General features: G+C 40.3%; 7 protein-coding genes across 8 annotated transcripts; 3 read left to right on the plus strand and 4 right to left on the minus strand.

The window, feature by feature from the left end:
* The first annotated feature begins 11,797 nt into the window (after positions 1-11,797).
* pHCl-1 (pH-sensitive chloride channel 1) lies at positions 11,798-148,833 on the plus strand. Its single transcript, XM_090164325.1, has 10 exons — positions 11,798-12,322; positions 114,689-114,736; positions 135,244-135,358; positions 136,101-136,180; positions 139,430-139,494; positions 139,559-139,779; positions 141,499-141,581; positions 143,273-143,413; positions 144,544-144,980; positions 148,233-148,833. Exons 3-10 carry the CDS (start codon positions 135,261-135,263, stop codon positions 148,578-148,580), a joined length of 1,473 nt encoding a protein of 490 aa, XP_090020451.1. The 5' UTR covers positions 11,798-12,322; positions 114,689-114,736; positions 135,244-135,260; the 3' UTR covers positions 148,581-148,833.
* A 24,239-nt stretch (positions 148,834-173,072) lies between these two features.
* LOC149922156 (uncharacterized) lies at positions 173,073-186,384 on the minus strand. 2 transcript variants are annotated; one of them, XM_090163327.1, is made up of 2 exons: positions 185,964-186,384; positions 173,073-173,263 (listed from the first exon to the last, which is right to left on the minus strand). In XM_090163327.1, the coding sequence occupies exons 1-2, from the start codon at positions 186,350-186,352 to the stop codon at positions 173,143-173,145; spliced, it is 510 nt and encodes a 169-aa protein (XP_090019453.1). In that variant the 5' UTR covers positions 186,353-186,384; the 3' UTR covers positions 173,073-173,142. The 2 variants fall into 2 exon arrangements, with proteins under 2 accessions (XP_090019453.1, XP_090019452.1); XM_090163326.1 differs by lacking the exon at positions 185,964-186,384 and adding an exon at positions 173,352-173,797.
* A 1,922-nt stretch (positions 186,385-188,306) lies between these two features.
* Positions 188,307-193,763, minus strand: LOC149922157 (uncharacterized). The gene has a single exon (XM_090162253.1). It carries the CDS (start codon positions 193,761-193,763, stop codon positions 188,307-188,309), a length of 5,457 nt encoding a protein of 1,818 aa, XP_090018379.1.
* An 8,502-nt stretch (positions 193,764-202,265) lies between these two features.
* Positions 202,266-202,938, minus strand: LOC149922158 (uncharacterized). Its single transcript, XM_090163666.1, has 2 exons — positions 202,518-202,938; positions 202,266-202,429 (listed from the first exon to the last, which is right to left on the minus strand). The coding sequence occupies exons 1-2, from the start codon at positions 202,904-202,906 to the stop codon at positions 202,309-202,311; spliced, it is 510 nt and encodes a 169-aa protein (XP_090019792.1). The 5' UTR covers positions 202,907-202,938; the 3' UTR covers positions 202,266-202,308.
* Positions 202,939-214,516: 11,578 nt separating this feature from the next.
* On the minus strand, positions 214,517-215,140 carry LOC149922159 (uncharacterized). The gene is made up of 2 exons (XM_090162254.1): positions 214,723-215,140; positions 214,517-214,637 (listed from the first exon to the last, which is right to left on the minus strand). Exons 1-2 carry the CDS (start codon positions 215,106-215,108, stop codon positions 214,517-214,519), a joined length of 507 nt encoding a protein of 168 aa, XP_090018380.1. The 5' UTR covers positions 215,109-215,140.
* A 9,034-nt stretch (positions 215,141-224,174) lies between these two features.
* On the plus strand, positions 224,175-225,617 carry LOC149922160 (uncharacterized). The gene is made up of 2 exons (XM_090163172.1): positions 224,175-224,797; positions 224,864-225,617. The coding sequence occupies exons 1-2, from the start codon at positions 224,356-224,358 to the stop codon at positions 225,433-225,435; spliced, it is 1,014 nt and encodes a 337-aa protein (XP_090019298.1). The 5' UTR covers positions 224,175-224,355; the 3' UTR covers positions 225,436-225,617.
* A 6,049-nt stretch (positions 225,618-231,666) lies between these two features.
* LOC149922161 (uncharacterized) lies at positions 231,667-233,025 on the plus strand. Its single transcript, XM_090163880.1, has 3 exons — positions 231,667-231,987; positions 232,067-232,423; positions 232,492-233,025. Exons 1-2 carry the CDS (start codon positions 231,736-231,738, stop codon positions 232,379-232,381), a joined length of 567 nt encoding a protein of 188 aa, XP_090020006.1. The 5' UTR covers positions 231,667-231,735; the 3' UTR covers positions 232,382-232,423; positions 232,492-233,025.
* Positions 233,026-288,358: the final 55,333 nt, after the last annotated feature.

The following is a 288,358-nucleotide window of genomic DNA, read 5'->3' on the forward strand; positions in this document are numbered from 1 at the left end:
AGTTACGTTTAAAGTAATTTGACTCCTCGCCACATCGCGTATCATACGGTACCAACAATTTCTAAAACCTAACAGCGAGTCACTGTCAGTAAAAATCTTATTTTCAGTAGGCCTATGTTATACTTTTGAATTTAAAAGTTTTGGTTTGATTATTGTGTAGTTGAATTTAGACAACGGACATACAAAAGCTGACCGTTGGGGATTGCAAAGGTCTTAAGAAATAATTTAGCCCATGGCCCGAAAAGGTCTTAAGACGGCCCTGTCATTGGCATACGTCATAGCTAAGCTCCACCTTAAAACGGCCACCATGACAATTTATTACGTCACAAATCACGAGTCGTATTAACTGTGATAAAATAATCACGTGACCACCATAGACGTTCTAATTTTACCATGGCGACACCCACATGCAAGCTACGAATTATATTTAGATAACTTATACTCTATTTAGTGGGCTTTAACCTAAACTTCGGTTTCCCCTTCCATAAAAACTTGTCTAGGTTAACGGTAATAGTTAGTGTAGGGAGCTGTTGGCTCGATCTCGTGGCATGCAGGGCTTGCCACCACCCTCCTACGCATTGTAACCCGGCCACCTGAATTAAGGGCTTCAAAAGTAGCTTGATGACTTAGGCCTAAGGAGGTGGGTATTAGCCTAGCTGATTATTATTAAACTATATATCCCATGTAAAAAATATTGTTTAAAATTAGTGTAATTTATTTATTTAATGGAGCTTGTGGATAAAATGGGGTTTTGTAAATCTACTTGTTTTTTTTAATTTAATGGGATTTGTGGATCTAATGGGGCCTGTGGGTTTAAATGTTTAATTAGGATTGTGGGTTTAGTTAGGATTGTGGGTTTAATTAGGATTGTGGTCCTTTGTGGATCTTATGGGGCCTGTGGGTTTAATTACGATTGTGGGGTTAATGGGGTACTTTGAGTTTTGGGGGTCCCTTGGGTTAAATGGGACCTCTGGGTTTAATTTAGGATTGTGGGTTTAATGGGGCCTGTGGGTTTAATTTAGGATTGTGGGTTTAATGGGGCCTGTGGGTTTAATTTAGGATTGTGGGTTTAATGGGGCCTGTGGGTTTAATTTAGGATTGTGGGTTTAATGGGGCATGTGGGTTTAATTTAGGATTGTGGGTTTAATGGGGCCTGTGGGTTTAATTTAGGATTGTGGGTTTAATGGGGAGTGTGGGTTTAATTTAGGATTGTGGGTTAAATGGGGCCTGTGGGTTTAATTTAGGATTGTGGGTTTAATGGGGCCTGTGGGTTTAATTAGGATTGTGGGTTTAATGGGGCCTGTGGGTTTAATTAGGATTGTGGGTTTAGTTAGGATTGTGGGTTTAATTAGGATTGTGGTCCTTTGTGGATCTTATGGGGCCTGTGGGTTTAATTACGATTGTGGGGTTAATGGGGTTCTTTGGGTTTTGGGGGTCCCTTGGGTTAAATGGGACCTCTGGGTTTAATTTAGGATTGTGGGTTTAATGGGGCCTGTGGGTTTAATTTAGGATTGTGGGTTTAATGGGGCCTGTGGGTTTAATTTAGGATTGTGGGTTTAATGGGGCCTGTGGGTTTAATTTAGGATTGTGGGTTTAATGGGGCCTGTGGGTTTAATTTAGGATTGTGGGTTTAATGGGGCCTGTGGGTTTAATTAGGATTGTGGGTTTAATGGGGCCTGTGGGTTTAATTAGGATTGTGGGTTTAGTTAGGATTATGGGTTTAATGGGACCTGTGGGTTTTATGGGCTCCATTGGATTTAATAGGGTATGTGGGTTTAATAGGGTTTGTAAATTTAATGGGTTTTAAAGTTGAATGCGGTTTACGAGTTTCATTTCATCAGTGGGTTTTACCGAATTAATGAAATAAAATGACAGAAAAAAACCAGAGTATGCACATACTGCAACCTAGGAGCAACAAACACAGCATCCCACACAAGGAAAACGCACTGCCGTGAAAGCACAAAAGCATTAACGACCAAATTTTCGATTTACAGATTTTGGTTTTATTTCACCTTATTTTATACGTTAAATTCAATTTTGAACTAATTTTCGAATTTAAAATTTCTGTTCTAAGAGAAATGACTTGTTGCAAAACGCATTATTTTAGGTTTTTGCATTATTTTCAAACCAAAAACGAATTAATGTGTTTATTTTCTTTAAAAGTCAAATCAAGACGCATTTTTTCGCGTTTTAAGACATAAATAGTCGCAGGAGACGACTCGAGGGGGAATGGTAGACCTTCATGTAACTTGAAAAATCCCAAAGGGAATTTATTCAATGGGCAACCGTTTTGCCATGGCAACGAAAAATGTTTTGACAACATAAAATGGAAATTTTCCCATTGAAAATAACATGGGAATTGGATCGATTCCAAGGGTCCCCCCCCCCCCTGTGAAAGATTTTAAAAAATTGAAATTTTTTTTTAAAATTGACGAAAAAAATCAAAATTGATCACATTTTGATCAATTTGAACCGAATGGGTGAAAATGAACCGATATGGCTTAAATAGGAAAAATTGAAATTTTATGTCGTCAAAAACATTTTTCGTTGCCATGGCAAAATGGTTGCCCATTGAATAAATTCCCTTTAGGATTTTTCAAGTTACACGAAGGTCTACCAATCCAATCCCTCGAGTTTGAACGAAATCGGTGTGTAACACCTCGGCTCGTCTCCTTGTTAGTTAAGCGTACTTCCAGAATGTGAAGTTACAGTCCTGTTTACAGTCACATAACTAATTTACTTGATTTAATCCATGAAATGGAGCCACTTCCAACTTTTTCAAATCCTTCGTAAGTTTTTCCACAAACATTTAAATAGGAAATATTGGAAACTCTCCAACATATACGTGGCAAAAAGCATTTTTTTAATGATATTTCTGAAATATCGTTCGGCCTGTAAATAGTTTAGTACCAGAATATAATTTGAGTTGAAAAATCCAAGTCTACTATATAAACTTGAAAGAAGTAAGTTGGGGTATCTTAAGGCAAAGAAAGTTTGAATTTCGCGGGTTTTCTCCATATTTTGCTTTTGGTCGTTAATGCTTTTGTGCTTTGCACGGCAGCGCAACCCGTCAAAAGTCGTGTATTTTCTTATGTACATTTTTCATTGGTTAGACGCTTTAGCGCCTGTTGCCGTCGGAAGGGGAAAATTTGGAAATTGTCTTCTCCCCCGCCCGTAAAACGTTCAACGTAAAGGCTCGTCGAATGAAATTTGTACACAACAATGCGTTAGCGTGTTTAAAGGCTAGCTGCGTTATCCTTGTGTTTGTTGCTCCTAGCAACACAGACTATCTCTACTACCCCGAATGAGTAGCCCTTTCTTTAAATCCTCGCGCCACATCGTTTAATAATCGCGTGGAAGCGGTGCAAAAGTGCAAACGCGGACGGATAAAATATCCGCCCTGAGCCCTGAGCCCTGGGATTTGCCAGTAAGGGTCACCTTTCCCCCTCCTCTTAATTTCTAAATGGCGCCTCCCAAAGTAGCCGCCCGTTGTAGGAATCGAAGGCCTCCTTTCTTACAGCCTGAAGAATTACCATCGGGGGAAAACTTATGCCAAAAAGTAAATAACTTTCCGTGCCAAGACTTCGGACCAACTCCTTTGGCGTTTTTCTCTTCTTCCGCGTCCTGGACGGAACGTTTTCGGGGGCTTACATCCCCATCTTTTATCCAATTCCGTTCCCCCCGCCCGCCCGCCTGCCCGGAGATTTTTATTTCTGGCCCCGTCGAGTAGGTGCGCGGAGGGGTCGAGATTCCAGGGCATTACCATTCTAGGTTCGTCCTCCACTCTTCCGAGACCATCTCCCGCTCTTCCGACGCACCTACCTTTGGACCGTTCCTCTTCCGGCGCCACCCTTACTTCCAACACATTCGAGTTTCTTTTTTTATCTTTACTAAGATGTCTTCTGGGTCGACTTATTTTTCACCCTGTGTGTCCGTCCTTCATGTTTTATATTAGGTGGGGTGGTGGAGTGGTTAGCACTTTCACCTCGCAGCAAGAGGAGCCGGGTTCGATCCCAGCTTGTAGCACTGGGTGAAAACTCGGAACAATTCCTTCCGCGTTGAGTTTGCAAGTTCTCTCCCCACTGATTTAAGGGGTTTTCCCTCGAGCTCTTCGGTTTCCTCTTCCATAAAAACTTGTTGAGGTTAACGGTAATAGTTAGTGTAGGGAGCTGTTGGCTCACGTGGCATGAATGACTTGCATCCACCATGTTACGCATTGTAACCCGGCCACCCGAATTAATGGCTTGGGTATTAGCCTAGCTTGTTATTATTATTATTATTATTATTATTATATTAACAATGTATTTATTTATTTATACTGTCGGGAAAAGAACTATGTTGGAATGATACGAGGCCATAATGCAGGACCGGACTATAGCTCCTTTGGGGGCCCTCGTCTAGAGACTGAAGAGGGGCCCCCTACCGGGCCGTGTGGAGCTATGGAATAAAAATCTAAATGGTACCATTTATAGGACAAAATATAACGTTTAAAGTGTACTAGAATCTACGTGCACACTAATTTGAAACTTCAAACGCGTCTTAAGGACCTTTAGGAAAACTTTATTATAAGGAATTTGGGGCCCCTTTGTGCCGGGGCCCTCGGCGATCGCTTACCAGCCGACCTGGCCAATCCGGGCCTGCCATCATGGCCTGGTTTTCGAATTTCGCATTAGCACCATAGTAAAATAAATGATACTAGAACCATGATTGGATTGGGTGGAGATGTACCATTAGTGAAATCGCGGAGTGGTTAGCACTTTCGCCTCGCAGCAAAAGGATCCGGGTTCGATCCCAGCTTGTGCTGGGAGAAAACTCGCCACCACTCCTTCCGCGTTGAGTTTGCAAGTTCTCTCCACACTGGTTTGAGGGGTTTTCCCCCGAGCTGTTCAATTTATCCTTACCTAAAAATTGTTGAGGGTAACGGTAATAGTTAGTGTAGGGCAGCGGTTCCCAATTTCTTTTTGCTATGGAACCCTAAATTATGAAACTAATACTGGCGGAACCCCAACTCATTTTTTTTACTTATCTTAGAAGACTGTGGCCACAACCAAAGATGACCGCGCTGCGAATTCTCGGAACCCCTGTGACCCTTCCACGGAACCCCAGGGTTCCGCGGAACACCTTTTGGGAACCGCTAGTGTAGGGTGCTATTGGCTCGCGTGGCATGAAGGGTTGGCCACCACCCTCCTACGCATTGTAACCCGGCCACCTGAACTAATCATTTCAAAAGTCGCTTGATGCCTAAGGCTCTGCCCTGTTTATTAGCTTATGATTATTATTATTATATCCGAGCAATCTAATAAAAAAAATGAAACTAAATATGATCACGTGGTATAACGTCGTAATCAGCGTCGTCTGATTAATGTATTTTCATCGATCGGTTTTCGAGATTGTAAGTTAATTAAACAATTATGAAATACATTACGTTCACAAGAATTTACATTACCGTAATTAAGAATCGTTTTAAATTTACTGGCCTTGAAATAAAATAGGCTTAGAAAACTTATTTATAATTGCTTTCCCTTTCATTCCCAGGTTTTTGTCTCTGGAAATTTTGTTCGGGCGAACTTTGGCAAATAACATAATAAGTTTTCTAATTAAACTATTGCGATGATGTCAATGAAAAACACTTAGATTAGTATAAAATAATTCCTATAATATTACATACATATGAAATGAGCATTTTATTTATTTTCGAAATCGGTTAGAACAGTGCCAAAAAAACGCGAAAAACGCAAACACAAAAGAACCGTCACTGCGCATGATGCGATGCGCAGTGGCTAGCCGTTTTCAATTTCCGCCGTAGCCATGGTGACAATATTTAACGCGCTTGTCAGATGGCGCGGATAACCCGATTTTTAGCGTAGTTTTGGAGCTTGGGGATTAGGAGCACCGTTAAAAATAAATAAACCAACGCTAATAAATAAATACAATCTTATTTGTATTTCATTTTCGTCGTTAGGTGATAGATCAGCAAAATTCTTGTTATAGGTGTCTCCAACATTGCGTACGTTATTATGAAGGCCTGTGCATGCTCTCCCGACGAGAGGACGACTGATTTCTTTGCTTCTAATTGACGACAGATGGCTCTCGGATCTGGACCAAATAGAGGTTTTAAAAAATGTTAGGCTTAGCCTTTTCCATTGATACAAAACAACAGTTTATATTAAAACCATTTATAGTAATATAATAACAATAATAATAATAATAATAATCAGCTAGGCTAATACCCAAGGCACCACCTTAAGCCTAAGTCATCGAGCGACTTTTAAAGCCTTTGATTCAGGTGGCCGGGTTACAATGCGTAGGAGGGTGGTGGCAAGCCCTGCAAGCCACGCGAGCCTACAGCAATAATGTATTTATTTATACTCGGGGAGAATGAATATGTCGAGATTATTTTTAGCGTTTCTCCAATTCCACCCGTTGGGGCCCCCGGTATGCTCCTCCACTTTAATAAAATCAAATAATACTGTAATCTCATTGGTTCTTAAAAATTACGTTTTTCGACGCGATTTACGATGCTGCGAGGACGCAAAAAATAAGACCGCCTCCTCCCCCCCCCCCCCCTTAGCGTGACGGGGCTATGGCCTCAACGTGTCCGTCGATAGTCTCGACATATTCATTCTCCCTGAGTATAAATAAATACATTCTTGATAATAATATGTGTATATTTTTTTGTAAATTAAAATCTTATTGTTGCCTAGTAGGGCTGTGCGAGTACTCGAACATGATCGAGTATTCGGCCTTTTTTGAGGTCGAATACTCAAACTCTAACTCGAATAAGTAATTGGAGAATACTCGTCGATTACAGAGTACCGAAAAATTGCATATTCGGGTACCCGATTACTCGAATAAGCTGCTCTCTAAACTCGTCGAGTATTAGTTTTTTCTATCCTCGTTGTTTCAAAGTACTAAAAAGAGGGTTTTTACAACTTATTGGAGGGCAATAAGTGGTACCTACAAAGTTGGGGAAACTGTTGTTCATTTAAATTAAAGGAATATTTTTCAGCATTGAAAGTTACTTTATACTCCTTTTAAATTTAATTTCATTATTACTTGAATAATACCATCTCCTAATCAAGTACTCGATAATTCGACTCGTTAAAATTATTACTCGAGGTTTTTTTTAAGTTACTTGACTAGAATAAGATCAAGTATTCCCTTAATCAAGTACTCGATTACTAAACTCGACTTCAATATTACTCGACTCGAATACTCGATGAAAAAAAAATTGATACTCGATAACCGACTCGATTGCCTAAAACCACTAATCGAACAGCCCTATTGCTCAGGCAACGGGATTCAGATGCGAGAGCACCTACTGGCTAGAATTGTCGAAATAGAATGCGATAAATTAATTCGAAATATTTCCCTTTATAATAATGTAGGTAACGTTTGTATAAAATTAAATGAATAAAGTTGAAATAGAAGTTTTTCTCGATACAGGGCTTTATGGCAGTGACGTAAAAGGTACATTAAAACAAGAGAGCCACGATACTTAATAAAAACACCCAATGAATAACTGTTAAAGCAGGCTACTAAAAAAATTTAAAACATCACAATATTTAGCTGGAGTGTTAATTTATTTCAATTTTCGAAAGTAAAACTTCATTTTGACCATTGCCAGTAATCGCTAGGATTTTCACTTTCCACGTCCATTTGTTTCAAGCATATTTCTAGCTTCCGCTTGGTAAATTCGTGAAATGTGTACGCCGGGGTTAAGGGGGAAGAATACAGTAAAAGCCTCTTTTTCGTTCAAGCTGAACGTTTCTGTTTAAACAATTACATAATTGAATTATATTTTTCTTATTAAGCTTAACCTTCCTCTAGTGCTTAAAATAATTTTGATAATTCTAATATTAATAGTTAACGAGATAAAAGGTCCTAACTAAAGGGTAGTTTGGGCACTTGCCCAACTTGTTTAGCTCCGGGGGTCCGAATTAAAACGTAATAACTTAATTACTTATAAATTTAAAATTGCCAAAATTATTTTAAGCACTAAACAAGAGGCTGTTCTAAACTTAAATATTAATTTTATAAGTTAAAATACCAAATTAAAAGCGTTCAGCTTGAAATAGCGTGAAAGTAGACAATGGCCACTGTAGTCTTCCCCCTTAAAAGTCCCATTTACCCGCACGTTACTAGGGAAATGGGACTTTCAGTAGTGCTCATAATAATGTAGGTTACGAAGTTGTGAAACTTGCCGTTTCGCGTGCTAGTCATGGCGTTTTTGTGAAAACCAACCTTAAAAATTATATAATATTAAATTTTTGCTATTTTTCGCTCCTGATTTTTGGCATACACACATTCTTGTGAAACCATAAGTTTATGATACCTCGAAGTAGACAAATGGCTATGCTGCCTATGGCGGATATGCTTGTCCAAATCGACCTATGTCTCTCCGTACAGCGTATCAAAGTAGCCTTAACATACACTTGGAACTTCCGAAGCTGACGTTTCTTTAATCCCGTTTGGTGCAAGGCTAGCTTGAACTTCCCCAAAAGAGATAAATTTCGGTATTCCCTTAGAAAATTCGTTCCCCCCGCAGAGGCCAAAGAACGTTTTTTTTTGCTATTGGTTTATTTCTCTCAGCAAAATATAGCTTCATTCTCGACCGCACAGCGGTGCTGGGTCCGAGATATTTTTCAAATCATTCATTTTCGCGGGAATCGGAGAGACAAGATTTAACATCACATTTTCTTGAAAGGGCTTATTTGTCTACTTAGAGGTATCATTAACTTATGGTGAAACGTATATTACGACTTTGCTAACTTGTCTAGTCTTACCCCCTTGAAATATAGAGGGGGAAGAAGCTACTATTTCCGACGCTGTCGTTGGAGATCGTGGTGAATACACTGCGACGACAGCTCCAAATTGGTCCACGCGAAACGACAATTTATCTTCAACGGCACGCGACTAAAATTTTATAGAGACGTATTTCGATTGGTACTCACACAGTCGCTTGTAACCGGTTTTCATAATGTTCTTCTCTCAGAACTGTCGACTAAATTGACTTAAACTTAAGAATGTCGTTGGGGCTAGCTCCGAATGGAAAGCCAAGGAGGGGGGGGGGGGGGGGTCATAGGCAGGGCCAGCGGGGAAGGTAGGTGCAAGGTGTTCACGGCACCAGGCCCCGTGGTGCTGGGAAAAATCGGGGCCCCGCTATAAATTGGGAACTGATAATTTATTGAATGGAGAGGACGGTTTTAGAGTAGAGTACTTCTATAAACTAGTAGATAAAGCAATATCGTCAATGCAAACTAGGTTTCAGTTATATGATGATTTAAGAGATAGATTTGGTTTTATTTACTTATCGTCGAATTATGTATTAGATAGAGATATCGATGGCGAAGATTTATTTGAAGAACTAAAAATATTTTGGAACGTTATTCCTAGCTCTGTTTTAACTAGTTATGAAATGTTAAGGTATTTGATTGAAAATAGTTTGAACGACGTATACCCTAATATTTTAAGTACTTTAACAATACTCTTAACAAATCCTGTATCAGTTGCATCCGCCGAGCGATCATTTTCTAAATTAAAATTGATAAAAACCTATCTAAGATCAACCATGAATCAAGAACGTCTTACATCTTTAGCAATATTATCTATAGTAAATGATGTAGCTAAAACTGTTAACTATGATGAATTAATCAAAGATTTTGCAACCAAAAGGTCACGCAAAATATTTTAATAAAAAAAATATTTTTAAAATAAAAAAATGCTTTAATTTTTTTTTCTAGAACTACTATTATTTAAAGGTGCCCGCAACCAAGTTTTGCACTAGGCCCCAAAATTTATCGCGCCGGCCCTGGTCATATGGACCCATTCATCCCGGAAAAGTATGGTCGTACGTACAAATTTTTTCTTTACATTATTTTTCAATGGTGTGCCCCCTCGATCCAAGATCCTGGCTACGCCACTGTCTTCAACGCTGCATGATAGAAATTTAATAGGCACTTAAATAAAACCTGTTCGGGGATTTGCCTAGAAGTATAAGTCATACAGAGAGCTAGGGCATTACTTGTAAAAGCGTTATGTTTAAAGCGCGCTGCTGAATGTTTCAATATAGAAGGGCTCGTTCAATTTCGCACGCGCCTCTTCGAAGAAAAAAACTAACATAAACACGTGACTATTATATTCAGTGACTCGCGCATGCGCGTAGGGGAGGAAATAAAAAGAGAGCGGCATTTATTGAAGCTTCTATTGATACGTCGTTGACTCGTTTGATTTGCATTAGTTATCTTCGATGAATCGATGCTCACCGTTTTTAAATTCGATTTCGAAAGTAAGTGGATGAAAATGTTCTTCCATCTATTTTACGAAAACTCACTTCCTCTACGTCATAATATTATCTGTTCCAAATTTTACGTAAGACGACGAAGCAGACGATGTTAGTAGTTATGACGCATGGGGATGTAGGTAACGAAAATTTCATTAACACATAGATTGATAGAAAACAGATTTCATGATGATTTAGAGGCCTACCAAGACCTAGTGAATTTTGAAGTACCCACTTACCCGCTTTGTGCCTACTACCCTCGGCCTCTACCTATTTATCCTTTAAAAATATTAAATACACGGTATTTAGGCCTTGGTTCTCAACTAAAGCAGGTGTTTTCTTCCACTTTTTTCTGCCTCGTAAAAATGTCCTTTTCATTTTTTAAAATAAAAATATCCCCAACGACGAAATAAGCCGCGAATTTGTCAAGATTTTAAAGTTTACAAGCTGTTTGAGGACCCCCTCTAAACGGCCCGCTATTTAAGAAATAGGAAAAAAAAAATAATTGTCTAAAAAGGAAGGAGGTAATCTTTCGGAAACAGACTTCCCAAAAATGGTAGCAATCCATCTTTATTTTTATAAACCCTTTTCGCAAAGTTTTAAGTTGTGGGAGCCCAAAAACAGGGGCGTTAAATGCTATAAAAATGTTACGTTTACACCGATAAACGATTTTTTTATTATTATTCAACAAAAAAGATTTTTTTTCTTTGTCCCTTGTAGTTATCATTGATCTTGCCTGCAGCACGCCAGTGTAATGCGCGCAGAACACTTCTACAGTACAAATAGGCCAATATGTCTATTGATTTTAGAAAAAAATATATTTTTATCTTTATTTAATAAAAAAGAAAACAACTATTTTCCTTTACGCCCTCGTAGTTATCATTGATCTAGCCCGCAGCACGCCGGTGTAATGCGCGTGGAACACTTCTACAGGGGCAAATCGTCCAATATGTTTACTGGTTTTCACAAAAATATTTTTTTCTATTATTTCATTAAAGAACCAAAACTTTCCTTCGCCGCCCTTGTAGTTATCTAACCCGCATTGCACTGGTGACGTGCGTGACGAACACCTCTACAGGCGCAAATAGGCCATTATGTCTATTAAAAAAAATTAAAGTACCATAATGGTTTAATTTTTTCTTTATCCGTAACGTACATATGATAAAGGTCGAGCTGGGAGTAATAACGTCAATAATATAAATTTAATTGACTTCCGTACGAGTCAAAATTAAAAACTAAAGCGTTATTAAAAGAAGGAGATAAAACATTCGATTTTTGACAGTTGGATGAGAGGGAGGGGGTGGAAATATGGCTCTTGTCTTTACTAAGGCGGCTCCTGTTCCCGACGCCCAGCCTACGAGCGGGATAGACAGGTTAGACGACGCTATCCGTTTATTTGGCGGAGATATCGCGCTAGTTCCCGTTTTCTCCGTCAGATGTCGGTACGGACGTTGCGGGCCGACGCTCTCGGCCGTTTCTCGGCGTCTTCGCTGGCGCACTGAGAAACGCGTTGATTTTTGGAGCGGATCGCGCGCGCTCTCACTCTTCACTCTTTTCATTCCTTTAACGTAGATTTCAGCTTCCCGTAGACGAAAAATAAACGTTGTTCTTCAGATAATAATACTATCGCTATACTATTAAATATATTTATCGCGAATTGCATCGTCAGAAGTAAAAATAAAAATAAACAGCGAATCCCCGCCGCCGCCGCCGCCGCCCGTATTTAAAAAATAAACTAATCTTCAACTTGTAAATAGTCGCTTTCTAAATCCTGATATAAACTAAACGGAATTAATAAATTCAGCCCCCGTAGTTGGAACTATTACAATGGATAAATATATTTAGAGTTTCCGCGCATTTATAGTTTTGAGAGAAGAAAGTTATGAGACCATTTTTCTCCGCTACTCTCTGTGCGCGCTCGTTGCAATCGAAAATTTAACTGCAAAAAAATATCGCTGAGTAAAAAAAACTACGTAATGTGCGCAGTTTTGTGCCTACAAGCTTAACGAAAAAAAAAGGTGTATTTTCGACGGAATTAACGTAAGTTTTAAGCCTTTGCTTATTTTTTTCTTACCTTTATTTTTTGTTGTAAAAAACTTGCGGAATAAAATTTATTTCATAATTTAGATCTTTCGTTTTAGTCCGTTCAATCGATTAAAATCGTGCAGCGAAATTAACCGGCCTTTATTTTGAACGGTTGGAACCGGGCCCGGGCCCTGACGTCCAACGCCCCTTATTATTAGCACCCCCCCTCCAGTTTTTACCGCCGTAACGCGTCCCGAATGCAAACTTTTTACGTCAATGGATGGTGGCCCCTGAATGGTTGGTTAGGTTACAGTTGTAAGCGCGCCCGCCATTCTGATTGGTTAACCCGGGGCGGGTGAGAATTCTCGCTGCCCCGTCATTTTCAACCATTATACCTTTCTCTCTTCGATAAATTTTTATTTTCATTTTATTCCGGTCCCTATCTATACCCTACTCACTCGCTATCGATTTAAATAATGTTGTTCAAAGATTTAACTACGGTTGAATTCGTGGAGCACTTTGAGACTATTTATTGCCCAAATATTTATTCTGCTCAAATATTTAATTCTGCTCAAATATTTAATTCCGCACAAATATTTAACTCTGCTCTAATATTTAATCCAGCTCAAATATTTAATCCAGCTCAAATATTTAATTCTGCTAAAATATTTAATTCTGCTCAAATATTTAATTCTGCTCAAATATTTAATCCTGCTCAAATATTTAATCCTGCCCAAATATTTAATTCTGCTCAAATATTTAATCCTGCTTCCGCTCAAATATTTAATTCTGCTCAAATATTTAATCCTGCTTCCGCTCAAATATTTAATCCTGCACAAATATATAATTCTGCTTAAATATTTAATTCCGCTCAAATATTTAATTCTGCTTAAATATTTAATACTGCACAAATATTTAATTCTGCTTAAATATTTAATTCCGCTCAAAAATTTAATTCCGCTCAAATATTTAATTCTGCCCAAATATTTAATTCTGCTCAAATATTTAATCCTGCTTCCGCTCAAATATTTAATTCTGCTCAAATATTTAATCCTGCTTCCGCTCAAATATTTAATCCTGCACAAATATATAATTCTGCTTAAATATTTAATTCCGCTCAAATATTTAATTCTGCTGAAATATTTAATCCTGCACAAATATTTAATTCTGCTCAAATATTTAATTATGTTCAAATATTTAATTTTGCACAAAACCAGTTGTTTTTTGCAGCCTAGGCCCAAGGATACGATTTAACAAACTGACATGCACCCAATGTAAAAATAGAAACTGTACCTTGCGTTAGTAATTTCCGGAATATCTGGTTTAATTTAGCCCTAAGTATCTAACGTAGCCGAAAGCATTAAGATACATCTTGAAATTCTTTGAGCCAAAGCATTTTGTTCTAGGCTAATCGTCGTCGTATGATTTCGAAGGTTTTCTATAGTTTCGCTTTTAATCTCCACGATTGAAGTTTTCTCTCTTAGAACTCGGACGATGACTATAGCGCGATATGATCTCCACCGAAAGACGATTGAAATTCCCAAGACGTTCTCGGTTTGCGCCTTCCAAATTCGGAGGAATATTTCGGGTTCACCTCTAGACAATTCTGCGCGCGCTCCGATCAGTCTCTTGATGAAGGCTTGAAGCTGCCCTCCATTGTTCAACCGCTTCTTGAAGGTTCGCTAAAGCGTATTCCGGTGGTTGTTTACGTCTGAAAAGCGCCCTGGAAGCTAGATATAATGACGGAAATCACGCGAAGGAGGACGCTAGAAAGAGTGCTGCTGGCTATAGCGGCCTTCATTAACGCTCTCACCCCGCTAACTAATTTAGACGTATTGCTCTGCGTTAATCAATGCGCTCCCCGCCCAACTTCGTATTATTATACTCAACACCGTCTCTACCCCGCAAGTCGTAAAATTCCAATTCCCTAATACGAATCATTTCCATTATATTCGAGAGCCTAAGAACTATAGATATTTCGTTCAAAATACACCTTTGAATTTTAGGGTGTTTGAAAACGTAGTTTTTCGTTTTCCACCACCTTTTAAAATTCCACAAAGTCATTTGAAAAATTCCACAAAGTCATTTGAAAAATTCCACAAAGTCATTTGAAAAATTCCACAAAGTCATTTGAAAAATTCCACAAAGTCATTTGAAAAATTCCACAAAGTCATTGGAAAAATTCCACAAAGTCATTTGAAAAATTCCACAAAGTCATTTGAAAAATTCCACAAAGTCATTTGAAAAATTCCACAAAGTCATTTGAAAAATTCCACAAAGTCATTTGAAAAATTCGACCCGAATTTCAGTTAGTTACTCCCGTCGTGATTATTGCTTGAAACGGTCAACTGAACAGGTTAATCAGGTCGTTTTTCTCAGATATCTGAAAATAATCAGGTCCGGTTGATCTTTTATGTTCCCCTCAGCCTGAAACGTGATCTCACATTATAGCTGATTCTTTAGCACAAGAAACAGATCTGATCCGTTATAATTAATCTCATCAGATTCGGTTAACTGACTTATAAGCAGGTCGTGAACTCGAGGGCGTGTTGTTTGGGTCTAAATGAGTCACAAATGTCTAATTAATTAATGTCTAAATTAACTACTTGGTTTTTGAATGGTATCGAGTCATTTAAATTAGGTTGGCATTACTAGTGCTCGGATTTCGATTAATTTTTATCCATGAATAAAATAAGCTCGGCGATATTTAAATAATATTTATTTAAATAACCAATAGTTGAATAAAAATTGTAAAATGTTTAAATAATCGAAAGTGAATAAGCCTATTATTTAAATAAAACAAACAATTATTTAAATAAATACCACTTTTATTCAAATAAATGCTCGGTTGCGCAAAAAACATAATTAAATAAGTTAAAATGATATTCTTTTTACCAACGTTTTTTAAATAAATCGGAAAATTTGTGGATAATGAATAAACAATTCCGAGCACTAGGCATTACTCAAGTCATTATTAAACAAAACCTACTTCTAACAGTTCACTGATCAACTTTTGGCACTTGTAAATAATTTGATCTTTTTATCAATTAAATACAAATACTTATTTAATGCAAACACGCATTCGAGTTCACGACATGCTTATCCGAAACACTCTGGATATAATCTTGATAAAAACTGTGAGGCATCTGATAGTTTACGATTTATTTAAATTAGTTTCGGCTTCAAACTTACCTGTTTTGCATTTTGACGCATATCCACTGATCTGATAATATCTAAACATCAATGCGGATAATCTGATACCCGATATATTGGAATTTTTTCCTCGGTTCAGATAACGCAACTGTTATCTGAGAATCGCTTGAAAGCACCATTCGACTAATCAATTTTGGTCAATTTTCAATCATTATTTCCGAATTTCAAAAAATACTGTGGCTCTTTAAACCTAGGCTATTAAATTATAACCTCTATCCATTACGCTTAAAAAAATTAAAAATTTGAATTTGAATTTGAATTTTGAATTTGAATTTGAAATGCCCCTGTATTCACATTTTTGGGACATTTAATTTACAATAAATATTTATTTTCCTGCTATGCAAGAAAATTCATTCATTTGGACGTAATGCAATTAGAATCAAAATTGGAAACAAAATTATAACATTTATAAAACTTACTAGAAAGATTGATAACACGTGAATACTGACACCATTGTATGGTCCGAAAATAACGCTTTGCGAACGCTCTGTAACCGCCAAACGCACTTTTTAAAAAAAAAGCGGAAGTTGAAAACTAATAATCCAAGTGTCAAACGTTTTCGGACGTTTCGGAGATCGTAAAATAATTTCGACGTTTTAATTCGCCCTAAAAATTCGCTCTCTTTCTGTCTACGCGTATAAAAAAAACCTGGTTTCAAATCTGCTCCAATATTATTTTTTTGTAACTTCCCTTCCAATCTAGCTAAATGATCCCTACACTTAAAAGTTTTCGCTTTCCCCGGGTTTTCCTTTCGCTAGTTTTTCTTCTTTTAGCGTGTCATTTCGTCGATTTTGCCGAATTAAGGAAGATAAATCTAGCCGTCCGGTAACACTGCGAGCTCGCCTTTACGAAACATAAACTATATTGGGTTTCTGGTAGCCCCGTGTTTACGAGAAACCCTCCGAAGGGAGTCGTTTCCGTCTTTAGGAAGAGGGGGTGCAAATTCGACAATGTGCGGAAAAAAACTAATTTCCCAAACTTCCGATGGACTTTTTTTTAAAAAAAAAAGGCAAACGACGTTGTCGTTCCTCTCGCTCCGACCCCCGACCGCCCCCGACCGCCCCCGACTTCCCCCGTTTTTGGGGTATTTCTTTTACGACCGCTGGAGCTAATTGGGTTTCCGTCGATAAACCCTAATCAAGAGCGAAATTATTCAGAGTGCCTCTCGGGAACTAAATGTCCCGGCGCCCACATCCAACGTAGATTGGGGTTTAAGCCCCTCTCTCCCCGTTCAAATCCCTTCTGTTTCTATCTGAAATGCTCTTTTTATACATAATTATTTGGAATAATTTCATTATTAATTTTATTTGTAATCTGTACCTCTTAATGATGATTAGTTTCATTAAATTAATTGGGATACTTTTAATTAACACGTTATAATCGGGTACAATTGTATGGGTTTTATTTTAAATCTTTTAATAGATAACTAATCCTTACACTAATTTTTATTAAATTAAACTTAATTCAGGTCAAAATTAAAAAAACAGTTATAAATGTCATATTAAAGTTTTTTACGTTGAAATTAAAAACATCGTTGCATTTTTTGTTTTACGTAAAAATCATATTTTCAATCCCATTGTTTTGAAAATTGGTGGAAAAACATATTTTTGGTTAGTGTCAACCAAAATATTTTTTCCAGAAAAAATATTTCGACAAATATATTGTTTTTCAACAAAAAAATATTTTCGCCTGAAAAATATGGTTTTCAACTAAAATAATTTGAACAATTACATGTATATGTTTCTTTTTTAATAAAAATATTTTCCCGCAAAAGTGTATTTTCAAAAATATATTGTTGTATTAAAAATATTTTTTTGTCGTATGGATTTTCAAAAAGATGTTTTTACCCCCACAAATATTTATTTCAATGGAATATTATTTTACTCTTAATTAAATTATGAACTGGAAGGTCTGCCATAAATAGCCTAAAGATATTTCTTAGTTATTTCTATAGAAAGTCTCAATAAAATAACTATAGAATACCTCTAATATAGGTCAGTTTCCATATATAATTCTCTAAAGGTATTTAGGTATTTGCCTTAAAAAATTTAGTGGGATACTCTTACCAATATATAATTCTCTAAAGGTATTTAGGTATTTGCTTTACAATACTTTAGTGGAATGCACTTAGCAATACTTAATTCTCTAGAGGTATTTGCTTTAGAATACTTTAGTGGAATACTCTTAGCAATACTTAATTCTCTAGAGGTATTTAGGTATTTGCTTTAGAATACTTTAGTGGAATACTCTTAGCCATATTTAATTCTCTAATGGTATTTTGGTATTGGCTTTAGAATACTTTAGTGGAATGCTCTTAGCAATATTTAATTCTCTAAAGGTATTTTGGTATTGGCTTTAGAATACTTTAGTGGAATGCTCTTAGCAATACTTAATTCTCTAAAGGTATTTTGGTATTGGCTTTAGAATACTTTAGTGGAATGCTCTTAGCAATACTTAATTCTCTAAAGGTATTTAGGTATTTGCTTTAGAATACTCAAGTGGAATACTCTTAGCAATACTTAATTCTCTAAAGGTATTTTGGTATTTGCTTTAGACTACTTTAGTGGAATGATCTAATAAATAAATAATTCTCTAAAGGTATTTGCTTTAGAATACTTTAGTGGAATACTCTTAGCAATACTTAATTCTCTAAAGGCATTTAGGTATTTGCTTTAGAATACTCAATTGGAATACTCTTAGCAATACTTAATTCTCTAAAGGTATTTTGGTATTTGCTTTAGACTACTTTAGTGGAATGATCTAAGAAATATATAATTCTCTAAAGGTATTTGCTTTAGAATACTTTAGTGGAATACTCTTAGCAATACTTAATTCTCTAAAGGTATTTTGGTATTTGCTTTAGAATACTCAAGTGGAATACTCTTAGCAATACTTAATTCTCTAAAGGTATTTTGGTATTTGCTTTAGACTACTTTAGTGGAATACTCTTACCAATACTTAATTCTCTAAAGGTATTTTGGTATTTGCTTTAGAATACTCAAGTGGAATACTCTTAGCAATACTTAATTATCTAAAGGTATTTTGGTATTTGCTTTAGACTACTTTAGTGGAATGATCTAAGAAATATATAATTCTCTAAAGGTATTTGCTTTAGAATACTTTAGTGGAATACTCTTAGCAATACTTAATTCTCTAAAGGTATTTTGGTATTTGCTTTAGACTACTTTAGTGGAATGATCTAAGAAATATATAATTCTCTAAAGGTATTTGCTTTAGAATACTTTAGTGGAATACTCTTAGCAATACTTAATTATCTAAAGGTATTTTGGTATTTGCTTTAGACTACTTTAGTGGAATGATCTAAGAAATATATAATTCTCTAAAGGTATTTGCTTTAGAATACTTTAGTGGAATACTCTTAGCAATACTTAATTATCTAAAGGTATTTTGGTATTTGCTTTAGACTACTTTAGTGGAATGATCTAAGAAATATATAATTCTCTAAAGGTATTTGCTTTAGAATACTTTAGTGGAATACTCTTAGCAATACTTAATTCTCTAAAGGTATTTTGGTATTTGCTTTAGACTACTTTAGTGGAATGATCTAAGAAATATATAATTCTCTAAAGGTATTTGCTTTAGAATACTTTAGTGAAATGATCTAAGAAATATATATTTCTCTAAAGGTATTTGCTTTAGAATACTTTAGTGGAATATTCTCAGCAAGATATAATTCTCTAAAGGCTCTAGATATAATTGCATTGTAGCCCTCGATTTGTGAGGCGGTCGTAAGGTTTCATAAAAACGGGCGAACATACGTAATCGTATTACGACGTATACATTGATCATCCTTTTGGAAACTACGCTGATAAGAGGTCTCTGTCATCTCTCTCGTTTTGGAAATCCAGCCCACTTCCGCGATGTAAACAAATAAGGTTAAAAATAGGATATTCCCATCGTAAAAACGTTACAGTTAAATAGTTGGATATATTTTGGTTATACTTATTGAGCTGGAGGTTAAGAGAATCACGTTTTAAAGATTAAAAAGGCGCTGAGATAATCCGTCACAAATTTGGGACAAGGTTGGAAGGCTATTCCAAGTTAGCTGATTCAATGTTAAGCCTAAGTCTGTAAATAGAATTGTAACCAATGACGTTGATTCAAATTTTCACTCAACTTTCTAAATACAAAATAACTAGTGCTCTAATGTTTATCACGATATTTTTGTAAGTTTTATCACGGATTTCGTGAAACGTGATACTCCATTACCATGTAACGAATATTTTTTACATTTTTTTTGTAGGTAGAACGGTGTGTACGAAAATTTTATAATACTGTTATGTTAAACCCAATGTGTTCATCTTCAAAACTACTAGGTCTTGTCTTCAAAATATCTCCAATAGAGCATTCAAACAGTACAGTAAAAGTTAGTGTAGGTATCTCTTACGCGTTGTAGCCCGGCCACCCTGATTTAAATGCATTAAAAGTCGTTATGACTTTGGTCTAAAGTGGTGCCAAGGGTATTAGCCTAGCGGATTATTTTAAATATTATTACAAATCAATGCTATTTTGCAAACTTCACAAAGTGTTTATTTAGCTATTGATGCACTAATTATTCGAATGAAATTTGTCGAATTTAATAACAATAATAATAAAAATTATTTCCACAGCGATACGCCATTTAAACCGTCAATGTCATCTACAGATCACTAGCATAGAAACTTCCCAAGTTCATCTAAGTGTTAGTGTAAACCTTCCTACGAGTCATGACTAGCCACTCAAAATTTAACGTGAAACTTTCTTATAACGAGGAGCTATGGCGCGTTTGACCATGGTTGGACATAAGGATATTTTTTTAGTAGTCAGCCTGACTAGTGAGCCTCCTATCTTAATTTATTTTAGTAGTCACTTACAAGTGGGGGTAAAAATGGGGGTATAAAAACCAGAAGGACAGCCAACATTTTGCTTTGCCCGTCAGAATTAAAATAGGAGTTTATCATCACTTGAATTACGTGACTTTGGCCGATCACAATTTATTTCACGACTTAGAGTCTTTGATTAGTTTAAAATATTTTCATTGATAATATCATCAAATGACCCATTAAGTTGAGATCGAGATTCTGAATCAGAACTTGTCTGAGATGCAGTGGACTATCTGGAATCTTGATTTTCTACAAGCTCTCAAAACGTGTTGTGAATTTTTTAAAATAAAATGGGATTGATGAATGATGAATTTATGATACGCCATATTCGCCATTTTCTATGAATAAATATTAGGTAAATTTTTCACTAGTCAAATTGACTAGTGAGCCCCCAGATTTCGATTAATTTTAGTAGTCAAATGTCGTGACTAGTGCCTTATGTCTAACCCCGCGTGTGACCATGCCATAGGAGACCCTAACGCAGCGCGAGGCCAGGAGAGGGTTTAACTGTCGAAATGGGAGCCACTAGACGGGAAAGACAATGGGGACGCGATTTTACAATGGTTTTATTTCTATTTTTCAACCCTTGACTACGTCTACGCCTGGACTCGTCGCGGTGGTTGAGTGTGCCAGTCTTTCGCGATACCCCAGCAAGGGGAGCAGCTATTTACTTGAATCTCGTCCAAATATCTTGCAGGGAAATTACTAGGGAGGGGGGGGGCGATGATGCCGCTGCCAGTAACGCCACAGCCTTGTTTCGTGTTCCCTCTTGTTCTCTCTATTTTTAAAAAGTGCCTTTTCTCCTGCTCGCTTGGTGCCTGGTATTTCAGTGTCTCTCGGGATTTCGAACAGGTTATCTGCCCCGCCAATTCGCTTCCAATTCTTAGTCAGCTGTGTTACGTCGGAATCAAACTCGCCAGTTTCGAGCCAAGCAGTGCCGCGGATGACGGGAAGGGATTTCGGCTTAGCAATAAGATTTTGTTTCGCGTCAAATCATGGGCGCACCCATTGCCGATATTTCCCGTAACAATGTCCGCCATTCTCGCCCAACTAGCTCTCACTTGTGTACAAAGACTATATATACGCTTCGCTTACTAGACAGGCGTCTGCATACCAAAAACCTTTCGAAACACGGCAGAAGGCTTTGACCAGCTGTTAGAGACACCACTAGTAGCACTGCTGATGCGCGAGGAAAATTTTGACCAGCGTCTGCTATCGTATACAGGTTGATCCCATAGATATAAGAAATGTATATGAATTTCGGGGCGTCTAAGCCTAACATAAAATACGAATTGACACCTAGCAGACACCGAGGAAGGCACGTGACCAAGAGCGCGAGCTCTCTTAGCATTTTAGTATTAAGTGCTTGACCTTTCCGTAGGCCGTAGTCTTTAGACACCATCTGTTGGTGACTTTTAGTATAATTTTTAAGCAGGAGACAATAGCTCTCGCGACGATGGCACGAGCTTTCTTACCGATAGATAGCGCCTTATATAAGGATAGCCTGCAGAAATTACGCGTTTCTGCTAGCTGTCACCTCCGTATTCACTCCCTTTGAAATATTTTATCTAGACCTTTATATGCGTTTCCTATATCTATGGTTGAGCCATTGAACACGCCAGTCTATTTAGCGAAGCGTATCTATAGTCTTTGCTTGTGTACTAGGAGCAACAAACACAAGGAGAACGCAGCTAGCCTTTAAACACGCTAAGGCAGTGTTGTGTACGAATTTCATTGGACGAGCCTTTACGCTGAAAGTTTTACGGAAAGGGGGAAGACAATTTCCGAATTTTCCCCTTCCGACGGCAGCAGGCGATAAAGCGTCTAACCAATGAAAAATGTACGCAAGAAAACGCACGACTTTTGACGGGTTGCGTTCTCCTTGCGTGGGGTGCTGTGTTTGTTGCTCGTAACTTTTGTAGAGCCGCTCTGGTTCAAAAGGGTGTTTTTTGACGGCAAAAAATAAAACCTTAAAAACTTAGTTCTGATTGTATGTGGTGATTTGGGAAATTTCCTCCCATGGTCCTACTAACCCCCAAGTATACTACTTTTTTTAGAAAATTTCTCGTAACACTGTTAAATAATGTAAAATAATCTAAATTATTATAAATATTGTATATTATAAGTGAAATCAAGAAAATCATTCAAAACGGAATATATCAACTTTAAAAGATCTGAAACTTTATCCAAATCTTAAAGGTTTTATCTCCATAAATGTCTGTTTAAGTTTTAAATACTGTAAATATTTCAGGGAAATATATTATTTACCACTATCTACCATTTTTTTCCATTTTATACCATAACGTTATTTACCATTATTTACCACCTGTTAAATGCCACTTCGGAACCTTGTTTGAACATTTATCGGTTACGTGAAATAACGATATTTCAATGATAGCATTCATAATATTCTTTTGTTTTGGAAAATATCCTATAATCGTAGATGACCTTAGCTTTGTACCAAAAACTAGGGCTTTTTGATTGGCGATTAAGAAAATGCAAAATGAAATTGTACTTCTGTTACTGTACTATTTATACTGCCTATATACTTAGAAACAATCATAATAACAACGTTGCCCACATTTTTCCAAACATTGTGTATATACTAATCTCCACCACTCTCCCCCTATTCGGCTTTCCGTTGCTATGCAACTCGTTTTGAAATTTTTAATATTTAGGCTTAGTTTCTCTATTAGGTGTTATAGCCGCAAGCCAGATTTCCCGCACGGTACTGACGAGTCCCAAATAGGACGAAACCGGTCTACCGTTGGAATTTCTGGCTATTTTATTTAATTTAATTTAGTTTTTCACTCTAAGACCTATTTGGTCCGAGTTTCGCGTCTTTTTGTTTGTTCAAAGACCTATCGGTACGAGCTTATTAGTAAGTTTTTAAATTTCTTCAAATTTGTTTAGGGTTTAGCTTTATTATCCCTTTTCATAATGTACTAATCTACTTATTCGCTAATTTTATCATCCTTCAAAAATAGCTAAGTTCTACAGTTTTATCTCTTTCTTAAATCCCTTTTGATATTTTAAATTTGACCCCCCACTTGACCAATTTGTGGCTACGCCTTTGAACACTTCTATATAGACACTTGAAAATAATCATAAACACAGTCTAAGCCAATGATTTCAGCAACTACTTCATTTAATTAAATTCGTTAAATTTGATAAAAGGCAAGCTAACTTATAGTAAATCATGAAATACCTGCATATATATTTTAAAGCATCCTATGTTGTCTCAACCTGAAAATACTAATAAACTTGATTTGATTTGATTTGATTTAATATTAATTTGTGTTTATTTTGCTCACGTTCATGAGCTACTAATTTTATTAATTTTAAATTGTAGTGGTCCAGATTTAAAGGGTGTTGCCATCTTGAATTTTATAATTTGTTTTTTTAACATTCTGATTTATTGTAAACTAAATCAGTTTAATTAAATCTAATTTGATTTTAAAAAATTCGGAAAAGATATTGAACAATATTTTGTAGACCTATTTTAATTTAAGAAAATCGGAAAACATGTACAATATTTTGTAGATCTATTTTAATTTAAGAAAATCGGAAAACATGTACTATATTTTGTAGATCTATTTTAATTTAAGAAAATCGGAAAACATGTACTATATTTTGTAGATCTATTTTAAATTTAAGAAAATCGGAAAACATGTACTATATTTTGTAGATCTATTTTAATTTAAGAAAATCGGAAAACATGTACTATATTTTGTAGATCGGTTTTAATTTAAGAAAATCGGAAAACATGTACTATATTTTGTAGATCTATTTTAATTTAAGAAAATCGGAAAACATGTACTATATTTTGTAGATCTGTTTTAATTTAAGAAAATCGGAAAACATGTATAATATTTTGTAGATCTATTTTAATTTAAGAAAATCGAAAAACATGTACAATATTTTGTAGATCTATTTTAATTTAAGAAAATCGGAAAACATGTACAATATTTTGTAGATCTATTTTTATTTTGAAAAATAAACCTTTCTATAAAATAAGCTAAGTTTGCTGAACTTGTTTTTATGTAGGTCATTCGTCACGAATACGTAGAAGTTCAGTTCAATTTATGCTTAAAAACAGGGTGCCTCGTCGAATTTACTCTTATGTCCGGGGTTTTTCGTGGTAAAACGTCATCAATACGTCACCCGTGACGCAACATCAAAACAAGAAAGCCAACGTTAATAACATGTTGGATAATATTTTGTGGAGCATGCATTTCAGTTTTACGATCTGCGGTAGTATAAGAGAAGTTGAGCGTATCCCTGAGTTTTAACGGGTACATCCGTTGCCTTTGGCAGAACTGACGGGTGAACTTGTCGAAACGTCAACGAAACATTGCGCGAATCTTGACGTTCCCGTTCGTAACGCGCAACAAGATGCTCCAGCTGACTGTATAAGTACAATGGTCGACTTGTTTGTTTGGAACTTCTGGGAACGCGGGGGAGGCTAGAATTCTTTCTTTTGGCTAAATATAAACCCGCCACGAGTGTCTCAGATTTTCTAATTTTAAAAGTGGACGCGGGGGGGCGCTACCGATTCTCCCTCCGTGACGACGCGTTACCATAGAGCGGAAAACTTAAGATACGGAGATAGGAAAGAAAAATAAGAAAACAAGTCATCGACAAATGGCGAGAGTGTTGATGTTGGGTGACTTGAAAGTCGGGTGATGTAACATTTTGAAGGATGGGTTACGAGATATCTCCGTCTGTAAGCCGTTTTCTAGATCTTTTTCTCAACACGAGTTCGCGGGTGGCCCGGCAAATACCGAGAATGTCCTTGAGAAACATGTTGACATATTTAAATTATTGTTGTTACTGAAATTGGACGATTTCTCTAAAAGCGCTCGTGTGCGGATGAATAAATAGAAAATGTGTGAAAGGTGTATTTCCCAGTTTTCCACGTGTATTTCTACCTAGGAGTAACAAACACAGCACCTTACACATGGAGAACGCAACCCGTCAAAAGTCGTGCATTTTCTTGCGTACAATTTTCATTGGCTAGACGTATGCTTTAGCGCCTGCTGCCGTCGGAAGGGGAAAATTCCGAAATTGTCTTCCCCCCGCCCGTAAAACGTTCAGCGTCTAATGAAATTTGTACACAACACTGCGTTCTCCTAGTGTTTATTGCTCCTAGGTTTAACAGACGCTTAAATAAAACCTGTTCAGTGATTGCCTAGAAGTAGTAATACAGAGAGTCAAAATAGAAGGGCTCGTTCAATTTCGCACGCGCCTCCTCAAAGCAAAAAAAAAAAACCGCGCGCGCGCTATCAACTTTAGCCTTACAAATAAAACTAACATAGACACGTGACTATTTTATTCAGTGGCTCGCGCATGCGCGTAGGGAAGGAAAGAAACAAAGAGCGGCATTTATTGAAGCGTCTATTGGTATTTATTGCCATCAATTTAACTATCTGATTATTATTAACATTATTAGATAAGCCAGTAGCATATCCCCAATAACTGAAGAAGTTATAATAATAATAATAATATGCAGCTAGGCTAATACCGAAGGCACCACCAAAGTCATCAAGTGACTTTTAATACCATAAATTCAGTTGTTACAATGCGTAGGAGGGTGGTGGAAAGCCATTCATGACAGGGCCGTCTTAAGGCATGGGCTAAATGGGCTACAGCCCAGGGCCCCAGCCAGTTTTGGGGCCCCGGAAAGGCCAGCAATACAGCCTCTCCTCTATGGATAAGGTTTTATTTATGGTCATTTAATATTATGTATCTTTTATTTACGTCGCGTGTCATACGGTACCTACAATTTCTAAAACCTAACAGTGAGTCACTGTCAGTAAAAATCTTAGTTTCAGTAGGCCTATGTTATACTTTTGAAATTAAAAGTTTTGGTTTGATTATTGTATAGCTGAATTTAAACAACGGACACACAAAGGTCAAAGGCTGACCGTTGGGGATCGCAAAGGTCTTAAGAAATAATTTAGCCCAGGGCCCCAAAAGGTCTTAAGACGGGCCTGATTCATGGCACGCGAGCCAACAGCTCCCTACACTCACTATTACCAAAAGTAAATATTAGGGACAAAGTCTTTGACTTGGGTCGTTTAGCACGACAACTTATTTGAGGGGAAAAATATTTTCAAGAATTTGCTTCCATGCCCCAGTCGTCTTTATAGAGATTTTATTGAAACTTTGTACTCCGCCTCAGAAAAAATAGTTCCGTTCTTTCCGGACTTTTTTTCAGGCAATACTAAATTTGTAAGTAATTAAAAAATTGCATTATACAGTTTATCAACCAGTTATTCATTTCTACTGCTAATATATATATTTCAGGTGTTAATAAAAGTAATCGTTGATTGGCTATTAACTGTGCCTCTTATTTGGGAAAACGTGATTTTCATCTTGGAAATTATTATTGGATAACTATAATGATGTTTTTTTTTAATTGGATGAAGATTTTAAATCAATTTGTGGTACCTTTTCGCGGCATATTAATACTTATAATAAGCTAAAAAAACGTACTATAAACAATGAAATGAATCTAGACTACACAGCCGACACGCGATTACCGGACCAAAGAAGCGGACGCCGCGAAGAAAATCGCTCGCTTCAAAAGTTGAAATCCCTACCCAGAAGCCTCTAGAGGAGCACTATTTTTTGAGAAAAAGTCTCGAATTTCTAGCAATCCTATTGGCTCTCTGATTCAAATGTTCTCCAGCACGTGTAAAAGCATAGCAACCACAGTTGAAGCTACAAGAAGGGTGCAGTGCGAGACTTTCTCCCCAATATTTACTTTTGCTATTACCGATAACTAGTGCTAGGATTTCGATTAATTTTTATCCATGAATAAAATAAGCTCGGCGATATTTAAATAATATTTATTTAAATAACCAATAGTTGAATAAAAATTGTAAAATGTTTAAATAACCAATAGTTGAATAAAAATTGTAAAATGTTTAAATAACCAATAGTTGAATAAAAATTGTAAAATGTTTAAATAACCAATAGTTGAATAAAAATTGTAAAATGTTTAAATAACCAATAGTTGAATAAAAATTGTAAAATGTTTAAATAACCAATAGTTGAATAAAAATTGTAAAATGTTTAAATAACCAATAGTTGAATAAAAATTGTAAAATGTTTAAATAACCAATAGTTGAATAAAAATTGTAAAATGTTTAAATAACCAATAGTTGAATAAAAATTGTAAAATGTTTAAATAACCAATAGTTGAATAAAAATTGTAAAATGTTTAAATAACCAATAGTTGAATAAAAATTGTAAAATGTTTAAATAACCAATAGTTGAATAAAAATTGTAAAATGTTTAAATAACCAATAGTTGAATAAAAATTGTAAAATGTTTAAATAATCGAAAGTGAATAAGCCTATTATTTAAATAAAACAAACAATTATTTAAATAAATACCACTTTTATTCAAATAAATGCTCGGTTGCGTAAAAAACATAATTAAATAAGTTAAAATGATATTCTTTTTACCAACGTTTTTTAAATAAATCGAAAATTTGTGGATAATGAATAAACAATTCCGAGCACTACCGATAACCTGAGCAAGTTTTTATGGAAAGGGAAAACACCTTTTTCTTGAAGAATAATCTTCGATACTTTTTTTAAAGAAATACAACGAACCTAATGTTTTTAAATATTGTACAGCCAAATCGCCTGCGAAATCGGTCGAGGGTGCCTGTGGGTTCCCGAGTTGGCCCTGCGCCTTTTGAAACGTCAACATTTGTCCAAACCAATCCTCGAGCAATGTATTCCTGTCTACAAGCGTGTACGAGTGGATGCAACCGGAGCATTGAATTCTACCCTGAAAGAATCCCTTTGATCCGTCACCCTCGAGTTAAATTTAGTCGCAATTCGCTCCGCCAGGTTTATCCGGACGAAATACCTCGTGACAGTCAAAATATATATGACTTATACCCGAGGGTCGATACACTTACTTCCGGAGTGAGCCAATAAGCTACTTATTCTACCTTATCATAATCTAGCATACGCGGAGATATCAACCATTATAAAGAACGAATTTAGGTCACTGAGAACCTACGAGTCTCCCCCTTCAGAGATGGGCATTTTTAAAAATTCATACTTAGCTCAATCGGAGGAAATTTCGTGCTCTCCCAACATCGAATCGATTAGGACTAAAGCTCACTCACGCTCAGCTCAATAAAAAATAAAAGTTATCATTTGTCTCTTCAAACAGTTCAACGAACATGGAAGACTTATTTTAATATGAACTATTTTAGAAACAAAATAAACTGAATAACTACCAAAATGATATCAAATTTTGAAAAATTAACGTAAAGTGTGGATTTTATAGTACAGAAAATTCAACCTTTTAGACTAATAATTTTTTTTAGAAAGTTCAAGAGTAAAAATGACAGCTACGTTTTTCCCTTCATGTTAGTGTTCTTGAGTTGCTCTCCCTTCATGTTAGTGTTCTTGAGAGGCTCTCCCCTCATGTTGGGGTTCTTGAGTGGCTCTCCCTTCATGTTAGTGTTCTTGAGGGGCTCTCCCCTCATGTTGGGGTTCTTGAGTTGCTCTCCCTTCATGTTAGTGTTCTTGAGGGGCTCTCCCCTCATGTTGGGGTTCTTGAGTGGCTCTCTCTTCATGTTAGTGTTCTTGAGTTGCTCTCCCTTCATGTTAGTGTTCTTGAGGGGCTCTCCCCTCATGTTGGGGTTCTTGAGTTGCTCTCCCTTCATGTTAGTGTTCTTGAGTGGCTCTCCCTTCATGTTAGTGTTCTTGAGGGGCTCTCCCCTCATGTTGGGGTTCTTGAGTTTCTCTCCCTTCATGTTAGTGTTCTTGAGGGGCTCTCCCCTCATGTTGGGGTTCTTGAGTTGCTCTCCCTTCATGTTAGTGTTCTTGAGGGGCTCTCCCCTCATGTTAGGGTTCTTGAGTTGCTCTCCCTTCATGTTAGTGTTCTTGAGTGGCTCTCCCTTCATGTTAGTGTTCTTGAGGGGCTCTCCCTTCATGTTAGTGTTCTTGAGTGGCTCTCCCTTCATGTTAGTGTTCTTGAGTGGCTCTCCCTTCATGTTAGTGTTCTTGAGAGGCTCTCCCCTCATGTTGGGGTTCTTGAGTTGCTCTCCCTTCATGTTAGTGTTCTTGAGTGGCTCTCCCTTCATGTTAGTGTTCTTGAGGGGCTCTCCCTTCATGTTAGTGTTCTTGAGTGGCTCTCCCTTCGTGATGGTGTTCTTGAGTGGCTCTCCCTTCGTGATGGTGTTCTTCGGTGGCTTACCTTCGTATTACTGTTCGAGAGTGGCTCTGCTTTCGTGTTGCTGTTGTTGCATTTATGACTCCCTCGTGTTCGTAATATGCTTTCCCTTGCTACTAATTATTATAGCAAGCTACGGATAATGGATATAATTCAAGTATCACTAGTCCACGTAATCCTCTTGCAAAGACGTATCGGATAACAACGATTTATGAGATTGCAACAATAGTTTCAGTTTTGTCTGATTCCTCCCGCAGCCACGACTGTTTATCTTTTCTTGATAATAGAGAGAGATTCCATTGTACGTTTCGTCCGCGCTTAGCCGTCTTTGTCCCGAAACTGACTCGTCGATCGATTCCTCGCTAGTTGTACGCGTCTGCCTCACGCGAAAAGGCTTAATTGTAAATTCAAATTGACGCCTAAATTGCTTATTATTTCCGCTCAAATTTCCGTATAAATTTGGAAATTTGATACCTCTGGGCATTTTCGAGCGCGCGTTCTCATCCGTATCAATCCTCGTCCTTTACGGCTTAAGGGTAAGGATCTTTGTAAGTCTAGATGCTTGATGTTGCGGAGTTTCTCGCGGAAAATACATCATTCTTTTTCTCGGCAATACCTCGAAAGATTGCGCGTCAGTTCTCTCTCGCTTTCTAACATTGTTTCGGGCGCTCTAACAATGCGACCCTGCACTCCTTTCACTGCTTTCCCCGACGCGCCGCTGTAATTCTTTGTACAAGGAAATACAATCAAGGCTGGCCATTGATTGTTTCTGGGATTCGCGTCACCCTGTAGCCCGCTTCCATAGATTGAGAAGGGAGACCCCCGCGCCAACAGTTGAACGGCCAAAACTAACTCGCTTTCTTTGGTCTTTTTTTCGTTAGTAGAACTCGTAAGACGGATAAAAGCAGGAGAGAGAGAGAGGGCTCCTTTGGATCCGCTGGCCATGGCTCTATACGTGTCAGGGCGGTCATTTCGTTTCGGGAAAGTCCTAAGAAAGGACTTATCGAGAGAAGGGGTTCGGTGAAGGGATGCCCATTGTACACTCTGATACAAAAAGGTTTGCTATCTCTGTGGCCTCTAGCAGTAGCGGTGCCAGATTTTCACCTTAATAAAGTTTCGGAGGGGGTAAAGTTTAGCGTACACTCTTAAAAACGTTGGGTTAAATGATTTTGGTTATTTCATTTTTAACTACTTTTGAGTCAAAAATAACCCAAATGTAGTTGAAAATCTTGAAACGCAAAATTTGGGTTAAACAAAATTAGGTTGTTTTTAAGATAATATAATAGCAACCCAAAATGGGGTCCTACTATTAAATTTAAAGTTCGAACGCGCCAAAGACGATATGAGCATCGGAAATGTGTCCATCGAACTTGTAGTCTTTGGAAGACTGGAAATTTAAAATTTTGCGCCATTCTTGCATCGTTTCCATGAGTGCTTAATATTTTATTCTAAATGTAATATTTTTAATTTAATTTACTATTTATAATTTAAATTTTTCCAATATTTTAAATTTATTTTTTATGTTGTGTTGATATTTCAGCGGAAGAACGATATGAGCTCCCTTGTTTCAATTTATTGCAAATTGCCAAGGCCCTACGATATTCTTTCCAGTGTGATCAAATTTATAAACCAAATTAATTGTTAATTTACAACCCAAAATTGAGTCATATATTAACCATATTTTGGGTAACTTATAAATTTAACCCAAAATATCGATATTAAAATAACCCATTTTGGGTGAAAACTAAAACAACCCAATATTTTGTTTGGTTAAATACTGACGTAGCAATGGGTAAAAAAACAACCCAATTTGGGTCAAAAACAACCCAATATTTTTAAGAGTGTATTCGTAGCTTGCTCGTGAATGTGGCTTGTGTTAATTGCCACGGTAACGCGTATAGGTCGGCCATGACATAAGCAACAAACACAGCACTCCACAAAAGCAGAACGCAACCCGTCAAAAGTCGTACATTTTCTTGTTTACAATTTTCATTGGTTAGACGCTTTATCTTCCCCCTATCCGTGAAACGTTCAGCGTAAAGGCTCGTCCAATGAAATTTGTACGCAACACTGTCTTAGGGGGGGGGGGACAGAATAACAAAAGCGGGGATTGGTGTACATAGCAACAAGCCCTTCACACCAGGCGCACAGGGATAAAAATTACTGAGCTAAAAAAATAAAAAAACACAAAAAAAAACAAACGCGCTTCAAGACAAACACATGAGATATATACAAAAAGAGCAATATTAAGCACGGAAAAGCGTGTTTAAAGGCTAGCTGCGTTCTCCTTGTGTTTGTTGCTCCTAGATGGCAGTCACGTGATTATTTCGCGGGATCGTGTGGAGTTTTGCCTCGTGATCTGTGACGTTAAATTAATTTAATGGCGGCCATTTCAACACGGGGCTTAGCTACGACGTACATCTACGACGCTGCGAGCAAACACCCAATAACCAAAGCTATGTCCAAGGGGGTCTTTACACGGAAATACCCCCATTAGAGACACATCTTGTTACTAGATGGCTCTACATGTTTCAAATTTCGAATTTTAAATTAGCTAGAAATCGCGGCAATTGTCTTTATTTTTTAAAGATAAAATGTTTAGTTATATTCTTTTACATGAAATATTATTTAAAATAGCGTTTGAAGCTATTTAATTAATGAGAAGGTAATTATTAATTTCAGGACAAAAATTATCTAAAACTGGCGCCATTTCGTATAAATAAACCGCATTTAAATGCCCATTCTTAATGTATTTTGTGAATCGGTGATGGGGTTCTAAACAAATTTTAAATGGAAAAATATTTAATATTACCATAAGTGTATAATATTTTTACATAAGTGTGACACTTCCTATTCTTCACATGTAAAAGTTTTAGTGAGAGCTATTCACAAGACAGACTGCATTACGGGCTTCGTCGCCGTTTGGCGTCAGCTTACTAACGCGTCACACGTAGCCTTTGACAGCGCCTCGCTAGGGGGAGATTTTCTTCTTGTGATGACGCCATTCCGTTACTAGCTCTCAGTAAAATATTCCCCTAAGTGCCAAACTTATAGAATAATATTATAGACCTATGATATTACTAACTTCTGGAAAATTCTGAAATTTAGCATTTCCACATTTACGCTCTAACAAGGAGAGTACCCGAGGTGTTTATTGCCGATTTTGTTCAAAGTCGGGCGTAATGTAGACCTATATGAGATATGAAATTTCCCAAAAGGAGACGTTGCACTACCCATTCGTTTTGCTATAGCAATCAAAAATGTTTTTGATCACTTAAAACAATAAAATCTCCATTTAAAAAAGCATGGGATTTTCTCGGTTTCACAGGGTCCTACGAAAATTTTGAAAAATTTTGAAATTCACGAAATGTGTAATTTGGACCACATTTAGGTAAATTTCATCCAGTTTGGGTAAATTGAAACATTTTTAGGGTAAATTTGTAACAAATTTTGGGTAAAATACGGGAAAAATCTTATTTTGGTTGTAAGTGGTCAAAAACATTTTCGGTTGCCATGACAAATCGAATTAGTAGTGCAACATCTCCTTTTGGGAAATTTCATATCTCATATAGGTCCACATTACGGCCGACTTTGAACTAAATCGGCAATAAACACCTCGGGTACTCTCCTTGTAAGTCAGGGGTGGAAAATAATCATCCCCCTATTAGACGAAGACTCATTTCCTCTACGTCATAACGTCGTCTGTCCCGCTTTCTTCCCTTAAAGGGAGTATAACCCTAGCAGAAGAGGTCATGAAGCTTCCGTGAAAACTCACCTATAGTCGAACTTATCAGTTCTTTGTGTATATTTAGGAGTTTTTGCTTATATCCATTAGGAAGATTGCCAAGAATGAAAACCAAAAGGTATCAAATGGAATTTTTATTGACAACTCCGCATTGTTCGGTAACTTTCGAACCTTAGTGTACGCGGAGTTGCGGAGTCCGTCTGGGAGTCGAGCTGCAATTTGGCAATGGCTGGCGCTCCGAAGAAGCCGAATGTACTTAGCCGCGACACGTCCTAATCCAATCAGTAGCGCCGCGAACGTTTTTCTCTTCCCTCTTGCACTGGAGCTCCAGGACCGGGTTTCTCCCTCTCTCTCTCTCTCTCTCTCTCTCTCTCTCTCTCTCTCTCTCTCCTCTCCCTCTCTCTCTCTCTCTCTCTCTCTCTCTCTCTCTCTCTCTCTCTCTCTCTCTCTCTCTCTCTCTCTCTCTCTCTCTCTCTCTCTCTCTCTCTCTCTGAGAAGAATTTATTTCGTTTCTCTAAAGTGTGTTCAGCTCACTCTGTCTGCGTTTCTTCATATAGCAGACTTTCCCGCCACTCGCCCGACTTTTCTCTCGCTTGCCAAAACCTAGGAGCAACAAACACAACACCCCACCCAAGGAGAACGCAACCCGTCAAAAGTCGTGGATTTTCTCGCGTACAGTTTCCATTGGTTAGACGCTTTAGCGCCTGCTGCCGTCGGAAGGGGAAAATTTAGAAATGGTCTTCCCCCTTTCCGTAAAACGTTCAGCGTAAACGCTCGTCCAATGAAATTTGTACACAACACTGCGTTAGCGTGTTTAAAGGCTAGCCGCGTTCTCCTTGTGTTTGTTGCTCCTAGCTGCCAAAACACACTTTTTTTCTACCCGTCGCGTCGCGGCGCAAGTCCCAAGTTTTAAATCTCTCCGCTGGGTTTTTAATTTAAAATGTAGAGTCGTTATAACGAATGTTGAAGGTCGCTTTTATAAGATTTTTTTACCACATCTCCTTGTTGTATTTGGATTCTATATTACATGACGTGTCTACGGGAATTTTACAACGACAAAGGAGTTTGAATTATTGCAGGGATTTAAGTATAAGAAAATCTCTTGGGTAAAAGGGAGGTAATACGGTGTAAAGGTAGGAAGAGGTTGGTAAATGGGAGGTAATACTAGCTTTTCATTTTCACGATGTTTCAGACTTGGCCAAGGATTTTCCTTTGCGAACTGGCCGCGTTTAGTTCTTTATTTCGTGTTTTCACCCTTTCCACTAGCTATTCAATTTCCTCACTGCTATCGAAAAGACCCGTTCCCACGACCAAAAACCGATTATAGAAAAATTTGTAACGATAAATTTCTAAAACAGTAAATGTAATTGATTAAAATAGAGTTAAATTAAGCTATTAAAACTTATCGAAATGGTTAGTATCAAGGGAAATAAAAACACGAATATCCTTACAAGTATAAAATCTTAGAAATCATAATTAAATTGATTTAAAATATTAGGTTAAACTATTAATTCTTATCGAAATGGTTAGTATCAAGGTAAATAAAAACACGAATATCCTTACAAGTATAAAATCATAGAAATCATAAATAAATTGATTTAAGTGATTAGGTTAAGCTATTAAAACTTATCGAAATGGTTAGTATCAAGGTAAATAAAAACACGAATATCCTTACAAGTACAAAATCATAGAAACCATTATTAAATTGATTTAAGTGATTAGGTTAAGCTATTAAAACTTATCGAAATGGTTAGTATCAAGGTAAATAAAAACACGAATATCCTTACAAGTAGAAAATCATAGCAACCGTTATCAAATTGATTTAAGTGATTAGGTTAAGCTATTAAAACTTATCGAAATGGTTAGTAAATAAAAACACGAATATCCTTACAAAATCAATCACGTTATAAAAAGTTTTTTTAGCTATTTCGCGTATTCGAGTTTATTTCCCCCACGTGGTATTTTATTTAAATTTTCTCCCTCTTCATCCTGATCCCCTCTCGGCTCTGGTCAAAATTATTTGCAAGTTTTGGAGGCGCAGTATCTGGGTGCTTGGAACCAAATTTGCATTTCTCCAAATAAATGTTGAAAGTAAACTTTTGCCGGTCTCTATCTACATTTCTGTGTTTTTCTTATACGCGGATAGATGGTGAAATATTTCCGTAGATAGGTAGTTGGTATAAGAGGAATAGTTTAAGTTATATCCACGCGACGAGCGTAGGCCTATCTGCATTTTTACGTTCGCTAAATGCCGTTGGAAGCTCCTTTTTTACGAGTTGGGTATAAACTACTTTTACGGACGCTCTTAGCCTCTCCGTTTTATATTTATTTTTTTCCTAACCGAATATAGGTCTAATAAATAGAGAGTCCTTCTACCGCGTTCTCTCCGGGGGAGGCCGATCCTCTTCGTGCTGTTTAGTTTATTTCGCCTCGGTATCTTTTTATTCCTTCCGACTCGCGTTTTTAGAGTATAAATCATCCCTGGGAATATTACCGCTGTAGAAACAGCCGTTGTTTTCATCCCCGATTGCGAAAGCTTCGCCGGACGTCCGCACCGAGTACTCTCTTTCTTAGGGCGGCCGTTTGTTTCTTCAGATTTCAAGATTTTAAATAACGAATTCGTATAGCTTTAGATTAGCGATTTTTATTATCATTTTGCCAATAATATTTCCAATTTGATTACAATATTTCCAATTTGATTACAATATTTCCAATTTGATTACAATATTTCCAATTTGATTACAATATTTCCAATTTGATTACAATATTTCCAATTTGATTACAATATTTCCAATTTGATTACAATATTTCCAATTTGATTACAATATTTCCAATTTGATTACAATATTTCCAATTTGATTACAATATTTCCAATTTGATTACAATATTTCCAATTTGATTACAATATTTCCAATTTGATTTCCAAATTTAGAATTTGGTTCCCAAACTCGGAATTGGGATCCGATTGGGTTTCAAATTTCCGATTGGGTTTCAAATTTCCGATTGGGTTTCAAATTTCCGATTGGGTTTCAAATTTCCTATTTGGCTTTAAATTTCCGATTGGGTTTCAAATTTTCGATTGGGTTTCAAATTTCCGATTGGGTTTCAAATTTCCGATTGGGTTTCAAATTTCCTATTGGGTTTTAAATTTCCGATTGGGCTTCAAATTTTCGATTGGGTTTCAAATTTCCGATTGGGTTTCAAATTTCCGATTGGGTTTCAAATTTCCGATTGGGTTTCAAATTTCCGATTGGGTTTCAAATTTCCGATTGGGTTTCAAATTTCCGATTGGGTTTCAAATTTCCGATTGGGTTTCAAATTTCCGATTGGGTTTCAAATTTTCGATTGGGTTTCAAATTTTCGATCGGGTTTCAAATTTTCGATTGGGTTTCAAATTTTCGATTGGGTTTCAAATTTCCGATTGGTATCCAAATTTCCTATTTGGTTTTAAATTTCCGATTGGGTTTCAAGTTAATAATAATAATAAAAATAATAATAATTTGGCTTCCAAATTTCGGATTGGTTTCCCAAATTTCCAATTGGGTTTCAAATTTCGGATTGGTTTTCCAAATTTCTAATTGGGTTTCAAATTTCAGATTGCTTTTCCAAATTTCTAATTGGGTTTAATATTTCAGATTGGGTTTAAAATTTCCGATTTGGTTTAAAATTTCCAATTTAAAAAAAATTAAATATTAATTATTACAAGATTGAAAATTGTACGCGAATTTGGTGAATTTTAAACCCCTCACTTCATAATCTCTACAGTGATGCCCTGCCTTTCAGCAATGGTCGGTTAGCACCGCGCGACTACCTTTGAGACTATTTACGATTATCATAAAACTCCTAGATATTCGAGAAATCGAAATAAGTGTTTGGACAATAGCACGAATCTACTATTTATAACGCTTACTATTCCATTTTTGAAACTTGGCAACCCTATTCTCATCAAGAAGACACTTTAGTTCCTACATAATTGTTTGTGATATATATCAATGATCTCCCGCTGGCTATTAGGGAGTCTTTTCTTAGGCTGTTTGCCGATGACTCAAAACTTGGGCGCGAGATAAAATTATCCAACGATTGTTTATTATTGCAAAAGACTTAAATGCTTTGGACTGCTGGGCCTCAACAAATCGATGGTCCTCCATTATGGTCCTAGGAATCCCCTTTCCCAGTATCGCTTGGGTGGTCGGGTCATAAAGGCCAGCGAAATTGTTCGTGACCTTGGTGTCATCTTGGATGGGAAAATGTTGGGCACCACCATTGAGTTGATAATAATATAGAGCCCCAGCCCGGGTTTTCTCCATAGGCTTTAAGCTTAGCATTAGTGGCACCAGGATTGAAAATCAAAGAACTTTATCAAAGTACGCGTGGCGCCTTCTGTTGACAATATTAAACAGCCTTTGACAGAGCATTAATGTCTCGGGGACACGCACGCGCGCGCAGTTTGACGTGAGTCGATAATGCATTGTAGAAGGTGAATGATAAAGTTCCTTGATTTTCAGTCCCGTTGCCACTAATGGTTAGCTTAAAGCCTATGGGCAAAATCCGCTCTGGGGCTCTATATTATGCACCACTCACAGTCGAGTGGCGTCTGCCCGCGGACTGCGTGCCCTGTATGTTTTAAAACGTTCGTAAAGGCCCATTTTCATGCTCGCTGGTAGCGGATAAAAATCGTCAAAATTCGCATCCGCCACTCGCAAGCGTGAAAATAAAGCTAAAATATCTGTTTGAAACAGATCGACGCGGAAAGTGAAAAAGTGTTTAGCGAAAGCGGATTTGGTCGATTTTTACCCGCTACCAGCGAGCATGAAAATGGGGCTTAAGGCCACCAAAATGGTATCTGGCCTTCGTTCTCTTTCTTACCCAGGCCGTCTTGAACCCCTTGGCTTTATGTCCCTGTCGAATAGGCGTCTGCGAACTGGTTTGGTTGAGGCCTACAAAATCATTGATGAGTTTGATGAAGTCCCGGGCGATTCTTTCTGTAGCATTCGCTGGACGGGTAGGAAAGCTCCTGCGATATGTAAGGAGCATAATACATGTACCTTACGCCGTGTTTTCTTCACACAGAGAGTTGGAATGCCCTCCTGGCCCTAATTAGGATTAAATCATTTATTTCTGCCCTTAAGAGTCGGCTTGACAAATTTTACGGATGGTAATAATCATTCTTGTATACAGGATGTTTCAAACGGTTATGCAAAAATTTGAATGAGTTGTAGGGGTTAGTTGAGAAGTATGCCTGTTTTCTTCCCATTTTCCTACGATGGGTTAAAAGAGCGCCAGAGAGCTTCAAAATGTGGCCTACTAGCCCCTGGAAGTAGGCTGCAACAAGCGCAAAACCAAGCAGCAGGGAAACTCGAACATTAAGGTTTGGGTTCGTGTGATAGGTAAAAAAGGACTTTGTAAACAAATCGAGGTAACCAGCGTAAAAAAGTAAATCAAAACAGTATTTAAAGTCCTTGCTGTTTGGATTTGTGCTTGTTGCAGCCTACTTCCAGGGGCTCTTTTAACTCATCGTAGGAAAATGAAAACAAAACAGGCATACTCCCCAACTCACCCCCTACAACTCCTTAAAATTTTTGCATAACCTGTTGAAACACCCTGTATAGCTGTAAAAAGTTACAAATTTGATTTTCTGAACTGTACCTTTTATCTTATCCATCGCCATAACATTGCCATTGCTACTATTTATTCCTTGTTTTTGTATAACTTTAATGGTACTTGCTATTATCTCCTTTCGCTTTCTTTTCCTGTTCAATTATTATACTGATATTAAAAAACTAATAGACTAAAATCTTGTCGAAATATTTAATAAAAAGAGTGTCGTCTACTTCTTCAATTTTGAACGTTTGAATTCCGAAGACCAGCCGCTGGCGCAATTTGCGAATTTGACGTGGAATTTCGCGTTGATACGTTGCTAAGGGACTGTCCAATTTCCAAGAACTGCAACGAGAACACTTAACCGTGTTTCCGGTAACGTTTATTTGCAATGTTGTTTCGCGACTGACAATTGTTTTAGATGATTTCGTTCAATTCGTAAATCAAGTCACTTTAGTTAAATTTAAGACAATATAGACTCAGCTTAGTTGGGTGCGTTGAAATAGATTGATTCACAAATTGCTTACAGGGAAACACACTTTAAGCGCGAAGCCATTAGAGGTTCGATTTTAACGCTTTTATTTATTCTAGATGGCGACAATTTAAACTTTTAGGCGGGAAGGGAATAAATTCAAACTGATTTATTACTAACTACTTTTAACACTATTTTAAGCTACTTTTTTGTTAAAATTACAATACAAAAATTAATTCTACATTATAAGAATCACATTTTTTTGGAAAATTTAAAGTGTCTTCGTTTCAGACTGCTGGCGCCATCTATTAAATACTCGGGTGTTTAAAAATTGACCTGTTATGTAGTTACCCCTGTGAAAGGATCGTCAGAGATGAGACTTAAGTTTGAATTAATTTTTGAAGATAATTTTTAAATATTTATTTCACCTGTAGGAAAACGTCGAAGCGTTCCCAGTCCACGTTATCCACTATAGTTAAATCAATTTTCTATTTTCAACCGACGAAGAATAATATTTAAACTTGAACCATGTTACAGAAAATGATTTTAATATAAATCCGGTGCAACGTATGATTACATTCGGACTGAACGCTATTTCCGATTGTTTATATGGCCCATCTATTGATCATACCTGTTGGCAGATAGTATTCTTTGATATTATGTTTATCCATTTTTATTTATTTTTCAATCGAAATGGGGCATATTTTTATTTCGCAATACCGAAGCGATCAATCTTTTGTGCCTAAAAATGAAATCTGGATTTCAAAACTATTGTCAGAAGGACGGAAAACATCTTGAATTGTCGTTCTTTAAAAATAAGAATAAGCAAAATATGAATTTTACTGGACGTGGATACCAGTGCCTTATAAGAAGGATATATATATATATATATCCCTCTTATATATATACATATCCCTCTTATATATATATATATATACCTCTTATATACATATATATATATCCCTCTTATACATATATATATCCCTCTTATATATATACATATCCCTCTTATATATATATATATCCTTATATATATATATATATATATATATATCCTTATATATATATATATATAACCCTCTTATATATATATATCCTTATATATATATATCCCTATTATATATATATCTCTCTCTCTATTATATATATATATCTCGCTAACCAGCTATATCAATATTTATGGTCAATATTTGGCCTACTGGCGCCTGTAAAAGTGTTCTAACCCTCTCACATCGGTGTTCAGGGATAAGTAGCCCACCAGGTTCGCTTGACCAGTAGGCTCTACGCTGTAAAGATTTTAATAAAAATATCCGAGGCGTTTTAGAAATCTATTTTGCAATGATTCCTAAAAACGTTCTACTCCGTTCTTCAGTAATTATTTATTCTTCGGCATCTGTTCAAGAAATCAAAAGTAACAATATGGCTTGCCTAGTTCCTAATACCAGCCGTGTTGTTCTTCCAATCACAGAACGTATAGACGTATCGACCGCCATTACCGTACAGTCTACGGGGAGGGTGATGAAAAAACCGGTTTTGGGGGGATGATATTTCTGCGGTAGAGGGCTTGCTCGTTGGTTGTTTGTACGATGGCGGCGCCCAGTATACGTTTCTTAAAAGAGTGTATTTTCGAACCATAATTTTGGTATTTTAAAACTTGGAATCGGTCCAAATCCCATGTTATTTTCAATGGGAAAATTTCCATTTTATGTTGTCAAAACATTTTTCGTTGCCATAGTAAAACCATTGCCCATTGAATAAAATCCCTTTAGGATTTTTCAAGTTACATGAAGGTCTACCAATCCCCCGAGTTTGAACAAAATCGGTGGGTTACACTTCGGGATGTCTCCTTGTCAGTTATAGAGCGACTTTTGTTACTGCGCCATCTATCCGGCAATGTAACTGCTGTCGACAATTACAATGCCCTTGAAAACCGCGTGAATGTCGCTTTCAACAGAGGGCCGTTCAAGAGGAATTCGGAGAAAGCAAGCTGCTTTGGTGGTGAAATTAGACCACATACTATTTATAAAACTTTCAACGAACTCCAAAAAGTTCAAACGTACTAAATACATGCCAAAAAATATCAAACATATTTTTGTATCCTAAATTTTCCAAACGTACTAAATACGATTAAAGAAATTCAAATCGTATTTTCGTACTAAAAATTTGAAAACGTATGAAAAAAGTACAAATTTACCGCTAGGGCCAACACTGGTAGGGATAAAACTAGACTTTATTACGCTAAGCAATGTCGGCTTAGATGAAGCCCAATTAGGCCAAGGTGAGTGCCCAGAGGGGTCGGAATTCTTTCATTCGAACAAGTGGATGAATAAATGGCGTCGGCCCATTTCGCGATAGTGTCGCCATGAAATTCGAGGAATTCGCTGGAATGGATTCCGCGGTATAAAAGGCGAGAGATAAAGAGAGAAGCGTATGGTTCACTCTCTTTATCGGACACGGTTACGCGACCGTGGCGATGGCCGCCTACGCTGTCACGGTCGCTGGCACCCGTCCCACCTGCCACCAGCGCCATTGGGAAACTTAGCGTTCCTCAGGGCACCACCACGATGAACAGACACGTAGAGAAGCGGAAACCGATTGACGGCTGACCCTGTCCCATCTGACGCCCTGTCCTCCCTGCAACGCGCAACGTCAAACTCTTTATTGCATGTCGCTTCCTCCACTGTGTTCCTCCGCCGTATACGCTTGAAACTGTATAGTCCCTGAGGTGGTTTTTCAATTATTTCTTTAGTAGCGCGGAATTAGATTCCCCATTGTCCGCGTGTCCAAATTAACGGGGATTACGTTTGACAGAGTTAAGTCTATCGTATTGGTTCGAGTAGGCGGACGCCACGTTTACTGTAATTGAGAGAAGGTAGCTCGCGTTACAACAGATTGAAAAGGCGATACACTCGTAGTTTAGCTTTGATTCAATTATCTAGTAATTACTTATTCCGGGACAACCAAAAATTTCGGATAGGGAATTTTCCGTTCACTTCTTTTACATCCATATCCAAATATCATCCGAATTAAAACTTATTTGTTGCATATTAAATCGTATAATAGTCGCGAATAATATCCATAAATAAACAGTTAATCGAATTTTTTATGATTAATCGGAATTTTCGCGGTTAATTTATTAGTTTCCCCGAGCTCTTATATATCCAAACCGGTTTAAAGTGTAAGCCGTTCCAGTAAACAGCGTATTTTCCATTTTCCGAATAAATTGTTCTCTCTCATCCGGGGTGAGACTGGAGTATAGTATACGATTCAAAACGTGCCTCGAAATGGCCTCGCACAGCCGTTACACGCGCGCAACAACGCGCGCTGAAATTGTTCCGGGGAGCAATATTTTGGGTTAGATTTCCATCTTCTTTTTCATCAGAGGAGAGGGGAGTCGCGAAATCATTTGATACGCCGTTCCTTAACCACTTTTTAAAGCGCCGTTTTTCTAGTGAGAAAGAAAGAGTGCCTCAACTTGTTGCCAAAAAGAAAGTGGTTCCGCGAGCTGTTGATCTTCGACGCGTTCTCGCCAAATCGATGCCGCTGCTGCACGGCCGAGTGTCGCGCTCCACTGTGCTGTAATAACCCGGCGACAATTTACGGCGAGGCGCGCTTTTTCTAATGGCGGTAAGAAGCGTGGCGGAAGGGCGTCATATTGTCCCCGACAATCTGTCATAACCAGCTCCCCCTCCTCCCGCCGAAGAGCGAGCTAGGCTCTCTAATCGTACACAACGCTTTATTCTCTTCATTTCTTACCACGCTGAGCCGTTAAAGAGTTAAGCCTGGTTTTCACTTGGCGGAAAATCACCGACAGAAAGTTCGACGTCGGCGATATGGTTTTCGACGTTTCGCTCACTGTCGGCGTTTTAGCATTTTCACTTGGCGTTTTTTTAGGGCGGAAATAAAGCGATTTTGTTCCAGCGAGTTCGTCGGTTTTCGTCTGATTGTGGAGATTTAAGCCTAGGCCTAAAAATGGATGATTTATCTGATCATAATAGTGAACTATTGATTAAAGCTCATGTAAGCATTTTAAATTTAATGTTATTTTACATGATCTATCGTGTTCAAAGAAATATGAGTTATGAAAGATCGGTTTGTGTGAAAGAAACATGCTGGAAAAGAAGGCAACAAGGGTATCATGAAAAAAAAACACGTTAAAAAAATTCACAGAAAAGCATTAACCATCCCCCCTGACGTCACAGTCACCTTTCGAAAATGGTTTTTGATTGGTTGAAAAAGAGCGAAATCGCCCAACTGAGCGAAAAAAATAGAAATGAAAATCGCCACACAAAACCGAAAACCGACGGAATTTCCGCCCGGCGTCGACGGAAATTTTCGCCCATTTTCCGTCGACGCCGGGCTTTTTCACCCAAAAACCGCCAAGTGAAAACCAGGCTTTAGAAGTGAAGGCTTTACGTGGTCAGCAAAGCCGAATGAAAAGACGCCACACGGACCATCGCGCCCACCTTCGCAGTCAGACTTCTTTCTCTACCCCCCGAAGATCTAGTTCGCACCATAGACTAATAAAGCTACATAGACAGGAACGTCAATGTTAAAAAAGTGTTGATCGTTTTGGGCGGTGGCGCCATCTAGTGGTCAGACCTGGACAACTTTTACGGAGCTTGTCACTGCTTTCAGATCAGAGTATTTTTTATTTCAGAAATTTTATTAATATGCCTAAGCAATTAGTTTTTTTTAAATTCAACATTTATAACCGAAATTAATCATTTTATTGTACTTTAGGCAGGTAAATCACGCGTGCACAAACTCTCCGAAAGAGAAAAAAAACTAATTATGTCCAGGTCTACACACTAGGAGCGCTGCCGTCGCGGCGAACGATTTGCCGTATTCGACGTTCCTATCTATATAGCGTAGCTTTATTAGTCTATGGTGCGCACTCTAGGTACGGCTGATAAGTTGGACGGTAGTTAGCCAAAGAAACCTAAGAGCAACAAACACGAGGAGAAAGCCGCTAACCTTTAAACACGCTAACGCAATGTTGTGGACGAGCCTGGACGCTGAGCGTTTTACGGAAAGGGGGAAGGCAATTTCCAATTTTTCCCCTTCCCACGGCAGGAATTATTTGTCTGCCTATTTAGGAACGTTTTATGATAACTCGTCAGTTTAAAGTTTTGTACCGAACAAAATGTTGGATGGGACAATTACGCAATTTGCAGCTCACAATAATAACTGTTGTGAAGCCTGGAAATTGTCGGCTTATGTATAAACCATGTACGAGAGTTAAACTATAAAATACTCTTTATTAATAATAATAATATATATATATTTATCAAATACTACAAAGCATGGCAATTCTAGAAGAGAGAATAGTAAAGATTCGACTGGTTAGGTCGGAGTCCGTAATAAAATATTTGCGGACTCACTGTGGTGCAATAGTTGCGCTTGTTGCAGCCTACTTCCAGGGGCTAGTAGGACACCCTTTGAAGCTCTCTGGCGCTCTTTTAACTCATCGTAGGGAAATGGGGAAAAACAGGCATTCTTCTCAACTCCTTAAAATTTTTGGATAACCTTTTGAAACAACACCCTGTATATTGTCTTTTATTTTAAGGAATAACACACGTTTGTTTAAATAAAACCATTTAAAATAAATTTTATTTTCTTCAACAAAACTAACCTACTCATCGTGCGTTTTTACATTAAAATAAAATACATACAAGATCATAAAACGGAGGTTCATAACTTCGTTAATTTCTTAATCTATTTCTTTCATCAATTAGCTACATTTGAAACTAAAGTGATAAAACCTATTAGCTGGATTCCAGCATTCTCTCTCTAGCTAAAATACATCATATGGCCGAATAGGTTTATTCTCTAGGATAGATGAAGATTTAGGTTTGGAGGGAGGAGGCACATGGGATGGAATTAGTCTTTTCTGATTGAGTAAATCTGGTGGGGAGGCGAGTCAGTACGCGTTGGATTACGCGGTGCCATTCTCTTCGCGGTTTGCTCTCCCAATTAGATTAGGATCGTTCCATTACTTCACGGATCAGAGTAGTCGACGCACCCGGCGCGTTCCTCGTTGAGCCGGTATTTTTATTATATTGGTTAAGCCCACCCCGAATGAGACGTTGACATCAACGCCCGCCGTTTCGGTTGACAATAAACGCGAGACGACCGTGACGAAGCTTGTCAGCGTCGCCTTTATGAACGAGGCTATGAATGATTAGTCTAGATCGAATGTTAGACTATATGAAGATTAGGTTCGCTTAACCTCGTTATTTTGTCCATTCTTTTGACGATTATATCAAACTAAAGCCCCATTTTCATGCTCGCTGGTAGCTGGTAAAAATCGTCAAAATCCGCTTCAGCTATACACTTTTTCACTTTCCGCGTCGATCTGTTTCAAACAGATATTTTAGCTTTATTTTCACGCTTGCGAGTGGCGAAAGCGAATTTTGACGATTTTTATCCGCTACCAGCGAGCATGAAAATGGGGCTTAAGGAACGTTAATTTGTAATTCACTTGTTAATTTTAAGATTGTGAAATTTATCGGTAAAGTACGCGCGGATTTGCACAATTTTTTATTTTTATAATAATCCACCTTAGGCCCAAGTCATCTATAGCGACTTTTAATGCCTTTAAACAGGTGGCCGGGTTACACTATTACCGTTAACATCAACAAGTTTATACAGTAGCGTAGCCAGGATTTTGTTTCGGGGGGGCACACCATTGAAAAAAAGTAAAAAAATAAAAATATTTGTACGTACGACCATACGTTTCGGGGGGGGCATGTGCCCCCTGCGGCCCCCCTGGCTACGCCACTGAGTTTATATGGAAAGAGGAAACCGAAAAACTCGGGAGAAAACCCCTTTAACCCGTAGAGAGAGAACTTGCAAACTCAAAGCGGAAGGAGTTGTTCCCAGTGCCACAAGTTGGGATCGAACTAGAGGTCGGCGGAACGAATAAATTAACCGGAAAAATTTCGATTAACCATAAAAAGTTGGGTTAATTGTTTTTTATGAACATTTTATACGAATAAACAACGATTTAACATGCAAAAATATTCGGTTTTTTTCGTATATTTTTCGGATAATTTGCGGTTATGAATAAAAATAAATATATATATTTTTTTTAAATAGAGCTAATACCCAAGGCACCACCTTCTTATTCAAACGCCGACCTCTAGATCGAACCCGGCTCCTCTAGCTGCGAGGCGAAAGCGCTAACCACTCCGCCACCCCAAGGAGATATTAGCTATTACTGTAATTTAACCGTTGTCAACTTTCGAATTAAGATCTTTGGAAAAATAACGCCCAATCAGTCATGAAGTAATGAACGCATTAAGAAGCACGTCGAATCTGGCGAGTTTAGTTTATCGTCGATTTTAGAAGGACCCCAAGTTTTGATGGGAAAATTTTCAGATCCGAGGGGGTAGTCACTTGTCAAAAAAGTGTACACCTGATTATAGATTATGATTATTTTCGATTGGTTATCTGTAAATTTTCGGGATTACAAATTAAACAAAGATTATAATATATTTCGTAAGATTTGTTTCTCGATCATATCAGTCGCGTATCTAATTGGTTCCCTAAAAGTGACGCCTTCTGACGCGATTGAAGCAAACTCGGGTAACGTTCGTTTTCCCTCCCCTTCTCTTCTGCTGGAACCAAACTAGACCATGATGTCCGTGGATCAAATAAATAACTCAATAAGTGTCGATCAACAGCGTTTTATACTCGCTATCGTAGGTGCGAATAAGTCTCTAGGCTGGGAGAGAGAAAAGTTCTTTGTTGACGCGAAAAAGTCCGCCATTTCTCTTCTATCCGACTGTCTCCCTCGTCGGTCCAGCGCGGACTCTTGTCTCTGGAGTACCAGAAAGAGAGAGTTTACTTGTTCCGAGGGTTTATGACGGGGTAAGGACGACAGATAACGGAACAATGCCAGCGAAGATACTCTTACCAAGAAAATGAGAGCCAAGTGTCGCTCGTTGCTCTCTCTACTTTCGCGCGAGAACGAGAGGGACTGACGCGTTATCCGCTTCGGGACATTTCGGGACACGGATGCCGGTTCGCTGGCATAAAAGGAACGAATAAAAAGGCTGGAGGTTGGATGGCGGTAAATATGGAGAGGACTTGGAGGAGCGGTTGGCCTGATTGATGTCATCGATCTCCCCTTTGGCGTCTAGGCCGCGAAATTCCTTGACACCCTCAGTTTATCGCGCTCGTTGGACGCGTCGATGTAGTTATCCCTCGGACGACGCTTTTCTGGCGAGCGAGAGCTTCCCCGCCTGACACCGATGAATTCCACCCAATCGATTCCTCCCATCTCCGCTCAGGTTTCAAAAACATATTATCCGATTAAAAGTAGTGGCGTATTAACCAATGGGCTGAATAGGCTTTAGTTTAGGGGCCCCCGAAACGATGCTAGATATAGTAATTGGGCTCTAATAAATCTGAAGACTAGTTATTCCACCAGTGACTAAACGGGTTTGCACTAGGCCATTGCTAAATACTTTTATTGAGAAGTGGCCTACAAATTCAGAAAGTCGTCGAAACATTTCGAAGTTTTTGTAAAATATTGATTTCAATTTAAATAATTCTGCATTAGTTCTTATAAAAAATTAAAGATTTGGAAAATTATAAGATTAAAAAATATGAGTTTTTAAAACTATAAGATTTTGTCAATTACAAGAGTTTAAAAATGAGATTTTGAAAACTATCAGAATTTGAAAATTACAAGATTTAGAAAATGATCAGATATTGACAATTATGAAATTTGAATATTCTTGGCCACAGAGCTATGATGTATTCCGCCGAGTTACCGGTAAAGAAGAGACAAATATAATAATTTTCGAATAATTACATCTTCCCGCCTCCAAGCCATTGTAAATATCAGAAAATACGCCATGAACCTTGTAGACTGAGACATTTGTCCATGGAAGATTCTACTTTATTCCACGTTATTCAGGTTTATATATTTTCTACGTTATTCCAATTCTACATTGGTCCGATTCCAAGTTAATCCTATTCTACCTTATTCCAACTTTTATATTTTCTAAGTTATTCCGATTCCACGTTATTCCAATTTAACTTTTTTAAGTTATTCCGATTCCACGTTATTCCAATTTAACATTTTTTAAGTTATTCCGATTCCACGTTATTCCAACTTTACATTTTCCAAGTTATTCCGATTCGACGTTATTCCAATTTTTATATTTTCTAAGTTATTCCTATTCCACGTTATTCCAATTTTTAAATTTTCCAAGTTATTCTGATTCCACGTTATTCCAATTTAACATTTTTTAAGTTATTCCGATTCCACATTATTTCAATTTTACGTTTTCCAGGTTATTCCGATTCCACATTAGTTCAATTTTACATTTTCCAAGTTATTCCGATTCCACGTTATTCCAATTTTTAAATTTTCCAAGTTATTCTGATTCCACGTTATTCCAATTTCACTTTTTTTAAGTTATTCCGATTCCACGTTATTCCAATTTTTAAATTTTCCAAGTTATTCTGATTCCACGTTATTCCAATTTAACATTTTTTAAGTTATTCCGATTCCACATTATTTCAATTTTACGTTTTCCAGGTTATTCCGATTCCACGTTATTCCAATTTTTAAATTTTCCAAGTTATTCCAATTTTTAAATTTTCCAAGTTATTCTGATTCCACGTTATTCCAATTTAACATTTTTAAGTTATTCCGATTCCACGTTATTTAAATTTTTATATTTTCCGAGTTATTCCGATTCCACGTTATTCCAATTTTTAAATTTTCCAAGTTATTCCGATTCCACATTATTCCAATTTTTATATTTTCCGAGTTATTCCGATTCCACGTTATTCCAATTTTTAAATTTTCCAAGTTATTCCGATTCCACGTTATTCCAATTTTTAAATTTTCCAAGTTATTCCGATTCCACATTATTCGAATTTTTAAATTTTCCAAGTTATTCCGATTCCACGTTATTCCAATTTTTAAATTTTCCAAGTTATTCCGATTCCACATTATTCGAATTTTTAAATTTTCCAAGTTATTCCGATTCCACGTTATTCCAATTTTTAAATTTTCCAAGTTATTCCGATTCCACGTTATTCCAATTTTTAAATTTTCCAAGTTATTCCGATTCAACGTTATTCCAATTTTTAAATTTTCCAAGTTATTCCGATTCCACGTTATTCCAATTTTAAAATTTTCCAAGTTATTCCGATTCCACATTATTCCAATTTTTATATTTTCCGAGTTATTCCGATTCCACGTTATTCCAACTTTACATTTCCCAAGTTATTCCGATTCCACGTTATTCCAACTTTACATTTCCCAAGTTATTCCGATTCCACGTTATTCCAACTTTACATTTCCCAAGTTATTCCGATTCCACGTTATTCCAACTTTACATTTTCCACTTTTTTACAATTTTTTACATTTTCTACGTTATTCCAGTTTTAACATTTTCCAAGTTATTCCGATTCCACGTTATTGCAATTTTTACATCTTCAACTTTTTTACAATTTTTACATTTTCTACGTTATTCCAGTTTTAACATTTTCCAAGTTATTCCAGTTCCACGGTATTCCAGTTGGTCGTTCTTTTGCACGTTATTCAGGCGGTCCGAATTTATTACGTTTAGTTTCTTTTTGGGTTCGCAATTGAATTGCACTCGCATTTAATAACGAAGTGATCAAACTGCGGCCCTCCCAGTTTCTAAACACTGTCGCTCCCAGTTGGGTACTTAAGCCATCTCGGGCTTCTTAATTACGATTCCTTATCGGAATTTCTGGGATAAAACATGGCCGTAATATTTCATAAAATCCAACCCTCCTCCCTCTTATCAGGCCTATCCTTTTAGCGGCGTTGCTCGTATTCGTTTTTCATAGAAGTCGTCCGTGAGTGCGCCTGGATTTCAATTTGGAATTTTCATTCGGTTCATCGTCGCTCCGGAGATTGGAAAAGGCGCGCTCCGAGAGCGGAGAAACGGCAAAAAAATCGCCATAAATCATCGCGCTCTTAAAATAAGATGAAATTTCCTTAACCCCTTCATCCGCAGGGATGGAGAGAGTGGGATACCTCCCGGAGCGGAGATGCAAATGTCCCCGCGGCTCTCCTCTCGCTGGCTCCGGCGGCGACACGTGATTGAGCGCTGCCGCTTCTTGATAATTCCCGGGCCAGGCCTAGGACCCTTTTCCCCTTCTCCTTCCTCCCTCTTCATCTTCCGCTCTCTTCTATTTGTATACGGTTGTCAAGGGGGATCTTACCCGCCCCAATCGGGGACTTCTCCTTACGGCCCTCCTCACTTTGCAAAGATGTACTTCCTCATTTACATTTTTGATATTTTCGCCTGGAAGGCAATAGCGTGATCCGGGTGGGGGGGGAGCGTGTGAGTGGCGGTCCGTGGTCGTGTAAAATGTCAAAAGTGTCACTACAACGTTTAAATTAGTGTCTTGTTTCGTTGGGTTATTTTAAGGTGATTTATTTTTCTTCTACTCGTTGTCTGTATGTCTGGGAAATGTGGTTGAATCTTTCGAATTTTTTTCAATCTTTTCGCATTCAACGGAAAGTCCGCGGTCGCGTGGATAATTATTTTTCGTTCGATTTACCACGGATTTAAGCGGATAATTTTTCGTTCAATGCGAAATCAGCCTTAAGCAATTTTGTACGGTTTCTATTCGCGAGTGAAAGCTATTGTTACGCCCTTTTTTGGTTGCCGTAGATATGTAACCTATTAGCAGATGCTATTAGCGTTTGGCAGCCAGTAGAACTTTTTATGGTACTCAATTATAATGGATCAAATAGAAGCTGTAAAAGTTTAATATTTCCATTTTATTTAAGGCTGGGCGAATAACCGAATAAGAAGAATAATTCGGTCGAATACTGAGATATTCGTTTCACGCTACTTTTGGTATTTGATCGAATATTGAATAACATTTCTATTATTCGGTATTTATTATTCGTAAAATATTCGGCGAATATTCGGAAAATATAGAGTCTTATTCCCGCCTCCCAAATTCTCACTTGGCGGTTGACGGTAAAATTCAAATAAAATAATCTATAGGGCAATTCTATATAAAAGAAGGCGCGTCATTGGTCAGTTAGCTCTAAGCAGATACTTTTCTGTGTGTACAGATAGTTTTATTTTCTTACGTCATAGGTCACCTATGACGTCATTAAATAATTCCGTTCTACAATTTATACTTCAATTTAAAATTTTTCGACTATTAGAAAACTGTTATTCGACTAATATTTGGGCCTATATTCGGCATATTATTCGACGAATATTTGGGCCTATACTTGGCATATTATTCGACGAATATTTGGGCCTGTATTCGGCGTATTATTCGACGAATATTCTTAAAAGTAGTATTTGCATTATTGGGTATTCGATATTCGTCTCGATAGGCTAAAAGTGCTATTCGCTCAGCCTATTTTTATTATAATTTTACACTGTTTTGTGTTGCCTCCATGGTAGCAATGAGGTTCTTGAAGTGTTTCAGATAAAAAGTGGCGCTGTACAACATCATCTGTCGATTATTTTTTATTATTACACGCGCTGTCTCGTGCGCGCCAGTGACATATAAGATCACCGGCTTATGTTTCGCAGTGCCCCCTTTTATCTGAAAACACTTCAAGAACTTCAGATGACTTTGTTTCTGTAATTTGACGATAGCAGACACTAGATCAGAGGCAATATTACGGACGATTGTGGCACCGCCGCGCCACCTAGACTCGTTTCGGTTGAGAATAAACGTGTAATGGAAACACCTAGAAATACCAGGGAACTAAATTGTCGATAAAACGTCAGGAAAAATTTGGAAATCTCCAAATAGTCAGTGAAAATGCGCAGTTGTAGTCTAGACGTAGTTTTTTGATAACAGACTTAATTAGTCTAATGAGTACTGTAGGAGGAAAGTAAATTACGAATGGGCCTATAAACCTTAAGACTTTAGGTGCTGGGGCACTTGGAAATACAATATATTGGATCAATATGGTGGATTTCAAAATTACACCAAAAATTCAATTTTTATCCAAAATTACAATACAAAATATGTTATATTTGATTCAATTACAATACATGGAATTCAACTTTATTCTCATTTGATCCTAAACGGAATTGCGTTCAAACTGGATCCAAATTTATACATTGGATCAAATAATTTTCGTAAATTATTTTTTTTGGACCAATTCCTGTATTGAAAATGCCCATGACGTGTATCATAATTACAAGCTTTGGGGATAATTTCAGATTTGAACATTGCATATGAGCTCCCCGAAGTACACGCGCATAAAGCGTTGTTATTGAGAATTTTCCATCGGTTTTCATGTTTGACCCAAATAATTGAAGTAACGCGCAATGTATAGGCGTAAGGCGGTCGAAGTAGAAGCCGTCGCCGGCTAGACTGCATGTGCACGATGTAAAAGCGCCTTATAATTACGGCGCAATGGAGACCGTGTGTTTGCAGAACTGGAACATGTCAACCTGAAAAGCTTACCATGATTAAATATTCGTTTATTTAAACGATTGTGCCAAATTTTTTGATTGAGTCGGGTTTGCACTCAAACAAATGCTTCCAACTCCCGAGTGTTATTTTTCCCAGCGAGGCGTAGTCACACCAGATTACCGATTGTCCGAGCACATTCTGTGATTTCCTGTAATGTCCGACCCGCAATGTCCCTCTAAACGCCACTGAATACAAGAGCACCCGAGATCAGCGGTGGGCAAAAGAACCAAGATTTCTGTGATTACCCGTGATTAACACTAGGGGTCTGACATCTGACTGTTTTGATTACGATAATTATAATTTTAAACAAATTCTGGGCTTTCTTTCAAGGATTTTCTATATACACTCTATGAAGGGGGGGGGGATCATTCTAGAATTTTTTTATATGTAGTTTGTTATTACAATTTTCTACGGGATTTTGTCAAATTTCTGATACATTTTTCTAACACTTGTAAGTTCATTTCAATAATTTTCTTTCGATTTGTACACCTGATAACTATATTTACCACTATCTAGTACATCTCCTCATTAGGGAGGGGTTACCCCTATTCTGCAAACAGAACCGTCCCTTGGGTAGGGCGAGAGGGGCAGGGGCTCAGGGCGCCAAAAGGTTAGGGGCGCAAAATCAATGATTTTCATTTAAATTAGATATTGAATATTTAAAAATTTCTAGTTCAGTTTCTGGGGGCGCCATTTGGACTAGGTACGGCGCTGCCTGCAAATTACCCACTTGGAACGCGTAAATTGTTGACATTTAATATTAGCAGATATCGTAGACAGTGTAATCCGAACTGAATCTTTCCCAGAGAAACAACTCTGGTTGTTGTCGGCAAAACGCGAATGTACTCGTTTGATATTTCGCGATACATACGTGATCAGACTAGGAAATCTCTTATTATTATTATTACACTGACCCACTGCGCCGCGAGCGCGTATAACTGCTATTACCAATAATACGTACGACTCTCTCAATAAAGTTGTTTTCCCAGCAACGCCGTCGCGTGCTGGACGACGACGTCATTCCTCCCTCCACCCCGCCCCGCCCCCCGCGTGTCCTTCTTGACCGCGTACTCCCATTCGACACCCGAAAATACTCCCTGCTTTTAACTTTAATCTGATTAACCCGAAAGAAACTAGATCCCTATTGATTTAACTTGTAAACACTCTTTACAAGTTGCTTTATTTAAATTATATTTTTAAATCAATAGACTATTTTATAAAATACTATTTATGTGGTGATTTACTTTTGTGTATAGAGAGGCAGAAGGTCTGGCCCGATTATTCATGAACCAGTGATGCTCATAAAAAGGATTATCTGGATTAATAGTGCATTTTTGATAAAAATCCTACTCATTAAACGGTTATAGTTATATACAAACCATTATAAATAGTGAATTAACTATATCTCATTGATTTTGTAAATAGTTCAGTTATGGACTAACTATATTTCGAAATATACAATCTTAACGTGGGCCACCTTAGCTAAATTTTGAAAATTGATTTCCACTCATATAGGAATGAGTATGAAAATCGATGTTATGGGTCATGCACGCTTCAGAAATTACTAATTAAATAGGAATGAGCCTAAGCAGAATTTTTAAAACCAAATAAAAAGTAAGTTTACAAACCCTACTGAAGTAGTGCTACGTTGTCTTTGTGAAAGTCTTAGGTATGTTCAGCTAGGAATTTATAGAAAGGTCTATTACAAGTGGTTCAAATTGCATTTGAAAATTGGTAAAATTAGTTTCAGCTGTTGTATTTTCCATCTTATGGAACGCTGCTTTCGGTCTACAGCCGTCATATTGATCACATTTTTCGTTGCAACTTTATGCGGATAATATTTTCGTAATATCAAAAGTGTATAATATAACATTTAGTGAAGTATCCTTCTCCTGATACAGATTATGTTACTTGCTTGATACACGTACCCTCGCAAGCTCCAGCTAATTTTTCCAAATATGGTTCCAAAGAAAAACTATTTCGCAACCCGTTAGACGCTTTAGCGCCTGCCTGCTGCCGTCGGAAGGGGAAAATTTGGAAATTGTCTTCACCCCCACGGTAAAACATTCAGCGTAAAGGCTCGTCCTATGAAATTTGTACACAACACTGCCTTAGCGTGTTGAAAGGCTAGCTGCATTATCCTTGTGTTTGCTGCTCCTAGCTATAAGCGAGTTTCAAAAATGTTCGATACACGGGAAGTTATTCGAAAAAGAGCAGAATATGTTATTTTGACGTTATACGTCAATAACCGTTTTGTTGTGAAACGTACCATTTTAATAGTTACATTCAAAGACTATAGATGGCAAGGCGATTTAATTGGATAGTTCAGGGCAGTGGCATACCTCTAGGGGTGGTGCAGGGGCATCCCCCAAAATGTATGGTTATATGTATAATATGCCTTTCTATAATATGAGCTACGATTGCTGAACTTGTTTTTATGTAGCTGATTTGTCACGAAATACGTAGAAGTTCAGTTCAGTTTATGCTTAAAAACAGGTTTCCTCATTGAATTTACTATAAATATTAAAAGATTTTAATCTATCGATGGCAATTGTTTAACAAACTTTTTTACTATTAACAGAGAGACACGCATGGATTTTTCAAAAATATTATTTAATCAATAATTGGGGTGTAAAGAGCCCACAATTTTACCGAAAACAACTGAGCTTAAATTTCACTCTGACGAAGACCCGCGGGTCGAAAACTCAGTTGTTTTCGGTAAAATTGTGGGCTCTTTACACCCCAATTATTGATTAAATAATATTTTTGAAAAATCCATGCGTGTCTCTCTGTTAATAGTAAAAACTTTTAGTTGAATTTACTCTTACATCCAGAGCTTTTCATCGTAAACGTCATCGATACGTCACCCGTGACGCAGCAACAACACCAAAACAATAAGGTCAATGTTACTTTATAGAAAGGTCAGTTGCTTTCTTGTGTTTTTTATTTTATTCAATTACATTCCATCCCAAACCAAAATCCTGGTTATGCTACTGGTTCAGCGCCATCTGGTTTTCAAATGGACCCAACAAGTTGTTTAAATTATATATCCTTACGCTCTTTTGACCAACTGTATTTGGGCTAAAACGTTGGGTATAAAAGTACACGTTTAAGAATTATTTGTAAACCTCGGAAAATATTATTATCTCCACGATTGATTTGGACACGCGCGCTTCTAACCATTCGAAGTTTTCGAACGCGTAGTAACCAATATTGATAGAAAAAAAGCAGATATCGAACGACAGATCCATAATAATTATAATTTCATCGATCAGTGAAGTTTACAATACAGAGTGGAGCTTTAACGAAGAATTCCTTACCAATCTTTTGTTTGGTTGTCGATATTTTGCCGGTTTTGACAAATTACTTCTCGACCGCGTCGTTAACGATTTTAGAGAAGACAATGAGCGCAGTTGGCCAACAGATACAAACTCTACAATATTGGATAAAGGATTCTCGGGGCTGGCTCGCCGCTTTGCCGTTGATCAATATCTTACCTTAACAGTAGGCCACCGTGCTCTACTTGGCTGGTGTCGCCGTTTTGCTTTAAAGACATAATAGACAAGCCCATTCCACAGTAGTAGCGTAAGCAAAATAACACAGATAAGTATTACACTTATAGCGGGAATAGTCAAGTGGTTGTTTTTTTTAAAGTTCCAATTTTTATTTATGTTCTTGTACCTTAAAGTTCCAATTTTTATTTATGTTCTTTTACCTTAAAGTTCCAATTTTTATTTATGTTATTGTACCTTAAAGTTCCAATTTTTATTTATGTTATTGTACCTTAAAGTTCCAATTTTTATTTATGTTCTTGTACCTTAAAGTTCCAATTTTTATTTATGTTATTGTACCTTAAAGTTCCAATTTTTATTTTGTTCTTTTACCTTAATGTTCCAATTTTTATTTATATTCTTGTACCTTAAAGTTCCAATTTTTATTTATGTTCTTTACCTTAAAGTTCCAATTTTTATTTATGTTCTTGTACCTTAAAGTTCCAATTTTTATTTATGTTCTTTTACCTTAATGTTCCAATTTTTATTTGTGTTATTTTGCCTTAAAGTTACAATTTTTATTTATGTTAATTTACCTTAAAGTTCCAATTTTTATTTATGTTAATTTACCTTAATGTTCCAATTTTTATTTATGTTCTTGTACCTTAATGTTCCAATTTTTATTTATGTTCTTTTACCTTAAAGTTCCAATTTTTATTCATGTTCTTTTACGAAAAGTGTTATTTCAAATTGCGTTTGAAGTGTCTTAATAAGCCTTTCTATAAAATCATTACGCTTGCCGAACTTGTTTTAATGTATCGCTTTCGTCACGAGATACGTAGGAGTTCAGTTCAGATTTGAACCCGGCCACCTGTTTAAGGCATTAAAATTCGCTAGATGACTTGGGAATAAGGTGATGCTGCCTTATTATTATTATTATTATAATTATTATGGTTATCCCCCAGTAAATCTTTATTTAAAACAGCAAAGAACAAAAAATATTTAGTATCTTTTGTATTTCGAGAATTAATAAATAGATTTAAGTTGATCTCTAACACAAAATTAGGAACGATTTCAGTAAGCTTAAAGAATATTATGATACAAAACCAATGTTTCTTAAAAAGGATCATAGGTTAATAATATCTCTATTTAGCCTCTAATATTTGAATTAGTCAATTTATAAATTGTTGTAAGGCGGAAAATGACCGAGGCCTTTTTTCCGGAAAATTTTCCGTATTTTTCCGAAAAAAATAAAAAAAGTTTTCATTACATAAATAAAGCGGCATTTTCGCCTCATTTTTTCGAATATATAAGTAAAACCAAACCTCTAGACTAGCTTTAAACTGATTAACAATGTAACACTATTAATGTTTTGTAGTATGTTTACTGTTATTAGACATTTTATATCGGTAAAAAGTTAAAAACATTAAAAACCTTTAGAAAGTAATTTATGTTTCAATTTTTTATTTTTCCGGAAAATTAACAACACTAGTTTTAACCGACCAAAAAATTGGAGGGTATAGGTTCGGTAAGAAAATTACCATTAAAACCATAGTAAGTGTCATACTTATGTTATTATATAACTTATGGCAGTTCGCCTCTCGAGTCCAATTTTTGTATACTTTCGCCTTCACCCCTCTATCACTCTCGTTTTTTATACCATAATTTCGTTTCCAATCTTTCGGTAGCTTCGGCCTTATACGAAACTGGTTGAATTCGCCGCATACCAGCTATGAAAAGCGTATTACGCGAAGGACCGGGGGGTGGGGGGGGGGGGGGGTGCCGCTGTCAGGACGAAGCGGAAGAGGCTGCGAGAGATGGATTCGACTCCTTATGAGTTTTATTTTCTCTCTGCTGCTCCGCTGTCTTGTTTAGACGTTAGAGTTGATTATATATCCGTTAGATCGGAGTGATTATTACTCAAGAATGCGGACTCGCGGAAGTCTCAGTAATAATAATAATAAAAGAGGTATTTTTTAGATAAACTCGTATTTTATATAGATATATATTTTTGGCTGGCGCCCCGAAATATTTTAGACAGTCTGTATATGTCGGGGTAACTTGATTATAATTGGGAGGATTTTAATTTCGTAGGTGGTTTTGTATTGAGTGGAATTTTTTATAGAAATTTCTTGGTTAAAATCATTGGATTTAGGAGGCGGGTGAAAATTCTACCCTTTTTTGTGGATAAAATTATGGTGTCGAACTTAATCCTGGACAGTTGGATTAAATAATCAGATTTGGAAATAAATAAATATTTGAAATATTTGAAAAATATCATTATTTGAAAATAATAGGGTTTATAAATTGATAATTTTAAGGCTGCTAAATGTTATCATAGAGTTGTTAATTTCCAGAAAAATTAAATGCGGAAAACCTTTGGGAAACTTTCCCAGAAAAAATTTCCAAATTTCGGTAATTAATTTAAATAAAATAACGTTAATAAATTTATAATTTTATGGCTGCTAAATTATATCATAGAGTTGTTAATTTTCCGGAAAAATTAAATGCGGAAAACCTTTGGGAAACTTTTCCAGAAACGATTTCCAAATTTCGGTAATTAATTTTAAAATAATAAGGTTAATAAATTGATAATTTTAAGGCTGCTATATTATATCATAGATTTGTTAATTTTCCGGAAAAATTAAATGCGGAAAACTTTCCAAATTGCGGTAAATTTTCCGCAAATCGGAAAAATAAAAAATTGAAACGTACATTACTTTTTAAGGATTTTATTTTAGAGGTTTATTTTTATTTTGGATTCGAAAAAATGAGCCGAAAATGCTGCGAATTTTAAATTTGCGAACAATATTAGACTAATCATGGAAACCTATTTTCCCTCTTTTTCCGAAAAATACGGAAAACATTCCGAAAAAAAGAGGTCTTGGTAATTTTCCAAGCCGAATTTTTTCGACGGGAAATATTACGACTTACAACTCTATTATATGATAACCGCGCCGAAAATTGAAAGTAATCCAAGTGGAAATTTGTAGATAAACTGGGTAAAAAATTTTGAAGTTACTAAGGTTGAAAAATCTAAATTAATAAAAACCAATTGGAAAAATTCAGGCTATCAATAGTGATACCGGGAGGTTTATTATTCGAAATGAACTGAACCATTATTTTGATCATTATTCCAAGTCTCCTTTAAAAGGTTCTTCTTTTTGAATGGAAATAGAAGCTTTTGAAAAGTTTTTTCCAGTAGAATTCTTCGATGGGCTTTCGTATTTCGCTGGCACATCTCTCGACAAACTTTTATTTTTCAACCAAAAGCTGAACCATGACCCAGCCCAGGGACGGTTCCCAGCACCCGCCCGTCTTTGGCGCTATCTCGGGCGCCGGATTGTCTCGCTCACTAGACTGAAGCAAAAATGACCCTTTTTCGCCATCCACGAACAATCTTTATACTTATTTGATTTCGGCCGCGGGAAATGTTGCTCCGTATCTTAGCCACCCCGCCTCCTTCCCGAATTTAGCCGCATTTTTGTCACAGATTGACGGGAATTTGTTTCCCTATCGACAAGCCTCTACTTCCTTCACTGCGTTTGTGCAAAGCCCACTTTTTAGTTTCACATAGAAATACATTTCGAGTGAAGGAACTGTTATGACGTTAAATGTTGTTGTGGTTGGCGCCATCGTTTCCAACACGGCATAGCTTCGCCAAGTACACCTACTCTCGTATTTTAACCTAACGTACCTAAACCGGTTAATTACGTAACCTAACGTAACTTATCTAAGCTAACCTAACCTTTAACTTATCTAAGCTAACCTAACCTTTAACTTATTGAATCTAACCTAACCTTTAACTTATCTAAGCTAAGCTAACCTTGAACTTATATCAGCTAAGCTAACCTTGAACTTATATCAGCTAAGCTAACCTTGAACTTATCTAAGCTAATCTAAAATAAACTAAACTAAGCATTTCGAAAAACTAGGCGCAGCCTATCGATTTTCGAGTTTCACAGATCAGGCAGCCACGTAAATTAGGAACCATCGCTAAGTTATATAGTCCACAAGCTATAAAATATTTTTGTTTTCATCATAAATCGGGCGTCGATCGATAGTTCACAGACTAGTGAAACTATTACGTGTGGGTTGACTTTTTACAACTGCCATGTACGCGTGCGCTAGGTTAAGTAGATTTTCTGGTGGCTGTAGGTGCAGTTACTGTCTAATGAATTTTATGGAAACAGTTATCTCATCCCAAAGCGCTCCCAGCACTTATTAGAATTGGCCATTAGTAATTTAAAATTAATTCAAAGTTTTAATCTCTTCTATTTAATATAAAAGTTAGGCTTCCAAATAAATTATTCTTCGTACTAGGAATGTACTTAGCCAGCTTAAAAGTAAAAATAAATGTCAGCGAGTGAGTAGGGTGTTGGCCGACCAGAAGAAAATATGTGGAGGCAGTTCGTTTTACGTGTTATGGTTGGGAATGGGTGTATGTACCCGGCTTAAGCATCGGGAGGAAATGTGGCAGAATTTCCCGACCCACTTATGAATACTAATTTAATTACCAGCGGAGACGCGACAACGGCGACACGTTTAAAGGCTAATTAATTTATCCGCTGGCCACGGTGGTTATCGTCAGGACGGACCGTTCTTCACTTATTGATGAATTTCGCGGTGAAAGCGGCTAAAAGGTTTGCCCGTCCCGCCACCAAAGAAGGAGTGGTGAACGCAAAACTAACCCCGTCCTATTAATCACGGGCAAAAAGCCCCGTTGAAGGCGTCAATTTTACATTTGACGCCCTTTTGTGTTTTCGTTTCATTGGTGGTTTGTCTTTCTACGCAATGCGCCGCTATTTTGGTACCCGTTTTCGAGTTGCACTAGCCTGGAACAGGGAGGGGTGTCATCTCTTTAATTATTTAAATGTTTTATTTAGCTTATCATACGTAAAGGCGGGTTTATAAAGGAGCGAGAAAATCCAAAGAAGCTTGTGCATGAAGCCGAAAGCTGATCGACGCTATCGGAAAAAGCTTTCGGAATCTGCCTCTGCGCAGTAAGCTATTGTTTACAAAAGCGCTTGTCGTGCTGAGCACGTTGCTCAACTTGACGTGATCACGTGGTTGGTTTAGTGTTAATGGCGGCTACGAAAGAAAGTTAAAATATTGTCGTGCTGAATGCAATTTTTGTATTATGGCTTCAAAAACGAAAATTGCTAATTTTAAAAAAGAGCCGAGACCTCTGAAAAACACGCGAGAATATCAAACGGAGTTTGATGCCGCCAGCGTCGGAATTCGGCGTAAGCTGTCTGCTGCAGCAAGTAGGAAATCGGCTCTCGCTTCTTTGTAAACGCTTACGCGAGAGCCGGCGCCGACGATAAAGTTTCAGATTCTACAAAAAGCTTCGGCTTTTCGCTCGCTTATAAACCCGCCTTAACATATTTATTAGTGTGTATGGCTATTTATTTACGTTTAGGATAATGACTATAATGAGGCAATTTTTAAGCTTGCTCCTTAACACTAGTCGGCCATCTTAATGGTTCCTGTAAAACTAAAGTGTTCCGTCTCGATTGAAGCGTACGCCGGTGACTAAGCACGATTAGATTGTGGTGAGATGTACGAGTTAGAAGGCTGCCATGAGAGTGGAATCGCCAGTATTCTTTGTGGGAGCACGCCATCTATTTTTAAAATATTTAAAGTTTAATTTTTTTTAATAGATGGCGCCTTCCTGCGTGGATAAGTAGCGATTCCACTCACATGGCAGCCTTCTAGCTTGCCCGTTTTCCTTGAGATTACCGGATGCGCAGTGGTTCTAATCTCATTTCTATTTCTACGGTTGTGATCAGACCTTCGTGCCAACAGCTCCCTACACTATCTATTAACGTTAACCGCAACAAGTTTGGAAAGGGGCAGCCGAAGAACTCGGGGAAAACCCCTTCAACCAGTGAGGATCATAATACACGTGTATTTTCTAACCAAATACATTCTTCAAATCGACTGTTTATGTTTTGTCATACTGACATTTTGGAGCTGGTAATTATATACATTTTGGATTTTCATCCAAAAACAACATATCTAACTTTGGCTCACTTGCCAGTTACATACCACTAAAAATCGTTCAAGGCAAAGAATTTTTAAAAGTTCAAAGTTCATGGCCGTGTTTATGTGATGCATCTATTTTTGTGGGCAGGTTAAAATACGAGCAATTTTTCCCGGACTTTTTTGATGGCTTTGCGCGGCCCCGGTTGAAAAAGAATATTTTTAAAAGCGAAATAATCGAGGGCATAATCGTTGAAATTCTTTCCTCTTAGCGCTGTTCGTTTTATTTTGCTAAATTGAATTGCGAAGGATCTCAGACTACAGTCTTATTTCACTGATTCTAAAATCTTACATTATTCTTAGTAAGTAACTGTTTTATTTTTAATTGGAAGGGCTTTCTATACGCTTTATGTTCGTGCAGGGCCTTTTTTTAAATAGAGCTAATACCCAAGGCACCACCTTCGACCACATATGCAATGTTGCTTGAGTGTGATCAAGTAACAGGTGGCACCGTTACAATGCGTAGGAGGGTGGTGGCAAGCCCTGCATGCCACGCGAGCCAACAGCTCCCTACACTAACTATTACCGTTTACTTAAACAAGTTTTTATGGAAGGGGAAACCGAAGATCTCGGGGGAAAACCCCTTAAACCAGTGGGGAGAGAACTTACAAACTCTGCGCAGAAGGAGTGTTTCCGGATTTTCACCCACTGCCACTAGCTGGGATCGAACCCGGCTCGTCTTGCCGCGAGGTGAAAGTGCTAACCACTCCGCCACCCCCACCTTTGAAGGGCCTTTTTATGTTCGTGGAGGGTCTTTTCATGTATGTTCATGCAGGGTCTTTTCAGGTATATTCATGCAGGGCCTTTGCAGGGCCTCTTTTATGTTCGTGAAGGGTCTTTTCATTTATGTTCATGTAAGACCTCCTGTATTATTTTCATGCAGGGCTTCTTTTATGTTCGTTCAGGTCTTCTTTTATGTTTATTTAAGGCAGTCTCTTTTATTTTTGTGCGTAGTCTATTAATTTATGTTCGTAGAGGGTCTCTTTTATCTTCGTGAAAGGCCTTTTAATTTACGTCCGTACAATGCCGCCTCCTTTATTTTGGTGATGCGAATTTGCTTGTCTTTTGAGGTAAATGTGCCTTTTTCTGGTTCGCAAATAGAAAGAACGCTAAATAGCTTCTATCTCTCTGTTTTGTAATTGCGTCGCTATGTACTCTCTCACGAGGAGACTACCCGAGGTGATAATCACCGATTTGGTTGAAACTAGGTGGGTATGTAGACCTTATGGTAACATGAAATTTCACCAAGGGAAAAGTTGCAATGGGCTTTAGTTTTGCCATGGCCACCGAAAATGATTTTGACAACACAGTCTGTATATTGTCCCATTGAAAATAACAATTGATCAATTTTTACATATTTTGATCAAATTGACCAAAATTCATCAAAATATCATAAAATTCATTTCATTTGTCAATTTTGATCTATTTTTTGTTGGTTTTGAAATTTCAAATTTTGTTTAAATTTTTCACAGGGGGTACCCTTAGAAGTGCTCAGATTCCCATGTTATTTTCAATGATAAAATATACATACTGTGTTGTCAAAAACATTTTCGGTTGCCATGGCAAAACTAAAGCCCATTGCAATTTTTCCCTTGGTGAAATTTCATGTTACCATAAGGTCTACATACCCACCTAGTTTCAACCAAATCGGTGATTATCACCTCGGGTAGTCTCCTCGTCAGTGATCGTTCGGAAGGAGCTTGGGTTAACCTGGCTCGCGATATCTGTTCTCATTTTCGTGATATCCCTCGATATGAATATGGCGGCGAACAGACCGAGGTGCGAGAGACCACGCCTTTTCCCGTTGACCCAATTCCGTCGGAAATCAAATATTCATAGGTAGATATCTGTCGGAAGACGCTCCCATTTCTGGTACGCGCTTGATCGTTAGTTCGCGACCTGGACCTCTCTCTCCTCGTACGTCGTAAATGATATTCCGTCTGTACGACTGAATGGTGCTTTTTTCCCTCTGACATTTACGACGGCAGAGATTGCTATTAACCTTTTCATTCGCAATAGGGACATCCTGCGGACCAGCCGTCGACCTTAATATGATGAATATCCGTCTAGTCATCAGGGATGGTTTCCACAGGGTCCGCGAAAAGTTGTTCAATTTTAAAATAGGCGGAGAAAGTCGGATAATTTTAATACCAAAAGTGACATAATTACCAAAAGTGTGTCAATCGGACTTATTTCTTAATGCATGTTACTAGCGAAATACAAGTTGGGAGGGGAGAAGGGAAAGTATGCCTTGGGAGGGATGTAAGTTAAAACCAACAATTAACGCCTCCTAGTAAAGAACGGAGGAACTAAGTGGTCAAAGTTAGTGTATTTTTTAATTTTTCGTCGTTCTGTGGAGATGCTATCGCCATCTACCTACGATATAATACCATAGACTAAAAAAATATTCAGAAAGGCGACAATAAATAGTCTTTTATGTGGTCGATCTCGAGTCGAGCATTCATTAAACCTTTAGCAAACGAAAGTACAGGGATTGTCACACTTTTGGTAATTATGTCACTTTTGTTAATACCTATATTTAAAAATATTAATAATCTATATAAATAAAATCTGATGTTTGTATATATTTTGGTTTGTTACCTTTTATGCACGCCCAAGATAATTGTCCAATTCGCACGAAATTTGGCCTGTGGCATTGTGGCCCCTGCCGTCAGGTTTTAGGGGCGTCTTGAGATTGCTAACCTTCGTAGTTTTTGACCTCGTGACCAATAACTGGTGACCGGGCTTCTCAGCTAGTATAAAATAATTTAATTCTAGTTTGAACAAGAATGTATTTATTTATACCTAGGGATGTTAATAATAATAATAATAATCAGCTAGGCTAATACCCAAGGCACCACCTTAGGCCTAAGTCATCATGCGACTTTTGAAGCCCTTAATTCAGGTGGCCGGGTTACAATGCGTAGGAGGGTGGTGGCAAGCCCTGCATGCCACGAGATCGAGCCAACAGCTCCCTACACTAACTATTACCGTTAACCTCAACAAGTTTTTATGGAAGGGGAAACCGAAGACCTCGGGGGGAAACCTCTTAAACCAGTGGGGAGAGAACTTGCAAACTCAACGCGGAAGGAGTTGTTCCGAGTTTGCACCCAGTGCCACAAGCTGGGATCGAACCCGGCTCCTCTTGCTGCGAGGCGAAAGTGCTAACCACTCCGCCACCCCTCAGGTATATGTCGAGACGGTTTTTAGCCTTTCTCTCAATCCACCCGTTGGTCCCTCCAGTACGCTCCTCCACTTAAAATAAAACGAATACTCCCGGTATTTCATTGGCTGCTTAAAATTTACGTCACCTAAGGCGATGGAAATCAAACGCCGGTTACGTTTTGTCTTTCCCCCCGCGCGAGACGGGGGAAAGGCGTTCAACGTGCCCGGCGATTGTCGCAACATAATCATTCTTCCTAAATATAAGTAAATACATTCTTGGTTTGAATATTTAGTTTACTAAACTATAAGCAAGGTTGCGTTTATTTAAACTTAAGGATAATGACTATGTCGAAATTCATCATTGACTAGTTTTTTTTGCAGTCACGAGGGGGGAGGGTGTTTCAATCGCGTAAGGTTTAGGGAACCAATCTGTTACTTGGCTTTTTGATTGACTAAAAGGGGAGACTAACATTGGCATTAGTAGAAACGCTAAAAATCGTTTAAACATTCTTCGTAAGCATAAAAAATACATTATTGATAGTAACATATTAAGCTTAAAAATTGTAACATTTTGTCCATAAAGATCGAAGGATGTTTGTGGAAATTGAAACCGTGGGCAAGACACGAAATTTTAAACCTTTTACGAAAATTGAAAAACCACCCTCTAGTTTTAAAAAGTGGAACAAGTCGCCCATCCGATTTTGAGGATGCATTCTTTACAGTATTATATTTTTCAGTCGTACTCGGTCCATTTATTTTCTAAACCTAATTGATAGCTGTCGTGATCGTAATATTGTTGGCGTGGAAAACACCGTGAAATATATAGACTCTAATCGCGTTGGAACTATCATTTTACTCCATTTTGGAATAGAATGGGCTGAAGGGTTCGTGGGTATAACACGATGTATATTTTATTTGATTTATATCTTTTTGGCCCTATCGAAAATACAACTCTCCTTTCTATATCTGCCTCCGATATTTTAAAAATAAACAGTCTAGCACGCGCCGTTTCTTTCAAATCAAAACTCTAGCTCTTTCTCTAGAAAGATTTTTCGATTATTTCGGCGGTACATTCTCGTTTTTCTTAGTCGTTTCTTTCGGTAAGACTTTCATTTTGCTGGCATAGTTTCTTTTCTTCGCTAAGAGAAAAAGGAAACGAAATGACGCTAGGATTCCTTTTACCGCTTTTGCTTTTCTTCGGTTCGGGTTTCGTTTTCTGAAGGAATTTCTGAACACGTACGCCAGTTATTTTGATGGAACAAGATCCTCTTTAATGGAGTTATGCATTTTAAAGGCTCTTCCTCTACCCAAATTACTGTATTTCGTTATATATAGACGAGGAACATTGAGGGCGTGTTCCTTAAATGTATGCATTAGTCTACTACCAGACACCTAGTGGCATACAGGGCTTGCCACCACCCTCCTACGCATTGTAACCCGGCCACCTGAATTAAGGGCTTCAAAAGTCGCATGATGACTTAGGCCTAAGGTGGTGCCTTGGGTATTAGCCTAGCTGATTATTATTATTATTATTATTATTATTATTATTATTATTATTATTATTACACCTCGATTTCGCTAAGTCTTATGTCACTTTAAAATAATTTTTAAACACGTTTTTTAGATTTGTTTTTAGAATTGATTTTTTTTGCAAATACCACTACGTTTGCAAAATGTAGAAACTAACTCGCTATTTTGACAATTATTAGTCCGGCGGCTAACGGTATCTGGGTGTAATGCTGGACTAATAATAGGCTTCGTGCGTAGTTTAAACTAGGGTTGAATGAGCGGAAAATTTTCCGTATTTTTCCGCAAAAAATAAAAATGTTTTCCTTCCATGATTTGTCTAATATATTGTTTGCAAATTGAAATGAAGCGGAATTTTCCCCTCAGTTTTTCGAATCTAAAAGTAAAACTAAGCCTCTAGACTAGCTTTAAACTGATTAACAATGTAACACTATTAATGTTTTTTAGTATGTTTACTGATATTAGACATTTTATATCGATAAAAAGTTAAAAACATCAAAAACCGTTAAAAAGTAATTTATGTTTCAATTTTTTATTTTTCCGGAAAATTAACAGCACTAGTTTAAACTTTGGTCGGAAGTATCGCCGCCTACCGACTGAGTTTTAAATCTAATGTGTGAAAGCTGTCTGTTCATTAAAAAATTATCTCGATATAAAAGCTGAACGTTTCAGGAAAGAACATTCATGTTCAAAAGTCGTCTGCTATTTCTTCACACATTTAGTTGACAGGTATTAAAGTAGATGGCGCTATAATTGACTAGCTGAGGAAGGACCACGGTCCGAAAGCTTCTAATATTTGTAAATAAATAAAATATTTTAAAACTCCATGAAGTATCAGTCTTTTTTAAAAATTTTAACTATTCAAAATAACCATGGAACAAAATTTTAAAATTTATAAATAGATTGCGCTATCTTTTCTAAGCTCGAAGCCTATACGGAGTTGAAAATTTACGATTTCTAGGTGCAGATCACTATCCTAAGTCATAATAATCATGATGAAAAGTGTTATCTTTATAACAACAAAGCTACAGATTTGAATTTAATCGGATTTAATAATAATTTAATCATAAGAGGGTGCTCTGATTATTTCTCAAATTTCGCGATTGGTTATAAAAGAAAAGCGACCGATAGAGGGAGTTGAAAGTGAAGAAAAGCAATGTAAGTTCAAACACACTCCCCCCAGAATCGGATCGAGGGGTACAAAAAGGATCATTTCATTTAAATTTCAAGAAAAATTGTGCAAAATATAAGTTGCCTTTGTCTTTTACGGGTGCAAAACTTGAACCCCACCCGAAATAAAATTTTGAATTCATATTCGGAAAATACTCGATTCATAAAAATACTTATCCATGTAATTACCGTAAGTTAAATTTTAAGCGCTGAACTATGTTTTGCCCTTGGACAACTTGTTTAGTATTCTCGAAAACGGCTATCTTCTATTGGATCAGGGAAGTCCAATTGACAGCGCGGTACCTTGTACAGTATAAGCTACGTTTAATAATACCCATTAACTGGCGAAAAAAGCTGGCGATAAAATAGGGATTACTAAAAAGGGATTTTTAAAGATGTCAAATTTAGTTTTCACGAGCTTAACGTTTATCGTAGGCGCGGTCACGGAGTACAACGGATAGAGAGAGACTGAGAGAGAGAATATCACGAATTCTGTGGAAGCGTAAAAGAAACTAAGAATCAGCGTTCCCGCTAAATCCTACATTCCCGCTGAAATTGCAATTTTCTTCGTAGAAACTCCGAACTCTGAACGCGACGGAGCCACGCTAGAAGAAACTCCAAAGAAAAATAAAAGAGAAAAAAGTATACGACGAAAACCCTGGTCAGTTATAAAACATCGACAGGGCCGATGGGACCTTGTTAGGCAACCCGTTTTTTGAGCCGTACAACTTATGCTCACCTTTTCATCAACACTACGTAGTTGTACACGTACAGGGGTGAATCGAAAGGGGGTCGGATTTGGGGGGAGGCTATCACGTTTGGCAAACTCCAGCTAAAATTTAAGAGTCCGGTGTGGTGACTGACGATCCTAGTAGTTGGAACTCGAGGTATAATTTTCAAATTCTAGAAAAATATTATCTTAACTTATCTTTTACCTATTGTACCTCGATTTGTCTTCCTCCCCTTTCAGGGGGTCTTCTTGATTAACATTTAACCTTTTTTTAAAGAATAGTAATATACTATAATAGCCCTGGAAACGAGCTGCACAAGCTATAGTCACTCCTAAGATCATGTACCCTGGTTGTTGATTGGCTCTCACGTACGTTACTGTAAGCTAGGAGCAACAAACACAAGGAGAACGCAGCTAGCCTTTAAACACGCTAACACAGTGTTGTGTACAAATTTCAAAGTACGAATCTTTACGCTGAACGGGGGGGGGGGGGGGGAGACAATTTCCGAATTTTCCCCTTGCGACGGTAGCAGGCGCTAAAGCGTCTAACCAATGAAAACTGTACACAAGAAAATTCACGACTTTTGACGGGTTGCGTTCTCCTTGTGTGGGGTGTTGTGTTTGTTGCTCCTGGCTGTAACATTGATCTCATTTTAAATGGGCAATATAATATGGGTTAAAGTTCACTTTTGTTTGTCTAATTATTATGCTTTACAACTGTTTTCTATCACCTTTGTTATTTTTCTATATTCTGTATTTTAATTCGCATCGTCACCAATAGATGGAAGACGTAGTCGCTTTTCCCTTAGAGTTGCTGGTAGGTGCTAGCGTTTTAGAGTCTAGACGTTAACTAGTGGTCGCTTAAGCTCTCTTTTAATTTCTCCAACCTTCGAAACTCTTTACTCATTATTTAAGCAAATGAAAAGTTCGCGGAATTTCGTTTTTAACTCCGTTAATAAAAAAGTTTAATGGCCCTCTTTGAAGAAGATATATTTTATTCTGTACTTTATTTTGTTTTTCCACTCGGCAACTCACTCTCTGTCAACTCTCGTTTGGTTCAAGGGTGACATCATTATCGTAATGGCGACACCCCCGTCCCTTCCGACGCTGCGAAAACTTTCCTCCTTATTTTAGACATTTTTAAAACGGCAGATTTGAAGTTTTTCTAAATTTCAACCTTGGCCCGTCGGAACATTGTTTTTCTTTATCCACTCTATTTCTTGGCAGCGACTCTTCGAATGGTTCCTGCTCTTCACTCTATTGTAGCCTTTTCTCTCTGCGCTTTCAGAAACGAAGAATTAGATAGAGACTAAGCAAGTATAATGAAACGCGTGTGGAGAACGCTTAATTTCTCGACCTTAAAACATTCACGTAATCAGAGGTGGAGTTTTTTGGTCAGGTAGGCTAAATAAGTGGAATCCTCAAATTTTTTTGGGACCCTTTTTATCTTTCAAAGATAAAAAATATCCCGATTCATAGAATTTTTAATGAATATAAAAGTTAACCCTCAAACATTTTCCGGTAAATTTATGTGCTTTGGGAACTCTTAGTAGGATTTCAAGACTCCTAGCACCGCCATGGCAAAATATATCATAAATAACATAATCAATATAAGTACGACACGTTCTACTGCACCAGTTGACGCTAATGTTTTTAAGGACAGTTTGTTTCGCTTATGACCAATTTTAAATAATTACGTCGCTAAGGACTAAGAAATCTTCGCTATTTTTTACTAGACTTTGAAAGTGGCAAGTAACGTTGCCTGGGAAATATCCCCAGACAGCCAATTTGAAGGATCAGACAAGGATTATCAAATGGGCTTTCAATAGTAAATATAAAATTTGCTTTGAAAATAATGATAAATTAGACAGGTAAAGCTTAACCTCGAAACGCGTAGGGAGATTAGACTGTGCAAAATAAAGGTATTTGTACACTCGGCTACAAGTTTCCCCGACACGCTTCTGCTCGTATTTTGGGATCCAAAAATTAAACATTGTCAGTTTGAGGATGATTTAGTTCATATCAACATCCATTTTAATCTACAATGGTAACTATTTTGTTCCTTTTTCAAAAGTTTCACATCCAGCACGCGCCGGTATTCAGGGACTAGTTAATATAATTGAACTCCCCTATACTAACTCCGAGCTCCTCCTAGAAGCGTCCCTTATAGTTTTTAAACGGACAAATACGCGACAAATCGGCTCCAAAACGCGAAAACGAAACACGTCTTACAAGATGGATTTTTCTAAAATGTATCCATCCCACTTGTTACAAAAAAGGGAGGGCTTATTTTCCTTTTCAAGCCTTTTTGAAATTTTTAAGCTGTTCTAAAGCGCTCATCTAACGAATATATCGGCTTCAGAAACAGATGACTGGTCTCCATCTAATGGCCCAGGGATGGCTAATGGGATCGGGGGGGGGGGGTACTAGGGGAGGCAGTAGGGGGGCGGAACACGAGAGTAAAAGCGTGGAATGCGTCGGATCGATTGGTTGGAGGCCTTGTTTACATAATCACCTAAGCATCTCGCCTGTTTCCCGTCATTCCTGGGAGAGGGCGCCAAATACCTACCTCTTTGGATTAACGCTCTGTACGCCCGAGACCCAGAGCCGTCTTGATCCTTAAGTATTCGTCCCTCCCTTTCGCGGTCCTCGCTTCGTCTCGCCTTATTAGCAATGCCATCTTCGCTTCGCCATCACTCATTTCACGGACTCGCTAATAATTGTTCGCCGTCGCGCCGCTCGTCGCAATTATTGAACCGGAAATATCGTCCAAATTATTCGAATGATTATTTGTATCGTAATTATTCGCTCTTTACGTATCGAAGTTGACGCTCACGCGGTCACGTCGGCTCGAAGGCTTATTATACGCGGTTATTATAGAGCGGATCGACAAAGCTTCGCGTATCGAAGTTTAAACGGTCACTTCCAAACTGCTTCGATGCCGCTTCCAAGTACGCTTGATGAAACGTGGGGAAAGCACCGTGGAAGCTACATACTTAACTTCCGTGTTGGTTGTTAGCGCCTAGAGAAGCCGTAGAATAGCGCGACGTCTTTGTATAGCAAAAGTCAATTATTCGTCGTACCTCCTAATCCCGAGGTTTCGAGATATTAGGATTCTGTGACAATAACATTGTATCCTTCAATTGCGTTTGAAATTTGGCGTGGATTATATTATTAGCTTAATTTGACCTGCGTTTAGTAACTCGCAACATTCTTGCTGCTGAGTAACAGTTGAGTGACTTGATCTTACTCCGGTTGACAGAGATAATGGGAGGGATTAATTATCGAGTTTGAAAATGAACACTCGAAACACCCAAAAACTTGCTCTGAGCGCCCCGAGCGCGTTGGAAAAAGCAAAAACGTGCTCTTAGCACACCAATCGCATTGGAACATGCAAACAAATTGCTCCGAGCACACCAGGCGCGTTGGAACACACCAAAAACTTGCTCCTAGCACATCAAGTGCGTTGGAACACGCAAAAAAATTGCTCCGAGCATTTCTTTGCGCGTTGGAACACGTAAATAAATTACTATTAGCACACCAAGAGCGTTGGAACACGAAAAGAAATTGTTCCTAGCAAACCGAGCGGGTTGGAAAACCCAAAAAACAGGCTCCGAGCACAAAACCAAAAAAATATGTTCCGAGCACACCCAGCGGGTTCGAACACACCAAAAACTTGCTCCTAGCATACCGAGCGCGTTGGAACACACAAAGAAATTTATCGTATCACACCAAGCATGTTGGGACACGCAAAGAAATTACTCCTAGCACACCGAGCGCGTTGGAACACGAAAATAAATTTCTCCTAGCACACCGAGCGCTTTGGAACACTCAAAACTTGCTCTTAGCAAACCAAGCACGTTCGAACACACCAAAAACTTGCTCCTAGCATACCGAGCGCGTTGGAACACACAAAGAAATTTATCGTATCACACCAAGCATGTTGGGACACGCAAAGAAATTACTCCTAGCACACCGAGCGCGTTGGAACACGAAAATAAATTTCTCCTAGCACACCGAGCGCTTTGGAACACTCAAAACTTGCTCTTAGCAAACCAAGCACGTTCGAACACACCAAAAACTTGCTCCTAGCATAACGAACGCGTTGGAACACACAAAGAAATTTCTCGTATCACACCAAGCACGTTGGAAAACGGAAAGAAATTGCGCCGAGCACACCAACACGTTGGTACACCCAAAGAAATTACTCCTAGCACACCGAGCTTGTTGGAACACGAAAATAAATTTCTCCTAGCACACCGAGCGCGTTGGAACACGCAAAAACTTGCTCTTAGCAAACCAAGCGCGTTGGAACACGCAAAAACTTGCTCTTAGCAAACCAAGCGCGTTCGAACACACCAAAAACTTGCTCCTAGCACACCAAGCACTTTGGAACACGCAAAAACTTGCTCTTAGCAAACCAAGCGCTTTGGAACACGCAAAAAACTTGCTACGAGACGGATCTCGATACGTTGATCTGTCAAAAAAAGGCAGATCGATTTCAAGTGATCTCAGAGCGCTAGCGAGTATCAAATGGATCGCGTCGTGTTTATTGTATTTTGCTCCTTTTACAAGCAATTAAAGTCATGATAATTTGTCGTAAATAATTTATTTTTATTATATTATATATACCATGACCAAGAATAATCCCATTGTTGAAACTGTAATTCAGTTCAGTTAATCTTAATTTGAAATGCAAGGATTTAGTACGGTTACTGATCCATGATTTCGTTTCGTAGGGGGAGGGGGGGGGGGGCACAATTAAATCAACAAAAAAGTAAAAAAATAATTGTACACAAAGCCTTTGCTGATTAAATCATTATTACGCGACTGGCATGCTAATTTCATTATGGTGACCTATTAGACCTAATAACATAAATCATAGCAAAAAGAGAGATGTTCTTAAGTTATATCAGGTGTTGAATATCTGCTAAACCGTCGACGATGTCACATTACACCGAAACTCACTTACATTAATTTTGTTTCCTCGAGAATATTTCCAAAGATTAGGAATAGTTTATAAAATTTTAATTATAATAACGTAAAACAAACATTTATTTAAAACTCCCCGTCTTTGATAGTGCAAAATATTTAAATATCCGTAATATGTTTTTTGCTTAAAATAAGCAGAAATATTTAATTTTGAGCAACCAGGGGTAGAAATGAACCGATCTCACCCTGTCAAGGCGTCTTTAGAGTCATCTCTGAATTACTAATTATTTAAACTTCCGAGAACTCTAAAAACTTTCGCTTGCAAAATTGCGGTTCAGCAATGAATCTAGAGATGGTGCTAGTGTAATGGAATTTACTAGTACCTTGAATATCATCTTCTAGTTCATATATATATATATATATATATATATATATATATAGGATATATAAGGATCCATTGGTACCACGCCGACAATGCGTCTATAGAAACACGCGTGGCTAAGCTACGTCGAACGTAAGACGTTGGGCGTATTTTCAAGGTCCTTGGTTGTCCGCCATTGCCAGCGATAATATCGCTTGTAAACAACGCCCGTTTCTACGAGAATCATCAGAGTCTGCCTTAGATATTCCAAGTGTATTTATGTTAATCTAGATCGGAAGTTTATAATTTACTTCCTTGTTTATGGCGAAATTACACTTGCCGATGTCAATGTTCTCCGATGTACGTTTACTAGAAGAGGCTGGTAGTAAGGCCACCAGCGGTATTCAGTCGGCAGACGCGTTTATATTCACTCGTGTCCGGTTTAATGTTGGAGTAAACGGGCGGAAGACCAATGATTTCCTGAACTACTTGTTAAATTTCCTTAGCGCATATATTCCCTCATTCTTATTACGCTTCGATCGCTTATCCGGAGTTCGCTGGCGCAGTAAATTGAAGCGAGGCACTCGGGCAACCAACCCGACGCCCTCCTATCTGGAACATCGATTGACCTCTTAGACACGCGCATCTCTCTAAATAGGACCCTTTTATTCCGAACAACTTTCTACCTAAGTTAACGAAACTTTCCCCTCGCTAAAATATCAACTGACAGTGCCGCTAAAGTTACCACTAGGGGTGCAGTCTTTTTAAGGAATAACCTTACGCTTAATCCAAATGTGTAGATAAAGTTAATTGAAAGGGAGGTTGAACCGTATCGTGCAGAAATGTTGTAACTCACATTTTGGCGTCATAGGCGTTTCATTAAAATAGTCGTTAGCTTTCTGGCTCCCCTAGCGCGCATGCTGCTAGAGTTGTAGTTTTGGCCGTATTAAATGAAACCACAGACAAAGCAGTTGTATGTCCAGTCTCTAGCTGTACCACAGACTCGATATTTGGCAATTGATAGTTTATAGGATGTATGAACTTCCATATTTATGGTGTACGAAACCAGGGATGGGAAACACGTAGCCCGCTAATGTAATCGATAATTAATTGTATTGCGGCCCGCGTTTAACTTTTAGACATTTGGAAATTCGATTTTAAAATGTAATTCGTAATGATCTCATTCCCTTCGAGAAAACAGCAGCTTCGTAGCTTTGAATTTTCCCTCTTGACAATCAGACAAAAATCCTTATTTCTCAACCTGTTTGGGAAACGTTTTTCTAGCGTCGTCTGCTTCTCTGTATGCTACTATTACCTAATATAAGAGAAGTATTAGAGAAGGTCAGGGCTAGTGGCGTAGTCCTGTAATCCCATGCGTCTAGGTAGGCAGAGGATGTGGCGGACATTGTGAGGACGACCACTAATTCCCCAACGGGTCGTGTTTGTACTTCCGCCACGGGTGTCCTAGTCCCTATCCCGTTGACGTTGCCTTGACACAGTTCGCATCCCTTGTTAATCAGTTGGACGAGCGGAGTGAATTGTCTCACACGCCCTAATCTCTGAAAGATAAGTATTTGAGAAGGCAGTATTCGCGGTATAGTAAAATAAGCCAAAGGATTATTGTAAGTTGAAGGAACGCGGGATTTTTAGAAAAAGGAAGATTAATGAAAATCGTGCATTTCAAGAAAAATGGACTGCAAGGTTTTATTTTGTTTCGGTAAGACACAAAATTTAAATTTTAAACTTGCTGCCAGAGAGTGTAAAGTCGCTTCGCTACAGAGAGGCGCCTCTCTTTAAAAAATCCGTGGTACGATTTTATTCGCCGAGAATGTCCACAATTCCCGGGCGTTTGATGGCGCTAGTAGTATCTCCGGCGCGCGCTAGATTAGAGTTTGAGAAGACGCAAAAAAGGAAGAGTGTTTTAGGTATTTTTGCGAGTTTAATTTATTTTGAAATGTCTTGTTCGGCTTAAAATTGTAAATCGAATAAAAAGGTAACCACGCGTCTGTCTTTTTTTCCAAGGGATAAAGACCGGTGAATACGCGTTTTAATTTAATAAGCCTATTCTAATACATTAACATTTCTTAAAAAAGTTAAAACTTAATAGTTCTGCAGTGGCTGCAAAATGTAAACAGTGAACAGCTCCAAAATAAAACTACAGATTACTTACACTTTAACCTCGTATTTTGCGGTCTTCATTTCACCGACGATTGTTTTATGAATATCAAAACCAAAAACAGGCTTACACCATTAGCTACACCTACTATTTTTTTTAGAAAATTGCAATGAAACCACGGTTTTCCCTAGGTAAACTGAAGGCAAAAACATATCCCGCCATGGTCTCTTACTGCCTTATGTTCATTTATAATTAATTCAAATAGTAGCAAATGAAAATGCACCTGAAGATCATGTTACAACTACAATCTGGTGTAAGGTAAACGCAGCACTACAAATGCCAAATTATGCCCTCCAAAATCAATTCAACGAAGAAAATGATAATTTATATAAAATATTCACAATGATGAACACTAGCTTTAAATGAAATTTTTTTTACAGTGGATAAAGTCAATTCCTATGAATTTAAACCCAGAACTATCTATTGAATTCTATTCCATTTAAATATATTTGTACTGAACATAATTATAGCCATTCAACTAAACATTTTGACAATAATGAAAACCATAACATTGAAGGTTTCGTAGACTTCGGTCCATATGGAAGGTCAAAATAGTACGCAAATCAGGCCCTAGTGTTCATGGTGAATGACATAAAACTGAAATTCAAACCACCAATTGGTTACTTCCCCACAAAAGATGCTTGTCACGAACAGACTTTGAAGATATTGCTTCATGATTGTGTAACTCACCTGAAACGTATTGGCCTTATTGTGAAAGCTGTAGTCTGTGACCAAGGAACAGGCAATCAAAATTTGTTCAAAAGTATGGGGATATCAGTGGAAAAGCCATTCATTGAAATTGATCCTCCACATCTCTTGAAAAGTGTGAGGAACAATTTCAAACGGTATCCCATAATAGTGGAAGGCAATCTAGTTTCTTGGGCAGTCCTAGAACATTTTATCAAAATAGACCAAGAAATTGGTAAGTTTCAAAGCACACATAAGCTGAAACGTAAACATATCAAGTTACCAGCATTTTCTAACATGAAAGTCAGTTTACCTCCCCAAATTTGCAGTCAAAGTGTTTCTAATTCAAATGGCCTGTTCACTGGGATTAGGAGAGTTAACAATTGAAAGCACATACACAGCCCAGTTCCTCTTACACATGAACAGCCTTTTTGATTGCTGCAATAGCAGGACATTAAACAATGAAACACACTGTAAGAGAGCAATGACTGATCAATCCATCCACATACCAATGCTGAAAGAAAAATTGGAAAGGTTTAATATATGGTAGCTTCAGAACTGTAGGTATAAAACCTTACCTTGTATTGAAGGGTGGAAACTATCAATTCAGTCTTTGCTACTCCTATGGAATGATGTAAAGGATAATTTTGGTTTAAAGTTCTTAGTAACTGCAAGAATTAGTCAAGATTTTTAGAAAACTACTTAGGTTCCTTTCGCCAATAAGGAGACAATTGAGATCATCCAAATCCTCAACAATACCAGGCCGCGTACAGAGCTGCATCAGTCAATAGCCTCTTAAAACCATCAGATTCATATTGAATTGACAATTTGGATGACTTTATTTTAAACAGACTCGTTTAAAGTACCAGCTCCTGGACCATGATGAAGAATTGTCCAAATATGATAACCATTGGGTTTTGCAAGGTAAAGGACAATTCACTGACGAAGATTTAGAAATTTGCAAAGCCATTGAAAGTCCGAACCTTCTAAAAGAAAATGTTCTTAATTATATTTCAGAATATTTAATTCACCGCTGCTATTCAAAACACCAATGTTCTACCATGGTTTTGGTATATTTAATTAAGACTTGGCCAGCCCATAAAATATTCCACTTTAGATTCCACGAATTTCTTTTGATATATTAAAAAAGTACAGTTGATAATAAACTTACTTTTATATTTCTTACGAAATCAACTGTTTTACTTAAATAGTTAAAATAATTCAACATCACAGCTGACTGAGCTGAATTCAACTTTAACCTACTGAGAGCAAAATTTATTTTTCTTTGATAAGCAATTTTACAGTGCCATCGTGTGTCCGGGAACTGCAAACACCGTCGTCTGCTTCTTCAACGCTCTCATGGGGAAAAAACGTACCACGAAATTTTAACATTACGGGGATAGGAAGAGGCGCCTCTCTGTAGCGAAGCGACTTTACACTCTCTGTTGCTGCCCGAGACATATTACGAGTTTTCGAATTTGGCCTGGGAGCTGAAAAGGTTGTCCACCCCTGGACTAAACGAATTTCACACCTCTGTCATAAGGCTTAACTGAAACTTGGGGGGGTTTCTACTCCCTTTTAAGAATCTAACCATTGTTCGAGAACTTTGCCACGTGATTTCCTGATCTGAACAATATAATTTGGGCAATTTTCCAGCTCTGAAGGTAGATACGCTAGAGAGACACCTCAATTGCCGTGAATAGACTAAAATGCAAATTTTGTTTATTACTTTAAAGGGATAATGAAATCGGAAAATAAAGTACCTTCGAACTATTCAGCTTTCAAAACTACATATTTTTCCAATTTACAGTCATTAGAAAAAATTTAAACTCAAATTTTAAGAAAATAAAAACTACGCCGAAAACAGCGACGTTTTCAAAAGTCGCCTCTCATTGGGCGTCCGTACAGATTCCGGGATTTTCAAAACACACGGCGATTTCGCGTTGGCGGCGTCTGCTTTTTTCGGCGTAGTTTTTATTTTCTGAAAATTTGAGTTTACATTTTTTCTAATGACTGTAAATTGGAAAAATATGTAGTTTTGAAAGCTGAATAGTTTGAAGGTACTTTATTTACCGATTTCATTATCCCTTTAAAGATAAGAAATATAAATTAGTGTTACCGTAAAGTTTATAACAATTAAAATTATAAATGAAAAAAGCGTTACTTTATTTGCCCAATGAAAATAGCATACATAATAATAATCATAATCAGCTAGGCACCTCCTTAAAAAAAATTAGCTACCCTTATTACACGTGAAAATGTCATCAACACTTTGGTAGGTGTAATGTACTGACGACCAGAGGAATTCTTTCCGAGTTTCGTAACTTTCTACAATTTTCCGAGATGTGTATATTAGTATCGTATTTATTTAAATTGTACGTTTAGTAAGTAAATAATATAAAATTTTCGTAGTTGCTTAAACTGGTTGTTGAACTTACAATTGTTAGTTTTTCCCATTAAATCAAGAGGTCAAGTGACCTTGTAACATCGTCTATTTAAAGCCATTTTAAGCGTGGTTAGCATTTGAGTTGTAATTTTCCAGTTACCTGATTGTGGCACCGAGGTAGCTGTTTAGTTTTCGCCCACACGGGGCTCTGGTGGGCTTTCTTTTCTTAGGGTCGGGTTACTCAATATAAAAGAGTGTATGGCTCTTATCTAATACGTTTTTGCATAGCTCCAGGACGGCGCCAACTCAGTGGTTGCTGCCGCGTTTTAAGGTTGTCCGGAACTAGGCCCGCCGAAAGATATTTACGACCTTCGACCGCGTTTGTGACGCGTACTCTAACCTTCCTCGATCCGCGTGTCTATTTTTCCCCGAAAGTGTGTTGTAAAACTAGACGGATTTCCCTTTTTTAAGAGCGCCCGATTTACCGCTCTAGAACCCCGATTTCTCGCGACGTGATGTTTCTGCCTAATTGACCATCGCCCGCCACTCGCCACCCCTTCTGCTTCTTCTTCTTCGCCGGTAAAAGGTTTGGTGCCTTATTTCCTGGTACGAGTCATCGGAATAAAAGAAATCACCCTGATCTTCGGCTTTTTTAGAGGAACTGGCTTAAGTACCTTTCACGTGAAGTCATCAGCTCTACTCCTTTTACAAATCGTGCTTTGCTTTTGTGTCATTCAACATTGACGGTTCAAGTGTTAATAACTTTGCGTTCGTGATTTGGGGACTTTGGGTATCTGATACGTCAAGTTGACAATCTTTTTCGCAATCTTAAATTTCTTGCAATCTCGCTAAATTTCAAGGTGCTTAAAACTAGAAGAATAAATGACTGACGTCAATGTTCTTGCATGATTTGTAAGATTGATTTAGAGTTAATTTATACCCAAAACCCGGAATTTGTACAAACAACCATATGTTTCAGGGGGCACGTTCCCCTTTGCAACCCCACTCTGGCTACGTCTCTAACCATAAAACTATCAAGGCCCCCTAAAGTTTGAAACAAATGGGATTTCAACGTTAGACAAATGACTGGCTAAACTGGCAACATGAATCCAACTGGTAGTGAAAAACTGAAACTTATGCACAAATCCCCCAATACACGCTACCGGATGGCAAGAGGTTGTATAAGTGGTAGGGTTAAGGGGTGGAGAGGATTTGCTCTTTTTCTCCACCAGGTAGCGTAGATTCTCCCGCGCCTGTCTAGTGCTGAATACACGCGTCTTTATACCCAATTCAAACTTAGGGGGACTTGATAGTCTTATGCTCTAACCCGTATGATATTGCTTTAACATCGCGATAAAGTTATTCGACTATAAGATAATTTACTGATTCAATATCAAAGTAGTATGGTACTAACTGATAATAGTTTAATCCACGTAAACATGGTAACCTTTCTTTCACTTTACGAAGTGGACCATGAGTGCCTAGCATAATCCATTCAGGTCCTACCATTACAACGATTTGAATGAAGAATATAGACCCGTTGGTTTCTCGTCAATCGAAAGTCGCTCTCGTACTTATATGATTTTGGCTTTTGAATGTATAAAACAGAGGCCCTCGAGGGGGCTTATCGGTGGCGCTTCGATGGTTCCGTATCCGCTACATCACTCGAGTTAGGGCAAAATTAGACGCTTGATTAGCGATAGATATAGATTAGGCCGGCCTAACCTCACGCCGCGCTGCTCGATCAAAGTGGCAGGCTCTGTTTCTGAGCCGTGTCGAAGGACGGGTCCACCTGGGAGCGCCAGCGATGGGATCTCGTATCTGCAAAATGGACTCTCTTGTCTCTGGGACGAGAGACAAACTTGACCCCGGCGCCTCGATATACGAACTTATCGGTGGTTCTCATCAACAGTTCCGAGACGCCAGACACAATCGTGGCCCTTTCCGATCGATCCGCCACAACGAGGCAACCGGGCAGCGGACGACGAAGGCGCAGCCGCCTTTGGTACACGCTGTTACAGTCGCTCGCGACCGAGTGACAAAATCGTAATGGTGACGATTCGAGGATTACTTCCATTAGGGCGAACGCCAAAGCCACCCGGATTCCCGATCGGTTTTTCGTGGCACTCTCAAAACAACGCCACTATAAAAAATTGAAAACGACAAGGTTGTCTCGATATAATGTATAGTTTCACTTTAATAACTTCGTCGTAACTAGCCTTACAGTTAGGCTTGTCTATTCCGTGACCTCTATAGACGCCAACGACCTTATTGTCTAGGATACATTTATGCCGGATAGTTCGCGTTCGTTTAGACAGATGGCGTTGCCACAATACTTTGGAAACTTTCTATTGAGCATGGATTACGTTAAGATACGTTAATCCAGCTTAAATGATGGTTGCGTGAGTTGATTTTCTTCAATATGTGAGATTTTTTTGGCAACTAAAACCTTAATTTTTTATACATAATAATAATAATAATCAGCTAGGCTAATACCCAAGGCACCACCTTAGGCCTAAGTCATCAAGCGACTTTTGAAGCCATTAATTCAGGTGGCCGGGTTACAATGCGTAGGAGGGTGGTGGAAAGCCCTGCATGCCACGCGATCGAGCCAACAGCTCCCTACACTAACTATTACATATTGTAGTTTAAATTTATGAAACCATGATGCATTTTTGTGTTTAAATTAATTCTGTTCGAAATTAAAGGAAGTATAATGTAAATCGAAAAATCGTCCGACGTGTTCCTAACGTAACTAGAGCCAATCAGCCCTAGCTTCTATTAAACCTGGTGGCAGAAATGTGAAATTCGTTGATCTACCATAATTATTCAACTCTATACTCCCAACTAGGAGCAGCAAACACAGCCCCTGACACAAGGAGAACGCAACCCGTCAAAAGTCGTACATTTTCTTGTGTACATTTTTCATTTGTTAGACGCTTTAGCGCCTGCTGCCGTCGGAAGGGGTAAATTCGGAAATTGTCTTCTCCCCCTGCCCGTATATTGTTCAGCGAAAAGGCTCGTCCAATGAAATTTGTACACAGCACTACCTTAGCGTGTTTAAAGGCTAGCTGCGTTCTCCTTGTGTTTGTTGCTCCTAGCGGCCAACTTGTTTCTAACGTAACTAGCGCCAATGAGCCCTAGATTCTGTCACATCCTCTTACTTTTACAAGTCTACGATGAGCGGGCGCTACTGTCACCAGATGAATATAGGTTTTTCTAGCGCCCGTGCAAATGGCACGTGCGAAGAATATACTAATAAAGTAGTGTTCTGTCACGTAAAAGCAACTTATTCTATTTTTTTCCTTTTTATTCATTTTATTTTATAGAAACATCTATTAAGCTTCACGTTCTTCTGTACACTTTTTGCTGTTTGTAAATTATATGTGGGCTAATAGATCCGGGATAAAATCTGTACCATCTTTTGACTAAACCCGATTCAGCTACTTGATTCCATACATTGTCCTCGAAGTGTAAAAAGTGTATCGAGGCGGTGTCTTTATCCGCTTGTATATAGCCCCCTTTTTGTGCCGACACGGACACAGATAATAATAATAAAAAGAGAAGCTGTCACGGCAAAGTTCTCCTTCTTCTTTCATCGTCTTTTTCTCGCGCGCGAATCCTCGGGATGGAGACAGCAAGTAATGGATCTCTCTCCCGCTTCCAACATCTTCCGTAAAGAAAAACTGAAGGAATAGAATGAGAAGAAAGGCCGATAAAGGATTTGGAGAAGACTGTGGAAACTTTTCTCTAATCTTCACCCTTTCACGAATCCGCGAAAAAGTTCCCGGCACGAATTGGACATTTCAATTGAGCGTCTCACTCTCGCGCACTCGACGTTTCGATATTGATAACGCCCCATCGAAGTCAAAGGTTACATTGACGGTCATTCTTTAAACGGCCTCGAACGATTGTATGTGTACTACTTTCGCGGCTACTTGCCACGATTAATTTCTCCTTCCTTTGATAGGGCAGTTTCACGTCGAAGATTCATCGATCGCCCGAGGTTCGTATTAAGCGATCACCGTATCGAAGGGTTTCGACCGAAATTGTTGGAAATTTTATACTTATATATATCATAAGTAACATAATAACAATAAGTATGACAATTAACGAGATTTACAACCAAACTGATTTTCATAGTTATTGCGAAATCAACATGTTTTCGCAGCACAGAGCCCTCTAGTGTCTAAAATATGCGAGACTTCCGCTAAACCGAAATATCTGGTTTCCGATAGATAGGCGGAATATTAGGCTAAAATGGTAAAAATTAAAAAAAAATTATCGACGCCACGAGCTCATGTTTTTTTTATCACGCGTGATTCGCACGCGGGCTTTAAAACAAAGCCAAAGCCCCTCGCGACTCCAGAACGTGCTCTTCGATATTAGGCTTAAATTTTTGAAGAGAGTATCAGTGCCGAAAAAGGGTTCAGTTAGAAAATTAGCATTAAAGCAATAGGAAGTGTCATACTTATGGTTATTATGTTACTATATATATATATTTATTTTTATTTTATAAATACGGGGAAATGTTCGATAGTTTTTTTTATTAAAAGTAAAGAAATGTTTAATTAGATTTTTCAGATACCGTCCCTTCACCTATCGGTTAACACGAATAAATAATTTAGCTGCTAGGTTTTAGATTGCTTAGTGGCAGTAGCGGCGCTAAGGGCCGTGCAGAGACGTGTCGGGCCCCGGAACCAACCATGTTATCGCTGGCCCTTTTAACTGAAATTGCCAAACGGGAGGACGCCAAGGCGATGGGCCCCTATCGTACCGACACACTTGTGGGCCCTGGGGATTTTAAGCCCTTCTTTCTACTATTTGCATGGCCCTGGCGGCGCTAACGGTAGGCTGAGGTAGGCTATAACCTATCTGGAATTTGGTGAAATGCGACCACTTATTCTTCAAATTTAAGTAGATACACCAAAACAAATTGAAAAATCGTTACACTCAATGAATCATAATTTAAAGCTAATTTTTCTATCTTTAAGTCCAAATATTATCTTAATATGAAACACAAATAAGATTAAAAAAGACTATAGGGGTAATTAACTGTAAGCTTTTGAAAATACATTGCAATAAAATCGAATTTACAATATTTCAATAGAGCGTTCTATAAAATCGGTGTGGTGTGCTTTCCCCCTTTTGAGTTCGAAGGAGGTTAATGTTTGGCCGGTTTTTCGTGTGAGAGAAAAATATTTATCTGGCAAACCCGTAAGAAATTGAGAGCAGTCGATTTTTAGGAGTAGCGTAGTTGCTAGCCTAGGCTTCACTAATTTCCGGCTTTCCGCGCCGTTTTTCTTATTTTAAATGATTTTTGTAATAAATGTATGATGGCAAATTAGCAAAATATAATATAATTAGCTAGGCTAATACCCAAGGCACCACCTTAGGCCTAAGTCATCAAGCGACTTTTGAAGCCTTTAATTCAGGTGGTCGGGTTACAATGCGTAGGAGGGTGGTGGCTAGCCCTGCATGCCACGCGAGCCAACAGCTCCCTACACTAACTAACCTCAACAAGTTTTTATCTAGTTTAAATACTAGTCCCAAATCCAGGGGTTTAAAAAGAAACTTAGATCATGAAAATATTCTTAACGCCAAACATACTTCAACACCTAGGGTCCCTCCTACAACTCCTAAAAGCCGAATTATCTTAAACCAAAGAATAACAAACGTTGTTAGTCCTGCAGAACTAGCTCTATAGTTTGTATGAAAAGTTTGGCCGGTTTTGGGCCGATTTTATAGAACGCTCTATTGAAATTCGAAAAATGACAAAGGCAATTTTGAAGATTAACAACATTACTTAGCGCTATCTCGTGGTGGTTACGCGTGACGTCATATCTTAAACCCTCTCAGCGTTTCCCTTTGTTGAACACTTTCTAAATAATAGTAATAACGAGGCGTATAAAGCCTATAACGACCCTAATGACCCCTTTTTAGCTAATGAAATTTCTCCAAAGCGTTCGATTTCTTTCAGCCTCACTGGGCCCACAGGCCGCGCACACACATTCCGTCTATTACTTTTCATTCTCATACAGCGGCACTAACGGTTTCTTATCATTACACCTCAGTTAGAAAATATAGTAACTGAAAAGGTTTATTAGTTTAGATAAATGTAACATTAATATGTTAACTTTAGTTACTATATTTTCGAACCTAGTTTCAAAATATCATTACAGCAATACCGTGATTAGCTACATTTCGGTAATTAGTACGTTAATTTAGATAATTATCTAATAGGTATAAGCGAAGTTTCTAAGATTAAAAAAACGTGGGAGTTACTATATTTTCGTATTGATGTTTTATATCGATTCGACCCACTTTTTGTTATTTTACTTTTCGCCTAATGATTATACCTGGGCCGTTTCGTTTTGCAGTTGCTATAAATACAACAAATGTAGGTACACGCGGCTACTTCACTATTTAAATTATCCCGTATTCTTGATCTCCGCCCATTCGCAATAGGCATGTCTATAAATTAGCGTGGCCTTCTTGTTTACTGTTTTTTCTCTCACTTCTACAATGCTTCCCCAGCTCTTCCACTAAAGAGAGCTAATGAATTCGTCCATAGGTTCGGCTGCATAATTTCAAGAACAAGCTGGGCAGTCTTATGGAAAGGCCTACTGCAACGTTTCTGCTCGTTTCAAATAACGCGTATTTCACTCTTTTATAAAATTACACAACGCGCTACGTAAAATAAGAAAAATGACGTCTTTCAGGCAGTGGCGTACCCTGGGGTCGCGCGTCGGAACTAACTTTTTCTTTTATTTTCTACAATTTTGATTTCACACTACCCAATTTTTCATTTAACACTACTCAATTATCGTTTAACACTACTCAATTATCATTTCACAAAATTCTTTATCATTTCACACTACCCAATTTTCATTTCACACTACTCAATTTTCAATTCACACTATACAATTTTCATTTCACACTACTCAATTATCATTTCACAAAATTCTTATTCATTTCACACTACTCAATTATCATTTCACACTACTCAATTATCATTTCACAAAATTCTTTATCATTTCACAATACTCAATTATCCTTTAACACTACTCATTTATCATTTCACAAAATTCTTTATCATTTCACACTACCCAATTTTCATTTCACACTACTCAATTTTCATTTCACACTACTCAACTATCATTTGACACTACTCAATTATCATTTCACACTACACAATTTTTATTTCACACTACTCAATTTTTATTTCACACTACTCAATTTTCATTTCACACTACTCAATTTTCATTTCACACTACTCAATTTTCATTTAACACTACTCAATTTTCATTTCACACTACTCAATTTTCATATCACACTGCACAATTTTCATTTTACACAACTCAATTATCATTTCATTCCTCGCAATTTCCATTTCACACTACACAATTTTCATTTCACACTACACAATTTCCATTTCACACTACACAATTTTCATTTCACACTACTCAATTTTCATTTCACAATACTCAATTTTCATTTCACACTACTCAATTTTCATTTCACACTACTCAATTTTCATTTCACACTACTCAATTTTCATTTCACACTACTCAATTTTCATTTCACACTACTCAATTATCATTTCATTCTTCGGAATTTCCATTTCACACTTTCACACTTCGTAATTTGCATTACACATTTCAGAAAACAGCAGAATTTTAAATAAAGATCCATACCGTAGTACAACTGGCCTAGCAAGAAGTTGTATAACATATTATTTAGCCCTTGATATAAAGCTTACTGCCGAGTTAATATCATAAGTGCAAGCGTAAAAGAAGTTCTACTTTATCATTCTGTACACGTGTTTTCTTATAGAAAGAGATAGGACTCGAGAATGTATAGAAGGCCTATGAATTCTTTTCCCATTATGTATTCTCAGAAGTATATAAAATATATCTTAAGAGAGAAGTATCAATCTATGTCGTAAAAATGAAACTCGTAACTTCACTCCGAAATGGAGTTGTTAATCTTCCGAAAAAATAAAATGCGGAAAAATTTCAAGAACATTTCCGGCAAATCGGAAAAATAAAAAATTTAAACAAAAATTTAAGGGTTTTTAATGTTTTTATCTTTTTATCAATATAAAAGGTCTAATAACAGTAAACATACTACCAAGAATGTATTTATTTATACTCAGAGAGAATGTATATGTCGAGACTATCGACGGACACGTTGAGGCCCTAACCCCGTCACGCTAAGGGGGGGGGGGAAAGGAGGCGGTCTTATTTTTTGCGTCCTAGCAGCAGCGTGAATCACGTCGAAAAACGTAATTTTTAAGAACCAATGAGATTGCAGTATTATTTGATTTGATTAAAGCGGAGGAGCATACCGGGGGCCCCAACGGGTGGAATTGGAGAAACGCTAAAAATAATCTCGACATATTCATTCTTCCTGAGTATAAATAAATACATTCTTGATACTACATAACATCATATGTAACATAATCACTCATAAGTATGCCATAAAATCATTTTCGTTAATGAAACCTTGTCCACGGGATATGACGTTAATTACGTAACTTACAATTCCGTGACGAAATATGCGTCATCAACTTTACTGATGGGAAACGGAAGTTGGTGAGAATTCCTCGCGCGTTTCTGGCTTTGCCCATGTCAAGTTTAGTTCGTGCCTCGCGATCACATGATTTCATCCATGGTAACCTTTTCAATAGCGCAAGGATTATAAGCATTTTTGCATTTTTGGGTCCGCTTAATGTATGTTCCGCGTGAAACAAGGTCTCATTGAATTTTTTTCAATGGAAATGTTATACAGAGGCATATTTATGAGTAATTATGTTACATATGATAACATTAATAGTGTTACATTGTTAATCAGTTTAAACTAGTCTAGAGGTTTAGTTTTACTTTTAGATTGGAAAAAATGAGGCTAAAATGCCGCTTTATGTAAATTTGCAAACAATATTAGACTAATCATGGAATGAAAACTTTTTTTTATTTTTTTCGGAAAAATTCGGAAAATTTTCCGACTTTCAACACTAATCCGAAACTTACATTGAAAAATCAGCTAGTCACTAAAGTAGTATAGAAAGGGGATACTTCTCTCGTATACTCTGTACTTCTGGTATTAGGTAGGTAAGAAAACCAATTGGACTCTCGTTGTCGCTCTTGTTCGGTTGTATTTTCAGCATTGATTGAGGTAAAAAAGAGCAGACTTGACCATCCACCCTTCCTTTGATTCAAGTGCCAAGTGTGAAGGGAACTAAAAGGGGGTTGGAACGCTTGTCAGCCCTCCGTTTTCTCGGCGTTCCAGTGGCCTATATTATTTCCGCGGGTGACCCGGAGCATTGTTATCTCTCTGGCTGACGTGGGCCTAGCGTCTCGAAGCCGTTCTGGCTCGTAGCTGTCCTGGCTCGTAGCTGTCCTGGCTTTTGTAATGGAGATGTTGTTTGAGTTAAGGACGGTTGAAGGAAGTCCGTGTAACTTTCCAAACCATTAAAGTTTTTCGTAGAAGCCACTTCTTGTTGTAAAGTTTAACCGCGTGGTTCCAAGCGGCCTTTTGCACGCCAGTCTTAGAAATACTTTAAACATATTTCCCCCTGGAAAAATATTGGTTTAAGAGTTTCGCACGTTTTGCACGAAAATAGTTTTCGAGCGTAATTTTAAACCGCGCTCGGAGGTAGCGATAATTTTTGGTGAATCAAGTCCTCCGTTATTTTATTTCTACTTCTAACGTTACAGTTTAAAGATAGTAGAAAGTACCTTTCTGAAACTTAGTTCGTTGATAGGCCATAAATATTTAACTACATACACTCTTTTGTAGGTTTTGAGAAAACTAGGAAATTAGTTCGACCTTATAAAAAAAACCTTTCGAAGATAACTTTAAAATGTAACCTAAATGCTACGACGAACAATAGTCGCGATGTGACCTAGCAGCGCTGCCTTATGAGTTCTCGAAATGCGTTATGGCATAAGTATCATACTAACAATAAGTATGACATTTCTTTTTGTCTTTATGACTCGCACTGAAAATTCCTTGTATATTATCGTCTTTGGTAGTAGCAAAGATAATACAGAACTTCGTATCCTATCTATTCGAATCCAGAGAGCTTTTTGATTTACGGTTTTGTAAAGAAGCGTTTACCCACTTCCGGCACGTGACCTCCGAAAAATCGGACTCAATCAGTACTTTGATGACGCGCTCTTGCGCGAACAAGGCGTCATCAAAGTTGACCATGGTCTTATCTATAGATGGTTAATATGGATACTATGGTGTGAATTTTTCGGAGTTTCGACAGGAAGTGGGTAAACCTCAATTGACTACGGACATTGCCGTGTTTTAGAATTTACGGTACGAGCCGTCTATATTATCTTTAGTAGTGCTTTATTTCCGTTTTTAAAACATTTAGCCTCTATAGGGATCTGTGCTGAGAACTCAGCATTGATTGCGCATTAACTCTAACAATCAGTTCTGTGATAATTTTTGGTAATTGATATACTTTTTGTGATTATGGATGATCGTTTTCGTTAACAATGACGTCAACAAACTATTTGAATGTAACGTTCGAAGGAACCACCTATGGACTGTAATGCAAAGGATGATAAATTTAGCGAATTAGTAGATTAGTCCATTATAAAAAGGGATAAAAAAGCTAAACCCTAAACAAATTTGAAGAAAATTTAAAAAATTTGAATAGCGCGCGACTACGAATAACGTTAAAACACGCGACAAAATTTAGAGGGCCTAAAAACACTACAGCATTTTAAAAAACGCCTTCAGACAAAGAATGTTTATTTTAACGACATGATGACTTATATCTTTCTGATTCAGAAAGATGTCTCCAGGCCCGTACACGGGGGGGGGGGGCGCCAGGGGATGCTCAGCGCCCCCAAATGAGTACTTGAGCATCCCCAATCCACCTGACCCAAAAAAATCGATTGCTCAATTACCGAAAGATATGATCTAAAATATTTGTATATTAATCAAAAAGGAAAATTACTTTTACTAGAGAGCTAGTATCAATAAATATTTGAAACCATTTTACTAAAGTTTTTGAAAATTGCTTTCGCGCGTCTCACTGCACCAGAAAAACTTTTCAATTCAACAAAAATTACTCAAGGTATTGGCACCCCCAAAAAGAATTTGAGCGCCCCCGACTTTCGGCGGCTGTGTACGGGCCTGGATGGCTCTCTGATCTAGACCTAATGAGGAGGTTTTCAAAAAGGTACTCTTAAAGGGAATATAACCTCAAGTCGTTTTTTATGTTAACAATTTCGGCGGGAAGTCACTAAATAGCGCCAAATATATCTAAAGCCGTAGGGGAGAGCGGGAAATGGTCGAAGTTTGGTGTTCCACACAAATAAACCTGAGGTTATATTCCCTTTAACCTATTTCCATCGAGAGAAAACAACAATTTATATTAAAACCATTTAAATTAATAAAATATGCGTCCTAGGCTTTTCTTTTCTTCAATTCAGGGAATTAAACTTCACTAAAGAAGTAAATGAAAATAAAAAATTTTGTTATAATGGAAAGGTTTGCACTAAATTGCAACGCAATCCTTTTCGTGGGTCTTGACTCTCGACAGATGAAAACATGAAACCTTTACCGTTTCCTAGGCAACGGGGTCTAGATACGAGAGAACCTAGTGGCCAGAATTGTCGAACTAGAATGCGATAAAATAAATGAAGAAATTTCAGCGCGCACGGGCCTATATAATAACGTAGGTAACTCTTAAGCCGCGTTCAAACTAGACACTTTGGAGACATTTTAAAACTGTTCGGAAAGATCAAATTAAACATTTTCGATGTCAACGGCATTAATAGGCATACAATAAATACATTCGACACCAAAATTTTACAATTCCATCTTTCAAAACCGTTTTAAAACGTATCCAAAGTGTCTAGTGTGAACGCGGCTGTACTTTATACAACTGATCTATTCGTGACCAAGTGTTATTTTGTTGCTGAAATAAGCAACGGATGATTTATTAACAGACTTCAATAGGTGATTATGAAAAATATCGGTGGTCACGTGATTTGGTTAAGTACTACCAAGTTGAAAGTATCAAAATTGGCCCTTTTGTAAATTCGTCTGGCTAGTTGGGCAAGGGTTAGCGAGATTTCTATTATTTCATTGTTCAAGAGAAGTTTAAAAAGTCGTTAAATTAAGGTAATTGATTTATTAAATGAAATATTTTTAAATTCTATCCAAATTTATTTTAATTCATTTTCACGAATAATGGAAACATGTATGTAAATATAACCTTGTGTCTTCTATTAAAATTGGGCTTGTTTCTTTATCAATACTTGGTCTAGAATTATAAGAAATAAAAAAAATATATAATAAATTTGTTAACTTTATGTATTTTTAATAATTTTAAAAAAATACTAACTTTTCAAACAATCAATCCATGGTTGGTGCTTTTTACTAAACGTGGACGACCGCGGGCCTCGGTAGGTGCAGACGAATTTAAGCAGCCGACGCTTTGTCAAAAAATAACCAACTCCCGTGAGCCTCTGCGCGCAATTCTTTTTCATAATCACCTATTCAGTCCAATCAGACGAGTTTTCTAGTTATTTCTTATTTTGAATATTCGGCTTTACAATCAACCTTCCTTTACTGGAACATATTGAGCGTAACTCCTTCATTTAGTTTTCGATAACTGCCGGGAAAAATCTATAAAAGGGTGCTTTTCCAATAGCAAATACTCATTCTTGCAATTCGGCCAAACAAACGACGTCCAAGAGACGAAGGTTCACAGTTTAGTAAATAAATTTATAATCAAGACGTGTCCAGCTGTAAATGGTGCAATGTGGAGATTGGACCTGTCAGGAGCGGCGGTGGGAGATTTTCTCCCACTAAATATCAAATCAAAAAAATTAAATTTCAAATTTATTAAATAATTTATTTTTATCAGCTAGGCTAATACCCAAGGCACCACCTTAGGCCCAAGTCATCGAGCGACTTATTATGCCTTTAAACAGGTGGCCGGGTTACATTGCCTATGAGGGTGGTGGCTAGCCCTACATGCCACGCGAGCCAACAGCTCCCTACACTAACTATTACCGTTAACCTCTACAAGTTTAAAGATATTATACATATAGATTGCGTAGGGCTTAGTCAATTTTTGACTTGTAAGCTCTTTTTTATCATGCAATTATAAATAAAACAAACAAATACGAAAACCTAAATATTAACTTAACTAAAAGTGTAATTTATACAATAGAATAGAAATTAAAATTAACAATAAGTTTCCTTTCTTAAAATTAGATTCTTGAGCCTTCGTTTGAAAAGATTTAGTTTAGTATTTAGATCAATAAACTCTTATTACATTCTTTAAGAGTTTTACACCGTTATACATAAGGGACGTTTTTTTTTGAAGTGTTGACTTGAAAATAAAATTTTGCAAAGTTTTACGCATAAATTGACTTGAGGAATTTGTGGGCCTCGAAGTCAAAAAACCAACGTAGGCTATAGCCTGTCTCGCCGACCCCTAACGCCGGCCCTGGGACATATCATTGATGTCTTGTTGATGTGACTTGGTTTGGTAGCCGGTGCCTCTGAACTCGGACAGCACCGAATTATTAGTCCTAATTTGACCCGTAAATGAAATCCATAATTTATAGTATTTTAAGTTTTGGTTTTGGTAGCAGTAAAGTTTTAGCATTACTAATAATAATAATAATAATAATAATAATAATCAGTTAGGCCTAAATCATTCAGCGGCTTTTAAAGCCATTAATTCAGGTTGTGGCCAGGTTACAATGCGCAGCGGGGGGGGGGGGGGGTGCAAGCCCTTAATTCCACGCGAGCCAACAGCTCCCTACACTAACTATTACCGTTAACCTCTACAAGTTTTTATGGAAGGGGATGCCGAAAATCCCTTAAGTCAGTGGGGAGAGAACTTTACAAATTCAACGTGGAAGGAGTTGTTCCGAGTTTTCACCCAGTGCCACAACCTGGGATGGAACCGGCTCCTCTTGCTAACCACTCATCCACCCCACCTTTATGTTGCCCCGAACCAGTTTCCTATAGTTTATTTCGCGTCTTAATAATGATATTAACTCAACCCCGTTGATCGATATCTACTTTCCAGAACACCATCCGTTCCATCGAGCACCTCGCGATAATTTTAGTCGGGCACGAGAACCTAGCGGCGAGAAACGCGACTAACCGAAAGCATTTTTTTAAAGGTCCGTCCGTTTTTGGGTCCATTTAACAAACCGCGAATGGGTCCCGGGCCGCTGTCGATGAGGACCGGTCCCCGTCGAAAGGGATTAACTTACCCTCGTCATTAATATTTGGGAGTGTAGCGGCGTGGTGGCCCATTACGAACATTGCTCATTTAAGTTAATGAGTCCTCGCTAAGTTCGACGTCGCGCGCCGCAGCGCCGGCTGGCGGACTGTTTAGCCGCGGAAATCATTAAATTCGCGCCGTTAATAATTTTTGGAGAGTTTAATGAGATTGCCCTTAAATTAACGTTCCTCTCTTTCTCTGACTCCGACTGTTTCGACCAGATTCTCTATTCCGGAGATAACAAACCCCCGGCCGTTGTTTCTCTACTTTCCACTATTTTCGACCCATTGTAGTCCCTCCCGTTTTCGATCGATTAATCGATTGGAAATTGATAGCTTGGTTAATTTTTAATCGAAGCAAACGGCCCCGTTTCCCGTAGACCTTTATTTTAATCGTTTGTCCGTAGACGTCGCTTTCAACAATAGGTGGTTTTATTTGATTTGGACACCTCTGTCCTTTTGACTTTAGGTACGTTCACACTTGGGGCGCTTCAAAATTCTAAGAAGGAATTCTTCTCTTGAAGAGAGATAATTTTTCTCCCCGTAAGAACTCGCAAAAAAGAGTGAAATGTAAAAAGATTCTTCTAAAGATGGCGGCTAATACTCTTTACAGACGAGGCTTATAAACCCGGGTTTAGATCCCGTTTTTTAAACCAGAGCTTATTTAGCTATACTGAAATGTGCTATAAAAATTTAACTTTGGTTTACTGAACCCAGTTTTATTAGCCTCGTCTGAATTGGGTATTACGAGAATCCAACGAACGTTGTAAACTAGCCGGGAGTAGTGGCGTACTCCTGTAATCCCGAGCGTCTGGGAGGCAGAGTTTGTGGTCGGAATACTTCCGCCACGGGTGTCCCAACCCCTGTCCCCACGTATCCCCCCGTTGGCGTGGCCGTAACACATATCTCGCCCTGATTAATCAGATCTTCGCCGGGCTCGAGGTCTTCTCGGACTCAATCAGCCCTTATTTCTTCCTTCTTTGAATAAAAAAAACGTTGTAAACTAAGCCTTTGAACGGAAGAAAACATTTTATTTATAATTTAAAAGGAAGATTTCTTCGGAAATTAATTTACCGTTCTGAATTTTCAGAAATTAATTTTCATCGACAAAAATATCATGTTAATTTTCTTCAGCATCAAGCAAACTGCAGATTAGAATATTAGCTGCCATTTTTATTTATATTATCCCCCCTTTTTGACCTAGTGAGAATGCTCAGAGGCATTCTCACTCTTCTCAAGAGAACTCGTGAGAAAATATTACGTCACTTCCTGCGAGAAGGACTGTCAAAATTTGGAGAAATGAGAATTCTCACTATCAACGGAGGTATTCTTAGAATTTTAACGCAGCCTTGGCGATTTTGGAAGACCAACTAGTCGTGCAACGTTTGTCTTAGAATTTTTCATCTTGTGTACATTGAAAATTCGGTCAATTTTTAACGGTCGAAGAAACGAGCCCTCTTGACTGATAAAAGTTGAAAACTTCTCAAACAAAAGTTGCCGGACGAGTTGAATGCTCGTTTAATGAAAACCCGTCGATGATTAAATTTCGGACAGTAAATAGTTTATTAAACATAGGAGCAACAAACACAGCACCCCAAACAAGGAGAACGCAACCCGTCAAAAGTCGTGCATTTTCTTGCGTACAGTTTTCATTGGTTAGACGCTTTAGCGCTTGCTGCCGTCGGAAGGGGAAAATTCGGAAATTTTCTTCCCCCTTTCCGTAAAACGCTCAGCGTAAAGGTTCGTCCAATGAAATTTGTACACAAGACTGTGTTAGCGTGTTTAAAGGCTAGCTGCGTTCTCCTCGTGTTTGTTGCTCCTAGATTAAACCTAAATCGTTTAGCCTACTTTAAAAGGAACCTTGCGGGATTCTCCGCTTTTGAAAGTACTTTATCAAATAGTTACTCAATTAATCAAATTAAACCCCGTCGATGTCTTTATTTCGGAATGTAAATAGATTCTTTGACTCATAAAAGAATCTCATTTACGACAAAATTTTGGTTAATAAATTGCTACTTTTTGAATGAAGCAAAATTATTTGCATCTATTGATTGCGAATATTTTTAATTACTGTCAGAACAATAAATTTGACTTTATCGCCATTGTCGCTAACTTTTAAAAAGTAAACATTTGTTTTTGGAAGATTAATTGATAAGAAGAATGGTACCATTCTGAAAATTGTTCCCTTCGAGCGATTAATCAAACCCAGACTTTTAAATTGCGTTTCGTGATCTTTTGATACTTTTCTCAGAAGAACCCCTCTTTTAGGTGCAACGTGCCACGCGTAAGTGTGCTTAAGGATAATTCTCTCGGTCCGATGGTTGGACCTTGGTTATCCCAGCCTCCAATTATTTATTTTTGGATGGAAATGACTTTTACCGCAATTAAGTAAGAGGCGACCAGATCCAACTAATTGCTACTCTTTTATTTTTCAACTCTCCTTGTTTAAACCAGATGGAGCTGTGACCGCGGTTTCACCCGCTCGGAGTAATTATTTTTACAGCGAGGTTAGAGTTCATTAAAAATACGCGGGGATGAGAGACGTCGAGATGTAGGCGTACCTGGATTTAAAACGATGATGATAGAAGATTAGTTCAGCCATCCCTGGAAAACGCGTGTGAAGAACGTCGACGTAGCTTTATTGCGCACAGCTTGCTATCGCTACATGTTTGTACCATGGACGAATTCGTCCATGTTTGTACTTACCTGTTTATTTGGTTTTCCGTCGAGCTCTATACTATCGACCCTAAAAATAAAGGGTTGAATCCACGACCATCAACATAAAACGGCGAGCCGGTTGCACAAACATAACTATACTCCGTTGCAGGTTAAGAAAGGAAAAATATCTAGTACATTTGGCGGATAGACTCTAGCACGAATTTCCGGTAAATCGTCGGCGGGAATCTTGAATTTCTACAGCCATGGTAACACCATTGAGTTGGGAATAAATAGAGGTACAACTAAATCTGGCTGGCGCGGGACCAATTTCGTTCAATAAGGAGACTTTATCAACTCTATCGTTCTACCGTGGCGGCATCTGTGCCTAGTGGTGGCAACTATATTGCAATTGAATTTTTTCGCGAATCTGATGCGAAATTGAAATGTATGATTACTCGTAACAAACAAACCTTCGAAGTTGTTTAAAAATAATTTTATATTGTCAACACGATCCTTTTTAACTCAAGTTACGGTGAGTTAGCTAATAATTATTTATTTTTAGGCATATAACTTTACAAAATATAGATGGCGCTACCACCTAATTATAAAGATGAATTTCGTACAGTCTTCTCAGAACAGGTCCCGAAATCGTAATTGTAATTGTAGCAGTATTATTCCCAATTCAATGGGTAACACTAGAGCTGCCTTGAACCCCCGTTTAGGTCGGTTTGAATGCCAGTTTTGACCGCCGACGATAATTGTTGGTTCACACGTGCGAAATCGCTTCACCCTGGTTCGCTTATAGACAAGGCTTAACGTCATTTCAAATTATGAACAGAATTTTGAAAATACTAAAATGTATCCCAAAACAATTAGTTAATCATGTTTACTATACATACAGTAATATTATTTGACATTATTTAGGAATTTATTCCCATTATTTTTGAAAATACAAGTTATTTGACTTCCCCGCCTTGTCGTTTTGAAAGCGATTGCGAACCGACTTGAACGAGTTGCTTCCCGAACCAACACGAAGCGATTATTCAAGCTGGTTTTGAAAACTAGTTATCTAAAACGAAGCGATTTTAGGCGTAAATTGTGAACCTTGCTTAAGTATAGCTACGCGCGTTATATTTCAAAGTGATGATTAACATAGATAAGATTTTAAAAAAAGTTGTAATAACTAAGTGAGGTATATCGAAATAAAAATTCTGTTTTACGAGTTCAGGGTAAGTATAGAACGGGTAATGCCGAGATTACCACGTTGACGTACTTAAACGCGCGATTTGATGATTGTTTAGGAGCATAATACTAAAAATACGCTATAATGAAGCTTAAAAATAATATTCTGCATTAAATATTCATTGATCACTTTCAAATTTAAGCAATAGACAGTTCTTAAAGGGGTTATTATAAAAAGTGTAGTGTAATCGCCATCGCCGAAACATGTAACGCACCTCTTTAAGGGAAATTAAAAGAGTTTTTAAAGTGTACGAAAAATCGTGGTTTTTTTCTAAGTAATTACTAGAACTTCAAGAATTCAACAGAAAATAGGCGAAATTCGAAATTCTCGCCGATGCGCGATGATTTGCCAGAAATTTGTTCTAGTATCTCTCCGCCAAATGCACTAGATATTTTGCCTTTCTGAACCTTTAACTGAGTATAGGAGAGACCTTGACTACAAGCACACAAAAAACAAGCCCACGAACACCAGCAAAAGAAGTCGAGCCCACAAGCACCAACATAAAAAGTCGAGACCGCGAACACCAATATAAAGAGGTGTGCCCGAGAGCACCAACATAAAGAGACGAGACCGCAAGCACCAACACAAATTATTAGACCACGCACACTATAGCAAAAAGTGGCGAAACCATGAATAACTGCAAAAAGAGGCGAAACCGCGAGCCAGTGACGTAGCCAAGGGATGGGGGCACAGGGATTACGTGTATGGTCGTACCTACAAACATTTTTTATTTTAACTTTTTTTAAATGATGTACACCGCCCCCTTTCCGAACCAAAATCCTGGCTACGCCATTGCCCCACAAGCACCAACATGGAAAAATCACCCCGTGAGTACGAATATAAAGAAACCACCCCGCTAGCACCAACAAAAAGAAACCACCCCATGAGCACCAAAATAAAGAACCCACCCCCCGCGCACCAACAAAAAGAAACCACCCCGCTAGCACCAACATAATGAAACCACCCCATGAGCACCAAAATAAAGAACCCACCCCCCGCGCACCAACATAATGAAACCACCCCATGAGCACCAAAATAAAGAACCCACCCCCCGCGCACCAACAAAAAGAAACCACCCCGCTAGCACCAACATAATGAAACCACCCCATGAGCACCAAAATAAAGAAACCACCCCCTGAGCACCAACAAAAAGTAACCACCCCATGAGCACCAACATAAAAGAAACCACCCCCGAGCACCAACAAAAAGAAACCACCCCGCTAGCACCAACATAATGAAACCACCCCATGAGCACCAAAATAAAGAAACCACCCCCTGAGCACCAACAAAAAGTAACCACCCCATGAGCACCAACAAAACGAAACCACCCCTTGAGCACCAACAAAACGAAACCACCCCACTAGCACCAACATAATGAAACCACCCCATGAGCACCAAAATAAAGAAACCACCCCCTGAGCACCAACAAAAAGTAACCACCCCATGAGCACCAACATAAAAGAAACCACCCCCGAGCACCAACATAAAGAAACCACCCCCCGCGCACCCACAAAAAGAAACCACCCCGCTAGCACCAACATAATGAAACCACCCCATGAGCACCAAAATAAAGAAACCACCCCCCGAGCACCAACATAAAGAAACCACCCCACGAGTACCAAAATAAAGAACCCACCCCGCGAGCACCAACAAAAAGAAACCACCCCCGAGCACCAACATAAAGAGGCGAGTCTGGGAACACCAACACGGATTAAAATTTTAGGTTTCCTTATATTAGAGATCCATTATGAATACATTGTGATATTAAAAAAAAAATGTATCCGCGTGCGGTAGAGGCATTCATTACTGTTCTGAATAACGATGTTCTACGCTTTTGGTTTTTGTGACCTACATAAGGGTCTGCTTCGGCGCAAAAAGGAAGAAGGGTCTACTAAGGGTTGGTTAAATATGATTACCTCTTAAAAAAATTAACGTTCTTCCTATTTTTTTACGGCCAACTCCATCGTTTTCTGGAGAAAAAGGGCCCTTGGGCCCCGAAATACCGAAAGTTTCTTTTTTCTCCGTCAGCCATCCTTCGCATCCGCGGGGAGATAAAGAAAGCCACACTTCACGCTAAAGGCGGACACAGACGATCTCGTAGAGCGTACAAACTTCACCTTCCGCCCTACTTTCAATCGAATTGCCCACTAATTGGATTTCGTAACGTAGTTAGGGTAACCGGGTAAAGAAGTAGTCTGCGAAACTATAGCTCGGTGCGCAAATATGGTAACTCACACGTTGTTGATTTGAGGAAATCGAGAAGAAGTAAAATAGTCCTACGATTTGTGGTAATCTAAACTTTATTAGAGAAAGAAAGCGATATAATTCAACTTAGGAACTGTAGCGCCATCTGCGTTAATATCCGTCAACTAAATATGTGAGGAAATAGGAGACGACTATTGAATTTAGGTTGAACTTTCCACTGTTGTGAAAAGAGAATTTTAAATTTCATATATTCAATTTAAAACCCGGTCGGTAGGGGGCGGTACTTATGACCAAAAATTTAAACTATGCACGAAGCCTATATGCCCGGAAGGCCTATTGATCCATGTACGAGATTATTTACCCAAATCGTTAGTTTTTTATTACATACAATAGGCGAAACTATAAAGTCCAGGGGGGGGGGGGGGGCTGAATAGATGTTAGTCACGTGGCTTTCTGGAGAACAGCAGCGCCACCTATCCTAAGAAATACGAACTATTTTGCTAATGAAGATTTAAATTTTGATCGATTCATCTAATTATTATTAATATTATTATTTAAAACATCTTGTAATAGAAAAGTGTCTGCAGTATCTGGAAGGAATATTATTTATTTACCGTTGCACGGCCAAATATTAACACGTCTTTCATCAACTACCATATTTTATAATTCATATTTTATCCAAATTCTTTGTACATAAGAGTTGTAATATTTTGCTACAAGGAAAATATAAAATATTTAAAGTAATTTTCAGAAAAACATTTATGAAAACTAAAATAATATTTTAAAGCTTCCATCACGTGACTTAGACATACATTCCCGCTTTTCAAAACACTCGATTCCGTAGCCCCACCCTAAAATTTCAAACGGTTTCGTCACCCTTTAAGCCTAGCCTATAATCATGTAGGGAAAACAGACTACTCGCTACAAACCTACTTCTACAATTCTACACATTCTCCAAACGTGTTTTTAAGCGCGGATGGCTCAACCTACCTATTTTATCGTCTCTTTTTCAATTAATTTTCGTAACTCTGATAAAAAAAAATATTTACCCTATAATAATATGAATTCTCTAAAGAATACGTAGAAAAATTGGGGCACAGAAATCGATAAAAGTATAAGTCTCGCGAAGACAAGCAAAAAGCGCTTTTTCCCAGACTCTCTCGCCGGTAATAAAATTATACCGGAGAAACTTTCATATAGCTTAGATACGCCCCCTGTTTCCTCTGCCTTTCTGAAAACTCCGAGGAACTACGAATGCGGTGGGGGGAGAGGGAAGGGGGTAGCGAAGGATGGCTTCTGATTTCCAGAAACATTTCGCATATTTATAGTTCACAGAGAGCGCTAGTTTTATTTTCCAGTTTCTCCCAATCGTGCGTGGACACGAAATGGCCGCTTTTAGGGGATCTTTTTAGACCCGTTTGCCATCCATGTGCATGTCTAAAGGATCTGCTGCCTTAAACCTAGTTTTAAAGATCGACCTGTAGGTGGCGTGGTTGGTCTTGGGACTACCGTGATTTTAGATAGTGCGTGGAAACAATAATCTACTGTTGTAAGACGGAAAATGTTCCGTATTTTTCAGAAAAAAATAAAAAAAGTTTTCATTCCATGATTAGTCTAATATTGTTTGAAAATTTGAATAAAGCGGCATTTTCGCCTCATTTTTTCGAATCTAAAAGTAAAACTAAACATCTAGAATAGCTTTAGACTGATTAAAAATGTAACCCTATTTATGTTTTGTAGTATGTTTACTGTTATTAGACATATTACATCGATAAAAAGTTAAAAAAATTAAAAACCCTTAAAAAGTAATTTGTTTCATTTTTCTATTTTTCCGATTTGTGGAAAATGTTTTATTTGAATTTCGAGAATTCCGACCCATTGGTTCTCTGGTATCTGAACCCCGTAACCCTGTTGCCTACGTTATTGCAAAGTCCTGTGCACGGGATATATCTTCAATTAATATCTGGCATTTTCGACAATTCCGACTGCTAGGTTATCTCGTATCTGAACCCCGTTGCCTACGTTATTGTAAAGGCCCGAACACGATAAATTTATTCAATTAATATCTGGCATTTTTTACCATTCTGACCGCCTAGGCAACGGTAATGGTTTCAGCTTTTAAGAGTCAAGAAAGTCAAAAGGCTACTGCGTTGCAAAGTCAAAACGGTTCTATTATTTAAAAAAATTATATAATTTATTTTAGCTTCTTCAAAGCTGTTTTATTGAGAAGTGAGGACACATATTTCATAAATTTGATTGTTTTTAATATAAATTGTTGCTTCGTCTCAATGCCAAAGGTTAGGCTAACATTTAGATCCAAAATTAAAGAGCCATCTATCGTGAATCAGACGCAACGAAAAAAATAGTCGTGTCGTTAAAATGAACGGGCCTTTATAATAACGTAGTCTACGCCTACTTCTTGTTTAAAATAAATAGCGAACACTACCTATATTGAAGTGTTTGACACGGTCTTAAGCCCCGTTTTCATGATCGCGATATTTTGAAGCGAGTAAAGAGAAACCTACGAGTGAGAGCGATTTTCGGAAAATCGCTCTCTTCTAACCAGAGTAGACCTTTTCGCGTCTCGCTAGGCGAATTTGGCGAAACGTTGTTCACGTGATTTATAACGTGATAGGCTTCAGCCAATGAAAGCTCACCAACATAAATTGAAAGGTTTTGCGTCGCGTAACCGTGTTTTACAAACGATATATTATTCGCGTTGTATTTAATTAGATTCCGCAGTTTTTGTCTCGGTTTTTTTGTATCGTGTTTTCTTCAAACTGTTCTGGGGACATTCTTGTGTATGTTTTGAACATACATGGATCATGTTGTCTCATATTTTGAAGCTTAAAAAGAAGAAAACATATAAATTTAAAATATGTTATTATAAGCCTATGTTCATTTGTAGAAAAATTAAAGTTACCAGTGTTTCATAATCTCCTTCCGGGGCTCTATTTTCCCAAATAGGGTTTTTCCATCAGCGTTTTGGAGTAAACCTTCTCTTATTTTTCGCGTTCATGAAGAGTATAATTTGCATAAATAAAAGCTTTTATTAACAACAACAGTTTCAACAAATTCTTCTTTCGGTTAAAGACCGCCATTTTAAATCACCTAGAAATCGCTTACCGAAGTTAAAATCGCTTCAAAATATCGCTCTTGCTTTCAATATTCGCTCCAAAAATCCCTCTCATGAAAACGGGCCTTTATCCTAATCGATACCATACCCGTGTCCATAATGAATTGGTTAATAACTTCTCTGACATATTTTAAGGCAAATCATCTCCTTGGTGGAGAAAATATTTCCCAATGTAAATTATGAGGACTAATTCTCCGAAGAAAGAGATGGCGCAACTAGGGCATCTCCATTTTGCACGCCGAGAACTTTCTCTTTATTACGTCGTTTGTCGCAATTAACGATCCGAGAGAGCGGCAAATTCCTTCTCTGTTTACTTAACCTCTCTCCCGCCCTCCATCTCTTAATTCAAACATTGGCTCTTTCCCGAAGAGGAACTATCCAATATGCAAATTATTCTTCGATTTCTTCACTCTTTTCTTCACGCGCCTCTTTCCCGCATCGTGCCGCTGTGTGTACAAAGGATGGAATATAAAGATCGCTAAACAATGAAACAGAGGTACTTTAAACAAAAGTCGCGCCTTCATAATGAGTACCCGGAAGGTTAGGTTCATACGAGCTTTTAATACTACCCCCCCCCCCCCCCGACCGCCGGGTTTCAACTGTTTTTCCCGCCAAGAATAAAGGCAAAGAAACTTTGGTGGGTGTTTGTACGCGTTGGGTCCATTTGGGTATGATACCTTAAAATTGCGAAACGTTTCCCCCAACAACCAAGTACGAGCGTAAACACTTAAAAACTAAAATTTATGGCGAAAAGCGCATCAACAAATATTGAGTGGTTAATTTTTAATAAAATAAAGGAATTTCGGGAAATCGAAAAGCGCGCGTCCGCCGCGACACCTGGTGAGAAGTCGGTGAGACGGAAAAACAACGTAAAAGAGTGCGTTGCTGAAGACGCGAAAAATTTGTTTTGCACGCGCGGCGCGTTCCAGTTATAAGAGACTTAAGCCTAAATTGCGCGATTTTAAAAGTTGGGATAGTTCGCAAATCACTCATACGGGGTTAGGGGCGCTGGCGGCAGCCCCTAAGATGGCGGCGAAAATTCAAAACCAAACACCTGGCGTTATTTTTCGTTTCAACTTTTTGGGCCAAAAGCTATTTTTTCAAGACAAAATAAGGTACGTGTTAGTATATTGACCGTCTTGTTAATCTTTTGATACGGAAATAAGGCCATATTTGGAAAAGCTTGGCCGTTCCCCTTTAAGCTCAAATCTCCCCCTGCAATCACTCTCAACTGCAAAGCGTGTAGTCAAATCCCAAGGCGAAAAATTATATGAAGGACAATTCAGATTTAAAGGACTTCATATGCATTTGATAGAAATAAAGCTAGCTCCGATTGTATGGATTAGCGAAGATGCAACACGAATAACGAGTCGTATCGAATATGACCCAGAGACTAATCAACAAGGGGATTCACAATGCCTCTATATGAAAAGCATGGCGTGCCTATATTCTTTACTTTTTCCGCTAATTGGAGTTTTGTGTTCTTGGTATTCATGGAACGATGAGGGAGTTCTAGGTCTCAAATCTCTTGAGAAATGTGACAGAAAAAAAATCCAAAAGTAAAAAGAAATAGTTCATATTAGAATGCTAGCTCAATTACTAGTCTGTGGTTGCGAAGCTGTGACGTTTTTAAAAAATGGGAAAGTTATTTTTTATAATCATCTCAATCAAACATAAGAACCATATAATTTGCATTTAATCAAAATTAAATTAACGTACTTTTAGTTAAATAAATTGTGATTACAATGATTTAAATTTATATTCAACCTCTTATATTTTTTAAATCGGGATTACAATGATTAGAACGATTAATAATAATTTTAATACCCAAGGTACCACCTTAGGGCTAAGTTATAGAGCGACTTTTAAAGCCATTAATTCATTTGGCCGGGTTACAATGCGTAGGAGGGCGAACCAATAGCTCCCTACACTTACTTTTACGTTTAAATCTGATTTTAATGATTAGATAGCTTAAAATTGGAATAATTAGATCGTTATATAATGATTAGCCTACAATTAGAATGTCATATAATGATTAGCCTACAATTAGAATGTCATATAATGATTAGCCTACAATTAGAATGTCATATAATGATTAGCCTACAATTAGAATGGTATATAATGATTAGCCTACGATTAGAATGATTAAATCACGTTTCAATTATTAAATCATGATTGAATGATCACGATTAGAATTATTCAATGATTAAATCACGATTAGAATTATTCAATGATTAAATCACGATTAGAATTATTCAATGATTAAATCACGATTAGAATTATTCAATGATTAAATCACGATTAGAATTATTCAATGATTAAATCACGATTATAATTATTCAATGATTAAATCACGATTAGAATTATTCAATGATTAAATCACGATTATAATTATTCAATGATTAAATCACGATTATAATTATTCAATGATTAAATCACGATTATAATTATTCAATGATTAAATCACGATTATAATTATTCAATGATTAAATCACGATTATAATTATTCAATGATTAAATCACGATTATAATTATTCAATGATTAAATCACGATTCAATGATTAAATCATGATTCAATGATTAAATCATGATTCAATGATTAAATCATGATTCAATGATTAAATCATGATTCAATGATTAAATCATGATTCAATGATTAAATCATGATTCAATGATTAAATCATGATTCAATGATTAAATCATGATTACCCTGGTTTAATATTTTACTTTGATTATAACGCACCCAAACGAGAAGTGACCTGCCCCTCGGTTATTTGAGACTGAAATGCTTTTTTGGTGGTTTTGTTAATTTAATATTAAAAAACGAATATAGCGCTATTATTTTATTATGGTTGTCTTATTTCAAATTTAATAAAGAAATTTCTCAAGTTACTTTTTGATAAAATTGGGTTTTCTGGTTGGGGAATATTTATAAAAAAATAATTATCAAATTTGTTTTCATAAAGTAACCTTATTTTACACATTTTGTAATAATTCATTTTCTTAATATGACGAACTTGAGTTTCTGGTTACATTTTTTTTTTAAATTGACGCTGGCAGCTGTACTACTTTGCAATTCTTAAAGCCACGCTTTGTCGAATTCCTAGTCACATTCGTTGCTTGAAAGCAAAAATCACGTAACTTTTTCGAGGATATTTCTTAAAATATTCAAATATTCGAACGAGTTGCGCATACCGAAAGCTAGTGCTCCATAAAAAGTGGAAATTTGCGATTTTCGCCCCTGGTGTCAGAATTCATCATAGAATTAACAATAAAAACTCTTAAAAAGCGAAAACTTCGTAATTCATGTTACGTGGTTTTGATTTTCAGGTGAGGTTCCACAGTTCCTTTTGGTATACAGTAGGCCGTCTTCAGACCTAAATTTAGTTTCGAAATTGGAAAAGACGGCCTTAGAAGATTAAATTTTAAATACGATTGGGCCCCTCTGGCGAATTTCTTTACGGACGATCTTCCGCCTTCTTCTCCAGTTCGCCTTTCTCTCCCTCTCTTTGCGTCAAATCAAATTGATTCTCTCGGCCGCTCACTCTTTTCGGGCCCCAGATTTGATTTAATTTATAGAATCAAAACATCCCACTCTCTCTCCACCAAATCTACTTTGTACGGATTTCGGTATTACGTTTTTATATATTTTTTTATTAGTATATCCAGTTTTGTATTCGGTACTCATATCTATAGTGGAAGGCTGGCGTCATACCTTTCACGATTCAGAATTTCAAGAGAAAAGGTCCTTCGCATTTTGAAAAAGAAATGGCCATATGCGATTCATGACGTTCTTCAAGATATGTTTTGCTTCACGTTTCTAAACGTTTTTCAACGAAAAAGGACCTTTAAGTTTTAAAATGTTTTGAAAGAGAAATGGCCCTAGGCTATTCAGAACGTTTTGAAAGAGAATCGACCCTAGGCGATTCAGAAAGTTTTGAAAGAGAAACGGCGCTAGACGATTCAGAACGTTTTGAAAGAGAATCGACCCTAGGCGATTCAGAAAGTTTTGAAAGAGAAACGGCGCTAGACGATTCAGAACGTTTTGAAAGAGAATCGACCCTAGGCGATTCAGAAAGTTTTGAAAGAGAAACGGCGCTAGACGATTCAGAACGTTTTGAAAGAGAATCGACCCTAGGCGATTCAGAAAGTTTTGAAAGAGAAACGGCGCTAGACGATTCAGAACGTTTTGAAAGAGAATCGACCCTAGGCGATTCAGAAAGTTTTGAAAGAGAAACGGCGCTAGACGATTCAGAACGTTTTGAAAGAGAATCGACCCTAGGCGATTCAGAAAGTTTTGAAAGAGAAACGGCGCTAGACGATTCAGAACGTTTTGAAAGAGAATCGACCCTAGGCGATTCAGAAAGTTTTGAAAGAGAAACGGCGCTAGACGATTCAGAACGTTTTGAAAGAGAATCGACCCTAGGCGATTCAGAAAGTTTTGAAAGAGAAACGGCGCTAGACGATTCAGAACGTTTTGAAAGAGAATCGACCCTAGGCGATTCAGAAAGTTTTGAAAGAGAAACGGCGCTAGACGATTCAGAACGTTTTGAAAGAGAATCGACCCTAGGCGATTCAGAAAGTTTTGAAAGAGAAACGGCGCTAGACGATTCAGAACGTTTTGAAAGAGAATCGACCCTAGGCGATTCAGAAAGTTTTGAAAGAGAAACGGCGCTAGACGATTCAGAACGTTTTGAAAGAGAATCGACCCTAGGCGATTCAGAAAGTTTTGAAAGAGAAACGGCGCTAGACGATTCAGAACGTTTTGAAAGAGAATCGACCCTAGGCGATTCAGAAAGTTTTGAAAGAGAAACGGCGCTAGACGATTCAGAACGTTTTGAAAGAGAATCGACCCTAGGCGATTCAGAAAGTTTTGAAAGAGAAACGGCGCTAGACGATTCAGAACGTTTTGAAAGAGAATCGACCCTAGGCGATTCAGAAAGTTTTGAAAGAGAAACGGCGCTAGACGATTCAGAACGTTTTGAAAGAGAATCGACCCTAGGCGATTCAGAAAGTTTTGAAAGAGAAAAGTCCCTTAAAATGTAAAAACAATTACAACAGGAACAGCCCATCACGTTTCTAAATGTGTTTCAAAAGAAACGGCCATTGGCGAATCATAACGTTCACGTTGCGAAACGTTTTCAATAGAAATGGTAATTGACGTTTCCGACAGTTTCATAACTTAAACGACGCTTCATGTTTCCAAACATTTTCAAGTGTAAAGGCCCCAAACTTTTATAAAACGCTATTATCAAAACGTTTTTCAATTGTAGCGACCTAAGCTTTTCAAAACGTTTTCGAAGTGTAACGGTCCAAATCTTTTCAAAACGTTTTTTTTCCAATTGTAACGGCCCTTCACGTTTCAAATCGTTGTTCAAGAGAGACGTACCTCAAAGACGTTTCAAAACATTGTTTTCAAGTGTAACGGCAATTCACGTTTCAAATCGTTGTTCAAGAGAGACGGACCTCAACGACGTTTCAAAACATTGTTTTCAATTGTAACGGCCCTTCACGTTTCAAATCGTTGTTCAAGAGAGACGGACCCCAAAGACGTTTCGAAACATTGTTTTCAAGTGTAACGGCCCTTCACGTTTCAAATCGTTGTTCAAGAGAGACGGACCTCAAAGACGTTTCAAAACATTGTTTTCAAGTGTAACGGCCCTTCACGTTTCAAATCGTTGTTCGAGAGAGACGGACCTCAACGACGTTTCCAAAAATTGTTTTCAAGTGTAACGGCCCTTCACGTTTCAAATCATTGTTCAAGAGAAACGAACCTTGACGTTTCGAAATTATTTTAAAAATAAGCATTTATTACGTTTCGAAAAATAATTACAAGACAAAAGTGAATAAAATACCCAAACACAATGTACATTCACGCATTGAAACGAAGAATGGCGTTGGCCAAAATCTCGAAGCACCCTGTACAGATCCTTTTATTTCACAGCGGGTCATTTAGTGGAAGGAATTAGCTGTAGTAAATAGTATTAATATAAAAGACATACGTCTTCCATAAAACACTTTGTTGACCCAATATCTGGAAAGGAAAGAGTATCGGTATCACTTCTTGAAAAATTGCTCTCACGGACTCCAGTAGACCAGCCCAACGATTATCTCGCGCTCCCAAAACGACGCCCTTTTTTTGGCAGTGAAATCCCCTTTAAAGCCGCTAGAGGGCCAACGAAATGCCCGTATAGCTTTTAGTAACGCCACCGTCGAAAGGGGGCGTTTCCGTCGTTAAAGCAGCCCCCCCCCCTTTTGGCTTTGTTTCTATATAGTTGGGCTCGTTCCCCGTCGAGTGAACGTCGCTAGTAAATCCTTCCTTCTCTCGGTCTCTCTCTCTCTAATGACCTTCTATGACGTCATCGGCCGCTCTGGTTGTTTCGCGGGGCATGGGCCCCACCCCACTCGAGCCTAGGGTGTTGCCTCCTTATTATTTTAGGGCGCTTTATGAAAAACGGGTCGAAAGTTTCGCCCTGGTTTAGTCACCGACATTTTGGAGGGAGTCGAGAGCGGCGCTTAGCTTAATCAAAGCGCGTATTGTGGCCCCGTTTAAAAGCTGGAACGTTTCCCCACGAGCAACCCTGACCCTGCGGTCTCCCTGACAGATTCCCCTTAAACAAATGCCGCGGATAAAGGGAGTGGTCGCAACTTGGATTCCGCACTATATATAAATGGGATCACCTATTATTTTTTGTGATTTATATATCTGGTCATTTTTTTGGCAATCAAAGAGTTACTCTTTTAACTTATAAATAGAAATAGAATCGATAACAAACTCAACATTTTTGCTAGAGATGTTAAAACTTTTACTAAAATAGCTGTCACTTTACGGTTAACTCTTGTCCTTCTTAAACCGCGTCTTACAAAGTGATACATGTAGATAGTCTGTTTTAGAATGTAAAAAAAACCACCCATGGACTATAATTTAGTTAAAATACGCGAAAAGGTAAAATTGTCCATAATAAAAAGGAGGCAAAAAAAAACTAAACCCAAACAAATTTAAAGTAATGATAAAACTAGTGTTGTTAATTTTCCGAAATAATAAAATGCGGAAAATTTTCCGCAAATCGGAAGAATACAAAATTGAAACATAAGGGTTTTTAATGTATTTAACTTTTTATCGATATAAAATGTCTAATAACAGTAAACATACAACAAAACATTAATAGTGTTACATTGTTAATCAGTTTAAACTAGTCTAGAGGTTTAGTTTTACTCTTAGATTCGAAAAAATGAGGCGAAAATTCCGCTTTATTTAAATTTGCAAACAATACTAGACTAATCATTAATCATGGAATTAAAAAAAATATTTTTCGTAAAATTTTCCGGAAAAAAGGCCTCGGTCATTTTCCGCGAAAAATTTTCCGACTTACAATACTAGATAAAACTTACGAAATATCCGGACCAATATGACAAAAACAAATTAAAATGGAACTAAAATAGCCATAATATCCAGCTGTAGACCGGTTTCGCCCTAGTTGGAGCTGATCAGTTAAACTTTATATCATCGTACATTTCATTCTCCACCAATATCCCCTATTCTGCTTTCCGTTGCTTCGCAACGCGTTTGGAAATTTTTGATGTTGAGCGTTAGCTTCACTTTTTGGTTTAGTTAGTCGCAAGCGCGGTACTGATGAGCTCTAAGTAGGGGGAAACCGGTCTATAAGCTGGAAATTCTGGCTATATTAATTCCATTTCAACTCGTTTTTGACTTGAATATCTATTAGGTCCGAGTTTCGCGTTTTAATTTTGACCTCGAAGATCTATTGGTCCTAGTGTTTCGTAAGTTTTAGCATTACTTTAAATTTGTTAGAATTTTTACCTTTTCACGTATTTACCAAGAATGCTTCGCCATTGAACATTTCTGTAATTATTATTGGTGGTGCCTAGTGGCGAAGATAGACGAGAAGGCGCCAACGTGGCGGGTTTCTTGATTATTGCTGAAATTTAATCAGGAACATATTTACGTCACTGAAAGCGAAGAGTATCCCTTTTGTCTCCTCTAACATGATCTACTACTTAAGATTCTTTTTTAGAATGGAATCTGCCCATTTTGCCAAATGCATAGTGCCATCTAGTAGTAAAATGTATTATTTTATTTTTCCAGAAAAAGTGTATAAATAGTTAATGAAAAGTTCAAATTAATGCTGAATTTAACGATTTAAATGATGAATTATTAATATATTTTAAAATAGTAGATTCTTACGTTTCATGGCTATAAAAACACTTTGAAACAAGTCCCCGACAAATGTAATTTCGCGTTTAAGGTTATTTAATTAAATTAATTAAATTAATTTAATAACAGTTGTGCTATCTGAAACTATAAAATAATCGTGATAATTCAGATATCGGATAGTCTGGATTTATTTATCATATCCGTTGATATGGGTCGAAATTCAAACCAAATAGCTTAACCCGAAATTAATATGAATTCATCGTAAAACGATAGCTTTTAGATGCCTCACTGTTACCGATTTTAAGTATTCACACATAAAATTATTTTATAAAATTTAATTACCGTTTATTTTTATTTGCTTCCGCAATATTATATATCTATTTAACATATAATTAATTATTATCAAATAAAGTTGAGCAGTTAAGATCGGTTACTTGGGATAATGAAACAGATAATGAATAAGATACAGATTTCTTGGTTGGGAGATTTAAAAAATAAACATGAACTGACTCAATGATTACCTTCAGATATGTGAAAATTACTACGTGAATAACCGGAATCATTGGCACTAATTTTAATGTTATTGCAAAAAAACGTAGCACTCTATTCAATTTTCCATTACTTAAAGGTTTCTGCTAGCTACGAGCAACAAACACAGCACCCCTCACAAGGAGTGCATTTTCTTGCGTAAATTTTTCATTGGTTAGACGCTTTAGCGCGTGCTGCCGTCGGAAGGAAAAAATCCGGAAATTGTCTTCCCCCTTTCCGTAAAACGTTCAGAATAAAGGTTCGTCCAATGACATTTGTACACAACACTGCGTTAGCGTGTTTAAAGGCTAGCTGCTACTTGTCTTTGTTGCTCCTAGCAGCTGCTAGAGAGTAAGGCTGATTGTCAACAAAGCCATTATCCCTAACTATAAATAAATATATTCTGGCTTAACTATAAACTGAAACTAAGGATAGCCGTTATCAGACTCTCGTTAGAGCGTTATCTGTACTTGCTTACGGAGCAAAAAACCATAACAAAAGCCTCTCTCGAAAACAGTGTACCATTTGCGTCGGGGAATCGAAGCGGTTCGCCGTTCGGTCGCCGGATCGGGACAGACACTGCGGCGTCCGCTCCTTCGAGTTACACGCGCCCGTTCTTTTTGTCCTCGATTGAACTTCTATCATTTTCCGCAACTTCTTTCTTCCGTCGACTGTACCCTCCGACCCCCTTGCTCCTTCCTTTTTCCGTTCTCCGGCCAAGAAAGCCAGATCCTTCTTCCTTATTCTTCGCTCTTCACTGCACTCACACTACCTCAGAGTAGAAACACCCTAACTCCAAAAAAAGCTATTCTAGACAAAATTATACTATCTCGTCTCGACTCGAAAAGTAACCGAAATTTTACCACTACAATAACGCCGTCTTTAAATTACTTTTAATAATTTTTTTATTGATTTTGTTTTACGAATTAAAATAGTGTTGTTAATTTTCCGGAAAAATAAAATGCGGAAAAATTTCCAGAACATTTTCCGCAAATTGGAAAAATTAAAAATTAAACATCAATTACTTTTTAAGGGATTTTATTGTTTTTAACTTTTTATCGATATAAAATGTCTAATATCAGTAAACATACTACAAAACATTAATAGCGTTACGTTGTTAATCAGTTTAAACTAGTCTAGAGGTCTATTTTTACTTTTAGATTCGAAAAAATGGGGCGAAAATGCCGCTTTATTTAAATTTGCAAACAATATCTTAGACTAATCATGGAATGAAAACTTTTTTGTATTTTTTCGGAAAAATACGGAAAATTTTCCGGATAAAAGGCCTCGGTCATTTTCCGACTTACAACACAAAATTAAAATAATAACGTTGTCTTATCTATGATATAATGTTAATATCGATGTAGTTAGTACATTTTCGCCCTCAGGTAGGGTTAGACGCTCTCCCCCCCCCCCATTGTTTCTTTCGCTGGTAGCTATTGATTTCCTTGTTGTATTTTCTGTAAAGGTTCTTCTGAAGGCGAACTACATTGAGGTTCGCCTTCCTTTTTAGTTTAATGGTCGCTGTACAAAGGAAAACTAAATTCGAAGGCCGCTGCTGCTCGATAAATGCAAGATTGTAAATTAAAGGATTCTTAGCTGGCGGATATGCTTGAGTCGTTATTGCTCTAACGAGATTCTGATCTCCCCCCTCCCCTCCGACTTTTTAAAGCTTCCAAAGAAAGGTTTTAAGAACCAAAATAAAAATGTAGCAATTTTGGAATTTTTCATCGTAAAAATGTTACTGAATTAATTTGACCTACAACGCCTAAGTCAGTAGACTTTGTCTCGGAGTCAAAGTACATGTAGTTTTCATCTAATTACCTTTCGCGACTACCTTTTAGTCTTTACCAAATTTATTACGTACCCGTTTGGTTAAGTCAACTCCTTCCAAAATATTTAGTTCGGATTATTAATAATGACGTTTAAATTAAATAAAAGCGATAAAGTACCCCCTAATGTGGCGTAGCGCCATATTGTAGCATTGTCGATTGTTAGCTCACATTTAGTTGTGAAATAATTAGAATAAAACATACAGGGTGTTTCAAAAGGTTATGCAAAAATTTGAAGGAGTTGTAGGGGGTGAGTTGAGAAGTATGCCTGCTTTTCCCCCATTTTCCTACTATTAATTAAAAGAGCGCCAGAGTGCTTCAAAGTGTGGCCTACTAGCCCCTGGAAGTACGCCGTAACAAACGCAAAACCAAGCAGCAGGGACTTTAAATACTGTTTAAGTTTACTTTTTTACGCTGGTTACCTCGGTTTGTTTACAAAGTTCTTATTTACCTATCACACGAAAACAAACCTCCATGTTCGCGTTTCCCTGCTGCTTGGTTTTGCGCTTGTTGCAGCCTACTTCCAGGGGCTAGTAGGCCACATTTTGAAGCTCTCTGGCGCTCTTAAAACTCATCGTAGGAAACTGGGAAAGAAAACAAGCACACTTCTCAACTCACCCCCTACAACTCCTTCAAGTTTATGCATAACCTTTTGAAACTTCCTGTTTATATTCTCAAATATACGTTTTTACTGGCATCCGTAGCGTGTTTTCAACATCATTTATTCATTTTGATGGTTCAAGTATTTCATTTTAAAACGACTACCTCATACGGATAATTCATTATTCACAACAACGACGCGGGAATCAATCAATTGATTATTTTTCCCTATAGCACGAGTATATACAATATCATTTCGTTTTTAAATAATCTAACTTATGATTTATAGAATCTTAAAAGGTCAGAGGTAAGGGGAGATCCTTTATCAAGAATCCATCAGTATCCGTTTTGGCATTTTAGATAAAAAGTTTAATTTAAAAATAAATGCACCATTATTTTAAATCGGGATGTTCTTTAAGTGATCGATTTATAGCATTCATATATTTATGAATTTTCTTTGATTTCTCTTTACAGAAAATGCGGCTCGTTAGCTGAAATCCGTACCCTCAGACACTTCGAAAGGTAAACACTATTTTCTAATAAAGGTAATTTAAGTAATGGGATCACGCATACGCTGCGTGGGGCGGCAATGTGGTTAGCACTTTCATAACGCAGCTTGTGGGCATGGATTAAACACTAAAGGATGTTCCATGGTCGAAAAACCGGAAATTTATTTTTCTCTCCGCTCTATCCAGGGGCAAACAAACTCACGTGCTTTTAAATAAAGAATGGTATCGAAAAAATAGAAGACGAATTCTAAAAATCACGGTATAAAAGTTCCAAAAAATAACAGATGGCGCTACAAACTCATATCCGGTGCCCCTGGATAGAAGAAAAACAAAAAATAACACCTAGCTAACGAGGACTTTGCCTTAGGAAGCTAGCCCGTGGAACATCCTTTAGTGTTTAATCCATGTTGTGGGTGAAAACTCGGAACACCTACTCCCGCGTTGAGTTTGCAAGTTGTCTCCCCCACTGGTTTAAGGGGTTTTTCTTTGAGTGTCTTCGGTTTCCGCTTTTAATTAAAACTTGTTGAGATTAACGGTAATAGTTAGTGTAGGAGTTGTTGGTTCACGTGGCATAAAGGGCTTTCCACCACCCTCATAAGCAACTGAACCCCGTTACCTGTTGAAAGGCATTAAAAGTCGCTAGATGATTTGGGCCTAAGGTGCACTAGCTGATAATTACCTACGCCACCAGATTTTATTTTACGGAGCACCCAAGTCTTACTAAAAAGAGAAACACGCTCAAGGATAAAAATAAAGTTTAATTTGGCAATATAAAAGATGAATGATTAAATTATAACAGAAAGTTTTGGAACGTGTATTTAACAAACTAACTTTGCTATTAATTGAGCACAACACAACTAAGCCAACATTTTTGCTTCTTCTTGCAAAATTTCATGTTTATGAACCGGCTGCTCTAGTCAACGAAGTCATTGACTGGAAGAGTTGTTTTTTTGTTGTTCACACGAACGAAGAATAGCGCGAAAATAAACTTAATTGTCGTTAAACTTAATGGATTTATTGATAGTTATTTTATTTTATGCATAAAAATTCAAAATAATTACGTAAAAACTAAATACTTAAGACAATTAGCATACGTGGGATTTCAGTGAAGCCTTTGTACACAGGCGGTAAGCGGAATTTCCCAAAATGGCCAATGGCCAAAACAAACGTACAACCCGATTCTACGTTGCTTTGGACAACCATCACAACCAGGATTGTCCAACAACGAGGATTATCCAACAACGTCTTGCCAAAAAAATTGGCTCAAATGTGAATATTTCTTTAGAAGGAGATCAATGCAAAAAATAAGGTTAATCGTATTTCGGCCTTGCATATTTATTTTAATCGAACCCCAAATATAAAAATATCGAAGTTTAATAGTAAGGCGCGCCGTTAGGTGACGCTCTATAATTTCGCTGATACGAAATGGGGTCGCCCTCGTTCCCTCACAATTTAGTTTCGTATTCATTATTAATGGCGCGTTTAAAGGGGTTTGTCTGGGAGAAGGAACCTCCTATCTAATCCATCTTTTAAAATATTATCTGGATCTATATGGACGGATGTTCGCTCAGCTTCCGGATGAGAATCTGCGCAAAGTTCTTTTTTCTAAAACTTAATACGAATTTCATCGCTAATGACAGTGATGGTTCGACGCGCGCATACTTTACCCCTTCCCCTCGTGTTTCTTCCGTGTTTTGTCAGAAATTACGCAACCCGGTCGATCAATTCTAAAAAACTTCGAGAATTCGTGATTACCAGCGATTAGAATCGAAAAACCTCGAATATTGCAGTTTTAAATAGATGGACAATTTGTTCCTTCGTAGTTTTTTCACACAAAAAAAACCAGGCCACCGCTGCCCTATTTGCGATATGGCCCACCAGAGGGCGTTCTTTAATCTATACCAAAGAAGATAAGAGAAAGAGTAGCGGTGGTGGAGGGACAAAATGTGGCCCAGCCCAAATGGTCTAGTGTTCTTTAGGTTAGCCATTCTTATATACCCTTTTCCTAATGTCGCTATATATATCTCTCTCTTTTTTTTAACCTTCTGGGCCATTATCATTCATTCATTGCGAGCCTCGCAATTTGCTAAAGGCTGAAAAAGGAACACGTTACTTCTCTCGCTTTCTCTGGCTGGCTCTCTTAAATGTTCAACTTAATATTTTTCTTTCTTGTTACCGCACTAAAAATAGACGTATGTTAGCGGTACGTGATGTACTTATTTCGCTCGCTAGATGGCGACAGGTTGAAGTCGAATAAAACTCCGTTTTATTTTTAAGAAATCACATTGTTAGACTTCTGTTATTTATTTTCTTCATTAAATGAGCTTTCCCAATCTCTACAGGTTCTCGCTTGAATTTTGCATTTGAAACCCGTTTTTCAATCAAATCGTCGTCAAAGTCTATTATAGAGTTTGTCCATGGACCAAGAATCTAAGAGGACTCACTGTTCAGGCTTTAAAAAGCACGCGTTAATACTGGGAATAGGAAATTTACGGTTAATTTTAGTTCATTGTGGACAAATTTGGCGTCGCTAAAGTCGGTTTCCGACGTAGTTTGGTAGAGAAGCTGGAGCGTTCACGTTCAATTTTGACAAAATGGCGCCGCGTTGTTGTCGGTTAAATGAAGAGGCTTAGTAAGTTTTAAAATTTGTATTTTATAAATTGGTTCTTTAAAAGTTTAAGTAATGGTGTTAAGTAATTTTAACCAGTACAAGCCGAGTATAGCTGAGATTTTTTAATAAAATTCACTGGAATCCATTTCATTTCCAATCTTAAAAATTTAATGAACTAAGCCTAACCTAACTTTCTCGCGCGTACTGTCATAGTGATAGTTGTATAGAATTCTTGAGGTGTTTCAAAGGGGCTGGCGTACTTCAGTAAGCCTTCCTTTTTAAGCCACGCCTACCGTGTCCAAATATCGGAAACAGTGAGTCCCCTTAGTTTCTTGGTCCATGGTTTTTACTACCACGACTCTATGCTGCTAAAATGGAAAAATTTATTCTTCCATATTCTGGGTGCACAAGCTTTAAAAATTTCGTGGTTTTCATAAATTTTTTATTTAGAAAATTACTCTGCGCAAGATAAACGCTAATTTTAACCAACTAAGATAATTACAATTTTAAATCGATTCAAACTTTTCGATATCGGCGTTGAATCATTTCGGCGGCGGCGGCGGCGGCGTGAAGGGTAAAAATTTCTCCCCCTTTTGAAAATTTGGAAAAAAAATGTTTTTGAAGGAAAAAAAATCTCAAAAATAATTCGGCGGCTAGATTAAAATTTATTGGCGGCGGCGTCAGTGGCTTGCCATAAAGTAAAGGACTCGGCGGCGGCGGTGTTGAATCGGCGGCGCTAGGCTCTATTCTGGCAGCATTCTCGCGAGTGGGAGTGTAGGCAATCAGGGATAACTTAAAGGAACCTCATATTGCAAAACCATATTAAGGATTTTCAGGGCCCTTAGCATGATGTAGATAGAGGCCCTTTTAGTAACATTAATTGCGAATATATTTTAGATTTACAACACCGTTTTTTATCAAGTAATATAGTTATTGTAGTAAAACCGGATACACGATGTCAAATGTGTTCGCACAATGCTACAAAAGCTCATATAAGATGAATGCAGTTTCGCCAAGTTATATCTGGTCTTTACAACTAAAACTCTTTCGCGGACCCCCGCGAGGCGCCCTTTGGAAAGAGGCCCTGGGCAGGTGCCCTTCGTGTGTCATAAGGATGAATACAATGCGTTCTATTCCTTTAAAAGATATGCTCATTTTCTTTTAGATTATAGCGGTCCACCTCCTCCAAACACGCGATCCATGAGAATGCTGGTTATTAATCCCGAGCGTTGGCTATACCATCCAGAACAAGGGTTTTGCGTCTAGAGTTTGGGCGAATGGTCTTCTTATACCCGTATTTAATTAGGTTTAGAACTATACTCATACCTGCTGTAAAGCACACTAGCCACTAGCAAAGAGACGGGAGGTCAAGGCGGACGGAGTAAGAAATAATAATCTGTAAGAGTTTAACGCTCTTTGATTCGTAGCTTTTCATTCCTAGTTGGTCAGTTCACTTCATTGTGCTCGGATGACTGTTAAATTGCGCGAGAAAGCAAAATCTTTGTTATTACGCTTTTACTTTTTGCGTTCGATGCTCGCTTTATTTGGGTTGTTAGATGCTTAACGTACTAGGTCTAAATTCTAGTGTTTATCACTAGTTTTTATTTAGCTTTAGCGAGGGATAAACAATAATGGCTTGGGTGCCGTTTTGAGTGTTTTTATTTGGAAGAGCCAAAAAAAGGAAATTTTGGCCTAACGTATTTTGTTTCAACTGTTTGATTTACTGTTGACCCACCGTTTATTCCGGAAGAAAACACGCGAAGCGCTTATTTTCTTCAAGAGAAAACTTTATCGTACATCTTTGCTTTATTTCTTTGTAATGTAATTACATAAAACAGAAGCCAAATAACATATTGTAGTTTCTCTAAGAAGGGTAACCTAGTTTAGAAATTTTTTTTTCCTTTTGTTTACCGTACAATGCTTTACAATAGGGGTCATTCGCAAATTACGTGAATTTAAGTCGGATTGCACCCATAAGTCAGTCCTCTTTTATCGTTAATGCACCAGAGCGCCATTTAGATAATCTATTTATTAATGTTGTTAATTACATAGAGTAAAGATAACCGTAATTTAATTACTGAAAATATTATTTTTTAAGTTATAAAAGTAAATAGATTTTATTAAATTATTTCATAATTTATAAATAAACCACACCATTGTGTATTTATTTTTTAACGAGGCTCTATTTATCTGGGATAGACGGAGCTGTTGACAAACCAACATAAAATTACGGGTGGGAGAAGACAATCGTTTCTATTACTGATATAGCGTTGTAATCTAACCTTCTAAAATATGAAAAACCGTGCCTCGACATCTTAAAGGGAAATGGCCAAGCTTTTCCAAATATGGCCTTATTTCCGTGTCAAAAGATTAACAAGACTTTCAATATACTAACACGTACCTTTTTTTGGCTTGAAAAATAGCTTTTGGCCCAAAAAGATGAAACGAAAAATAACGCCAGGTGTTTGGGTTTGAATTTTCGCCGCCATCTTAGGGGCTGCCGCCAGCGCCCCTAACCCCGTATGATCGATTTGCGAACTATCCTAACTTTTAAAATCGCCCAATTTAGGCTTAAGACTCTTATAACTGGAACGCGCCGCGCGTGCGAAACAAATTTTTTGCGTCTTCAGCAGTGAGCACTTCTACGTTGTTTTTCTGTCTCGCCGACTTCTCACCAGGTGTCGCGGCGGACGTGCGCTTTTCGATTTCCCGAAATTTCTTTATTATATTAAAAATTAAACACTCAATATTTTTTGATGCGGTTTTCTCCATAAATTTTAGTTTTTAATGGGCTATAGGTCTATCTAACTGGTTAAAGCTTGACCGTTCCCCTTTAAGTGTTTACGCTCGTACTTGGTTTTTGGGGGGAAACGTTTCGCAATTTTATCGGAAGGAGCGCTGGCGGGTGATGCAAACAGCATTAGTTTATTCGTGATAGGATAAACGCTAAGGAGTCGAATCTGCCTTTGATTTTATATGACACACGAGACAACTAACGCCTGATAACAATATTTATTACACGAGCGAGTGTCGAAAACGTTTTCCACCTAGGAGCAACAAACACTCCACACCACACAAGGAGAACGCAACCCGACAAAAGTCGTGCATTTTCTCGCGTACATTTTTCATTGGCTAGACGCATATTCGCCTGCTGCCGTCGGAAGGGGAAAATTCTGAAATTGTCTTTCTGTAAAACGTTCAGCGTAAAGGCTCGTCCAATGAAATTTGTACACAACCCTGCGTTAGCGTGTTTAAAGGCTAGCTGCGTTCTCCTTGTGTTTGTTGCTCCTAGGTGGAAGGCACAATTCGTCAGTCAAGTAAGCCAAAACATGTAGAGCTACAGTTTATTCCACCAAAAGTCTTTTACTATTGAAAGTCATCTACGCTATAAAAATTGAACATGTACCTTTACCGGTAAATAGCAGAATGCTCAAAATTTACCCCTTACTAATATAAAATACATTCCGAAACGAGATTTACATAGGAATTGTTTTTATATATTTACTATTCGATCGAAAACTATGCGACTTAGGCCTACACATGATTAAATGAACACATAAAAATTAATTTCCTTTAAACTCGTTTTTATACTAACAAAATTGTTTAATATTTTACATGATAAATAGCAATTTATTCTATAGAAGAATATTCTTAGATATATATTATATCAGGGTTTATATATTATATCAGGGTGACCACTGAAAAACCCCAAAAAATTTGTAGGAATATAGGAATTTCAACAGTCGATTTATAGGAGAGTATAGCAGTATTATCTTTGATAATATAGGAACATATGGGAAAATTTGCATAAATAAAATTTAAATTTGTTTTAATATAAAAGGAACTTCTTTTAAGCAGACGACGATATTATTAATTCCGTTCAGTATAGTTCTTTGGAGAAGTAGTTTACATTTTATCAAAGGGATTTAGTACATTGAGCGGCATCTGTATTACGAAAAGCGAATTAGACACGCGGGAAATTCGAAAAAACCACGCGAAATACAAAATAATATCTAATTGTAGGAAAATATAGGAAAAATGGTTAAATTATAGGAAAAATGGTCACCCTGTTATATATATATTTCTGGTTACATTTAAAGCTGGAAGCTAGTTTAAATTAAATGAAATGAAATCTAGACAACGAAATTTTTAAAGTTTCCAATTGAATTAGTTTTGCCATGGCAACCGAAAATGTTTTCGACAACACAGTATGTATATTTTCCCATTGAAAATGACATGGGAATCTGAGCACTTCTAAAAAATAATAATAATAATTCTAATTAAACTTATTAATTTTGATCAAATTCAAACAACTAAATTCTATTTTATTAATTTTGATAAAATTCATTTATTACCGTCGATTTGGCGATTAGTTGGTAAATACAACTTTTAATTTTTATATTTCGCTTTTGTCCATTTTTACCGATTCTGATCAATTTTGATCAAATTGACCAAAATTCATCAAAATATCATAAAATTAATTTCATTTGTCAATTTTGATCTATTTTTTTGGTTTTTAAAATTTTCACAGGGGGGAGCGCTCAGATTCCCATGTTATTTTCAATGGGAAAATATACATACTGTGTTGTCAAAAACATTTTCAGTTGCCATGGCAAAACTAATGTCCACTGCAACTTTTCCTTTGGTGAAATTTCATGTTACCATAAGGTCTACATACCCACCTAGTTTCAACAAAATCGGTGATTATCACCTCGGGTAGTCTCCTCGTTAGTGGGAACTCCTATCAGGAGCGGTCTTACCATCCCTTGGCCTCCGTTTTCATAAACGTGTGTGGGAGGCTCCACTATTCGATACATCTATCACGTGGTTGCCCGCCCATGCATCCATTGACAGGGACAAAGCCCGGCTACACTCGATCAGTTCTGCAGACTTTGGCTGCTGGTTTAATGCCGTTCCTTCGGTTGGGCTCCGAAAGATGTGTCTCGCACGCTTGCAACCATGGTTTGAGTTGCAAAAGAAGCTTTGGTCGGCTTTCGTGCCAGAGTGCCGTCAATGCCTTACGAAAACGCCACCTCAAATCTGCTGGTGTTCCGGCTATCTTGGAACCCCCCGGTTTGTCGCGAGAGGACGGGATGTCCTTGGTCCCTTGATCTGGGATTTTACACGCACCGACCCACTAGCCCCATCTTCCTTGTCGTCTTCCTCTTCAGCTCCACTCTGGTCAGCAGCCCAGAGGGTTGGGAAAATTGGTTTCTTTTCACTGCGGTCACCATCGAAACTCTCGTATCTTTCGGGTGGGATGGTCTGGCCTGGATCTATTCCATCTGCGGAATAATGTGTACTCCACTTTGAAGGATCCGGGTGGACTATGTTAGTTTGGTAGAACATCTAAGAACACCATTAGCCGACTGAAAAACTAACTAGTCTTTTTACTTGTTTAAATATCGAGAGAAAATGAGACGACTATACAGGGTGTTTTTTTTTGCTGGAAAAGGTGATTTTTTAAAAAACTATGTTTTCTAGAAATTTGAAATTTGTATTGTACATTATACGTGCCGGGGGACACTTTCTACCAAAATTGCATCTGAATCGATAAATATTTTCACGTTTTTTGAAAATTTAAATTTTAACCGCTAGGTGCTATAAGAAAATTGTCAATGAGAAAATTGTAGAGCGTCACCGAAAACGTACAAATAGCGTTGACTGAAAAAATATGACTTGAAAAAGTGACAGGCTGGGCAAGCTAAAATACCTTTTTTTGAATTACATTGGGAGAGTAGTGTAACTTTATGAAAGTCAGAAATTTGTTAATCTGGTGTTTAATGCAATAAACACCGCTGTAAAATCAAGGCGAAGAAGGTTGTAGGGAGTTTTATACTCAAAACCTTGCGTCGCCCTCCTAGCCTTAAGGAGACCCAGCGACCCAGCCTACAATGGTGAGTTTGATCATGGGCCAATGGTTTGATCCTCCCTCCCGCGTAACCTCCGGGGTTAGCGAGTTTGAAAAGGGATGTTTAGGGGATATTTGCTTAAACATTAAATTGAGAGTTGCCATTACACGAAATTCAAAATTAATTATTAACATTTAATTAAAGAAGGTAAACCAAATAAAAACAATTACAAACACTAAACACATACTAAATAAAACACTTAACAATATGACATTTAAATAACAAATGATGGCCACACCCACCCTCCTTATTTTAAAATTCCTTTTTTACGGTCCGGATTGGTGGTCCATGTTGTTCGGAGTCTTTAACCGCACCTCTTGATGCCAACGATCCCGCACACATACGCGGCAGCCTCCCCGTAATTGGGTACAACTAATCGAAGCCTTACTTTGGTCATTTCTGACCGAGAACTTCTCTAGTTCCGCGAGACCGTAACGGTACCCGCACTTGCGGTCGAAAATCCCGCGGCTTCACTGATTTCCGCCACCTCGCATTTTTTAAAGGCCGTTCCCGGGACAACTTAGAGAGTCTTCGACCTTATCGAATACAGGTGAGACCCAAGCCAGGTCTGACCAAAAGGGCGCGAACACCCTGGTTTTGTTCGTGGCCCAAGTCACGTGGCTCACGAGGCGCGCACATTCCCTCCAATCAGAGGAGCCGGACCTTAAATCGTGGCCGGACCCAACCAATCGCCAGAAAAGCGTATTCACGCTTATTTAATTTCTTTTCCCACGAGCGGGACACCTCAAAGGGTCAGCCGTAGCGTCCCCAATAAATCAAGGTTTGCAATTATGTCAAGCATGGCCCCGTCGAGACGCCAGGCATGTATCACACTTCACTTAAAACTATTTTTAAAAATATAACACAAAAAGGAGAAATACTCCGAATAAGATAATTGGCAACCCTCAATTCGGACTTGTTGTAAAATAAACTGTGGGAAAAAGAGAAAGGGTTTTAGGGGGTTCGCGGTGAATTGTTCGTATAGTAGGGGGACTCGCTAATCCCGAAGATGGATGTACGGAGAGAGATAAAATAACGAAGGGGGAATTTAGGCTACCTCTGGCCACAAGGTCACCTTTTTCAACCCCCCCTCACATAGTGACCGTCCGAAGCGCGGCGCGGTCACTTCAATGAGAACAGTCAGGGCTAAGAATAACTTCTCACGGGTCCCCCTGATGGTGACGACCAGCATCCCCATCAGGTGGCCCAAAATTACCCCAGCCCGTAAGCTTTCTTGGAAACGACAAGGTCAAATTCTGACTAACGTGGGAAAGAAAACAGTATTACCGAGTAAAAATTAAATTGGGCTTCTGAATTAACTAACATTAATATATTACTAAAATTGGTCGCTACAAGGTATTACACGATTTAATTTCGTAGGATGAAAAATGCGGATTTTTTAAAAAAAAAGACATTTTATTTATCTACTTACAAACAAAATTTATAAGTACGTTTCGAAAATACCACCTTCGGCTGCGATGCAGGCTTGTGCGCGAACAATCATATTGTCGAAGGCGGCTTTAATCATTTACGGGGTTACTTCCCGGCAAGCGCTTACAATTCGTTGACGCAGCTCTTCAAGGGTGTCAACCGGAGTGGCGTGCACCTTGTCCTTGACGAAGCCCCAAAGAAAGAAATCGAACGGAGTCAGATCGGGTGACCTTGCTGGCCAGTGTACGGGACCGTTTCTCCCTATCCATCGTTGTGGAAATTCGTTGTTTAGGTAATCTCTCACGGCTCTGTGGTAATGAGGCGGGGCATCGTCTTACTGAAACGACAGTCTTGCTCGTTGCGCCAACGGCAGTTCCTCAAGTTGTTGTTCTAGCTCATTTCTCAAGAAATCTAAATAACTCTGGCCATTTAGATTTTGTGGTAAGAATACTGGACCAATTAACCGGTTTCCAACAAGACCAATCCAAACATTCAAGCGCCCAAATTGAAATTGGTGACGGTGTTCATATCCCCAGTGTGGATTTGTGTCTTCCCAAACATAATTATTTTGGTGATTGTAAGGGCCGTCTCTTGCAAATGAGGATTCATCCGAGACTAGCATGTTGCGGAGGAATTGTGGGTCGTCGTGCACGGAATTTAGCAGCCAGTTGCAAAAATCCAGCCGCTGTTGAGCGTCTCCATCTCGTAAACCGTGGCGAAGCGTTGCTCTGTAAGGATGGTACTTATGACTATGTAAAATTTCCCAAATGCGAGTTTTACTGCAAGCCAAATCCTAACTCGCCGCGGCACAACTACTACGTGGGTATGCGGCAAAATAGGCTAAAACGGTGATTTCAAAGTCCAAATCCCGCTGACCAGGCCCACGAAACCGAGATTGTACGTTACCATACTGGTGAAAGTCATTTACAGCTAGCCTTACAGTAGTTATGGATGGTCTTCTATCTGGATGTCGTTGCTCAAAGATGTCACTCACTAGTCGTAGATTTCTTCCACCTTCCGCGTAGTAAATGGCCACTAGTTCCGTACGATCAGCTCTGAAATATTAAGGCATGATAGTTAAGATTGATTACGATAATAATGTTACTCAGTTTGTATTACAGTTATTTAAATACTAAATAAATTTAAGGTTTTTACTGACCTTTAAACCTGTGGTCCATTTATCTTCTCGCCTATCAGGGTTAAAATAGGTTTCGAATACAACTAGATGCAAACACAGGCCTATTAGATTAAAAAACTAATAGGAAAAGTCAATAGCTAAATGAGCCAGATTGTGGTTTCAAAAAGAGTGCCACGCCTCATAACCCCCGAAATGTGAAATACTGTATTTCAAAACGATGAATAGGGTGAAACGGTACGGAACATTGGCCAGCAAGGTCGCCAGATCTTACGTAATTTAAATCGCCATTAATTAATTTAATTTCTTCGCCATTGTCTCCCCGATTTTTCAGCGTTGTTTATTGCATTAAACACCAGATTAACAAATTTCTGACTTTCATAAAGTTACACTACTCTCCCAATGTAATTAAAAAAAAAAAGTTATTTTAGCTTGCCCAACTTGTCACTTTTTCAAGTCGTATTTTTTCAGTGAAAAAGACGTCTATTTTTTTCGCGCCAACACTATTTGTACGTTATCGGTGACGCTCTACAATTTTCTCATTGACAATTTTCTTATAGCACCTAGCGGTTAAAATTTAAATTTAGATTCAATTTTGGTAGAAAGTGTCCCCCGGCACGTATAATGTACAGTACAAATTTCAACTTTCTAGAAAACATAGTTTTTGAAAAAAATCACTTTTTCGAGCTAAAAAAAACACCCTGTATATTAAATGAAATAACTACTTTATTTACAATAAAATGCTCATCCGGAGCTTGGTTATAAAGAACGGGGCTGGGGGGCGGCGGGTAAACTCGGATTCGGACTCGTTCTCCCTTCCAAAAAATATTTTATTTTATAAATCTGGTCAGGAATTTGAGAAATGTTCGGGGTCGGAAGTTAGAGCGTCGTGGCTGGACGGGAACGGTTGGCGGTGTTGGCGTCTGAACGGCATTGGCTGGCGGCAGCTGTGACTGGACGGAACCGCTGGAGGCGGTTGTGGCTGGACGGGAGTGCCCATTACATTACCCGTTCTATAAGTCAACCTAACACTAAAGACATAGTATAGGACATGCTGTAGTATAACAGTCGTTCAAATGAGCAGTCGGCCAAATGAGTAGTCGGACAAATGGGCTGCTTATTTGGCCGACCAGAATTTCGGCTAAAAGAGTAGTCGGCCATATGTTCTGCTCATTTGGCCGACTGAAAAGTCGACCAAATGAGCTGTCAGCCAAATGGGCATTCGGACATATGAGCAGTCGGCCAAATGAAAAGTCGGCCAAATGAGGAGTCGACCAAATGCACCCGCACCCCACCCCACAATACTAAAATTTAGGAGGATTCAAGCTAACCTGGAGTGGTCGTCTCAAGTTTAAGGCGGATCAGTAAAAAATTAACGGAGATAACAAGTATCGCCATCTATCGTAGAACTTTTACACTTTTAATCGTCTTTCGTCTGCAAGTTTTTCTGTTCGCGTATTTCTAGTTTCGTGTTTTTAGTAGGAATAGACAATGAACATTTAGTTTATTATCTTTTTCCCATTCTTACCACAGTTACCAGGTTTATATGTGGGGTGGCGGAGTGGTTAGTACTTTCGCCTCGCAGCAAGAGGAGCCGGGTTCGATCCCAGCTTGTGGCACTGGGTGAAAACTCGGAACAACTCCTTCCGCGTTGAGTTTGCAAGTTCTCTCCCCACTGGTTTAAGGGGTTTTCCCCCGAGTTCTTCGGTTTCCCCTTCCATAAAACTTGTTGAGGTTAACGGTAATAGTTAGTGTAGGGAGCTGTTGGCTCGATCTCGTGGCATGCAGGGCTTGCCACCACCCTCCTACGCATTGTAACCCGGCCACCTGAATTAAGGGCTTCAAAAGTCGCATGATGACTTAGGCCTAAGGTGGTGCCTTGGGTATTAGCCTAGCTGATTATTATTTATTTTTTATTATTTAAGTATGGGATAAAAAATTGGATACTTATGGCACCTGGAGTCACTACGACAATTATCATAGCAACAGTATCTTCCCATTATATTCCTAGCAAATGTAATTCAAAATTAAGAAAATCCCATACATTTTTATAGAAAGGCATTTACATTGAATTAAAATAAGCGTTGAATAATCTTACGAGAAATAACCAACACCATAGGTCGTCGGATCGGGGAAGCAAGTTGCAACTCAGCCTCTGTGGTGTTGTTCCAAACGATTTCCGGAACGTACTTCCTCCAACAACGTTGCCAGTTCCTGAAACTCAAGTTATCGTACACAGCAAAAAAAAAATATCAAAACGTATTTTAGTATCATACATTTTCCAAACGCACTAAATACGTTAAAATAAATCCAAAACATATTTTCGTACTAAACATTTGAAAACGTATTAAAATAGTACAAATGTACCGCTCGTAACAAAAACAATACACACAATCCTTCTAATGTGTTAAGTTTGTTTGAGCTATACACTGCAACCTGCAACGCCGGTATCACAACCAAAATATATCCACGGTCACACATATAAACATATTTACACTTATTTGTTGAGTGTCACACTTATTTCTTCTAGTAATTTATTAGTTACTTCTGATCACACTTATTTTTTCTAGTAACTTATTAGTTACTTCTGATCACATTTATTAGTTACTTTTGATCACACTTATTAGTTACTTCTGATCACATTTATTAGTTACTTTTGATCACACTTATTAGTTACTTCTGATCACATTTATAAGTTACTTTGGATCACACTTATTTGTTACTTCTGGTCATACGCCGAAGACTAGGCCGATCAGTGTCATACTTAATTGTTACTTCTGCTCATACGTTGAAAGCGCGGCCCACTCTGAACGGCCTTGAAAAACGCCAGAGGGAAACGGGCGCGTAGACCTCTATAAACACGCGGATTTACAATGTTGGAAATTGCGGGGGTCCGTATACGCTGCCCAAAAAACCTTACTTAGAATTAAATTTAAGGAACGTATTTGCAATTCTAGGTTAAGTGTAAGCCACAGCTATTCAAAAATATAACTCTCATGAAAATTGGACTTAAATATGTAGATTTTTAGGCGAAAATATTAAACCACCAAAATTGGGGTCCCGTAAATTACCCTGAAAACTATACTTAAATTTAATATATACTGATATAACCGAAGTTATAGGTCCGCTGAATCCTAACCTATCCAATAATATTTTTTTAACGTTATCGGACTTAATTTTAAACAAAATATCTACACATAAAGGAAATCACCGAAAATAGTAAATTGGGCAAATTCCCAACTTCTTGGGCTCCGATTTGAATACTTTATGAAAGGCTTTCAATGGTAATGTCTGTACATCCGAACGAGATATCATTGACACGCCTAGCCCTAACCGTTGAAGAGGTATGCGTGACACGGCGGCATCGGCGGCATCGGCGGCAACGGCTACACTGTACGTGAGACTAATACACACAAATCCTTAGGATTGTGTGTAAAAAACACGTTCTCTCTGAGTGACTCGCATGGAGATTGTTTGTACTCCCTGCCTTAATTAAAGGGACTTTCAAGTGGGTGTGAGAGGGTGTGAGGGGTCGAAAGTCGATTCAAAAAACCGCCACTGAAACGACATCTAAACGATGTCATAGTCATTTTCCTTAAGTATAAATAAATAAATACATTCATGGTATTACACTGATAGAAATGTATATTCTTCAATAATCCCAGTTGAATCTACTTATGAAAGAAACGCTCGTTTTCTCAAATAAATCTAAGCGCGCAAAACGTATAATCTACGCGCCAAGAAATCGAATTTGTAATCACTACTCCCACCACTATCTGGGTTAAAATTCCCATCCAAAGTTTGAAAGAGGATTACTAGAGCGTCGCGAGCGCCGCGCTTCGTCGTCGAATGGAACTATTTTATTTATAACCGGGAGTACAGCGCCTCTTTGACAAATACCTCGGTTCAGTATCCTCATTCCATCCTTAGCTTCCTCTTTCCCCCAAAACTAAAGAACCCAATTACGTAAAAATAAAAAAGCGGAAAAAAGTAGAAGTCCCGGAGCTAAGGAGAGGGAACTCCGAAATGAGATGAGAGATAGAAAAGAGAAATAAAAAAGATGTATATTCACGGAGGATTAAATTCGACCCAGAAACAAGACGCTTTTTACGGTACTTTTCTCCATCGCGGGCGTTCGTCTATGGATCGGCGCTAGCTCAACCGTAACCGAAACAGATCCCCTCCTCCTCTCTGACTTTCTTGTATTTTAAAGAATATAGGTGAACTGTCGGGAGTACAGGGTGTCGAATTTTTCAACGTGCCAAGACAATTATAGTTTTTTTAAAGACTTATTTCTTTGACCGAGCTAGGGGTCCTTAAAGCAAACGGCGAGTGTTTTTCGATTTATAAACTATTTTATATCTTACCAATGAAATAAACAGGTGCAATTCAAATCAAATGAATTTTAAATACCGGTGTGTGGTCTCTGTTACCGGTACACCGCGCTTTAAACCAATATTGTTTAGGTAAAACGTATCAGATGATTCCGTGTTTAAATTAATTTGGTTTTTTAAATCAATAATATTAAAATATCAAGTGAGGGGCTCAAAACGCTTCGTTAAATTTCAAACATCGCGTACTTTTTTGGTGGATCAACTCATCGAACTTTTATTCACACGAACCAACTAGTTGACTCAACTCAAGTTGACGCATCTAGTTTGGTCAAAATGTTGGCTCGTGTGAAAAGGCCTTAAGAAGGCGCCACCTCCAACTTAGTAAAATCTCGAAGCGCACACTCAAACGCTACTAACTACGCGCGAGGCAGTGATTTCGAATTTATTGTACGAGACCTACATGTATATTGCTTAAAACACAGGTATGCCTAGCGTTACGTGGCGCCATCGCACGCCGAGAGAGCGTAACTAGACCTCTTATTAAATTAATTTGGAAATTATTTCTTACATTGAAAAATATCTCCCTACGACATACGTGAAACATTGGATTAATAATAGAAGCTAACGCTTCCTGGATATGACACTTACTCAAAAACGCGGCTCACAAAAGCCAATGGGCGACCCCAGCGCGCCTAGTGGGAATTTTAAGAAGCACAGCGGACAAACAAGGAGCACGTGCATACGCGAACAAACACGTTTTGAGAAAGGCTTAGGAAAAGGTAATTGTTTTACGTTTTTCATATAAGCACGGTCAGCGCATCTTGAATCACTTTTACATTTAGGTGTTTCACACCCATTAAAAAAATTGATTGTATAACCAATAAAACCTTAATTTTTGCTTTCATTTAAAAAAACTAAGAGCAAGGGATTTCAAACCCTTGGCTTTTCAAACTACAAATCGCTTGCTTACAATATTGGCTCCTGATTTGCTAAAGACTCGCGCATGCGTCGCGAAAACCGGAAAGGTAACATTTTAAAGGAAGTCGTCCAAACCCCCCTTTTTTTCGTCCCCTTCTTTCACTGGCTTATGTGAGCCAAACCAAAATCATCTACCAAAGGCAAGAGTGTCATATCCAGGAAGCGTTAGCTTCTATTATTAATCCAAGGTGAAACAGTGAAAAATTAAATTTTACTCACTAATTCTTAATTTAGGGCGATCGCGAAAACACGCCATAAAATATCCATTTTCAGTTTGTTTCCTGGTTAGGTATTGTGAGCATCACCCTGTACTTGCAAGAAAGAAAACATCGGTGGTAATCCCTGTCGGTGTCCCCCGGGGGATGTAGGGACTCGGGTGGGCGGAACTAAGTCTTCTGTCCCGCGCCTGTTCTTTTTCTCGGGGACGCATCGATTTCCACGCGGGCCATGGCATCCTCTTTATCTGGCTTTCTTCAATATTTGACACGGGCTCTTTCCCTATTGACCCTTGAAATTGGGGGATTACTCGATACCTATTTTGCCTCAGGTAAATTATCTCACTTTCGGGCCATCCCTGCCGCCGCCGAATGGATTTTTTAAGAGGCTCTTTGCTGGGCTCAATTTACTCGTGAAAATTGGATAGTCAATGATATACCGCCTCCAGACCCAGCGCTTCCTACCCTCTCCGCCCGTCGAAGAAGAACCACCCGCTTTCCGAAGAGTTGCTTACTACATGGTTGAGTTCAGATCTAAGAATCGAGGCGGTTAGGCGTACTCCTGCATTTTAAATAATTCAAATTGAAATCGCTGAAATGAAATTCAAATCGTTTGAAATGGTGTGCCACAATCCTGGCATAAAAGCTGGTGTGTCTATGTATCAGATTGCGTGGTTGGTATATCAGCTGCTGTGTCTATATATCAGATTTAGGGGGCAATATCAGATTGCGTGGTTGGTATATCAGCTGCTGTGTCTATATATCAGATTTAGGGGGGCAATATCAGATTGCGTGGTTGGTATATCAGCTGCTGTGTCTATATATCAGATTTAGGGGGGCAATACCAGATTGCGTGGTTGGTATATCAGCTGCTGTGTCTATATATCAGATTTAGTGGGAAATATCAGATTGCGTGGTTGGTATATCAGCTGCTGTGTCTAAATATCAGATTGTGTGGTTGGTATATCAGCTGCTGTGTCTATATATCAGATTTAGTGGGCAATATCAGATTGCGTGGTTGGTATATCAGCTGCTGTGTCTATATATCAGATTTAGGGGGGCAATATCAGATTGCGTGGTTGGTATATCAGCTGCTGTGTCTATATATCAGATTTAGGGGGGCAATATCAGATTGCGTGGTTGGTATATCAGCTGCTGTGTCTATATATCAGATTTAGGGGGGCAATATCAGATTGCGTGGTTTTTTATCAGCTGCTGTGTCTATATATCAGATTTAGGGGGGCAATATCAGATTGCGTGGTTGGTATATCAGCTGCTGTGTCTATATATCAGATTTAGGGGGGCAATATCTGATTGCGTGGTTGGTATATCAGCTGCTGTGTCTATATATCAGATTTAGGGGGGCAATATCAGATTGCGTGGTTGGTATATCAGCTGCTGTGTCTATATATCAGATTTAGGGGGGCAATATCAGATTGCGTGGTTGGTATATCAGCTGCTGTGTCTATATATCAGATTTAGGGGGGCAATATCAGATTGCGTGGTTTTTTATCAGCTGCTGTGTCTATATATCAGATTTAGGGGGGCAATATCAGATTGCGTGGTTTTTTATCAGCTGCTGTGTCTATATATCAGATTTAAGGGGGCAATATCAGATTGCGTGGTTGGTATATCAGCTGCTGTGTCTATATATCAGATTTAGGGGGGCAATATCAGATTGCGTGGTTTTTTATCAGCTGCTGTGTCTATATATCAGATTTAGGGGGGCAATATCAGATTGCGTGGTTTTTTATCAGCTGCTGTGTCTATATATCAGATTTAGGGGGGCAATATCAGATTGCGTGGTTGGTATATCAGCTGCTGTGTCTATATATCAGATTTAGGGGGGCAATATCAGATTGCGTGGTTGGTATATCAGCTGCTGTGTCTATATATCAGATTTAGGGGGGCAATATCAGATTGCGTGGTTGGTATATCAGCTGCTGTGTCTAATTTTAAGATAGTGTGGTTGGCATAATAGCTGGTGTGGCTGGTATATTAGCTGGTTTAGGTAGAATATCAGCTGGTGTGGGTAGTATATCAGCTAGTGTGTCTAAATATCAGCTAGTGTGTCTAAATATCAGATGGAGTGGTTGGCATAATAGCTGGTGTGGCTGGTAGATCAGCTGGTATGTCAATATATTAGATGTTGTGATTGGTATAACAGCTGTTGTGACTGGCCGAGCAGCTGGAGTGGTCGGTAGATCATCTAATGTATCAGCTGATATTTCTGATGTTTCAGCCAGAATATCAGTTGCAAAATTAGCGGGGTTCTCCATAAACTGGTATATCGCCTTATATCTTTCGAATTTTCGCAGGCGGTGCTGATATATTAGCTAAATACATGGGTTGTATATTTGATTATTTATACATAATATATATTTAGTGTAAATGCTTCTTGATAAACTGTCACAACGAATTCTATTCTTCCATTGAAAAAGGTTTCTATTTTAACCCTTGTAGTCATTTTACTGTTTATATTTTGGTCTTGCATATGACAGTTTAGTCGAGAAAAACACTTTCTCGTTAAGAAAAAAACTAGGTATCGATAAGGAGCGACCGCCTCAAAAGTTTAAAAATATTTGGAAAAGTTTAAGGGCGCTTTCGCACTAGACGGAAAATATGACGGAATAACGGTGATAAAGCCAGAATTCATTCTACCACTAACGTCCAAATTTTCGCGGCTAATATGTCTTCGACCGCGAACGCGGCTTAAAGTGGAGAGGAGAGTGCAGGCTGCTCGTAGAAAGACGACCCTAGTACCGTAGCGCGCGTACTGGCCACCTTGCCCCGGACGAAATGTATATATTTCTCATTTAAATGTTGCTGCTCTTTCCGTTGTCATGGTAACGGTCCTGGCAATCTGCCAAGGATGACTTCCATCCGGGCTTCTCTCTCTCTCTCTCTCTCTCGCTACTCGTGATGTCTATGGGAGAAGCGCGACTCGAATATTGATAAAGCTCTCAGACAAAGCACGTATTTTTCGTACAAAATTTAAGATGCACAATTTCATAAACTGGTACGGGGTAACGATTGCTTATGTTGTTTAACGAATAAGACTTCACTCGAAAGAGAACAATGCGAACATAAATGACCAATTGAAGTAAAAAATAATGAAGTTGCTTATAATTTTAAAAGTATATTTTTAAATACATCAGTTGTATATTTTTATAGTTTCATTGGTCGTTATCTGGAAAATATTCGATTTAGAAAGACATTTTTGCCGGGATGTGTTAAATCATATTTGGACGATTTAAATTTTATCGCGATTGTTGAAAATGGCAAATATTATACTTATAGCGTTATACAATATTCAGCTTGAAGGACGTTCTTAATCTTATTATTCTTTGTTAAAGACGAATCCGCGTGCGCGGTTCAAATTTAAATAGGTCTAAATTAATTTCGTCAGTAAGAGCCACTCTTTATTAAATTAAACAATCCCAGTTTTAATGAATGCCTAGACTTCAAAACCGGATTACGAATTCATTTCGGCAAATTAAGCGGCAGATAACAATGCTTGAGTTTTGGTCGCTGGGTTTTGGTGGTGCCATAAGGAAAGACGGTTACTGGCAGCTAGGAGCAACAAACACATGGAGAACGCGGTTAGCCTTTAAACACGCTAAGGCAGTGTTGTGTACAAATTTCATTGGACGAACCTTTACACTGAACGTTTTACGGAAAGGGGGAAGACAATTTCCGAATTTTTCCCTTCCGACAGCAGCGGGCGCTAAAGCAATGAAAACTGTACACAAGAAGTTCTTGTCAAGAATGACTTTTGACGGGTTGCGTTCTCCTTGCGTGGGGTGCTGTGTTTGTTGCTCCTAGCTGGCAGGTTGATGAAGTCGGTGACTTTATCGCGGTGATTATAATACAGGGTGAAAGCTAACGAATGTTTCTTCCGCAGGTAGCTGCGCACCAAAGATGCCGGTGTCCTGGGTAGGGTGGATTGTCGTTCTATTTTTTTCTGTCAAAACGCTACGAGCTAGCATCTTCGAGCACGAAGACAACACAATTATGAAGTAAGACCTCCCTTCTGCCGGAATATCCGTACACCAAGAACGCGTAGAATTCACTAAGAATTATGCACGATTACATGGTCCCCTGTTGCCACGAATGGAAACGCCCTAAAACTATGTTGGTAGCGCCATCTGGAGAAAGCGAAAGTGCTAATAAATATTCAAAAATGGGGAATTAGTTTGTTAATTTGCATTGTCTTACTGAAGTATTATAAACTATAATTATGAAATAATAACAATAAATAATAATAATAAAGCATAATTTATAGACTCCATTTTCCAAAACTATATAAAAAATGCAGGCACTAGAGGACGCCAATCAATTCCTTGAGTTTGAGTCGCGAGCATTTAATATTTTCATAGTTCTTAGGTACTTCTACCGGTTCTTGGTACACGGAAACGTCCAACAATAGATTGGTTTCTATTTATACAACTAATTAGCCTTTTCAGTAGCGGCCAACGCAAGAAGCTCGCAGACGATTTGCTATTACAAAACACTTCTACTTAGTAAATGATGAGCTTCTCGCGGTGACCGCTATGTGGCTCTCATGTATACTGAAAAGGCTAATTAAGAGTAGAAATGTAAAATGTAGCTATGACGTCGCGAGACAGAGCTTTATTAGTATAGTTTTCGTAGATTTGAAAATGTAAGAGACGGTGACGTATAGGAGCTACTCTAAAACAAGAAAGCAACATTACTTTGAAGAAAACCATCTTAAGATTAATTTTCTTTTCTTAATTGCAGATTTCCAAACGAATCCGATAAGCAGATATTGGATATTTTACTAAACTCTACAAGATATGATCGTAGGGATAGACCTCGCGGTAAGTCAATCCAAAACATTGTTCTTCTTAATTATCTCATCGAAGTTCACGAGTTTTTCCCTAATAAAAGTGCTCTAAAACCATCTAAGTTAAAGGGACTCATGATGATTTAAAATATTTAACCCTTACCTAGCTATGTGGGGTGGTGGAGTGGTTAGCACTTTCGCCTCGCAGCAAGAGGAGCCGGGTTCGATCTCACCTTGTGGCCCAGTAACTCGGAACAACTCCTTCCGCGTTGAGTTTGCAAGCTCTCTCCCCACAGGTTTAAGGGGTTTTGCCCCGAGTTCTTCGGTTTCCCCTTCCATAAAAAACTTGTGGAGGTTAACGGTAATAGTTAGTGTAGGGAGCTGTTGGCTCGCGTGGCATGAAGGGCTTGCCACCCTCCTCCTACGCATTGTAACTCGGCCACCTGAACTAATGGCTTTAAAAGTCGCTCGATTTAGGCCTAAGGTGGTGCCTTGGGTGTTAGCCTAGCTGGTTATTATTATTATTTTATTATGCAATTGATCAATATATAGAATTTTTACCGTGAAACTAGTGAAATTTTAACCATCCTGAGTCCCTTTAAGCTTGATTCGGATCGGCCCTGAACTGTCACGTTGATCATCCTTAACTTTGAATTAAACTCGCTCCTTTCGAAAACCCCATATTACGGGAATGGCAACGTATGGTTGCGGGAAAGTTGTTGTTACGGTTCGGTTAGTTTCCGCGACGCAGAATTTTGCTAAAATTAGCCCATTCACGCTTCTTTGCCCTAAAAGAAACGGATTATACGCCGACGTGGATGTAGTTAAGATTCGCCTTATTCCTGTCCACGGTTACTCCATACTTAAGGCGATCGGTGCTTGCCCCGGAGTCACGGTTCCCGAAGAAGCTGTATCCGATGTTGCGGTAAACGTCTATCGAGACCGTTCAGGGCTGGGGCTAAGTGAGTCGAAGCTTTTGTACGCGTTCTTCTTCGCGCGGAGCGTCTTGAGATGGAGAAGAGTAAAGCCTAGTTCCCACTTAGCGAAAAAAAAACAATTTTCGCGCTGAAAATTGACGCTCGCGAATAAAATTTGCGATTTTTTTCAAATTCGCCGCTAAAGTCGCGTCTCCGCGGTATCTAGCGAATGTTCTATTTTTTGACGTCCACACCTTGGCGATAAAAAGCTTAAACCAATCAGAAAACGCGTTCCCTAGATCTCTTCCGCTCCCGTCCGTCACTTATTAAGCCTAGGTCTTTAGAAAAGCGGCTCAGCCAACTTGACCAAGATACTGAAGTAAAGGTAATTATCTCACGAATAGAATCGTTTATTTATTGAAATTATCAACAGGAACATCCATTTGGTTCATTTTGAACTGATGTTATATGTTAGGCCTAAAACATTACTAAAAACCCGCCCGAGTTGTTTTCAGCGTTTTTAAATTTTCGCCCTATAAAGTGAGAACCGCTTCCCCAGCGACCGAAAAAAAACGAGTCTTTTTTCGTTGCGCGAAAATTTTATTCTTCTCGAAAATTCGCCAAGTGGGAACTAGCCTTAAACCGTCCCGGCAGCACGTTCTCGCCCGCCATAATGAGATTCGAAGGCTAAGTGCGCCCCTCTGTATGATAGCGATGGAGGATTTTCATCGACAGCTCTTCGCCGATTATGTAAAATAGCGGCTCTGCGGGTTTAATCTAAATGACCAACATTCGAGAACCAATATAGATTTTGTTTCCAAGGGAACCGACATCCACGCCTTCCTGGAAGGTCGGAAAGGGAAAGTTTGTAAACATTCGCTACTTAACGTAAGCCGCTTATGCCAAGCGTGGTGGAATTAATTTTAGGTGATTAAATGGAATGTAACCTGCAAAGCAACCTTTACGGAAGACCCTGCAATTTGAAAAAATTTCCCGTACAGTGGCGCCAAACATTTTTAAAGTCAAAGGCAAGAACGGCCAGAGCTGCAAACTTTGGTGTTCCTTACCAGTGTGAGAAATAAGGAACTATCACAGGCCAATCGCTTCACTTGGGTGGGTCAAGAATAGATAATTTGACCATAAATTATGAAAGCCTGATTTTGAAGGTTAAAAATGGTAAGTGGCCAGTGGACAGTTTTTTAATTAAACTATACCTATAGCTCTACTGGCCACAGGTCCCGTTTAAAAAAATTCCTTATTTCTCATCCTGTTCCACACCTGAGGTTATATTCCCTCGAAGCAGCTACAAAATAGTACAGATTCTTTACTTGAATTCTTACATGGTTCAAGGACATAGCGCGGTCCGTGAAATGTACTAGCATGTGTAACTCGAAAATTTGTTCGTGGGAAGTGACGTAAATTACATCACTTCTAAATCCGTTACGAAAAAACTTTATAGATGAAAAATTGAAGTAATGAAGCGAATTTTGAAACTTCGCCAAAATTCCTCATCCGATTCTGGCTTTGGAATTTTACAGTTTAGTAGCATCGTGCATCGCGATCACGAGCTTTTTGCTTCCATGGTAACTTTTTCAATAGCACATTAACGGGGTTTTCCCCAGAGTTCTTCGGTTTCCCCCTTCCATAAAAACTTGTAGAGGTTAACAGTAATAGTTAGTGTAGGGAGCTGTTGACTCGCGTGGCATGAAGGGCTTGCCATCACCCCCTTCGGATAATGGAATTTAAAAGCTGAGTTGGGCCTATGGTGGATTATTTTGATTATTTGGGGCTAAAATAAGGATTTTTTTGAACTGCCCAAAAAGGATGACGAATATTTTAACAAAATTATGAGATAAAAAAAGGTTGTAAATAAGTAACTTAGTTCAGCAAAATTGGCTGCGTTTGTCGATATGTACCGGAAATAGTGCTCGGAATTGTTTATTCATTATCCACAAAATTTCCGATTTATTTAACAAAAGTTGGTAAAAAGAATATAATTTTAACTTATTTATGTTTTTTACGCAACCAAGCATTTATTTGAATTAAAATGGTATTTATTTAAATAATTGTTTGTTTTGTTTAAATAATAGGCTTATCCACTTTCGATTTTTTAAACATTTTACAATTATTATTTAAATATTGGTTATTTAAATAAATATTATATTAATATCGCCGAACTTATTTTATCCATGGATAAAAGTTAATCGAACGCCGACCTCTAACCGGAAAGACCCTTCGATCAGCTATTTCAAATTTTTCATACCTTTTTGCGATTAATTCTCGATAAATAGCATTGTCCTAGTCCAATTTTAGAACTGCCCACTATTTCAATAATCAATGATTATAACCGACTTGTTTAATTTCAGAAACAACATTGGTTAACGTGAGTGTACTACTATTAACCCTATCATCTCCGGACGAGTCTAGTCTAGTAAGTGCGCTCCTGTAGTGTTGATTCCCTTCTCGCCTGTTGAGCGTCTTTGTCTTTGGTGTAGAAATACGAGGTGGAGTTCCTGATGCATCAGCAGTGGACGGATCCGCGCCTTCGTTTCAATGACTCTGGCCGGCATCGCTACTTGAACGGCATCACGCACGCCGATCTAATCTGGCTTCCAGACACTTACTTCATCAAGCACGGGGAGTTCAAGTCCCCTTTGCTTCCCGTCCACCTCGCCCTGCGGATCTACCGGAACGGTACCGTCCAATATTCCATGAGGTAACCGCCTCAACATTTACCTTACTCGATTTCCTACCTTATTGAAATTAACCTTGTCAAGTTAAATCGGTATCGAGAAATTCCGTGGTTGAAGTAACCTAGTAAGGACGCTTCTGGTTATGGGTGACAAAGTAATCATCTTGATCAAAAGAAAATGTGTAATTCTTAATTATTATACTATAGTGAGTTGCAGGCTAAGAAAGACAAAATATATAGTACAATCGGCGCAAGGATGCCTCAGATCGTTTCTGGTCATTACACCGCGCGAAATTTGAATTTGGACATTTTACGGTCAAATTCGAATTTTGCTCTTTTTGTCGTCTTTTAGCGCCATCTAGAGACCGAAATTGGAATCTTTATCTTTTAATTTCATAATTGTGGTGGCGAGCAAATTTAGAAGATAAGGCATTCCTATCATTCTTAAATATAAAATAGTATGTATAATTATTTAATTTTGTAAATTTATTTCTACGTCTTACCAGTTAAATCGGCAGTTTCTTTTAAAATAGTTACCACGCTTTCTTGGGGGTAACGTTGTATTAATGAGCTATAGACGTTTAAAATTATATTTTTCTCTTTACTTGTTAACAATAAACCTTTATCATGCTTTTTATAGTAACCTCTTGGGCTATTTAAAATATTTGGAGCTTCAATTATCGAACCTTCTTTAGCTGCATTCAGTAATTAAACTCATGACAACATGAAATTAAAAAATAGATTCCAATTTCGGTTCCTAGATGGCGCGAAAAAACGATGAAACTCACGAAATTTGAAATTGACTGTAAAGTGGTCAAATTTAAATTACGCGCGGTCGACTGGCCGGAAATGGTCTGAGGTATCCTTGCGCCGACTGTACTATATATTTTGTCTTTCTTAGCCTGCAACTCACTATAGGTGGTTTTTTTCGCCTGTTCTGGGTTTTTTGAGCAGGTTAAAAAGTGTAGCCATATGACGTCATTTTACTTCCATTCTGTCTTGACAAAAAAAACGAGTTGGAGTAAGAAGGGAGTAGTTAAAGGTTAAAGGTTATTTACTAAAAGCTTGCCTCATGTGAAGAGGTCTAAACGAGTCATGTTTTCGTTTAAGCAGACGACAAAGCTAGATTACTCCCTCTACACCTCCTTTCAAGGAGGAGTAAAAAGTGTAACCTTAGAGCTCTGGAACAAGCGAACAAAATTCGGAACAGGGTAAATCTTACCCCGAGAACAGGCGAATAAAACGTTTTAGGGTAAAAAGTTTACACTTTTTGTCCTCGGACAAGCGACAAAAAACCACCTACTGACTAAACTGGTTTCATACTTGACACTGAATTATGACCTTGGAGTGTAAAACCAGCTCTTTAAAGAGATTATGTATCATTTTGCCTCGTTTAAATCTTAAGATTACCAATAATTGTAGAATTTGGTCTTTAATTGTTTTCCTTCTAGGAGCAACTAACACAAGGAGAACGCGGCTAACCTTAAACACGCTAACGCAGTCTTGTGTACAAATTTCATTGGACAAACCTTTAAGTTAAACGTTTTACGGAAAGGGGGGAGACAAATTCCAAATTTTCCCCTTGCAACGGCAGAAGGCGCTAAAGCGTATAACCAATGAATAATGTAAACAAGAAAATACACAACTTTTGTCGGGTTGCGTTCTCCTTGCGTTTGCTGCTCCTAGGTTAAACTCTGTAGAGGTTCTTAACATTTATTGTTCATTTTGTATCCATGGTCGCAGGAGGCATATGGCCCTCAACTGTCAAGGCAATCTTAAAATATTCCCGTTCGACAATCCAAAGTGTCCTTTCGCTATAGAAATAAGTAAGTTTTTTTCGATAAACTTACACCTTTTACGCCAGAATAACCCCTTTAAACTTATAAAAATAGACCTTGGCTTAGGCTTAGAACCTTTAGGTCGTCCTTTTTTAGAAGATTGAATGAAAACGAGGTTGGTGGGGGACGTCTGCCCATTCATTTCTTTCTTTCACCTTGTCGGGGTTTTTCCCCTTTTAAAAAAGCGAAGCGATATCGGAGACGAGTTCGTCAAACAAGATTGAGTTTATCCACGCCGCCTCGTTTGACAAGGACTCGTGTCCCTCTTCTCCATTACTTCGTAACGTTCCCAAGTCAAACATTTTAACGACATTGGCCCCGTTTGGATATTCGATGGGAACGCGGATGGCGGACTAAAACGCTTTCTGACAACTCTTTCCACTTTCAATTTCGCGTTCCAGCTTTCGTTACTGCGCCTATAAATGGTTTTTTTTGGTAAACAAATTCTTTTCTTCCCTCTGGGTGCTTCAAAATCGCGCGAAATGAGCCATTGGTTCGCCGCGCTCCGTCATTTTACGTTTCTTAAAGTAAACATTTTTTGTCGCCATACGAGTGTTTAGGGATGCGCTCACGTCTTTAAAATTTAGGTGGAGCCATGGACACTGTATCTCTACGGTGGAGCCGTGGTAGAGCGTCACAGAGAGTGACTTTTATCACCGTATTGCGAAATACTAGAGCAGTGGTTCCCAAACTTTTTGAATGGCGGAACCCTATTGTATCTGAAAAAATTCGCGAAAATCTGAGTTTTGTTTTTTTTTATAGCGAAAAAACCCCCGGATTTAATTTTTTAAATAAAGTTCAACTATTTATTAGCGTAGAGGTTAAGGGTAATAGTAAGTGTAGAGAGCTGTTGGCTCGCGTGTCATGAATTGCTTGCCACCACCCTCCTACGCATTGTAACCCGGCCACCTATATTAATAGCTTTAAAAGTCGCTCTATATGACTTAGGTCTAAGGTGGTACCTTGGGTATTAGCCTAGCTGATTATTATTATTATTACTTTCGGTTATATTTTTCACATTTTTCTATTTAAATAAACAATGCATACGTTTTACGTGTTACAAATTTAAGCCCCATGGGTTATTAGCACTTTATATTTTCCCAAATAGTTCCGCAAAACCCCTGGAACCAAGACGCGGAACCCTAGGGCTCCGCTGTACATAGTTTGGGAAACACTGTACTAGAGCATTTTCGAACTGGAATCTGCATGTGCCATTTCTAACGCGATTTTGGTTAAATAAAAACGATTGAATGTTTGTCCAAATCGCTTCATTTTTGGCGTTGTTTTAATATAGAACCAAATACAAAAAAAGTAAAATATTAGGCGTCATGAAATTCTACGTGAAAAATGTTGGTGGGGTCACTCCTTCATGGCTACCCCCGTGAGAATCTCAAATTTAGTTCATCTAGTTGAATTTTACTTCCCTTTTCACTAACCTATTAGTGGTACCTCTGCCAGTAAAGGCTGGTTTTCACTTGGGCAAAAACGCCACAGCGGTGAGCGTCAACGTAAAAATATTGCATTAGGCCTAACGGGAATTTTTCGCGTCGACGTTCTTCTTAAAGCGATACACTTACCGTCGGGTTCGGTCCATAGTTTTTAAAACACTTACCCCTAAATTAGACGTTTTTAGAGCCCATTGAATAACGTTTGTTTGACTGAATTTCCGTAATCCACAGTTTCCCACGAAGAAAACGAAGTCAAATTAGACTGGTCAAAAACTGAGCCGGAGATTAGCAAAGCCAGTAACATAAGATACCACAATGCATACCTGGTGAAGAATACTACGGGAGTTTGCGACGCTGCACACACGTGGAGAGGTAACTCGTTCTTTCAAATAATAACGGCTTTTTTCCCAAAAAAACCAATACACCTGGATTGCTAAGCTCTAGGCGTAAATGTTTTGAAAAACCTTACGCGTGTTTCTACGCGTATTTTACCTTCATTATGAACTTTTCTTAAAATTCAATGTTAGATTTTGTAGGCTTATTTATGTCATAAGTAACATATAAAAGATAAGTATGACCATCAAGACTTTGCCCTAGTGTCTGAATATGCCCAAGGCGAAATTAACTAAGGACGATAATATACCGCTCAGTTTGGTTGCAGGTCCAAGTCAAATCTGGCTGTCAGTGTAGAAGAAAGGTTCGGAAAGAAAATTAGCATTAAATCAATATTTATTTTTATTATGTTACTTATGTTCATACGCATTTGTTTGTAGTTTTTCACCCGCTAAACGATTTTGACAATAGATTAGTTAAGTTCACGCAATGAATTACGTGTAGGACTGTAAAACTTAGCTTTTCTGCACGTGCATACAATACATAATCTCCTACTAACCTACCTAAGTTAATTTAAGTTGGTATCTTTTCATCTGTTCTCTGACTAAAAGTGTTCTCTTTTTACCCTAAAACGTTTTATGAGAATTACTCCGGCCCGTAAACTATACGCTTGTTCCGGAGTATTAGAGCTACTCTATTAAGATTAATGTAAATCGGATTTGGTCGTCTGCTAGCCAGAATTAGTTAGTTAAAAACTTGTTGAGGTTAACGGTAATAGTTAGTGTAGGGAGCTGTTGGCTCGTACGCGTGGCATGCAGGGCTTGCCACCACCCTCCTACGTATTGTAACACGGCCACCTGAATTAATGGCTTCAAAAGTCGCTTGATGACTTAGGCCTAAGGTGGTGCCGCCTTGGGTATTAGCCTAGCTTATTATTATTATTATTATTATTTAATTTATCTGGTGAAAAGGCCACAGGCAGCCATTTTGGAAAAATGTTTTTACTCCGACTCAAAATATTCGCCACTGCACAGAATCGGAGTAAAATGACGTCATAGCGTTACTTTGAAATCTCGGAACAAGCGAAAAGAAAGCACCTGTAATTGACAAATGTCGGGCGTTGATTGCGAAACAGAACTAAACAAGTGTTCCGCGTTTCTCGTTCGCAGGTAACTACAGTTGTTTGAGAGTTCTGCTGGTGTTCACGCGCGACAAGTCATTCTACTTCAGCACGGTCTTCGTTCCGGGCATGGTGTTGGTGACCAGCTCGTTCATCAGTTTTTGGCTGGACATCAACGCGGTGCCGGCGCGCGTGATGATCGGAGTGACCACTATGTTGAACTTTTGTACTACGACCAACAGCTTTCGGTCGACGCTGCCTGTCGTGTCGAACCTGACGGCGATGAATCTCTGGGACGGCGTCTGCATGTTCTTCATCTACGCTTCCATGCTGGAGTTCATCTGCGTCAACTACCTCTTTCGGAAATGGCCCCACGGCCCCGGGGGCACGCGCCCACCCTCGGCCGCCGCCAACAAGCAGGAACAGATTGTCATCGACCCGTCGCCGGCCTTGCCCACCTCCAGGTGCCAGTCGGCTCTTTCGCAAGTAAGACAACTTCGTCGTCCTTCTTACCAATGTTTCTGGCATCTAGGAGCGACAAACGCGGCACCTCACGCGAGGATAATGCAACCCGTCAAAAGTCGTGCATTATCATTGGTTAGACCATTTAGCGCCCGCTGCCGTCGGAAGGGGGAAATTCGGAAATTGTCTTCCCCCTTTCCGTAAATAGTTCATCGTAAAGGTTCGTCCAATGAAATTTGTACGCAACACTGCGTTAGCGTGTTTAAAGGCTAGCCGCGTTCTCCTTGCGTTTGTTGCTCCTAGCTGGCATTCACTGTACCGAACGCAGAGGCGTGTATTGCATGCTGTACTCTGATACGAAATGCTTTTTATATCGCGCATGAACACAGTTTTATTTTGAGTCTGCGGATTTTTAATATTTAGAACGAACATTGTGTTTTATTTTATGATTTGTATATTTTTGTTTCAAACGTGACTCGCTATTGCCATTGCTCCAAATATTATTTGTCATGGCTTGATACCGTATGTTACAAGTTCGCATGGTCGTAGTAATACTTTTTCATCGTGCATTTAGAACTATTAAGTTTAAAAATAAAACACACTGATACTAATTCTGTAAATTCTGTAAAACATATTGTATTCCTTACCATTCCATCATGTCATCGTGTTGGTAATGGCTTGAATATCTTCGCATGTAGTAGCTAGACCTTGAGTGCATTTTGTCAATGCAGCTGCTCTCAGTAGTTCTGATTCTTTTCTTAATACCCGCATGGTTTCATAAGTTTTATTCCGTAGTATTTTGGTTTTATAAAGAATTGTTTGTGGTTAGTTTTTGGCTTTCTTGGAACAAAGCGGTCTCCACAAACTTCTCTTACGTTCTAAAATATAATGATTTCATTTTACTTTCCATCGGTTTGGTAATTGCACTCAAACTTTGATTGTTTTTGGTTTGGCAACCATACCATTTTTTTTTAATGGGTGATATCAGAAGTTAATAAGATATCTCTTAGGAGAGAAGTATTCACCCAGGCTATTAATATGAAACGTGTACCTATACCGGCTCGACGTAGATCGTAATAGGCGTTAATTACCCTCCAAATTGCGGCACAAACGTTATAGTCCAAGAGCCCATAACAAAATAAGCATGTGATGAGGTACACGATGGGTCAAGGTATTTTTTAAATAGGTTAGTGATTTGTAACAAAGAACTTTGTCTTACGGGTCAAAGTGGGGGCTTTCCGGAAATACGAACCACATGACGTCACTTCCGGTGACCTTGAAAATTGATATGACCTGATATTGGTATCATTCGATTGGTCTCAACGTGCTCTTACCAAATATCGCTAAATTAACCTTCAAATCTGTACCAAACGGCATATAAGACTAAAAAAAGTAATTTTGTCTTATACATGTAAATTTGGGAGTGCCTCGAAATTAGTTTTTTAATCTTACACGCCTCTTGGTTCAGATTTGAAGGTTAATTTAGCGATATTTGGTAAGAGCACGTTGAGACCAATCGAATGATACCAATATCAGGTCATATCAATTTTCAAGGTCACCTTCACGTGGTTCGTATTTCCGGAAAGCCCCCACTTTAACCCGTAAGACAAACAGTTCTTTGTTACAAATCACTAACCTAATTAAAAATACCTTGACCCATCGTGTACCTCATCACAAGCTTATTTTGTCATGGGCTCTTGGACTATTACTGACAAGGAGACATCCCGAAGTGTAACCCACCGATTTATTGCAAACTCGGGGTATTGGTAGACCTTCGTGTAACTTGAAAAATTCTAAAGGGAATTTATTCAATGGCAACCGTTTTGCCATGGCAACAAAAAATATTTTTGATAACAAAAAATGGAAATTTTCCCATTGAAAATAACATGGGATTCTGACCGATTCCTCGGGCCAATAATATAAAAATAGATAACAATTGACGAAAAAAATTAAAATTGATCAAATTTTAATCAATTTGAGCACAATAGGTTAAAATGAATCAAAATGGCTAAAATTGGAAAAATGTGAGAAAAAATTAAAAAAATACAAACATTGAAAAAAATATTTCAAAATTGTTTGAAATAATTTTACAAAATTGAAAAAATTAATTAATTTAATTTGTTTTATCAAAAGCAGTAAATTTGATCAAAAACGATTATAATTGATCGGAATTTATTGAAATAGATTATTTGTGAAATATCGGAATAACATATAGATAAATTGGTGTATTTGAAAAAAACCATTTTGTAAATTTAGTCAGCCATGATCAAAATTCGAATTAATAGATCAAAATGGGAAAAATATTAAATTCAGATATTTAAAAAAATTATCTATTTCAATCAATTCCTATCAATTATAATCGTTTTTGATCAAATTTATTGCTTTTGATAAAAAAAATTAAGCTAATTATTTTTTTTCAATTTTGAATAAATTCCCTTTAGGATTTTTACAAGTTACATGAAGGTCTACCAATCACTTCGGTTTGTCTCCTTGTGAGTGTATTACTTTTCTTAGCGATGTAAAACGTATAGATTACATTGCCTAGCTATAGTTACTTATTTATAAACTTTATTTTCCGATGAAATAGTTTTAAAAACTCAATTTACGATCCTACACTATTTTTTTGTTTAAAAAAATCGGTAGCCAGCGTAGTGGATCTAGGTGATAGGCTATATGTACGCATTTTTGAGAATTGCGTAGGATTGAGGTCCTATTTCCTACCAACCTCCTAGATCCGCCACTGTTACTATAGGGAGCTGAATACTTCTCTAAAGCCGCGTTCACACTTACTCCTTAAATCGCTTCGTTTAGATAACTAGTTTTCGAAACCAGCGTGAGAAATCGCTTCGTGTTGGTTCGGAAAGCAAGCAAGCAACTTGTCCAAGTCCGCTCGCTTAGAATCGCTTTCAAAACGACAAGGCGGTGAAGTAAAATTGCTCGTATTTTCCAAAATAATGGGAATAAAATTCTAAATAATGTCCAATAATATTACTGTATGTCTAGTAAACATGATTAACTAAATGTTTTGGGATACATTTTAGTATTTTCAAAATTCTAGTCATAATTTGAAATGGCGTTAAGCCTTGGCTATAAGCGAACCGGGGTGAAGCGATTTCGCACGTGTGAACCAAGAATTATCGTCGGCGGTCAAAACTGGCATACAAACCGACCTAAACTGGGTTTTAGGCTCTAGTGTGAACGTGGCTTAAGAGACGTATGAAATAACTTCCGGTGGAAACGCAAAAGTCCGATTAAAAACGCGGTGTTGTTCCGAAGGCTCCTCCTCGGAAATCAGGCAGCGACAACAACAGTCAAGAGATGGCTAGCGCCACCACTCCTCCGGAATTCCCTCCGTCGGAGAACAACCAAGTGAACCACAGGTTGAACACTGGCAAGGCCCGAGCGGCAGCCTCCGTTTTCGCCTGGCTTCGAAGGCCCCAGATGACGTACGTCGAGTCCCCCGAAAGGTCACGAATACCTCGGGCGGTAGACAACGTCTCCAAGTTGGTGTTTCCGCTCCTGTTCGGCGGCTTCACCTTCGGATATTTTCTGACGTACGCCGTCATCAAACCGGGACAGGACGAGAACTGGAAATTGAGCGGATACGTCTCATCTATATTATAAAGAAAATGCTTCTTCTTATTTTCCGGCTTAAGAGAATACTCGTATATATGTATATTACGAATCACGGGCAAACCAGGTTCAGTTACGAGGGATGAAAACTACGCGAAATCACACTTCTACTACTACTACTTCTACTACAACAACTACAAAATAATTGCATATATCGTCTCTTTGCCACGCGTTTTCTTATATACAACAAAATTCAGCAAAACCCCGAATACTCAGTTCCCATAGCGTTTCAGTTTCGACAAAAGGATTAAAAAACACAATGAAATCTATATGAAAATGCCTTATTTTTACGAAAATATATGTAATATATTAATAGGCAAGTTGCGGCGGCCATGACACGGCTGCCGATTTAGACTGTATAATATAAAAGAAGTTTAGCTAAAAAAAACACTGAACGTAGATGGCGCCATTGGTGCTCGTTGTTTCGTTTGAAATACCCAGAAATGTCTAAAAAAATATTTATCTAAAACATAAGTACGCGCATCTCAGGGTATTACGTAGTTATCATCTGTGAATAAGATTTCAAGAGAAATTAATTCAAAGTGCATTCGCTTTCCAGGACACTAACACGTTATAATAAAATAATGGTTGATTAAGAAAAAAAACTTATTATACAGTGCCTGTTGCTTTCAAAAGTGTCATGTAAAAATAAACATTAAAAAGTGGGGTTCACAAATAGTGTGCTATATATATATATATATATATATAATTATATATTTTCCAAAATCGGATCGCGGATCGTTGTCGTGAAAAACAAATTCGGTTTTCAAAAGTAAACCTATAGTAGGCCTGGGCCGAGATTAGACTCCGATCGTTAATCTCTTAACGACGGAAATTAATCGTTAGCCTCATTGGAATTATATTAGCTAACAATCTTTTATTATCGTTAAGAGGTTATCGATAGTAGTAAAATCACGACCTTGATTATGTATAGATAATTCCTTATTGTTTATTATAAATAGGCGAGTTAATTCACCCTACTTAAATACCCCTCCAAAAGTGCCCCGAAACGACGTCGTTCATGACGTAACCATACGCTAGCGCCATCTGTTAGCTGAAGGAATCTCGCCTCTCAACCGTAGCTTCGTCGAGGCGTGGACCAAAAATCGAAGGACACTCGTTCTTGTGGCTCAAAAAAGCACTCCTTATTTCGGACCACCTAGTTGAACGGAATTCTTAGAACGCTTCTCGAATTAACTCGAAGCGGCTAACGTAGGGCATTCAGACTTCCTATTTAGGCCACGCCTACCGTGTCCAACTACCTAAAAAAGCGAGTCCCTTTAGATTCTTGGTCGTCGATCAAGCACAAAATTTTGGAACCGCAGATGGTGCTCCGCTCGTCGTATCCTTTCCCATTCTAATTTCTACCGTTAAAGGTTGAACAAAAACCAGTGAAAGCTTATCCCTTTCTCGTTCAAAAAGCTTTAAAAATGTAGTGACACCTTTAATTAGAATTTAAAACAAAATCGCCCATTAAAATATAAAAAGAACTGTGATACGATATATATAAAAAAAGTAAAAAAAAAACCAAACGAATACAAAAAATTCTTTATTTCAGATAATCTAAAAACGCGGGTGGTTATTATATCGCAAAAATTGTATAAAAATAAGCGCTTCTGTTGCGAATATGTCGAGGGTTTAGGAGTCGGAAAAGTAATTGAATTGTTTAAAGGCCAATTCGAAGAAAACAAAAAAGTACTTAAAAGCTCAATAAAAAGGCTTGCTTCAAGGTTGAAGGATGGCTCATAAATCTAAAACAAAAATGAGATTTATAAGAGAATGATTCCGCTATAAATTTAACCCTCAGAAATCCCTGGTCTCGGAGAACCAAAAAAATATATATTTTTTTCCATCTAAGTTTCGTTTGTCGTTTCTTTGCGTTTAGACCGCGATTGTTTTAAATTGAAGCGAATTTTATTGTTGCGACAAGCTGTCTCGGAATTTATCAAGATAAAATAACCGGTGAAAAAAAAATCAGTTATTTTAAAACCGGTCAATTTAAGTTAGAAATTATTACGCCTGGGTAGAAATTCGCGTGGCATTTATGGCCTATTAACGCTGCAGCCACTCCTTTCACTCTATGCACAGTTTCAAATGAAAATACCAAATTTTATACGTTTCAAAAAAACAATAGTGAAAAAAAAACATATGAAAAAGTCTATATACACAAAATATATTGCTTATATCAATCATATTGCGAGGAAATGTAATGATAGCGTATGCCACTTTTTACTAATTAATATAGTTAATTAAAATGATAGTTTTAACTTCGGCTTGTTAAGATTTATCGAAATTCAAGAAACCGTTATTGACACCCCCCTCGCCGATCCCACACTCTTCTATATAACGCCAAATGTATTTTAATAAATGAATTACTATAAAACGAACTAAATTAAACAAAATATTTTATTTTTATTGAAGAAAAACGAATATTTTTTCGCTATTTTTTCCGCACGTTTCAGAAACAATACTGATCAACTTTGTTCCAATAACGAATTGGGGAATTCGGTCCAACCGCGGGTGTAACGATACAAATGTCGGATTTCGGGAGGGTTGTTTGAACGTTCAATATTAGGAAAGAATTAATTAGAATACGTAGAATAAATTTTTTAAATAGTACTTAAATTTTATGAAAAAATCAATTCTTTCTTCGTTTAAAAACTGACGTCTCTAAAATAATAATATTTTCTCAATCTTATTTAGGAAAATTAATTATTTATTATTTATTTTCTTATCATTTAACACGTGTCGATTTTGATTAAAAAATTTAAAATAATAATATTTTATTTGAAAAATTAATAGAAAATTTAGAAAATTTAACTTTTAGCCCCATCACAATAATATTTATAATTTGAAAAAATATCCAAAATATTAATATTTAATGAAATGTTTTAAACCCCTCCTCGAAATGCCACTAAAATAAATTTCGTCTGTGAATATTTTAACGAAACATTCCCCTCACTGTCCCTGAATAATGTAGAAAAACTGATCATGCCCTTAATTTCCTTCGAATACATTCTGTCTGTAGCATATTGCTAATACGAATGCCAACTTTGACGAACTTGAAATTCGAGGTAATAACCCTGAATAAAATGTCGCTATTGCGTCTGAAACATGCCGATATTATATTGGTTTACGATTTAAAAAAAAGCGAGATAATTTGTAAATAATAATTATAATTGAAGAGAGTGAGAGGTCTATAAAAATAGGTTGCGCGCGCTGTCATTCGGGAGGCATTAGAAACAGTGAAAACCGCTCCAAAATAGGTTATAAGGATTTAAATTTCGCATTTAGCTTGTTGTTGAAATATATAGTTTATTAGATAAGGGAAAATACTCAAAAGCGAGTGGCTTTTTGTATAAAGATTTAAAAAAAATGTTAAAAGCGAAGGTTTTCGTTGGATAAATTGAATAATAACGCTGGTATTCGCATTAAAAAAAATATTTCGGTGCTCATTACTTATTATAAAAAAAACTGTATAAATTACATATAGCTTTCCAGAAAGTATTTTAAATGCGTACATTATAAATAAATTTTCAAACTAGCACGAGGTATAGTCGATCATTATTTAGAAACGGTAGAAAAGATATATTAAAAAAACGCGTAAAAAAGTAAAAATAATTTAACAACTACCTTATATATATATATATAATATCGTGAATTTACGCGTTAAATTCATGATAACACAAAAACTAAATAAAACTTTAAAAAAGCGCTTTTATTATAAAAAAAACCAAAAACAAAACAAAATAGAATTTTAGAAGTGTTTCGTTTTTCATATTTCGAAGTGTTCAAACAAAGAAAAAATCCAGAATATTTAAAAATAAAAAAACGCCTTAAAATCTGATGCTGTAAAATATTATATAACAAAAAATACCATTTCCAGAAAACAAATTCAAACGTATATATTCAAATGAAGTGTTCATATATATATCAAATTTGCACCAAAAGTAAACAAATACGATATGTAATAATTTATCAACCAACCAAACGCTTGAAACAAATGCCTATATATGAGAGAAAAAACGTTTAAACTTGAATAAACATTGCAGAGAAAACAACTTTAAATATTAGGCGACATATTGACTGTTTTTGTTTGACATATGACGTCACAACATTATGCACAGCCTTACCTACACGCAAAAAATAAAAGGCTACAATTCAATTTAGAAATATATAGTAAAGTTTATATTACAAAATGTAGTTTATATGAAGCAGTCAAAATTCTCACGGAAAAAAATTAAGAAACAAAAAATATATATAATACCGAAAAAAATTATATTAAAATAAGTGTGATTTCAAAAGAAAAGCCTACATTAATGTTAAATTTGGTGCTCAATAATTATTTTAAAGATTATTGTAGTTTTAATTACATTTTATTGGGCTTGTACATAATTAGTTGTACAAAGAAATATAATTATAAATTATACCCGATAAATTCTGAAAATAATAACTTTATTGTGTTTGATTCATCATAGGCATAATTACTTAATTTGTTAAAATATTTAACTTGAAAAAGTGTAATTACTTAATTTGTTAAAATATTTAACTTGAAAAAGTGTAATTACTTAATTTGTTAAAATATTTGATTTGAAAAAGTAGAATTACTAAATTTGTTAAAATATTTAAAGTGAAAAAAGTGTAATTACTTAATTTGTTAAAAAATTAACATCGGTTATTTAATTTTTGAAATATTTATTTAATTTTATATTTGTAAAACTTTGTATGGTATACTTTTATACAACAAGGACATCATTAATTTACTTCTAATAACACTACAATTTGGGGTTTTTTGATAAAAAAATCAAATGGTTATGATAACGTCTACTCACGTTTTACCATAATTTAAATGATATAAAATCCAACATTTCTCAATTTAAACTAATTTAATCACATCGGCGGGTTACTTATAGTGGCCGTTAATCTAGAAAATTTGACTGCGTTTACGAACACTAGCCTGATAGAGATTAAAAACGGCCAATAGCGTAAAACTTGTAAATAGTAATATTTAAAAAAACCACGCAAAAAATACTTGGAATCCACTAAATAGTTGATACGAGTAGATATCGGAATTCCCGCAACTTATTAAACCTTTAAACAAGAAATAAACTCTAAGACCTAGTCAAAAAATCGTCATGGCACGGCAAGTAACCACGGTGATACCAATTTAACGAAAATATTTCAGATTTATTTCAATTTTAATCTATATTTAGCATTCATAAAGGCATTGCAAAAAAATCTCTAGTCCTTATATGATAGAAAAATAATTATTATAATTACTGTTAATCTTGTTAATATTTCAAGTTATATAAAACGTTCTCTGACAGTTTTTTTGATTAGGTATATTTTTAAGTATATTTTCGCTACCCGAAATGTTTCATTTGTAAAAAAACGAGGGTAGTTTTATTGTATAAAAAAACCAAACAACAAATAACGTGAAAAAAGAGAGAGGTTTGTTTTGTTTTCGAGAACTATTTTTCGCTTGTTATTGTATTTAAATGAGATACAACTTAAAAATAAACAAAACAATGTATAAAACGCTTTTGAAAACACCATTATACTTATTGGCTGCTCCGATAGCGTTGCCACTGTACTATATTTTTTAAGACTTTCTGTATAATAAAATGCGTACCGTTGGTCAAAATACCATAGTTTCATTTTTATCATTCGTCGTAAAAAGGTCACTATTTTTTAAAAAATTAAAAATTTCTTGATTTTTGGAGATCAACATTTATATCATGGTTATGGTATAAATATAATGAAACTAAACAGACAGATATTTGATGGTTTACATCGCCTTTTCCAATAATAAATATCATAAGTTAATGATAAATTTCGGTATTCCCGTTAGAAAATTCGTTCCCCCCACAGAGGCAAAAGAACGTTTAGTTTTATTTTAAAAATATTGAAAGATTTTGTAATATTAAATAAAATTCGCCCAAATTTTGGTTGATTTTAAAAGATTGAGAAATTTTGTAATTTTAAATAAAATTCGATTATTCATAACTATTTATTTATGGATATTATAGTCTTAGTCGATAATTCAAAATAACGGTCAAAAACGCCGCCGATCAGTTTAGTAAAATATTTTCGGCAGCGTAATCGTCGGCCATTTTCGGTATGGAGATGCAGGCCGGAAGGCAGGCAAGGCTGCCAGATTTCGATAGACCGAAAACGGCCAACTCTCTCAAATATTTTCGTTTTCAAAACGAAAATTTTGCGGCGTAGATATCAACTAAGTAGACTATTCGCGGTTATCAAACGATTTAATAAAAATACGTTTTTATTCGGATAATTTTCGGTTATGGATAATTTTCTTATCCAGGACTCCAGGTGGAAAATACATCTCCCTAAGCATAAATTAATACATTCTGCATAAAATTATGAAGTCAATTACACACACACAAAAAGATCTGTCTCTATTTACAATGTCTCATGATTTTGCAATAATATTTCGTTTTCTTAGACTTTTTGAACTTCGCTAGAATCTGTCTACTAAAAGTACCACGCTTACAAGCAGGGGCGGATTTAGGCCCAGGACCGCGTACAAAAAAAGGCCCCCTTCACGGGCAAAAAATAAATAAAAACAAAGGCCGTTATTCCTATTTCCCCCAAGCGGCAGTTTTCGGAAGCTTGCGTGTCGAACATGGTGAAGCAGATGCTATTTTAAAGGGGAACGGCCAAGCTTATTCAAATGTGGCCTTATTTCCGTATCAAAAGATTAACAAGATGTTCAATATACTAACACGTACCTTTTTTGTCTTGAAAAAATAGCTTTTGGCCCAAAAAATTGAAACGAAAAATAACGCCAGGTGTTTGGGTTGGAATTTCTCCCCCATCTTAGGGGCTGCCGCCAGCGCCCCTAACCCTGTATGAGCGATTTGCGAACTATCCTAACTTTTAAAATCGCGCAATTTAGGCTTAGGTCTCTTATAACTGGAACGCGCCGCGCGTGCAAAACAAATTTTTCTCGTCTTCAGCAGCGCGCGCTTTTACGTAGTTTTTCTGTCTCACCGACTTCTCACCAGGTGTCGCGGCGGACGCGCGCTTTTCGATTTCCCGAAATTTCTTTATTTTATTAAAAATTAACCACTCAATATTTTTTATGTGGTTTTCTCCATAAATTTTAGTTTTTAATGGGCTATAGAGCTATCTAACTGGTTAAAGCTTGACCGTTCCCCTTTAACAGGTTTGCCATGCATTTCTGAAGAAAAATAAATAATTTAGGACGAAAAAATTCACGGCAACCCTGTTATAATAGCGTCTACTTCACCATGTTCTACACGCAAACTTCCGAAAACCGCCGATTGAGGGAAATGGGAATAAAGCAAATTTAGATTAAAAAGGGGTAAATTTTTTCTTTTTGACAAAATGGCGAATGAGTCGCCACAACAAACCCAAAGTTGGATAGGCCCCAAAAGGTGTTAGTCCAGGGCCCCCAAAGTTAGCGGTTAACCCCTGCTTACGTGTTAACCCAGATTTGGTCTAACTTCATAATAAAGATTTCGTGAAATACCACCTATGGGTTTAGTAAGTGAACGAAATCCAATTTATATCTGATTTGGTTGGCTAGCACGAAAGCATTCTCGGGTTGGTTGAGCCATCTGGAGGCGATTCCGGCTATCTAGCCACGGCATGACGCCATTGATCCGGAAGAAGGGGAAAATATTGCTAAATCAATATATCGTAACAGGCGAGGAGAGTTATTCCGGAGCAAGTTGGCCACTAGAGTCATTGCGATGGTGTTAACGGGAGGCGGTATTCAAAAACGGACATTTCGGGGCCTCCCAGCCTTTTCTAAATTTCAGTTCGCCCCCCTCACGTTTCATTTATTTTTTTAAAGAAAAGGAAATCGCTTCTTTCATCATTTTTCAATATTTCACTCCGCGGGAATATTTTATTTCGCTCCTGAGCCTCCCTTTTCCACTTTATTCTCAGTTACTCTACACGATCACCCAAAAGAATGTTCAAACGCCTTATATCCAAAACCATACTCGGTTAACCTTCTCAAACGCCATAGCGCTACATAATGGCTAACGGCTCAAACTACTATCGATTTTATAAATATCAAGGGCCCGATTTTTCCTGGTCCGGAAATTCAAAAGCGACGGTTGGTGGGGCCCACAGGTGTCTGATATTCCTACGAATAGGCCAGAGGGCCCATTTTTTTTAATTATACGTCACTGGTACGTTTAGGCCGAAATATGTACGGGATTTAATTTCACGCTGGATTACAAGATTTCTTGTTGGATTTCGGATTTCTTAACTTTTGGCCAGATTTCAGGATTTAGTCGGATTTCGAGATTTATCGTCAGTTTTCGAGATTTATCGTCAGTTTTCGAGATTTATCGTCCGTTTTCGAGATTTATCGTCAGTTTTCGAGATTTATGGCTCACTCTCGTACGGGGATACGTGTGGCACATGGCTCACTCTCGTACGGGGATACGTGTGGCACATGGCTCACTCTCGTACGGGGATACGTGTGGCACATGGCTCACTCTCGTACGGGGATACGTGTGGCACATGGTTCACTCTCGTACGGGGATACGTGTGGCACATGGTTCACTCTCGTACGGGGATACGTGTGGCACATGGTTCACTCTCGTACGGGGATACGTGTGGCACATGGTTCACTCTCGTACGGGGATACGTGTGGCACATGGTTCACTCTCGTACGGGGATGCGTGTGACACATGGCTCACTCTCGTACGGGGATACGTGTGGCACATGGTTCACTCTCGTACGGGGATACGTGTGGCACATGGTTCACTCTCGTACGGGGATACGTGTGGCACATGGCTCACTCTCGTACGGGGATACGTGTGGCACATGGTTCACTCTCGTACGGGGATACGTGTGGCACATGGTTCACTCTCGTACGGGGATACGTGTGGCACATGGTTCACTCTCGTACGGGGATACGTGTGGCACATGGTTCACTCTCGTACGGGGATACGTGTGGCACATGGCTCACTCTCGTACGGGGATACGTGTGGCACATGGCTCACTCTCGTACGAGGATACGTGTGGCACATGGCTCACTCTCGTACGGGGATACTTGAGGCCTACGAATGAATATAGGATTTACAAGAAGTATACAGGGTGTTTCAAAATAAGAGCAAAACCAAGCATTAGAGAAATGCGAGGTGTTGTGAATAATGAATTATCTGTATGAGGTAGTCATTTTAAAATGAAATACTTGAACCATCAAAATGAATAAATGATGTTGCCAGTAAAAACGTATATAACAAGCGCAAAACCAAGCAGCAGGGAAACGCGAACATTAAGATTTGGGCTCGTGTGATAGGTAAATAAGGACTTTGTAAACAAATCGAGGTAACCAGCTTAAAAAGTAAACTTAAACAGTATTTAATGTCCTGCTTCTTGGTTTTTCGCTTACCGAAGCCTACTTCCAGGGGCTCTCTAGCGCTCTTTTAACTCATCTTAGGAACATAGGGGAAAAACGTGCATACTTCTCAACTCCTTAAAAATTTGCATAGCCTTTTGAAACACCCTGTAGAGTAATATCATTTCGTAGCTATTGCCATGGCTACCATTTTAGGAGCGTTTTTTTTTCTTTATTGGAAAAACAACGGGTGATTCATACGAATACTTATGCATTTTTTAGAGAAGTAGTGGTTTCTTACTAAATATATTTTGGAAGCAAAATTGTTCACAATGATTATCTAAAACCATTTTATAGCAAAAATATCATTTTAACCATATATCCTTCAAAATCAAATTTAAAGGCTTTAATGCGGCGTATGCTTCCTTGGTTTCTTTTAAAGAGAATATAACCTCAGGTATTTGGTGTGGAACACTAACGTTTGTAGCTCTTGCCTTTGTCTTTAAATATGTTTGGCACCACGGGGTAGGTACATTTGTTCGAATTTCAATCGTCCGAACGGTGGAACAAATGTTCGAATTTCATTCGTCCGAACCGCCGAAATAACAAATGCTTCAATTGTTCGTATTGGAGAACTTGTTTGTTTCATTCGTCCGAATCGGTAGCATCACTTGTCCGAATTCGGTCGCTAAATAGTTGATTTTATAAAATGTCTTTACGCTTGCCCAACTTGTTGAAATGTTGCCCTGGAATAGTTCAGCCAATGCCTAAGAATGAGTTCATAAGCTCTTTAGTGGGAGAGAAAACGGATCCACAGCTGAAGCGGGGAGGCAACATTTCAACAAGATGGCCAAGGTTATTTTATAAAAAGAACTATTAGTATTTCGTATTGCTGTTTTTTTTGGTCCGGATTTTTTTTAGTGCAAGCATTAAAAATAAAAAACTACATTGTAAATATCGTTGTTTGAACATTAGTAAGTGGGAATTGCGTTGAATGTTGTGGATATTTTAGGTTAGGTTAGGTTCACGTTAATGTTACTATTTTCTTATATTAACAATATTTAAAAAAAAAACAACCACTTCCTAATGTTCGAAAAAACGGACAAACGATTATTCGAACAAATGAAATTCGCCAGTAAAGTTAACATAAATTGAACGACTAAATCACCAACAAACGTTGTGATAAATTTTTCGGGCAAATGAAATACGTTTTCGGACATACGATCCTGTTTTCCGGCATTTGGACAAATGATCATTCGGACATTTGTACCACCGTTCGGACGAATGAAATTCGAACAAATGTAACCAAATCGGCACCACTGTACAGTGAAATTTGGTAAATTTAGGGGTCTTCCGCAAAGATTGCTTAGCAGGTTATATTACCTTTAAAATTTAAATTGTGGCTAATTTTAATGCTTTTCTATTTGAAAAATATTTGGTTTCCGAGTGTGATCACGCGTCGAACAAGAGTAGGCACATTATATTTTAATCATTTTTTCGTAACGTCATTTAAGAGGGGTTTTCATACTTTTGGCTTTGCTCGCGCTCAATGATCCTAGTGCTTTATTTTTCCCTGCATAATATTTTAGTGAAGGTATTCTTTCCAAAAAGCCCCCAGTCGGTTCTCTACATAAAATAGAAACAAAATGACTACCAAAAGAAAATGGCCAGAAACTTTTGATATTTCAAGTAGGTATATTATATACTTTTGATCTTACATATATATTTATATATTTATATATACTCAATTAATCGATGTTGTTAGTATCTTATCAACTAATAAATTGCTTAAGCATGTGCCTTTACAGTAAAGTTTCATTTACTTACTTTTACATATACATTGGGAAACAAATTTAGAATAAATTGAATAATAAACCAAATTTCAGCATTTTTGCAATTTTGGACTCGTATCCTAATTTATAGCTAATCAGTTTTAATTAATACTCAATACGTAACTGAAGCTATTTGCTAATTTAAAAAACCATTTTTCAAACCTAAGGCCGAATCTAAGTTTTGAAAATATTCTAAATATCCCTTTATACTTAAAACTAAAATTTTTTTAGCTGCAATTTTACAAAGTAATCCATCATATTTTTCATTTTCCAATTTTCGCTAAGCGGGTATTCAAATTAATTTTCGAAATATTTGTGTTGACGTGTTGCGAGATTTTTGGAGGACAGCTACAAGGTACAAATGATAAATGGGAAATCAATTTTCCTGATACAAGAGCATTCAACGTTTTAAGAGCACGTTCTGGGGTACGAAACGTTTCCTTTAGCAACTAAACTAAGACTGCTAACGTTCACAATTCCCTGATTTTTACTAAAAATAATTTTTAGTAAAAATCAGGGAATTGTGAATGTTGATTAGCTGATTATTAAACATTTTTAAAAAATTTAAAAAAAAATGTTAAATAACCTGCTAAGCTAATACCGAAGGCACCACCCAAGTCCTCTAGCGACTTTTATTGCCTTTAATTCTGGTGGCCGGGTTACAATGCGTAGGAAGGTGGTGGCAAGCCCTTCATGTCACGCGAGCCAACAGCTCCTTATACTTACCATTATCACTAATCTCTACAAGTTTTTATGGAAATAGGAAACCGAAGAACTCGCGGGAAAACCCTTTTTAGCCAGTGAGGAGATAAGATAACTTGAAAACTCTACGCATGGACGTCATTTCAGTATTTTTCAGGAGAGCAGAACTTGATCTCCGGAAAAGGAAAACAAGATTTTTGAAAGGGCCAAAATGCATGAAATTTAATATTTGTTGGATATTTAATCGGAATAGTTCTTGCATAATTGCTAGTGTTTTTCAGCATGGTAGACAGTACCCTTTGCAGCCTCGTACTCTCGCGGGTTAGCTAAAACACTTGACTTCATTTCACGTAACACACGCCAACACTGACGGTCGATGTGGCAGAAACGTTATAAAAGGGAAAAAGACTACTTAATTTAGAACGAAATAAAAAATAAAATTTAAGCCAAAACAATGAATACATTAATTTAAACAGGACTTTTTTAATGTAGTTAAATGCAAATTTATTCGTAAATGTTTTTAGCTCAAAAAAGTTCAGGGGAGGGGGCTCAATGACCCCCTTTACCCCACCCAAATGACGTCCCTGAGAAGGAGTAGTTACGAATTTTCAGTGAGTGTTACAAGCTAAAGGACATAATATTAATTAGTCCAAATAAAAAATTAAGAGGCCCAAAAAACAACAATGAATTTGAAAAACAATTAGTACGCCCAAAGAAATGATAAGTCTGACTGACCGAAAAAAAAAAGAAATGAAGTTTACCAAATATAAAATAAAAGCAAATTTTTTATTTAAAAGTGCAATCAAAATATTTAAAAAATCATTTTTTTATTTAATTGTATTATAAGTGCTCTAGCCGCATTGGCTGGCCTACCCCTCTTCCGTTTTGGTCCAATTGGCACGTCCAATAATTTGTTTAAGATATACGAAACAAGTGTACAAGAAACCTCTTTCCAATTATTTTCGTTGATAGTTACTAAACATAAAACGCCCTGATATTTCGCAAACGAGTCAAAATTTCCGAAGTTTAGATTTTCGCGTTGACTTAAATACTTATTAATTTCAGTTTCTTTTAGTGTTGGACTGCTTGAAGAGCGAAAAAAATATAATTTTCCGTCATCGCCAACGGATCTGTACTTGATTTTAGGACCAGATTTCACATACATACATGTATGAATGAGTCAGTAGCTTTTGAGAGTATGTTGGAGTTTCGGAAAATAACTTCAAATTCAAAGGAGCAGGATTTCTTTATTGTTTTCGCTACTTGAAAAAATTATCCCAAAGGGAGTCGCCTACCGACAGTACCTTCTTTTTTAATAACTTTATTGGTGGCCTCTAAACAATTATTTGCGCTTGGTGACCCATTGTTTCTCTGATGCGATGGAAGCATCATCTCAAAATAGTGATTATCCCAAAATATAATGGGGAAAAATGGGATTGTCTAATTTGCTGAATTTCTGGACGTCTGGACCGCTGAATTTTGAAGGATTCCTCCTACATAGAAGCTACTATCTTATAAACCGTCTGGCCAAAATTGACTAATTTGCTGAAGTGCTGAATTTCGGGTCCAGAAATTCAGCACTTCAGCAAATTAGTCAATTTGGTCCAGACGGTTTGAAAATTAAAGAAACTATTCGAAAATAAAGTAAAATATTTCGCTCCAGAAGTTCAGCTCTTCAGAAAATTAGTCAATTTTTTCCAGACGGTTTATAAGATAGTAACTTCTATGTAGGAGAAATCCTTCAAAATTCAGCGGTCCAGACGTCCAGAAATTCAGCAAATTAGACAATCCCGGGAAAAATGAGCTAATAAATTAAACTGTACGCGTTTCTGCAAACTCCAAGTTATTCATTATGTTTTGTTTTTCACAGGAATTTCCGAAGATCAAGAAGTAATCAGCTAGGCTAATACCCAAGGCACCACCTTAGGCCTAAGTCATCAAGCGACTTTTGAAGCCTTTAATTCAGGTGGCCAGTTTACAATGCGTAGGAGGGTGGTGGCAAGCCCTGCATGCCACGCGTACGAGCCAACAGCTCCCTACACTAACTATTACCGTTAACCTCAACAAGTTTTTATGGAAGGGGAAACCTAAGATCTCGGGGGAAAACCCCTTAAACCAGTGAGAAGAGACCTTGCAAACTCTACGCAGAAGGAGTTGTTCCGAGTTTTCACCCAGTGCCACAAGCTGGGATCGAACTCGGCTCCTCTTGCTGCGAGGCGAAAGTGCTAACCACTCCGCCACTGACTTATAGTGAAATCAGAAGTTCATTTAAATGAAACACGTAACTTCTCAGGTTCGACACTTTATTTTCATTGTAGTTAACCGCGGATGTGTAGGCGGCTCAAAATTGTACGCTTGTACTACTCCCCTTAACCATAAAAATGTACTGTACTGCCGTGCAAAGCACAAATGCATTAACGACCAAATTTTCGATTTACAGATTTTGGTTTTATTTCACCTTATTTCATACTATGGGTCGGGGACGGTTAATCATTATCCATGATTAAATTGATTTTTTTCGGGGGAAAAATGTAAACAAAGAAATTTACCGGTTAATATTTCGGAAAATGATTAAAAAACATGTTTTATTCGTAAAATTTGAGCTTTTTATCGAAAAAAAAACGTCGTTTTTCCGTTTAATTTTACAAATTTATCAAAAAATTAATCGGATAATACAGAAATATAAATTACTTGATCAAAAAGTTTTTCGAATAATTTTGAGAGCTTTATCTATTAAATAAAAGTTAACATCCCCGACCTCTATTTCATACGTTAAATTCAATTTTGAACTAATTTTCGAATTAAAAATTTTTGTTCTTAGAGAAATGACTTGTTGAAAAACGCATTATATTAGGTTTTTGCATTATTTTCAAACCAAAAACGCATTAATGTGTTTATTTTCTTTAAAAGTCAAATCAAGGCGAATTTTTTTGGCGTTTTAAGGCATAAATAGTCCAACATATACGTGGTAAAAAGCATTTTTTTTTATATTTCTGAAATATCGTTTAGCCTGTAAATTGTTTAGTACCAGAAAGAAGTAAGTTGGGGTAGTGCTCGGAATTGTTTATTCATTATCCACAAATTTTCCGATTTATTTAAAAAACGTTGGTAAAAAGAATATAATTTTAACTTATTTAATTATGTTTTTTACGCAACCTAGCATTTATTTGAATAAAAGTGGTATTTATTTAAATAATTGTTTGTTTTATTTAAATAATAGGCTTATTCACTTTCGATTATTTAAACATTTTACAATTTTTATTCAACTATTGGTTATTTAAATAAATATTATTTAAATATCGCCGAGCTTATTTTATTCATGGATAAAAATTAATCGAATGCCGAACACTAAGTTGGGGTATCTTAAGGCAAAGGAAGTTTGAATTTCGCGGGTTTTCCCTATATTTTGGTTTTGGTCGTTAATGCTTTTGTGTTTTGCACGGTAGTGTAACTCTCCAAAGGGATATTCGCTCTGTAATAGTTGGAAAAACTCACTATTTTAGATGATATTAACGTTACACTGTAAGCGAGAGCCTACGAAAGTACAGGTAGCAACCGAGGAAGATGGTGACATCTATCGTAAGAGAAACGAGTCTGCTCCACCATGGTCGTGCTTTATACCTCTAGTAATTCAATTTGTACGCAAATTTTCCGAACGGAAAACTATTCATCTTGCGGGTCGTCTAAATTACGTAAAGACGGCAGACTCGACTTTGATCGTGGTTTAGAATTGCTGAAGCCGCGCGTCTTCGATTTCAAATTTACCAGTCGCTTTTTACCTCTCAATTCTAAACAAAAAAGAGACGCATTTTCTTGGAGAACAAGATGAAAGATAATATTTTGGCGATAGAGAGAGAGAAAGAGTGGGACCCACGATGCCTTCGTATGTTTTTAGGCGTGGATCCGTTGACTGCAGATAGCTGAACGAATGTATATTTTGATTTTTGTTCCATCCTCTCTACTTCGCTTATCTTCTTTTTGCTGTTTCTTTCGGTGGTTCTCGGGCGTCGATCGGGCTTCGCATTTTGCCGATCTTCCGGGAGATGTTTTTGCCGGCTGCGGGGATCTCCCGCGTTACATTTATTCCGTGTCTCGAAAGCCACCGTTCTTTTTTGTCTATTGGAATTCGGCTGTATATTTTCCCGATCATCCTTGTAAGTCCTCTCGAAACACTCTGCCGGGTGGAGAAATAGCCGAAATGATCACGGTCTAAACGCACTCGCCCCGCCCTGTACCACTCTGTTAAGAAATCGAACCACTTCGCCCACTCCCCAAATGCCCCTTTGCATCGAATACGTCGTCCATTGGTTTTGGAGAATGTATCTTTGGCATAGGCTGCGCGTGATATTACACGTACCTTTATGAGAATTTTTAAAAAGTTTTACATAACTACAATATAATTTTTAAATCGTGTTTTAGGAGATAAATGGACTGGGTTTATATTACTATCTTAAGGGGGACGAATACAGCAAAAGCCTCTTTTTCGTTCAAGCTGAACGTTTCTGTTTTAACAATTACATAATTTAATTATATTTTTCTTATTAAGCTGAACCTTCCTCTAGTGCTTAAAATAATTTTGATAATTCTATTATTAATAGTTAACGAGATATAAGGTCCTAACTAAAGGGTAGTTGGGGCGCTTGCCCAACTTGTTTAGCTCCGGGGGTCCAAATTAGAACGTAATAACTTAATTACTTATAAATTTTAAATTGTCAAAATTATTATAATCACTAAATATTAATAATAAATAAATAAATAAATATTAATTTTATATGTTAAAATACCAATTAAAATAATTCAGCTTGAAATAGCGCGAAAGTAGACAATGGCCATAGTAGTCTTCCCCCTTAAAATATGTTTTAAATTAATATCTGCTCAGAGCATTATCAATTTAGACCCTCATAAAGAAATATTAAAAAGGCGTTATAAATCGCACTTGATCCATAGTTGTCGATACGTTTATCGCTAAAAAAAGAATTTTTTATACTTTATTATCTGTAACACTTTTCACACTTCTAAACAAGAAACAACCTCTATTTTTTTAAAACGCGCCTCGGGTTGGAGAGTATTTCATTCACCCTAACAAGTCAATACAGCGTGATGTAGAAGGAGCTCTTACGCCATCTAGTGACAGACGCCAGTACAAAAACAAACAGATACTTCGTGGTTAAATTGGAAAATATTTAAAATACGAAATTAATCGTGGTTAAGAAATTTACCATGATTGACAGAATAAGACCTCGATTTCTGCGCGTTTAAAACCATTTTAATTCTATATAAATTAGAAATGATTGTAATTGTCTCCATATGCTACACGGAATGTAAATAATGTTTCAATTTATTTATGTTGTCGCCATTGAACCAGATATCAAGATTGAACCGGTCAGTAACGAATCTAAGTCGTCTTCAACATCTAATCAATCGAAACTAAGTTGGCCGCGCGGGAATCTCCGAGATATTCATCTTTAATTCAAGAGCCGATGATTCTATTTGGTTCGCCGCTATCTCTTCGATAACAAGTCGCGTATGTTCAAATATTAGATTTGTTCGGTTGTACACATCGTAATTTTGTATAGTACATGTACCTATATTCGTTTTCAAATGTTTATATAGCGCACGCGCGCGTGAAAGTGAGTTTTTGGTTGCTGTTAAAAAAGGTGTTATTTTTGCGCGTGTAAAAATAAATTAACGGCCAGTTCTGTTTTGAAATAAGAGGAAAAAGGTTTACCGGTTTTTATGTCGGAAAAGGTCGCGTCTTTTATTTCGCTGTTCACGACATTTTTTGGTCCGTCGAGCCGGATACATTCGTCAACTTGATTATGTTCCTCAACTAATCATCGAATCGGCTATCTTTCCGTGAGAGACAGTGAAAATTAGCGTGGATTCTCCGTTGGAAACCGTTTAAACCATCGATCATATCCCGATCGTAAACGAATCAACATAAGTCATCATGGATGTTCTGGTGAGAAGAAGAGCAGCTATCAAGGGACAGATCACCAGGATTGAAAATGCGGTGGGTCAAACAGCAACGAATCTATCTGACGTCGCCTTGAAGCTGTATGTAGACAAGGTGGAAAAACTATCGAAAGACTTGGATGAGGTTCACGATGTCGTAGTTGCAAATATCGATCCCGACGACGACGACTTCGCGGATCACGAAGATGAATACAACCCTCTAGTCGCTCGACTCGAAGATCTGACAATCCTACTCGTCACTGAATCAAATGAAAGAGCAGCAAACATTCCAGTGAGACAAGTCAGACCAGCTAGTGATGTACGTTTACCTAAGCTGGAACTTCCGTCATTCAGCGGTGGTTACGTCGATTGGCTTCCATTTCATGATCTCTTCACGGCCACCGTACACAGCAACGAATCGCTCACCGGAGCTCAGAAGTTTCAGTATTTGAAGTCATCATTACGAAACGAAGCAGCGCTCCTAGTTCAATCTATTCCGGTAACTGACGCTAATTATCTGGAAGCTTGGGATATCTTAAACAATCGGTTCAACAATACCCGGGAAATCATCGATGCACACGTAAAACGTCTCTTCAGTCAAACTAACGTCATCCAAGAATCTTCATCCGCTTTACGAACGCTCATCGATACCACCGCCGAATGCATAAGGGCGCTCAAGGTTCTCAAAGAACCAGTACAACATTGGGACTCCATACTACTTCATCTTGTAAAGGAAAAACTGGATTCAGAATCTCGCCGACAATGGGAACTTTCCCTGAGGGGGACCGAAAGACCAACTTTCGAGGATCTCGTTACATTTCTTGAACAACGGGCCAGAGCCTTAGCAGCAGCTCCGCCTACAACTACTGCAATCAAGTCGAAGCCTCCATTACATCAGAGACCGAGTACAAAGGCTCATCATGGTGCTCTGAGCGAGACGTGTCACTTTTGCAACGAAATACACTCTGTATACAAATGTACCAATTTTCTGAATGCATCTTCGGACGAGCGTTGGAACATGGTCAAGAGGAGTGCCATGTGTTTCAATTGCTTACGAACCGGTCATCAAAGCAATGACTGCAAATCTGGTCATTGTAGGAAATGCAACGCACGACATAACACACTTCTACATCAAGAGAAGGAATTAACGAAGACGAAGGCAACCTCCGGTGTAGTTTCATGCCCATCTCGTAAAATAATTGGATCAACCCAAGTTATCTTGGCAACCGCAATGGTCCAAGTCAAGGGACTTGACGAGCAACTTTATCCAGCCCGAGCGCTTCTGGACTCGGGTTCTCAAGCCAGTTTCATCACGGAACAATTCACGAGGAAACTAAGATTGAAGCGAACACGTTTCAACGTCTCAGTTGACGGAATTGGAGCAACCGGAATGAACACCTCTCAAGGCAGTGTCATGGTGAATATTCAGTCAAATATCATTAACACGTCGGAGGTCATCGTCGAGGCAATCGTCCTGAAAAAGGTCACGGATTATTTACCTAACAGTCCGTTCGATCCTGGAAATTGTCTACACTTGAAAGGCTTAACACTTGCTGATCCAACTTTTCATAGCCCTGGACAAGTGGATATTTTACTAGGTGCTGACGTGTATCTAGAGCTCTTACAAGATGGCATTTGCAAGGGGAAAGAAGGTCTTCCAGGTGCCTTTAATACTCTTTTCGGATGGGCAGTTTCCGGTCCATTGCTGATGGCCGGAAGAAGTTCAAAAATAAAGGTCCACCATTGTACATTGGAAGCAGATTTGAAACATCTTTGGGAGCTAGAAGACATCCAGCCTCGAAGAATACTATCTCCAACAGAAATTCAATGTGAAAAGAACTTTGAAGAATCACATACACGTGACTCTACAGGAAGATTCACTGTACGATTACCAAAGATAAACGATGCACCAAAACTTGGAGATTCTAAACAAATGGCAATCCGTCGATTCTCTCACTTAGAACGACGTCTACGTGTTAACCCGAATCTCTATGAGGAGTACCGCAAGTTCATGGGGGAATACATTGCCCTTGGACATATGGAACTCATTCCCTCGAATGAAATAAAAATCGAAACCAATCCATCTTACTACGTGCCTCATCATGCGGTATTCAAAGAAGACAGTACCACCACGAGAGTTCGTGTGGTGTTCGACGCCTCTGCCAAATCTACAACTGGAGTTTCCCTAAACGATCATCTGCTAGTGGGGCCAAAACTTCAAGATGATTTGGTCAACCTCCTTATTCGCTTTCGTCAACATCGCATTGTAATGAAAGCAGACCTTGCCAAAATGTTTCGTCAAATTAGAGTACATCCAGACGACTCCGATCTTCAAAGAATTGTTTGGCGAAACAACTCACACGAACCCTTGCTCGAATACCGTTTGCTAACGGTTACATATGGAACCGCATCAGCGCCATACCTAGCAACTAAAGTCTTGAAGCAACTCGGCCATGACGTGAAAGAGACACTTCCGTTGGCATCTTCGGCTTTACAAAATGACTTCTACATGGACGATCTAATGACAGGCGACGAAACGATTGAGAACGTTTTAAGACTTCAGTCAGAAATCATTCAAGCTACATCTCAAGCAGGATTTGAAATAAGGAAATGGGCGTCGAATGAAGCTGCATTATTGGATACACTACCAGCCAACATGAAGGATTTACAAAAGCCACTATGCATCGAGAACGACGAATCAGTCAAGACTCTCGGCCTATATTGGACTCCTTCGGCTGATAATTTCTCGTTTATGGTTACTTCTCCAGCGTCAAGAAGTTCAATCACTAAACGTACGATTCTTTCGGATACAGCAAGGATATTCGATCCTCTGGGACTGTTGGCACCAGTAACCGTTCGAGCGAAACTGATGTTACAGGAAATGTGGCAGCTAAAATTGAATTGGGATGAGCAACTTCCCCAACCACTTGAAGCTAAATGGAGGTCGTTTCGAACCGATTTACCAGAAATTGAAAACATTACGGTTCAACGGCACATTTCGCAAGCTAATGTTACAGACATTAGCCTGCATGGATTTTGTGACGCATCGGAGAAAGCGTACGCAGCTGCCGTATACCTGAAGACGGTGAATAACAACGGACAAATCAAAATACAACTGATCGCTGCGAAAACAAGAGTCGCTCCGCTCAAACAAATCACACTTCCGAGACTGGAATTATCTGGTGCATTACTTTTGGCTTCTCTGATTCAACATTCTACGTTTTGTCTTCAATTCGCGAAATGCGACAGAATTGAGGATTACTGGACCTTTATCGAAGGAAGAGAACGAAAAGGCGCTATCCCATTGGATTCGGGTCGTCCAAAGCAACAGTTTTAACGAAGAGATAGCTTGCCTTAAACAAAACAAGGAATTACCACGGAAAAGTAAAATCCTTTCGATGCGTCCGTACATCGATCAAGATGGGATTCTTAGAGTTGGTGGCAGACTTTGCCACTCCAACTTACCATACGAACAAAGGCATCCGGCATTGTTACCGAGACAGAGCAAATTAACAGAACTTCTAATACAACACGAGCACGAGAAACATTTTTACGGAGGTGCTCAACTACTAACTTCTGTCTTACAGAAACGTTATTGGATCGTCGGTCTTCGTGATGCCATACGTTTCCATATCAGAAGATGTGTTTCATGTGTACGACAGCAGGCAGTCACTGTAAAGCAACTTATGGGCGATTTACCACCAGCGAGAGTAAATCCTGCTCGGCCATTTTTGAAGTGTGGAGTCGACTACGCAGGACCATTTACCCTTAAACTAATGAAGGGACGAAGTCACTTCAGGTTTAAGGGATACATTGCCGTCTTCGCTTGCTTTACCACAAGATCAATTCATCTTGAACTTGTCAGTGACATGACCACCGAAGCATTTCTGGCAGCATTGAAACGCTTTGTTGCTCGACGAGGAAAATGCGCCGACATTTACAGCGACTGTGGAACCAACTTTACAGGAGCCGATCGAGAGATGAAAACATTCATCAAAGTCATAGTCTCTACAAACAACAACGATCAAGTATCACGATGGCTCGCAGACGAAGGAATTAATTGGCACTTCAACCCGCCTGCAGCGCCACATTTTGGAGGCCTCTGGGAAGCCGGGGTGAAGTCCGTCAAGTATCATCTGAAACGAGTTCTTGGCACCATGGTTCTAAACTTTGAAGAAATGCAAACGCTTCTTTGCCAAATCGAAGCTTGCTTAAATTCACGTCCTTTAACGGCGTTAAGCTCGGATCCAAACGACTTCAATGCGTTGACACCTGGACATTTCCTAATCGGAGATGCGCTCACCGCAATACCCGAACCCGACCTCACTTCTGAAAACGTCAACCGCCTGTCACGTTGGCAATTGGGCCAACAAGTACTGCAGCACTTTTGGAACCGTTGGCGAAATGAATTCCTCTCTCGCCTTCAACAACGTCCAAAGTGGACTACACCAAAACCGAATCTACGAGTCGGCGACTTGGTCTTGCTCAAAGATGAAGATTTACCTCCAACCAAGTGGAGAATGGCAAGAATCACTGAACTTCATCCAGAACAAGACAATCAAGTTCGCGTCGTAACTGTCAGAACCTCTGACAAATCACTGAAAAGACCCGTAGTTAAATTATGCCAGTTACCACTAGACTGATTTTAATTGTATTCAAACTGTTTACTAAGGGTTATTTATGTATGCAAATGTAACTTTTCGGACTTTTACTATCTCATTTGAAATTCGTTATTTCAAGGCGGGCGGAATGTTCGGTTGTACACATCGTAATTTTGTATAGTACATGTACCTATATTCGTTTTCAAATGATTATATAGCGCACGCGCGCGTGAAAGTGAGTTTTTGGTTGCTGTTAAAAAAGGTGTTATTTTTGCGCGTGTAAAAATAAATTAACGGCCAGTTCTGTTTTGAAATAAGAGGAAAAAGGTTTACCGGTTTTTATGTCGGAAAAGTTCGCGTCTTTTATTTCGCTGTTCACGACAAGATTGATTGAGAAACGTCGAGATTCCAGAGTTGCCCCACGCCGCGTTGTGTGGGTTTGCAGGGTTTTTCGATCTCTACACTTCAGCCAATCAAGCAATTTCATGACTGGGTTCTTAATTTGATTTATGTAGTCTCGATCAAATTCACCATAAATAACTAATTACCTTTCCTAGGAGAAGTTTACCGTGTCTGTTTGTCTGTCTGTGTGTGTGTGTCTGTCTGTCTGTGTGTGTGAGGGGGTGTGTCGGTGTGTATGTGTGTCTGTCTGCCTGGCTGCGGAAACGTGTTCGCAGTATCGGGGCGAAATGTAAAAACCGCGTTCGCAGTTTTGGAAATTGGGTAAAAGGTGTTTTTCAAAAACTGTTCCTTCTTCCATTGTATATAGTATGCGTGTACGTGCAACATGTGAGTTTGTATTGTGTGGTGACGTATGTTAGAGTGTTTGTATTGTGTGGTGACGTATGTTAGAGTGTTTGTATTGTGTGGTGATGTATGTTAGAGTGTTTGTAAACGTGGTTTATATGTGTTGTTTGAGTATATTATGGTGTAAGGTGATGTATGTTAGAGTTTTTGTAAACGTGGTTTGTATATGTGTTGTTTTAGTGTATTATGGTGTATGTTGGGTTCTTAAATTTATATTCTCCATCTGCTACTAGCTATTGACTTTTGGGACCGACCGAGCGCTACGCTAAATCCATATGGTATTGTTTTCACCAAATATTCACGGTTTTCAATTTGCGAAAGCTATTAGTTATTGACTTTTGGGATGGACCGAGCGCCAAGTGACACGTCAAGCATCTTAGCATCGAAATGTCAAGGTATCCGTCTTATTATTAATTTGCGAAAGCGGCGGGTGGGATTTGAACCCGGACCTTCCTGCTTGTGCGTCTAGTGTTCTACCATAGAACCACCGACCTAGCGGAAGCGTATGTCAATAGTTACACAAGTTTTCTTTTGGTTCTTTTTTAAAAATAATGAGATTTCGAGTTCTATTAAATTATTGCGTAGAAGAAATTAAAATTTTGGGTCATGTCTATTGGCTACAAACAACTCCGGCGATCGGGATTTGAATCCGGACCCCCTTCTGGGCCGGCGAGTGTTCTACCACAGAACCACCGACATTTAGAAAACAACTTGGGCGAGAGTATTAACGTCAATTTATTCTAAAATATTTATAATATTTATAAATTAAATTAAAATTAATCAATTATTTTATTATAATAAATGGTCGTGGCCAGTAATCGAACCCGGGACAAATTTTAAAAGACGGATTGTTTACCGCTGAGCCACTGCCTTACGTTTCGCTATATTAAAAATAAAAATAACAAACACCGGGAAAATCGTACGAGCAGATGGTCAATTAACGAAGTTCAATCAATTTAAACATTTATTTAACGTCCTCATGAACTGCTGGCTTCAATAATGGCTCACTTTCGTTTAAAGTTCGGGTTTTACACTCTTAAGCTTGACGGTAAATATATCGGCTTAATAAGAGGAAGCACAATGTAAATATACAAAATTTAAAATTTTTAAAATGAATTTTAATAATAAATATATTTAAAAACAACATTTTCCATCATTTTTTTTTTTCAATATGGAAGTTAAATAAATAAAATTGCCGTTTTGGCAACTGTTTCTTAATAAATAACGGTGCTGATCATAACCGGTGACGAATGTCGCGTCTAGCCAAGGTTGCTTTTGAACTCTCGCTACATCCCTCCTCCGCTCCTTTTTCAAAGATTGGAATTATCGTCGCAATCGGCGTAGATCCGACGACAGTAATCTTTGGATCTACCGAAGAAGCCAACGCGAAAAGCCGGCTGAAGCAAATAGTCCATCGAGTTCATCAAGGAGCTGTTTCGAAAGAAAGAACGCCAATTAGTACCGTAGAAAACGGCTTAATCCGGCATCACCCGGAGAGGAGAAGTGGGGAAATATTTACCTAATTTGCAAGGTGTGACGTAGTGGGGCTTCGGTGCCCCCCAGACACGCTTCCAAAGTGGCGCATTTCAGGTCCTCGACCGACACGAAACCCGCTGGCGTTTGCACTTGGGCGTCAGGGATGGACCTCTTGGCGAAAGGGTAGAAAGCGCCCTTGCCAGGCTTGTCGCCGATGTCGTTTCCGCTTTTGAACGAGACATACTTGTTCTTGTAGATTCCGCTGTCCACGCCTCCTTCGTAGGACACTCTGTGCAAACGGGCAACGTTGCGCTCGAAGTTCTCATTTCGGCCTCTTCCGCGGCCTCGTCGCTGACCGCTGGCCAATTGGGCCACCTCCGAAACGACCATCATCAAGATCACGCCGAAACTAAAGGATTTCATTCCGAACATGGCGACTGCTTAAATCTGACTGGAACGGTGAATAATTATCAAATTATTTCTAGCGGGATTTGATTCGTTCTTGACTAAGATCGACTGAGTTGTGATTCCCTTCGAAGAGACGCATTCCCTTTTATAGGCCGCTGCTCGATGGGGTGACGTCGCCCACCCCAATAGTAAGATAACGCCCAAAATGACGACTCTCTTCCGAAAAAGGACCTAAAAAGGGGGAGAGGCCACTTTCGGGCTGCGGCAAATACCCGAGAACTGCCTCGCGTCGGATCCAACTCGTCTCGTTCCTATCGAGCCCCTTATCATCTTAATCGCTTTTGATCTGTTTTACACGATTGACTCTAGGCCACTTGTGGACGGTGTTCTCCGAGCGTTTTACGTTTTCAATCTAATATGAGTTTATTTACCGTTGTCAAAGGGAGCAATTTATTTAATTTAGTTTTATTAGTTTGCCCACCCGGGTCAGCTGATGGTGGGCGGCATCCACTCTTTAACTTAGGGTGGCAATTTATTTATAAAAAGATAATAAATCACGTAGCCTCATTAGCTTTTGTATTAGTTTGCCTACCTGTGTCTACTAAGGGTGTATATATTTGTCCACTCTAATACACTGATGTGGAACTAATATTACGGCCTGGGCCGACTTGTTCAAAGATTGGAATTATCGTCGCAATCGGCGTAGATCCGACGACAGATATCTTTGGATCTACCGAAGAAGCCAACGCGAAAAGCCGGCTGAAGAAAATAGTCCATCGAGTTCATCAAGGAGCTGTTTCGAAAGAAAGAACGCCAATTAGTACCGTAGAAACCGGCTTAATCCGGCATCACTCGGAAGGGAGGAGTGGGGAAATATTTACCTAATTTGCAAGGCGTGACGTAATGGGGCTTCGGTGCCCCCCAGACACGTTTCCAAAGTGGCGCTGCTCGATTGGGGTGACGTCGCCCACCCCAATAGTAAGATAACGCCCAAAATGACGACTCTCTTCCGAAAAAGGACCTAAAAAGGGGGAGGGGTCATTTTCGGGCTGCGGCAAATACCCGAGAACTGCCTCGCGTCGGATCCAACTCGTCTCGTTCCTATCGAGCCCCTTATCATCTTAATCGCGTTTGATCTGTTTTACACGATTGACTCTAGGCCACTTGTGAACGGTGTTCTCGGAGCGTTTTACGTTTTCAATCTAACATGAGTTTATTTACCGTTGTCAAAGGGAGCAATTTATTTAATTTAGTTTCTTTTCAATTGACCGTTATTTCATCATAAATAATAACATTAAAATAGATATTAAATATTTAATTTACCTTTTCGATAATTTATCTACGCATACGTTTCGAGGCTAAGCCCAAAATTATCTAGTCGAGCGTTTACTTTCTTAAATTACCTTAAATTAGAAAAAAAAAACTTGAAAAATAGTTTTGGGCATCTCCATGATTGTTTGGCAATTCAGCCTGTGATAGATAAATTGCATCGTCCACTTGATTTGTCAGAACAGGAACAGCTCCGGGTCCTTAAACCTGGCGATTAATTTCGATTAAATCGAATAGCCCTTTGGCACATTTATCGTTTTCAATTCGACCAGTGAAGATTTCAAAATTGATCGAAATATTAAATACTTCGAGTTGTAGAGTCTATTAAGAATATAAATCAAACCACTATTGTGCAATAAAAACTTTTATTAACAAACCGCTACGCCAAGACTAGCGCCGTCGCCAGGCAACATTTACAAGAAGTCTAATCAAAGGTCAAACAATGTTATAGGGTCTTTTACACCTAGAGTTATCTTAATTTTTGGTTTCCTTGACACCATGATAGGATGTCATTTTCTTACTATATGGAGTTTAATTTTCGGGGTTTTAGGGTAGCAATTCCTTTTTCCCGCAATTGAAATGACGTCATTTCTTTTGATTACCAAGACGCCGCGTTGTAATTTGGAGGGATGTGGTCATGATTTATTACACGTATATCATTACAGTTTCATTAGTAACTCGGAAACACTCCTTCTGCTTAGAGTTGGCAAGTTCTCTCCCCACCGGTTTAAGGGGTTTTCTCCGATTTCTTCGGTTTCCCCTTCCATAATAACTTATTGAGGTTAACGGCAATAGTTAGTGTAGGGAGCTGTTGGCTCACGTGGCATGCAGGGCTTGCCACCACCCTCCTACGCATTGTAACCCGGCCACCTGAATTAATGGCTTTAAAAGTCGCTTGATGACTTAGGAATAAGGTGGTGCCTTGGGTATTAGCCTAGCTGATTATTATTATTATTATTATTACGTTATTCAAATCTAATGCACCATTTCACTCCACACTATCGCTGGGTGCGGTTCCTGACTGGGTACATGTATGACAAAAAGTTCGTGAAATCTCTCGATAATTTCATTTCCGATATGCTTCCTCGACTGCCTGTCAAGGTTAAGGACAGCGGTCAAGTTTCCAAAGGCGTTGATTTTCACTAGCTTAAGATATTTGGTAACCGGTCAGTTACAGCAACGACCATTGCTCAACAAACTCGCCGAGATCATGCGCTATCAAGGGCGCTAAAGAAGACACGATCGATATGGTTGGGCCGATATCAATCCTGATCAAGACTGGTGACCAAACCTCGAGAGACGTTCCGAGTTGACTTTAGTAGCTGATTGTATACTCATCATTCCTCAATCCTTGAGAGAGCACATGCAAGACGAATTACATTCAAGTCATCCGGGTATGAGCCGAATGAAAAACTTAGCTCGTGGCTTTATTTGGACCAGGCTATTGAAGATTGCGTCCGAAGTTGCAGTACCTGTCTTGAAGTCAAATCCACCACGAGAAGCCTTGCATCCATGGGATTGGCCAGACAAACCGCGTATTTCGTGGGACCTAGCATCCTGGATGCTCATTCTGAGTGGCCTGAGATTTTTCGGATGATAGACTACGACTTACGAGAACACCATTTGGGCTGTGGCGTAGTGAGGTTATTTGGCGCCAAACTCCTAAATTTGCGCCCCCCCCCACCTACGCTGGCCCCCAATTTCCGCCAAACAATTCCTTGTTTATAAACGAAACCTAATCATTATCAATAACAAAATAAATATTAATATATTAAAATTTAATTGATATATTAAAAATTTTCCAGTTTCCAATATCTGCTTTAATACTTTAGGCGCCTTTTTGGCGCCCCCCTGACCGTTGGCGCCCGGGGCGTATGCCCCTTTCCCCCCCCCCCTCACTACGCCTCTGTTTGGGCAATTCGATCCATTTTCTCCCGACTTCGGTTACATGAACGCTTGGTGAGGGACAAAGGAACGCAGTTCACGTCCGACGAGTTCAAGACCTTTGTTAAGTCCTTCGGTAATTTGCACACTGTCTCAACACTTAATAATTCAGCTACGAACTGGGCAGCTGAAAAATTTGTTTGCACATTCAAGAAGATGCTTAAAGGGATGGACATTCGCAGGAGGAATCACTCATATGATTTCTTGGTTCTAATCGCTGCATACAACGACTGGAGCTACTCAGGTGGAGTTACTTTCTGGTCGAAGGTTCCGTACTCGTTTCGACCTGTTACATCCTTCAACCTACAACCTTTGGGTTACTGACCCACGCCACTACCATTGGACTAATGAGGCCGCGAGTAAATAGGCGTCGGACATCCAATTTTATGAATGACTCGATCAGGCTAGCTTAACTAACCCGTTTAAAATCAACTACACTGTTAAAAATAAAGGTCTTATTTTAGACCTCTAAAGTGCTTAAAACATTTTCCAATATTTAAGACCATTCAGGGTTTTATCATAGAACATATTTAAACCTTCTGCTCCCCAAATTCAGTCCTTTTGTGGAGTGTTTATGTACTTATTATCCGTTTCACTTCATAAACAGTAAGAAGTTAATCCTTTTAAACTTTATTTTCAGTCCTTTATAGGCCCTTATTTAATACTTTTTTTTATTATTATTCAATACGACTCAAAATATTAACCATTAACATGGCCAGATTAAGCTGTTTTTCGCTAGGGGGAAATAGTCGTAAAGGATCATTTAATACTCAGTTTTTGATATACACCTAGCAAAAATTCTTTAGTGCCGATATTTGGGTACTAATACTTTGAAGCCATAATCAATATCCCCTATATTTAAATCTGTTATCAAATTTTTAAAGACTTAACCTTAGTTAAATATTCCTGGTGATTGGAATTTCTTCGCATTATGTTATTTTAAAGAAAATATTAAAAAATAAATAATGTAGTATTCAAATATTAGTCTCGAAATTGGTCCATATCATTTTTTTCTTCGTTTAAAGGAATTAAATGGGTATTCAAAAGGACTAAATGTTAGAACATGACATTTTTATACCTTTACCACCAGGACTGGAAAAGGTTTATTCTTAGGGCTAGTTCCTTTTCAATACCCCAAAAGGTATTGTATTGAACATGAAAGACTAAAATGGGTCTAAAATAATTTATAAGACCGTTTTCAGTAACTAAATGGTTTGAAATAAATTAAAAGTCCAATTTTGGTCGTTTTATAAACCTTTATTTTTAACAGTGTATTAAAACAGGTCGTTGATAGCCTGTAGTAATGACAAAGAGATATATATCCCTTACCAAAATGGGGGTCTTACTTTAGTCGCCCATTAGTCTCAATGTAGGATCAAGGATTTTTAAGTATTATGTAAGCATAAAAAACTGAGACGAGAATTGTGGGTCCTAAATAAAATCTATTTTAGTCTCAATAAAAGAGTTTTATTATTATATATTTAAATTAAACTCATTTTAGTCTCAGTTAGGAAGACTCATATTTGGGGACTTGAAAGAGACTTATTTGTGATTTATTATGGGTTAGAATTTTAGTTAAAAATAAGAGTCATTTAAGACTTCACTTTAGTCTCATATTTGAAGACTAAACTTACTTGAAACCCTCACATACTTAAAATTAAAATGTTTAGTATAAAATAACAGTTTAAACATTTTAAGTCTATTTACTAAATAATATACTTGAAATTCTTCAAATAGGATATTTCATTTCAAGTAAAATTAATTCTAAGTATGAGTGTGTAAAACCGTGGAACTGGGTCAAAAATAGCCTAGCATCGAGCGCCATCCTTGAAGTCTCGAGATTTAAAATTTGCAATCCAACATGGTAGCTGAACAAAGTAGTCATTTTTGATTCAGTTTATGTGTTAATTCTTGCATACTTATTTAAAACTTGATTTTACAAGATTTTTGCACCGTAATTAAGACTCTCATTTTCTCAGAATAAGTATGAATTAAATCGGATTTGAGGCTGTATTTGGAACTGTGGCAGCTTTAAATAAAACTTTTTTAAGTTTAAAAGTGACAGTCACGATTTTGGTAAGGGTTTATATTTTTAATTGCGCAGAAATATATATATATATATATATATATATATATATATATATAACTCATTGATAATGATAGTTTTTAACACTTGTATATGCACTCATTAGAGGTGTGCAAATACCATTTTTTGGGGATCGAATCGAGTATCAAATATTTTTTTTTCAAAGCACGGCAAATACCAAATAATTTGGTCGAATATTTTTAGGGCAAAAATTTAGACCAGTTAACTGATCAAATACCAAATAGTATTTCGAATATCAAATTATTCGAAGTATTTGGTTTTCAAATAGCCAAATAGTTTGCATATTTGTCAAAAAAAGTAATTGAAATCACTGTTCGCTTTACTTGAAAATAGTTAAATATTAAACCAAATACAGTATAGAGTAGTATCAGTGCTACTTCACACAACGTCACCCATGCTCTTTCCTGTAGAGAAAAAAAACGCCCCTAAAATGGCGGCCATAGCCAAAGCTACGAGGTGATACTACTCGTAAATCAGTGGTATAATGACGGGCTGTCCTAAAAGATGGTCATTTAAATTTTTAATTTTACTTAGCCTTCTCTAAGGCTCTTAATAAAAAACACTGAAGGGGGTCCATTGTCTCAGGCTGCAGGCGGGCCCATAATTTTATATTACGCCACTGTGGTAAACTCTAACTTACCATTCAAATTAATTCTAATTGTTGTACAAAATGTCTTTATTTTCAACCTTCCTTCGAACGATTTTTTCGATTTGATCAAAATGAGTTAATCGTAACCTACAAAAATATAGTGCATATCAACTTGTCAATTATCATACATACTTTAATTGGGTACCATGGCAAAATAATAATAATAATTAACTAGGTTAATACCCTAGGTACCACTCCAGGACCGAGTCTTCTAGCAACTTTTAACCTTTAGTAACTACTAACTACAATTAAAATCAAAGGACATGCTACATACTTCATAGTTTGCAAACACTTAATTGAAATTTCAAGTTTTTAAATATATGTAAAACGCGAGGGAGCAGATCATTTGTTACAAATTAAAAAATTGCATTTATATTAATTTTAAATCAATAATTAATAATTTAGTTAACTCAAAAATTCTAAACGGGAAATATTCATAAAGTTACTTACTTCAACTTTCCTCCCGGTTTTTAGTTTGGTTTTGGACTTGGTTTACGTTTTAGAATCAATTTTAGTTTTACTTTGCTATTCTAGAAAATTCCATAACAAAAGAGAACACGCGAGTAATATGGCCAATAGGCGCTAGAATAAACAGCATCTGCCTTTCGCTAAGAAGTTTTAATACAAACGGTATGGATAATGGACGTGCAAGCTACTCTTTATATGGTCCTTGGCGCTGCGGCCTAAAGAGAGGTGCCAGAAATAAGGACTAGTTCGGAAATTTCACTAGGCTCTCCTGGGATGGCCTTGAACTTCAACAAATTAGAAAAAGACCCGCGGTTATTCGACCAGTTTGCAAACTATTTGAAAATACCAAATACTTTTTCCCTATCTTTTCGAATATTCGACTATTTGATCCAAAAATTCGATTATTCGTGAACTTTTCCAAGCGCTATTCGATTCGACGAATCGAATATTCGATTAGGTATTCGATCGAATTATTTGGTCTGACCAAATATTTTGCACACTCCTAGCACTCATACATTTTAAATCATACTGTTTGGTCATTGATTTATCCCGTGGAAGACGTGCCGTTGTTCCAGATATTACCATAGTGACTAGCGGTAGGACCTAAAATACTACATTAAGATAAAACTATGATGTCAATTCCCGAAAGTTTTTATAAAAAATCTTAAACTCGACGAATTAACATTCTGACAATTCATTTTAGAAATGTTTTATTGGAATGACGTACAATAAATGGATGATGTTTGTTTCATTTAGCTAAATAGGTAATGACTTTAAATCTGGTCACCTTTCAAATTTAAACCATTAAAGAGTTTATAAAAATTATTTAAAATTTGCGTCTAAAGGCGGGGGAAGCAAAAATACGGTATCGATAACGATCCCCTCGGGTACCAGGTGGCACCCCGTTGTATTCTAGCCTTCTGCCCGGACAGAGGATTTAGGTGCTTTCCTCTTTACTCGTGGGATCTTTTATGAATTCCTTTAAAAATAATAAAAACCACAAAACCAAAAACAATCGTTTACAGCACCCAGCTGTAACCAGGGGGAGGGTTAGCTTCGGACTAAAGGAATCATGGTAAGTACCTCTAAGGCTCGCAATCGTAAGAGAAACGAGTGTCGCCAAACTCTTAGTAAGTTGGCAGAATCCTCAGCAAAGGGTAACTCCTCTCAGGGCCTCTGTTAAGCGATGACTTGGAAGAGGACACTCTGACAGAGGACCTCAAAGTCTTCCGCCTATCGGACCCCGAAGAGGTCCATAAATTGGATCAACCAGATGGAACAATAGTGGAAGATACTGGTGGAACTATTCAAACCAGTGGGAGAGGTGTGGTTTCCACACTCACCACTGGAGAATGCAGTAACAACGGGCAACCTCCAAACTAGGCTCGTTCCTATGAGCATTAAGGTGGAACACATAAATCTTCACCACTGTAAGGCAGCCTCCACGGTATTCTGTTGAAGGCTTGCTAAGGAGGAAATTGACGTTGCTCTTATTCCGGAACCCTGGATTGCTAATGGAAAAATCCTTGGTCTTAACAGTGCAGGTAATGTCTATTACGACTATAATTCCGCTTCGCCCAGAGCTTGTGTATTGGTACGCAAGGGCATTCGTGCACTTTCGCTTTCAATCTATCGCTCTAGGGACACCGCCATGGTTAAAAACATATCTACTTCTACTGACGGGAAATTCACGCTGGTATCCGCTTACTTCCTTTATGATGACGCTCTGCCCCACCATCACAGGAGGTGACCAAATTGGTTAACCACTGTGAACGGTCGGGAAAGAAACTCATAATTGGTTGTGATGTGAACGCGCATCATGACATTTGGGGCAGCAGTGACTGCAATGATCGTGGTGGTAAACTACTGGAATTCGTGGTTAATACCAAACTTCATATTCTCAATATGAACAATGAACTGACTTTTTTGCTCGTAACAGAAGTGAGGTCATTGATCTTACGTTGTGTACAGAAAATTTCGCAGCTCTAATTCTGATTGGCATGTGTCAAGTGAACTGCCATTATCAGATCACAGACACATTTGCTACACTATCAAGATGAAACTGGTTCAGGTTATTACCGAACTTGGTAGTCCCAGGTGAAAAAATTTGGCCTGGTTATAGGGCAGATTTAAATCTCCACTTGAAGGATGATAAGCCTAGGCTGTCATCGGTGCTGGATTTCGATTTGGCTGTTGATCGCGTGTTACATGCCATTATTAACTCCTACCCCCGCAAGTGTTTGGTGAAGTCTACTAACTAGCCAAGGTTAATTCCTTGGTGGAGTCATGAGATTGGTAGAATTCACAAAGAAACTAGCTAAAAGGTCGGGCGACTGGGTTGCTTACAAGCATACCCTCACTGCCTATCATAAGGCCATCCTGCGAGGAAAAGAGGGACTAGTTGAGGAATTTCTGTGAGAATAGCTTTGATATTACCAGCACGGCCAAGTTAATGAAAATTATGGCCCATGATAAGACTAAACATCTTGATACTATTAAGCTGAAAGATGGTCGTTATTCTACATCAGGTAAAGAGATTGTAACTCATATATTAGATGCTCACTTCCCTGACTCAAGAGTCACGAGCAGCGCTGCCTGTGATCCTCTTCCCACTAGGATTGCACGTACCAAAAGGGAACAAAGTCTGGTGGCAAGTAATATTTTCACGCATTCCAGGATAATTTGGGCTCTAAAATCTGTAAAGCCCTATACGTCTTCAGGTCCGGATGGGATTACTCCCATTCCTTTGCAGGAGGGCATTGACCTTTTCTGCCCCATGCTGTGTAATATCTACAGGGCTTGTATTGCCCTTGGTTATGTATCAAGCACTTGGAAACTTTCTAGGGTGATCTTGATTTTGTTACTTTGGAGAACAAGACCTGAGGTAATCATGTCATGAGGACTAAGCTCCAAAGGGACTTACTGGCTGATCATCAGACCATTGCTATATTACGCTGCTGTGGTTTGTTTGGCCTAGATTTCGTATTAAGACTGTGCATAGTGATCTGCGCACCTTACAAAGGACGGCTTGTGTCCCGTGTTATGAACTTCCCTTTTGAAGAAGGTCCGTTGTTAGGAACGTCCCTTGTCAGGGACGACCCTATTTAGGAACGTCACCTGTAAAAGACGTCCGTTGTCACGAACGTTACCTTTAAGGGACGTCCCTTGTTAGGAAGTCCCTTGTCAGGAACGCCCCTAAATAAGAACGTCCCTTGTCAGGAACGTTACTTGTAAGGAGCGTTACTTGTAATTAGCGTCAACTGTAAAGGACGTCTCTTGTTAGGAACTTCCCTTGCTAGGAGCATACCTTGTTAGGAACTTCCCTTGATAGGAGCATCCCTTGTTAGGAACGTCCCTTCTTAGTAACGTCACTTCTCAGGAACGTCACTTCTCAGGAACGTCCCTTGTAAAGAACGTCGCTTGTTAGGAACTTCCCTTGTTAGGAACTTCCCTTGTTAGGAACGTCCCTTGTTAGTAACGTCCCTTGCTAGTAATGTCACTTCTCAGGAACGCTACTTGTCAGGAACGCTACTTGTCAGGAACGCTACTTGTCAGGAACGTCACTTGTTAGGAACGCCCCTTGTCAGGAACGTCCTTAATTAGGAAAGTCATTTCTCAGGAACGCTACTTGTCAGGAACGTCCCTTGTTAGGAACATTCCTTATTAGTAACGTCATTTGTCAGGAACGTCCCTTGTTAGGAACATTCCTTATTAGTAACGTCATTTGTCAGGAACGCTACTTGTCAGGAACGTCCCTTGTTAGGAACATTCCTTATTAGTAACGTCATTTGTCAGGAACGCTACTTGTCAGGAACGTCCCTTGTTAGGAACATTCCTTATTAGTAACGTCATTTGTCAGGAACGCTGCTTGTCACGAACGTCCCTTGTTAGGAACATTCCTTATTAGTAACGTCATTTGTCAGGAACGCTGCTTGTCACGAACGTCCCTTGTTAGGAACATTCCTTATTAGTAACGTCATTTCTCAGGAACGCTACTTCTCAGGAACGCTACTTGTCAGGAACGTCCCTTGTTAGGAACATTCCTTATTAGTAACGTCATTTGTCAGGAACGCTACTTGTACGGAACGTTAATCGTCAAGATAGTGCTAGGTTAAAAAATATATAATTTTATATACCATTTAAAATATTACGTTATAAAAGGGTTTGCAATTTCATTGTAGAAATATTATATAATACTTATGAAATAATCAAAAGTCAAGTATATAATGATCAATTTAAATTAGAATTGATATATTTTCATTTTAGTCAAGAAATTAAAGTTAATATTATTATGTTTATAAGTTTTGAACTAAATGCAAACCGTAGTTCAATTATCGACAAAACGTCATTATAATCTATTATACAATAATGGTTTCGTAATTGTTTTACGTAAATCATTTATTTTATTAGTATTACATAATAGAAATGGAATAATACCTTAAAACAAGACCCAAATGTAACTTTAAGTCAATTACCTTATTATAAATACTTCTCTGAAACTAACATTTAATTTATTAAATTAATCGTGTGTTAAGAAATTTGGCGTGATTGACTGAATAAGAGCGTTTAAAACCACTTCAATTCTATATAAATTAGAAAAGAGTGTAATTGTCTACTTATGCGAGGCGAACTGTTAATCATGTTTCATTTCATCACTTTTGCAAATGTTGGCGGTATTGAACCAGGTGTCAAGATTGAACCGGTCAGTACCAAATCTGAGTCGTCTTCAACATCTAATCAAAGGAAGCTAAGTTAGTCGCGCGGGAATTTACGATATATTTATCTTTAATTCATGAGCCGATGATTCTACTTGGTTCGCCGCTATCTCTTCGATAACGAGACGCGCATGTTCAAATATTAGATTGATTGAGAAACGTCGAGATTAAAGGGTTGCCCCACGCCGCGTTGTGTGGGTTTGCAGGGTTTTTCGATCTCTACACTTCAGCCAAACAAGCAATTTCATGACCATGTTTTTTATTTAATTTATGTATTATCGATCAACTTCACCATTATCAAATTACGTTAGTTGAATAACTATTTTATTTCGATAATATTTTTTGAATCGTTTCGATGTTAAACCTTGTTTTTCAGCTCCAAAACTTCTTTGGTTTTTAACCGAAGGTTAATCAATTTAAACTTTTATTCGCTCAATGATGGTCAACTTTCGTTTACAGCTCGAGTTTTACGCTCTTAACCTTGACCGTAAGAATGTCGGCAAAATAAGAGAAAACACAATGTAAATAAAGATGATATAAATAAAATAAAATAAACAAAATGTTATATTTTAAAATTGAATTTTAATAATAAATATATTTAAGAAATTGCAAGTTAGAAATTTTGCTATTCTCATAAAAACAACATTTTTCCATCATTTTGTTTTCAATATGGAAGTTAAATAAATAAAATTGCCGTTTTGGCAACGGTTTCTTAATAAATAGTGGTGCTGATCACAACCAGTGACGACTGTCGCGTCTAGCCAAGGTCGCAAAAGATCACAGACTCGCTTTTGAACTCTGGCTACATCCCTCCTTCGCTCCTTTTTCAAAGATTGGAATTATCGTCGCAATCGGCGTAGATCCGATGACAGTTATCTTTGGATCTACCGAAGAAGCCAACGCGAAAAGCCGGCTGGAGCAAATGGTCCATCGAGTTCATCAAGGAGCTGTTTCGAAAGAAAGAACGCCAATTAGTACCGTAGAAAACGGCTTAATCCGGCATCACTCGGAAGGGAGGAGTGGGGAAATATTTACCTAATTTGCAAGGCGTGACGTAATGGGGCTTCGGTGCCCCCCAGACACGCTTCCAAAGTGGCGCATTTCAGGTCCACAACCGAGACGAACCCCGCTGGCATTTGTACTTGGCCGTCAGGGATGGACCTCTTGGCGAAAGGGTAGAAAGCGCCCTTGCCAGGCTTGTCGCCGATGTCGTTTCCGCTTTTGAACGAGACATACTTGTTCTTGTAGATTCCGCTGTCCACGCCTCCTTCGTAGGACACTCTGTGCAAACGGGCAACGTTGCGCTCGAAGTTCTCATTTCTGCCTCTTCCGCGGCCTCGTCGCTGACCGCTGGCCAATTGGGCCACCTCCGAAACGACCATCATCAAGATGACGCCGAAACTAAAGGATTTCATTCCGAACATGGCGCCTGCTTAAATCTGACTGGAACGGTGAATAATTATCAAATTATTTCTAGCGGGATTTGATTCGTTCTTGACTAAGATCGACTGAGTTGTGATACCCTTCGAAGAGACGTATTCCCTTTTATAGGCCGCTGCTTGATGGGGTGACGTTGCCCACCCCAATAGTAAGATAACGCCCAAAATGACGACTCTCTTCCGAAAAAGGACCTAAAAAAGGGGGCTGCGGCTAATACCCGAAAACTGCCACGCGTCGGATCCAACTCGTCTCGTTCCTATCGAGCCCCTTATCATCATTCCTCAATCCTTGAGAGAGCACATGCAAGACGAATTACATTCAAGTCATCCGGGTATGAGCCGAATGAAAAACTTAGCAAGACCAAGACCGCATGTCCCGTGGCTTTATTTGGACCAAGCTATTCACCCTTACCAAAATCGTGACTGTCACTTTTAAACTAAAAAAGTTTTATTTAAAGCTGCCACAGTTCCAAATACAGCCTCAAATCAGATTTAATTCATACTTATTCTGAGAAAATGAGAGTCTTAATTACGTTGCAAAAATTTTGAAAAATCAAGTTTTAAATAAGTATGCAAGAATAAACACATTTAAGACTTAATTTAAGCTGCCACAGTTCCAAATACATCCTTATTGATTACTTATTTCATACTTGTTTTGAGACGAAATCAAGTCTTAAAGCCACAGTTCCAAATACATCGATCCTTATTTATTATTTATTTCATACTTGTTTTGAGTCTAAATCAAGTCTTAAATGTGTTTATTCTTGCATACTTATTTAAAACTTGATTTTACAAGATTTTTGAAACCGTAATTAAGACTCTCATTAGTCTCAGAATAAGTATGAATTAAATCTGATTTGAGGCTGCATTTGGAACTGTAGCAGCTTTAAATAACACCTTTGTAAGTTTAAAAGAGACAGTCACGATTTTAGTTAGGGAACTCTAGCTATAATTGGAAATCTGCCGATATCAGTAAAACTAATGTACATCCAGGGTGCCCTGTATGTGAGCAGTCCACTGCAATCTATAGCTAAATTCTTCACCAATTATTGCATGGCGATCGCTATAGTAGGTAGTTTTTAAGCTCGGACGTCCTTTAAAAAAAATTATATTCTAAATATCAAATTTTATAATGACCCTCTATCTGGCTACTCAAATACTGAATCAAAAATGACTACTTTGTTCAGCTGCCATGTGAAGAAACCCGCCTAATTTATTTTGTTTTTTAATTGTAAGTTTTCAGGTTCGCGCTCTTGGGGAGAGACTTATTTCTTCTTACTACCACACCGACTGAAAAATGTAGTAGCTAACTTATTTTATTTTTAAAGATGAGACTGTTTGCTCGGAACACTTATTTTATTTTATGGAGTTTCTTGGGGTCCTTTCTTAGCGGAGCCCAAGTAGCAACTGCCCAGTGAACCTCCAACTTTCCTCTCTTCAAAATACAAATTTCGCAAGGTAGTGAAAGGGTTCGACCAATCACTGCCCTGATAGCTAAATTTTCCATTTACAACGTTTATAGAGGAAACGCTAGCTACGGACAGTCCGGCGAGGATATGAGTCAGGTCAAAGGAATGTGGACGGTTGAAACCCGGCCGAAAAGATAATCCTTTTTCTCCGACTGTCCGTCGCCAGCGTTTTCTCCTTACAATAGAGTAAATTTTAAATTACAACGGTTTTTAATACCAAAAGTCTATCTTGTTTTTAAAGTTTGGTTCACTGTTAAGTTTGATGTATTTTGGAAATTTTACATTTAAATTTACATGTGATGGTATTTTAATTTTACATTTTTAACGTTTAGTTTTAATTTACATGCTCAATTTTTATTTTACATTTATTTTTATTATACATAACATATTAAAAAAAAGAATTTGAAATGTGAGTTTTCACACTCCCCGCGAAAATACGTAGTATTTTCCGAGAAAATTAAAAAAAAACTTTAAACATTTTCATTATTACAAAATCTATTAATCTCTAACGCGTAGAGGTGTTGCACTGGACGCCTTATTCTGGTATTTTTTCCTAATTTTATTAAGCAAGATCTTATTTCCCCATCTCGTCCCTCATTTACCTCTTCAATAACTCCTAGTTTCCACATATGTTTTGGAATTTTCTCCTCGTGGACGATCATAACATCACCCACACGAAATTTTTGGTTTTGTTTAGCTAATTGTACGTGATGGGCCGTTTTTAATTCTAAAATATACTCTTGCCTCCATCTTTGCCATAATCTTTGCATTAAGGTTTCCCTATACCGTACCCTCCTAGCGAATTCGGTTTGCGTTTTGGGAAGCTTCGCGATATTTAACTTTTGGGGCGGGAGACTGGTTAATCTTCTACCTGTTAAGAAGTGAGCGGGTGATAATGGCTCGGGCTCTTGGTGATCGTTGTAGAGATACGTGATGGGTCTGGAGTTTATTACCGCTTCGGTTTCAAGGAGGACCGTTTCCATTTCTTGATATGATAGTGAAGCCTTTCCTAGAATTTTTCTTAAGATGTTTTTTGTAGTTTTGACCATTCTTTCGTAATATCCGCCTGCCCACGGCGCCTTTTCTACAATGAATTTCCACCTTATTCCTTTATTTCCAAAAAATTGGCTCACTTGTTTGTCGTTGATATTTTCCCACATGGAGTTTAAGTCTTGTTTCGCTCTTTTAAAAGTTTTTGCATTGTCCGAATACACGACTGAGGGGCACCCCCGCCGCGCAATCAGACGTCGAAATGCCATTAGGAATTCGTAGGTCGTCAGCGATGGAACCAGTTCCAAATGACACGCTCTCGTTACGTTGCAGGTAAACAAACAAACGTAGGCCTTTACCTCTTCTTTTCCCATTTTAACTAACAAGGGACCGGCGAAATCCACTCCTACGGCAGTGAACGCGTCGGCTTCCGTAATTCTATCTTTTGGAAGCAGCCCAGTAGGGGCTTCGTGGGGCTTGGCGTTGTGTCTTTTGCAGCGATGACAATACCTCACTATATTTCGAGCCAACTGCCTCCCCGCAGTTATCCAATATCTTTCGCGTGACTGGCTCGCGGTAGCCTGAATTCCGCAATGTTTCATTTCTTCGTGACTTCTCGTCATTAAATGTCTGGCTAATTCCTGATTTCTATTGATTATGATTGGGTGTTTACGCTCGTAACTAAAACACCCTTCATCTAATCTGCCGCCTAGACATAAGACTCCTTCTTCGTTCAATTTTGGCTTTAAAGTAGCTATGCTTGAATCTTTCGGTAGAGCTTTCTCTTCTTGTAGCGCTTTCATTTCTTTTCCGTAATCTTCAAGTTGGATGTCTTTAATTAATCTTGTTTCAGCGTGGTTCATTTCATCCGCGCTGATTTCTCCCTTCTCCATTTTCTTCGTTTTGGCCTTGCCCGCGACACGATAGAGATAGGATATTACCCTTAATGCCTGATTAAAGCTGCTATATCTTTTTAAATCCACGACTCTTTGTATGCTGATAGAGTCCTTTACTTGAACCGTCAAAACAGACTTTCTTTTTTCGCGCTGAACTTCGTCGAGTTCGGCTATTTCATTTTCGCTTATTTTCTCGCGAGGCCATTGTTCCCTTCCTTCGGCCAACCAGGGGGGTCCGTGGAACCATAGGTGATCCTCTTGTATTTGTTTGGCCTTGGCTCCGCGCGAAGGAATATCAGCGGGATTTTGCGAGCCCGGGCAGTGCGACCAGTTTTCGGGGTCTACCAGCTTGTTTATCTCCACGGCGCGATTTTGGACGAAAGGCTTGTTTTCCTTTGGGGGTTTGTTAATCCAGTATATCGCTATTTTTGAATCTGACCACATCTTGATCGCCAGATTCTCCCTTTTGAATATTTGTTTTATGTTCGCGACTAACCTAGCGCCTAGGAGGCAACCCATCAGCTCCAACCTTGGCAGCGAAAGCTCCTTGGTTGGACACACCCTCGTTTTTGACGCAACGAAAGCGATTCTAGTTTCATCATGGTCGGTGACGTATCGTAAATATACTACTGCGGAGTATGCCTTTATACTCGCGTCTGTAAAACAGTGTAGCTCCTTTTCAATTACTCCTTCCGACTGACGATTTTGGTAAATGCATCTCGGTATTTTTATTTCTTTGATGTCACCCATCTCTTCGCACCAGGAGCTGAACTCTTTACTAACTTCTTCCGGAAGACTGTCATCCCACGCGAGTATTTTCTTTTGTTTTTTCAAATCTTCTTGACATTTCCAAAGTTTCTGGAACATTATTTTCGCCCTGATGGTATATGGTGTGAGAATTCCTACAGGGTCGAAAATTTGCGCGAGAGTGCTTAAGAGAAATCTTTTCGTTTTTTGATTAGCTTCTACAACGGTTAGTAGTTTTGAAAAATCTACGGATAATTCATCCGTTTCCGGATTCCAGATTAGGCCTAAAACCTTTTGTTTTACAGGTTTGGCTTCTCCATCGAACTTGTCAATCGTGCCTTTTCTCGCGGTCGTTTCCGCCCATAATCTTCTTAAATCCGATGAATTTGTTTGCCATTTGCGTAGGTGCATTTTCGCTTCCCTGATTATTTTAGAGCAATTTTCTGACAGCTCGTACGCTCCTTGAACGTCTTCTTCACCTCCCAGCAGATCGTCTACGTAGAGCTGCTCGTTTAATACTTCGTAGGTTTGTGGGTAGCTTGTTTTGTATTTTTCTAAATGAGTTTTTATTGTGGCCGCTAATAAGCATGGCGATGATTTTACTCCAAACGGTATTCTAGCCATTCTTAAAACTTGATGCGTATTTTCACAAATTTTGCCGTCCTTATCTTCTATTGTCCACAGGAACCGCGTTGAATCTCTGTCTTCTGGCTCCAAAGCCACCTGTAAGAAGGCTTTCTCTATGTCAGCAGTCACCGCTACTCGATGCCCTCGAAATTTTAAGAGCAAGGTCAGCAGGTGCGGATTAAGATTTGGGCCGTTCGACAGGCAATCGTTTAGAGAAGGGCAACCCTTGACATTCGATGAAGCGTCAAAAACTACTCTTAACTTTGTTGTGGAGCTCGATTGCCTGACCACCGCTTGATGCGGGATGTAATAAGTTCCCTGTGGCGCTAATTCGGGACGCTCGACCCTTTCTACTATTCCTTCGGAGAGTTGACCTTCAATCACCGCTTTGTACTCTTCATAGAGTTGCGGTTCCCTTTTGAATCTTCGTACTAGCCCGTCCATTCTTTTCTTCGCTACTGTCAAGTTATCTGGAAGTTTACTTTTATCCGTGATCCACGGGAAGTTAACGCTGTATCTTCCGTTGGCTATCTTTATTTCGCTTTTAAATTTCTTCATAAAATCGTCCGCTGTGGGATCAGTTCGCGCCTCCTCGTGGATGCCCATTCCTTCTAGGCTCCAGAATGACTCCAAGGCCTTTGATATTGTCAAGCTATCTACGCTTACTCGCAATACGCTAACGGCGTACGTACCGACGGCTATCTCTCCGATCCGTGCCGGTCCTTGCACGGCCCAGCCTAGGGTCGTTTCTACGGCGACTAAAGACTTTGAAAGCCGCTCTGTTTTGCCCGTGGCGAATTCCCAATAACTATCGCCTCCTATCAAAATTCCTACGCTCAGATCCTCAGAGTGTCCTGAAACTGATTTGTCGGCTATTTGGAACCCTCTGCCTTCCATTAATCTTTCAATATCTTTGCATCGTGACATGGTTACTGCCTCGCAGACGTAAGGAACTTCGACGGCTGTGATTTCTATCTTTTCGCTCGGGTTTGAAGCGTTTTCTAGGCTTATTTTAACTAATCTTCTGACAGCTTCGATCGGAGTTTGATTCCCAAAGTTTGTTATTTCGACTGGACAGATTCCTACTACCGGCAAATTTAATCTTTGCGATATATCTTCCTTTACGAAGCTAGCTTGGCTTCCCGGATCTAACAGACATCTTATTTCTTCCCCCTTACCGCTGTTGGGGTTTCTGGCTAATGCTCTGGCAGTCTGTAGCAGAACTGTTTGGCCGCAGGTTACTAGATTGTTTCCCACCTTTACTTTTTCGTCTTTCGCGACTTCTTGTTTTTCCTTGTTAATTTCTTTTGATTTGATTTTTGCCTTATTAGCCTCATTTTCTGGACATAATGCGATATTATGCTTCCTAGTACATATTTTACATAAATAATAGGGTGATGGACAGTCCTTTACGTCGTGTCCGAAGCGCGTGCAAATAAAGCACCGGTTCGCGTCATTTACCATGCGCTTCTTATCTTCTAAGCTGAAATTCCTACAATTGAACGTTGGGTGCGACGTTTCTTTGCAAAAGATGCAAAAAATATTTTTAACTCTAGCGTTGGCGGCGAAAACAGACGCGCTGGGATTAAGTCTACTAGGCATATTCGAACCAGACCTTGATCTAACGTCCATCGTGGGGGCCTTATGAAATGGCTTCTGTTTTTCCCGCGAAGGCTCACTTTCTTTAACAGATTTTTGGGGGCCCATAAAATCACACGCTTCTCTGTATTCTAATTCCTTTCGTAGAAACTCAATAAACGAGTCTATATTCAAGTCTCCCGCTAACCCTCTTTGTTTTGTATATTCTAAGCGAATATCTTTCGGGAGGCATTCTTCTAATTTAAGGCAAAGAAACACCCCATTTTTTGCGGTATCATACCCTAACGATTTTAAACTACGAATGTTAGTTTGGCATTCGTCGTGAAATTTTCTTAACGCAACCAAATCCCTGGAGCTAGAAATTGGGCTTAACATATGTAATTGGCGCAAATGATCTTTCGCGATCATATCATCCCTATCGAATCTTAATTTTAACATTCTAACGGCTGCGTCATAATTGGCATCAGAAGGATGCAAACCGGAAATTTCTCGAAGAGCTTCACCTTCTAAATATGATTTTAAGTAAAAAAACAATTGAGTCTTACTTAACCCTTTTTTCGATGCAACCATGGTTTCAAATTGGCTCCAAAAACCCTTAAATTGGGTGCGGTCACCACTAAACTTTGATATCACGAGAGTTGGTAATTTGGATTCACAGTTCACCGCGCTAATTAAGTTCAAAACATCACTGTTCGATGTCCCGGAAGAACTCGTGTTGCTGCGGGCGTCGTCGGGGATGACTCCGGCGTCTCGAAGTTTCCTCTTCGCCTTTGCTCTCGCGACGAGAATTTCTTGGTTATATTTCTCCACCATTTCGCACTCCTTCGACAGTTCGATGTCATCTCCGGTCATCAGGTCGTAGATTTGGGTGTCCAGCTTCAATAACATCGCTTCTTTTAGTTCGATGATGGTAAGTTGATCTTCCACCTCTTCGATATTCAAATCGGCCGGTATGGCATTCAGCAATGATGTCAGGGTATTAACAGCGTAGGTTGTATTCGCCCTGACTGGCGTTCTCAGCGCCTTCAGCTTCTTTATTTCGTTTCCTCGAGTGGCTTCGTCAGCCATGATTCGCTTTGTTTCTCGGTTATTCTTTCGTTTAAATTCTTATTTCGCGACTTGATAATTAACTGTTCTTAATTACCGTTAATAGTCTCCCGGGTTTCGGCACCATGAAGAAACCCGCCTAATTTATTTTGTTTTTTAATTGTAAGTTTTCAGGTTCGCGCTCTTGGGGAGAGACTTATTTCTTCTTACTACCACACCGACTGAAAAATGTAGTAGCTAACTTATTTTATTTTTAAAGATGAGACTGTTTGCTCGGAACACTTATTTTATTTTATGGAGTTTCTTGGGGTCCTTTCTTAGCGGAGCCCAAGTAGCAACTGCCCAGTGAACCTCCAACTTTCCTCTCTTCAAAATACAAATTTCGCAAGGTAGTGAAAGGGTTCGACCAATCACTGCCCTGATAGCTAAATTTTCCATTTACAACGTTTATAGAGGAAACGCTAGCTACGGACAGTCCGGCGAGGATATGAGTCAGGTCAAAGGAATGTGGACGGTTGAAACCCGGCCGAAAAGATAATCCTTTTTCTCCGACTGTCCGTCGCCAGCGTTTTCTCCTTACAATAGAGTAAATTTTAAATTACAACGGTTTTTAATACCAAAAGTCTATCTTGTTTTTAAAGTTTGGTTCACTGTTAAGTTTGATGTATTTTGGAAATTTTACATTTAAATTTACATGTGATGGTATTTTAATTTTACATTTTTAACGTTTAGTTTTAATTTACATGCTCAATTTTTATTTTACATTTATTTTTATTATACATAACATATTAAAAAAAAGAATTTGAAATGTGAGTTTTCACACCATGCTGGATTGCAAGTTTTAAAATCTCCAGACTTCAAGGATGGCGCTAGATGCTAGGCTATTTTTGACCCAGTTCAGTTGTTTTACACACTCATACTTAGAATTAATTTTACTTGAAATGAAATATCCTATTTGAAGAATTTCAAGTATATTATTTAGTAAATAGACTTAAAAATTTTAAACTGTTATTTTATAATAAATTTTTTAATTTTAAGTATGTGAGGGTTTCAAGTAAGTTTATCTTAACCAAATATAGCCACCCAATCCCGTATGACCATTTTGTAACCAAGCTTCAAGATTCAAGTTGCAAATCCATTACCTAGCTGTTTAATATTCATCTTAAGGGGTCATTATAGTTGAACTTATGATGAGTTCCATTGTTTGGACTTTACTACAATATAATTTTAAAAGTATAATTTAAAAGTATAGTACAGTAGATCATATTAAATATTTGGTGTGTTGATATATTTATATCAATTGCGCGGCACGTGAGCGAAACTCATTTTAGATAACACTACCAAAATAGCTAGATAATAGGATCCAGTTGAAAGTTTAACATGAAACTTACGATAGCTTTTAGTTTAACTTCAAATTGATACCTCTAAGCAACTCTCAATTATGTATCTTTCCAAGTCCCCAGAAATGAATCTCCCCATATGAGACTTAAGTGAAGTCTTAAATGACTCTTATTTTTATCTAAAATTCCAACCCATAGTAAACTCTCAATTAAGTCTCTTTCAAGTCCCCAAATATGAGTCTTCAAATATGAGACTAAAGTGAAGTCTTAAATGACTCTTTATTTTTATATAATATTGTAACCCATAATCAACTCTCAAATAAGCTTCTTTCAAGTCTCCAGAAATGAGTCTTCCTAACTGAGACTAAAATGAGTTTCATTTAAATATATAATAATAAAACTCTTTTATTGAGACTAAAATAGATTTTATTTAGGACCCACAATTCTGGTCTCATTTTTCTATAAAACTTAAAAATCCTTGATCCTACATTGAGACTAATTGGTCCCATTTTGGTAAGGGGAAGATTGCGTTCGAAGTTGCAGTACCTGTCTTGAAGTCAAATCCAATCCACCACGAGAAACCTTGCATCCATGAGATTGTCCAGACAAACCGCATATTTCGTGGGACCTAGCATCCTTGATGCTCATTCTGAGTGGCCTGAGATTTTTCGGATGATAGACTACGACTTACGAGAACACCATTTGGGCAATTCGATTCATTTTCTCCCGACTTCGTTTACATGAACGCTTGGTGACGGACAAAGGAACGCAGTTCACGTCCGACGAGTGCAAGACCTTTGTTAAGTCCTTCGGTAATTTGCACACTCTCTCAACACCTAATAATACAGCTACAAACTGAGCAGCTGAAAATTGGGTTTGCACATTCAAGAAGGGACTTAAAGGGATGGACATTCGCAGGAGGAATCACTCATATGATTTCTTGGTTCTAATCGCTGCATACAACGACTGGAGCTACTCAGGTGGAGTTACTTTCTGGTCGAGGGTTCCGTACTCGTTTCGACCCGTTACATCCTTCAACCTACAACCTTTGGGTTACCGACCCACGCCACTACCATTGGACTAATGAGGCCGCGAGTAAATAGGCGTCGGACATCCAATTTTATGAATGACTCGATCAGGCTAGCTTAACTGACGGGATACATTTAACCCTTTTAAAATCAACTATTAAAAAAGGTCGTTGATAACCTGTAGTAATGACAAAGATATACAATTTTTAATTGCGCAGAAATATATATGTATGTATAACTCATTGATAATGATAGTTTTTAACACATGTATATGCATTAATACATTTTAAATCATACTGTTTGGTCTTTGATTTATCCCATGGAAGACGTGCCGTTGTTCCAGATATTACCATAATGATTAGTGGTAGGACCTAAAATACTACATTAAGATAAAACTATGATGTCATTTCTCGAATGTTTTTATAAAAAATCTTAAACTCGACGAATTAACATTCTGACAATTCATTTTAGAAATGTTTTATTGGAATGACGTACAATAAATGGATGATGTTTGTTTCATTTAGCTAAATAGGTAATGACTTTAAAATTTGCGTCTAAAGGCGGGGGAAGCAAAAATACGGTATCGATAACGATCCCCTCGGGGTACCAGGTGGCACCCCGTTGTATTCTAGCCTTCTGCGCGGACAGAGGATTTAGGTGCTTTCCTCTTTACTCGTTTGATCTTTTATGAATTCCTCTAAAAATAATAAAACCAAAAAAAACCAAAAACAATCATTTACAGCACCCAGCTGTAACCAGGGGGAGGGTTAGCTTCGGATGCTACCCTCCCTTCAACAAACTCAGTCTCGGGTGATTGGAGCAAGGGTCTACCAAAGACAACACTCAGACTAAGGGAGTCATGGTAAATGCCTCTTAGGCTCGCAATCGTAAGAGAAACGACTGTCGCAAAACTCTTAGTAAGTTGGCAGAATCCTCTGCAAAGGGTAACTCCTCTCAGGGCCTCTGTTAAGCGATGACTTGGAAGAGGACACTTTGACAGAGGACCTCAAAGTCTTCCGCCTATCGGACCCCGAAGAGGTCCATAAATTGGATCAACCAGATGGAACAATAGTGGAAGATACTGGTGGAACTATTCAAACCAGTGGGAGAGGTGTGGTTTCCAAACTCACCACTGGAGAATGCAGTAACAACGGGCAACCTCCAAACTAGGCTCGTTCCTATGAGCATTAAGGTGGAACACATAAATCTTCACCACTGTAAGGCAGCCTCCACGGTATTCTGTTGAAGGCTTACTAAGGAGGAAATTGACGTTGCTCTTATTCCGGAACCCTGGATTGCTAATGGAAAAATCCTTGGTCTTAACAGTGCAGGTAATGTCTATAACGACTATAATTCCGCTTCGCCCAGAGCTTGTGTATTGGTACGCAAGGGCATTCGTGCACTTTCGCTTTCAATCTATCGCTCTAGGGACACCGCCATGGTTAAAAACATATCCCCTTCTACTGACGGGAAATTCGCGCTGGTATCCGCTTACTTCCTTTATAATGACGCTCTGCCCCACCATCACAGGAGGTGACCAAATTGGTTAACCACTGTGAACGGTCGGGAAAGAAACTCATAATTGGTTGTGATGTGAACGCGCATCATGACATTTGGGGCAGCAGTGACTGCAATGATCGTGGTGGTAAACTACTGGAATTCGTGGTTAATACCAAACTTCATATTCTCAATATGAACAATGAACTGACTTTTTTGCTCGTAACAGAAGTGAGGTCATTGATCTTACGTTGTGTACAGAAAATTTCGCAGCTCTAATTCTGATTGGCATGTGTCAAGTGAACTGCCATTATCAGATCACAGACACATTTGCTACACTATCAAGATGAAACTGGTTCAGGTTATTACCGAACTTGGTAGTCCCAGGTGAAAAAATTTGGCCTGGTTATAGGGCAGATTTAAATCTCCACTTGAAGGATGATAAGCCTAGGCTGTCATCGGTGCTGGATTTCGATTTGGCTGTTGATCGCGTGTTACATGCCATTATCAACTCCTACCCCCGCAATTGTTTGGTGAAGTCTACTAACTAGCCAAGGTTAATTCCTTGGTGGAGTCATGAGATTGGTAGAATTCACAAAGAAACTAGCTAAAAAGTCGGGCGACTGGGTTGCTTACAAGCATACCCTCACTGCCTACCATAAGGCCATCCTGCGAGGAAAAGAGGGACTAGTTGAGGAATTTCTGTGAGAATAGCTTTGATATTACCAGCACGGCCAAGTTAATGAAAATTATGGCCCATGATAAGACTAAACATCTTGATACTATTAAGCTGAAAGATGGTCGTTATTCTACATCAGGTAAAGAGATTGTAACTCATATATTAGATGCTCACTTCCCTGACTCAAGAGTCACGAGCAGCGCTGCCTGTGATCCTCTTCCCACTAGGATTGCACGTACCAAAAGGGAACAAAGTCTGGTGGCAAGTAATATTTTCACGCATTCCAGGATAATTTGGGCTATAAAATCTGTAAAGCCCTATACGTCTTCAGGTCCGGTTGGGATTACTCCCATTCCTTTGCATTGACTTTTTCTACCCCATGCTGTGTAATATCTACAGGGCTTGTATGGCCCTTGGTTATGTACCAAGCACTTGGAAACTTTCTAGGGTGATCTTCCGTCCGAAGCCCGCCCAATCTAGTTATCTCGAGGCTAAGGCTTCGAGGCCAATCAGTCAGACATTCTTTTTCCTAAAGGTTTTGAAAAAAATGGTGGACAGCTATATTAGGGGGAGGTTAATTCTCAAATATCTCGACATTTCAATATGCCAATCAAAAAGGAAAATCTACCGAAACTGCCCTCCATGGCATAATTAATTGCATAGAGAAGGCTATTAACTTTAAGGAGATCACTTTAGCGGTTTTCGTTGATATTGAGGGCGCTTTTGATAAAATGTCTAGTGCAGTCATAATGAAGGCTGCAAAGGGCTTTGACATTAATGACACTCTGCGTCTGTGGATCAAAGCTTTGCTGACGAATCGTGTGGTGGTTTACTCCCTGCTTGGTGGATCACTTATGGTTGCCACCAGCCAAGATGGTGTTCTTTTACCACGGTGTTGGTGCCTGGTTGTCGGTGAACTATTTGTGAGGCTAAACAGAGATGAGTGCCGCTGCTTCGGATATATGCTGACGATATGGCCATCACTTTCACGGGAAAGTTCCCCAACACTATTAGTGATTTAGTGCGAAGGGCTCTTGCGCCAGTGGAATTCTGATGCAGGGCAGTTGATCTTACGGTTTATCCTAATAAGGTGGTTTTTGTTCCTTTTACTCGAAAAAGGATACAAAACTATTTTACTGATATCTCCTTATTTGGGACAGAACCAGACTGGCTAGTAGATGGCCCCACCGGATATGCAATCGTGTTTGCTCTATTTCCCATTAATGCAAAATTTTTCTTCTTTGGCCCCTATATGAGTTGGCAACGATCTGACCGGGTATCGCAGGTTAGCCGCCCGGGTCAGTCTGGGCCTGATTTGGGACCATCTTGAGCAATAGCACTGAGGTGAAGTACCTTGTGGTTATTCTAGACAGAAAACTAACATGGAAGCCTGATCTTGATTTTGTTACTTTGGAGAACAAGAAGTGAGGTAATCATGTCATGAGGACTAAGCTCCAAAGGGACTTACTGGCTGATCATCAGACCATTGCTATATTACGCTGCTGTGGTTTGTTTGGCCTAGATTTCGTATTAAGACTGTGCATAGTGATCTGCGCACCTTACAAAGGACGGCTTGTGTCCCGTGTTATGAACTTCCCTTTTGAAGAAGGTCCCTTGTTAGGAACGTCCCTTGTCAGGGACGACCCTTTTTAGGAACGTCACCTGTAAAAGACGTCCGTTGTCACGAACGTTACCTTTAAGGGACGTCCCTTGTTAGGAAGTCCCTTGTCAGGAACGCCCCTAAATAAGAACGTCCCTTGTCAGGAACGTTACTTGTAAGGAGCGTTACTTGTAATTAGCGTCAACTGTAAAGGACGTCTCTTGTTAGGAACTTCCCTTGCTAGGAGCATACCTTGTTAGGAACTTCCCTTGATAGGAGCATCCCTTGTTAGGAACGTCCCTTCTTAGTAATGTCCCTTGCTAGTAACGTCACTTCTCAGGAACTCTACTTGTCAGGAACGTCCCTTGTTAGGAACTTCCCTTGATAGGAGCATCCCTTGTTAGGAACGTCCCTTGTTAGTAATGTCCCTTGCTAGTAACGTCACTTCTCAGGAACGTCACTTCTCAGGAACGCTACTTGTCAGGAACGTCCCTTGTTAAGAACGTCGCTTGTTAGGAACTTCCCTTGTTAGGAACGTCCCTTGTTAGGAACGTCCCTTGTTAGTAACGTCCCTTGCTAGTAATGTCACTTCTCAGGAACGCTACTTGTCAGGAACTCTACTTGTCAGGAACGTCCCTTGTTAGGAACGTCACTTGTCAGGAACGTCCTTAATTAGGAACGTCATTTCTCAGGAACGCTACTTGTCAGGAACGTCCTTAATTAGGAACGTCATTTCTCAGGAACGCTACTTGTCAGGAACGTCCCTTGTTAGGAACATTCCTTATTAGTAACGTCATTTGTCAGGAACGTCCCTTGTTAGGAACGTCACTTGTTAGGAACGCCCCTTGTCAGGAACGTCCTTAATTAGGAACGTCATTTCTCAGTAACGCTACTTGTCAGGAACGTCCCTTGTTAGGAACATTCCTTATTAGTAACGTCATTTGTCAGGAACGCTACTTGTACGGAACGTTAATCATCAAGATAGTGCTGGGTTAAAAAATATATAATTTTATATACCATTTAAAATATTACGTTATAAAAGGGTTTGCAATTTCATTGTAGAAATATTATATAATACTTATGAAATAATCAAAAGTCAAGTATATAATGATCAATTTAAATTAGAATTGATATATTTTCATTTTAGTCAAGAAATTAAAGTTAATATTATTATGTTTATAAGTTTTGAACTAAATGCAAACCGTAGTTCAATTATCGACAAAACGTCATTATAATCTATTATACAATAATGGTTTCGTAATTGTTTTACGTAAATCATTTATTTTATTAGTATTACATAATAGAAATGGAATAATACCTTAAAACAAGACCCAAATGTAACTTTAAGTCAATTACCTTATTATAAATACTTCTCTGAAACTAACATTTAATTTATTAAATTAATCGTGTGTTAAGAAATTTGGCGTGATTGACTGAATAAGAGCGTTTAAAACCACTTCAATTCTATATAAATTAGAAAAGAGTGTAATTGTCTACTTATGCGAGGCGAACTGTTAATCATGTTTCATTTCATCACTTTTGCAAATGTTGGCGGTATTGAACCAGGTGTCAAGATTGAACCGGTCAGTACCAAATCTGAGTCGTCTTCAACATCTAATCAAAGGAAGCTAAGTTAGTCGCGCGGGAATTTACGATATATTTATCTTTAATTCATGAGCCGTTGATTCTATTTGGTTCGCCGCTATCTCTTCGATAACGAGTCGCGTATGTTCAAATATTAGATTGATTGAGAAACGCCGAGATTCCAGGGTTGCCCCACGCCGCGTTGTGTGGGTTTGCAGGGTTTTTCGATCTCTACACTTCAGCCAAACAAGCAATTTCATGACCATGTTTTTTATTTAATTTATGTATTATCGATCAACTTCACCATTATCAAATTACGTTAGTTGAATAACTATTTTATTTCGATAATATTATTTGAATCGTTTCGATGTTAAACCTTGTTTTTCAGCTCCAAAGCTTCTTTGGTTTTTAACCGAAGGTTAATCAATTTAAACTTTTATTCGCTCAATGATGGTCAACTTTCGTTTACAGCTCGAGTTTTACGCTCTTAACCTTGACCGTAAGAATGTCGGCATAATAAGAGAAAACACAATGTAAATAAAGATGATATAAATAAAATAAAATAAACAAAATGTTATATTTTAAAATTGAATTTTAATAATAAATATATATAAGAAATTGCAAGTTAGAAATTTTGCTATTCTCATAAAAACAACATTTTTCCATCATTTTGTTTTCAATATGGAAGTTAAATAAATAAAATTGCCGTTTTGGCAACGGTTTCTTAATAAATAGTGGTGCTGATCACAACCAGTGACGACTGTCGCGTCTAGCCAAGGGCGCAAAAAATCACAGACTCGCTTTTGAACTCTGGCTACATCCCTCCTTCGCTCCTTTTTCAAAGATTGGAATTATCGTCGCAATCGGCGTAGATCCGATGACAGTTATCTTTGGATCTACCGAAGAAGCCAACGCGAAAAGCCGGCTGAAGCAAATAGTCCATCGAGTTCATCAAGGAGCTGTTTCGAAAGAAAGAACGCCAATTAGTACCGTAGAAAACGGCTTAATCCGGCATCACTCGGAAGGGAGGAGTGGGGAAATATTTACCTAATTTGCAAGGCGTGACGTAGTGGGGCTTCGGTGCCCCCCAGACACGCTTCCAAAGTGGCGCATTTCAGGTCCACAACCGAGACGAAACCCGCTGGCGTTTGCATTTGGGCGTCAGGGATGGACCTCTTGGCGAAAGGGTAGAAAGCGCCCTTGCCAGGCTTGTCGCCGATGTCGTTTCCGCTTTTGAACGAGACATACTTGTTCTTGTAGATTCCGCTGTCAACACCTCCTTCGTAGGACACTCTGTGCAAACGGGCAACGTTGCGCTCGAAGTTCTCATTTCTGCCTCTTCCGCGGCCTCGTCGCTGACCGCTGGCCAATTGGGCCGCCTCCGAAACGACCATCATCAAAATGACGCCGAAACTAAAGGATTTCATTCCGAACATGGCGACTGCTTAAATCTGACTGGAACGGTGAATAATTATCAAATTATTTCTAGCGGGATTTGGTTCGTTCTTGACTAAGATCGACTGAGTTGTGATACCCTTCGAAGAGACGCATTCCCTTTTATAGGCCGCTGCTCGATTGGGGTGACGTCGCCCACCCCAATAGTAAGATAACGCCCAAAATGACGACTCTCTTCCGAAAAATGGACAAAAAAGGGGGAGGGGCCACTTTCGGGCTGCGGCAAATACCCGAGAACTGCCTCGTCGGATCCAACCCTTCTCGTTCTAATCAAACCCCTTATCAATCTTAATCGTGTTTGATCTGTTTTACACGATTGGTTTTACCGTTTTTACACGATTGACTCGTGGCCACGTGTGGTAGGGTATTCCAGGAGCTTACTTGAGTTTATTTACCGTTATCAAAGGGAGTGATTTAATTAATTTAGTTTCTTTCAATTTCCCGTTATTTCATAAGAAATAATAACATATTAAATACTTTCATGTAACGTTTTTATAATTTATCTTCGCCAAAGTTTCGAGGTCTAAGACTTGCTTAGCCCAGAATTATCTAGTCGTACTGTTGCCATGCGTTTGCTTTCTTGAATAATCTTGTATATTTATCTGGGATGCTTATGCAATATTGTCACCCTAACAAAAATTCATTTTTAGCAACTTTTAAATTAGAAAAGATACTTTAAAATTATTTTCGGGCATCTCCGTGATTGTTAGGCAATGCAGTCTGTGATAGATAAATTGCATCGTCCACTTGATTTGTGTTCAATATATTTCTAAATAAAGTAAAGAGTGATCAATGGTGATCTTTAATCTCACGCAGCCTTTTGATGTGGTTTCCCGTACTATCTATTCATAAATTTGACGGAACTTATACCGATATGGGTATAATTTCTTATAATGCGTCAGAATAGGAACAGCTCCGGGTCCTTAAACCTGGCAAATAATTTCAGGTAAATCGAATAACCTTTTGGCACATTTATCGTTTTTGGCATCTCAATTTGGCCAGTGAAGCTTTCAAATTTGATCGCAATTTTAAATACTTCGAGTTGTAGAGCCTAACCAAAGGTCAAACAATGTTATCGTGACTCTTACACCTCGTGTTATCTTAATTTTTGGTTTCCTTGATACTATGGTAGGATGATTTTAATTGATAAAATCTTGGATTGGGTGACGTTGGCCACCCCTATTGTAAGATAACGCCCAAAATGACGACACTCTTCCGAAAAAAGGACCTAAAATGGGGAAAGGGCCACTTTCGGGCTGCGGAAAATACCCGAGAACTGCCTCGCGTCGGATCCAACTCGTCTCGTTCCTATCGAGCCCCTTATCATCTTAACCGTGTTTGATATGTTTTACTGTTTTTACACATTTGACTCGAGGCCACGTGTGGGATAGTGTTCCAGGAGCGCTTCGCGTTTTAAAACTAATTTGAGTTTATTTACCGGTGTCAAAGGGAGCGATTTAAGTAATTTATTTTCTTTTCAATTGACCGTTATTTCATCAGAAATAATAACATTAAAAAAGATATTAAATACTTAAATTTACCTTTTTATCTTCGCAAAATTTTCGAGGTCTAGAACTTACTTAGCCCAGAATTATCTAGTCGCACTGTTGTTAAGCGTTAACATTCTTGAATATTCCTGGATGCTTATAAATTTTGCGACCGTAACAAAATGTTAGAAGTATCATTTAAATCAAGGAATACCTCTGCGTATTGTTCCATACCAGAGTGACTGAGAAAAGTCATGTCGAACCTACGACCTTTGGGTTACCGTCCCAACGCCATTACCATTGGACTACCGAGGCCACGAATAATTAGGCCTCGGACATCCAATTTAAGAATGACTCGATCTGGTTCACATTATTGACGGGATACATTTAACCCGTTGTTGACGGTGCCGTAGCATTCCGTTTATTCCCATTCGACCGAAATCCCATTCGACCGAAAGAATTTTAAAATGTAGCCCAATTGGCGGGGTGATTTGGTATTTTATTTATAAGGTATGTACTATCGAAGATCCATGTTTAGGTTAGGTTAGGTTAGGTTAGGTTAGAGTTGGTTAAGTTTACTATTTCAGTTTTGGTTCAGTTACTTTTCTTGACTAGGTGAAGATAAAAATATAATTCATGCTCATTCCATTTTATTTTCAAATAAATGCATAGTACAAAGATATTAAAATGGCATAGCTAAATTCATAGCTACTGCATCTAGTAGGGAGAGTGCTACTTCATTTTGAGATTAAGACGGAATAAATAATTATTATTGATGTATAAATACCCTCCTTTATTAGCTATCCGCTCCATTGCAAACGACTTCAGTAACTAAATTGAAAACATAGCAAAAGCCAATTTATATAGCAGCGTTCGGTCGAATGGGACACATAAAAGCGTTCGGTCGAATGGGACACATAAAAACTGCACGTTTCGGCGGAATTCGGTCGAATGGGACACCTCAAAAACCGCCTTCGGTCGAATGGGATTTCGGTCGAATGGGACTAAAGCTAGCATTCTACGTCAACTAACTATAACAGGACCTTGATAGCCTGTAGTCATAACATTGAGATTTTATATTTCCTTGATTTAAATGAAACTTCTAATTATATTAATTCCTGCGTAATTATAAATATAAATTCTCAAATTAAATTGTGTTCAATATTTTTTCTAAATAACTTAAGAGTGATCAGTGGTGATTTTTAATCTCACGAAGTATTTTGGGGACGTTTCCCGTACTATCTCTTCATTCATTTGATGGAACTTTGAGGGTAAAATTGTAAGATATGGGTATTTTTTTTTAATTGCTTCACCATAGGAACAGCTCCGTAGACTTGTCCTTGAACCTGGCGATTAATTTCAGGTATATTGAATAGCCGTTTTGGCATTTCAATTTGACCAGTGAAATTTCAAAATTTATCGAAATTTGTATTACTTTGAGTTGTAGTCTTAGAAACCAAAGGGCAAACAATGTTATCTGGACTTTTACATTTCGAGTTATCTTGGCGCTCTTGGATTTCCTTGATACCATGGTTGGCTGAATTTTGTTGATTAAATCTCGGATAAATTAGTTATTTTCTCACTATATGGAGTTTTCTTTTCTGGGTTTTAGGGTTTCAATTCGTTTTTATCGCAAATCAAATGACTTCAGTTCTCTCGATATCCAAGACGCCTCGCCCGATTGGCGACGACACGATTTCGCTTTGACATTTGGAGGGATATGGTCAGGCTTTATAATACGTGTATATTTTTTTGGTACACAAAAGCAATTATTATCATAAGTATAACGTAATTACTCAGAAGTATGATGAATGTGGATTTGTTAAGAAAGATGAAACAATTACATTGTCTCGATTTTAAGTTTTATGGTAGTATGGTTATGATAAAATAATTAATTTTTTTAGAGAAAATTATGATTTAAATTCTCGAATTTTTCAGAGCAATTTTTTGATTAACAATTTAGGTATTGTTTTAAAATAATCTTAAATATTACGAACCAATTCAGAACCATAGGTTTTGACGATTTTTAAATACTTGTTTCATTCTGATAAATAGCTAATGACTTAAAATCTGATGATCTTTCCAATTAGACCATTTAAGATTTTATAAGAATTGTTCATTAAAATTTATTCTTTTAAAATAAAAAATTTATTTTAAATAAAAAATTTATTTTAAATAAAAAAATATTTACTATACCTCCAACGCTCTAAAAAATTATATTTTACGTTCATAGTATATCAAATTTGAACAATTACGATTTTAATTATCAACTCTAAATTATTATATGATAGTCTATCTTGTCGGCTACCGTACATTTAAAAACTCTCCTATAACGCAAGACAAGTAATCGGTATGAATTACGGTATTTGTTTAAAACACGTACTCGTCTAATAACATAGTTATAATCTCTATTATTTGAGTTCAAAGTTGGAAGCATCTAACTGGCTTGAGTGCCGTGTCTATGTCTGTAACCGAGAAGCGTATTGAAACAATCTAAAAATATGCCTTCTGTAATGTTGCATTCTATTTCTTAAGCATTATATAATCGTTGTGAACCAAAGAATAAATGAATTTATTTGGAGATAATCAGCCGGCATCATGGCGAATTTTCCCCCTTGTATGTGGTAGGGGGGGGGGGAATAAAAACGTCACCGGATTGCGCTTTAATCGCTTCGGATGACGTCAGTTTTAGGGAACCAATGAGATAACGTTACTAGTAAGGGGCGTCAATTGAAAAGATCGACACTTGTAAAGGACGCCCCTTGTTAGGAACACCCCTTAATTAAAAACTTCTAAATAACGATAATCAAACAAAACCCCAAAGGAAAATAGATACGCTATTAGCCGGAATCAAGATAAAGAGATGCCCCTTTTTATGCTGCTGCAACTCAACATTCTCCAGCGTTGATATCTCATATCAATTTAAATGCATATCTCTTCTGTGTCTTCCGGTGGTGGTAGTTCTTCTTGATCTAATCTTATTTCACCCTTGCTCGTACGTAAGGTGACGACTCTGGTTAGATGACCTTGACCAAGAGGGATTTTGATGACCCTCGCTAGCGGTAGGTAGTGGAAGAGGCGACGTCAGACTTGACTAAGACCATGTCCCCGACTGCAATGTTGCTTTGAGGCGTCATCCATTTTGGTCGTTGTTGGAGCCTGGTGAAGTTCTCTCGTAGCCAGCGATTTTGGTTGATATAGGTAAGTTAGCCTGATCGGGGTACGGAATCGATTGAAGCCAGTCACCAATGAGGAAGTGACCCGGGGTAAGTGTTCGAAGGTCCGTCAGATCTGATGAGAGTGGCGTTAGAGGCCGGGAGTTTAGGCATCCCTCAATCCGAGTAGTGATCGTGGAGAATTCTTCTTACGTCAGACGAGTTCAAACAACCACACGATGTAGATGGTATTTCACGGATTTGACGCCCGCCTCCTATATTCCTCCAAAATGGGGTGCGCCAGCAGGATTGAAATTTCAGGTGATGCTTTGGGTAGAGAGAATATTGGCCATGGCTTCTACCTTGAGAACTCCTTCAATTCCCTTGCCAAACTCACGAAATTGGTCCCACAGTCGCTGAAGATGTCGCTTGGCTTCCCTCTCCGCAAGGTAAATCGGCGCAGTGCTTCTAAGAAAGCGGCCGTGGATTGCGATGAAACGATCTCCAGATGCAAGGCTCTCGTAACATATCAGATGAATAGATATGCTTTGTAAGTGGTCCGGCTTCTGGGTGCAATGGGCCAAAGTTGGAAGGGTCTTGCATATTTGATGCCAGTACTCGCAAAGGCTGAACTGTACTGAAGTCGAGACCGTGGTAAGTCTCCGATCATCTTTGTGCTCGGTATCTCGTACATGGAATGCACTTTCGAAACTGATTTTGAATAGCATATTTCGCTCGGATGATCCAGTACTTCAATGAACGGATGCTCTGCACCAGTTGGACTCCTGCATGTAGCTGTTGTATGTGCGCTTCTTGTATTACCATCTCAGTAGTCTGTGATGTCTTGGGAGCAGGATTGGATGCCTCGTATCGACCCCAAAATCCGCTTAATTCAACCTCCCTCTGGGAATCCAATTCTGGACTCAGGCTCCAAAGTTTTCTCTTTTTCGGCAATAGCTTTACTTCTTGTAGCTGATTGTATCATCGTGATCCAATTCCTTGGTGCTAAGTAATATCAATATATCCATGCCGTGATGCGACGCAGTCGTAACAAAGTTGAGTATTTCGTAGACATTGACATCTCGGCGGTATGGGCCCGTGCTATGATGATAGTGGCCCGTTCTTCAACCTTGGCCAGGTTAATTGACACGGAATCTATCACCTGAATGCGAGGTTTAGGTCTCACCTTATTGCCGGATAACCATGATGGCTCTTTCCATCAGGGCTCATGATTTATTTATTCTTCCACCACAATTACTCGAGATGCAATATCGGCAGGATTCTCAGTTCCTGGAACATGACTCTTATTTGATTCTGGAATGATCTCTTGTATTCGAGATACGCGGTTGGCAACGAAAGTTTGCCATCACCGTGGTCTCGATGCAAACCAGCAGAGTACCATGGTCGAATTCGTACAAGCATGGATCTGACTGAACGAAAGCTTAAAGACTCCTGGACGGGTTCCATTATGTGCGCCAATAAAACCGCTCCGCAAAGTTCCAGTCGCGGAATTGAGATGGCTTTATTGGCTGGGGGAACCATTGTCTTCGCAGTGACGAGAGATATATTAACGTTCCCAAAGGCATCTATCGATCGTAGGTAGATAACTCCGGCGTATGCTTTCTCAGACGCGTCGAAGAACCCATGGAGGAAATGACTCCTGGAAATCTTGCCACTGCTTTTGAATCAGAAATGAAGGCTGATCATCCCAGGCAATTATTTCGTTCCACACCTCCTGCATCAAAATCTTAGCTTGAACTACCGTCGGAGCTAGCCAGCCCATAGGATCAAAGATTTTCGCAATCTGGGCCAAGAGCATCCTCTTCGTGAGGAACGGAGGAAGGCTAATAGCTTTAACCTTGAATAGCAATTGTTCTTTCTTCCTCCACCACCAGTACATCCTTCATTTATTGAAGCACTGTTGGGACCTCGGCTAGACATTCAGATGAGTTCGAAGCAAACTTTCGGAGTCAGAAAGGAAATGAAGTTCTGAGATGGCATTCTTCGTACTTTCGACCGATTGACCTCCACTCATGACGTCGTAGAAATCCCTCCGTATGATCTCGGCTCCCAACGGATGTGTAGAAGCCCCCGTGTCGCTGAAGAACTCGAAAAGAAAGGAATAGCGCGGACGACGTCCCGTAAGTGACAGAGGTCAACTGGTGCTTCTGGATCGGTGTCTTCGGTGAAGGTCTCCATAATATATATTGCAAGTTACGTTGGTCTGGAGCCACCGGAATTCGGCGATACATTTGGGCTATGTCTGCGGAGAAGGCAAATGGATGGTTTCGGAACCTTATGATAATAGCGTGCAGTGGATCTTGAACCACTGGTCTGACCATTTCAACACAGTTGAGTGAAAACCCGGAACTCTACTTTACAGAAGCGTCAAACACGATCTGAAATTTACTAGTTAAATTCCAATCCTTCATTAGGTAGTGGTGAGGAATAAATATTTTTTGATAAAATTAGGTTTTTTGTGTGGCTTTCATCATATGCCCTAACGACTCGTACGGTTCCATGAATCCATGATATAGGGACTTCAACTCTGGGCGTAGATCTATCTGCAGCAGCCGTTTCCTGAAAGTCTTCGATCTCACAGTTCCTTTCTTCTTTTGTCATAGTTGACCGTTTCGGAACCTCCTCTATGACCCAAAATAGCCTCATAACTTCGTCAAGGTTGAGCGTTGTATGATGAACCTGGATTCTGGGCTGCTGGGAGTCAACTGACTCTGATACTTGCCAGCCTAAACTTGAGCGAACGGCGTCGGGAAGCGTTGAATCACCCTTCCCTTTCCCTCCGAGAAGTAGCTTAAAGAAGATATCTTCTCCCAGGAATATATCGAAACCGGTGGGAATGTTAAACTCAGGATCGGCGAGTTGAAGGTGCTTTAAGTGATACGAATTGCTGACGTCATATTTACTGCATGTCGGGAGCTGGCAAGTGACTTTCTTCAAGACGCAAGCATGTACGCAGAATCTTTCCATCTCCCCGTCACTGACGGAAGTTTAGAAATATATTTCAGCCAGTCCTCTCACCCTGCCGAGTGGTATCGAACCCAGTCCGATTACCTCAGTATCGACTTTTTCTCGTTATAGACCCAATAGACCGATGCAAAATTCTGATATACATGAGACGGTTGACCCTCCACCCAGAAGTGCATGGAACCGAAGACAGCCCCCCTGAGCGGTCTCTACTTGGAGGACTGCCGTGGCCAGTAACGCATTGAACCTTGAATTATCCATCCCCCGAGAGTGGTAGCTCTGGACTTGAGACGGCACTTCATTTTGCGGTTGATTTGGCAACTGGTTGTCGAACGTCTGAGTGGCTATTCCCGGGTGAAGAATCGAGTGATGCATTTTCCCACAAGTCTTGCAGCATTTCCCAGCGGACAGTCTGGGACCCGATGACTGACACGTAGACAGTTAAAGCAAAGCTTCTTCTGCTATTCCAATGATCGTCGTTCGTCAATTTTCATAGCAAGGAACTTAGGACATCGATAATTGAAATGGTTACCTGAACAGAATGAGCATCCCCATCCGTAGGTGGTGTCCCAACTCTGGTGTGCAAGGTGACTGCTCTTTACAACGGATTCTTGTACCAGCATTTTACGACGAAGCTGCCAAGGAACGTCCTCTTTGCTCAATAAACTTTCGAAGGACCTACGCCGTAGGAATCTCTGTATCTTTTAGGCTCAACTCCCATTGTTCTCTGGAAACTGGGTCCAACTTCTGTGTTAAAAGAAAGACTAGAATTGAGTCCCATTTTTCTACTAGGATTTTAAAGGCTTAATTTGGTTTTTGAGAGTATATCATCTATTTTAATGGTTAATTTGGCATATATTTTTTCAACAATTTTAAGTTTCGGCACAAATTATTACGATTCATGCGAATAATTGATCTCTTTTTTCTGCTTTTAGGTGTGAATTTTGAAATAGCATATCTTTATCCACACTCGGAAGTTGAAAAGATTCAAATATGTGGTCTGCTTGAGGATCCATAAAATATACGAAGGGGCCCCACGCTATTCTTTTCCGACAGTTGAAGGTAAGCCTTGGACTAAAAAAAAACACCAACACGTTCGAAGACACACAAAACTAAGTTTTTTACCACCTTGCTCCAGTTAATCTGACACCATGTAATGTTACCTTAATTACCGAGATTAAAACTCATAATTAACAAAAAATTATATAGTTTAATAGAACAGAGTTGCACGATGTCCAGACTAAAAAACTTTCGTACCGCTACCTGCCCCGGCGTAGTACATATTTTAATAACTCTAGATTAATTGTCTAGATCCAAGTTCCATCATCTTCACAATAGCTTCATTAATGGCTTCCCACGACCTCTCCGATTCTTCGATGGAGAATTCAGCTTGATGAATCGTGAGTGGTATCTTTGGATGACCCTGGAGTTTCCTATGGATTACATTCAACCCCAATCTTCCCTTGTTTCTCTCAGCTAGGGCTTTTTCTATGGCCGTCGGAGGCATCTGGCAACTTAACCGAATAACGAAAGCAGGGCAAGTAATCTTCAAGAATTTGTCGATGGGCACTGGAACAGTAGGCTTTACCACAGCGACCAGAATCCCATGGAGAATGGAGCGTGACTCAAGAGGATCCGGCTCGACGGACCAATACTGTTCGTGACTAGACGCTGGGACCAACCTACTATCTGAAAACTGGCTAAGGGATCATTAATGACTATGAAAGTAATGCGACAGTATTCGGAGAAAAAACACACCCCTCATTTAATTTTCAGTAATAAAAAACTTCTAAAAAACTATAAACAAACAAAACCCCAAATGAAAATAGATAGGCTATTAGCCGGAGTCAGGATAACGAGATGCCCCTTTTAAGGCTGCTCCTTTCCTGCAACTCAACTCCCCTTGTTAGGAACGTCACTTGTCAGGAACGTCTCTGGTCATGAACGTCCCTTGTCATGAACGCCCCTAGTCATGAACGTCCCTGGTCCTAAACGTCTATTGTCATAAACGTGCCTTGTCATGAATGTTCCTTGTCATGAATGTCCCTTGTCAGGAACGCCCCTTGTCATGAACGTCCCTTGTCATGAACGTCACTTGTCATGAATGTCCATTGTCAGGAACGCCCCTTGTCATGAATGTCCCTTTTCAGGAACGCCCCTTGTCATGAACGTCCCTTGTCATGTACGCCCCTTGTCATGAACGTCACTTGTCATGAACGCCCCTTGTCATGAACGTCCCTGATCATAAACGTCCCTTGTCATAAACGTGCCTTGTCATGAACGTCCCTTATCGGGAAAGTCCCTTGTTATGAACGTCACCTGTCAGGAACGCTACTTGTTAGGAACGTCCCTTGTCAGGAACGCCCCTTGCCAGGAACGCCCCTTGTCATGAACCTCCCTGGTCATAAACGTCCCTTGTCATAAACGTCCCTTGTCATGAACGTCACTTGTTAGGAACGTCACTTGTTAGGAACGTCCCTTGTCATAAACGTGCCTTGTCATGAACGTGCCTTGTCATGAACGTCCCTTGTCATGAACGTCCCTTGTCATGAACGTCCCTTGTCATGAACGTCCCTTGTCATGAACGTCCCTTGTCATGAACGTCCCTTGTCATGAACGTCACTTGTCATAAACGTGCCTTGTCAGGAACGTCCCTTGTCATGAACGCCACTTGTCAGGAACGCTACTTGTTAGGAACGTCCCTTGTTAGGAACGTCCCTTGTCATAAACGTGCCTAGTCATGAACGTCCCTTGTCATGAACGTCACTTGTCATAAACGTGCCTTGTCAGGAACGTCCCTTGTCATGAACGCCCCTTGTCATGAACGCCCCTTGTCATGAACGTCTAATTCATACTGAAAATACAGTGTTAGTTAATATTCTACTCGGGTTTTTTTTTGTCGTATAATGAAAGGCCTGAAAATAAAAGCGTGACTAAATCTTTGATACAATTTTTGTAAAGCATATATTATGAATATAAGACCAAATAGAATCTGAAAAATATCCGAAATTTGTTTTTCTAAAAACTTTATTTTCAATCCTATTCAATAGCTTTCCCTTCTTAGGCGTAGTGAAATGTGGGCGCTATTGAACCAGATATCAAGATTGAACCCGATATCAAGATTGAACCGAATCTAAGTCGTCTTCAACATCTAATCAATGGAAGCTAAGTTGGCCGCGCGGGAATCTACGAGATATTCATCTTTAATTCATGAGCCGTTGATTCTACTTTGCTCGCCGCTATCTCTTCGATTACGAGTATGTTGAAATATTAGATTGATTGAGAAACGCCGAGATTCCAGGGTATCTCTACACTTCAGCCAAACAAGCAATTTCATGACCATGTGTTTTATTTAATTTATGTATTCTCGATCAACTTCACCATTATCAAATTACGTTAGTTGAATAACTATTTTATTTCGACAATATTCTTTGAATCGTTTCGAAGTTAAACCTTGTTTTTCAGCTCCAAAACTTCTTTGGTTTTTAACTACATTTCAACAAGAAATTTCATGACAATGTTCTAAATTTGATCTCGATCAACTTCACCTTTATCAAATTACCTTAGTTGAATAACTATTTTACTTCGGCAATTCTTCAACCGATGGTCATTCAATTTAATCTAATATTTTACGTCCTCAATGCTCGCTTCAATGATGGTCAACTTTCGTTTACAGCTTGCGTTTTACGCTCTTAATGTTGGAATAATAAGAGAAAACACAATGTAAATAAAGATATGATATAAAGAAAATATACAAAATTTTATATTTAAAAAATTAATTTTATTAATAAATATATTGCAAGTTTCTATTCTCATAAAAATAACATGTTCCCATAATTTTTTTAATATGGAAGTTAAATAAATAAAATTGCCGTTTTAGCAATGGTATCGTAATAAATAAGGAAGATGGTCATAACCGGTGACGGTGGTCGTGTCTAACTACGGTCACTCCTCTGCTCCTTTTTCAAAGATTGGAATTATCGTCGCAACCGGCGTAGATCCGACGACAGTAATCTTTGGATCTACCGAAGAAGCCAACGCGAAAAGCCGGCTGAAGCAAATAGTTCATCGAGTTCATCAAGGAGCTGTTTCGAAAGAAAGAACACCAATTAGTACCGTAGAAAATCGCTTCCGGCATCACTCGGAAAGGAAGAGTGGGGAAATATTTACCTAATTTGCAAGGCGTGACGTAGTGGGGCTTCGGTGCCCCCCAAACACGCTTCCAAAGTGGCGCATTTCAAGTCCACTACCGAGATGAAACCCGCTGGCGTTTGTACTTGGGCGTCAGGGATGGACCTCTTGGCGAAAGGGTAGTAAGCACCATTGCCGTTGACGTCATTGCCGCTATCGAACGAGACGTACTTGTTCTTGTTCTTGTAGATTCCGCTGTCAACGCCTCCTTCGTAGGACACTCTGTGCAAACGGGCAACGTTGCGCTCGAATTTCTCATTCCTCCCTCGTCCGCGACCTCTTCGCTGACCGCTGGCCAATTGGGCCACCTCCGAAACGACCATCATCAAGATCACGCCGAAACTAAAGGATTTCATTCCGAACATGGCGACTGCTTAAATCTGACTGGAACGGTGAATAATTATCAAATTATTTCTAGTGGGATTTGATTCGTTCTTGACTAAGATCGACTGAGTTGTGATACCCTTCGAAGAGACGCATTCCCTTTTATAGGCCGCTGCTCGATGGGGTGACGTCGCCCACCCCTCTCGTAAGATAGCTGCCAAACTGATGACACTCTTCCGAAAAATGGACAATAAAGGGGGAGGGGCCATTTTCAGGCTGCAGCAAATATCCGAGAACTGCCTCATGTCGGATCCAAACCTTCTCGTTCTAATCGAACCCCTTATTATCTTGTTTTACACCATTGGTTTTACAGTTTTTACACGATTGACTCAAGGCCACGTGTAGACGGTGTTCCAGGAGCGTTTCAAGTTTTCAAACTTATTCGAGTTTATTTTCCGTTATCAAAGGGAGCGATATATTTAATTAATCTTTTTTTCAAATGGCCTGTATTTCTATACAGAAATAATAACATTATTAAAGATATAAAATAATTTTTTTATAATTTCTCTCCAGAAACGTTTCGAGGTCTAGAACTTACTTAGTTCAGAATTATCTAGTCAAGAGTTTACCTTCTTGTAATAACAATGGATATTTATCAGGGATGCTTATACAATATTGTTACCTTAATAAAGAGCTATTTTTTGCAACTTCTAAATTAGAAAAAACGTTAAAATTATTTTCGGACATGTCCCTGATTGTTTGAACCTCGCGATTTATTTCTAATAAATTGACCAGTGAAATTTCAAATTTTTTTTGATTACTAGACTTTTACACCTCGAGTTATCTGACTTTTGGTTTCCTTGATACCATGGTTGGCCGATAAATTAGTTATACTCTTACTATTTGCATTTTCTTTTCGGGGTTTTAGGATTGCAATTCGTTTTTCTCGCAATTTAAATGACATCATTTTTTTCGATTTCCAAGACGCCTTGCCCGATTGGCGACGACACGAATGCAGTGTTGGGCATTTTCGTCAAAGAGCCGCTCACGCTCACGTCTTATTGAGGGGTAAAATTTTCGCTCCTCTCTTTCCGCTCTTTTTTGAGGGGTAAAATTTTCGTTCCTCTCTTTCCGCTCTTTTTTGTGGGGTAAAATTTTCGCTCCTCTCTTTCCGCTCTTTTTTGTGGGGTAAAACTTTCGCTCCTCTCTTTCCGCTCTTTTTTGTGGGGTAAAACTTTCGCTCCTCTCTTTCCGCTCTTTTTTGTGGGGTAAAACTTTCGCTCCTCTCTTTCCGCTCTTTTTTGAGGGGTAAAACTTTCGCTCCTCTCTTTCCGCTCTTTTTTGTGGGGTAAAACTTTCGCTCCTCTCTTTCCGCTCTTTTTTGTGGGGTAAAACTTTCGCTCCTCTCTTTCCGCTCTTTTTTGTGGGGTAAAACTTTCGCTCCTCTCTTTCCGCTCTTTTTTGAGGGGTAAAACTTTCGCTCCTCTCTTTCCGCTCTTTTTTGTGGGGTAAAACTTTCGCTCCTCTCTTTCCGCTCTTTTTTGTGGGGTAAAACTTTCGTTACTCTCCTTCCGCTCTTTTTTGAGGGGTAAAATTTTCGCTCCTCTCTTTCCGCTCTTTTTTGAGGGGTAAAATTTTCGTTACTCTCTTTCCGCTTTTTTTTGAGCGGTAAAATTTTCGCTCTTATTTTTCCGCTTTTTTTTGAGCGGTACAATTTACGCTCATTTCATTTTTGTTTTGCGCTCTTTTAAAAAGATATTGTACCGCTCATTTTCGCTCATAATAACAAATCCGCTCACAATGAGATGAGCGGTGCCCAACACTGCATGAATGTGTTAATTTATCGCGTTGAAATTTGGAAGGATATGGTATCATTAGTACACTAAAGCAATTATTACTATAAGTATGGTAATTACTCAGAAGTATGACGAGTGTTGTCTTGCTAAGAAAGATGAAACAATGCAAATGTCACGATTTATGATAATTTTGGGTTCAGTTTTATGGCCGTTTGGTTTTTGATAAAATAATTCTCAGGCCATTTAGAATGATCATAGTTCCTTTGATAGGTCCCGCGAAATCAGCGTGGACTAAAGGCTTGTTGGGCCAATCCGATGGAAGACGTTGTTCCGGATGTTACCATAGCGATTAGCGGTAGTACCTATGACACCACAAGTAATGCCAGTGATAATTTTGGTCTGCGGGTATTCTTCGTACGAATCTATTGACGACGCCGTCGGATCTACCATTCACAAGGCGACTTATCTTGGGGCTGTAGGAGACTTCGTACCTGGTGAAGAGGATTGGAGTTTCTAGGCGTTTGGAAATCTTCCTGGCCGTTAACCAGATCGGTGACAAGTTTCGAGCTGATGTCCTGCTGACGTCCGTGGGTAAGAAGATATATTCTCTTATTCAGGATTTATGTTCTAAAGAGACACCGAGCAAGGTTGCCTACAAGGATCTTGTTGACAAGTTAACGGCTCACTTTAATCCAGAACCAAATATAACGGCCGAAAGACGAAGGTTCAATCGAAGGCATCAGCAGTCCAGCGAGATTTCCACTAATTTCTCAGTGATTTCCAATAATTTCTTAGGGATTTCCACTAATTTCTGAGTTATTTCTACTAATTTTTCAGTGAATTCCACTAATTTATCAGTCATTTCCACATATTTCTCAGTGATTTTCATTAATTTATCAGTTATTTCTAATAATTTCTCAGTGATATCCACTAATTTCTCAGTTATTTCTCCTATTTTCTTAGTGATATCCACTAATTTATCAGTGATTTCCACTAATTTCTCAGTTATGTCTACTAATTTATCAGTGAATTCCACTAATTTATCAGTGATTTTCATAAATTTCTCAGTTTTCTCCGCTAATTTCTCAGTTATTTCCACTAATTTCTCAGTGAAGTTTTTTTGTACACCTGATTACTAATGTGACACCGTATATCCCTAGAAACCAGATAATCAAGTATATTAACTTATTAAGTTATGTTTACGCGTAAGCGGTAGAAAGCGGGTTGAATCGGCTGAAAAAGATTTAGCCTGGTTCACGCAACCCCTTCGAAACGTTCTGAATCGATTTTATTCGATATAAAAGCAAAGTGCGAATATGGCCTAAGACCATTTATGTGACTTAACATTTCTACGAGTGATTACCAGCTACGAAGCTAATTCAATCTCAAATTCGAGTAAATGTGTGTTTTTTTTTAAATTCAAATTAAATTTCCTCAACTAACTAAAATGGAAAAAAAATAGACGAAAATACTAGGATAGATCGAATTTCGTATTCCGATTCTTGGACGTTTTCCATCCGTGCCAATTTATTTCTGACAAAAATATTATGATAGAGAAGAGGAATCCTTAAGCTAAGAAATCGAGACTGATTCCTACAAGCATATATATTTATGCGATCCGAAATCTGATTACGCAAATACCGTGGAATACCTTCATTTTTGACGTCCTTTTTGTCGAGAAAAAAAATATATTTTTCTCTTAAAGGAAATCCTTTTGTTTTGAAAACGTTAGAGAGGTTTAGGACAGCCTCGAATCGGGGCTGAAAATACTTCACTTCCGGTTATAAGAGTTCCCGACAAAGTAAATCATAAATTTTTAGAAAATATTGCGTTGCGGCGCAATATTAAATTTATTCATAATACGCATAATGATTTATATGACGTAACTGTCAATCATTAAATAATTAGTATAAAAAAGTCGTAACTTTAGCTTTAATGTACCAACTTAGGCCTAAGTCATCAAGCGACTTTTAAAGCCATTTATTCAGGTGGCCGGATAATAGGACGTGTCATACTCAATAGCTATATGTTACTTATGATATTAGCAAAAGATCCCATTCTAAAATACTTTATTCGAAATGTTTTATAGCTTAAAATAAAATTTCTTATTGACTTAGATATAGTTGTATTAACGTTTATTGATATACGAGATATCGTTTAGTCAAGTGGCTTTTTGTGCTTTGTTAATGGTATGGTTTTTGCTTCTTGTTTTGTTTTGCTTACTTAACTCGTAACTTCGTAATTTATTTTACGTGTTTTCTTATCGGCTTTAAATGTGTGATACATTTTCATTAATGTGGTTACGTTGGTTTTATTTATTTTGAGGCAAATTCTTCCGAGGAGAGGTATATTTCGGCAAGCTTGCCAACTTGTTTTCCTAAGTAGAGGAATGTAGGAAACCTAGAAACTACACAGATCTAGAACTCTGACCAAAGATCAAATATTTGAAGATCGCGGGTACCGGTATAAAGTTTCGAGTATGTATCTTTTTTAAAAGGCCAACTGGGTGGTCGCCTGACTTCGGCCACTTCAGAATGTTTTCTCAATTTCTCATATCTGAACTTTCTTTAGCCATCTGAAACTTTTCTTAATTGAAAAATAGATTAAAAATATTATTTTCCATATCAATTTTTCCCTTTGTTCTAGCGGAATGTTTATCCTCCGAAGTAGAGTAAAATAAAGTCAAAGAAACATCCTGATTGGTTAGGTGGTTGACCACTCATTTTTTATTAAAATGATAAAAAGTAAAAAACTCTTCGAAAGTTGATTGTACCTTCTTAATCGGTTCCTATCAAATACGGAATGTTTTTTAGAGTTTTGGTCCGAATTATTCCTTTCCCCACTTAGGGCACTTTTTGTCTTTCTCCAAATTTCTGGTTAGCCCTCCATAGCAGTATGTTATCTCCAATTAAAAAGAGGGCATGGATAGCAACAATTTCTGTATTTATAAAAATCCGCCACTGGAATCCGGATTTGAATAATCGAAGTACTACACTTTTCCCAAGAAACGTACAGTTATCTCTAGTAATAAATTATCTCCCGGGGCCCGGAATTATTGCTTTATCAGGGTCCGGGCCCGCTCTCGGCGTCCCCGAAGTTACGTCTACCATTATTCTCTGGTGATAAATCCAGGTATCAAATAGTATATAAAATAGTGTAGTTTACCGGCATGGACAATAAGGAGATTATTGGTCAGTGTGAAGAATATTGAAAAATTCGTAAAAATAATAGGCTTCGAGCTTAGGAAATGTAGCGCCATCTACCTTAATATCCGTCAACTAAATATGTGAAGAAATAGCAGATAACTTTTTTGGTTGAACTTTTAGCTGTTGTGCAGAGATAATTTTTAACAAGCAGATAGCTTTCATATATTCAATTCACTCGGTCGGTAGGCGGCGATACTTATGACCAAAATTTAAACTACGCACGAAGCCTATGGATCAGACGGGCTTGGAATTTCAAGTTGTACTTTTTTAACTATTTAGTTTGTTGTATTATTCGTAGCTTGCTCGTAGCGTCTAAAGCTTGTTCTCCACTAGTGCGCGTCATAATGTTATTTTCTTTACGCGCCTAAAAGCGTTTGAACGTTTCAAAGCTGAGAAACGCGTCGTTGCGCGCGCCAGTGGAAAACAAGCTTTAGGCATACGTCGTAGCATAAGCCTATCAACCCTAAGTTTGAATCGAAAGGCAGTGTTGGTTCAAGCTAACGACTGTCGAAAGTACAGCGCTAAATCCACCCGGTGGCGGAAAAGAGAAACGTAACGCGTCTCGCAATGCATGATGCCAGCTGCTTTAGTAGAATCCATTTCATTTCTAAACTTATAAGATTTAATGAACTAAGCCTACCCTAACTTTCACGCATGTACTGCCTAAGCCCCGACTAAGCCTCTCGTAGTGATAGTTGAGCAGAATTCTTAAGGCTAATATAAACTGGGTCTTGACCAAGAATGTATTTATTTATACTCAGGGAGAATGAATATGTCGAGACTATCGACGGACACGTTGAGGCCCTAACCCCGTCACGCTAAGGAAGGGGGAGGAAAAAAGGAGGCGGTCTTATTTTTTGCGTCCTCGCAGCAGCGTTAATCGCGTCGAAAAACGTAATTTTTAAGAACCAATGAGATTGCAGTATTATTTGATTTTATTAAAGCGGAGGAGCATACCGGGGGCCCCAACGGGTGGAATTGGAGAAACGCTAAATATAATCTCGACATATTCATTCTCCCTGAGTATAAATAAATACATTATTGTCTTGACCCAAATTGTTTAAAATTCACGTAAAATATAAAGTTTATATTTGGTTGAATTCCACGGGTTCTGCTTTATGGATTTCCTAAAAATAAATTTCAAATTGAAGCTAATTAAACACACGATACAATGACCTTTAAAAGATCTAGAAATAAAGTATCATAATTTAAATATAACTTGACAAACTTTAGTTGAAATCATGGAGGAATAGTAGAGGAGGGGAAAGGAAAGAAGGCGCTAAATCCGAAAGCGTAGTGCCAGTTCGAGGCGGGGAAAAAAAGGGGAGAAAGTCGAGGTAGACTTTTTAAAGAATTCAAACCTTTCATTGGAATGTATGAAAACATGGAGGAATTGATAAAAGTCTACCTCGACATACCCTCCCGTTTCTACATCCCCCTTTACGCGATTTCTGAAGAGGAAAGTCAGTGCTTAGCCCAATCAGAACTATCAATACCACTCCAGGGCTATTCCTCTATGTTGAAATGAGCAGCATTTTAAGTTTTATGCGCAATGTATTATTCTGAGAATCTTGAAACTTTAATTATTTTCGTTTGACAACGTTGACTATCCATTGCTTTTCGAATTTTCTTCATATCTTAATTATTTTTAAAGATATTAAGTATAAGGTTAATTTAAATAAATTTTTGACACTCTTAGAAACATGAACTTTTAAATATTTCAAAATTAATACATTGAAACGTTCAATAGCTTTTTTTTTAGATCTTTACATAGTGATTTCGTTATGTAGTTTTCCCATAAAACTTAAAATAGGGTAGATTGTATAATTTCGGTCGTTTTTAAATTTGAATAGTTCATCGACACTAAAATAGATGGCGCTGTGTGATTTAATTAAAGGGGGGCTCCATAGTTAGGTGACAAAATGTGTGTAAAGTCAGTAAAGTGCGAAATTTACGGTTGACTCTGCCCGCCTCTGCCAAGGCCGAGTGAGGGGTTGGGGGGAAGGAAAGAAGGAAAGCATGCTCAATTTTCTTTTTTTTTGCCACCGAACTTTGGAGCCCCTTTAATAATGAAATTTGAAAATAAAAATAAGAAAATATTTTGAAAATCGCACAGCGCCATCTATTTGCTACAAAGTGGACTAAATGATCAATACATACCCTCAACTCAAAAATAGCGTTGAATTTTGAATTGTTAAAGATGATATGGCGTTAGTTAGTAATTTGTTACCTATCGTTTAATTAAAGTAAGTGTTTTTGTCACTAATTCTAATTTTATCATTGAATCTTAATTTGTTCAACACTGATACCGGAGTCGTAACCAGACATGCAATCTAACTGACGAGGAGACTACCCGAGGTGATAATCACCGATTTTGTTGAAACTAGGTGGGTAACAAGAAATTTCACCAAGGGAAAAGTTGCAATGGGCATTAGTTTTGCCATGGCAACCGAAAATGTTTTTGAAAACACAGTATGTATAGGAATCTGAGCACTTCTAAAAAATAATAATAATAATTCTAATTAAAATTATTAATTTTGATCAAATTCAAACAACTAAATTCTATTTTATTAATTTTGATAAAATTCATTTATTACCGTCGATTTGGCGATTATAGTTGGTAAATACAACTTTTTATTTTTATATTTCGCTTTCCTCCATTTTAACCGATTCTGATCAATTTTGATCAAATTGACCAAAATTCATCAAAATATCATAAAATTAATTTAATTTGTCAATTTTGATAATTTTTTTTGGTTTTGAAAATTTTCACAGGGCCCTTAGAAGCGCTCAGATTCCCATGTTATTTTCAATGGGAAAATATACATACTGTGTTGTCAAAAACATTTTCGGTTGCCATGGAAAAACTAATGCCCATTGCAACTTTTCCCTTTGTGAAATTTCATGTTACCATTAAGGTCTACATACCCACCTAGTTTCAACAAAATCTGTGATTATCACCTCGGGTAGTCTCCTCGTGAGTGGCCTATTATCGTCCTTGGTAGAAGTATATTTCGGTTTTTACCTGTCTAGACGCTAGGAATTAAACCTTGACTTTGAAAATCGGTTAGGTGATAAAACCGTGATATTTTTTGCTTATACAACTAATATTGTTTTTTGATAACTGAGAAATCTCATAAAAATATAGAAAAAAATTGCAAAGTTCTAAGCTTGTGCCTATCTAAGGGGACTCGCACCATAGAAATCTCATAGGTAACTAGAATGCTGCCCCTACGGCCGAGCTTGACGCCAGTTCGCCTTGAACCTTCAGCCAATGAGAGGCCGTAGAGTGGTTCCGCCAAGGAGGATAATAATCCTCCTTGGATCCGCTACTATAGCGGGAGATAGATGACGTCATTCTCTCTGGTGACATTAAATTCTTGGCAGAACCACTCTTTGAGCTCTGATTGGCTGAGATCTGGCTATCGTCTGCCACGGCGTTTGGCAGATTTGCCAGTTACACGGCAGCCACGGCCAACTTTGATTTCTCGCGCATCTCTCGCGCTACAGCGGCCATCTCATTCGTTGACGTTTCTGTGTTAACCTATGAGCAAAAGATGTGTATGACGTCAGCGCCCCTAGCGGATTATTATTTTTAGTATAGTTTTTACATTGGGGACAATATAACCACCGAGCGTGGCGCTGAACTCCTACACATTATAGTACAGTTTATAGGGGGAAAATCCTTGCTCGCGGAATTTCGACGAATGTGTTGGCCGTAGTAGCGCGAACAGCGCGTGATCAAAGTTGGCCGTGCGGCAGCATTCTAGTTACCTATGAGATTTCTATGACTCGCACAGTACGATGAAATCGACGGGGCTGCTATTAATTGGGTAACATGCTGCCATCTATGTTTCTTATAATGTCCTAATTTCTACCAGAAATCTTAGAAATTAAAAATTCATGGCCAAAGTAATTTTTTTTAACATTATATGGAAAATTAATTATGATCTCTTGTATTTGTATTTCGCGGTTTTCTTGTAATAGGCTGTTAAAGAATTCTACTAGATGGCGAGACTATCGTAGTAATTTTTTTTAAAAGATTGATATTCCTGATTCTGCTTTATTTTTATCGCCAAGTTGTTATTCAAGGAATTACAGATTCAATGTAGACGTATTTTTAGTTTTGGTTTTGTTTTATTAATTTATAAAATTCGGATTTTTTACGTTTCAAATACATAAGAATTAATTTATGAAAAGTAAAACAATATTGTATAAACTCGTCTCTTATACGAACATTACATCTTTATGATTACATTGAAAGAGTTAAATCTTAAGATCCAACCATGAATGGTATTACATCGATGTCTGAAGATGAAGTCTTGCAAGTTTCCCTTCGAACTTTGCAAGAAGAGCTTGAGGAAGGAGTCTTTAATTTATCTGGAGACCTCGCAAACACGATCAACCACTTTAAAGAGTGGAAACGGAACAGAATATTTTTGATTCAGAATATGACAGATATTTCTGACAAGTTGCAAGTCATCCATCGAAATGCAAATAAAGCTACAGTCAAAGCGGGTTCATTTTCGTTAGTTGGCGGAATTGCAATCGTAGGAGGCCTATTTGCTACATCTGTTATTAGTGCTCCGCTTCTCGTGGCTGGAGGAGTGGTTTCTGCGGTTAGCTCAATGGTTCAAGTTGCGTCTTCTGCCAAAGAGTCCATTCTATCGCATAAATGGTTAAAAAAATGTGAGGATGATATAAATAAAGACGCTAAGAGTTTAGAAAGTAAGTTTACTATTAACAGTGTATAAATAAATTTCCAATGTAAATTAACAATCCATAAATTTGTAGAACTCTTGAAATCAGTGGATGATTATATTTTTCGCATTCAATTCTTGGAAAAAATGTTTAAAGAAAAAGAAGAGCTGCGTAAAACAAAAGGGGTTGTGGAGACTGTGTATTATGGAGTTCGATTTGGGAAAAATTTCATAGCGTATACAAAAGCTCTTGATCAAGCTGAGAAATTCTTTGTTGATGGGGCGAAAGTGGTGAATGTTTTCCAGAAGCTCTCCAAAAATTTAAAAACGACTAATTTCTTCAATGCCTTTTTCAAAAATACGGCTAAAACTGCAACAACGCAAGTTGCTGGAGGCGGGTTAAAATTGTTTTCAAAAAGAGCTTTTGCTTTAGTTGGAGTATTGTTTGATGTTATGAGCATCGCTAGTGCCGCTGATGATCTGAAGAAAGATAGTCTTCCAAAAGCAGCGGAAGATTTAATGAAGATGGTTGACATTTTGATTCGAGAAAAAGTATATATTGATCAGATATTTTCTCAAGTTGAAAATGGTTATACGCCTGAAATTACAATTGATGATTCGGATGATGAAGTAGAATCGGATACTCAAGAAGAAATGGAATCTTGAGATACTTCTTTGGGTTCATTCAAAATTTTATACAAAATAGAAGCATAATTTTTAATAATTTATTAGTGACATAAAACAAAACTGCTTTACTTTGAGATTTTACAAATTAAAAATTTGTTGAAGAGAAGAGTCGTTTTTGTAAGCAATACAGGGTTGTTTTACTGAATAAAATTCAAATATTTTTTCCATGTAAAATATATTTAATTTATCCCACATCAAAAATATAAAGATGGCGATAGTGTGCCAATGATCCCTCATTAAGCACAGCCATAGACAAAACACCACATAGACTGGAAGGCTAGTGATAGTCAAGTTGCAGAATTCATCATAGCAATTGTTAACTTTTTTTAAGCCAAATTACAGTCATCTTGTGTAATTGCAGTCAAAAATCTGTAATTGTAGCTCGATTACAGTCTCAATTTTTTTTTTGAAATATCAACTGTAATTCCAGACAATTCCATCTACTTTGCAGTTTACGTTTTGGACTGTAATTAGACTGTACTCCATTGCAGACCAACTGCAGCTAAATTTCAGCGCAGCAGCCATATAGAAGCCCAACTGAAGCAAATATACAGCCATAAATTTTTGTAAGGGAAGTCTGTTTCTTTACTTCATTTTTCTGTAAAGGGGCTGTTATTTATCTGTATCTGAACTGCAATAAGTCTGTAATGAAACTATTTTTTCGCTGCTTTAGCGCTGCAAGTTTACAACAAGTAAGCAGCAAAATATCTGTAATGGGACTGCAATTGTCCTGTAGTACAGGTCTGTTTTCACTGTAATTCTGCTGTAATGCAGCTGCTATTTAGCTGTATTTAGACTACAACAAAACTGTAATGAAGTTACTTTTTTGCTGCTGAAGTCTAAATCGCAGACTGCAAAGTGGCTGAAATTGATCACTTTTCAGCCAAATAACAGTTCCCTTACAAACTATTACAGATTATAAAAGAATGGTTTTGGCAGTCTGTAATACGACTGTCCTGCAGCTAAATTGCAGTCATGAAATTTTTGTAAAGGTTGTGTTTATTAAGAATATGTAGTTTAGTACTAACCAGATATTCCATTAATTCATCAGCGCGTTGGTTGCAGTCACTGCTGTTCCATGCAACGTGGTGACTGGTGAGCATTGGCATCGCACCCAATGACCAGCTTCTTGCACAGTCACCAGATTGGCAACCTCAGGACCTGTGAGGTTAATTCGTCTTCTCCATCAGCTGACGGAGAGGAGATTTTTATGGTGGCGGTGTCCCTATAGATTGGTATAGTGAAAGAGGAAGAGCGTGAATGCCCCTTCGTATCAAAGTACATACCCTATGTTTAACAGACTTGTAGTCATAATAAACAGTATACCTACATTTTTGAGACCTAGGATTCTTCCATTATGGATCCAAGGCTCCTGTCTAAACCCTCCACAACAAACCTACGACAGAGGACTGCCAAGGCAGCCTTTACAGTGATGCAGATTGATCTGTATCACCTTCATGTCCAACCACAGTTCCCGGTGTTGGTGCGGGCCTTCTTGCCGGCTAAGGGGGTGGGTACAGGACTGAACCCATCACCAGCTGAACCACACGCATCTTCACTAATGCCCCTGTGGGTTGGACAGACCCTTCTTTGTCGGTGGAGGTGTTATCCACCACCGTGATGTCGGAAATGTCCAACATGGAGCCCAGCGTGATATCATCCAGTTCTCCTGCCAGATCAAAGTCCGACATCTCAGTAGCAAAGTCCTCTGCCACCACTTCAGGCTGCGCTGGGGTGTTAGGATTTTTGAGGACTTTAAAAGTCCCCCTAACCACCCCTGTGTAGGCAGAAAATCCTGTCTCCTTTAATACTGCGACAGAATCTTCGTCCATCTGAAAGATCCATCGAGTGAAGTTCTTGTCACAGATAGAGGTGACCCCTTTCCAACGGCTCGTAATGAGCTTGTTGTTATAGAGTTGCAGCCTCTTTAGAAGGACTTCTGGATTCTTCGTCCAGACATCCTTAGTCATGAAGCCGACCTTGACCAGTTTCTAAAAGTTTCGTTCCCTCCAAAACACAGTCATTCTGGTCAAAGACCTTCCTTAACCACTCCCCGGTTGGGGCATCCCCACAGAGATATGTGATGGCACCGCCAGCCAGGTCGAAATTCCTTATGAGAGGAAGAGGTTCACCCGAAGGTCTCCCATCAACTTTCTCCAGAATCCCACACTGGACGGTGCCCATCTCTTCCTCTGTGATAATATTGTTCAGAAAGCCATCTTTTACAATGGCCATCTTAAGCAACCCTACTGCGTCACTATAGGACATAGGAGTTGGACGCTCCTTAGCCTTTTTGGCCGCAGATTGAGAGGACCCAGGAGAGGGATTGGAATCCTCCGACCTGAGCCTCTTAAGTGAAGGGGTTTCTTGGTCACCCGAGGATGACTGAACCTCCTTCTTCTCAGCGATCCTTGCAGCCTTACGGCGTGCACTGCGTATCGACGTTTTTGAGGGTTGGGTAACATCCGAAGATAACCTAGGCTCTCCATCAAGCCGGGTACTGCTGGAAGCAGACCCTTGCTCATTCTCTCCATCAAGCCGGGTACTACTGGAAGTAGACCATTGCTCATTTTTTGGTTTGGTTTTTGTTTTTTTTTTAATCCATGAATGATCCCACGAGTATGGAAGAAAGTAATACGTCACCACCCGGTAGTCCTCCTCCCGGGTGGAAGTCTAATTACAAAAGGGTTTCGCCTGGTTCCAGAGGGGATCGTTAGTGATACCGTATTTTCGCTTCTCCGGTACCATTCGGCCCTCAGCACGATACCTTACACCTTAGCTTAAGGAAGAAGCAGAGCCTTAGTTGGCCAGCATGTTTCTCCCTTCCACCACGAAGAGGTACAAGGTTGCAGTTTATGGAATGGATACGGGTGGTTAAAACGCCCAGCAGACAACCGGCAGTTGTTCCGTATTCCTGGGCTACTGCGTTTAAGCGACGCTTGTCGAGTAGATGAGAAAAATAAAAATCATCACTTGTTCGTTTTTGTACTCGTTCTATTTACAGGTGAAAAGTTTCGATTATTTCAACAAGCACTGGCTCTCGGAAATATTACTTCTTGGTGATTTAGGAAAGATGTTTTATTTAAAGGCATATTAAAAATTAAAAAATTATAATTGACGAAATGATATTTTGTCAAAGATAGTGTTCGGCATTCGATTAATTTTTATCCATGAATAAAATAAGCTCGGCGATGTTTAAATAATATTTATTTAAATAACCAATAGTTGAATAAAAATTGTAAAATGTTTAAATAATCGAAAGTGAATAAGCCTATTATTTAAATAAAACAAACAATTATTTAAATAAATACCACTTTTATTCAAATAAATGCTTGGTTGCGTAAAAACATAATTAAATAAGTTAAAATTATATTCTTTTTACCAACGTTTTTTAAATAAATCGGAAAATTTGTGGATAATGAATAAACAATTCCGAGCACTAGTCAAAGACTTAAGTAACTCGTGGTCAAAATTGAAAGGTAAGAGGGTAGCATCAACGTTTTTTTCCATTTCACTTACATTAAATAAAAAAAATTATTTAGACCATTTTTACTTGGTTTAATTTTATGGAAACAAAACCTAAGTTGGAATGACTTTTTGCGTGCGCCACCTTTTTCCTCGTACAATTTGTATATCCCGTTTTACAAATGAAATCATGATTTGAAAGTGTCCAGTTTTCGCGACAACAATTATCCATAGGATGGAGCGAGATCCGATTTTGGGGCCCAGCCCCCTTGCTTGCCAATAATATAAAAATAATTTTTTCCTTTATTTTTCTTTAACACTGAGTAAGCCCAGTCCATTGAGAGAGTATTGTAGGTTTAGATAAGGGAAACATATAGTTAAATAAAGATTTTAAATAAGAATGAACAGTTATCTGAATAATATTATAATTTATCCCTACTTTTGTAATGAAACATTTTCCGGTATTTTGTTTTCTTTTATAAAGTTATTTCAATGCGTAAAAGCACAAATATAAACAATTTTTACCAAATAAAAATATATTTTCAGTAGAAAACACTTTTACCACTACTTTTCAAATAAAAAAAATCACAAAACTTGGGTATTTAATTATGAAACATGTTACCTAAGTCATAAACGTACTACCCGTTTTTCAAATTCACCGCTTTAGTTTTCGCGTCTGATTTTAAAGCCGATAAATATTCCTAGCCCAGTCCATTGAGAGAGTATTGTAGGTTTAGATAAGGGAAACATATAGTTAAATAAAGATTTTAAATAAGAATGAACAGTTATCTAAATAATATTATAATTTATCCCTACTTTTGTAATGAAACATTTTCCGGTATTTTTTTTTCTTTTATAAAGTTATTTCAATGTTGGTAAAAGCACAAATATAAACAATTTTTACCAAATAAAAATATATTTTCAGTAGAAAACACTTTTACCACTACTTTTCAAATAAAAAAATCACAAAACTTGGGTATTTAATTATGAAACATGTTACCTAAGTCATAAACGTACTACCCGTTTTTCAAATTCACCGCTTTAGTTTTCTCGTCTGATTTTAAAGCCGATAAATATTCCTAAGCGTTAGGTGGCGCTTAACACGTAGTACCCCAGGAATACAGAACAACTGTCGCTTGTCTGCTAGTTATCGTTCCCTTATTTTTTTATTATAATCTAACTCCGTGTAAGGTGTCTATTTCTTTGTGGTTCCCACCAGGCTGAGAAATAAGAATTTTTTTCAAACTGGACCTGTGGCCAGTAGAGCCTAGGTAGTTTAATTAAAAAACTATCCACTGGCCACTTACTATTTTTAACCTTCAAAATCAGGCTTTCATAATTTATGGTAAAATTTTCTATTCTTGACAATATGTGCTAATAGGTTGGTCATTTTGGGTATTTAATTTTTTTTTGTCTTTGCTTCTATGCTGTGTGCTTGGCAAGCACACAGCATAGAAGCAAAGACGAAACAATTTTAGGGATTAATATAGAATTTTTTAATTAACTAAAATCCAGAAGGGAAAAAACTTTGAATGAATTAAGTGGTCACCAGGGCCACTAACACCCCAAGCATTTAATTTTTTAACTGGCCCAGCTATTTTTTTAAACTGGCGATTGGCCTGTGATAGTGCCTTATTTCTCACACTGATTCCCACTGTTTTATTCGCTGCCAATTAGCTCAACAAAATATGTGGTCAAACTATAATTAACCTTTAAAAGTTGTATAGTCTGAACAGGCCCATCTCTACCATTGGACTAGGTAGGGCTAAGCTGTAGGGCGCCATCTGGCCCTTTATATTTTTAAAAAATTTAATTGTAAAGTATTCAATAAAGTTCCTAGCCATATGAAATAGGGCGCCTGATATTATGAGTCCAGTGGCGCCTGAAAGGTAAAGACGACCCTGAGTCTCAACGCCCTTTAAATCTTTAACACGCTACTAAGCGACCGATTTTTGGGTGTACAATTTGTTTGATATACAGGGTGTTTCCAAAGGTTATGCAAATATTTTAAGGAGTTGTAGAGGGTGAGTGGAGAAGTATGCCTGATTTATTTGACATCATCCTACTATGAGTTAAAAGAGCGCCAGAGAGCTTCAAAGTGTGGCCTACTAGCCCCGGGAAGTAGGCTGCAACAAGCACAAAACCAAGCCGCTATTTTTAGTACGGATTTGAAATTTTCAGGTCACGTAGCTCGTGCAGGGGGACATTTGAAACAATGTCTTCAAGGTCATTAAAAAACTACCCCGAGGAAGGTTGAGTTTAGAAACTGGGTTCAAATTAGAAAGGTGTGCGCCATGACATTTTAAGATCAAATGGCTTTGACCTGATGTACAATGGCTATTCAGAAGTCGATAAATTAAAAGCTTCTTGTTATTAAATTAAAGCTATTTTAGCTGAATATGGCCTATCGTCGTCTTCCGTAAGATATTCTATTACTATTTTAATTATATTTTCCTTATTTTCAGATCACCTGTGTTTGCGCGGACAACGCGTCCAACATCAGCAAAGCGGTAAATTTGTTGGACGTCGTTTCGGAGCTCTGGGAGTTTGGCTCAAATTGCTCGACTCCAAGTTCAACAACGGGCTCCATGCACTAGCTCAGAATCGCTCGACTTCAGCGATTGGGAATCGTCAATTTCCGTTTTGAACGACGGCAAGTTTCATTTCCGACTCGCTAACCAAAGGGATGAAGAATCTTTTAGACGTTTTACCTTTTATATAGGATGGGATACGTTGAATCAAATTCTGATTTCGGTGACTTCACCCGCGTCTCCAACGTTATCCCATGAGCTAGAGAACCTCCCTATTTTCGGGATGTTGCACGATACGTGGATCCGGGTACGATGCATTTGCCACTCATTGCAGCTGGTCGTGAACAATTGCCTCAAAACCATTGTAAGAGCGGAAGTAATGGTAAAGAGAGTCAACGAGTGGGTGACGTTTTTTCATCGCTCCCCCAAATGGAGCGAAGTATTTCGGAGGAGGTCTCCAAGGGGCCTCGAAGTTAAGGGCATCGTTGTCACCCGATGGCACTCCATCTATATGGCCACGGAACGACTCGTGCAAGTAAACACCATTTTGAAAACAATGGTGGTTACAGCCCTGGATGGTTTTTAATTTTTTTCCTTTGCTTTTTTCCCTGTAGGATGGAATGCTGGCGGCTTTGAAGAGCACCTTCATTGAGGCAGGTGCCTTCCCAGAAACTTTGGCGAGTGCAGACCATCTCTTCCAGATGAAAAAGCTACTAAGTCTGCTAAAGCCGATTAAAATCGCCACCGACAATTTCCAGAAGCGGGAGCCCGTTGCTCATCTGGTAATAGGGACGCTTTTGGATGTTTTCGACCAAATATCGGGGCGAATGCGCCCTACTTTAAGGATTTTCGATAGGAATAACTGCTTTGCATGGTTGAAAACTCGCTTCTTCGAGAAAGTTGTTGATGCGCAATATGTACAGAAGTAGCGGCCTTGTTATACCCTCGAGGGAAAACTGCGTTATTTCCCGGTAAGATAATTAAAAAGTCATATTTTTGTTCCACTCCCAGAAGTTAATTGAATTATGAAATTTTACAGCATCGAATGCCATGGACGATGGTTCCTCTTTAGGAATTTTTTGCTCACTTGAGGAGAAAGATGCAATTCGTCATCTGAAGGAGTTTGCCGCCCGCTTAATGCCCGAGGAGTGTGAAGAACAACGGGAGCAACTGCCTAACCCATCAGGCGGACTGTGGTTCGAGCGGCCCGGACTTCCGAAAAGCCAGCCCGTGTTCAGCAGAGGTTATTCAAGAGCGAAATCGCCAATTATTTGGAGGAGCCGTTGCAGCCTGAAGAGTGCGATATCCTACTTTTTTGTCCGAGCTGGCTAAGTGGGTACTGAGTATTCATGCAGCCAGCGCCGACGCACTTTCTCGGTAGTGGGTTCCATTACACGCTACCGAAGAAATCTAATTTCTATGAAGAACGTGGGATACCTCCTTATATTGAAGGGGTGGGGCAATCTTGAATGAATTGCTGTAAGTGTGGTGTGGTGAGGAGTACACACAAAAAACGGTCCTTTTCACTACCATTCTCATTTTGGAGAAAGGTCACCATAAAATGTATTGGTTAATAGAGTTAAAATAAGCTTACGTTATATCATAAGTAACATAATAACAATGAAAATGAGATTTACAAAGGAACTGATTTTCATAGTTATTGCGCAATCAAGATATTTTATCAGCATCGAGCCCCCTAGTGCGAGGGGTCGGTCATTGTGAAAAATCCCGTACAAAATTTGGAAAAAAATCAACAAATCCAAAATCCAAGAATTTTGCTCCCATAGACTTTATATGACAAATCCACAATAAAAAATCCTGGATTTGAAAAAAATCCAAAATCCCGTACACAAAACAGGCAAATGTCCGACCCCTCGCCCTAGTGTCTTAAACACGCGAGACTTCCGCCTGATCCGAAATATCCGCGGAAAGTCGAAAACAGAAGAACGGTATTCACTCAGCAGTTTCCTCTTAAAGAGTAAGTTGTAAATTATTCGTTACCGCCTTCATTTTGTTCTTAAACGAAGCGCTTACGTTTAAAGTATCCAAATATAAAGTTTCGTTGCTTTCCGTTTCGTAGTTAATTAGAAATAATTAGTAAAACGCCAAAACAATTTGAATTTTGGCGTGGTGATGTACGTCATTGACTACACGTTTTTTTTCATTGGCCGTTATCCCCAACATAGAGCTAAGGCTTGCATACACAATGTAAATGCTGCTGATTCTGTGGTCAAATACGAAAAATCACCGATAGAATTATGGGATTCTAAAACTACTGAATTTTGTACGTGGGTGCTTACACGGTTTTAAAAACACGCGCTCACACATACCCTTTAGAGCGCGAGCTAAATTGGAATCGCCATATTATCTAGCAAGGATATTACAAGAATCGTTGTGGTAGGATAGTGGGGACTATATAATCTTCCAGATGCAGTGGGAAAAATTCAAGCAGAATCATCGTCCATGATGTCCCAAACCAGAATAAAAGCCGCAGTGGGGCGCTGCACGTAAATATAATATTAATATTAAATAAACTTAACGACGGTATTTCATCAAGTGAGTTATATTTTCGGAAAACCCATCATCAAATGAACGATAAAAATATTAAATTTCTATTCCGAAAATCTATTTGCAACTTACTCTTTAATACGAAAGTTTTTATGTAGTGTATAAGTTTAAGCGTCGTTTATATTATATTATATTATATTATTTTAATATAATCATAATCATAATAACGGCGACCAAATCCGAAATACACTTTTTAATAAGAAATTTTGCAGGTCCAGCATTGAGTTATGGAACTGCCTTGCACACGATCAGGGGTTGCTAAGCCACCGCTGTATTCAATTGCATATTAACTCAATAATCCAAATCTTTGGTATGTTTAACGGCGGAAAAATAATTATAAATTATAATTCCTGTCAATAATGAAATAAAAATTAACTTAAATATATTTAAAAAAGTAATATCCACGCCGAAACCGCTTCCAGTGAGGTTTAAATTAATGTTCACTAATCTAAATAATTTATATTTTATTAGTTTGAAACCACGCCTCATAATGAAATTCTATTTAAAATTAATAATTAAAATTAATAAGTTCTATTGCTATATTTTTGGAGAAGTTCGACTACTTGGATTTTTGCCTTGTTTAAAGATAGAAAAAGTTATTAAAATTCGAATTTCGCGCCCATTGAAGATAGAAAAGCTAATTGAAATTCGAATTTCCCGCCATCGTAGGCACGCTGGATTAACAAGGCAAATGTTGAGAGTTTCGAGAGTGTCCCTCTTTCACAGGAGGGAGGAAACTCACTCTTCAGAGTGAGCCGAAAAAACGAGAGGCAGAGGGAAAGAGTCGCTCTCAATTCCCTCAGAGTTTCGCCCATCTCTGGAAGAACATGGTGAAATTAAGGCCCAAAAGACCAAACTGAAGTGTCAATAAGATGAACATGGTAGGGGTGCATTTCGGGTCTTTTTAGAACCCTCCAAATGTATAAGCAGAGAAAGGGCTCGCAATCTTGCTTTTTAGGGGCCTACTACGAACAGAGCCGACCTGCTCGTTCTTCATCAAACTTCGTTCTTTGAAATTAATAGTCAGAATGGCCCTTTACTAAATAATTTCCCCAAGAGCCAGGAATTTCCCTGATCGGTCTTGGGGCCAGCGTGGATACATAAATACAGATACATATAAAGATTAGATATAGCACGAGCATCGAAAACGATTTGCATTTGTAAGACAGATTATATCAACTTGTTGAGTAAATTACAGCCCTGCTTGAGCGAGCCGCTAAAAGTTCCAAAAATATTACGAAATAAATGTCCCTTATGATTAGAAAGAGACAAAGTTGCGTCTTTACCAAGGTGCCAACCAACTTCTTGGTTGAAAAAATGTATGCCAGGAAGGACAAATAAAAAGAGATAAGATGGGTGAATTTAATCTTAATGAAATTATATCATTTCTTCGTACTTTACTTTGTCACTTAAATAGTCTTGAATCTAATTAAACGAGCGTCAATTCGATTCTACTAAATTTCCCTAACACACATATCGAATGATTTTTCGAATCCCCCTTTCGGAAAAAATATATTTTAACAGTTACTACGCAAGTATTGATGTATTATACCTTCGCACATGCTAGAGTGAAAAACACATTTTTTTCCAATTTAGGGGAGAGTTTTCAAAAAGTGAAATATCAACGCGCTAATCTATTTGGCTTGTCAAATATTCAGGTAAAATGCAAAAATCAAATATATTGTGTATTTTGAAATATTTCCTACAATTGTCGCAAATCGCGAAGATAATAAGATAAAAATATTACGTCATTAATTGCGAGATATCATATCTAACATTGTCAAAGATGAGCCGCGAGCTGTATTCACACACTTTTTGATGGAAATAATATTTATTTTGAACGCCTACCTCTTAGTCTCAACTGAGGCGTGAAAAGAGAGGAACGCCTACCTCTAAGTCTCATCTGAGGCGTGAAAAGAGAGGAACGCCTACCTCTTAGTCTCAACTGAGGCGTGAAAAGAGAGGAACGCCTACCTCTTAGTCTCATCTGAGGCGTGAAAAGAGAGGAACGCCTACCTCTTAGTCTCATCTGAGGCGTGAAAAGAGAGGAACGCCTACCTCTTAGTCTCAACTGAGGCGTGAAAAGAGAGGAACGCCTACCTCTTAGTCTCAACTGAGGCGTGAAAAGAGAGGAACGCCTACCTCTTAGTCTCATCTGAGGCGTGAAAAGAGAGGAACGCCTACCTCTTAGTCTCATCTGAGGCGTGAAAAGAGAGGAACGCCTACCTCTTAGTCTCAACTGAGGCGTGAAAAGAGAGGAACGCCTACCTCTTAGTCTCATCTGAGGCGTGAAAAGAGAGGAACGCCTACCTCTTAGTCTCATCTGAGGCGTGAAAAGAGAGGAACGCCTACCTCTTAGTCTCAACTGAGGCGTGAAAAGAGAGGAACGCCTACCTCTTAGTCTCATCTGAGGCGTGAAAAGAGAGGAACGCCTACCTCTTAGTCTCATCTGAGGCGTGAAAAGAGAGGAACGCCTACCTCTTAGTCTCAACTGAGGCGTGAAAAGAGAGGAACGCCTACCTCTTAGTCTCATCTGAGGCGTGAAAAGAGAGGAACGCCTACCTCTTAGTCTCATCTGAGGCGTGAAAAGAGAGGAACGCCTACCTCTTAGTCTCAACTGAGGCGTGAAAAGAGAGGAACGCCTACCTCTTAGTCTCATCTGAGGCGTGAAAAGAGAGGAACGCCTACCTCTTAGTCTCATCTGAGGCGTGAAAAGAGAGGAACGCCTACCTCTTAGTCTCAACTGAGGCGTGAAAAGAGAGGAACGCCTACCTCTTAGTCTCATCTGAGGCGTGAAAAGAGAGGAACGCCTACCTCTTAGTCTCATCTGAGGCGTGAAAAGAGAGGAACGCCTACCTCTAAGTCTCAACTGAGGCGTGAAAAGAGAGGAACGCCTACCTCTTAGTCTCATCTGAGGCGTGAAAAGAGAGGAACGCCTACCTCTTAGTCTCAACTGAGGCGTGAAAAGAGAGGAACGCCTACCTCTTAGTCTCATCTGAGGCGTGAAAAGAGAGGAACGCCTACCTCTTAGTCTCATCTGAGGCGTGAAAAGAGAGGAACGCCTACCTCTTAGTCTCAACTGAGGCGTGAAAAGAGAGGAACGCCTACCTCTTAGTCTCATCTGAGGCGTGAAAAGAGAGGAACGCCTACCTCTTAGTCTCATCTGAGGCGTGAAAAGAGAGGAACGCCTACCTCTTAGTCTCAACTGAGGCGTGAAAAGAGAGGAACGCCTACCTCTTAGTCTCATCTGAGGCGTGAAAAGAGAGGAACGCCTACCTCTTAGTCTCATCTGAGGCGTGAAAAGAGAGGAACGCCTACCTCTTAGTCTCAACTGAGGCGTGAAAAGAGAGGAACGCCTACCTCTTAGTCTCATCTGAGGCGTGAAAAGAGAGGAACGCCTACCTCTTAGTCTCATCTGAGGCGTGAAAAGAGAGGAACGCCTACCTCTTAGTCTCATCTGAGGCGTGAAAAGAGAGGAACGCCTACCTCTTAGTCTCAACTGAGGCGTGAAAAGAGAGGAACGCCTACCTCTTAGTCTCATCTGAGGCGTGAAAAGAGAGGAACGCCTATCTCTTAGTCTCATCTGAGGCGTGAAAAGAGAGGAACGCCTACCTCTTAGTCTCATCTGAGGCGTGAAAAGAGAGGAACGCCTACCTCTTAGTCTCAACTGAGGCGTGAAAAGAGAGGAACGCCTACCTCTTAGTCTCATCTGAGGCGTGAAAAGAGAGGAACGCCTACCTCTTAGTCTCATCTGAGGCGTGAAAAGAGAGGAACGCCTACCTCTTAGTCTCAACTGAGGCGTGAAAAGAGAGGAACGCCTACCTCTTAGTCTCATCTGAGGCGTGAAAAGAGAGGAACGCCTACCTCTTAGTCTCATCTGAGGCGTGAAAAGAGAGGAACGCCTACCTCTTAGTCTCATCTGAGGCGTGAAAAGAGAGGAACGCCTACCTCTTAGTCTCATCTGAGGCGTGAAAAGAGAGGAACGCCTACCTCTTAGTCTCAACTGAGGCGTGAAAAGAGAGGAACGCCCACCTCTTAGTCTCATCTGAGGCGTGAAAAGAGAGGAACGCCTACCTCTTAGTCTCATCTGAGGCGTGAAAAGAGAGGAACGCCTACCTCTTAGTCTCATCTGAGGCGTGAAAAGAGAGGAACGCCTACCTCTTAGTCTCAACTGAGGCGTGAAAAGAGAGGAACGCCTACCTCTTAGTCTCATCTGAGGCGTGAAAAGAGAGGAACGCCTACCTCTTAGTCTCAACTGAGGCGTGAAAAGAGAGGAACGCCTACCTCTTAGTCTCATCTGAGGCTTGAAAAGAGAGGAACGCCTACCTCTTAGTCTCATCTAAGGCGTGAAAAGAGAGGAACGCCTACCTCTTAGTCTCATCTGAGGCGTGAAAAGAGAGGAACGCCTACCTCTTAGTCTCAACTGAGGCGTGAAAAGAGAGGAACGCCTACCTCTTAGTCTCAACTGAGGCGTGAAAAGAGAGGAACGCCTACCTCTTAGTCTCATCTGAGGCGTGAAAAGAGAGGAACGCCTACCTCTTAGTCTCATCTGAGGCGTGAAAAAAAAAGGAACGCCTACCTCTTAGTCTCAACTGAGGCGTGAAAAGAGAGGAACGCCTACCTCTTAGTCTCATCTGAGGCGTGAAAAGAGAGGAACGCCTACCTCTTAGTCTCAACTGAGGCGTGAAAAGAGAGGAACGCCTACCTCTTAGTCTCATCTGAGGCGTGAAAAGAGAGGAACGCCTACCTCTTAGTCTCATCTGAGGCGTGAAAAGAGAGGAACGCCTACCTCTTAGTCTCATCTGAGGCGTGAAAAGAGAGGAACGCCTACCTCTTAGTCTCAACTGAGGCGTGAAAAGAGAGGAACGCCTACCTCTTAGTCTCATCTGAGGCGTGAAAAGAGAGGAACGCCTACCTCTTAGTCTCATCTGAGGCGTGAAAAGAGAGGAACGCCTACCTCTTAGTCTCAACTGAGGCGTGAAAAGAGAGGAACGCCTACCTCTTAGTCTCATCTGAGGCGTGAAAAGAGAGGAACGCCTACCTCTTAGTCTCATCTGAGGCGTGAAAAGAGAGGAACGCCTACCTCTTAGTCTCATCTGAGGCGTGAAAAGAGAGGAACGCCTACCTCTTAGTCTCATCTGAGGCGTGAAAAGAGAGGAACGCCTACCTCTTAGTCTCAACTGAGGCGTAAAAAGAGAGGAACGCCTACCTCTTAGTCTCATCTGAGGCGTGAAAAGAGAGGAACGCCTACCTCTTAGTCTCAACTGAGGCGTGAAAAGAGAGGAACGCCTACCTCTTAGTCTCATCTGAGGCGTGAAAAGAGAGGAACGCCTACCTCTTAGTCTCATCTGAGGCGTGAAAAGAGAGGAACGCCTACCTCTTAGTCTCAACTGAGGCGTGAAAAGAGAGGAACGCCTACCTCTTAGTCTCATCTGAGGCGTGAAAAGAGAGGAACGCCTACCTCTTAGTCTCATCTGAGGCGTGAAAAGAGAGAAACGCCTACCTCTTAGTCTCAACTGAGGCGTGAAAAGAGAGGAACGCCTACCTCTTAGTCTCAACTGAGGCGTGAAAAGAGAGGAACGCCTACCTCTTAGTCTCATCTGAGGCGTGAAAAGAGAGGAACGCCTACCTCTTAGTCTCAACTGAGGCGTGAAAAGAGAGGAACGCCTACCTCTTAGTCTCATCTGAGGCGTGAAAAGAGAGGAACGCCTACCTCTTAGTCTCATCTGAGGCGTGAAAAGAGAGGAACGCCTACCTCTTAGTCTCATCTGAGGCGTGAAAAGAGAGGAACGCCTACCTCTTAGTCTCAACTGAGGCGTGAAAAGAGAGGAACGCCTACCTCTTAGTCTCATCTGAGGCGTGAAAAGAGAGGAACGCCTACCTCTTAGTCTCATCTGAGGCGTGAAAAGAGAGGAACGCCTACCTCTTAGTCTCAACTGAGGCGTGAAAAGAGAGGAACGCCTACCTCTTAGTCTCATCTGAGGCGTGAAAAGAGAGGAACGCCTACCTCTTAGTCTCAACTGAGGCGTGAAAAGAGAGGAACGCCTACCTCTTAGTCTCATCTGAGGCGTGAAAAGAGAGGAACGCCTACCTCTTAGTCTCATCTGACGCGTGAAAAGAGAGGAACGCCTACCTCTTAGTCTCATCTAAGGCGTGAAAAGAGAGGAACGCCTACCTCTTAGTCTCATCTGAGGCGTGAAAAGAGAGGAACGCCTACCTCTTAGTCTCATCTGAGGCGTGAAAAGAGAGGAACGCCTACCTCTTAGTCTCATCTGAGGCGTGAAAAGAGAGGAACGCCTACCTCTTAGTCTCAACTGAGGCGTGAAAAGAGAGGAACGCCTACCTCTTAGTCTCATCTGAGGCGTGAAAAGAGAGGAACGCCTACCTCTAAGTCTCATCTGAGGCGTGAAAAGAGAGGAACGCCTACCTCTTAGTCTCAACTGAGGCGTGAAAAGAGAGGAACGCCTACCTCTTAGTCTCATCTGAGGCGTGAAAAGAGAGGAACGCCTACCTCTTAGTCTCAACTGAGGCGTGAAAAGAGAGGAACGCCTACCTCTTAGTCTCATCTGATTCGTGAAAAGAGAGGAACGCCTACCTCTTAGTCTCATCTGAGGCGTGAAAAGAGAGGAACGCCTACCTCTTAGTCTCATCTGAGGCGTGAAAAGAGAGGAACGCCTACCTCTTAGTCTCAACTGAGGCGTGAAAAGAGAGGAACGCCTACCTCTTAGTCTCAACTGAGGCGTGAAAAGAGAGGAACGCCTACCTCTTAGTCTCATCTGAGGCGTGAAAAGAGAGGAACGCCTACCTCTTAGTCTCATCTGAGGCGTGAAAAGAGAGGAACGCCTACCTCTTAGTCTCATCTGAGGCGTGAAAAGAGAGGAACGCCTACCTCTTAGTCTCAACTGAGGCGTGAAAAGAGAGGAACGCCTACCTCTTAGTCTCATCTGAGGCGTGAAAAGAGAGGAACGCCTACCTCTTAGTCTCAACTGAGGCGTGAAAAGAGAGGAACGCCTACCTCTTAGTCTCATCTGAGGCGTGAAAAGAGAGGAACGCCTTCCTCTTAGTCTCATCTGAGGCGTGAAAAGAGAGGAACGCCTACCTCTTAGTCTCAACTGAGGCGTGAAAAGAGAGGAACGCCTACCTATCAGTCTCATCTGAGGCGTGAAAAGAGAGGAACGCCTACCTCTTAGTCTCATCTGAGGCGTGAAAAGAGAGGAACGCCTACCTCTTAGTCTCATCTGAGGCGTGAAAAGAGAGGAACGCCTACCTCTTAGTCTCATCTGAGGCGTGAAAAGAGAGGAACGCCTACCTCTTAGTCTCAACTGAGGCGTGAAAAGAGAGGAACGCCTACCTCTTAGTCTCAACTGAGGCGTGAAAAGAGAGGAACGCCTACCTCTTAGTCTCAACTGAGGCGTGAAAAGAGAGGAACGCCTACCTCTTAGTCTCATCTGAGGCGTGAAAAGAGAGGAACGCCTACCTCTTAGTCTCAACTGAGGCGTGAAAAGAGAGGAACGCCTACCTCTTAGTCTCATCTGAGGCGTGAAAAGAGAGGAACGCCTACCTCTTAGTCTCATCTGAGGCGTGAAAAGAGAGGAACGCCTACCTCTTAGTCTCATCTGAGGCGTGAAAAGAGAGGAACGCCTACCTCTTAGTCTCAACTGAGGCGTGAAAAGATAGGAACGCCTACCTCTTAGTCTCATCTGAGGCGTGAAAAGAGAGGAACGCCTACCTCTTAGTCTCATCTGAGGCGTGAAAAGAGAGGAACGCCTACCTCTTAGTCTCAACTGAGGCGTGAAAAGAGAGGAACGCCTACCTCTTAGTCTCATCTGAGGCGTGAAAAGAGAGGAACGCCTACCTCTTAGTCTCATCTGAGGCGTGAAAAGAGAGGAACGCCTACCTCTTAGTCTCATCTGAGGCGTGAAAAGAGAGGAACGCCTACCTCTTAGTCTCAACTGAGGCGTGAAAAGAGTGGAACGCCTACCTCTTAGTCTCATCTGAGGCGTTAAAAGAGAGGAACGCCTACCTCTTAGTCTCATCTGAGGCGTGAAAAGAGAGGAACGCCTACCTCTTAGTCTCAACTGAGGCGTGAAAAGAGAGGAACGCCTACCTCTTAGTCTCATCTGAGGCGTGAAAAGAGAGGAACGCCTACCTCTTAGTCTCAACTGAGGCGTGAAAAGAGAGGAACGCCTACCTCTTAGTCTCATCTGAGGCTTGAAAAGAGAGGAACGCCTACCTCTTAGTCTCATCTAAGGCGTGAAAAGAGAGGAACGCCTACCTCTTAGTCTCATCTGAGGCGTGAAAAGAGAGGAACGCCTACCTCTTAGTCTCAACTGAGGCGTGAAAAGAGAGGAACGCCTACCTCTTAGTCTCATCTGAGGCGTGAAAAGAGAGGAACGCCTACCTCTTAGTCTCATCTGAGGCGTGAAAAAAAAAGGAACGCCTACCTCTTAGTCTCAACTGAGGCGTGAAAAGAGAGGAACGCCTACCTCTTAGTCTCATCTGAGGCGTGAAAAGAGAGGAACGCCTACCTCTTAGTCTCAACTGAGGCGTGAAAAGAGAGGAACGCCTACCTCTTAGTCTCATCTGAGGCGTGAAAAGAGAGGAACGCCTACCTCTTAGTCTCATCTGAGGCGTGAAAAGAGAGGAACGCCTACCTCTTAGTCTCATTTGAGGCGTGAAAAGAGAGGAACGCCTACCTCTTAGTCTCAACTGAGGCGTGAAAAGAGAGGAACGCCTACCTCTTAGTCTCATCTGAGGCGTGAAAAGAGAGGAACGCCTACCTCTTAGTCTCATCTGAGGCGTGAAAAGAGAGGAACGCCTACCTCTTAGTCTCAACTGAGGCGTGAAAAGAGAGGAACGCCTACCTCTTAGTCTCATCTGAGGCGTGAAAAGAGAGGAACGCCTACCTCTTAGTCTCATCTGAGGCGTGAAAAGAGAGGAACGCCTACCTCTTAGTCTCATCTGAGGCGTGAAAAGAGAGGAACGCCTACCTCTTAGTCTCATCTGAGGCGTTAAAAGAGAGGAACGCCTACCTCTTAGTCTCATCTGAGGCGTGAAAAGAGAGGAACGCCTACCTCTTAGTCTCATCTGAGGCGTGAAAAGAGAGGAACGCCTACCTCTTAGTCTCAACTGAGGCGTAAAAAGAGAGGAACGCCTACCTCTTAGTCTCATCTGAGGCGTGAAAAGAGAGGAACGCCTACCTCTTAGTCTCAACTGAGGCGTGAAAAGAGAGGAACGCCTACCTCTTAGTCTCATCTGAGGCGTGAAAAGAGAGGAACACCTACCTCTTAGTCTCATCTGAGGCGTGAAAAGAGAGGAACGCCTACCTCTTAGTCTCAACTGAGGCGTGAAAAGAGAGGAACGCCTACCTCTTAGTCTCATCTGAGGCGTGAAAAGAGAGGAACGCCTACCTCTTAGTCTCATCTGAGGCGTGAAAAGAGAGGAACGCCTACCTCTTAGTCTCAACTGAGGCGTGAAAAGAGAGGAACGCCTACCTCTTAGTCTCATCTGAGGCGTGAAAAGAGAGGAACGCCTACCTCTTAGTCTCATCTGAGGCGTGAAAAGAGAGGAACGCCTACCTCTTAGTCTCAACTGAGGCGTGAAAAGAGAGGAACGCCTACCTCTTAGTCTCATCTGAGGCGTGAAAAGAGAGGAACGCCTACCTCTTAGTCTCAACTGAGGCGTGAAAAGAGAGGAACGCCTACCTCTTAGTCTCATCTGAGGCGTGAAAAGAGAGGAACGCCTACCTCTTATTCTCATCTGAGGCGTGAAAAGAGAGGAACGCCTACCTCTTAGTCTCATCTGAGGCGTGAAAAGAGAGGAACGCCTACCTCTTAGTCTCAACTGAGGCGTGAAAAGAGAGGAACGCCTACCTCTTAGTCTCAACTGAGGCGTGAAAAGAGAGGAACGCCTACCTCTTAGTCTCAACTGAGGCGTGAAAAGAGAGGAACGCCTACCTCTTAGTCTCATCTGAGGCGTGAAAAGAGAGGAACGCCTACCTCTTAGACTCAACTGAGGCGTGAAAAGAGAAGAACGCCTACCTCTTAGTCTCATCTGAGGCGTGAAAAGAGAGGAACGCCTACCTCTTAGTCTCAACTGAGGCGTGAAAAGAGAGGAACGCCTACCTCTTAGTCTCATCTGAGGCGTGAAAAGAGAGGAACGCCTACCTCTTAGTCTCATCTGAGGCGTGAAAAGAGAGGAACGCCTACCTCTTAGTCTCAACTGAGGCGTGAAAAGAGAGGAACGCCTACCTCTTAGTCTCAACTGAGGCGTGAAAAGAGAGGAACGCCTACCTCTTAGACTCAACTGAGGCGTGAAAAGAGAAGAACGCCTACCTCTTAGTCTCATCTGAGGCGTGAAAAGAGAGGAACGCCTACCTCTTAGTCTCAACTGAGGCGTGAAAAGAGAGGAACGCCTACCTCTTAGTCTCATCTGAGGCGTGAAAAGAGAGGAACGCCTACCTCTTAGTCTCATCTGAGGCGTGAAAAGAGAGGAACGCCTACCTCTTAGTCTCAACTGAGGCGTGAAAAGAGAGGAACGCCTACCTCTTAGTCTCAACTGAGGCGTGAAAAGAGAGGAACGCCTACCTCTTAGTCTCATCTGAGGCGTGAAAAGAGAGGAACGCCTACCTCTTAGTCTCATCTGAGGCGTGAAAAGAGAGGAACGCCTACCTCTTAGTCTCAACTGAGGCGTGAAAAGAGAGGAACGCCTACCTCTTAGTCTCAACTGAGGCGTGAAAAGAGAGGAACGCCTACCTCTTAGTCTCAACTGAGGCGTGAAAAGAGAGGAACGCCTACCTCTTAGTCTCATCTGAGGCGTGAAAAGAGAGGAACGCCTACCTCTTAGTCTCATCTGAGGCGTGAAAAGAGAGGAACGCCTACCTCTTAGTCTCATCTGAGGCGTGAAAAGAGATGAACGCCTTCCTCTTAGTCTCATCTGAGGCGTGAAAAGAGAGGAACGCCTACCTCTTAGTCTCAACTGAGGCGTGAAAAGAGAGGAACGCCTACCTATCAGTCTCATCTGAGGCGTGAAAAGAGAGGAACGCCTACCTCTTAGTCTCATCTGAGGCGTGAAAAGAGAGGAACGCCTACCTCTTAGTCTCATCTGAGGCGTGAAAAGAGAGGAACGCCTACCTCTTAGTCTCATCTGAGGCGTGAAAAGAGAGGAACGCCTACCTCTTAGTCTCAACTGAGGCGTGAAAAGAGAGGAACGCCTACCTCTTAGTCTCAACTGAGGCGTGAAAAGAGAGGAACGCCTACCTCTTAGTCTCAACTGAGGCGTGAAAAGAGAGGAACGCCTACCTCTTAGTCTCATCTGAGGCGTGAAAAGAGAGGAACGCCTACCTCTTAGTCTCAACTGAGGCGTGAAAAGAGAGGAACGCCTACCTCTTAGTCTCATCTGAGGCGTGAAAAGAGAGGAACGCCTACCTCTTAGTCTCATCTGAGGCGTGAAAAGAGAGGAACGCCTACCTCTTAGTCTCATCTGAGGCGTGAAAAGAGAGGAACGCCTACCTCTTAGTCTCAACTGAGGCGTGAAAAGATAGGAACGCCTACCTCTTAGTCTCATCTGAGGCGTGAAAAGAGAGGAACGCCTACCTCTTAGTCTCATCTGAGGCGTGAAAAGAGAGGAACGCCTACCTCTTAGTCTCAACTGAGGCGTGAAAAGAGAGGAACGCCTACCTCTTAGTCTCATCTGAGGCGTGAAAAGAGAGGAACGCCTACCTCTTAGTCTCATCTGAGGCGTGAAAAGAGAGGAACGCCTACCTCTTAGTCTCATCTGAGGCGTGAAAAGAGAGGAACGCCTACCTCTTAGTCTCAACTGAGGCGTGAAAAGAGTGGAACGCCTACCTCTTAGTCTCATCTGAGGCGTTAAAAGAGAGGAACGCCTACCTCTTAGTCTCATCTGAGGCGTGAAAAGAGAGGAACGCCTACCTCTTAGTCTCATCTGAGGCGTGAAAAGAGAGGAACGCCTACCTCTTAGTCTCAACTGAGGCGTGAAAAGAGAGGAACGCCTACCTCTTAGTCTCATCTGAGGCGTGAAAAGAGAGGAACGCCTACCTCTTAGTCTCAACTGAGGCGTGAAAAGAGAGGAACGCCTACCTCTTAGTCTCATCTGAGGCTTGAAAAGAGAGGAACGCCTACCTCTTAGTCTCATCTAAGGCGTGAAAAGAGAGGAACGCCTACCTCTTAGTCTCATCTGAGGCGTGAAAAGAGAGGAACGCCTACCTCTTAGTCTCAACTGAGGCGTGAAAAGAGAGGAACGCCTACCTCTTAGTCTCATCTGAGGCGTGAAAAGAGAGGAACGCCTACCTCTTAGTCTCATCTGAGGCGTGAAAAAAAAAGGAACGCCTACCTCTTAGTCTCAACTGAGGCGTGAAAAGAGAGGAACGCCTACCTCTTAGTCTCATCTGAGGCGTGAAAAGAGAGGAACGCCTACCTCTTAGTCTCAACTGAGGCGTGAAAAGAGAGGAACGCCTACCTCTTAGTCTCATCTGAGGCGTGAAAAGAGAGGAACGCCTACCTCTTAGTCTCATCTGAGGCGTGAAAAGAGAGGAACGCCTACCTCTTAGTCTCATTTGAGGCGTGAAAAGAGAGGAACGCCTACCTCTTAGTCTCAACTGAGGCGTGAAAAGAGAGGAACGCCTACCTCTTAGTCTCATCTGAGGCGTGAAAAGAGAGGAACGCCTACCTCTTAGTCTCATCTGAGGCGTGAAAAGAGAGGAACGCCTACCTCTTAGTCTCAACTGAGGCGTGAAAAGAGAGGAACGCCTACCTCTTAGTCTCATCTGAGGCGTGAAAAGAGAGGAACGCCTACCTCTTAGTCTCATCTGAGGCGTGAAAAGAGAGGAACGCCTACCTCTTAGTCTCATCTGAGGCGTGAAAAGAGAGGAACGCCTACCTCTTAGTCTCATCTGAGGCGTTAAAAGAGAGGAACGCCTACCTCTTAGTCTCATCTGAGGCGTGAAAAGAGAGGAACGCCTACCTCTTAGTCTCATCTGAGGCGTGAAAAGAGAGGAACGCCTACCTCTTAGTCTCAACTGAGGCGTAAAAAGAGAGGAACGCCTACCTCTTAGTCTCATCTGAGGCGTGAAAAGAGAGGAACGCCTACCTCTTAGTCTCAACTGAGGCGTGAAAAGAGAGGAACGCCTACCTCTTAGTCTCATCTGAGGCGTGAAAAGAGAGGAACACCTACCTCTTAGTCTCATCTGAGGCGTGAAAAGAGAGGAACGCCTACCTCTTAGTCTCATCTGAGGCGTGAAAAGAGAGGAACGCCTACCTCTTAGTCTCAACTGAGGCGTAAAAAGAGAGGAACGCCTACCTCTTAGTCTCATCTGAGGCGTGAAAAGAGAGAAACGCCTACCTCTTAGTCTCAACTGAGGCGTGAAAAGAGAGGAACGCCTACCTCTTAGTCTCAACTGAGGCGTGAAAAGAGAGGAACGCCTACCTCTTAGTCTCATCTGAGGCGTGAAAAGAGAGGAACGCCTACCTCTTAGTCTCAACTGAGGCGTGAAAAGAGAGGAACGCCTACCTCTTAGTCTCATCTGAGGCGTGAAAAGAGAGGAACGCCTACCTCTTAGTCTCATCTGAGGCGTGAAAAGAGAGGAACGCCTACCTCTTAGTCTCATCTGAGGCGTGAAAAGAGAGGAACGCCTACCTCTTAGTCTCAACTGAGGCGTGAAAAGAGAGGAACGCCTACCTCTTAGTCTCATCTGAGGCGTGAAAAGAGAGGAACGCCTACCTCTTAGTCTCATCTGAGGCGTGAAAAGAGAGGAACGCCTACCTCTTAGTCTCAACTGAGGCGTGAAAAGAGAGGAACGCCTACCTCTTAGTCTCATCTGAGGCGTGAAAAGAGAGGAACGCCTACCTCTTAGTCTCAACTGAGGCGTGAAAAGAGAGGAACGCCTACCTCTTAGTCTCATCTGAGGCGTGAAAAGAGAGGAACGCCTACCTCTTAGTCTCATCTGACGCGTGAAAAGAGAGGAACGCCTACCTCTTAGTCTCATCTAAGGCGTGAAAAGAGAGGAACGCCTACCTCTTAGTCTCATCTGAGGCGTGAAAAGAGAGGAACGCCTACCTCTTAGTCTCATCTGAGGCGTGAAAAGAGAGGAACGCCTACCTCTTAGTCTCATCTGAGGCGTGAAAAGAGAGGAACGCCTACCTCTTAGTCTCAACTGAGGCGTGAAAAGAGAGGAACGCCTACCTCTTAGTCTCATCTGAGGCGTGAAAAGAGAGGAACGCCTACCTCTAAGTCTCATCTGAGGCGTGAAAAGAGAGGAACGCCTACCTCTTAGTCTCAACTGAGGCGTGAAAAGAGAGGAACGCCTACCTCTTAGTCTCATCTGAGGCGTGAAAAGAGAGGAACGCCTACCTCTTAGTCTCAACTGAGGCGTGAAAAGAGAGGAATGCCTACCTCTTAGTCTCATCTGATTCGTGAAAAGAGAGGAACGCCTACCTCTTAGTCTCATCTGAGGCGTGAAAAGAGAGGAACGCCTACCTCTTAGTCTCATCTGAGGCGTGAAAAGAGAGGAACGCCTACCTCTTAGTCTCAACTGAGGCGTGAAAAGAGAGGAACGCCTACCTCTTAGTCTCAACTGAGGCGTGAAAAGAGAGGAACGCCTACCTCTTAGTCTCATCTGAGGCGTGAAAAGAGAGGAACGCCTACCTCTTAGTCTCATCTGAGGCGTGAAAAGAGAGGAACGCCTACCTCTTAGTCTCATCTGAGGCGTGAAAAGAGAGGAACGCCTACCTCTTAGTCTCAACTGAGGCGTGAAAAGAGAGGAACGCCTACCTCTTAGTCTCATCTGAGGCGTGAAAAGAGAGGAACGCCTACCTCTTAGTCTCAACTGAGGCGTGAAAAGAGAGGAACGCCTACCTCTTAGTCTCATCTGAGGCGTGAAAAGAGAGGAACGCCTTCCTCTTAGTCTCATCTGAGGCGTGAAAAGAGAGGAACGCCTACCTCTTAGTCTCAACTGAGGCGTGAAAAGAGAGGAACGCCTACCTATCAGTCTCATCTGAGGCGTGAAAAGAGAGGAACGCCTACCTCTTAGTCTCATCTGAGGCGTGAAAAGAGAGGAACGCCTACCTCTTAGTCTCATCTGAGGCGTGAAAAGAGAGGAACGCCTACCTCTTAGTCTCATCTGAGGCGTGAAAAGAGAGGAACGCCTACCTCTTAGTCTCAACTGAGGCGTGAAAAGAGAGGAACGCCTACCTCTTAGTCTCAACTGAGGCGTGAAAAGAGAGGAACGCCTACCTCTTAGTCTCAACTGAGGCGTGAAAAGAGAGGAACGCCTACCTCTTAGTCTCATCTGAGGCGTGAAAAGAGAGGAACGCCTACCTCTTAGTCTCAACTGAGGCGTGAAAAGAGAGGAACGCCTACCTCTTAGTCTCATCTGAGGCGTGAAAAGAGAGGAACGCCTACCTCTTAGTCTCATCTGAGGCGTGAAAAGAGAGGAACGCCTACCTCTTAGTCTCATCTGAGGCGTGAAAAGAGAGGAACGCCTACCTCTTAGTCTCAACTGAGGCGTGAAAAGATAGGAACGCCTACCTCTTAGTCTCATCTGAGGCGTGAAAAGAGAGGAACGCCTACCTCTTAGTCTCATCTGAGGCGTGAAAAGAGAGGAACGCCTACCTCTTAGTCTCAACTGAGGCGTGAAAAGAGAGGAACGCCTACCTCTTAGTCTCATCTGAGGCGTGAAAAGAGAGGAACGCCTACCTCTTAGTCTCATCTGAGGCGTGAAAAGAGAGGAACGCCTACCTCTTAGTCTCATCTGAGGCGTGAAAAGAGAGGAACGCCTACCTCTTAGTCTCAACTGAGGCGTGAAAAGAGTGGAACGCCTACCTCTTAGTCTCATCTGAGGCGTTAAAAGAGAGGAACGCCTACCTCTTAGTCTCATCTGAGGCGTGAAAAGAGAGGAACGCCTACCTCTTAGTCTCAACTGAGGCGTGAAAAGAGAGGAACGCCTACCTCTTAGTCTCATCTGAGGCGTGAAAAGAGAGGAACGCCTACCTCTTAGTCTCAACTGAGGCGTGAAAAGAGAGGAACGCCTACCTCTTAGTCTCATCTGAGGCTTGAAAAGAGAGGAACGCCTACCTCTTAGTCTCATCTAAGGCGTGAAAAGAGAGGAACGCCTACCTCTTAGTCTCATCTGAGGCGTGAAAAGAGAGGAACGCCTACCTCTTAGTCTCAACTGAGGCGTGAAAAGAGAGGAACGCCTACCTCTTAGTCTCATCTGAGGCGTGAAAAGAGAGGAACGCCTACCTCTTAGTCTCATCTGAGGCGTGAAAAAAAAAGGAACGCCTACCTCTTAGTCTCAACTGAGGCGTGAAAAGAGAGGAACGCCTACCTCTTAGTCTCATCTGAGGCGTGAAAAGAGAGGAACGCCTACCTCTTAGTCTCAACTGAGGCGTGAAAAGAGAGGAACGCCTACCTCTTAGTCTCATCTGAGGCGTGAAAAGAGAGGAACGCCTACCTCTTAGTCTCATCTGAGGCGTGAAAAGAGAGGAACGCCTACCTCTTAGTCTCATTTGAGGCGTGAAAAGAGAGGAACGCCTACCTCTTAGTCTCAACTGAGGCGTGAAAAGAGAGGAACGCCTACCTCTTAGTCTCATCTGAGGCGTGAAAAGAGAGGAACGCCTACCTCTTAGTCTCATCTGAGGCGTGAAAAGAGAGGAACGCCTACCTCTTAGTCTCAACTGAGGCGTGAAAAGAGAGGAACGCCTACCTCTTAGTCTCATCTGAGGCGTGAAAAGAGAGGAACGCCTACCTCTTAGTCTCATCTGAGGCGTGAAAAGAGAGGAACGCCTACCTCTTAGTCTCATCTGAGGCGTGAAAAGAGAGGAACGCCTACCTCTTAGTCTCATCTGAGGCGTTAAAAGAGAGGAACGCCTACCTCTTAGTCTCATCTGAGGCGTGAAAAGAGAGGAACGCCTACCTCTTAGTCTCATCTGAGGCGTGAAAAGAGAGGAACGCCTACCTCTTAGTCTCAACTGAGGCGTAAAAAGAGAGGAACGCCTACCTCTTAGTCTCATCTGAGGCGTGAAAAGAGAGGAACGCCTACCTCTTAGTCTCAACTGAGGCGTGAAAAGAGAGGAACGCCTACCTCTTAGTCTCATCTGAGGCGTGAAAAGAGAGGAACACCTACCTCTTAGTCTCATCTGAGGCGTGAAAAGAGAGGAACGCCTACCTCTTAGTCTCAACTGAGGCGTGAAAAGAGAGGAACGCCTACCTCTTAGTCTCATCTGAGGCGTGAAAAGAGAGGAACGCCTACCTCTTAGTCTCATCTGAGGCGTGAAAAGAGAGGAACGCCTACCTCTTAGTCTCAACTGAGGCGTGAAAAGAGAGGAACGCCTACCTCTTAGTCTCATCTGAGGCGTGAAAAGAGAGGAACGCCTACCTCTTAGTCTCATCTGAGGCGTGAAAAGAGAGGAACGCCTACCTCTTAGTCTCAACTGAGGCGTGAAAAGAGAGGAACGCCTACCTCTTAGTCTCATCTGAGGCGTGAAAAGAGAGGAACGCCTACCTCTTAGTCTCAACTGAGGCGTGAAAAGAGAGGAACGCCTACCTCTTAGTCTCATCTGAGGCGTGAAAAGAGAGGAACGCCTACCTCTTATTCTCATCTGAGGCGTGAAAAGAGAGGAACGCCTACCTCTTAGTCTCATCTGAGGCGTGAAAAGAGAGGAACGCCTACCTCTTAGTCTCAACTGAGGCGTGAAAAGAGAGGAACGCCTACCTCTTAGTCTCAACTGAGGCGTGAAAAGAGAGGAACGCCTACCTCTTAGTCTCAACTGAGGCGTGAAAAGAGAGGAACGCCTACCTCTTAGTCTCATCTGAGGCGTGAAAAGAGAGGAACGCCTACCTCTTAGACTCAACTGAGGCGTGAAAAGAGAAGAACGCCTACCTCTTAGTCTCATCTGAGGCGTGAAAAGAGAGGAACGCCTACCTCTTAGTCTCAACTGAGGCGTGAAAAGAGAGGAACGCCTACCTCTTAGTCTCATCTGAGGCGTGAAAAGAGAGGAACGCCTACCTCTTAGTCTCATCTGAGGCGTGAAAAGAGAGGAACGCCTACCTCTTAGTCTCAACTGAGGCGTGAAAAGAGAGGAACGCCTACCTCTTAGTCTCATCTGAGGCGTGAAAAGAGAGGAACGCCTACCTCTTAGTCTCAACTGAGGCGTGAAAAGAGAGGAACGCCTACCTCTTAGTCTCAACTGAGGCGTGAAAAGAGAGGAACGCCTACCTCTTAGTCTCAACTGAGGCGTGAAAAGAGAGGAACGCCTACCTCTTAGTCTCAACTGAGGCGTGAAAAGAGAGGAACGCCTACCTCTTAGTCTCATCTGAGGCGTGAAAAGAGAGGAACGCCTACCTCTTAGTCTCATCTGAGGCGTGAAAAGAGAGGAACGCCTACCTCTTAGTCTCAACTGAGGCGTGAAAAGAGAGGAACGCCTACCTCTTAGTCTCAACTGAGGCGTGAAAAGAGAGGAACGCCTACCTCTTAGTCTCATCTGAGGCGTGAAAAGAGAGGAACGCCTACCTCTTAGTCTCAACTGAGGCGTGAAAAGAGAGGAACGCCTACCTCTTAGTCTCAACTGAGGCGTGAAAAGAGAGGAACGCCTACCTCTTAGTCTCAACTGAGGCGTGAAAAGAGAGGAATGCCTACCTCTTAGTCTCAACTGAGGCGTGAAAAGAGAGGAATGCCTACCTCTTAGTCTCATCTGAGGCGTGAAAAGAGAGGAACGCCTTCCTCTTAGTCTCATCTGAGGCGTGAAAAGAGAGTAACGCCTACCTCTTAGTCTCAACTGAGGCGTGAAAAGAGAGGAACGCCTACCTCTTAGTCTCATCTGAGGCGTGAAAAGAGAGGAACGCCTACCTCTTAGTCTCATCTGAGGCGTGAAAAGAGAGGAACGCCTACCTCTTAGTCTCAACTGAGGCGTGAAAAGAGAGGAACGCCTACCTCTTAGTCTCAACTGAGGCGTGAAAAGAGAGGAACGCCTTCCTCTTAGTCTCATCTGAGGCGTGAAAAGAGAGGAACGCCTACCTCTTAGTCTCAACTGAGGCGTGAAAAGAGAGGAACGCCTACCTCTTAGTCTCAACTGAGGCGTGAAAAGAGAGGAACGCCTACCTCTTAGTCTCAACTGAGGCGTGAAAAGAGAGGAACGCCTACCTCTTAGTCTCATCTGAGGCGTGAAAAGAGAGGAACGCCTACCTCTTAGTCTCAACTGAGGCGTGAAAAGAGAGGAACGCCTACCTCTTAGTCTCATCTGAGGCGTGAAAAGAGAGGAAAGCCTACCTCTAAGTCTCAACTGAGGCGTGAAAAGAGAGGAACGCCTACCTCTTAGTCTCATCTGAGGCGTGAAAAGAGAGGAACGCCTACCTCTTAGTCTCATCTGAGTCGTGAAAAGAGAGGAACGCCTACCTCTTAGTCTCATCTGAGGCGTGAAAAGAGAGGAACGCCTACCTCTTAGTCTCATCTGAGGCGTGAAAAGAGAGGAACGCCTACCTCTTAGTCTCAACTGAGGCGTGAAAAGAGAGGTACGCCTACCTCTTAGTCTCAACTGAGGCGTGAAAAGAGAGGAACGCCTACCTCTTAGTCTCAACTGAGGCGTGAAAAGTGAGGAACGCCTACCTCTTAGTCTCATCTGAGGCGTGAAAAGAGAGGAACGCCTACCTCTTAGTCTCATCTGAGGCGTGAAAAGAGAGGAACGCCTACCTCTTAGTCTCAACTGAGGCGTGAAAAGAGAGGAACGCCTACCTCTTAGTCTCATCTGAGGCGTGAAAAGAGAGGAACGCCTACCTCTTAGTCTCAACTGAGGCGTGAAAAGAGAGGAACGCCTACCTCTTAGTCTCATCTGAGGCGTGAAAAGAGAGGAACGCCTACCTCTTAGTCTCAACTGAGGCCTGAAAAGAGAGGAATGCCTACCTCTTAGTCTCATCTGAGGCGTGAAAAGAGAGGAACGCCTACCTCTTAGTCTCAACTGAGGCGTGAAAAGAGAGGAACGCCTACCTCCTAGTCTCATCTGAGGCGTGAAAAGAGAGGAACGCCTACCTCTTAGTCTCATCTGAGTCGTGAAAAGAGAGGAACGCCTACCTCTTAGTCTCAACTGAGGCGTGAAAAGAGAGGAACGCCTACCTCTTAGTCTCAACTGAGGCGTGAAAAGAGAGGAACGCCTTCCTCTTAGTCTCATCTGAGGCGTGAAAAGAGAGGAACGCCTACCTCTTAGTCTCAACTGAGGCGTGAAAAGAGAGGAACGCCTACCTCTTAGTCTCAACTGAGGCGTGAAAAGAGAGGAACGCCTACCTCTTAGTCTCATCTGAGGCGTGAAAAGAGAGGAACGCCTACCTCTTAGTCTCATCTGAGGCGTGAAAAGAGAGGAACGCCTACCTCTTAGTCTCATCTGAGGCGTGAAAAGAGAGGAACGCCTACCTCTTAGTCTCAACTGAGGCGTGAAAAGAGAGGTACGCCTACCTCTTAGTCTCAACTGAGGCGTGAAAAGAGAGGAACGCCTACCTCTTAGTCTCAGCTGAGGCGTGAAAAGAGAGGAACGCCTACCTCTTAGTCTCAACTGAGGCGTGAAAAGAGAGGAACGCCTACCTCTTAGTCTCAACTGAGGCGTGAAAAGAGACGAACGCCTACCTCTTAGTCTCAACTGAGGCGTGAAAAGAGAGGAACGCCTACCTCTTAGTCTCATCTGAGGCGTGAAAAGAGAGGAACGCCTACCTCTTAGACTCAACTGAGGCGTGAAAAGAGAAGAACGCCTACCTCTTAGTCTCATCTGAGGCGTGAAAAGAGAGGAACGCCTACCTCTTAGTCTCAACTGAGGCGTGAAAAGAGAGGAACGCCTACCTCTTAGTCTCATCTGAGGCGTGAAAAGAGAGGAACGCCTACCTCTTAGTCTCATCTGAGGCGTGAAAAGAGAGGAACGCCTACCTCTTAGTCTCAACTGAGGCGTGAAAAGAGTGGAACGCCTACCTCTTAGTCTCATCTGAGGCGTGAAAAGAGAGGAACGCCTACCTCTTAGTCTCAACTGAGGCGTGAAAAGAGAGGAACGCCTACCTCTTAGTCTCATCTGAGGCGTGAAAAGAGAGGAACGCCTACCTCTTAGTCTCAACTGAGGCGTGAAAAGAGAGGAACGCCTACCTCTTAGTCTCAACTGAGGCGTGAAAAGAGAGGAACGCCTACCTCTTAGTCTCAACTGAGGCGTTAAAAGAGAGGAACGCCTACCTCTTAGTCTCATCTGAGGCGTGAAAAGAGAGGAACGCCTACCTCTTAGACTCAACTGAGGCGTGAAAAGAGAAGAACGCCTACCTCTTAGTCTCAACTGAGGCGTGAAAAGAGAGGAACGCCTACCTCTTAGTCTCATCTGAGGCGTGAAAAGAGAGGAACGCCTACCTCTTAGTCTCATCTGAGGCGTGAAAAGAGAGGAACGCCTACCTCTTAGTCTCAACTGAGGCGTGAAAAGAGAGGAACGCCTACCTCTTAGTCTCATCTGAGGCGTGAAAAGAGAGGAACGCCTACCTCTTAGTCTCATCTGAGGCGTGAAAAGAGAGGAACGCCTACCTCTTAGTCTCATCTGAGGCTTGAAAAGAGAGGAACGCCTACCTCTTAGTCTCATCTAAGGCGTGAAAAGAGAGGAACGCCTACCTCTTAGTCTCATCTGAGGCGTGAAAAGAGAGGAACGCCTACCTCTTAGTCTCAACTGAGGCGTGAAAAGAGAGGAACGCCTACCTCTTAGTCTCATCTGAGGCGTGAAAAGAGAGGAACGCCTACCTCTTAGTCTCATCTGAGGCGTGAAAAAAAAAGGAACGCCTACCTCTTAGTCTCAACTGAGGCGTGAAAAGAGAGGAACGCCTACCTCTTAGTCTTATCTGAGGCGTGAAAAGAGAGGAACGCCTACCTCTTAGTCTCAACTGAGGCGTGAAAAGAGAGGAACGCCTACCTCTTAGTCTCATCTGAGGCGTGAAAAGAGAGGAACGCCTACCTCTTAGTCTCATCTGAGGCGTGAAAAGAGAGGAACGCCTACCTCTTAGTCTCATTTGAGGCGTGAAAAGAGAGGAACGCCTACCTCTTAGTCTCAACTGAGGCGTGAAAAGAGAGGAACGCCTACCTCTTAGTCTCATCTGAGGCGTGAAAAGAGAGGAACGCCTACCTCTTAGTCTCATCTGAGGCGTGAAAAGAGAGGAACGCCTACCTCTTAGTCTCAACTGAGGCGTGAAAAGAGAGGAACGCCTACCTCTTAGTCTCATCTGAGGCGTGAAAAGAGAGGAACGCCTACCTCTTAGTCTCATCTGAGGCGTGAAAAGAGAGGAACGCCTACCTCTTAGTCTCATCTGAGGCGTGAAAAGAGAGGAACGCCTACCTCTTAGTCTCATCTGAGGCGTTAAAAGAGAGGAACGCCTACCTCTTAGTCTCATCTGAGGCGTGAAAAGAGAGGAACGCCTACCTCTTAGTCTCATCTGAGGCGTGAAAAGAGAGGAACGCCTACCTCTTAGTCTCAACTGAGGCGTAAAAAGAGAGGAACGCCTACCTCTTAGTCTCATCTGAGGCGTGAAAAGAGAGGAACGCCTACCTCTTAGTCTCAACTGAGGCGTGAAAAGAGAGGAACGCCTACCTCTTAGTCTCATCTGAGGCGTGAAAAGAGAGGAACACCTACCTCTTAGTCTCATCTGAGGCGTGAAAAGAGAGGAACGCCTACCTCTTAGTCTCAACTGAGGCGTGAAAAGAGAGGAACGCCTACCTCTTAGTCTCATCTGAGGCGTGAAAAGAGAGGAACGCCTACCTCTTAGTCTCATCTGAGGCGTGAAAAGAGAGGAACGCCTACCTCTTAGTCTCAACTGAGGCGTGAAAAGAGAGGAACGCCTACCTCTTAGTCTCATCTGAGGCGTGAAAAGAGAGGAACGCCTACCTCTTAGTCTCATCTGAGGCGTGAAAAGAGAGGAACGCCTACCTCTTAGTCTCATCTGAGGCGTGAAAAGAGAGGAACGCCTACCTCTTAGTCTCAACTGAGGCGTGAAAAGAGAGGAACGCCTACCTCTTAGTCTCAACTGAGGCGTGAAAAGAGAGGAACGCCTACCTCTTAGTCTCAACTGAGGCGTGAAAAGAGAGGAACGCCTACCTCTTAGTCTCATCTGAGGCGTGAAAAGAGAGGAACGCCTACCTCTTAGACTCAACTGAGGCGTGAAAAGAGAAGAACGCCTACCTCTTAGTCTCATCTGAGGCGTGAAAAGAGAGGAACGCCTACCTCTTAGTCTCAACTGAGGCGTGAAAAGAGAGGAACGCCTACCTCTTAGTCTCATCTGAGGCGTGAAAAGAGAGGAACGCCTACCTCTTAGTCTCATCTGAGGCGTGAAAAGAGAGGAACGCCTACCTCTTAGTCTCAACTGAGGCGTGAAAAGAGAGGAACGCCTACCTCTTAGTCTCATCTGAGGCGTGAAAAGAGAGGAACGCCTACCTCTTAGTCTCAACTGAGGCGTGAAAAGAGAGGAACGCCTACCTCTTAGTCTCAACTGAGGCGTGAAAAGAGAGGAACGCCTACCTCTTAGTCTCAACTGAGGCGTGAAAAGAGAGGAACGCCTACCTCTTAGTCTCAACTGAGGCGTGAAAAGAGAGGAACGCCTACCTCTTAGTCTCATCTGAGGCGTGAAAAGAGAGGAACGCCTACCTCTTAGTCTCATCTGAGGCGTGAAAAGAGAGGAACGCCTACCTCTTAGTCTCAACTGAGGCGTGAAAAGAGAGGAACGCCTACCTCTTAGTCTCAACTGAGGCGTGAAAAGAGAGGAACGCCTACCTCTTAGTCTCATCTGAGGCGTGAAAAGAGAGGAACGCCTACCTCTTAGTCTCAACTGAGGCGTGAAAAGAGAGGAACGCCTACCTCTTAGTCTCAACTGAGGCGTGAAAAGAGAGGAACGCCTACCTCTTAGTCTCAACTGAGGCGTGAAAAGAGAGGAATGCCTACCTCTTAGTCTCAACTGAGGCGTGAAAAGAGAGGAATGCCTACCTCTTAGTCTCATCTGAGGCGTGAAAAGAGAGGAACGCCTTCCTCTTAGTCTCATCTGAGGCGTGAAAAGAGAGTAACGCCTACCTCTTAGTCTCAACTGAGGCGTGAAAAGAGAGGAACGCCTACCTCTTAGTCTCATCTGAGGCGTGAAAAGAGAGGAACGCCTACCTCTTAGTCTCATCTGAGGCGTGAAAAGAGAGGAACGCCTACCTCTTAGTCTCAACTGAGGCGTGAAAAGAGAGGAACGCCTACCTCTTAGTCTCAACTGAGGCGTGAAAAGAGAGGAACGCCTTCCTCTTAGTCTCATCTGAGGCGTGAAAAGAGAGGAACGCCTACCTCTTAGTCTCAACTGAGGCGTGAAAAGAGAGGAACGCCTACCTCTTAGTCTCAACTGAGGCGTGAAAAGAGAGGAACGCCTACCTCTTAGTCTCAACTGAGGCGTGAAAAGAGAGGAACGCCTACCTCTTAGTCTCATCTGAGGCGTGAAAAGAGAGGAACGCCTACCTCTTAGTCTCAACTGAGGCGTGAAAAGAGAGGAACGCCTACCTCTTAGTCTCATCTGAGGCGTGAAAAGAGAGGAAAGCCTACCTCTAAGTCTCAACTGAGGCGTGAAAAGAGAGGAACGCCTACCTCTTAGTCTCATCTGAGGCGTGAAAAGAGAGGAACGCCTACCTCTTAGTCTCATCTGAGTCGTGAAAAGAGAGGAACGCCTACCTCTTAGTCTCATCTGAGGCGTGAAAAGAGAGGAACGCCTACCTCTTAGTCTCATCTGAGGCGTGAAAAGAGAGGAACGCCTACCTCTTAGTCTCAACTGAGGCGTGAAAAGAGAGGTACGCCTACCTCTTAGTCTCAACTGAGGCGTGAAAAGAGAGGAACGCCTACCTCTTAGTCTCAACTGAGGCGTGAAAAGTGAGGAACGCCTACCTCTTAGTCTCATCTGAGGCGTGAAAAGAGAGGAACGCCTACCTCTTAGTCTCATCTGAGGCGTGAAAAGAGAGGAACGCCTACCTCTTAGTCTCAACTGAGGCGTGAAAAGAGAGGAACGCCTACCTCTTAGTCTCATCTGAGGCGTGAAAAGAGAGGAACGCCTACCTCTTAGTCTCAACTGAGGCGTGAAAAGAGAGGAACGCCTACCTCTTAGTCTCATCTGAGGCGTGAAAAGAGAGGAACGCCTACCTCTTAGTCTCAACTGAGGCCTGAAAAGAGAGGAATGCCTACCTCTTAGTCTCATCTGAGGCGTGAAAAGAGAGGAACGCCTACCTCTTAGTCTCAACTGAGGCGTGAAAAGAGAGGAACGCCTACCTCCTAGTCTCATCTGAGGCGTGAAAAGAGAGGAACGCCTACCTCTTAGTCTCATCTGAGTCGTGAAAAGAGAGGAACGCCTACCTCTTAGTCTCAACTGAGGCGTGAAAAGAGAGGAACGCCTACCTCTTAGTCTCAACTGAGGCGTGAAAAGAGAGGAACGCCTTCCTCTTAGTCTCATCTGAGGCGTGAAAAGAGAGGAACGCCTACCTCTTAGTCTCAACTGAGGCGTGAAAAGAGAGGAACGCCTACCTCTTAGTCTCAACTGAGGCGTGAAAAGAGAGGAACGCCTACCTCTTAGTCTCATCTGAGGCGTGAAAAGAGAGGAACGCCTACCTCTTAGTCTCATCTGAGGCGTGAAAAGAGAGGAACGCCTACCTCTTAGTCTCATCTGAGGCGTGAAAAGAGAGGAACGCCTACCTCTTAGTCTCAACTGAGGCGTGAAAAGAGAGGTACGCCTACCTCTTAGTCTCAACTGAGGCGTGAAAAGAGAGGAACGCCTACCTCTTAGTCTCAGCTGAGGCGTGAAAAGAGAGGAACGCCTACCTCTTAGTCTCAACTGAGGCGTGAAAAGAGAGGAACGCCTACCTCTTAGTCTCAACTGAGGCGTGAAAAGAGACGAACGCCTACCTCTTAGTCTCAACTGAGGCGTGAAAAGAGAGGAACGCCTACCTCTTAGTCTCATCTGAGGCGTGAAAAGAGAGGAACGCCTACCTCTTAGACTCAACTGAGGCGTGAAAAGAGAAGAACGCCTACCTCTTAGTCTCATCTGAGGCGTGAAAAGAGAGGAACGCCTACCTCTTAGTCTCAACTGAGGCGTGAAAAGAGAGGAACGCCTACCTCTTAGTCTCATCTGAGGCGTGAAAAGAGAGGAACGCCTACCTCTTAGTCTCATCTGAGGCGTGAAAAGAGAGGAACGCCTACCTCTTAGTCTCAACTGAGGCGTGAAAAGAGTGGAACGCCTACCTCTTAGTCTCATCTGAGGCGTGAAAAGAGAGGAACGCCTACCTCTTAGTCTCAACTGAGGCGTGAAAAGAGAGGAACGCCTACCTCTTAGTCTCATCTGAGGCGTGAAAAGAGAGGAACGCCTACCTCTTAGTCTCAACTGAGGCGTGAAAAGAGAGGAACGCCTACCTCTTAGTCTCAACTGAGGCGTGAAAAGAGAGGAACGCCTACCTCTTAGTCTCAACTGAGGCGTGAAAAGAGAGGAACGCCTACCTCTTAGTCTCATCTGAGGCGTGAAAAGAGAGGAACGCCTACCTCTTAGACTCAACTGAGGCGTGAAAAGAGAAGAACGCCTACCTCTTAGTCTCAACTGAGGCGTGAAAAGAGAGGAACGCCTACCTCTTAGTCTCATCTGAGGCGTGAAAAGAGAGGAACGCCTACCTCTTAGTCTCATCTGAGGCGTGAAAAGAGAGGAACGCCTACCTCTTAGTCTCAACTGAGGCGTGAAAAGAGAGGAACGCCTACCTCTTAGTCTCAACTGAGGCGTGAAAAGAGAGGAACGCCTACCTCTTAGTCTCAACTGAGGCGTGAAAAGAGAGGAACGCCTACCTCTTAGTCTCATCTGAGGCGTGAAAAGAGAGGAACGCCTACCTCTTAGTCTCATCTGAGGCGTGAAAAGAGAGGAACGCCTACCTCTTAGTCTCATCTGAGGCGTGAAAAGAGAGGAACGCCTACCTCTTAGTCTCAACTGAGGCGTGAAAAGAGAGGAACGCCTACCTCTTAGTCTCATCTGAGGCGTGAAAAGAGAGGAACGCCTACCTCTTAGTCTCAACTGAGGCGTGAAAAGAGAGGAACGCCTACCTCTTAGTCTCAACTGAGGCGTGAAAAGAGAGGAACGCCTACCTCTTAGTCTCAACTGAGGCGTGAAAAGAGAGGAATGCCTACCTCTTAGTCTCAACTGAGGCGTGAAAAGAGAGGAATGCCTACCTCTTAGTCCATCTGAGGCGTGAAAAGAGAGGAACGCCTTCCTCTTAGTCTCATCTGAGGCGTGAAAAGAGAGGAACGCCTACCTCTTAGTCTCAACTGAGGCGTGAAAAGAGAGGAACGCCTACCTCTTAGTCTCATCTGAGGCGTGAAAAGAGAGGAACGCCTACCTCTTAGTCTCATCTGAGTCGTGAAAAGAGAGGAACGCCTACCTCTTAGTCTCAACTGAGGCGTGAAAAGAGAGGAACGCCTACCTCTTAGTCTAAACTGAGGCGTGAAAAGAGAGGAACGCCTACCTCTTAGTCTCAACTGAGGCGTGAAAAGAGAGGTACGCCTACCTCTTAGTCTCAACTGAGGCGTGAAAAGAGAGGAACGCCTACCTCTTAGTCTCATCTGAGGCGTGAAAAGAGAGGAACGCCTACCTCTTAGTCTCAACTGAGGCGTGAAAAGAGAGGAACGCCTACCTCTTAGTCTCATCTGAGGCGTGAAAAGAGAGGAACGCCTACCTCTTAGTCTCAACTGAGGCGTGAAAAGAGAGGAACGCCTACCTCTTAGTCTCATCTGAGGCGTGAAAAGAGAGGAACGCCTACCTCTTAGTCTCAACTGAGGCGTGAAAAGAGAGGAATGCCTACCTCTTAGTCTCATCTGAGGCGTGAAAAGAGAGGAACGCCTACCTCTTAGTCTCAACTGAGGCGTGAAAAGAGAGGAACGCCTACCTCTTAGTCTCATCTGAGGTGTGAAAAGAGAGGAACGCCTACCTCTTAGTCTCATCTGAGTCGTGAAAAGAGAGGAACGCCTACCTCTTAGTCTCAACTGAGGCGTGAAAAGAGAGGAACGCCTACCTCTTAGTCTCAACTGAGGCGTGAAAAGAGAGGAACGCCTTCCTCTTAGTCTCATCTGAGGCGTGAAAAGAGAGGAACGCCTACCTCTTAGTCTCAACTGAGGCGTGAAAAGAGAGGAACGCCTACCTCTTAGTCTCAACTGAGGCGTGAAAAGAGAGGAACGCCTACCTCTTAGTCTCATCTGAGGCGTGAAAAGAGAGGAACGCCTACCTCTTAGTCTCATCTGAGGCGTGAAAAGAGAGGAACGCCTACCTCTTAGTCTCAACTGAGGCGTGAAAAGAGAGGAACGCCTACCTCTTAGTCTCATCTGAGGCGTGAAAAGAGAGGAACGCCTACCTCTTAGTCTCAACTAAGGCGTGAAAAGAGAGGAACGCCTACCTCTTAGTCTCATCTGAGGCTTGAAAAGAGAGGAACGCCTACCTCTTAGTCTCATCTAAGGCGTGAAAAGAGAGGAACGCCTACCTCTTAGTCTCATCTGAGGCGTGAAAAGAGAGGAACGCCTACCTCTTAGTCTCAACTGAGGCGTGAAAAGAGAGGAACGCCTACCTCTTAGTCTCATCTGAGGCGTGAAAAGAGAGGAACGCCTACCTCTTAGTCTCATCTGAGGCGTGAAAAAAAAGGAACGCCTACCTCTTAGTCTCAACTGAGGCGTGAAAAGAGAGGAACGCCTACCTCTTAGTCTCATCTGAGGCGTGAAAAGAGAGGAACGCCTACCTCTAAGTCTCAACTGAGGCGTGAAAAGAGAGGAACGCCTACCTCTTAGTCTCATCTGAGGCGTGAAAAGAGAGGAACGCCTACCTCTTAGTCTCATCTGAGGCGTGAAAAGAGAGGAACGCCTACCTCTTAGTCTCATTTGAGGCGTGAAAAGAGAGGAACGCCTACCTCTTAGTCTCAACTGAGGCGTGAAAAGAGAGGAACGCCTACCTCTTAGTCTCATCTGAGGCGTGAAAAGAGAGGAACGCCTACCTCTTAGTCTCATCTGAGGCGTGAAAAGAGAGGAACGCCTACCTCTTAGTCTCAACTGAGGCGTGAAAAGAGAGGAACGCCTACCTCTTAGTCTCATCTGAGGCGTGAAAAGAGAGGAACGCCTACCTCTTAGTCTCATCTGAGGCGTTAAAAGAGAGGAACGCCTACCTCTTAGTCTCATCTGAGGCGTGAAAAGAGAGGAACGCCTACCTCTTAGTCTCATCTGAGGCGTGAAAAGAGAGGAACGCCTACCTCTTAGTCTCAACTGAGGCGTAAAAAGAGAGGAACGCCTACCTCTTAGTCTCATCTGAGGCGTGAAAAGAGAGGAACGCCTACCTCTTAGTCTCATCTGAGGCGTGAAAAGAGAGGAACGCCTACCTCTTAGTCTCAACTGAGGCGTGAAAAGAGAGGAACGCCTACCTCTTAGTCTCATCTGAGGCGTGAAAAGAGAGGAACGCCTACCTCTTAGTCTCAACTGAGGCGTGAAAAGAGAGGAACGCCTACCTCTTAGTCTCATCTGAGGCGTGAAAAGAGAGGAACGCCTACCTCTTAGTCTCAACTGAGGCGTGAAAAGAGAGGAACGCCTACCTCTTAGTCTCATCTGAGGCGTGAAAAGAGAGGAACGCCTACCTCTTAGTCTCAACTGAGGCGTGAAAAGAGAGGAACGCCTACCTCTTAGTCTCAACTGAGGCGTGAAAAGAGAGGAACGCCTACCTCTTAGTCTCAACTGAGGCGTGAAAAGAGAGGAATGCCTACCTCTTAGTCTCAACTGAGGCGTGAAAAGAGAGGAATGCCTACCTCTTAGTCTCATCTGAGGCGTGAAAAGAGAGGAACGCCTACCTCTTAGTCTCAACTGAGGCGTGAAAAGAAAGGAACGCCTACCTCTTAGTCTCATCTGAGGCGTGAAAAGAGAGGAACGCCTTCCTCTTAGTCTCAACTGAGGCGTGAAAAGAGAGGAATGCCTACCTCTTAGTCTCATCTGAGGCGTGAAAAGAGAGGAACGCCTTCCTCTTAGTCTCATCTGAGGCGTGAAAAGAGAGGAACGCCTACCTCTTAGTCTCAACTGAGGCGTGAAAAGAGAGGAACGCCTACCTCTTAGTCTCATCTGAGGCGTGAAAAGAGAGGAACGCCTACCTCTTAGTCTCATCTGAGGCGTGAAAAGAGATGAACGCCTACCTCTTAGTCTCATCTGAGGCGTGAAAAGAGAGGAACGCCTACCTCTTAGTCTCATCTGAGGCGTGAAAAGAGAGGAACGCCTACCTCTTAGTCTCATCTGAGGCGTGAAAAGAGAGGAACGCCTACCTCTTAGTCTCAACTGAGGCGTGAAAAGAGAGGAACGCCTACCTCTTATTCTCATCTGAGGCGTGAAAAGAGAGGAACGCCTACCTCTTAGTCTCAACTGAGGCGTGAAAAGAGAGGAACGCCTACCTCTTAGTCTCATCTGAGGCTTGAAAAGAGAGGAACGCCTACCTCTTAGTCTCATCTAAGGCGTGAAAAGAGAGGAACGCCTACCTCTTAGTCTCATCTGAGGCGTGAAAAGAGAGGAACGCCTACCTCTTAGTCTCAACTGAGGCGTGAAAAGAGAGGAACGCCTACCTCTTAGTCTCAACTGAGGCGTGAAAAAAGAGGAACGCCTACCTCTTAGTCTCATCTGAGGCGTGAAAAGAGAGGAACGCCTACCTCTTAGTCTCATCTGAGGCGTGAAAAAAAAGGAACGCCTACCTCTTAGTCTCAACTGAGGCGTGAAAAGAGAGGAACGCCTACCTCTTAGTCTCATCTGAGGCGTGAAAAGAGAGGAACGCCTACCTCTTAGTCTCAACTGAGGCGTGAAAAGAGAGGAACGCCTACCTCTTAGTCTCATCTGAGGCGTGAAAAGAGAGGAACGCCTACCTCTTAGTCTCATCTGAGGCGTGAAAAGAGAGGAACGCCTACCTCTTAGTCTCATCTGAGGCGTGAAAAGAGAGGAACGCCTACCTCTTAGTCTCAACTGAGGCGTGAAAAGAGAGGAACGCCTACTTCTTAGTCTCATCTGAGGCGTGAAAAGAGAGGAACGCCTACCTCTTAGTCTCATCTGAGGCGTGAAAAGAGAGGAACGCCTACCTCTTAGTCTCAACTGAGGCGTGAAAAGAGAGGAACGCCTACCTCTTAGTCTCAACTGAGGCGTGAAAAGAGAGGAACGCCTACCTCTTAGTCTCATCTGAGGCGTGAAAAGAGAGGAACGCCTACCTCTTAGTCTCATCTGAGGCGTGAAAAGAGAGGAACGCCTACCTCTTAGTCTCATCTGAGGCGTGAAAAGAGAGGAACGCCTACCTCTTAGTCTCATCTGAGGCGTGAAAAGAGAGGAACGCCTACCTCTTAGTCTCAACTGAGGCGTAAAAAGAGAGGAACGCCTACCTCTTAGTCTCATCTGAGGCGTGAAAAGAGAGGAACGCCTACCTCTTAGTCTCATCTGAGGCGTGAAAAGAGAGGAACGCCTACCTCTTAGTCTCAACTGAGGCGTGAAAAGAGAGGAACGCCTACCTCTTAGTCTCATCTGAGGCGTGAAAAGAGAGGAACGCCTACCTCTTAGTCTCAACTGAGGCGTGAAAAGAGAGGAACGCCTACCTCTTAGTCTCATCTGAGGCGTGAAAAGAGAGGAACGCCTACCTCTTAGTCTCATCTGAGGCGTGAAAAGAGAGGAACGCCTACCTCTTAGTCTCAACTGAGGCGTGAAAAGAGAGGAACGCCTACCTCTTAGTCTCATCTGAGGCGTAAAAAGAGAGGAACGCCTACCTCTTAGTCTCATCTGAGGCGTTAAAAGAGAGGAACGCCTACCTCTTAGTCTCAACTGAGGCGTGAAAAGAGAGGAACGCCTACCTCTTAGTCTCATCTGAGGCGTGAAAAGAGAGGAACGCCTACCTCTTAGTCTCAACTGAGGCGTGAAAAGAGAGGAACGCCTACCTCTTAGTCTCATCTGAGGCGTGAAAAGAGAGGAACGCCTACCTCTTAGTCTCAACTGAGGCGTGAAAAGAGAGGAACGCCTACCTCTTAGTCTCATCTGAGGCGTGAAAAGAGAGGAACGCCTACCTCTTAGTCTCAACTGAGGCGTGAAAAGAGAGGAACGCCTACCTCTTAGTCTCATCTGAGGCGTGAAAAGAGAGGAACGCCTACCTCTTAGTCTCAACTTAGGCGTGAAAAGAGAGGAACGCCTACCTCTTAGTCTCATCTGAGGCGTGAAAAGAGAGGAACGCCTACCTCTTAGTCTCATCTGAGGCGTGAAAAGAGAGGAACGCCTACCTCTTAGTCTCAACTGAGGCGTGAAAAGAGAGGAACGCCTACCTCTTAGTCTCAACTGAGGCGTGAAAAAAGAGGAACGCCTACCTCTTAGTCTCATCTGAGGCGTGAAAAGAGAGGAACGCCTACCTCTTAGTCTCATCTGAGGCGTGAAAAAAAAGGAACGCCTACCTCTTAGTCTCAACTGAGGCGTGAAAAGAGAGGAACGCCTACCTCTTAGTCTCATCTGAGGCGTGAAAAGAGAGGAACGCCTACCTCTTAGTCTCATCTGAGGCGTGAAAAGAGAGGAACGCCTACCTCTTAGTCTCATCTGAGGCGTGAAAAGAGAGGAACGCCTACCTCTTAGTCTCAACTGAGGCGTGAAAAGAGAGGAACGCCTACTTCTTAGTCTCATCTGAGGCGTGAAAAGAGAGGAACGCCTACCTCTTAGTCTCATCTGAGGCTTGAAAAGAGAGGAACGCCTACCTCTTAGTCTCAACTGAGGCGTGAAAAGAGAGGAACGCCTACCTCTTAGTCTCATCTGAGGCGTGAAAAGAGAGGAACGCCTACCTCTTAGTCTCATCTGAGGCGTGAAAAGAGAGGAACGCCTACCTCTTAGTCTCATCTGAGGCGTGAAAAGAGAGGAACGCCTACCTCTTAGTCTCATCTGAGGCGTGAAAAGAGAGGAACGCCTACCTCTTAGTCTCAACTGAGGCGTAAAAAGAGAGGAACGCCTACCTCTTAGTCTCATCTGAGGCGTGAAAAGAGAGGAACGCCTACCTCTTAGTCTCATCTGAGGCGTGAAAAGAGAGGAACGCCTACCTCTTAGGCTCAACTGAGGCGTGAAAAGAGAGGAACGCCTACCTCTTAGTCTCATCTGAGGTGTGAAAAGAGAGGAACGCCTACCTCTTAGTCTCATCTGAGGCGTGAAAAGAGAGGAACGCCTACCTCTTAGTCTCAACTGAGGCGTAAAAAGAGAGGAACGCCTACCTCTTAGTCTCATCTGAGGCGTGAAAAGAGAGGAACGCCTACCTCTTAGTCTCATCTGAGGCGTGAAAAGAGAGGAACGCCTACCTCTTAGTCTCAACTGAGGCGTGAAAAGAGAGGAACGCCTACCTCTTAGTCTCATCTGAGGCGTGAAAAGAGAGGAACGCCTACCTCTTAGTCTCAACTGAGGCGTGAAAAGAGAGGAACGCCTACCTCTTAGTCTCATCTGAGGCTTGAAAAGAGAGGAACGCCTACCTCTTAGTCTCAACTGAGGCGTGAAAAGAGAGGAACGCCTACCTCTTAGTCTCATCTGAGGCGTGAAAAGAGAGGAACGCCTACCTCTTAGTCTCAACTGAGGCGTGAAAAGAGAGGAACGCCTACCTCTTTGTCTCATCTGAGGCGTGAAAAGAGAGGAACGCCTACCTCTTAGTCTCAACTGAGGCGTGAAAAGAGAGGAACGCCTACCTCTTAGTCTCAACTGAGGCGTGAAAAGAGAGAAACGCCTACCTCTTAGTCTCAACTGAGGCGTGAAAAGAGAGGAATGCCTACCTCTTAGTCTCAACTGAGGCGTGAAAAGAGAGGAATGCCTACCTCTTAGTCTCATCTGAGGCGTGAAAAGAGAGGAACGCCTACCTCTTAGTCTCAACTGAGGCGTGAAAAGAGAGGAACGCCTACCTCTTAGTCTCATCTGAGGCGTGAAAAGAGAGGAACGCCTACCTCTTAGTCTCAACTGAGGCGTGAAAAGAGAGGAATGCCTACCTCTTAGTCTCATCTGAGGCGTGAAAATAGAGGAACGCCTTCCTCTTAGTCTCCTCTGAGGCGTGAAAAGAGAGGAACGCCTACCTCTTAGTCTCAACTGAGGCGTGAAAAGAGAGGAACGCCTACCTCTTAGTCTCATCTGAGGCGTGAAAAGAGAGGAACGCCTACCTCTTAGTCTCATCTGAGGCGTGAAAAGAGAGGAACGCCTACCTCTTAGTCTCATCTGAGGCGTGAAAAGAGATGAACGCCTACCTCTTAGTCTCAACTGAGGCGTGAAAAGAGAGGAACGCCTACCTCTTAGTCTCATCTGAGGCGTGAAAAGAGAGGAACGCCTACCTCTTAGTCTCATCTGAGGCGTGAAAAGAGAGGAACGCCTACCTCTTAGTCTCAACTGAGGCGTGAAAAGAGAGGAACGCCTACCTCTTAGTCTCATCTGAGGCGTAAAAAGAGAGGAACGCCTACCTCTTAGTCTCAACTGAGGCGTGAAAAGAGAGGAACGCCTACCTCTTAGTCTCATCTGAGGCGTGAAAAGAGAGGAACGCCTACCTCTTAGTCTCATCTGAGGCGTGAAAAGAGAGGAACGCCTACCTCTTAGTCTCATCTGAGGCGTGAAAAGAGAGGAACGCCTACCTCTTAGTCTCATCTGAGGCGTGAAAAGAGAGGAACGCCTACCTCTTAGTCTCAACTGAGGCGTGAAAAGAGAGGAACGCCTACCTCTTAGTCTCATCTGAGGCGTGAAAAGAGAGGAACGCCTACCTCTTAGTCTCAACTGAGGCGTGAAAAGAGAGGAACGCCTACCTCTTAGTCTCATCTGAGGCGTGAAAAGAGAGGAACGCCTACCTCTTAGTCTCATCTGAGGCGTGAAAAGAGATGAACGCCTACCTCTTAGTCTCAACTGAGGCGTGAAAAGAGAGGAACGCCTACCTCTTAGTCTCATCTGAGGCGTGAAAAGAGAGGAACGCCTACCTCTTAGTCTCATCTGAGGCGTGAAAAGAGAGGAACGCCTACCTCTTAGTCTCAACTGAGGCGTGAAAAGAGAGGAACGCCTACCTCTTAGTCTCATCTGAGGCGTAAAAAGAGAGGAACGCCTACCTCTTAGTCTCATCTGAGGCGTTAAAAGAGAGGAACGCCTACCTCTTAGTCTCAACTGAGGCGTGAAAAGAGAGGAACGCCTACCTCTTAGTCTCATCTGAGGCGTGAAAAGAGAGGAACGCCTACCTCTTAGTCTCAACTGAGGCGTGAAAAGAGAGGAACGCCTACCTCTTAGTCTCATCTGAGGCGTGAAAAGAGAGGAACGCCTACCTCTTAGTCTCAACTGAGGCGTGAAAAGAGAGGAACGCCTACCTCTTAGTCTCATCTGAGGCGTGAAAAGAGAGGAACGCCTACCTCTTAGTCTCAACTGAGGCGTGAAAAGAGAGGAACGCCTACCTCTTAGTCTCATCTGAGGCGTGAAAAGAGAGGAACGCCTACCTCTTAGTCTCAACTGAGGCGTGAAAAGAGAGGAACGCCTACCTCTTAGTCTCATCTGAGGCGTGAAAAGAGAGGAACGCCTACCTCTAAGTCTCATCTGAGGCGTGAAAAGAGAGGAACGCCTACCTCTTAGTCTCAACTGAGGCGTGAAAAGATAGGAACGCCTACCTCTTAGTCTCAACTGAGGCGTGAAAAGAGAGGAACGCCTACCTCTTATTCTCATCTGAGGCGTGAAAAGAGAGGAACGCCTACCTCTTAGTCTCAACTGAGGCGTGAAAAGAGAGGAACGCCTACCTCTTAGTCTCATCTGAGGCTTGAAAAGAGAGGAACGCCTACCTCTTAGTCTCATCTAAGGCGTGAAAAGAGAGGAACGCCTACCTCTTAGTCTCATCTGAGGCGTGAAAAGAGAGGAACGCCTACCTCTTAGTCTCAACTGAGGCGTGAAAAGAGAGGAACGCCTACCTCTTAGTCTCAACTGAGGCGTGAAAAAAGAGGAACGCCTACCTCTTAGTCTCATCTGAGGCGTGAAAAGAGAGGAACGCCTACCTCTTAGTCTCATCTGAGGCGTGAAAAAAAAGGAACGCCTACCTCTTAGTCTCAACTGAGGCGTGAAAAGAGAGGAACGCCTACCTCTTAGTCTCATCTGAGGCGTGAAAAGAGAGGAACGCCTACCTCTTAGTCTCAACTGAGGCGTGAAAAGAGAGGAACGCCTACCTCTTAGTCTCATCTGAGGCGTGAAAAGAGAGGAACGCCTACCTCTTAGTCTCATCTGAGGCGTGAAAAGAGAGGAACGCCTACCTCTTAGTCTCATCTGAGGCGTGAAAAGAGAGGAACGCCTACCTCTTAGTCTCAACTGAGGCGTGAAAAGAGAGGAACGCCTACTTCTTAGTCTCATCTGAGGCGTGAAAAGAGAGGAACGCCTACCTCTTAGTCTCATCTGAGGCGTGAAAAGAGAGGAACGCCTACCTCTTAGTCTCAACTGAGGCGTGAAAAGAGAGGAACGCCTACCTCTTAGTCTCAACTGAGGCGTGAAAAGAGAGGAACGCCTACCTCTTAGTCTCATCTGAGGCGTGAAAAGAGAGGAACGCCTACCTCTTAGTCTCATCTGAGGCGTGAAAAGAGAGGAACGCCTACCTCTTAGTCTCATCTGAGGCGTGAAAAGAGAGGAACGCCTACCTCTTAGTCTCATCTGAGGCGTGAAAAGAGAGGAACGCCTACCTCTTAGTCTCAACTGAGGCGTAAAAAGAGAGGAACGCCTACCTCTTAGTCTCATCTGAGGCGTGAAAAGAGAGGAACGCCTACCTCTTAGTCTCATCTGAGGCGTGAAAAGAGAGGAACGCCTACCTCTTAGTCTCAACTGAGGCGTGAAAAGAGAGGAACGCCTACCTCTTAGTCTCATCTGAGGCGTGAAAAGAGAGGAACGCCTACCTCTTAGTCTCAACTGAGGCGTGAAAAGAGAGGAACGCCTACCTCTTAGTCTCATCTGAGGCGTGAAAAGAGAGGAACGCCTACCTCTTAGTCTCATCTGAGGCGTGAAAAGAGAGGAACGCCTACCTCTTAGTCTCAACTGAGGCGTGAAAAGAGAGGAACGCCTACCTCTTAGTCTCATCTGAGGCGTAAAAAGAGAGGAACGCCTACCTCTTAGTCTCATCTGAGGCGTTAAAAGAGAGGAACGCCTACCTCTTAGTCTCAACTGAGGCGTGAAAAGAGAGGAACGCCTACCTCTTAGTCTCATCTGAGGCGTGAAAAGAGAGGAACGCCTACCTCTTAGTCTCAACTGAGGCGTGAAAAGAGAGGAACGCCTACCTCTTAGTCTCATCTGAGGCGTGAAAAGAGAGGAACGCCTACCTCTTAGTCTCAACTGAGGCGTGAAAAGAGAGGAACGCCTACCTCTTAGTCTCATCTGAGGCGTGAAAAGAGAGGAACGCCTACCTCTTAGTCTCAACTGAGGCGTGAAAAGAGAGGAACGCCTACCTCTTAGTCTCATCTGAGGCGTGAAAAGAGAGGAACGCCTACCTCTTAGTCTCAACTTAGGCGTGAAAAGAGAGGAACGCCTACCTCTTAGTCTCATCTGAGGCGTGAAAAGAGAGGAACGCCTACCTCTTAGTCTCATCTGAGGCGTGAAAAGAGAGGAACGCCTACCTCTTAGTCTCAACTGAGGCGTGAAAAGAGAGGAACGCCTACCTCTTAGTCTCAACTGAGGCGTGAAAAAAGAGGAACGCCTACCTCTTAGTCTCATCTGAGGCGTGAAAAGAGAGGAACGCCTACCTCTTAGTCTCATCTGAGGCGTGAAAAAAAAGGAACGCCTACCTCTTAGTCTCAACTGAGGCGTGAAAAGAGAGGAACGCCTACCTCTTAGTCTCATCTGAGGCGTGAAAAGAGAGGAACGCCTACCTCTTAGTCTCATCTGAGGCGTGAAAAGAGAGGAACGCCTACCTCTTAGTCTCATCTGAGGCGTGAAAAGAGAGGAACGCCTACCTCTTAGTCTCAACTGAGGCGTGAAAAGAGAGGAACGCCTACTTCTTAGTCTCATCTGAGGCGTGAAAAGAGAGGAACGCCTACCTCTTAGTCTCATCTGAGGCTTGAAAAGAGAGGAACGCCTACCTCTTAGTCTCAACTGAGGCGTGAAAAGAGAGGAACGCCTACCTCTTAGTCTCATCTGAGGCGTGAAAAGAGAGGAACGCCTACCTCTTAGTCTCATCTGAGGCGTGAAAAGAGAGGAACGCCTACCTCTTAGTCTCATCTGAGGCGTGAAAAGAGAGGAACGCCTACCTCTTAGTCTCATCTGAGGCGTGAAAAGAGAGGAACGCCTACCTCTTAGTCTCAACTGAGGCGTAAAAAGAGAGGAACGCCTACCTCTTAGTCTCATCTGAGGCGTGAAAAGAGAGGAACGCCTACCTCTTAGTCTCATCTGAGGCGTGAAAAGAGAGGAACGCCTACCTCTTAGTCTCAACTGAGGCGTGAAAAGAGAGGAACGCCTACCTCTTAGTCTCATCTGAGGCGTGAAAAGAGAGGAACGCCTACCTCTTAGTCTCAACTGAGGCGTGAAAAGAGAGGAACGCCTACCTCTTAGTCTCATCTGAGGCGTGAAAAGAGAGGAACGCCTACCTCTTAGTCTCAACTGAGGCGTGAAAAGAGAGGAACGCCTACCTCTTAGTCTCATCTGAGGCGTGAAAAGAGAGGAACGCCTACCTCTTAGTCTCATCTGAGGCGTAAAAAGAGAGGAACGCCTACCTCTTAGTCTCATCTGAGGCGTGAAAAGAGAGGAACGCCTACCTCTTAGTCTCAACTGAGGCGTGAAAAGATAGGAACGCCTACCTCTTAGTCTCATCTGAGGCGTGAAAAGAGAGGAACGCCTACCTCTTAGTCTCATCTGAGGCGTGAAAAGAGAGGAACGCCTACCTCTTAGTCTCAACTGAGGCGTGAAAAGAGAGGAACGCCTACCTCTTAGTCTCATCTGAGGCGTGAAAAGAGAGGAACGCCTACCTCTAAGTCTCAACTGAGGCGTGAAAAGAGAGGAACGCCTACCTCTTAGTCTCATCTGAGGCGTGAAAAGAGAGGAACGCCTACCTCTTAGTCTCATCTGAGGCGTGAAAAGAGAGGAACGCCTACCTCTTAGTCTCAACTGAGGCGTGAAAAGAGAGGAACGCCTACCTCTTAGTCTCAACTGAGGCGTGAAAAGAGAGGAACGCCTACCTCTTAGTCTCATCTGAGGCGTGAAAAGAGAGGAACGCCTACCTCTTAGTCTCATCTGAGGCGTGAAAAGAGAGGAACGCCTACCTCTTAGTCTCATCTGAGGCGTGAAAAGAGAGGAACGCCTACCTCTTAGTCTCAACTGAGGCGTGAAAAGAGAGGAACGCCTACCTCTTAGTCTCATCTGAGGCGTGAAAAGAGAGGAACGCCTACCTCTTAGTCTCAACTGAGGCGTGAAAAGAGAGGAACGCCTACCTCTTAGTCTCATCTGAGGCGTGAAAAGAGAGGAACGCCTACCTCTTAGTCTCAACTGAGGCGTGAAAAGAGAGGAACGCCTATCTCTTAGTCTCATCTGAGGCGTGAAAAGAGAGGAACGCCTACCTCTTAGTCTCATCTGAGGCGTGAAAAGAGAGGAACGCCTACCTCTTAGTCTCAACTGAGGCGTGAAAAGATAGGAACGCCTACCTCTTAGTCTCAACTGAGGCGTGAAAAGAGAGGAACGCCTACCTCTTATTCTCATCTGAGGCGTGAAAAGAGAGGAACGCCTACCTCTTAGTCTCAACTGAGGCGTGAAAAGAGAGGAACGCCTACCTCTTAGTCTCATCTGAGGCTTGAAAAGAGAGGAACGCCTACCTCTTAGTCTCATCTAAGGCGTGAAAAGAGAGGAACGCCTACCTCTTAGTCTCATCTGAGGCGTGAAAAGAGAGGAACGCCTACCTCTTAGTCTCAACTGAGGCGTGAAAAGAGAGGAACGCCTACCTCTTAGTCTCAACTGAGGCGTGAAAAAAGAGGAACGCCTACCTCTTAGTCTCATCTGAGGCGTGAAAAGAGAGGAACGCCTACCTCTTAGTCTCATCTGAGGCGTGAAAAAAAGGAACGCCTACCTCTTAGTCTCAACTGAGGCGTGAAAAGAGAGGAACGCCTACCTCTTAGTCTCATCTGAGGCGTGAAAAGAGAGGAACGCCTACCTCTTAGTCTCATCTGAGGCGTGAAAAGAGAGGAACGCCTACCTCTTAGTCTCAACTGAGGCGTGAAAAGAGAGGAATGCCTACCTCTTAGTCTCATCTGAGGCGTGAAAAGAGAGGAACGCCTTCCTCTTAGTCTCATCTGAGGCGTGAAAAGAGAGGAACGCCTACCTCTTAGTCTCAACTGAGGCGTGAAAAGAGAGGAACGCCTACCTCTTAGTCTCATCTGAGGCGTGAAAAGAGATGAACGCCTACCTCTTAGTCTCATCTGAGGCGTGAAAAGAGATGAACGCCTACCTCTTAGTCTCAACTGAGGCGTGAAAAGAGAGGAACGCCTACCTCTTAGTCTCATCTGAGGCGTGAAAAGAGAGGAACGCCTACCTCTTAGTCTCATCTGAGGCGTGAAAAGAGAGGAACGCCTACCTCTTAGTCTCAACTGAGGCGTGAAAAGAGAGGAACGCCTACCTCTTAGTCTCATCTGAGGCGTAAAAAGAGAGGAACGCCTACCTCTTAGTCTCATCTGAGGCGTTAAAAGAGAGGAACGCCTACCTCTTAGTCTCAACTGAGGCGTGAAAAGAGAGGAACGCCTACCTCTTAGTCTCATCTGAGGCGTGAAAAGAGAGGAACGCCTACCTCTTAGTCTCAACTGAGGCGTGAAAAGAGAGGAACGCCTTCCTCTTAGTCTCATCTGAGGCGTGAAAAGAGAGGAACGCCTACCTCTTAGTCTCAACTGAGGCGTGAAAAGAGAGGAACGCCTACCTCTTAGTCTCATCTGAGGCGTGAAAAGAGAGGAACGCCTACCTCTTAGTCTCATCTGAGGCGTGAAAAGAGAGGAACGCCTACCTCTTAGTCTCAACTGAGGCGTGAAAAGAGAGGAACGCCTACCTCTTAGTCTCATCTGAGGCGTAAAAAGAGAGGAACGCCTACCTCTTAGTCTCATCTGAGGCGTTAAAAGAGAGGAACGCCTACCTCTTAGTCTCAACTGAGGCGTGAAAAGAGAGGAACGCCTACCTCTTAGTCTCAACTGAGGCGTGAAAAGAGAGGAACGCCTACCTCTTAGTCTCATCTGAGGCGTGAAAAGAGAGGAACGCCTACCTCTTAGTCTCAACTGAGGCGTGAAAAGAGAGGAACGCCTACCTCTTAGTCTCATCTGAGGCGTGAAAAGAGAGGAACGCCTACCTCTTAGTCTCAACTGAGGCGTGAAAAGAGAGGAACGCCTACCTCTTAGTCTCATCTGAGGCGTGAAAAGAGAGGAACGCCTACCTCTTAGTCTCAACTGAGGCGTGAAAAGAGAGGAACGCCTACCTCTTAGTCTCATCTGAGGCGTGAAAAGAGAGGAACGCCTACCTCTTAGTCTCAACTGAGGCGTGAAAAGAGAGGAACGCCTACCTCTTAGTCTCATCTGAGGCGTGAAAAGAGAGGAACGCCTACCTCTTAGTCTCATCTGAGGCGTGAAAAGAGAGGAACGCCTACCTCTTAGTCTCAACTGAGGCGTGAAAAGATAGGAACGCCTACCTCTTAGTCTCAACTGAGGCGTGAAAAGAGAGGAACGCCTACCTCTTAGTCTCATCTGAGGCGTGAAAAGAGAGGAACGCCTACATCTTAGTCTCAACTGAGGCGTGAAAAGAGAGGAACGCCTACCTCTTAGTCTCATCTGAGGCTTGAAAAGAGAGGAACGCCTACCTCTTAGTCTCATCTAAGGCGTGAAAAGAGAGGAACGCCTACCTCTTAATCTCATCTGAGGCGTGAAAAGAGAGGAACGCCTACCTCTTAGTCTCAACTGAGGCGTGAAAAGAGAGGTACGCCTACCTCTTAGTCTCAACTGAGGCGTGAAAAAAGAGGAACGCCTACCTCTTAGTCTCATCTGAGGCGTGAAAAGAGAGGAACGCCTACCTCTTAGTCGCATCTGAGGCGTGAAAAAAAAGGAACGCCTACCTCTTAGTCTCAACTGAGGCGTGAAAAGAGAGGAACGCCTACCTCTTAGTCTCATCTGAGGCGTGAAAAGAGAGGAACGCCTACCTCTTAGTCTCAACTGAGGCGTGAAAAGAGAGGAACGCCTACCTCTTAGTCTCATCTGAGGCGTGAAAAGAGAGGAACGCCTACCTCTTAGTCTCATCTGAGGCGTGAAAAGAGAGGAACGCCTACCTCTTAGTCTCATCTGAGGCGTGAAAAGAGAGGAACGCCTACCTCTTAGTCTCAACTGAGGCGTGAAAAGAGAGGAACGCCTACTTCTTAGTCTCATCTGAGGCGTGAAAAGAGAGGAACGCCTACCTCTTAGTCTCATCTGAGGCGTGAAAAGAGATGAACGCCTACCTCTTAGTCTCAACTGAGGCGTGAAAAGAGAGGAACGCCTACCTCTTAGTCTCATCTGAGGCGTGAAAAGAGAGGAACGCCTACCTCTTAGTCTCATCTGAGGCGTGAAAAGAGAGGAACGCCTACCTCTTAGTCTTATCTGAGGCGTGAAAAGAGAGGAACGCCTACCTCTTAGTCTCATCTGAGGCGTGAAAAGAGAGGAACGCCTACCTCTTAGTCTCATCTGAGGCGTGAAAAGAGAGGAACGCCTACCTCTTAGTCTCATCTGAGGCGTGAAAAGAGAGGAACGCCTACCTCTTAGTCTTATCTGAGGCGTGAAAAGAGAGGAACGCCTACCTCTTAGTCTCATCTGAGGCGTGAAAAGAGAGGAACGCCTACCTCTTAGTCTCAACTGAGGCGTAAAAAGAGAGGAACGCCTACCTCTTAGTCTCATCTGAATCGTGAAAAGAGAGGAACGCCTACCTCTTAGTCTCATCTGAGGCGTGAAAAGAGAGGAACGCCTACCTCTTAGTCTCATCTGAGGCGTGAAAAGATAGGAACGCCTACCTCTTAGTCTCATCTGAGGCGTGAAAAGAGAGGAATGCCTACCTCTTAGTCTCAACTGAGGCGTGAAAAGTGAGGAACGCCTACCTCTTAGTCTCATCTGAGGCGTGAAAAGAGAGGAACGCCTACCTCTTAGTCTCAACTGAGGCGTGAAAAGAGAGGAATGCCTACCTCTTAGTCTCATCTGAGGCGTGAAAAGAGAGGAACGCCTTCCTCTTAGTCTCATCTGAGGCGTGAAAAGAGAGGAACGCCTACCTCTTAGTCTCAACTGAGGCGTGAAAAGAGAGGAACGCCTACCTCTTAGTCTCATCTGAGGCGTGAAAAGAGAGGAACGCCTACCTCTTAGTCTCATCTGAGGCGTGAAAAGAGAGGAACGCCTACCTCTAAGTCTCAACTGAGGCGTGAAAAGAGAGGAACGCCTACCTCTTAGTCTCATCTGAGGCGTGAAAAGAGAGGAACGCCTACCTCTTAGTCTCATCTGAGGCGTGAAAAGAGAGGAACGCCTACCTCTTAGTCTCATCTGAGGCGTGAAAAGAGAGGAACGCCTACCTCTTAGTCTCAACTGAGGCGTGAAAAGAGAGGAACGCCTACCTCTTAGTCTCAACTGAGGCGTGAAAAGAGAGGAACGCCTACCTCTTAGTCTCATCTGAGGCGTGAAAAGAGAGGAACGCCTACCTCTTAGTCTCAACTGAGGCGTGAAAAGAGAGGAACGCCTACCTCTTAGTCTCATCTGAGGCGTGAAAAGAGAGGAACGCCTACCTCTTAGTCTCAACTGAGGCGTTCCTCTCTTTTCACGCCTTCCTCTTAGTCTCATCTGAGGCGTGAAAAGAGAGGAACGCCTACCTCTTAGTCTCAACTGAGGCGTGAAAAGAGAGGAACGCCTACCTCTTAGTCTCATCTGAGGCGTGAAAAGAGAGGAACGCCTACCTCTTAGTCTCATCTGAGGCGTGAAAAGAGAGGAACGCCTACCTCTTAGTCTCAACTGAGGCGTGAAAAGAGAGGAACGCCTACCTCTTAGTCTCATCTGAGGCGTGAAAAGAGAGGAACACCTACCTCTTAGTCTCATCTGAGGCGTGAAAAGAGAGGAACGCCTACCTCTTAGTCTCATCTGAGGCGTGAAAAGAGAGGAACGCCTACCTCTTAGTCTCAACTGAGGCGTGAAAAGAGAGGAACGCCTACCTCTTAGTCTCATCTGAGGCGTGAAAAGAGAGGAACGCCTACCTCTTAGTCTCAACTGAGGCGCGAAAAGAGAGGAACGCCTACCTCTTAGTCTCATCTGAGGCGCGAAAAGAGAGGAACGCCTACCTCTTAGTCTCATCTGAGGCGTTAAAAAAGAGGAACGCCTACCTCTTAGTCTCAACTGAGGCGTGAAAAGAGAGGAACGCCTACCTCTTAGTCTCATCTGAGGCGTGAAAAGAGAGGAACGCCTACCTCTTAGTCTCAACTGAGGCGTGAAAAGAGAGGAACGCCTACCTCTTAGTCTCATCTGAGGCGTGAAAAGAGAGGAACGCCTACCTCTTAGTCTCATCTGAGGCGTGAAAAGAGAGGAACGCCTACCTCTTAGTCTCAACAGAGGCGTGAAAAGAGAGGAACGCCTACCTCTTAGTCTCATCTGAGGCGTGAAAAGAGAGGAACGCCTACCTCTTAGTCTCATCTGAGGCGTGAAAAGAGAGGAACGCCTACCTCTTAGTCTCATCTGAGGCGTGAAAAGAGAGGAACGCCTACCTCTTAGTCTCAACTGAGGCGTGAAAAGAGAGGAACGCCTACCTCTTAGTCTCATCTGAGGCGTGAAAAGAGAGGAACGCCTACCTCTTAGTCTCAACTGAGGCGTGAAAAGAGAGGAACGCCTACCTCTTAGTCTCATCTGAGGCGTGAAAAGAGAGGAACGCCTACCTCTTAGTCTCACCTGAGGCGTTAAAAAAGAGGAACGCCTACCTCTTAGTCTCAACTGAGGCGTGAAAAGAGAGGAACGCCTACCTCTTAGTCTCAACTGAGGCGTGAAAAGAGAGGAACGCCTACCTCTTAGTCTCAACTGAGGCGTGAAAAGAGAGGAACGCCTACCTCTTAGTCTCATCTGAGGCGTGAAAATAGAGGAACGCCTACCTCTTAGTCTCAACTGAGGCGTGAAAAGAGAGGAACGCCTACCTCTTAGTCTCATCTGAGGCGTGAAAAGAGAGGAACGCCTACCTCTTAGTCTCAACTGAGGCGTGAAAAGAGAGGAACGCCTACCTCTTAGGCCCATCTGAGGCGTGAAAAGAGAGGAACGCCTACCTCTAAGTCTCAACTGAGGCGTGAAAAGAGAGGAACGCCTACCTCTTAGTCTCATCTGAGGCGTGAAAAGAGAGGAACGCCTACCTCTTAGTCTCATCTGAGGCGTGAAAAGAGAGGAACGCCTACCTCTTAGTCTCAACTGAGGCGTGAAAAGATAGGAACGCCTACCTCTTAGTCTCATCTGAGGCGTGAAAAGAGAGGAACGCCTACCTCTTAGTCTCATCTGAGGCGTGAAAAGAGAGGAACGCCTACCTCTTAGTCTCAACTGAGGCGTGAAAAGAGAGGAACGCCTACCTCTTAGTCTCATCTGAGGCGTGAAAAGAGAGGAACGCCTACCTCTTAGTCTCATCTGAGGCGTGAAAAGAGAGGAACGCCTACCTCTTAGTCTCATCTGAGGCGTGAAAAGAGAGGAACGCCTACCTCTTAGTCTCAACTGAGGCGTGAAAAGAGAGGAACGCCTACCTCTTAGTCTCATCTGAGGCGTGAAAAGAGAGGAACGCCTACCTCTTAGTCTCATCTGAGGCGTGAAAAGAGAGGAACGCCTACCTCTTAGTCTCAACTGAGGCGTGAAAAGAGAGGAACGCCTACCTCTTAGTCTCAACTGAGGCGTGAAAAGAGAGGAACGCCTACCTCTTAGTCTCATCTGAGGCGTGAAAAGAGAGGAACGCCTACCTCTTAGTCTCATCTGAGGCTTGAAAAGAGAGGAACGCCTACCTCTTAGTCTCATCTAAGGCGTGAAAAAAGAGGAACGCCTACCTCTTAGTCTCATCTGAGGCGTGAAAAGAGAGGAACGCCTACCTCTTAGTCTCAACTGAGGCGTGAAAAGAGAGGAACGCCTACCTCTTAGTCTCAACTGAGGCGTGAAAAGAGAGGAACGCCTACCTCTTAGTCTCATCTGAGGCGTGAAAAGAGAGGAACGCCTACCTCTTAGTCTCATCTGAGGCGTGAAAAGAGAGGAACGCCTACCTCTTAGTCTCAACTGAGGCGTGAAAAGAGAGGAACGCCTACCTCTTAGTCTCATCTGAGGCGTGAAAAGAGAGGAACGCCTACCTCTTAGTCTCATCTGAGGCGTGAAAAGAGAGGAACGCCTACCTCTTAGTCTCAACTGAGGCGTGAAAAGAGAGGAACGCCTACCTCTTAGTCTCATCTGAGGCGTGAAAAGAGAGGAACGCCTACCTCTTAGTCTCATCTGAGGCGTGAAAAGAGAGGAACGCCTACCTCTTAGTCTCAACTGAGGCGTGAAAAGAGAGGAACGCCTACCTCTTAGTCTCAACTGAGGCGTGAAAAGAGAGGAACGCCTACCTCTTAGTCTCATCTGAGGCGTGAAAAGAGAGGAACGCCTACCTCTTAGTCTCAACTGAGGCGTGAAAAGAGAGGAACGCCTACCTCTTAGTCTCAACTGAGGCGTGAAAAGAGAGGAACGCCTACCTCTTAGTCTCATCTGAGGCGTGAAAAGAGAGGAACGCCTACCTCTTAGTCTCATCTGAGGCGTGAAAAGAGAGGAACGCCTACCTCTTAGTCTCAACTGAGGCGTGAAAAGAGAGGAACGCCTACCTCTTAGTCTCAACTGAGGCGTGAAAAGAGAGGAACGCCTACCTCTTAGTCTCATCTGAGGCTTGAAAAGAGAGGAACGCCTACCTCTTAGTCTCAACTGAGGCGTGAAAAGAGAGGAACGCCTACCTCTTAGTCTCAACTGAGGCGTGAAAAGAGAGGAACGCCTACCTCTTAGTCTCAACTGAGGCGTGAAAAGAGAGGAACGCCTACCTCTTAGTCTCATCTGAGGCGTGAAAAGAGAGGAACGCCTACCTCTTAGTCTCAACTGAGGCGTGAAAAGAGAGGAACGCCTACCTCTTAGTCTCAACTGAGGCGTGAAAAGAGAGGAACGCCTACCTCTTAGTCTCATCTGAGGCGTGAAAAGAGAGGAACGCCTACCTCTTAGTCTCAACTGAGGCGTGAAAAGAGAGGAACGCCTACCTCTTAGTCTCAACTGAGGCGTGAAAAGAGAGGAACGCCTACCTCTTAGTCTCATCTGAGGCGTGAAAAGAGAGGAACGCCTACCTCTTAGTCTCATCTGAGGCGTGAAAAGAGAGGAACGCCTACCTCTTAGTCTCAACTGAGGCGTGAAAAGAGAGGAACGCCTACCTCTTAGTCTCATCTGAGGCGTGAAAAGAGAGGAACGCCTACCTCTTAGTCTCATCTGAGGCGTGAAAAGAGAGGAACGCCTACCTCTTAGTCTCAACTGAGGCGTGAAAAGAGAGGAACGCCTACCTCTTAGTCTCATCTGAGGCGTGAAAAGAGAGGAACGCCTACCTCTTAGTCTCATCTGAGGCGTGAAAAGAGAGGAACGCCTACCTCTTAGTCTCATCTGAGGCGTGAAAAGAGAGGAACGCCTACCTCTTAGTCTCATCTGAGGCGTGAAAAGAGAGGAACGCCTACCTCTTAGTCTCATCTGAGGCGTGAAAAGAGAGGAACGCCTACCTCTTAGTCTCATCTGAGGCGTGAAAAGAGAGGAACGCCTACCTCTTAGTCTCAACTGAGGCGTGAAAAGAGAGGAACGCCTACCTCTTAGTCTCATCTGAGGCGTGAAAAGAGAGGAACGCCTACCTCTTAGTCTCATCTGAGGCGTGAAAAAAAAAGGAACGCCTACCTCTTAGTCTCAACTGAGGCGTGAAAAGAGAGGAACGCCTACCTCTTAGTCTCAACTGAGGCGTGAAAAGAGAGGAACGCCTACCTCTTAGTCTCATCTGAGGCGTGAAAAGAGAGGAACGCCTACCTCTTAGTCTCAACTGAGGCGTGAAAAGAGAGGAACGCCTACCTCTTAGTCTCATCTGAGGCGTGAAAAGAGAGGAACGCCTACCTCTTAGTCTCATCTGAGGCGTGAAAAGAGAGGAACGCCTACCTCTTAGTCTCATCTGAGGCGTGAAAAGAGAGGAACGCCTACCTCTTAGTCTCAACTGAGGCGTGAAAAGAGAGGAACGCCTACCTCTTAGTCTCAACTGAGGCGTGAAAAGAGAGGAACGCCTACCTCTTAGTCTCATCTGAGGCGTGAAAAGAGAGGAACGCCTACCTCTTAGTCTCAACTGAGGCGTGAAAAGAGAGGAACGCCTACCTCTTAGTCTCATCTGAGGCTTGAAAAGAGAGGAACGCCTACCTCTTAGTCTCATCTAAGGCGTGAAAATAGAGGAACGCCTACCTCTTAGTCTCATCTGAGGCGTGAAAAGAGAGGAACGCCTACCTCTTAGTCTCAACTGAGGCGTGAAAAGAGAGGAACGCCTACCTCTTAGTCTCAACTGAGGCGTGAAAAGAGAGGAACGCCTACCTCTTAGTCTCATCTGAGGCGTGAAAAGAGAGGAACGCCTACCTCTTAGTCTCAACTGAGGCGTGAAAAGAGAGGAAGGCCTACCTCTTAGTCTCATCTGAGGCGTGAAAAGAGAGGAACGCCTACCTCTTAGTCTCAACTGAGGCGTGAAAAGAGAGGAAGGCCTACCTCTTAGTCTCATCTGAGGCGTGAAAAGAGAGGAACGCCTACCTCTTAGTCTCAACTGAGGCGTGAAAAGAGAGGAAGGCCTACCTCTTAGTCTCATCTGAGGCGTGAAAAGAGAGGAACGCCTACCTCTTAGTCTCAACTGAGGCGTGAAAAGAGAGGAACGCCTACCTCTTAGTCTCATCTGAGGCGTGAAAAGAGAGGAACGCCTACCTCTTAGTCTCAACTGAGGCGTGAAAAGAGAGGAACGCCTACCTCTTAGTCTCATCTGAGGCTTGAAAAGAGAGGAACGCCTACCTCTTAGTCTCATCTAAGGCGTGAAAATAGAGGAACGCCTACCTCTTAGTCTCATCTGAGGCGTGAAAAGAGAGGAACGCCTACCTCTTAGTCTCAACTGAGGCGTGAAAAGAGAGGAACGCCTACCTCTTAGTCTCAACTGAGGCGTGAAAAGAGAGGAACGCCTACCTCTTAGTCTCATCTGAGGCGTGAAAAGAGAGGAACGCCTACCTCTTAGTCTCATCTGAGGCGTGAAAAGAGAGGAACGCCTACCTCTTAGTCTCATCTGAGGCGTGAAAAGAGAGGAACGCCTACCTCTTAGTCTCAACTGAGGCGTGAAAAGAGAGGAACGCCTACCTCTTAGTCTCATCTGAGGCGTGAAAAGAGAGGAACGCCTACCTCTTAGTCTCATCTGAGGCGTGAAAAGAGAGGAACGCCTACCTCTTAGTCTCATCTGAGGCGTGAAAAGAGAGGAACGCCTACCTCTTAGTCTCAACTGAGGCGTGAAAAGAGAGGAACGCCTACCTCTTAGTCTCATCTGAGGCGTGAAAAGAGAGGAACGCCTACCTCTTAGTCTCAGCTGAGGCGTGAAAAGAGAAGAACGCCTACCTCTTAGTCTCAACTGAGGCGTGAAAAGAGAGGAACGCCTACCTCTTAGTCTCATCTGAGGCGTGAAAAGAGAGGAACGCCTACCTCTTAGTCTCATCTGAGGCGTTAAAAGAGAGGAACGCCTACCTCTTAGTCTCATCTGAGGCGTGAAAAGAGAGGAACGCCTACCTCTTAGTCTCATCTGAGGCGTGAAAAGAGAGGAACGCCTACCTCTTAGTCTCAACTGAGGCGTGAAAAAAAAAGGAACGCCTACCTCTTAGTCTCATCTGAGGCGTGAAAAGAGAGGAACGCCTACCTCTTAGTCTCAACTGAGGCGTGAAAAGAGAGGAACGCCTACCTCTTAGTCTCAACTGAGGCGTGAAAAGAGAGGAACGCCTACCTCTTAGTCTCATCTGAGGCGTGAAAAGAGAGGAACGCCTACCTCTTAGTCTCAACTGAGGCGTGAAAAGAGAGGAACGCCTACCTCTTAGTCTCATCTGAGGCGTGAAAAGAGAGGAACGCCTACCTCTTAGTCTCATCTGAGGCGTGAAAAGAGAGGAACGCCTACCTCTTAGTCTCATCTGAGGCGTGAAAAGAGAGGAACGCCTACCTCTTAGTCTCAACTGAGGCGTGAAAAGAGAGGAACGCCTACCTCTTAGTCTCATCTGAGGCGTGAAAAGAGAGGAACGCCTACCTCTTAGTCTCAGCTGAGGCGTGAAAAGAGAAGAACGCCTACCTCTTAGTCTCAACTGAGGCGTGAAAAGAGAGGAACGCCTACCTCTTAGTCTCATCTGAGGCGTGAAAAGAGAGGAACGCCTACCTCTTAGTCTCATCTGAGGCGTTAAAAGAGAGGAACGCCTACCTCTTAGTCTCATCTGAGGCGTGAAAAGAGAGGAACGCCTACCTCTTAGTCTCATCTGAGGCGTGAAAAGAGAGGAACGCCTACCTCTTAGTCTCAACTGAGGCGTAAAAAGAGAGGAACGCCTACCTCTTAGTCTCATCTGAGGCGTGAAAAGAGAGGAACGCCTACCTCTTAGTCTCATCTGAGGCGTGAAAAGAGAGGAACGCCTACCTCTTAGTCTCAACTGAGGCGTGAAAAGAGAGGAACGCCTACCTCTTAGTCTCATCTGAGGCGTGAAAAGAGAGGAACGCCTACCTCTTAGTCTCAACTGAGGCGTGAAAAGAGAGGAACGCCTACCTCTTATTCTCATCTGAGGCGTGAAAAGAGAGGAACGCCTACCTCTTAGTCTCAACTGAGGCGTGAAAAGAGAGGAACGCCTACCTCTTAGTCTCATCTGAGGCGTGAAAAGAGAGGAACGCCTACCTCTTAGTCTCATCTGAGGCGTGAAAAGAGAGGAACGCCTACCTCTTAGTCTCAACTGAGGCGTGAAAAGAGAGGAACGCCTACCTCTTAGTATCATCTGAGGCGTGAAAAGAGAGGAACGCCTACCTCTTAGTCTCATCTGAGGCGTGAAAAGAGAGGAACGCCTACCTCTTAGTCTCATCTGAGGCGTGAAAAGAGAGGAACGCCTACCTCTTAGTCTCAACTGAGGCGTGAAAAGAGAGGAACGCCTACCTCTTAGTCTCAACTGAGGCGTGAAAAGAGAGGAACGCCTACCTCTTAGTCTCAACTGAGGCGTGAAAAGAGAGGAACGCCTACCTCTTATTCTCATCTGAGGCGTGAAAAGAGAGGAACGCCTACCTCTTAGTCTCATCTGAGGCGTGAAAAGAGAGGAACGCCTACCTCTTAGTCTCAACTGAGGCGTGAAAAGAGAGGAACGCCTACCTCTTAGTCTCATCTGAGGCGTGAAAAGAGAGGAACGCCTACCTCTTAGTCTCAACTGAGGCGTGAAAAGAGAGGAACGCCTACCTCTTAGTCTCATCTGAGGCGTGAAAAGAGAGGAACGCCTTCCTCTTAGTCTCATCTGAGGCGTGAAAAGAGAGGAACGCCTCCCTCTTAGTCTCAACTGAGGCGTGAAAAGAGAGGAACGCCTACCTCTTAGTCTCATCTGAGGCGTGAAAAGAGAGGAACGCCTACCTCTTAGTCTCAACTGAGGCGTGAAAAGAGAGGAACGCCTACCTCTTAGTCTCATCTGAGGCGTGAAAAGAGAGGAACGCCTACCTCTTAGTCTCATCTGAGGCGTGAAAAAAAAAAGGAACGCCTACCTCTAAGTCTCAACTGAGGCGTGAAAAGAGTGGAACGCCTACCTCTTAGTCTCATCTGAGGCGTGAAAAGAGAGGAACGCCTACCTCTTAGTCTCATCTGAGGCGTGAAAAGAGAGGAACGCCTACCTCTTAGTCTCATCTGAGGCGTGAAAAGAGAGGAACGCCTACCTCTTAGTCTCATCTGAGGCGTGAAAAAAAAAAGGAACGCCTACCTCTTAGTCTCAACTGAGGCGTGAAAAGAGAGGAACGCCTACCTCTTAGTCTCAACTGAGGCGTGAAAAGAGAGGAACGCCTACCTCTTAGTCTCATCTGAGGCGTGAAAAGAGAGGAACGCCTACCTCTTAGTCTCATCTGAGGCGTGAAAAGAGAGGAACGCCTACCTCTTAGTCTCAACTGAGGCGTGAAAAGAGAGGAACGCCTACCTCTTAGTCTCATCTGAGGCGTGAAAAGAGAGGAACGCCTACCTCTTAGTCTCATCTGAGGCGTGAAAAGAGAGGAACGCCTACCTCTTAGTCTCATCTGAGGCGTGAAAAGAGAGGAACGCCTACCTCTTAGTCTCAACTGAGGCGTAAAAAGAGAGGAACGCCTACCTCTTAGTCTCATCTGAGGCGTGAAAAGAGAGGAACGCCTACCTCTTAGTCTCATCTGAGGCGTGAAAAGAGAGGAACGCCTACCTCTTAGTCTCAACTGAGGCGTGAAAAGAGAGGAACGCCTACCTCTTAGTCTCAACTGAGGCGTGAAAAGAGAGGAACGCCTACCTCTTAGTCTCAACTGAGGCGTGAAAAGAGAGGAACGCCTACCTCTTAGTCTCATCTGAGGCGTGAAAAGAGAGGAACGCCTACCTCTTAGTCTCATCTGAGGCGTGAAAAAAAAAGGAACGCCTACCTCTTAGTCTCAACTGAGGCGTGAAAAGAGAGGAACGCCTTCCTCTTAGTCTCAACTGAGGCGTGAAAAGAGAGGAACGCCTACCTCTTAGTCTCATCTGAGGCGTGAAAAGAGAGGAACGCCTACCTCTTAGTCTCAACTGAGGCGTGAAAAGAGAGGAACGCCTACCTCTTAGTCTCATCTGAGGCGTGAAAAGAGAGGAACGCCTACCTCTTAGTCTCATCTAGGGCGTGAAAAGAGAGGAACGCCTACCTCTTAGTCTCATCTGAGGCGTGAAAAGAGAGGAACGCCTACCTCTTAGTCTCAACTGAGGCGTGAAAAGAGAGGAACGCCTACCTCTTAGTCTCATCTGAGGCGTGAAAAGAGAGGAACGCCTACCTCTTAGTCTCATCTGAGGCGTGAAAAGAGAGGAACGCCTACCTCTTAGTCTCAACTGAGGCGTGAAAAGAGAGGAACGCCTACCTCTTAGTCTCATCTGAGGCGTGAAAAGAGAGGAACGCCTACCTCTTAGTCTCATCTGAGGCGTTAAAAGAGAGGAACGCCTACCTCTTAGTCTCAACTGAGGCGTGAAAAGAGAGGAACGCCTACCTCTTAGTCTCATCTGAGGCGTGAAAAGAGAGGAACGCCTACCTCTTAGTCTCATCTGAGGCGTGAAAAGAGAGGAACGCCTTCCTCTTAGTCTCATCTGAGGCGTGAAAAGAGAGGAACGCCTACCTCTTAGTCTCAACTGAGGCGTGAAAAGAGAGGAACGCCTACCTCTTAGTCTCATCTGAGGCGTGAAAAGAGAGGAACGCCTACCTCTTAGTCTCATCTGAGGCGTGAAAAGAGAGGAACGCCTACCTCTTAGTCTCAACTGAGGCGTGAAAAGAGAGGAACGCCTACCTCTTAGTCTCATCTGAGGCGTGAAAAGAGAGGAACGCCTACCTCTTAGTCTCATCTGAGGCGTGAAAAGAGAGGAACGCCTACCTCTTAGTCTCATCTGAGGCGTGAAAAGAGAGGAACGCCTTCCTCTTAGTCTCATCTGAGGCGTGAAAAGAGAGGAACGCCTACCTCTTAGTCTCAACTGAGGCGTGAAAAGAGAGGAACGCCTACCTCTTAGTCTCAACTGAGGCGTGAAAAGAGAGGAACGCCTACCTCTTAGTCTCAACTGAGGCGTGAAAAGAGAGGAACGCCTACCTCTTAGTCTCAACTGAGGCGTGAAAAGAGAGGAACGCCTACCTCTTAGTCTCAACTGAGGCGTGAAAAGAGAGGAACGCCTACCTCTTAGTCTCATCTGAGGCGTGAAAAGAGAGGAACGCCTACCTCTTAGTCTCACCTGAGGCGTTAAAAAAGAGGAACGCCTACCTCTTAGTCTCAACTGAGGCGTGAAAAGAGAGGAACGCCTACCTCTTAGTCTCAACTGAGGCGTGAAAAGAGAGGAACGCCTACCTCTTAGTCTCAACTGAGGCGTGAAAAGAGAGGAACGCCTACCTCTTAGTCTCATCTGAGGCGTGAAAATAGAGGAACGCCTACCTCTTAGTCTCAACTGAGGCGTGAAAAGAGAGGAACGCCTACCTCTTAGTCTCATCTGAGGCGTGAAAAGAGAGGAACGCCTACCTCTTAGTCTCAACTGAGGCGTGAAAAGAGAGGAACGCCTACCTCTTAGTCTCATCTGAGGCGT

Source organism: Leiobunum rupestre, chromosome 11, assembly GCF_980474605.1.
Source record: "Leiobunum rupestre chromosome 11, qqLeiRupe1.1.hap1, whole genome shotgun sequence".
NCBI lineage: Eukaryota > Metazoa > Arthropoda > Arachnida > Opiliones > Sclerosomatidae > Leiobunum > Leiobunum rupestre.

Coding starts and splice junctions, on each gene's coding strand:
- pHCl-1 (XM_090164325.1), top strand. CDS start 135,261: ATGCCGGTGTCCTGGGTAGGGTGGATTGTCGTTCTATTTTTTTCTGTC. Junction 139,780..141,498: donor ACCGTCCAATATTCCATGAG/GTAACCGCCTCA, acceptor CCATGGTCGCAG/GAGGCATATGGCCCTCAACT. Junction 141,582..143,272: donor TCCTTTCGCTATAGAAATAA/GTAAGTTTTTTT, acceptor CGTAATCCACAG/TTTCCCACGAAGAAAACGAA.
- LOC149922156 (XM_090163327.1), bottom strand. CDS start 186,352: ATGTTCGGAATGAAATCCTTTAGTTTCGGCGTCATCTTGATGATGGTC. Junction 173,264..185,963: donor CGTCACGCCTTGCAAATTAG/GTAAATATTTCC, acceptor CTTTCGAAACAG/CTCCTTGATGAACTCGATGG.
- LOC149922157 (XM_090162253.1), bottom strand. CDS start 193,763: ATGGCTGACGAAGCCACTCGAGGAAACGAAATAAAGAAGCTGAAGGCG.
- LOC149922158 (XM_090163666.1), bottom strand. CDS start 202,906: ATGTTCGGAATGAAATCCTTTAGTTTCGGCGTCATTTTGATGATGGTC. Junction 202,430..202,517: donor CGTCACGCCTTGCAAATTAG/GTAAATATTTCC, acceptor CTTTCGAAACAG/CTCCTTGATGAACTCGATGG.
- LOC149922159 (XM_090162254.1), bottom strand. CDS start 215,108: ATGTTCGGAATGAAATCCTTTAGTTTCGGCGTGATCTTGATGATGGTC. Junction 214,638..214,722: donor CGTCACGCCTTGCAAATTAG/GTAAATATTTCC, acceptor CTTTCGAAACAG/CTCCTTGATGAACTCGATGA.
- LOC149922160 (XM_090163172.1), top strand. CDS start 224,356: ATGAATGGTATTACATCGATGTCTGAAGATGAAGTCTTGCAAGTTTCC. Junction 224,798..224,863: donor AGACGCTAAGAGTTTAGAAA/GTAAGTTTACTA, acceptor ATAAATTTGTAG/AACTCTTGAAATCAGTGGAT.
- LOC149922161 (XM_090163880.1), top strand. CDS start 231,736: ATGTTGCACGATACGTGGATCCGGGTACGATGCATTTGCCACTCATTG. Junction 231,988..232,066: donor CCACGGAACGACTCGTGCAA/GTAAACACCATT, acceptor TTTTCCCTGTAG/GATGGAATGCTGGCGGCTTT.